Genomic DNA, 243,793 nt, shown 5'->3' on the forward strand with positions numbered 1-243,793 from the left:
CAGCAGGCCAGGTATCCCACTTAGCTCCATGGAAGTGCTTTTCATTTACATGTCAGTGCTCCATCTTCCCTACTTTTGCTATCTTTTAATGTTGTCTGCCTCACCCATTGTACAGAATGTAAGTTATTATCATGCCCTCTCCTGAATACAAACTGCACCAAAAGTATATAACTTTCTTTCCTGTCCCTTGTGAGTTAACCTTCTTTCCTTTCACAACCCTGTGAGGATTTCTTCATTTGACATGTGTTCTTTTCAGGCTCTCCCATTCTCCAGGGAAACTTAAGAAATGGACCTGGTTTCATTTTATAAATATGCTTTTTCCTAGCAGGATGACCTTCAAGACTTAAGTTCCATAGACCAGGTTGGAGTGTTGCTTGATGGCTTTGCCAGCAGCAGTTTTCTCTTCTGAGTGAATCCTGGAATTAAATGTTCTGTTCATGAGAAGAAACTGAACGTAGAAATTTGACAGAGGACTGCCCCCATCTTGCTCAACACAGCAAGAGACACAGAAATATGTCACACTATGGATAAACTCTGTGAAATGTATTTGTAAATTAATTTTCTAATTACAATTGGCACTGTTGGCAGTGTCCCCTGCTGACAAGTCGCAGCATTTGGGACAGCAGCACTAAGGAACCCAATGTAATATTTCAGACAAATTTAATTTGCTGGAGTAGTACAGAGAATGGCTCACTCCCCTACTGTCACACTCAGGTTCTTCATGCTCCTGCATTGACAGGATTTGCTGCCATGCTCAGCTCCCTTTGCCCTCCCTCCCCATGTTTCTACAGTTGCTAGTAGCAGGCACACAAAATGCCCATCTTATGGGTTGTCAGCAGCTAAATTCAAAGAGCCAGTACATGATATTATGCCTGTCAAGGAGGATCAGAGCTACAGTCCATAATATTTAGAGGCATATTTTCAAAGCCAGCATCCTCTATCTATACCTTGAATGAAAGGCTCAGTATCTTTTAAGTGATGGGCTTACTCAGGAATCCAGTGAAGAACTGGGCTTCAGCAAGCAATTGCTTCAGATTTGGTTGCTGGAAACCAATGGATTGGTTGCTATTAAATAGTTTAAGTCTCCAGCTTGTGGCAATAACTGCTTGTTAGACCTCTACAGATAAACATGGGCTTACTTTGTATATCCTCGACTACATTCCTGAATACAATATTTATACTTGAGTCAACTTGTACTGCTGATAATAGCAGAGAAAAGCCTTGTTAAGAGCAGAAACTGGACCTCCTCTCTGCACCCTTTGCTTTTTCTCCATTACTGATAATAGGCTCCAGTGTAAAATTCCATAAGGAGCTGACTCTGCTTAAGTCCTCCACTACAAGGTTGATCATTACAGGGAGAAGAACAATTTACTGTATTTCTTCTTAATATTATTCAAGAAATATTGTCTTTAAAATAATTTAGGATTGATAGTTAGCTGTGGAATGCCATGTGGTACAGCCACAACATTATAATCTGCTTTCAGTCAGGGGTATTTGCCAAGCAAATCACAAGTAGAAATAAATTCTGCAATGCTAAGAGGATTCATACACAAAATATTACCAGTGAAATCATTACTGCTGCAGTTGATAAACAATGGGAAATATTTGCAATAAATCATTTCTTGGGAGGTCCTCACAGATTTGCATGGGAAGTTGGGAAATAAAGAAAGGAGCACCAGTTCTTTCTGCTGTACCAAAGAAGCTAGGCATTATACAGTGTATTTTAATAACTTCAAAGCATGTATAACATTTCTGTTTAACATTTTAATCAGTCACCCAAATGTATAGATTAACATTGCATTGTCATATCCAAGCAAGAGTGACAAAACTAAAGATTATGCCAGCACTGCTCAATTCTACCTGGTCACTAGCCTGGAATGAGTTCTTTTTAAAAAGGGGGTGGGAGGGAGGGATTAAAATGGCCTTGTTTTTTGGGGCCCATCAACGATCCTGATCGTGACAGGCAAATAGATTTTGTCCTCGAACTGGTAAATTTTCCATGAGAATGTTATAATTCCCAGTTATGCATTTTTCTACAGACTTTGCAAAAAAATGGGGCTGTTGTATTAGATTCCTTCCTTCCTTCCTAGCGACTCAATTCTGCTGAAAATAACTGTTCTTATGTCCTGCAGAAGATGCTAATGATAAAATCCAAGATCTTGAATAAGCCAATATATTCAGCAGAACAGAAAATCACCAGGTCCTGAGAAAGCCTCCTTTGTAACGTGGGGCGAGGCACTGTAACAAGCCATCTACTTCCATGACACCTTACTAAAGAGTGGCATTTTGGGAAGTCTGAGAGTATGTATAATTCCATGGGCAAACTATCATTTACAGCAGTGGTAGGCAAGATACAGGCCCCCAAACCACCAGATCCAGCTTAATTTACCAGCTAGTTAATGATAGAAAAGTAAAGGAGGTGTCATTTGAATAATAAATCTGACTATTCAAATTATAATTCTGTTCTCTCTGCAGAATGGGGCAGGGGAACCCTGCCTCCACCCTGTCTTCCAGCTCCAGGTTTACCAGTCGGCGTATATTTTGATAAAACTTCGTTGGGAAAGGATTTGCAGAAATTAAGGCCTGGAGTTTTCAAAAGTGGAAAAAAGATCTTGTATCAACAAAAACATGGAAACTCTTTGCAGTGCCTACATTTTTACAGAAATGGGTAGGCAGTTCTGAATCTAGTGTTTAAATAATAAATAGTGTAAGTTATATTTTTGGTTTTAACTAGATCTGCCACAAGCAAACTGCCACCTGTCATGTTCTTTCTGTCTAACCCACACCTCCAATATTAAATTGACAACTAAAGTTAAACATGCTCACGGGGCGGCCCATCCATATAGGTGAACCAAGAGGTCGCCTAGGGCACCAACTTAAATGGGGCACCAAATGGTGGCGCAATATCATTGAGGGGTTTGGAGGTCGGAGCGCCGATTGCATGGTTTGCCTAGGGCGCCAGTTGCTGGCAGCTAGTCTAGGGTCGCCCCTGCATGCTCAACTTGACATATTTAAATGGAAATGATTACATGTCCATGTGAGAACATCCAGAGATGTCTATAATTCAATTTCCCATCAGAGATAGGGGTGGGCAATAATTTTTGATGGGAAACCACTCCAAGAATTTGAGTGGTCAAGGGCAGCACTCATCCATTATATTAATGGAGATGTTGTGGGGTCTGAGATAAAGGTTGGGTGCAGAAGGGACCTTGGGGTAAGGATTGGGGAGGGAGTTTGGGTGAAGAAGGGTGTTGTGAGCTGGGGCAGGAGACTGGCGTGTAGTAGAGGATTCTGACCTGGAGAAGGTATATTAGAAGGGGGTGCAGGGACCTGTGGCAGGGAATTGGGGGACAGGTTCTGGGAGGAAGTATGGATGCAGGAGAGGATTCTGACCTAGAGGAGCAGTGCAAGAGAGAGTGCAGCATCTGAGAGTGGGTTATGACCTTGGGCAAGAATGCAGGAGGGGATGCAGCTATATGGGTTATAACCGGGGATAGGGGATTGGGGTGCAAGTTCTGCAGAAGGGATATAGGAGGGGTGCAGTGTCTGAGGCAGGGGTGCAGGAAGGGTTGCATAGTCTGGGAAGGGGTATGGCTATAGACACGGCAGTGCAGAGAATTTGGGTAATGTGGAGTATGGGTGCAGGAGGGGGGCAGATAGCTGGGGGGAGGGAGGGTCTGGAGTGCCAGAGGTAGACTCTGGCCAGGAGATGCTTATCTGGGGCTTCCAGCGAGCAGGTCCCTCCGACAAGCTCCCTGCCTTCCATGCGCCTGCACGCTGCTCAGAGTGGCCAGTTGCAGAAGCCATGTGTGGCTCTGAAGGCTGCAAGCCTGGAGGGTGAGGGGTACTTTGCGTGCTGCCTGTTCTGCAAACAAATAATGCCCATTGGCTGGAAACTAGCCAGTGGGAGCTGTGAGATTGTGCAGGGGGCAGGAGCAGCTCACAAAGCCCCTTCCTCCCCATCTCTCCCCACAGATGATGGTTTGCCAGGAGCTAATAGGAAGATCTGATGCTTTTAGCTCTCTGGGTATTTGGCACAGCATTTACTGTTGCCTAAGGATACCGTGTGGAGGTAATCCTCTGTACTGAAAGGTGGTACTCTGGAATGGAGGGGCAGAACATCACATAGCACAATATGGAGTTTATGGTTTTGGTTATGAAATACTCAGTAGTTAAATGGACAAATGCACATTCTTTGCTGTAGTGCAAACACTGACCAAAGCTGGAGACAGTAAAGTTTTAAAAGGGCCAATTTCTCAATGCTGAAAGTATTTGAGTGAAATTTCCCAAGGAAAAAAATTACATAGAAAAATGTGACTGATAATTGAGAGTAACTCCAGGACATTTTACTAGATATCTAAAAAGCCACAATCGCATAAGGAAGCTACACTGGTTTAAAAAATAAATTTTGATTTAGAGAAAAAGTGAAAGTAGTAATAATTTTTTAAAAAACATATAGAATAAAGGGGAAGAGAAGTTGAGAGCAATGAATTAATATTAGAAATGTTAAATGTAGATGGTTGATAAGGGAAGCTAAAGACCTCAATGGAAAGTTTTGTAGCTGGTAGGATTTAGGATAACAACAAGAAGAATATCTGAGGAATACAGAGAATCCTAACAATAATATAGGTCCACTACTAGATGAAGATGGTTAAATTGTTGATAGTGATGTAGACAGACAAGTGTGCAAAGAAATATTTATTTTCTATATTTAGAAAAAAGCTGGATAATGCACTTATATCATATAGTGATGATAAAATACTTTCCGTCAATTTATTTAGCAAGTGCACACTTGTCTAGCCAAGAGATGGCATCCCAGCAATTATTGAGTGGGAATTAGTAGTCACTAAAGTTAAAACATTTTCAAATAATTTGTTCTGAAAACTCTTTTAAAGCTCTTTGGTACAAGTTGACTGTGGAATTCTTGGAACATTTGTGCAAATTTTTAATCAATTTTGGAAAACTGCAGACATTCCAGAGGATTGGCGGAAAGCAAATGTTGTGACAATATTTATAAGGATTCAAAGCGATGAGGAGTCCTGTGGCACCTTATAGACTAACTGAAGTGTAGGAGCATAAGCTTTCGAGGGCAAAGACCCACTTCGTCAGATAAGGATTCAGTGACCCAGGTTATTATAGGCGTGATAGGTTGACATCATTCCAGGGCAAAATAATGAACATCTCTTACCCCTACAACTCCCAAATATACATGAGAAAGTATGGAAATGATCAGATGAGTCACCCAAAAGATAATTTCTATTCAGTATAGCAGCCCATGCGTATCTTCACTGCATGAAATGAATCTGAAAATTTAACAGTGATCTAACTAAACTCTCTTTCTTCTGCTAATGGGCTGATTGTATTCTATAGTTGATTTGCTGGAACTTTTGAAAATTCCACTAAGTCACAAGTCCCACTGAAAGTCAATGATATAAGCTCTGAAGTCATTAGAAACAAAATACAGGACTATGTAGCACTTTAAAGACTAACAAGATGGTTTATTAGATGATGAGCTTTCGTGGGCCAGACCCACTTCCTCAGATCAAATAGTGGAAGAAAATAGTCACAACCATATATACCAACGGATACAATTAAAAAAATGAACACATATGAAAAGGACAAATCACATTTCAGAACAGAAGAGGGATGCAGGGAGGGGGGAGGAACGTAAATGTCTGTGAGTTAATGATATGAGAGGTGGGGAAAGGTAGATGTCTGTGAGCTAATGGTATTAGAGGTGATAACTGGGGAAGCTATCTTTGTAATGGGTAAGGTAGTTGGGGTCTCTGTTCAGCCCCCCGCGGAGAGTGTCGAATTTTAGCATGAATGACAGTTCAGAGGATTCCCTTTCAAGTGCAGATTTGAAAGTCTTCTGGAGTAGGATGCATGTAATTAGGTCATTGAGACAGTGTCCTTTCTGGTTGAAATGGCAAGAAACTGTTTTTTCTTTGTGATCCTGTCTAATATATGTTTTGTGGGCATTGATCCTTTGGCGAAGTGTCTGAGACGTTTGTCCAATGTACCTAGCAGACTGACACTTTCGGCACATGATAGCATAAATTATATTTCTGGATGCGCAGGAATATGTATTCTTGATCTTATAACTCACTTGGTTAGGCCCAATAATGGTATCAGCAGAGTGAATATGTGGACAAAGCTGGCAACGGGGTTTGTTGCAAGGGAAAGTACCAGGGTTGGTATTAGTGTGGTATGTCCTGTGGTTGTTGGTAAGAATCATCTCGAGGTTAGGTGGTTGTCTATAGGAGACTATGGGTCTGTCTCCCAGAGCTTCTTGGAGTTTAGTATCCTGTTCCAGTATAGGCTGTAATTTATTGATAATGTGTTGGACAGGTTTAAGTTGGGGGCTGTAGGTGATGACAAGTGGTGTTCTATTGTTGGTTTTCTTGGGTCTGTCTTGTAGTAGATGGTTTCTAGGTATTCGTTTGGCTCTTTCAATTTGCTTTTTTATTTCTCTGGGTGGGTAGTTGAGGTTTATAAATGCTTACAGGTTAGTGTTAGGGTTAGGGTCTAGTGGGTAACAATATTCACTGCTTTTTTCAACCAAAGTGATAGAAACAGATTATTATAATTTGACGACACTGGATTTCTTTAGTTAAAAATTTAAATGTTATACTTAAAATTATATAATGAATCTCACTGTATTTTTAGGGTATAAAATTAGTCTGTGTGGAGTCGTATCCCTTCTACTTGCTTTAGTCTAGACAGGTATTTTAAACAAATATTATCTCAAAATACTTTCCTTAAAATAATTTTGAATATATGTTTATTCATATACTATATCCTACTATATTAGCTTAAACAATTTTGATATTTTTTTCTAGAGTTCTTTTCAGTACGACTGTGATGGTAACTTCTTTCCAGACAAATATTCTTCACTTTGTTTCTTAATCTTGGTTAGTATATTTAGATCTCATTTTGTCCTGTGAATCCATTTTTAGAAAGACTATATATAAGGTTAAATCTAGACATCGCCAACTTCTTAGGAAAGACAATTTTGAATAGTGATTTGAACAATTTTCTCAAGAGAAAGAACAGCGTTAACTGTTTTATGTTAGTTTTCAAATACATTGTTTAACTTATTTTAAGTGTCAGAAAAATGTATCCTCTAAATAAAGGAGAGCTTCAAAACTCTAATGGGAACTAGATGAGTATGTGAGCCTACTGTTTAAACTTCACCTGTTTCCATTACGCGCTTCGTAAGGAATTCACATGGGTTTTCCAGTAGCTGTGTTATATCTTGAAGTGCCATGTACTGGTATGAGACCAAAGTAAAAACTCCAACTTAGAAAGGAATTATCATGATGTCTTCTCAAAGGAAGGCAGTAGTATCAGTACAGAATTGCATGTATTTCAGAGCTATCATCATGCATTGTAGATAGCCTGGGTCAATATCCTGAAACCAGGATGCCAATAAGACCAAGTGCCTGCAAGGAAAATATACTAAGAGCTGGTCTATGCTGAAAAGTTACATCAGTGTAGCTGCATCTGACAGGGGTGTGAAAAATCCATGCTATTGACAGCAGTTGGTCTTCTGTCAACCTATCTACCACCTCTCAGGAAAATGAGAGACCTATGATAATGGGAGAACCCCTTCCATTGCTGTAGTGTCTTCACAGAAAAGCGACAGCAGCACAACTGTAGCTGTGCCCTTGACCTGTCTAAAGTGTAGCATAGCCTAAAAGCCAGATCCTGGGATCTCATTGACCTTGGAGCAAAGGAGACTACAGTTCACCTTTGCTCTTTTCCAAACTCCAGTGCTGTGGAGGGCCAGCTTAGCTGCCCTGCAAATCAAAGAAACCCCAGGGCTGGCTTCTCTTCCTCCAATTGGCAAAGGACTCCCAAAGTGTTATTATGCAACCCAGGGATCACCACTTTTGTGCTCTAGACACAGCCCTTTCTGCATTTCCAACAAGCCCCTTCATGTTTTCCCTTATGCATGGAAGAAGCTACTTGCAGAAAATCTAAAAAGCCCCCCAGTGTCCTCCTGAAAACTCAGTTTAGCCATGGTACTGGAGTGAGGCCTCTCAGCACTATGCAACACAGACAGTAAATAAATAAATTAAATTAAATTAAAAAACTCCCGTATGGGCGGTAGGCATGGAGATATTGGATATGAGGCAGAAAACTCTAGCAAATTAGCTGACCTGGTTCCTGCCCTCTCCACCACATGGAGCTGGAGAATTTACTGCAGCCCTATGGCTAAAATAATTGGATGCTGTTTCAGGCTGGGTGTCCCTTTTCCAAATGTTTATAGATAATGGGACCTCAAGGGGCTACTGCAATGTAAATGATTAGTATACTAATGAAGAATATCCATTTATTTCCAGTGGAGGGCACAGAAGATAGGGAGCAAGAGAGGGGAGGATGTACACACTGCAGTTTTTCCTTGCATTCTAGTTGCCATAAGGAAAGACTCCTGAACCCGCTATTTCCCTAGTGACCTCGTTCTCCAGTTATTTGAGCCTGCAGCTCAGTCAGTATTGACTTACTCAGGAGTTGGATGAAATGTTCAAAGGATGTCTAGATATTGGTAAATTTTAGGTCCATTTAGGCAGAAGGGCACATATCCACCCCTCCCCCCGCAGGCTCTGACAGCCTAATATCCTGTTACAAAGGGTCAGATTCTGAGATGCTTGCTCATATTGGGAGCACCTTATTCCATGGGACTGCATGTGAAACTAGGCAATAGTCAACACACACTGGGGTGAAACTACATTGGTGCCTATGGTAGAGTGGCCTCTACTGGTTAGGACCCATAGCTGTGTGGGCTCTGGCACAAACTGCACACTAGCTCCATTGTAGCTACAGCACTGGGTATCTGACTCTGATTCTGCAAGGACGGTAACACAGGCTGTTCTTCAGGGGATTTCAACTGCTTCTCAGAATAAAATCTGGCTCCACTCACTGGAACTCATCTAATGTAAAAAAATAACCAGCCTAGCTTGTCACAGCATGGTAACCCCAATTAATTCCACTCCCCGGCTTCATTCTCCTTTCACACCACTGTAACATGGTTGATTTCAGTGGAGTTCCTACTGTTTGCACTTATATAAGAGAGGAAAATCAGACTTAATGTATCTTTATTTGGCCCAGGTCCTCCCTGGGTTTGAATCAGCACTGCTATTTAAATCAATACAGCCACACTGTTTTAGGATAATTTACATCAGCTGATTTAGCCATTCATCACAAAGAACTACAAGGCAAAAAAAGTAAAAAAAGACCAGCCACTCCAAACGCTCCACCTGCCACCACCAAAAGAGAGGCTTTAACTTACTATCTTAAGCATTTCAATAATTTCACATAAAATTAGCCTAAGTAAATACCACAAAGCCCACAGAAAACGCCCTAAAACAAACAAAATTCCAGCTTTAATATTAACATAAATTATTCATAAACAATTATTAAAATGTTCCCATTTCGTGTTTTTCTGAGCTGATGAGCTATAAAGCTCACTGCTTCAGTAATTACTGAAATATGGCCTGTTATATTTTTGTCTGATACATAACGATATGGAAACAGGGTGGAGGGGATTACATCATCTGTAGTTGGCAACAAACATATCCCCTGTATTGAACACAGAGAGAGGAATTAGGGAGCCAGCAATGCAACTTGATTGGAATCCACAAGAATGAAAAGCTGCCAAATCATAAAATAGTAAGAGAGCTCATTTTCTGTGCGCTAGGAAATGTACAATGGTGCAGCAGGGCCTTGCGAAAGGAAAACTCCTTGGAACAGCTAGACAACACATTTTCTTTGCAATGAATGATAAACAATCCATTTAAAGTGAAAACAAACAAATATACACACTATCATCTGAAAATGGTTAAATATTTTGATGTGGCAAGATTGATAATGGCTCCTTTTTGTTTTAGGTCATGTTGGGTATTAAATCAAGCTGTATTATACAGTAGGTTGGCTCTGTTCCTGTAGCACTCTTGTCATGTGTATGTCATTAAAACTTGTCAAATAAAAATCAAGCCTAATGTTGAAGAACCTTTTAAGCATGTGTTTCATTAAACCATCACTCTGCAAATGCCTTTCAGTTTACGTCAGAGTTGTGCTCTGACCTGCTGAAGTGAGTACCGAAGAACAGTAAGTATTTTAACTTTCCTTCAGGAGCCAAGGGCCACACATGTGAGAGAGAAGATGTATTGAAATATATGGGGTAATAATGGAACCAGTCTAAAAAAGGGATGATCAAAATAGTCTAGCTTTGTTAGGGTTACCATATATCCGGGTTTTCCCGGACATGTCCTCCTTTTCAGTCCTTAAATCTCCGTCTGGCTGGGTTTTTTAAATATCAAAAAATGTCCAGGATTTGCCCTACTCATTCTTTTTCAAATGCCTCCTACCCCCAGTGTTGCTATTGAGCTGGGAGCCTGGAGTCCTGCGGAGGAGCCCGCTGGCTGGTGAGCCGCCTGCGCAAGTGAGGGAGAAGCAGGAACTCCCTGGAGCTCCCTTCAACAGGTTTTCTCCCCCACCATAGACCCCACTTCCCTAAGGCCCGCACCCCCCAATCTGACCCGGCCCCTCTGCATGGCCCTCCCTGAGTGACCGTGGCCTTGTCCCTGACACTCCCCTGGCTCTTCATCAGTCACTGTGGCCACCACACACACACATCCCCGGGCCTTACTGACTTACTAATTACTGACTTACTAATGAATGCTCCTAACTATTGTCACCTCACTTCTCCTCACTGCCTTCAGGCCCCTTACCCCTCCCTACACATAACTGATACCTTTTATGACCTCCCCCCAACTCACCTATCCCCTCATTCCCACATCTTTCCAGTCTGCTTCTCTTTGAACCTACCCCCAAAAGCTCTTTGCCTCCAATTATTCACCCCACTTTTCCAGATTGGCCCCCATGCCTTTCCTTCAGTCTGACTCCACTCAGCACCTCCTCTAATCCTGACTTCCTTTCTCTCTCCCTAATTATCAAATAATCCTTAAACCCATGTTCTCCCAAATTTGACCGTATCTGTTCAAAACAGCCCCAACAGCCTATGTTCCAAGTCACTTAACTGGTCCTTCTTTTGAAAATCAGTAACAACCCTCTCAAATATTTCTGAAAATCAGTCCTCTCCTCATTGAATTTGCTATAGTGATGAGATGCCTTCATTTTATGGATTATGCTCCTGGGTGATTGAAGAAACTTTTGCTGCTATTGATTCCTCATTTTACTTTTTTTGCCCGAAGATTTTTTTGAATGGCATAAAAGATGAAAGGATGTTTTGGATGTTTGTTTCCACCCTTTGGATACTGCATAAGCAAAGGGGAAATGCCCTAGAGGAATTGAGCTCCACCTAATTGAGGAAATCCATTAATTGCCAGATTGCCAATTTTATTGGATAACACAAGACTGACACAAAGTTTACATCCAAATTCAGGGAGGATTGAAGGGAGATGAAAAAGAAACCTTCAACAAAATCTAAACTTGGAATTTCCATTGCTTTTCTTTTGACCTGAGAAGGATCACTTCATCTCCCCTGCCTCCCACATCATAAACTAGTTTTGTGGAATTTATAACCGGAGAATTAAAGTAGTAGAATGGCCTCTTGTGTGGGTTCCAAGATTAAACAGGCTTTGAGAATAAAAACATCGGAAAGGGCGCAAGAGGTAATGGATTTAGAATTTTCACTTGTTTCTTTTCTATACTCATGGGCTGTGTCTACATTGGCACCCTTTTCCGGAAAAGGGATGCTAATGAGACACTTCGGAATTGCAAATGCCACGGGGATTTAAATTTTCCCCGCGGCATTTGCATGAATATGGCTGCCGCTTTTTTCCAGCTTGGGGCTTTGCCGGAAAAAAGCGCCAGTCTAGACAGGATCTTTCGGAAAATAAACCCTTTTCCGCACGATCCCTTATTCCTCTTAAAATCAGGAATAAGGGATCTTCTGGAAAAGGCTTTATTTTCTGAAAGATCCCGTCTAGACTGGCGCTTTTCTCCGGCAAAGCCCCGAGCCGGAAAAAAGCGGCAGCCATGTTCATGCAAATGCCACGGGGAAAATTTAAATCCCCGCAGCATTTGCAATTCTGAAGTGTCTCATTAGCATCCCTTTTCCGGAAAAGGGTGCCAATGTAGACACAGCCATGTTGTATACTCACTGTTACTCGTTGTATATGCTCATATTGTATTAATGTGTTATATATAGTATACATAACACATTTAAACAACGTGAATTGGTAGATATTGATACAGATACACTCCCTCTTAGGAGTGTCCTCTTTTTTGAAAGTTCAGATATGGTAACCCTCGCTTTGTGCTTGTTTGTTGGTGAGATGGTGTCCCAACCATATGATAAGCCTACCTGAACCCTCTTGAATAGAAGAGAAACCACTCTGGTGAAATTAAGAGGATGTTTTTTAGGGGCTTTGTTTTGGTTTGCCCACAAGTCTTGTGCGTGGGGGACTGTCACAGGAGCAGGCTAGGAACCAGATTTTGTCTCTTTGAATTACAGTCTACTTCCTAGTTCCCACCCTGCTCCTGGGGGAAAATAATCTGTGCCAGCCCTATACCTGGCACTGGTTACCTCCCCTGCCGCAACTGTGCTGGTCAAGCATTAAGAAAGATTGAGTCAAAAATCTGTCCCTTCCCTGCCATTATCTGCCCACTCCCAACCCTTCTATGTGAGAAGAGCAGCAGTGACTCTGCAGAGACTTTATTGCCCTTGACACTGCTGCCCACAATGTTGACTTTCACAACTTCTGGAACACTGAATGACAACAACAAATAGTGGCAATTGGCTTCTGGGGAAAAATACAAGGATTTCAATCAGTGGAAATCATGTGGGCTGTTTAGCTATGTAGAAGCATGCATATCTCATTAGACTTATTTGTTATACATTTTTTCTATGGGGTGGATAAGGGAAAGCAGGCACAGATTTCAATGGAGATAAGATAATGTATACACATACACACATACACTTTTCTCTATAATAGAAGTGCTAGCTAGCTTACCTTGCTAATTTGGGAAATGACAGTCTGCCTGACCAGTACCTAAAGGTGCATCTACACAGCACCCTTACCTCAAAATAAACTATGCAATTCGCGCTATGCAAATTGCACAGCTTATTTCGAGGTTATTTCTACACAGCACCAAATTTTGAAATAAAGCGCTATTTCGACAAATCCCTTAACCCTCATGGATGGGTCCCTTGATTGCCTCTGATTAGCCTCAGGCTCAGCCTTCCCCTGTGTGACTCAGAAGGGGGCAGGCCTGACCTAGGCAAGCAGGCTTTAAAAAGCCAGAGCAGTGCGACCAGGGGAGCGAAGCGGACAGGGGACTGCAGACAGGGGAGTTGAAGAGGGAGAGCAAAGCGACCCCACCGCCGAAGAGGCTACCCGGTGAGAGTACAAGCTGTGGTGTGAGTGTGTGTGTGTGCCTGACTATTTGAATTTTACAGTTTGAAGTGGTGTGAATTGAGAGTCTGATTCCAGGTGAGTGCTAGCAGTTTCAGTTTCAGCTTCTGTGGCAGTTGGGACTGAGAGCCTGCCATTGTTCCCTTGATTGCCTCTGATTAGCCTCAGGCTCAGCCTTCCCCTGTGTGACTCAGAAGGGGGCAGGCCTGACCTAGGCAAGCAGGCTTTAAAAAGCCAGAGCAGTGCAACCAGGGGAGCGAAGCGGACAGGGGACTGCAGACAGGGGAGTTGAAGAGGGAGAGCAAAGCGACCCCACCGCCGAAGAGGCTACCCGGTGAGAGTACAAGCTGTGGTGTGAGTGTGTGTGTGTGCCTGACTATTTGAATTTTACAGTTTGAAGTGGTGTGAATTGAGAGTCTGATTCCAGGTGAGTGCTAGCAGTTTCAGTTTCAGCTTCTGTGGCAGTTGGGACTGAGAGCCTGCCATTGTTCCCTTGATTGCCTCTGATTAGCCTCAGGCTCAGCCTTCCCCTGTGTGACTCAGAAGGGGGCAGGCCTGACCTAGGCAAGCAGGCTTTAAAAAGCCAGAGCAGTGCGACCAGGGGAGCGAAGCGGACAGGGGACTGCAGACAGGGGAGTTGAAGAGGGAGAGCAAAGCGACCCCACCGCCGAAGAGGCTACCCGGTGAGAGTACAAGCTGTGGTGTGAGTGTGTGTGTGTGCCTGACTATTTGAATTTTACAGTTTGAAGTGGTGTGAATTGAGAGTCTGATTCCAGGTGAGTGCTAGCAGTTTCAGTTTCAGCTTCTGTGGCAGTTGGGACTGAGAGCCTGCCATTGTTCCCTTGATTGCCTCTGATTAGCCTCAGGCTCAGCCTTCCCCTGTGTGACTCAGAAGGGGGCAGGCCTGACCTAGGCAAGCAGGCTTTAAAAAGCCAGAGCAGTGCGACCAGGGGAGCGAAGCGGACAGGGGACTGCAGACAGGGGAGTTGAAGAGGGAGAGCAAAGCGACCCCACCGCCGAAGAGGCTACCCGGTGAGAGTACAAGCTGTGGTGTGAGTGTGTGTGTGTGCCTGACTATTTGAATTTTACAGTTTGAAGTGGTGTGAATTGAGAGTCTGATTCCAGGTGAGTGCTAGCAGTTTCAGTTTCAGCTTCTGTGGCAGTTGGGACTGAGAGCCTGCCATTGTTCCCTTGATTGCCTCTGATTAGCCTCAGGCTCAGCCTTCCCCTGTGTGACTCAGAAGGGGGCAGGCCTGACCTAGGCAAGCAGGCTTTAAAAAGCCAGAGCAGTGCGACCAGGGGAGCGAAGCGGACAGGGGACTGCAGACAGGGGAGTTGAAGAGGGAGAGCAAAGCGACCCCACCGCCGAAGAGGCTACCCGGTGAGAGTACAAGCTGTGGTGTGAGTGTGTGTGTGTGCCTGACTATTTGAATTTTACAGTTTGAAGTGGTGTGAATTGAGAGTCTGATTCCAGGTGAGTGCTAGCAGTTTCAGTTTCAGCTTCTGTGGCAGTTGGGACTGAGAGCCTGCCATTGTTCCCTTGATTGCCTCTGATTAGCCTCAGGCTCAGCCTTCCCCTGTGTGACTCAGAAGGGGGCAGGCCTGACCTAGGCAAGCAGGCTTTAAAAAGCCAGAGCAGTGCGACCAGGGGAGCGAAGCGGACAGGGGACTGCAGACAGGGGAGTTGAAGAGGGAGAGCAAAGCGACCCCACCGCCGAAGAGGCTACCCGGTGAGAGTACAAGCTGTGGTGTGAGTGTGTGTGTGTGCCTGACTATTTGAATTTTACAGTTTGAAGTGGTGTGAATTGAGAGTCTGATTCCAGGTGAGTGCTAGCAGTTTCAGTTTCAGCTTCTGTGGCAGTTGGGACTGAGAGCCTGCCATTGTTCCCTTGATTGCCTCTGATTAGCCTCAGGCTCAGCCTTCCCCTGTGTGACTCAGAAGGGGGCAGGCCTGACCTAGGCAAGCAGGCTTTAAAAAGCCAGAGCAGTGCGACCAGGGAGTGAAGCGGACAGGGGACTGCAGACAGGGGAGTTGAAGAGGGAGAGCAAAGCGACCCCACCGCCGAAGAGGCTACCCGGTGAGAGTACAAGCTGTGGTGTGAGTGTGTGTGTGTGCCTGACTATTTGAATTTTACAGTTTGAAGTGGTGTGAATTGAGAGTCTGATTCCAGGTGAGTGCTAGCAGTTTCAGTTTCAGCTTCTGTGGCAGTTGGGACTGAGAGCCTGCCATTGTTCCCTTGATTGCCTCTGATTAGCCTCAGGCTCAGCCTTCCCCTGTGTGACTCAGAAGGGGGCAGGCCTGACCTAGGCAAGCAGGCTTTAAAAAGCCAGAGCAGTGCGACCAGGGGAGCGAAGCGGACAGGGGACTGCAGACAGGGGAGTTGAAGAGGGAGAGCAAAGCGACCCCACCGCCGAAGAGGCTACCCGGTGAGAGTACAAGCTGTGGTGTGAGTGTGTGTGTGTGCCTGACTATTTGAATTTTACAGTTTGAAGTGGTGTGAATTGAGAGTCTGATTCCAGGTGAGTGCTAGCAGTTTCAGTTTCAGCTTCTGTGGCAGTTGGGACTGAGAGCCTGCCATTGTTCCCTTGATTGCCTCTGATTAGCCTCAGGCTCAGCCTTCCCCTGTGTGACTCAGAAGGGGGCAGGCCTGACCTAGGCAAGCAGGCTTTAAAAAGCCAGAGCAGTGCGACCAGGGAGTGAAGCGGACAGGGGACTGCAGACAGGGGAGTTGAAGAGGGAGTTGGGCAGAGGGAGTGACTGATGGTGATGAAGACCCGTAGCGCTTGTGCCAGTACTTCTCCTGTCTCCTCCACCTGTGCCTGTATCCAGACAGAGAACCTGAGCATGGATGCCTCTACCCAGGTCCTGGTGTGGTTTTGCTGTATTTGTGGCTTGCAATTCCCACTGAGTGATCTCCAGGCTGGGGGAGACAACCGTTGTGAAAGGTGCCTGCTGGTGGAATCTCTCAGGCAGCAGGTGGGAGAGCTACAGGAGGAGGTGGCCAGGCTGAGGAGCATTCGAAGCCATGAGGAATTCCTGGACAGTATTCCTGTGGAGTCCACGGAGGTCACTGTCCTAGGATGTGGGACTGTTGACCAGCCACTTATGGAGGAGGCAGTGGTGCAGGGTGAGCACTGGCAGCTGGTTACTTCCGGCAGCAGGCAGTGTTCCACCCCTGCTCCTAACCCTCCCACTGTGTTGTTACATAACCGTTACACTTTACTTTCAGCAGGAGACAAGGAGTCACTCCCCACGGTGGAGGAGACCAGGCCTTGCACCACCAAGGTTGAGCAGTCTCCTGCCACCACTGCGAGGAGGAAACGTAGAGTAGTGGTGGTTGGAGACTCTCTTCTGAGGGGAACGGAGGCACCCATCTGTCGCCCTGACAGCTCATCTCGAGAGGTATGCTGTCTGCCAGGGGCCCGTATCCGAGATGTTACGGAGGCATTGTCGAGGATTATCCGGCCCTCTGACTACTACCCCATGCTACTCATCCACGTGGGCACAAATGATACTGCCAGGTGTGACACTGAGCGGATCAAGTGTGACTACAGGGCTTTGGGAGTACGGGTGAAGGAGTTTGGAGCGCAGGTGGTATTCTCTTCTATCCTTCCTGTCAAAGGTAGGGGCCCGGGCAGAGAGAGGTGCATCCTGGAGGTGAATGCCTGGCTGCGACGATGGTGTCGCCAGGAGGGATTCGGCTTCCTTGATCACGGGGTGCTCTTCCAGGAAGGACTTCTTGGCGGAGATGGAGTTCACCTTTCCAGGAGCGGGAAGGCCTTGTTTGGACACAGACTGGCTAACCTTGTGAGGAGGGCTTTAAACTAGGTTTGTCGGGGGCAGGTGAGCAAAGCCCACAGGTAAGTGCTGAATGTGCGGGACTGGGAGATGGGTTGGAAATGGGGGGGACTACGGCCTATAATGGCAAGGAGAAAGGAGGGTCAGGGCACAACAGGGAGGCAAGATCAAATCAGTATCTTAGATGCCTATATACAAATGCGAGAAGTATGGGTAATAAGCAGGAAGAACTGGAATTGCTAACCAATAAATACAACTATGATATCATTGGTATTACAGAAACCTGGTGGGATGGGACGCATGATTGGAATGTTGGTATGGAAGGGTACGGCTTGCTCAGGAAGGACAGACAGGGGAAAAAAGGGAGGAGGGGTTGCCTTGTATATTAAAAATGTACACACTTGGACTGAAGTGGAGATGAACGTAGGAGATAGCTGTGTAGAGAGTCTCTGGGTTAAGCTAAAAGGGGTAAAAAACGAGGGTGATATCATGCTAGGAGTCTACTACAGGCCACCTAGCCAGGTGGAAGAGATGGATGAGGCCTTTTTTAAACAATTAACAAAACTATCCAAAGCCCAAGATTTGGTGGTGATGGGGGACTTCAACTATCCAGACATATGTTGGGAAACTAACACAGCGAGGCACAGGCTATCCAATAAGTTTCTGGACTGCATTGGAGACAACTTTCTGTTTCAGAAGGTTGAAAAAGCTACCAGAGGAGAAGCTGTTCTGGATTTGGTTTTAACAAATAGGGAGGAACTAGTTGAGAACTTGAAAGTGGAAGACAGTATAGGGGACAGTGATCACGAAATAATAGAGTTCATGATCTTAAGGAAAGGTAGAAGGGAGACCAGCACAATTGAGGTTATGGATTTCAGGAAGGCAGATTTTGATAAGCTCAGAGAACTTGTAGGTAAGGTCCCATGGGAAGCAAGACTGAAGGGAAAAACAACTGAGGAGAGTTGGAAGTATTTTAAAGGGACGTTGTTAAGGGCCCAAAAGCAAACAATTCCGCTGTGTAGGAAAGATAGAAAATATGGCAAAAGACCAGCTTGGCTTAACAAGGAGATCTTGCACGATCTCAAAATAAAAAAGGAGTCATATAAAAAATGGAAACTAGGACAACTAACAAAGGAGGAATATAGGCAAGCAACACGGGAATGCAGGGGCAAGATTAGAAAGGCAAAGGCACAAAATGAGATCAAACTAGCTACAAGCATAAAGGGAAACAAGAAGACCTTTTATAAATACATTAAAAGCAAGAGGAAGACCAAGGACAGGGTAGGCCCACTGCTTAGCGAGGAGGGAGAAGCAGTAACAGGGAACTTGGAAATGGCGGAGATGCTCAATGACTTCTTTGTTTCGGTCTTCACCGAGAAGTCTGGAGGTGTGCCTAACGTAGTGAATACAAGCAGAGAGAGGGTAAGTTTAGAAGATAGGATACACAAAGAACAAGTTAAAAATCACTTAGGAAAGTTAGATGTCAGCAAGTCACCAGGTCCTGATGAAATGCATCCCAGGATACTCAAGGAGCTGATAGAGGAGGTATCTGAGCCTTTAGCTATGATCTTTGAAAAATCATGGCAGACAGGGGAGATTCCAGAAGACTGGAAAAGGGCAAATATTGTGCCCATCTATAAAAAGGGGAATAAGAACAACCCAGGAAATTATAGACCGGTCAGTTTAACGTCTGTCCCAGGGAAGATAATGGAGCAGGTAATTAAGGAAATCGTATGCAAACACTTGGAAAGTAATAAAGTGATAGGGAATAGCCAGCATGGGTTTGTGAAGAACAAGTCATGCCAAACTAATCTGATAGCTTTCTTTGATAAGATAACGAGCCTTGTGGATAAGGGAGAAGCGGTGGATGTCATATACCTAGACTTTAGTAAGGCATTTGATACGGTCTCGCATGATATTCTTATTGATAAACTAGGCAAATATAACTTAGATAGGGCCACGATAAGGTGGGTGCATAATTGGCTGGATAACCGTAGTCAGAGAGTTGTTGTTAACGGTTCTAAATCCTGCTGGAAAGGGATAACAAGTGGAGTTCCTCAAGGGTCTGTTTTGGGACCCGTACTGTTCAATATCTTCATCAATGATGTAGATATTGGGATAGAGAGTACTCTTATTAAGTTTGCAGATGATACCAAACTGGGTGGGGTTGCGACTTCTTTGGAGGATAGGGACATAATTCAAAATGACCTTAGCAAGTTAGAGAAATGGTCAGAGGTAAACAGGATGAGGTTTAATAAAGAGAAATGCAAAGTGCTCCACTTAGGAAGGAACAATCAGTTCCATACATACAAGATGGGAAGCGACTGTCTAGGAAGGAGCATGGCGGAAAGGGATCTAGGGGTCATAGTGGACCACAAGTTGAATATGAGTCAACAGTGTGATGCTGTTGCAAAAAAAGCAAATATGATTCTAGGTTGTATCAACAGGTGTGTTGTAAGCAAAACTCGTCATTCTGCCGCTCTATTCTGCACTAGTTAGGCCTCAGCTGGAGTACTGTGTCCAGTTCTGGGCGCCACATTTCAAGAAAGATGTGGAGAAATTGGAAAGGGTACAGAGAAGAGCGACAAGAATGATTAAAGGTCTAGAGAACATGACCTATGAAGCCAGGCTTCATGAACTGGGCTTGTTTAGTTTGGAAAAAAGAAGATTAAGGGGGGACATGATAGCGGTTTTCAAATATCTAAAAGGGTGTCACAAGGAGGAAGGCGAAAATTTGTTCCTCTTGGTTTCTGAGGACAGGACAAGGAGTAATGGGCTTAAAGTGCAGCAGGGGAGGTTTAGATTGGACATTAGGAAAAAATTCCTAACTGTCAGGGTGGTCAAATATTGGAATAAATTGCCAAGGGAGGTGGTGGAATCTCCCTCTCTGGAGATATTTAAGAACAGGTTAGATAGACATCTGTCAGGGATGGTGTAGACGGAGCTTGATCCTGCCTTGAGGGCGGGGGGCTGGACTCGATGACCTCTCGAGGTCCCTTCCAGTCCTATTATTCTATGATTCTATGATTCTATGATGCCAGAATAGCGTGCCCATTATTCCAAAATATATTTTGAAATAACAGGCTCATTTAAAGATGCAAAATAGCTATTTTGGGATTCCAGAGGTATCCTGAAATAGCTCCGCTGTGTAGACATAGCCTAAGTGTCTCAATTCCAATGGACAAAAATGGGGGTCAAAAGTTAGGTTCCCAGTTTCTGACTTAGACATATAAATGAGCAACATCTAAATGAGCAGCCTAAAATAACTTCGGTGAAAGCTGCTCGGTGCTCATCACCTCCTTAAGTGCTAACTATGGATTTAGGCACGTAATTATAGATAGTTGGATTAGAAAACATGGCCAGAATTCTTTACTTCTTGCCAAACATATCATATAATGTTTCTCTGTGCTTTTTTTAAACATCTTTCTGCCCAGATGCTCCACTTGCATACTGGGTGAAGTTAGTCCTATAGTATAATTTGTGAAATACTCGTAGCTAAATGTAAATTGAAAACATATGTACAGACTCCTCCCTCCCCCAGTAACAGTTATTTATACTGGGTTTATTAATAGACAAAAGTGATTTTATTAAGTATGAAAGGTAGGATGTAAGTGGTCATAAGAGATAGACAGAACTAAGGTTACTAAGAAAAATAAAACAGAACATGCAAAGTAACTTCAGATACAGAAATGATACAAGCATACAAATAAGATAAACATGTATAGTAAAACACAACATACCTACTATGTTACAAGAGCCATCTTGCATAAAGCCTCTGAGTTATGACATTCATATAAAACATTTTCATAAAGCATATGGAACATTACATCACAGCATCATCCTTGCCCAACCTGGTTAATAGCAGGAAATAGACCTATGTTCCAAGAACTTACTTTAAAAAACCTGTTATACTCTTGACCTTCATAGCAGCATCCTCTGGCAAAGAATTCCACAGGTTGATTGGATAGAAATCCAAAAGCATCAGAAATACCTATTTCATAAAGCCAGATATTATGAATAGAAGAGGTAAAAGGTAGGGGCCACCCTTTATTAATAAAAACAAAATGGAAATCTTTGTGTACATGTAGTGCATGGCGTGTACCGGCAGCGCAAATCAAATGCCTCCTGAATTTTCAAACAATCGATTGTATGGAGGCAAGAGCTTCTGAAAGCACATGCATTAAAGTGCACATGGGCTTAAAGTGCAGCAGGGGAGGTTTAGATTGGACATTAGGAAAAAATTCCTAACTGTCAGGGTGGTCAAACATTGGAATAAATTGCCAAGGGAGGTGGTGGAATCTCCCTCTCTGGAGATATTTAAGAACAGGTTAGATAGACATCTGTCAGGGATGGTGTAGATGGAGCTTGGTCCTGCCTTGAGGGCGGGGGGCTGGACTCGATGACCTCTTGAGGTCCCTTCCAGTCCTATGATTCTATGATTCTATGATTACTTTGCCCCCTTTCCCATTTTGCATAATATGCTGGAAGTCCTGGATACAGGTCTGTTGTCATTTATAGAAGCTACCACATGGCCACTGTTTTGGCTAATTCTCCTGCATGTAGTTTGTCTTCAGTAGTATGGATTGCATTTTGTAAAATATGTTCATACTTTCCAGGCCTGTAGTTCACATACAAATGACTGTGTTTTGTCAGCCCTGCCTGAGAAAAGCACAGTTCACATTCTAACTTGTGTTCAAACTCTCCAATTAGCTCTCCACTGAAGTATGCCAAAAGTTCCCTCTCATGTTCCTACTCAGATTCTCTGTTCTTAGAGTAAAAGTAAATGTCCTGAAGAGGGATTATCAAGGACCTGAACAAAGGGGCCAAAGATTGAATGGGTCTCGAGACTGAAGTACTTGGTCATCTTTGGAGATGAGTTTAATAGTATCATCCATCCTCTGACTGTTGTCATTCTGGTACTTATCACAATGACTAAAAATCTCTCAAACAGGAGTGCAGGCGAAGTGGCTGCTTGGGAAACAGAGCAAGGAGACTGTGTTTGGAAAGCCTGATATCCACACTAGGGCTGCTCATGTAGAAAAACTCCTCAGCTTGGGATTCAACTCTGTTTCTTCTCAAATTGTTAAATTATTTTACTTTCCTGTGATACAATTATTGTAACCCTGACCTGACTGAAAGCAACTTATTTTTTCTGCACTCAGCACTGTTATCCATAGCTATTTGAGAGCTGAGGCTTAAAAATGGCAGTGTGGAACAATGGAGTAGGAATACCAGTATCGATGGGGGGGCACCCTCTTTACTAGACTTGCTAAATTGAACTCCGGAAGATCAATTACTGCAGCGTCAATATTCCTGGAAGTGAAGATGTGGCCAGAGAGTGTCAGACTTAACTTCCTCCCTGCTGCCATCCCACACTATTTCCAAATTCCCAGATAAACAGAAGCCTCACCAGTTCCTTCACTGGTAAGGTGCCTTCTAATTAGCTCCTTCCAGCCAAAATGTCCTTCCTCCTCCCCATTTGCAGCCTACTTGATTGACTGGGTCCACTTTAGTTCTTCGGAGGCCAGTGTGGGGCAGAGATATATTCCCAGAAAATGTTGTGATTCAAGTACAGGACTAGGAGACAGGAACACTTCCTGAGATGCAATCCCAGGTCTCACAATGACTCTCTTTTTAGCCTTGAGCAGGTCACTTCACCTCTCTAGCTCAAGTCAGGGTGCCACAAGCATTAATGAGTTTAACTTTTGTAAAATTCTTTGAAGATGGCAGGTGCTAAGATGAAAAGTGCTGGGGGCTAACCCTTATTACACATGGGAATTGATCCATAAATATAACATCAGAGATTCCCAGTTGTGGTGTGATTCAGGCTAGAAAGTTTTTGATGGATAACCTTTCCCTCCCCCCTTCCTGTAACAAATTTCTTTTCTTTGATGAGATGTGAAATTACCATCTTTTTAACTTCACTTTTTACAGTTTGCTGTCAAGGCAAAGTACTGATGAATCTTCAGAGTGCAAACTATTACCAGCTGTTCGTGATGTTACTTGGTTAGGGGCTAAACTACAATTATCCAAACTGGCCCTGGTTAAACGCTATTTTGTAAATGAATATATTTGAATAAAAGGAATAATTTTCCAACTTCATTTTTGGTTAAACTAATAAGGCCTGTGTCACTAACAGGATCGGCTAGTGCACAATGGAAAATTATCTCCATGTTCTGGGTCTGTTTCTGGAAACAGCTAACATTATTAACCAAATTTAACCCTTAACTGTACTCATGAAGTTCCATGGCCTTCAAGGGATGATATGGTATGATGGGAGTGCTCTACTCACTGTTGGAATGGCCCCTCCTGATGGCCGTTCTGGGATTAGCTCTGTGAGGTTTGCGCCCCTACCTGCCACTGCACACCATTTCTCTGCTTTTTGTTTTGGGTCCTCGGCCTCTCTCATCCAAAGAGCTGCTGAAGCCTCTTTGTGACTTGGTGCTTTGTCCAGGTCATTCAGTGTCCCCCCTGCCAGGGTAGAGTCCATCAAAGTCTCTTTTGTTCAAGGGGCATTTGGCAGTCCTCATGCTCAGGACCCTAACCCTTGTTCTCCTGCAGTGACCCAGGCAATTTTTCAGTTCACTGTCCCTCCCCCAGTGGCAGGTAAGGGAACCTAGGACCACCCTGTACTCTGGATTTTAGCCCATGGGCCCTGCAACATATGGCCAAAGTCTGTTCAACCCAACTTTGTGGGTTACTGCCTAGACTAATTCCTACCCCACAACTCACAGGTTCTCTTCTCCGCCCTGCTTTTTTCAGATTGCACCCTTCCTTCTGTGCCAGACCCCCAGCTTCCTCCTCCTTCCCTCTCTACTAAACAGAGGATGATTGTAAACTTCCTCCCAGCAGCCTTTGCTGCTGTCACCATCTTCCTGGGTTTATACTAACCCTGCCACTTCTGCTCAGGTCAGTTTCCTCCTGGTTAGGGCTTTCCTTTCATTCTTCATTCCTTCAGGCTTGTAGCCTACTTGTCTGATTGGGCCTACCTCAGCTCTCTCAGAGACAGGAGGAGATTTGCATGCAGAGCTCTATCTGCAAAGCACTTCTGATAAGGGACCTTCAATCAGGAAGTGACCCAGGTATTCTTGCCTACCTCGGTCACACGTAGCAAGGTTTAAAGCTATAGAAAATTCCCTAGGCCTTTTTCTCCTTTCCTCCCAAAAAGTTTTCTTGCTCCCTCTATGAGAATGAAAGCCCCAGAGAGTCAGACAGGACCTCAGCATGTTTAGAAAGTTTTGGTCCCCTAAACACAGAACAAAAAAACCCCCGAAAAAACAAAAAAACCAAACATACAAACAAAAAAACCCACACACCACTGCTGAGCTGTCATAACACTTTGAGTATTGAATGTCAAGCGCTGAATATGCAAATACAACCAGGAGTCAAATCAGAAAAGGAAAGTAGTGGCATTGTTCCAAATTCCATCCACAGAGTGAGCTCCCCATATGTGAGTCACCAAAATGAGATGCCTCCCACAGTAGACTAGGCAGATACTGGAAGTAAAATGCTTCCCAGTACCACAGGCTCCCTGATCTTAGCTATCTCTTGGCTTGTATATGCATATGGGCTTCACTGGGCTTCTTGGGCCTGGCTCCATGACTCAGAAAAAAAAATCAGTGGTGGGATGTCTCAAACATCACCCATTTGAGGCATTAAAATGAAACATTGCTTACATTAAACTGTGCAGATTTTCCCTCTTCCCTCCTTCCTGCATTAGGAGTGAAAAAATTAACTGTGTTACAGTTAAGTCATCCCCACTGGTCGTCTGAGCTAATGCTCTGAGATGAATGGAGTTCATGCCTCTCAGAGTTATTGTTTCCGAGACTTTAGACGATATCTCTGCATCAGTTTCACTCAGTTCAAATATTTGAGGTTTTCTTCACAACTATAATAGCTACATACTTACATTTTAAAATAAAAAGTAAGGTGAGATTTTGCAGCAGAAGTGAACAGCTTAAGGAAACTATGCATGTGCTGTACAGCCATATGGCGTATGCTAACCAAGCCAGGCCCCAACTACTAAATTAAATAGAAAAGAGTCTATAGGTTGAAATAGGATCACATGTTTTCTAACTTCTGGGAATACTGATCAGATTTGCAAAACTCACGCTTTGGTAGTGGACAATTCATAAAAAGAAACAAAGCTACATTTGCAGATAAATTGTTCATAGCTGATTATGTTGCATTAGCTATGACAGTTTCACTGCTGCTTATCAGTGAGCCTTTCACCTCTACATTTTGATGAGTGCTTTCTGAGCAAGTGAAATTGAAAAGCCAGCTTATGCTGAAAACATTCTACTGTGTATATTCTAAGGCATAAATGCAGAAATTCAGAAGTGTGTTAAAATGCTGATTGCTCAGGCTTATTGAAACCTCTGTGGTCTGCAGAACAGATTAGGCATTTGATGAGAACAAGTTGTTAGGTACTTGCTGGTTTTTATTAGATAACTAATATTAAGAACGTTCAGTCTTGCCTAATCAATGTGTGTAGGGATGTATGTTGTGCATATCACCATAATACATGAGTACTTCAACTGATAAAGTTGCTACTAGTCAAAGATAAAATCAGGCAGTGCACATACAAGTGAACTTAGAAAAACTAAACAAAACCACAAAAGCAACATATCATTCCTTGAATCATAGTATATTGTGATTTCATCCTTCCAGGCCTTTCAGTACAACTTTTGACTTTACCGATAACTGGAAATAATGCATAACATTTTATTTGTTTCAAATAAAAATTTATAGATAATTCTTTTATGTACCTATTTGTGTTTAGTTGATTTCTTTCAATTTATCCTTCACTGGTGTTCTTCTCTTATTGCCCAATCAAGCTGTTCCACAAAGAGTTTGTGTACATATTTTTATTATATCTGTTCAGAATTAGATTTAATTATATCTCTGCAACCCCCCTAATGTGAGCAGTTTACTACTAGAAAGATGCTTGTATTTGTGGGAATAAACTATATTGATATAAACGCATTTATATAACTGAAACCGCATCCACACTAGGAAGGAAGGATGATCCAGTGATTAGAACATTATCCCAAGATCTGAATTTGATCCCCCTGCTCTGCTACAGACTTCCTTGTGTTCTACCTTATGCTAATCAATTAGCTTTCTGTGTGTCAGTTCCCCATCTGTAAAATGGGGATAATAGGTCTTCTCTCAGGTTTTGTCTACACTGCAACACTATTTCAAAATAACTAGTGCTGTTCTGAAGTAACTTTGTCCGTGTCTACACAGCAGGCAGTTGTTTCGAAATAGTGTCAAAATACTGTCAAGCTGGAGGACTTCTTACTCTGACTCCTGTAACCCTCAGTCTGTGTCTAGACTGGCAAGTTTTTCTGCAAAAGCACTTGCTTTTGTGGAAAAACTTGCCAGCTGTCTACACTGGCCGCTTGAATTTCTGCAAGAGCACTGACGATCTCATGTAAGAAATCAGTGCTTCTTGCAGAAATACTATGCTGCTCCCATTCGGGCAAAAGTCCCTTTTGTGCAAAGCTTTTGTGCAAAAGGGCCAGTGTAGACAGCTCAGCTTTGTTTTGCGCAAAAGCTTGTCGAGATTGGCACGGACGCTTTTCCACAAAAAGTGCTTTTGCAGAAAAGCGTCCGTGCCAATCTAGATGCTCTTTTCCAATGAGGAAACGGAAAAGTTTTCCGTTAAAAGCATTTGCAGAAAATCATGCCAGTCTAGACGTAGACTCATTGTATGAGGAGTAAGGGAAGTCAGAGGAAAAGTGCTCTATTTCAAAATAAGTGCTGTGTAGACGCTCTCTTTCTATTTCACAATAAGCTACACAATTGATGTAGCTTAATTTGTGTAGCTTATTCTGAGTTAAGCCCTGCAGTGTAGGCACACCCTCAGGCTATGTCTAGACTGCAGGCTTCTTTCGGAAGAACCTTTTTTCGGAAGAGATCTTCCGAAAAAACTTCTTCTGAAAGAGAGAGTCCACACTGCCAAAGCACATGGAAAAAGTGATCTGCTTTTTCGAAAGATACCGTCCACACTGAATGGACACTATTTTACATTTAAGCTGTGATTACTATGGATGGAGTGGCCACCAGGGCACCTGTGCTTTTTCCTCTTTCCTCTTCTTTCGAAAGAACTCCCTCTTCCCCATCCACACATGCCTTTTTCCAAAAGAGCTCTTTCAGAAAAAGGCTTCTTCCTCGTAGAAAGAGGATTACCAGCACCGGAAAAACCCCACTGTTCTTTCGATTTACTTTCGGAAGAATATGATTGCAGTGTGGACGTAACTCAGGTTTTGTCGGAAAAACAGATGTTTTTCCAACAAAACTGTAGCATAGCCATACCCTCAGAGAGGTTTTAAGATGATGAGACACTCAGGTAATATGTTGATGGAGCCAGGTCTGCATTAGAAATTTTTGCTGTTATCATATTGTTGTCTTGTGGGTGTGATTTGTAACAGCAGAGGTTCTAGTGTAGGCACATTTACACCAACATTAAAGTGTTTTTCCCTAGAAAGCATATTTTTATCAGGGGACACGTATAAACAATGCCTGGAAAAGTACTTCACTGCCGGTATAAATTGGATCTACACTAAGAGGTTTTGCTGATATAATTAGACAAGCAAAAGCTTTCTAGTATAGCTCTTGCTTGAGATAGATAGGGGCTTCCACTGACTTAATTACATCCCTTGCAACTGATACATTTAAATTGGTACACAAACTGATTTACTGACAGAGAGTTCCTCTGGCAGGGACAATCCCTTCCTGAATGTTTGAAAAGTCCCTAACATGTCATTGACGCTACTATAAACATGCATAAATATACAAGGTGTTCCTATTTCTTTATGCAGTTACATGAAAGAAATTGTCTGCTTTTTACAGAGGAGTTGATACATCTCTTTATTGGCATGATTACTGAAAGCCTAACTAGTTTCTGTTATTACTACCTTTGGGGTTTATATTCTGTTTGTCAGAGTATTAGGCCTGGACTTGGTTTGGTTTTTTTCTTTCTGATCTTATTTAGTTTGTTCGTCTCTATAAAGCATCTTTTCCCCAAAAGTATGCCCCTTGATCTGTGCTGGAGAAAAGAGTAAAATTAGAGATAGGCATGAATGGACTCCAATGGGTTTTGTTATAGCAGAGCTTCCCAACCTTCAGGAAGAGTTGTATAAATGGTTCTGGGTTTGACCCATCTCTAATGAAAATAACATGTAGGAAAGGGATAGCCTAATAGAGGAAGGATGGGAGCTTTCACCCAGGCCTGGAAGCCAACTCCCAACTCTGTCACATCTTATGTAAGCCTCAGCAGTTCTTGGTACCAGTTTCCCAAGCTTCAGATGTTGTGAGGCTGTATTCATGATGATTGGTTAATAGACAGTGTTATGGAAGGGCATGGCATTCTCTTGATCTCAGTGCATGTCTTCAGGCATGAAATATAACTTGTGCTACTATAGTATTGATGTAACTCCCAGAGTACAATAAGACTCCCATATTTCCACATTGTTGTAGCTAGAAATGCCAAGATTCAGTGACATTCTTTACAGGCTGCCAAAGAAATAAATTATTATGCACTGCAAAATGGAACTGGCATTTTAAATTTAAAACACATGACATCAGCATTACATATGGAACCAGATACCATCAAATTACATGCCACCTCATAAATATTCAGGGTGGCGGGGCAAAAGAAATAAGAAGTGTATAGCTGGCCAAGAATGTTCCCTGGGGGTACTGATTTTTAAAGGCCTTTAAGCAATATGTATGTACACTCCATTTTGAGTAACTCACATGGAGTTTGTATTGTTTGCAGATTTCTTTAGGAGCCTGCATTTTAATGTCTATTGGCATCAAAGTGCCAGAAAAGGATATGAGCATCAGGACACCAAAGCTAAATGACTGAACAATTTAAAAAGCAGAAACAACACAGGGCCAGCTAGATGAGCTTCCTACATCTATGTCTAATCCCCAGAGGTTCTGTTCCCATATCCCCTCAATATATACCCAACAGGAGAGAGAAAGAATAGCATAGTATCAGACAATACTACTAACAATACTTTGCATTTCATCTCCCATCTGAAGATCACAAGCATGAATGAATGTCATCCCATAAAACTCTTTTGAAGCAGCGGAGAAAATGGAGATTGAGAGAGGGCAAGTGACTTGGCCAAAGTTAAATGAAAGACAATGGCAAAGCCAGGAGTAACGAGCCGTGCAATGAAGAACAGCACCATATACCTTGAAACTCTTCAGAAAAAGTTGTTATTCAAAGGAGCACTGCTAGTCTACAGCGCTGGTAAGTTGCATAGTCAGTTCCTAATTTATAATGAAGAGGTGTTGTGGTGCAAGCAATTTTTTACTTTACTGACACAGCAAACCCAGAGGTGTCTGGGCATAGGCTGTAGGTGAAGGCTGGGGAAATCAAGCCAAAGCCCTGCCCCTTCTGCCTAAAGCCACACCTCTTCCCCCAAGACCATGCCCCTTCAACAACTTCCCTCTCCCCACCCACCTCCCGCCAGCTAAGCCCTGCACCAACTCATGCTGACGGCCAAGGCTGCCACATGGTGTGGCCTCAGACTTCCCTGGCAGCTGGCAAGTTGGCCTGTTGCACAGCACAATCCTAGCCTTTCCCAGCCACCGGGGAGGACTCTAGCCTTCTCCCATGCAGCATGGCCCCAGCAGCCTTCCTCAGCTGATGGAGAGCCGCACAGTGTGACCCCAGCCTTCCCCAGCCACTGGGGAGCTGCGTGGTGCAGCTTCAGACTTCTTGGCCACCAGGGAGCCATGTGGAGTGGCAACAGCCCCTCCCAGGCTGGGCTGTGTAGTCAGTTTTGGGAAGGCAATATGTTCCCTTGCCTACATTACCTGCCGTTCATGTGCCCTGGCAATGAACTGCCAAGCCTAGAAGTGCTGGGCTCAGCCCTTGCACATAGTAAGCAGTGTGTATAGTGAAAACACATGACACTTTTTCAGGCCTTTAGGGCTATGCCTACACCCGCGGGCTATTTAGATATTCTGCATCTTACGAGCAAGCCTGTTATAGCAAAATATAACGGGCTTGCTATTCCGACGTCCCTGTAAACCTCATTGCACAAGGGCTAAGGGATGTTTCGGAATAGCGCTTTGTTTCAAAATTTGGGGCTGTATAAACAGTGCCAAATTTCAAAATGAGCTATTTCAAAATTACCTCAAAATAAGCTACAAAATGTGTAGCTATGGGTGCAGTGTAGATGCCCCCTCAAAGTCCCACCACTTGCAGACCTGACTGGAAATCTGTGGGTCTGCAAGCATTTCTTACTGTACGGTGCACTGGAAAGACACTCTCCCACCCCTAACCCCTCTGTGGAGCTGCCCCTCCTCTGGCTCTGTCTGTACACAACCCCATAGGGGAACTGGGCTGAGGTGAACAGAGGCAGCTGGGAGCAAAATGGCAGCCAAAGGAGCTGCCAGTGTTCTGCTCCTTTCCCTGCTGCCCCTCTCAGGATGCTGCTGTATGGAGTAGGAAGAGATGCAGCTCCATGGAAGGGCAGGAGGTGGACATGGAGCTTCTGCTCCTTTCCCTGCTGGCAGGGGCAAAGAGGGGAAAGCAAGCAGCAGAAATACTGGTAGCTCCTCCAGCTATTGTACTGTTCCCAGCTCTCTCCCAGGTAATGTGGGATGGGGAAGGGAGGGGAGGGGAGAAGCATGGGGTACCTGGGCTAGGGGTGGGACAGAATCACATGGATAATGTCATTTGTGAAGGTCACATGACCCCCCTCCCTTAGCTGGAGTCCATCCTGCCCCATACCCATAAGAAATGTATTATACTTGCACCAATGGGGCCTTGCACACACTGTCATTAACATCTGCAATAAGAATGACAGAGCAATCACATTGAATTTACAAATTGCCTAGAACCCAAACTATCTGAACTGGCATATGCGGTTTTGTTTCCAAGGATCAGTTGCCAGGGAAAAAAAGCCAAAAGAACAAGTTTTGTCGTAGTACTTTTAAAGGAACATTTGAAAACTAATTGTTTCTATAATATTTCCAGCACCAGTCACTGATCAACCAATGTAGTCCCAGTAGATAAACTGTGTAAAACTGAGGTGAGATCAAAATGAGACCCCTTGATTATGCTCCAATGCACATTTTGTTTTGTGTGCTATTGGGAAGAGTTGTAATCTCCAGAGCCAGAACATATCCCAGTTCTACAATGGATCCATGAACCATTTCTGTTTCTCCAGTCACCTTTATACACAATATCTTTGATTAAAGAAACTATAGATAAAATTGTATTCAGATAAGTCTGAGAATAGAAATTACTGACTTCAGTTATCCATTCATTCTTAATTTAATTTGGGTAGTCAACTATTTGCCCCAGGTTTTTAGTGATAAAAAAATATACAAGTTCAGACAAGTCTCACTACAGCATAACTCACCACTGAAATGACAGAAGTCTTGGATGACTGGGTTTAAAAACACAGGAACTGTGCAGTTTAGAAAAGAGGTGACTAGACGGGTGTAACAGGGCATAAGCAGGCCCCCTGACTTTCTACTGCTTTTGTGCTCACAAACAAACCAGAGGCCTCTGCTTTGGTGCAATCACCCATGCTCTTTATTGACAGTGTCAGTTCCCACCTAATATTTACAGACCGTTTCAGACTTGCAGTTAGCAGAAGTGTACTGCTTTTTGCTCTTAGGCTTCCTCCTCTGCTTCCATCCTGCCAGCCTTATGTAGGCCCTAGCTAATGAGGCCAGAAGACTTACTTGGACAGCTTCCATTAACCCTTTTTAATTGGCGCTGATATAACTGAGGTCTGGTTCAGGGCTTGTTCGCCAGGACCCTGTTACAGGAGGGATATGACAGAGTTTTACACAATCATGAATGGTGTGGAGAATGTGAATAGGGAAGTGTGATTTACCCCTTCACGTAACAGACCAATCAGCAGCAGGTTTAAAACAAATATAAGACAATAGTTCTTCACACAGTGCACAGTCAGCCTGTGGATCTCATTGCCAAGGGATGTGGTGAAGGCCAAAAGAATAACTGGGTTCCAAAAAGAATTAGATAAGTTCATGGAGGATTAAGTCTATCATTGGCTATTAGTCAAGATGGACAGGGATGCAATGTCATGCTCTTGGTGTCCCTAAACTTCTGACTGACAGAAGCTGGGACTAGATGATGGGATGGATCACTCAGTAATTGCCCTGTTCTCTTCATTCTCCCTCAAGCACCTGGCATCAGTCCCTGAGCTAGATGCATTACTGGTCTGACCCAGCATGGCCTTACATATGTTCTTAAGATGTCTTTACTAAAATGAAGAGATATGGAACTCCAAAACTGGTATAGAATGTTACATTGCTTTTAAGGGCAGTGGAGAGGGCCTCTTGGCAGTTTTGTAAATTCCTCTATGCTAAAAGCAATATGCTGTAATAATGAAGATTCCTTTGTTGTTGTGTGCTGAATCTTCACATCCTTAATAGCAGGTGCCTTTACTCCAGGAAGACAGCTGAAAAGAGAAGGCTTCTGAGGGAGACAACAGATTGTAATGAGGATTTCCTGGACTCCTTGAAGGATCTCCGCGAATCCCTCACAGCAGCCCCTGAAAGGAAATTACACTTTTCAGGTATCTTCATTCTCAGGAGACAGTTAACATGGGATGCATGTGTCTACACTATGAGACTTCTGCTTGAAGAGCGCCGTTACAGATTATGCAGATTGTGGCTACAAATAGGAAGCCAGGAACCTTTTATGGAAGTTGTGCAATGAAAAAATTGAGTCTTTATTGCCTTTTAAGGGGTAAGCAACTGGATAGGTGTATGATGCATTTGGTACTACACTATAAAGACTGCCTGGTATAGTTTAACACAGTACTGCTTCAAACTACATTAAAGGGCACTAGCAAATCATTAGTGTGCATCAGCATTAGATCTGGCCCCATGGATTTGTGTATGTCCAGCTTTTCTAAATAGTTCTGAACCTGTTCTTTCTCCACTAAGGGCTGCCCATCTCCCTCCCATACTATGCTGCCCAGCAAAGCAATCTGGGAGCTGACCTTGTTTGTGAGGACAGAAGCAAAAAAAAGCATTGAGTACTTCAGCTTTTTACACGTCATCTGTCACTAAGTTACCTCCCTTGTCCTGTAAGGGTCCCACACCCTCCCTGACCACCTTCTTATTGCTAACATGCCTGTAGAAATCTTTGTTACCTTCCCCATCCCTGGCTAGCTGCAATTCCAAATGTGCTTTGGCCTTCCCAATTACACCCGTGCATGCATGAGCAATATTTTTATACTCTTCCCTAGTCATCTACTCAAGCTCTTTGCATGCTCTCAAAATATCTCTGCATTTTTTACATCTGGTTCATATTTTTGACGCTTTCTTATTAACAACCATAACGTTAAGAGATTTTAATTTTTAAAAAAAAGGTAAGCTGAGATTCTGGAGAACAAGTTAATAGCTGAGGAAGGTGCCAGCACACCATATTGCTGTGAACCAGCCCTGGCCAAACCCCATGTTGTCCTTCGGAACAGATGGGTAGAGTAAGAAGCACAGATGAACTGGCACAGGGATCATAACCGGCTGCTGGTATAGGCCATCAACAAATTACTTACTGCTGCACTGGAGCAAAATGGAAGTGTGCCTCAGGGGGATATTTTACAGGCACAGTGTTTCTTGCAGCACTACCATCGATGTGTCATCCCTTGCTCAAATGATCTGAAATATACAGACAAACTGAGAAGAAAAATAGAGATTTTGTTCTTTCTAATCTTTTTCATTTATACCTTCATTTAGTTTGATGTGTAACACTAGGAGGCAAATAACATTCAGACAGAAAAGTGATTTTTATTTGATATTGACAACGTCTATTAAATGCTATATTGTATCTTTCAGGTTAGTAAAAACCAACAGAATTCAGGAAATTCCAAAATGAGAATGTCCTTTCTCTGTCCTTTCCACATGCCTCTGGGCTTTTGTCCTTCTCACCACAGCGTGAAGGGGAAAAACATCAGCCACATGTCTGGCTTTCCTGTACTTTGAGGTAACAATATCGTTTACAATGGAAGCTATTTTAATTTTTAATTTTTAAAGAAAATAATTCCAATGAAAGGAATAATACATGGCTGACCTATTATCAGTTGTAACAGCCACAAAGAGGAATAAGAGAAAATACGGACATATTCTAGCAGCATTTAGTTTAAACAAAACTCCTGTTTCATTCAGTCAGTGGAAATGTTGACCAATTAAAGTTGGCAGAATATGACCCATTATGATTTATAAATGATTAAAAGAATCAAAACAAGTAAATAAAAACCATTAGCAATAAAAAGACACATACCAACAACTTATATTACTTCCCTCCCCTCTGCATTTACCAATATTTAACTCTTGGGCCATGTCTACACACAAACTCGCATTGGCTTATTTAAACTAGTTTAGTTATGTCAATGCAAATGCCTTCTGCAGACATTCAAGAGTTGCTGATTATTTCACTTTATTATAAACCAATTTGTAATGGATTTCAGCTAAACTGCCATAAGCCATTCCTGTTAAAATTAGCACATCTGCATGGGTTTGCACTGATTTAGTTATTTTGGTTTAAATTCACATCTTTATTTAAAACAATATAATTCCTCTCTGGTGTAAGGGAGTGCACAGGCCCTTTACAAGTTGGCTCAAATCACAGAGCAGCCAAAGGACTTTTCTAATTTGTGTTAGGGGCTGACCTTGAGCCACATGGCTCCCAGAATGGGGCAGTGGGCAGAGGCTGGAAAGGAAAAAGTCACCTTTAACATTCCTCTTATCCCCTCAGTGAGGTATCACTTTTTAAATATTGCCTCTATATCATCAACATTATAGCAGTAGCCACTTTTTAAAATTGGTATAATCTTTTTAATATTGCCTCATCATAGCTTGGTCTGTATTCCTTTTCACAACAAGAGTAGCACCGCTTAATTGTCACCAAGGAAATAACAGATTATATGTATCAATGTTGCTAAGTAAAGTCATGGATGCCTGCACACTATCACTTGAGATGTTAGTAATTAATTATCGCCATATATACACATCAGGATAATGTAAAAGAATACCATTAATCTCTCTCTCTCTCTCTTTCTCTCTCTCCAATTGTACAGGCAAGCTTTCCTGTTAGAATCAACGAGACAGTTTATAACTACCTGCATCGGCAACAATATGCCTTGCTATTAAAACACCATTTTCCCCTGCATTACAGTAAGATGCAAAAGACCTCTGATTCATACATGTACAAAAGGTACAGTGGCATGCCCCCCATATGTGTGCAATCACACTGGGTAACTGTGTGCTTGCCACTCCTATACTACCCGTCCCAGTGTAGGGAATGTGTCAAGGGGCTTGATTGAAGTACTGCTGCATTCTGGCAATCCCTCACTGGCAGAATCCTAAACATGTAAAGCTGGAAGGGACTTTCAAAGGTCATCTGGTCCATCCCCCTGTGCTGAGGCAGGACCAAATAAAACTAGACCATTCCTGACAGGCTGTTGTCTAACCTCTTCTTATAACCCTCCAATGCCATGGACATGCTACAGCCTCCCTTGGCAGCCTATTCCAGAGTGTAGCTACCCCTAGAATTAGACATTTTTTCCTAATATCTAACCTAAATCTTCCTTGTTTCTGAGTAAGTCCACTCTTTCTTGTTTTACCTTCAGTGAACATGGTGAACAATTCATCATCGTCCTCTTTATAACAATTCTTAACATATCTGAAGTCTATTATTTGGCCCTGTCCCATGTTCCCTCTAAGGTGCACGCCTGTGCGGGTGCACACCAAGAATTTGCTTCCTGCCCACTCCTCAGCAGAGCTGCACAGTGGCTTCTCAGCTGCACTGGGGCAGGGCTGTGTGGAAGGTGGCTGTCCTACCTCAGGAGCAACGAGGTATCCACTATGTGGCCCTGGCCCTGGCCCTGGCCCTGGCCCTAGCTTCAGCCCTTTCCCAGGGCTGGAGCCGTGGGCCATGTGGTGGATGGCTACTCCTCCAGAAGCCCCGGCTGGGAAAAGAGCCAGAGCTGCAGGTGGCTACTCAGGGGCCAGAACTGGAGCTGCATTTCAGGCAGCGGCTTTTGTGGCTAGGGCTTGCTAAGGCCGAATGGTGGGGTATCCTTGCAAAATGCTGCACAGATTAAATGTACCTACCTTGAAGGCATCTCTAACACAGGAATCGCAGCCCCAGTTCCAGCTATGGAGGAACGTCACACAGACTAAGAGCTGGGTGTGGAAACAGGTAACTGGCTTTTTCTTCAAAACAATTGTGTGCTTGGGGAAATGCAAATGGTATTAGCATATGCAATTGGCCAAGTTACACATGCAAGTATGAATGTTTATTCTTAATGCTAGTTGAACAGCACAGGAGTGCAGCAATTCTAAGCATACTCATGAATGGGGGGGGTGAACTGAAAAATGCTGCAAGGGGATAAGGTAGGCACTGGTGTGGGAAGTATAGAATACATTGATGTAGAGCAGGGTTGGGAGAAGCACAGGATTAATTAAATGGCATCTGTGTTTTTTTAAACCACCCACCGCACCCAGAAAAAGGAGCTGGAAACCCAAGTGAAAGCAGATAACACTTTATGCATATTTAAAATCAATCTATTCTTTGTCATAAGCATTTGGCATGTGTCAGACAGGGAAAGTGAGACACTGAGAAATAAGGAACTGACATCTGTGGGAGATGCAGGTTCCGAACACCTCTGTTTATGGGATAATTTATTCAGTCACCTGACTTCTTAAATTTTGATCTTAATCTCTCCATCTATAACATTGTGGCCCAACGTCTAGTGCATGGGATTGTGGTGTAAGAGAGCCGGGTTCTATTTCTGGATGTGTTGCTAACCTTAGATGAGTCCCTGGTTTATACCTCAGTTTCCACATCTATAAAATAGTGATGATTGTGCTCTCCTTTGTAAAGTACTGTGTGATCAATTGAGGAAAAGCACAGTATGATAGTTAGGCATTGCTATATTTCTTTCTTTTGGATGCAGTAAAAATAATTAAAAATATATATGAGATTAGCAACTGGTTGGTATCATGGAGGCACAAATTTGTACAAACATACATGACCTCTATATTGATGCACAAAACAAAACTCACTCTGCTCACAGATGGAAAATATTAGAGGGAACACTGGTCCTGTCTGATGATAATCAGGGTTTCCTTGTCTTGTCTTAAATCTTTCCTCAGAGGTCAGGATTTTCAAAACTTTGATCATTTTTGTTGCTCTCTTCTGGGTTCTCTCCAATTTCTCTACATCTTTTCTGAAGTGTGGCATCCAAAATTGGTCCAGCTGAGGCCTTACCTATGCTGAGCAAAGTGGAAGAACAATCTCCAGTATTATAATATACGACACTTTTTTGAATGCATCACAGAATTATTTTATTCTTGTTCACAACCACATTGCATTGTTGGATCAATCTATGATCCATTGCAGTCCACTGATCCTTTTCAGCAATTCTACAGCTTAGTCAGTTATTTCTCATTTTGTACCTGAGTGTTTGATTGTTTGGACTTTGCTTTATTGATTTTCATCTTGTTGATTTCAGACCAATTATTCAATTTGTCCAAGTCATTTTTAATTCTAATTCTGTTATCCAAAGAGCTCACAACGTCTCCCAGCTTGCTGTCATCCACAAATTTTATAAGCATACTCTCCTATCCATTATCCAAGTCATTAACAAAGACTGTCAGGGAGCCAACTGCAGCAGGGCCAGTCTGCTAGCAACACACTGGACACAGTTGATTCTGGCAGTTGCTGCTTGCTTGATTGCACTTCTTGACTGGCAGAGGGGGAAGCTAGCTACTCCTTAACCCAACAGTGTCCAGAACTTGCTGGCTGCTCAATATGGTGTGTGTCTGCAGCTGTAATTAATCCTGTTTCTTTGTGTGCTGGCTTTAGTTCCTACCCTTCTCCATTCTTCAGAACCCTAGATCTGCTTCCTGATCACACTTCCAGCTTCCCATCTGACTCTGGCCTTTGACTTCTGATCCCTGGTTCTGACTCTTACTGCTGCTCTCGTGTCTGCCTCCTGAGCATCCCATGGTCCTGAGTCTGGACTCCAGCTTGTCTCTGTTCTGATCTCTGGGCTTGGCCATATCCCATGGCTCTGGCCATCAAGTATGACTGCCAATGTCTTAATCATGATCCAGGCAAGAACATTCAATAGTACTGGAACCAGGACAGACCCCAGTGAGACCCCATTGGATACATCCTTCCAATTTGACAGTAAATCATTAATAACTACTATTTGAGTTTGGTCTTTCCACCAGTTTTGCCCACAATTCATAATAATTTTATCTAGACCATATTTCCCTCATTTGCTTATAAGAATGTCATGTGGGGTTGTGTCAAAAGATATACTCAAATCCAAAGCTATCATGTATATTGCTTCTCTTCATCCATTGGGCTTCATTTTCCACTGAATTAGTGGCAAAAATTAATAGTTCTACTAAAATCATTTGAGATACACTGTTGTGAAACTGGTGAAAGTGTTATGTGAATCAGATCCAGTGGTTTTTATTTAACCTCTTATCACAATGATTGTTACTTACAGACTAATTTAAGAAAACCCATTTTGTACTAATATTTAAAACAAACAAAGACATAATTTTTTAATATTTTGATAGGATAAGAAGTGATTTGCAGCATTTCTGTGAAGTTAAATTCTGTGAGCACAGATTAACATCAGCAGGCACAATTCATCGGGTTTTTTTATTAAAAAAAAGAACTTTTTGATTAACCTTTTCAAGGTAGAAGTGCATGACGTCACCTGACACAAAATTAGACCTATGCTTGACCTGCTACACTTTGCTGTTCTGCTTCTGAAGACACTTGTTTCTATAAAAATGCACACCTTTTCACAAGGTAGACATTCTAAATGTTTAACAAATCTATGATTGATATGAGCTCCTCTACATAATTAAACCTGAGTTTGAAGTTAAAAGGATTGGGGAATTATTTCAGGCTACAGAATATGAATTTAAAAAAAGATAATTATAGTTATGAAAATGGTCTTATTCTGAGAGCCTGTGAATATCATTATTGGCAATACACTAATCTCTAGTTCTCATGGAATATTCCATGAAATTTGAAGTAGGTATTGCATATACATTTCTGCAGAACACAGCCATGTAAATGTAAGGTGCTACCCTGATTTAAGTCACTTCAGGATCTGACCTATGGCTTTTCATAATTGACAAATTTTCAATTACAATATGGCTATGTCTACACTGGCTCCATAAAACGGAATAGTCATGCAAAGCAGGTAAATCAGAATAGGGAAATCCGCGGGGGATTTAAATATCCCCCGCGGATTTAAATAAACATGTCCGCCGCTTTTTTTCCGGCTTGGGGAAAAGCCGGAAAAAAGCGTCTAGACTGGTGCGATCCTCCGGAATAAAGCCCTTTTCCAGAGGATCTCTTATTCCTTGAAAGTAGGAATAATGATGAAATGTTAAAACAGTTTAATAATCAGATTCTACCATGTATATTGTATGCAAGATCAGTGTGACTGGAGAACAGTTTTTATTTTTCCAGACCAATTCCCCTCAACTGTCTGCAGACTTCCAATGTCTTAATTGTTTAGAAACATAACATGGGAGTTGCTTGGGTAACCAATATCTATTTGACCACCTCGATCCAGCTGTCAGCGAGCTACAATGGTCTAGGGTGTGGAGCAATCCTGGACAGAACTCTTGGACAGAGCCGGCAACTGTTCATTATCAGAGTCTCCTGTGAGGTATATCCAGTAAACCAAAAAGTGTACAAAGACTGCCTACGGAAATATAAAAAGACAAAAGCAACTAATTAATTAGGTTTTCAAGAGAGATGAATGCCTGCAACTGCCACAAAATTTTTCCCCTTTGTGCAACGGAAAAGAATGTACTTGATATCTCTTCTAGTCATGAGTCTGTTGTTTTAAGGTCTAATGAGTCATGTGACCACAGCTTGCCTGAATAAGAAGTAGCTTTGTCATCCTATCTTCAGTTTAGTTACAGCTGTTGGCTAGGAAACACCCACCCTAGGGGAAAGAACAAGCCAGGTTTGGCAGGTTTTCTTAAAATACATAATGGAGAACTACTATGGTAGCATTGTTGTAGCCCTGTTGGTCTCAGGATATTAGAGAGACAAAGTGGTGGAGGTAATATTTTTAATGGACCAACTTCTGTTAGCGAGACAAACATGTTTTGGAGCTTTCACAGAGCTCTTCTTTAGCTCTTAATAGCGCTGTGTAAATTCAAAAGTGTGTTTCTCTCACCAATAAAAGCTGACACCCAGTCTTTCTAGCCATTAATGTCCATACACTGTAGATTAAATCTTCGGTAAACTCTCTGGGGGCTAGATTTGGTTACAATTTCTCTTTATTTTGGTTCTGGTTTAGAGTGTGATTTCATGTTTGGACTTTTATGCTGTGTTTACGTGGTGAGCTTAAGATTAAAAATAATTGCCAAAGCATGTGCTATACAGAGATAGGTCCTGTTCCTTCATTTGCAGACAAGCAGGAGTTTTGCCTGCCTGGGAACTGTATACTGGCTCTATGCTGATGTTAGTAATACTGGTCTACCCTCTGAAGCTACCTCTACAGTGCAATGAGACATCCTGGCTGGCCTACACCAACTGATTCATGGATAATTGCAGTGTTGATGCTTGGGATGCAGTATGGTCTCTAGAACCTTGTGAGTGGGAGGGTCTCAGCTGTATCCTGAGGAACATTCCAAGTTGTGGCTCGAGGCCTCCTTAATTCTGTTTGCCTGACCTTTCACTTTAATCAAACTTGTAAAGACAATAAATCTCCTGTTTTTAGCTACTTCTCTAGAATGCCAGGAAGGGCTCATGAGCACATCCTGTGGTATGAATGTGCTGGGAATAGTGTGTATCATTTGTGCTTTTGTCACAGTGCGGCCTGTCAGTCGGAGGATACCCTTGACTGACAGAGCAGCAGTAACAATGTGGTAGTTGGAGTCATAAGATCACCCCTCACTAGAAGCTTGCTTCTCCCTCACTCCCAAATCTTTCTCAAACATAGGAAGACATCTTCCCTGATTATTTGGAACCTTTCCTCTACCTGGTTGGCTCTAGGTGGTGGTCTACCTGGCAGGGAGCTCCCCACATTTTCTGGGATTCTTGTGTATTTTCCTGAATCTTGGAACTTGTTCCCACTTACTACCCTTTGGGTCGATGTGCTAGTGTGAAATTGTGAAGCTCCTGCTTTTGGAAGAAGCACCTACCAATTGCTTCCTGAGAGACAGGTCTGATGATAGTTTTACTAAATATTAATATCTTCTCACCAATGACGTAGGTAAGAATGAGGCATAATCTTCCAAGGAAAGTTCTGGGAAGCTTTGGAGGCTTTTAAAACTAGTTTATATCAAGTTCTGGAAAATATATTGCAGAAAATAGTCCTGCTCTGCAAAGGGAACTGATTTAATAATCTGTCTTCTATACCCTCTATCCATAATGTCTGGGTGTTTGGCCTCTGAAAGTGACTTTGTGGTGTTCACATGCTGCACAGTATCATGCTCCATGTCTTGTATAATCAAATGATCCTGCAGCGGGAAAAAAACCTCTCTGTGGTGCTTTCACCTGATGATTGCCCAGTAAAGTGTCTGAGTCTATGGTTTTATTTGTCCTTTTGACAACTGCCTTAAGTTTCTTGAGGACTGGGCCTATATTAAATAGTTATCTGCCAAAACCATAGTATTTGACCATCTCATAGTCTTTACTGGATTTATCTTCTGAATGCTCAATGATTTAGAGAAATGCTGTTGTAAGTTATTAAACACAAATGGGAAACTGAGACACAGAGGCAAGTGACTTACTCACAGTTACACCTCCACGTCCTTCATGATGCAGGGAAATTGAACCCAAGTGTTTCTAGGCCATGGTAGTGACCTAACCACTGGAGCATCCTGCCTCTCTCAGCATCAAGCACCTCATCATTGTTCAAAAATAATAAAAACTCTTAAAATATTATGAAGGAAAAAACTTGTTGAAACTCGGACTCCCATTGAAGTCAACTGAAATTTTGCTGCTGACTTCAGTGGGACCAGGTGTTCATCCATTCACTATAAAAATATTGGTACTGGTCATATTCTGTGAAAATAGGCACAGTTAGCTCTATTGCCTATAGATATCTTACACTTTTCTTAAGTTATGTTGAATTTTTAAGGCACAGTTCTGTTTTCAATAAAAATCATTTCTTTGCAACTGGAAAGATATGATGATGGGAGGCACACGTTAACCTATGAGTCATCTTGTAATATACATAATCGGATATTCCACATCATGTCACAGAACTGCCTTGTCATATCTTCTCATCAACAACATTCCTCCCAGAGGTTGGTGTTTCATTGCTTGTGACACAGTGAATTAAATTTTTTCCTGATGTGTGATAACTGATGGTGTACTTCTATTCTCAGCAACATTTAAACAAATATTACCAAGCCAAACTGGTGCATTTCATACTGGTACTTAAGTTCTACTTCTATATAGACTTTCCAAGTCAATTACATTTTGTAATGTATCACCAAAATCTATACTAAAGGGAAGCTATGTGAAAGAGCGAGGTAATGGGAATGTGTTGTCTTCCCTGATGCTAGGCTGCAACACAAATAGTTAATAAGGCTGCACTGCACTTTATTCTCTCCCATAAATTTTGAGATGCATAACACTTCCCTATCTCACTGCTGATTCATTGGCTGTATGTTTAAAGTTTTCAGCAAGTTCCCTAAAGGTACTGTCCCAACAGTCTTTTCCTCTCCTTGTTTTTGTAGCTGATGTCATCCTACTTTTCATTAATTAAACTGATAGCTTGTGTCATGCTGTCATTTTTGCAGCCTACATCAGTTATTAGAAGGACTATTAGATGATGAATCACTTGTCTTTTCCTGAAAATTCACTTGATTCTCTTTAATATTTCATATGATTTGGAACTGGGGTTCCTCTGGCTATCCAAGTTCCAATAAATAGTTTAACTTGTAAGCAAGAAGAACTATGTGCAGCTCAATGTAAAACTTGTGAATATAGCACACAGTATTAAAGAAGTCTATTGGGAGAGAAATCTACTTTAATGGGCTGATTTTGAAGGCTATGTCTACACTATAGAGTTTTTTGGAAAAACTATTGTTTTTCTGAAAAAAACTTGAATTACGTCCACACTGCAATCGTGTTTCTTTGAAAGAAAATCGAAAGAATAGAGGGGCGTTTCTGACAGCGGTAATTCTCTTCCTATGAGAAAGAAGCCTTTTTCCAAAAAAGCTCTTTCAGAAAAAGGTGTGTGTGTGGATGGGGAAAAGGGAGTTTTTTTGAAAGAGGAGGAAAGAGGAAAAAGCACAGGCGCCCTAGAGGTCACTCCATCCATAATAATCACAGCTTAAATGTGAGATAGAGTCCACACTGAATGGACACTATCTTTCGAAAAAGCAGATTGCTTTTTTGATGCGCTTTGGCAGTGTGAACGCCCTCTTTCAGAAAAAGATTTTTTGGAAGATCTCTTCCGGAAAAGGTTCTTCTGAAAGAAGCCTGCAGTCTAGACATAGCCTAAGAGTTCATCTCTGAACTCTCCTTATCTGGATACTTGCTTTTGTCTTGTATTGAGTTTTTACATTACACACAAAATTATTATCCAATCTGAATTTATGTATAATGTACATCATTATCTTAAACTGGGACCAACATTATCTGCTTTGCATATGTTTATTCCAAAGTCACAGTCGATGAGCTAAATGACTGTTGAACACCCTGTTCAGTAAAGACCTTCCAATAACATTCTCTAGCAAAAGTTAGAGGTGATGTAATGCATTCAGAATGCTCTATCAAGGCATATGTCTAAAGGTAGGCAAAAATGTTCAGTTTAAAATTTTTTCTAGTGACAAATGCAGACTAAGTGATCTAGACACATTGCAGAAATTTGTGTCAGTTTTGCCAATGTTTTCATCTTGTGGGAGAGGAGACTCTGAAGAAGTACAAATATTCCCCCTTTTCATTTTTGAAATGGAACATTTTGATCTAATTTGAAATCCTTTTCATTTGGCATTGCCTTCAGTTTAATTAAAAATAATTTTCAAAAGCTCAAAATGTAAATGAAATATTTGGTTTTGAGTCAAACAAAACATTTTGCTTGACCCAACAGGATTGGATTTTTTTCACAAAATTGTCTGAAGCCCCAGAGTTTAGTTATTCGCCAAGCTTTGGTGGTAAATGCTACGAATCAGTTAATACCTGGCCTTGCGAAAAGATGAGCACCTCCTGCTAGGTGTGGAGGACAGTCAGGTAGAGTCTTTATGTCAAAATAATGTCATGATCCTTTCTGGGGGAAGGGGATTGGACAAAGTGTGTTTGTTTTAATAATTTCCTGGAAAAATAATTAGCTTTCATTTTACTAGCTCTAGTGCTGAATGGCTTCAATATAATTATATAGAGTATGGCCATATTATCAGACTTCTGGTTTCTTTATCTGCAGTGTCTGCTGCACATCCATCAGTTCTTTTATGAAAGAGGTGAAATTTGGTTTTGCCTAAACAAACCCCGATTTCAGCAAGAGTTGAGGCAATAGAAAATACATGAGACTGAAGGCCTCTCCTTTTACAACAGAACAAACATCCTCTTTTAGAAATCCATTTGCTGCAGCAATGTTGTGGTGTGCCTCTAGCAACAGTCTCTCTGAAATAAGAAGAAAAAAAGTAACATGAGGATCAACATTTCTTTATATCAGCCAAAATAATGAGCTGCCTATCTGAGAAGCTGAGCTGAAGATTTAGCCTTTGAATCAAACCAGTAAGTTACAACTATATTTGATGTAATGTGGTTTTAGAATAACTCCACATTTACATGGTCTAATTGCAAAAAGACTACATATAGCTGATTGTGGCAAAGTCACAGGAAAAGTAGCGAATTAAAATCATATGAAAATAACAAGGTGATTGGAGGATGACAAAGCACCTTAAAGCTTTTAATTATTTAAATAAACAAAACACTCCAAAAACAATTTTAGGAAATTATAAATTATGCAAACCAAGACATTATATATACCAGCTGACACCCACACATTGTATATTACTGTAACATGTATTCTTATAATAATACCTATTTGCAAGAAGCAATAGAATTTTTATGAAAAATAGGTTAAATATGTGCTGTATTTTAATTTGGAGAAATTAAGCACATACTTTGGAGAAATTAAACACCTGTCTGCAAAAGCAACTGGTTATAAAATATATGGGCTAAATTCATCCCTAGTTTGACTCTGTTGATTTAAGTAGAGAGAGGGAATAAATTTGATTCTGGCACAATTTCAAAGATCCCTGGAGATGCTAATAGCATTGTGCTACCCGAAAGTCACTTGCACAGAGAAAGTATTCTTGTCTCGAACCATACTCTAGTGGTCACTCCAGAATCTGGAAATGTTTCTGCTATGCATGTTGGCTGATTAACCTGATTTACTGATTTTAAACTAACACATTCCAGAGGGTAAATATTTAGACCATGTTACTACAAGAAAATAGTTTTTTTTTTAAATCACATTGTTCTGTTGGCTAAAAAAATCAGCCCCACCTTTGCTGAAACAGATGCTCTGTCCTGCAGACGTGCCTGAACAGCAAGGGTGCCAAACCCCCAAGATTGTACCGTAGTCTCCAAGAATTAAAGATTAATCTTTAATTAAGGATTATGTCTGTGATGAAGCTTCCAGGAATACGTCTAACCAAAACTGGCAACTCAACTGAAAAGTAATTGGTCCCCTTGCTATTAATATTTGTGTTTTGGTAACACCTACAGGCTCAATCATGTATCAGGGGTTCTGTTGTGCTCAGTACTGTTCTAACAGAACAAAAGTGATTTCTACACTGAAGGGCTTGCAATGGACAGTGAATGGGTATTTCTTCCAGTGAGTGAAGTATTATTGTATGGAAAGTGTGTTCTTCCTGGCCTGTGGTTCTGGCCGTATCTCTACCTATCTATCTCATCTCTACCTATCATATTGCATCATTAATGTCCAGCAACGCCAGCCTCAACCATCATCTTCTCTTAGAACCATCTTCATACTTGCTAATGTGTATCCTCTTTTACTATGGGAAGTCCTTCTACTGGGTTGATCTTTCAAGTCGCTACCCAGACACTATTCACTTTGCCGTGACACCTATAGAGCTCTTCCAGCTGATAACAGCTAGGCATGCAGCAAGCTGAGAGTACAGCCACTGAAGTGTTTATATAGAACATCAGAACAAAGAACCTTGGTGCTAAAACCCCATACAAGCAATCTGTGAAAATACAGACTCATATTACTGTCATCCTTCTTTTCCTTCCTGGCCCCTAAACCAATTTATTTGCTTTATCTATATGTAATGTCTTAAATTAAGATTGTAAACTCAGACTCAATCTTTTACTTGTACAGTGCCTAGCAGAAGGAGGCCCTAATTTACAATGTAAATAATAATAATGAAGCCATTTGTTGTTTAAATACATTTCCTTCCTATTTCATTAATTAATCTTAATGTTTTAAGACTGAGAGAACTATAAACATCTATGTTACTTCTATCTGTAAAACCACTGTAAAATGAGCTGACCAGTTCTTGCACGCCACAGTGAAGGATGTTACATACTGATCAGCAACAGAATGAAAACAAGCTGACTAGGACAACTTTTCTTACCCTCTGTTCTCATTCTTATTGTCTTTTATTTTTCACAATTTTAATTCACTTTCTCTAAAAGTGTCTGCAGCTCGCAGGAATGGTGCCAATGTACATCCACTGAGGGACATTGTAAAGTTTTAAAATGGTGATTGGGTGTTTGGGAGGTGGATGGCAAATTGCTCCAAGTTTCCATGAGCTCGCCTATCATATAAAAGGTGAACAAGGGATTTTCTCACCCATGAAGTCCCAGGGTCGCTGTCATTCAGCGATGTTCAAAATGAACATTGAACAGTTCCAATTTTCATTGCAAATATTTCACAAAAGTAAAATGGGTTTGAAAAAATTAAAATACCCTCAGCCCTAGAGGTGGTCTCTTTCTCTGCAGGGTCAGACAATGTTGCTAGGCAATATGGCATGGAGACATTAGCATTGCTACTTGCCTATGCACTGTGGGAATGAAATTTGTGCCCAAGGAAAATGCCAACAGGAGTCCTAAGCACTGCATCAGTAAATCCTAAATGCAGGGCTCAGTTTGGATTTAGTTGGTGCACAGACCTTGTATTGCCTTCTCACGGGGATGATTTCCACCCTGCAGGAATAGATAACCCTCCAGTGCTTTCATTCTTGCCTAGCGCCTTCTAGGAGAGTTACATTCACAAAATGTAAAAATAAAAGATCATGTTGTGGTGAATGCACTGAGCCACATTTCTGAAGAGTCCACTCTCTTCAGGACACAGCCAGTCCTGTTGTATATTATACCCACTAAAGTCTACGCAGGGTCAGCAGACAGGCAAACTGTGTGCCATTTCAATGTGATACATAGCAGTCTTTCTGGTGTGTGTGTGTGTTTTTTTTATTTAAGATGTAATTTGAACAATTTGCTTGCACCTTTTCCTACTAAATAGTACACATAATTATATTTTAATGGAGACTGGTCAGGAGGGGCTTTATTTCCAGTAGTGTTTGAAATGATCTTACATTGGCTCTGAGTATATGCTACTAATAATAGTGCCATTCAAGCCCTTGATTTTACAAGGGATTTCACAACTATTTAACTTCACACACTGTATGTAGTCCCACTGATCCTAATGAGATTACTCAGCATGTAAAGTTCAGCAGGTGCATCAGTCTCTGCAGAACCAGGACCATAACCCTATAAAGCTTTATGTTTCCAAAACTGTATACAAATATTAATGAAACTACTTACTGAAACAGCATATTCCAACACATCCATGGTCATGTGCAATTGGCCACAGAAATCAGTTCTTTTTTCTCTAAAACTCTATGATCTGAACTAAAATAGAACATCCATGGGAGCAATTGAAATGTTTTATTTTGGAAATTCTGAAATTAATTGTTCCCAACTTTTTACATTTTTTTTCACCCAAAACAATTAACAACATCAAACAGAGCCATGAATTGTTCTGGTGAATCCAAAAAATATCAACTAGCTCTACTCTGTTAAGGCAGTGTTATTCTGTCCAGTAGAGAGCAATGTGTGCATAAGACCTGCTCCAAAACCCATTGAGGTTAGTGGACATCTTTTCATTGTTTTCAGTGAGTATTGGATCATTGCTAGACAAGCTAGCCAGTTTGTTATAGCTTTGTTATTTGGAACACAGACTAAACTTGTTTCACTGAACTTCTGAACCAAAACAGTACAGGCAGTCCCCGAGTTACGCGGATCCAACTTATGTCGGATCCGCACTTACGAACGGGGCTTTCTCGCCCCAGAGCTCGCAGGCAGCGGGACCGCCCAGAGCGCAGTGGTCCCGCCACCTTGACCTCCGGGGCAAGAAAAGCTGCTCCGGGTGCCCCTGGTCTGCTGGGGACCATCTCCAGCAGACCAGGGACACCTGGAGCAAAGCCGGGGAGGCAGAGGCGTGGCACCCCGCCGCCGCTGCCGCTTTGCTCCCAGTGCCTCTGGTCTGCTGGGGACCATCTCCAGCAGACCAGGGACACGTGGAGCAAAGCGGCAGCGGCGGCGGGGTCCCGCACCTCTGAGGCTTTGCCAGAGCAAAGCCTCAGAGGCGCAGCTGCGGCTTTGCTCCCCGAGTCCCTGGTCTGCTGGGGGGGGGAGGGCGCAGCTAGTGCACCCTCCCCCCCAGCAGACCAGGCTTTTGTTGTGGACTCTGGGGTAGAGCAGCTGGGGTGCTGCCGGGTTGGTCCTGCAGGGACCTACCTGGCAGCCCAGCTGTTCTGTCCCAAGCTCGAGATTCAGCTGCTGTTGAAACTGATCAGTGGCTGATTCCAGGAAGCTGGGGGCAGAGCAATTCTGCCTCCAGCTTCCTGTAGTCAGCCCCTAGTCAGTTTCAGCAGCAGCGGCTGAATCTGGAGCCAGTTCCGACTTACATACAAATTCAACTTAAGAACAAACCTATAGTCCCTATCTTGTACGTAACCCGGGGACTGCCTGTATATAGTAACAGTGTGTCTTGGGGAAAGAGAAAGGAAAAATTATGAAGAAATATTTATTTTCTGTAGTGGAGAATGGAGGAGAGTATTTGTGGGTGATAACTCTTGCTCCTTGTAAAGGGAGCTGACAGAGCTGCTGGAACCTTGGGCAAGGTGGGGGAACAACTCCACACTCCCAGAAGAGACAGTCAAACTTCAATGCTGCCTGGAGTGTGCTGAGTTTCCCCCTCTTTGTAGCCCTCAGAGCTTCTCAGAGTGCATGGCATGGCACTCTGGCAGCTATTTAAATAACCCGGGGCTCTGGCCATTACCGCTCCTGCAGTAGCAGCATTGGCAGCATTCAGGAGCCCCAGGTCCTTTTGAATTGTCAGATCCCGGGGTAACTGTCCCCTTTACAGCCCTCCTGATGCCCATCTTGGTGGGCCTGCTAATTGTTAAAGTGAATCTTAAAGGAGAAAACGTGGGGTTGCCATATTTTGCTTCTTTATGATGTAACTTTTAAAAATTGTAGATGGAATCTAGTGTACACTGAACCAAACTAGCAGCTTCATGATTTTATTTTGCTTATTTTCCACCCCCACACCGATATCATCTCCTCTTGCATGTATAGCTGTGCATATGCATGAGGAGATAATATTAGGGAGGTCATGCCATATACATCTTAACTTTTGGGGAAGGGATTGTCTCATTTAGCTGTATACAAAGCACTATGCAGACCTATGACCCTATATGCAAAAATTAAATAAATGCTACTGCTACATATTATTTTAGCCAAAGCAATAGAGCTACTTCTCAGTAACTGAATGTGAAGTGTCCCATGAGTATTTGTGAGACTAGAAACCCAGATAAAGAAGCAGTTTAATCAGGTTAAACATCTAACATAGGCCCCATTCAGCAAAGCACTTACAAATATATGTAACATAAAACTCATATCCATGGTGTCCAACCATACTGCTATATGAGCTAGCCACACTCAACCAGCCAAATAGCCACAGGTGGCCAATGGCTAGCTTGTTCCACACCATGGCCGTATGTAATCCCACACATACTCAGAAGCCTATAAGACCCATTGTAGCCAGTGCTGAATTGGAGCCTTTCTCATTTAACACTAAATTAGAAATAATTTATTACTTCTAGTCCACATTGTGGACTGTTTGCTGCATTCCTTTTAGATTCCAACACGTTATATACTTAAGTTAGAAAGTCAAACACTGTGAAGGTACTTTTAGCAGGAGTCATATGGAAAGGAATTAAGAAGCAAAATGCAAAGTCCTGTTGACTGACTGATTTCATGGCCTACTGTCATTATAATAGTTCCACAATATATACTCTGTAGAAGTGCTGATATGTACTGACAGCCCACACACTGCAATGGTTTCCAAGGAGATGTTATAATATGTCATGTCAGTGTCTTGTAGGAGTCTGATGCAGGCTCTATAAGCCACTTTTATGTTTCCACTGCTAGAGCCATATGAAACTATCAGTTTATATGCAAACTTCTCTCCAATCTCCACTGCAGATCCCTATGCATATTCTGGAGTATCCTGGAATGTGGTATTCAGTTCTAGGGCCCACAGTTTAAAAAGACGTTGAAAAATTGGAGTGGTTTCAGAAGAGAGACACAAAAATGATTTGAGGCTGGGGAAAATACCTTCGGCAGAGCTTCATTTGTTTAGTTTGTCAGGAGTTGAGCTGGCCAAAAAAGCTTGGAATAGTTTTACACTGGACAATGCAGCTCTACTGAAATAAAAATACTTTATGAAATTGACACTTGCACCAAAATTTCATTTAGAGAAAAAGGGGAAAGAAATTCTGATGATGGCCTAATATTCTGTTCTGTGAATTTTAGAAAAAAGTATTTAAATTTTTCCTTTCAAAATGACTTTTTCCATGTTTTTAATTTGTATTGTATCTATCTCTTTCTTAAGTTTAAATTGAAGTGAACTTGTCAAAACTAAATATTTTATCATTCAAAGGTTGGGGGGGCCAGAGAGTTTTAGAATTTTGAGGTTTCATTCCCAATTGGTGCAAAACCAATTTTTAGAATCCCCCATGGAATGGAATTTACATTCTCTGCACATTTCTAATTGATTGTACTGTATGGTGCCTTCACAAGGAGAAAATGCCAGATACCGAAAGACTCTTTGGGCTGCCAGAGAAAGGCATAACAAGACACAATGGTGGGAACCTGAAGGTAAGCAGGTTTAGACTAGAAATGAGGCACACGTTTTTGGCAGTGAAGGTTAGTGCTATTGACATACACAGCCAAGAGAGGTGAGGATTCTCCAACTCTTGATGTCTTTAGGTCAAGACTGGATGCCTTGCTGGAGGTGATGCTTTAACTAAATATAAGCGATTGGACTCAATGTAGGAGCAACTGCATGAAATTCTATGCCATGTATTAAACAGGTGATCAGATTAAAAAAGCTATGGGATCCATTCTGGCTTTAAACTGAGAATCTATGCATGCTGCATTCATGCTGATCAGAGAACTGCTCCCATTGACAGCACTTGGTTTTTTCACCCAGAGAATGAATACAGAATATACAGATTAGAGAGGAAAAAGTCTCTCCTCTGCTTGTAGGTTAAAGAGCAATGGGAAATTTGCACTAATCTTCACTTTTTCTGTGGAGGCTCACATTAGTTCTGCACTAGGTCTCACCTCTTGGATACAAATAAGTGAGAACTATTTTCACAGGCTAAACGCAAATGAGGCATTTACTAAGGTCTAGACTGTGACCTGAACTATGTGCCCATGCTAAGAGGCAATGGTGTATTAGAACACCTGGTACATGGACTATGCAGATCTTTGGCCCAGATGCTTAGGAGTAAGCAGGTACTGCATGACTGTTTCCTTCCCTCTGGAGCTGATGGATCGGGAGGAGTAGGCAAATGGGTTAGTCTTGATCTTACCCCCTAAGTTGCTAGGAAGTGCATGTCAGCTGATATGGAGATATCAGAACTTACTGCTGGTTTAGGACAACAGCAAATTACTTTCCCCAGACAGAGGAAGAAATGGGGGAGAAAGTATTACTCATAAATGAGTCTGAGTCGGTGTTTCCTCAGTGCTATTTATCAGCTACTTTGTACCTTAAATACCACCTTTACTTAAGACTCTCTCTAAAATCACAATTTAACATGATGAGAAAAATGTCCAGCTATCATCTCATCTAGTCTATTATATATGCTGCACATCACCATGGTACCTGAGTGCAACAAAATAAGCATTAATAAGCCAAAAAAAGAGAGAGCACTTTCATCTACCCAAAAGATAACTCCACCCAAAATGTTGCCTACCAAGTTCTTGGGACCATAATAGTATAGCAGTGCTGACATTAACACATTTGCTCTCTAAATAGCAACCTACCAAGGCAGCTTTCCATATTCAGAGGCTTGTGTTCAAGAGGAAGATGGGAGGCTTCCAATATCTCAACAGGTATACAGAAATCCAAATTCAACTCTGACATGAAAATGACAGGGTCTGAGCTTCATCTCGCACAGGCATAACACCATAAACTTAAATGGAGTTGCTCCCAATTAACACCAAAGTAAGCAAGAAGCAGAAGCAGAGTTAGGCCTACAGTATATGACTTCAGACTTCTGCTGCCTTGCATAAGTCCCATGAGTGGGACTCTTGTGTCTTTTAGCATCAGCAAAAGCTCCTTTGTGGATTACAGCTGTACAGATACTCTAACCATAAATATAGCTCACACCTGATAAATCTGTTCCCTGAATTAGTGGACAATGGGGAAACGGGGAGTACGATTTATCCAGCTGTCAGGGAAGCATTTAATACTATACTACACAACAGATTGATTGCAAGGTCAGAAAGCATGACATAGTATACCAAAGAAACACTGACAAGTATTAAAAATGTCTTAAAGGATACTAAAGGGCTGTGCCACCTGTGCGCTATGCTCACTAATCCCCACTCCCCGGGCTGCCGAGGTCGCGCAAGCCCTGGGCTCTTCCCTCCTCCCCCTGTCCTCCAGGGAGGGCCAGGCCGAGGCCGCACCAGCCCCTGCTCCTCCCTAGCTGTTGGGAAGAGCAACAAAAATGATTAAAGGTCTAGAAGACATGACCTATGAGGTAAGACTGAAAGAATTAGGTTTGTTTAAGTTTGGAAAAGAGAGGAATAAGAAGGGACATAACAGCAGTTTTCAAGTACCTAAGAGGGTGTTACAAAAAGGAGGAAGAAAAATTGTTCTCGTTGACCTCTGAGGATAGAACAAGAAGCAATGGGCTTAAACTGCAGCAAGGGAGGTTTTGGTTGAACATTAGGAAAGACTTCCTAACTGTCAAGGTGGTTAAACACAGGAATAAATTGCCTAGGGAGGTTGTGGAATTTCCATCATTAGAGATATTTAAGAGCAGGTTACATAAACATCTATCAGGGATGTTCTAGATGGTGCTTGGTCCTGCTGTGAGGGCAGGAGACTGGACTTGATGACTTCTCGAGGTCCCTTCCAGTTCTAGTATTCTATTATTCTATTCATTAATGTAATGTAAATAATGGGTAAACTAAACTAAAATAATTGAAATCCCACTTTTTAAAAAAACAGGTACAAAAATTAATAAATGAAAATAATTGTAACCTCCCTTTTAAAAAACAAAATGGCTGAAGTTTCACATTTTAAACAGGATGGCTACGTCTAGACTGGCATGATTTTCCGCAAATGCTTTTAACGGAAAAGTTTTTCATTAAAAGCATTTTGCGGAAAAGAGCGTCTAGATTGGCACAGACGCTTTTCTGCAAAAGCACTTTTTGCAGAAAAGCGTCCATGCCAATCTAGACATGCTTTTGCGCAAAAAAGCCCTAATTGCCATTTGCGCGATCGGGGCTTTTTTGCACAAAACAAATCTGAGCTGTTTACACTGGCCCTTTTGTGCAAAAGCTTTGCGCAAAAGGACTTTTGCCCAAACGGGAGCAGCATAGTATTTCCATAAGGAGCACTGATTTCAGACAGTAGGAAGTCAGTGTTCTTGCGGAAATTCAAGCGGCCAGTGTAGACAGCTGGGAAGTCTAGACACAGCCGATATGAACATACTCCTCCCTGAGGAATTGTGACTTTAGAAAACCTTATAAAGTCTAGAATTGGAAACTTAACTTTTGCATTTTCCTGTCTTTGAATGTTTTTTAGACTCAATACATTTTACTCATTTAATTTAATGCTAAATAGCATTAAACTGCTGCTAACTGAGAGCAATTTAAAACAAGAATAACTTAAACCAACAGCTATAAAAATAATACTCCAGTGGGTAGTGCATGAAAATCTTTCTATCGTGATGATTGATGATTAGAAGGTTATTACAATCTTCTGTACTTAAATGTAATATTGCCAACCCTAAGCATTCAAAAACCCAAAGGAGTCAAGAACCCAAAATCATGAATTTGAGTCTTAATAATCATGAAATTTTATAAATAAGTTCCTACTTGAATTGTGGAATGATGGTCTAATAATTGCAGCTGAGCTATAGACAAGACATGGAAAATTGCAGAAATATAGCTGTGGTAATGAATTAATTTAATTAACAAATTAATTGTGATAATTGGGAAATGTCAGAAATGGTCTATTTGTTTAAGAAAATGTTGATGGAATGATAATAACATTTAAGTATTATGTTATGTCTGCTTTTTTTTTGGTTTATTAAACTGACATTTTGCTGATTCTATATTAAAATCCTTAACATGCAGTGCTGACAGCTCAAACCCCAGCCACTATCAGCTTGAATAAATGGAGTTCTACTGTACTAATGGGAAAAAAGTGTGTTGCAAGCCTCAAAACTGTGGACTATGCAAAATAAGCTAATTAAAATCAAAATTGCAATGGAAGCCTGATATTGTGGAATTTGCTATTTTGCAGATTATGATCTTATTCATAAATAATTTTTGACCTTTTAAAATTTGCTTTCCGAACCTTTAGGTTGAATTCACCTTGAACACTTTTGATTTTTCTCCATATGGACCATGTTGGTGCACACTAAAAGTTTCCTAGTGCCCTTTGACAGAGTGCTGTATCTACACTGACTAATTAATGCACAACACATTTATGTGCTTGCTTTAAAAAACACTCCCCCATAGTGTGGATTACCTGACCACATAGCCTAGCCCTCAGGTTTTTTTTTTAAATGAAAATTCAGATTCTCATTTGATTTCCAGAGATGTTCCATATTCTGCTACATAGAATCAAAATTCTCAGGTCTTGTCTTTACGAAGGAAAAAAGCGTGTTAGCTACTATAACAGGGTTTGGCAACCTATGGCACACATGCCATCAGTGGCATGCGAGCCAGTTTTCATTGGCACACAGGCAGGAGCTCAATCCTGCCCCTTCCCCTTGCCCCACACAGCAGGGAACCTGCACTGCCCCTTGAGTCTCACAGCCAGCTGATGCAGGCAGGGAGTTCCTCTGAGTGGTGGGGATGGGGCATTCTCAAGTAGCTGCTAAACAGAGCTGCTCCATGCTTGAAATGGAACAGGAAGAGAGGGAGGTGTCAATGGCTTAGATTTACAAACACCTAGGCTACGTCTACACTGGCCCCTTTTTCGGAAGGGGCATGCTAATTTTCAACTTCAGAATAGGGAAATCCGCGGGGGATTTAAATATCCCCCGCGGGATTTAAATAAAGATGTCCGCCGCTTTTTTCCCGGCTTGGGGAAAAGCCGAAAAAAAGCATCTAGACTGGCCCGATCCTCCGGAATAAAGCCCTATTCTGGAGGATCTCTTATTCCTATTTCGAAGTAGGAATAAGAGATCCTCCGGAATAGGGCTTTATTCCGGAGGATCGCGCCAGTCTAGATGCTTTTTTCCGGCTTTTCCCCAAGCCGGAAAAAAAGCGGCGGACATCTTTATTTAAATCCCCCGCGGATTTCCCTATTCCGAAGTTGAAAATTAGCATGCCCCTTCCGAAAAAGGGGCCAGTGTAGACGTAGCCCTAAAGAGACAGATAGGAGCCTAATGGGAATTGCATTTATTTTCATTTGACTTTTAATAGGAGTTAGACATCTGGGGTTTTCTGGAGTGCAAAGCAGGGTAGGCATGTATCTGCCTCTTCAGGAACCCAAACATCTCTGTATATCTGGGTCTAGATCTAAAAAACAAAGCTAAAGGCTCTGATGGGCATTGTAAACGAAAGCATAACTCGTGATTTTTCCCCGTGTTATCAGAACTGGCTGAAATATGATGACCTATTTCCACAGAGGGGAAAAACAAAATATTAACTTAAGAATTCATTTTCATTTCAAAGTGTGCCAAATGGACTCATTTTTTTATTTTTCCCCTTTTTCAAAATGTCCTATGACTATTCTGTTTCTCCCCATGCCCAAAGAAGTTAGTGAGATTTTTCCCTTTACAAAAAGCCCCTCCAAAAACTGACACTAACCAGTTATAAAAGACTTTGAAGTTTGAGTTAGTGAAAAGACATGAAATTTTTTACACAAGAGGAACTGTTTTGACAGTGGCATGCAGACCCATAATAGAAGTAAGTTAAATCTCGGCATGCCACTTTTGAAAGGTTGTTGACCCCTGTATTATAAGTTAAGAAAGTGTGGTAACTAATACACAGTAAAAACTGAGGCCAAGACTATATAGGTTGGACCTTTCTTGTCCAGCACCCTCGAGACCTGACCAGTCCTGTATGAGGGAATTTGCCGGATCAACGGAGATCCCCTGCTACTGGCCTCCCAGGATACTGCCTCTCCCTCTGGCTGGCTCCATTTCAGCCCTGCTGCTACAGGGATTGGGCTTGGCCCTGGCCTGCTTCTGCCAGCTGGCTGGGGCTCTCCAGGATGGAGCTCCTCAGCCGCTGCTGCCCTGCTTCTGTTGGGGACGGGGATCTCACACCAAGGTGACGGGTGGGAGAGTCTGAGGCTATTTTCCCCTTTTCACACCTTTCCTTTTTCTAAAGGCAGTGGTATGCAGGAAGGGTACGGCCGGTTTCTCTCAAGGAGTCCTGCAGCCCACTATAGCAAGAGCGGCAGTTTCTTTTCTCTAGCAGTGCCCCAGGATTTCTTGTTTTTGCTGAAACAGGCTAATATGGCTACCCCTCTGAATCTTGTAACAGGATTATTCATTTATGTGCATAATACTGGCTGGTTAATGAGCTAACTGAGTAATCTGCAGTCCTCTACAGGTGTAGAAAGAGTCTGCCTGGGTTCCAGTGCTAGGCTTCTGTAAGCAAGAAAGAGGAATGATATCACTGTAGTGCTTTTGATTCAGCAGACTGTGTAGAGTAGAGGAACAAATGCTAACTAAGACTCATGTGAGCTCAGGCTAAACCTTTGGAACTCTGAGTTACTTTATTCATTGTGTATTTGTGGGTGCTAATCTGTTTAGATTTTTTTATAATTATGTGAAGATACTGAGGCTATGTCCAGACTACGGTGTTTTTCCGGGATACCGTGTCAAGGGAACATGTCTGCTCTTCTGACATTTTTTGCGGAAGAACTCTTTCGGAAGGCCTGTCTTCTTGGTGCCATGAGGAAGAAGGGTTCTTCCGAAAGAGGAGGTTTTTCCGAAATTTGGCCCACTATAGGCGGGCCAAATTTTGGAAAAGCCTCTTCCAATAAAACTACCGGAAAAAGATACACAAATTGCAGAGCGCAATGTGCGTACCTTTTTCCGATAAAAAGCAGCAGTCTAGACATAGTCTGTGTGTGGATTATGAAGTAGCCTCATTTAGCCATCGGGCTTTCTTGCGCAAAAAATTAAGGTGCCTGTCTACACTGGCCCTCTTGCGCAAGTATTCTTGCGCAAGAGGGCTTATCCCTGAGCGGGAGCATCAAAGTATTTGCGCAAGAAGCACTGAATTCTTACATTAGAACATCAGTGCTCTTGCGCAAATTCAAGCGGCCAGTGTAGACAGCTGGCAAGTTTTTACGCAAAAGCTACCACTTTTGCGCAAAATCTTGCCAGTCTAGATGCACCCTATAAGAATAAAGATGATAGTTTAATTTCTACTAAATGAGGCTACTTCATAATCCACACTCTGGCTTCTACTAAGTTGGTACTTAGGAATTAAATTCATTTAGGCCTGTTTGTGGGGAGCCCTTCTACTCATATCCTGATGAGCAAAATAATAGAATTATAAACATGTAGGAATAGAAGGGACTTCAAGAAGTCATCTAATCCAGCCCCTTGTGCTGAGGCAGGACACAATATACCTTGATCAGGGCTGGGAAAGATGTGACCTGGGGGCTGGATGTGGCCCACCTAACACTTTGATCCGGCCCATGGATTGCATCCAGCAGCTTTCTATTTATATCCTGCTACCCGTGCCACCAAATTTCCAGACGATGGCTCAGGCAGCAGGATCCTATTGAAATGGCTCACAGTGCTACCCCAGCAAGGGCCAAAGCTGCAGGCCTTTAAATATCTGCAGCAACCCCAAGTGGCAATGCAGAAGCAATGGGGTCAGGAGTTGTGAGCCCTTTGTTGTGTTTTTGATTTAGAGCCTCTAACCCCAGATAACTTGGGGGGGGGGGAGCTAGTTTTCAGCCCCACCACTTTCTCCCCAGGCCCTGCCCTTTCCAGGGATAGAGCCAGCTACCTCTGACCACATACTACAATTCATTAAGTGGCCCCCTATGAAAATTGTTCACCCCTAACCCAGATCATGCCTGTCATCTGTTTGTCTAATCCAGTGTTTCTTAAACTTTTTAAGACCGAGGAACACCAAACAATAATTGTTTTTTATGAAGAACACCAATGATTTTTTGTTGATTAAAAAAAAAAGGTTGGGGGCAGGAGGGAAATATTGAGGGGAAAAAAGGGTCACCTGCCCCTTTTGCGTTCTCCCTGGCACATCTAATCCATTCTTTAAAAACCTTAAGCTCTGAGGATAGGACAAGAAGCAATGGGTTTAAGTTGCAGCAAAGGAGGTTTAAGTTGAATATTAGGAAAAGCTTCCTGTCAGGGTGGTTAAGGACTGGAATAAATTGTCCGCCGAAGTTGTGGAATCTCCATCACGGGAGATTTTTAAGATGAGGTAAAACAAACATGTGTCAGGCAGTCTTCCCTTTTAACTGCCGCAGTACAGCTTCACAAGTGATTAATCATCTCCACCCAGTCAGTCAGCTCCAGTGCATGGAGCCCTGAGCCTCTGACTGCGTGGGGCTGATTAATTATCTATGAGGTTGTTCTGCTGCACAGATTAGAGGGAACACTGGTGTCAAGGATGATCTAGATGGTGTTTGGCCCTGCCATGAGTGTAGGGGACTGGACTTGATGACCTCTCCAGGTTCCTTTCAGTTCTAGTAGTCTAGGATTCTAAGGAGGCTGTCAAGCGATTAAAACATTTAATCACAATTAATCATGTGATTAATCACCTGCGCCTCCGAAATGCCAACAGTGTTTCAACTGAGCAGCACTGCATGGAGCCCAGGATCAGCTGGAGTCCCCAGCTGACCCTGGGCTCCATACAGTGCTGCCTCTTGGAAGCACAGAGGCATCATTTCCAAGGGGCAGTGCATTAGGCACCTGGGATCAGCTGAGGACTCCAGGTGATCCCCAGCTCTGCTGTTGCAGAGCCCCTTTGAAATGACAGAGCGGTACCTCAAAGGGGCTTTGCAATGCGAAGCTTGGGATCAGCTGATCACTCCAGCAGATCCCTGGCTCTGCTTGGGTTACCCCTTTCAAGTTTTGGTGCTTTAAAGGGGCAGCATATTAGGAGCCTGGGATCAGCTGGGGATTCTAGCTGATCTCTGGCTCCACATTGCAAAGCCCCTTTGAAATGCTGAAGAGGCACTTCAAAGGGGCAGCACAGTGTGAATGCTTGTGATTAATGCATTAAAAAATTAATGTGTTAATCCTATCCTGCGTTAATTGCAGACATTAAGGCAGGTCAATTGACAACCCTAATTCTAAGTAATGGCTGCTATAACAGAAATGATGCTTAGGTAATACAGTTGCTGGACAAATTTGGTTGGCCACTAATTGACCTAACCAAGAAATAGAACCTACCAGGGAGTAATCAAGACTGGATGAAAATTTGCTTTAACAAGTACTAAGATGCATCTGTGTATGTAACAAAAAAAAAGCAAGTTGCTCAGAAGATCTTCAAGTAGCCAAGGCTGAGAATCACCTGGAAAACATTCTGCTTCTGGCTCTGCTGTGACTAAATTGATCACTACACAGAGTGGATAAGTGGGGATAAGAAACTGATTTCTAATTGTTGCATGTCTGCAATGTGTTATGGGGCTGATCAACATTTGAACTACTAAAGAGACTTTTAACTATCAACTCCTGAAACTCATTGAGTTAGATTGAATGCCTCAGGGATAGTGCTGGGATTTCCCTCTGTTTGCCCTTCCCTAGCCCTTTGGGACCTCACCTATCTTCCATGAGCTCTCAAAGAAAACTGCAAATGGTTCTGATATTGATTTTGGTAGTTCCTTAAGTACTCTACTGAGTGCATTTCATTAGGCCCTGCTAACTTGATTACATCTAACTTATCTAAATATTCTTTAGCCCATTCTCCTATTGTGGCCTGTGTTGTCATGAGTGAGCTCCCTCAGCTGAGATGAAAACTAACCAGCTCAGGCTCTAGGCAGATTAATGAGCTCAGCTGGGTTGCAGCAGGAATGCTTGATTGGCTGAAGGAAGCCATCAGGCCTGCCTTTAAGCTTAGCAGCCGGTTGTTGGCCATGCCACACATGATGTGCTTATAGTTGTAATCACTCCTGTACAGACTGTTTCCCACCCTTGGTCTGGTCTTATTCCTGCCCTTCTTGCTTCTGACTCTATGCCTGGTCCCTGTTCTAACCATGGGCATGATTGCCCTCATCCCAATTGTGATGTGTCCTTTCCCTTCTGTTGTTGAGGGTGTGAAGCATCTGGTCACAATTAATTTGTTCAGTGAAGACTGAAGCAAAAGAAGCATTAAACATTTCAGCCTTCTTGGTGTTGTGTTACATCTCATTCCCTAGTAAGTAGTGGATCTATACTTTCCTTCATTTTTCTCTAGAACTTTCTCCTATTTTGTTTTGTTTTAGCTGAAGAGAAATCTATAAATATGGTATCAGAAGCTGCAAAATTTTTCAAAGCCAAAACTGCCTCAGTAAATTGTTTTAGTAGTACAGGTCTCATCTCAATAGAGTTACTTACATCAGGATTGAATTTGGCTTGATGAGCTTATGGCTATGCAAAATTATGTATCTATGATGTCACTTTTTAGACCAACAAAGAGATATATGACGAACGTGTAGATGTGTATACTGTCATTTTTAAAAAAATTACACTTGGTTTTGGTTTTCCTTAATTCAGAACACACAGATGGACACTATAAATCACTTAGAAAACTCTGGTCAAAATTCCATGCTCACAGATTCACACACCTGTTTTTAACTTCATTGGGAAGTGTGGAAGTGAATCCCAGAACAAAATTTATTTAGATAAGAAACCTTAGCTTGTAAAATTACTGTTTATATTCTGACTAGTAGATTGGTTATTAATGTGCTCAGAAACCTAGATATGTGTGTGATGTTATCTAATTGAAATATTAGTCATCTGATTAAGTTTGTGGCATCTGGCCAGAAAGGTCTAACCAGCTCATAAGCTGACTTGATCTTTAAAGGATTGACCTTTCAAGACTTATTGGGAAGCTGTGTAAATGATAGTTGGGCAGTTACACTAGAACTTTGAAATGCAAACTTGCATTGTTAGAGCAGTAGAATAGTGGGTGTTTGCTCAGGTCTTCTGATGTGAACAAATGATCCTTGTCTGTTCCTATAGCTTTGAATCAAGATCAGAAGGGAATATTAACATTTATGGTACAACTTGATTGAAGTTGTATTATTGTTTATATATCTCTTTGAGGGTTGTGGTAAACTGGATGTGATGTGTTTTAATGGATAAATTACCTTGTGCTAATTGTCAGGAGACAGAAGATTACATCAAAAGCCTATTGTGATCTCCTAGGCCAAGAGGCTGCTGCAAAGGTACAAAGTCCCTTGGACAGGATTAATTTTCGTCTCATATGTTTGGATGCTCAGGCTGCAAGCCATAAAGGATGAGGATCCCAGGAGATCCCAGTACCCTTGTAATGGACATTGGCTTAATAACTCTGGACTGATCTGAAAAAATCCATCTGCAACTACAAGATCACTGTCTTTATTACGTATCTGTCTCAAGAACTGAACTCCTGTCTGTGTGTATATTGATCTTTTTACCAATACTCTTGACTTTTAAAATAAATTTTAGACTAGTTAATAAGAATTGGCTGTAAGTGTGTATTTGGGATAAGGTTTATGACAACCATGGTTAATCATGTTTAGCTTTGAGGCAATCTACAGTGTCTTGCAGCCACACCTCAGGAACATGAAAGGACAATGAGATTGCTTCATAGCTCTGATGCTCCCGAGGGTCTCCCTTATTAACTACATGTAGCATCTGAAACATTTATTGACCTTAAGGTGTCAGAGATCCTTTGGGATTAGTAGAACTTTATCTGACTTGGGTGTCTGGGTGGTGACTTGAGGCTGGGTACTTTAAGGGAACTGCATAGTTTGGACTTCTGATTAATTAATAAGGTAATACAGAAACTATTTTGTGCTGTTTTGGTAAATATAAATACTGGAATAAACACTAGTTTTGGGGAGTGACTGGCCCTTTTCTTGCAGTGCACCCTAACTGAGTCATCTCAGTTGTCTCCCCTAGAGCCATGGTTATCACAGCTTGGCTAAATGAAGCATGGTTACCCAAATATTGATATTTTCCAAGTGAGAAGGCTATGGAATATTTTGCCATTTGTTGGTAAATGGTTAAGGTGACCAACCTCAACAGCTAATCAGGATGAAAGACTTTTTATTTACAGGATTTATAATACTGTATTATATGCTGGGTCTGGGAAAAGGGAAAGCCCTCTGGGACAATCAGATGTTTGCCCATTGGGGCACTGGTAGGGTCCCTCTGTGTCATATAGTAGAATTCAAGTGGAAAGCAGACATGGAACTCTATCCTCAGCTCCATCCTCATTGTTTTCTGATGAATTAGGGCTCCTGCACAAAAGGGGGATTTTCCTACACAGCGCTTTTTATCACAAAAACCTCTTCTGCAAAAAGGATCGGAAGAAGATATGCAAATGAGCTCCATTTGCATTTCCTCTTCCGCAAAACACCCAGGCTACGTCTACACTGGCACCCTTTTCCAGAAATGCTTAAAACGGAACAGTTTTCCATTATAAGTATTTCCAGAAAAAGTGTCTACATTGGCAGGATGCTTTTCCGGAAAAGCACTTTTTCCGGAAAAGCGTCCGTGGCCAATGTAGATACGCTTTTCCGCAAAAAAGCCCCGATTGTCATTTTCGCAATTTGGGCTTTTTTGCAGAAAAGACTACTGGGCTGTCTACACTGGCCCTTTTCTGGGACAGTTTTTCCAGAAAAGGACTTTTGCCCGAACAGGAGCAGCAGAGTTTTTCTGGAAAAACAATGACAATTTTACATTAGATCGTCATTGCTTTTCCGGAAAAGCAACCGGCCAGTGTAGACAGCTGGCAAGTTATTCCGGAAAATCAGCTGCTTTTCCGGAATAAGTGGCCAGTGTAGACACAGCCACGCAGTGTAAACGTAGCCTCAGTTTTGGTTGCCCAGCTTTCAAGTGTGGGCACAAACTGAATTGTCGAATTTGTAACCAGTTATGAGTTCAGTGCCCTAACGAGTTAGAAATCATGGCTGCAGATCTAATATGGACTATTCTTTGGAATATCATTCAGGATTCAGATGGCCAAATTTGAGGACCTGAAATCAAGAACCTTGAAGAGTGGGTGAGAGGGGGCTCCTCCCTCTTCCAGCCAGGTATTTTGGGTTTAGACCATCTGGGAAGAGTCAAGGGAATGGTCAGAGGGTTGGTGGTAGGTGATTCAAAAAGGAGAGTCCAAGACCAGTTAGAGACCACTCTGTGAGGAGGAGTCTGTCAGGATATAATTGCAGAAGGAGGACATGGAAATGCTGAACTAAAGGTATGAGTTTGCAGGCTGCAGAGGCTGGGACTTGAACCAATCAGTTTCTTGAAGGACCATAGGACCCTGAATGTCAGTGTGAATAAAAAGGGGGCTCTTTTGGTAGCTGGAGTATGTTCACTAAACTAGACCCCAAGGCAGCAGAAATGTTGTTTTTAAAAGCTGAGTAGATTATTTCTAGTAGCCTTGAAGACGTGTGTCACAAAGGGACATGCTCAGACTACACACTGAGTCAGTAAAAGAGGGACATGAAATAGGCCAGGAATCCATAAATTATAGAGGCCATGTGCATTAAGCATTGTCTTGCAGAGTCAAAAGAAGGGTCTGGAAGAAATATGTGATACATTTGCACAAACACAGAAGTGCCACAGGTTCACTAACCTCTTGCTACATGTAGTTAATAAGGGAGACCCTCGGGAGCATCAGAGCTATGAAGCAATCTCATTGTCCTTTCATGTTCCTGAGGTGTGGCTGCAAGACACTGTAGATTGCCTCAAAGCTAAACATGATTAACCATGGTTGTCATAAAGCAGGATTTAGAGTGAGAAGAGGAAATTGATATCAGATTTGCAGTCTGAGGAATTTCATGGAAAGAGTTTGACAGTTCATAATCCAAATCAACATGTAATCCTTTGCTTAGGGAGGAAATATTCATCTTTTGTTTGACAAACTGAAAAAGGTAACACTTCTCCAACCACAAAAAATAGAAAATACCAGTTTGGGGGCTGTGTGCGCTACTTTCACAAATCTACTATTTTCTGTGGATAATCCTGTTTGTTTTGTCTGTTTGTCCTTTGGATTTTACATATGGGTTAAATGAGGCACAAAATGTTTTCACATTTGGCAAGTGACTTACTCAAATCAGTGGTGGAGTAGGGATTAGAATTTAGAAGATGTGTTGTCCAGTTTTCTGCTTGTTCTAATATGAATAAAGTTTAGCCATTGCATTTGTAGGATCTACTGCTGTTTGTTCTTTGCTACTGTGAAGCCAGTGGAAAGAACACAAGTTGACTAAAATTTTCTTCTTGCAGCTGTGTTGGTATCAGTGATGATGCTGGTGAATAACAAAGAAATAAAAGAATTGTTCTCATTTGTGCTCCATGTAGAACATGGGGAGTAGTGGAATCTGCACCTCATGAACATCATCCTCATCACTGTTACCAGAGTTCTAAAAGATTCTGACCACGAAGAGTTAAAGACATGATGTTGAAAGTAGGTGACAACATTGGTTTAAACACCTGCCTACTTACCTGCATTTATTCTCTGCCACATAACACTCCCCCTGAGAAATAAGGAACTAGCTATTCCAGGAATGTGTTAGCTGTGAAACAGGTGTTTACAATGTATTTCAATAGAGCTGGAAGTCCATCTAAGTAATCTGTGCAGAAGAGCTATTTAAATTCTATTCCTCTACATTTATATATAGTAATCAGTTTGTATTGTAACCTTGTAAACATCTAGTTAATTTTTAAATCAACCATACATGTTAGTTAATTTTTAAAAAACTGAAGCACTTGAAATAGCACATAGAATAAATGAGTGTAAAAGTAGTTGCTCTTACTGGTCACTTTCTGGAATTCACTCCACACCCTCCCTAATCCAGTTTCTGTCTCTCGAACACAACTGCATCACTCTTACCAATGTTTCAAATGACTTTTTTTGTCCCAAGCTCAAAACCAGTCCATCCTCATTCATTGCTATCTCTCAACCACTTTTAACATAGTTGACCATGTTCTCATTCTTGATGTTGTATCTTTACATGACTTCCCTGACTCTGTCCTTTCCTGTATCTCTTCCTACCTTTTGCATTGCTCCTCGTATGCATCAGTCAGATTTTCCAGTTTCCCTCCTACTTTTGAGAAGGTCCTCGGATCTCTGTCCTTTGATCTTCTTCTCTTCTTTCTCTGTACCTTATCTCTGGGTAATCTCATCTAAAAACAAAACAAAAACAAAAAAATCAGCAACCATCTTTATGCTGATGAACCCATATACTGTACTTTTCTACTCCAGAGTGATCTCCTTGAATACACCTATGCTTCTGGTATCCCGAAATAGCTATTCCGTGTCTTGACAGCACACCCCTTATTTTGAAATAGCTTTCAAAATAATGGGTGCGCTATTCCAACATCCCTGTAAACCTCATTCCAAGAGGATTAAGAGACCACTAAGACTTCTCGCTAGATCTTTGCATCATTAAGGTTGTGTCTAAATCCTACCAATCCTTTCTGCATAACATCCCTACTCTGTGGCATATCTTATGCATCCACATAGCTAAACTTCTCATCCAGGCTCTTACGTCTGTTATTGCAAGTTGCATCCTCTTCTCCAGGCCTGAAAAAAACAGTCTTGCTCACTTGGAGCCACTTAAATGCTGCTGCAAAGACCATTCTCTTACTCCATGTCACTCCCTCACCTTGCAGCCCTCCACTGGCTTTCCCTTCTCTACCGTGTCAAGTTATTTCTCTTGTATTTCAAGAACTCTTTATAGCTTATCATTTCTCAAATGCTATCAAAATGACTACTCCCATCTCTAGTCTGACAATGATGCCAACCTTCCTCACCCACTTTAGCTTACAAACAAGCAACTTTGTTTCCACGCCCTCCACAGCCATTATGCTTGGGAGAAACTCTCCACAAACATTTGCAAACCTACCAGACTGTTCTTCAAATTCCTTCTTAAATTTCCTTTGCTGTGATGCCTATGTAAAGCTTAACAACAATGTTGGTGTGCTGAGATTACTGCTTATCATGCTAACCAATATTGTCTCTTTCTTTGTGCTCCCCTCATCTCTATGCATCTATCCAGTTGTTGTTGTTTTGTTTTACCTTTTATATCGTAAGCTTTCTTTGTACAAGGGTCTTGGTCTATGACTGGCACTTCTAGCTGTTACAGTAATATAAAAAAGTGTAATAAACATACCATAAACTGACAGCTGTTATTTGAGCCCAATAGATCATGAATTAGTAAAAGGTACTTAACATCATGGCTTCTGGTATTTTTACCTGAAATCTTTTGCCTTGTGAAATTTGATCTCTAGAAAAACTGAACTAAAGCAGACAGTAACAAGTTAGACTAAACTAGTTTTAATGGTAACTAGGAATATTTCATGATAAACTTATCCTGGACAAATGAGTTGGATTGCTGAATTACTACATATCTGAATATTTGTGATATGCACATAAAAAATGAATGTATCTACTGAATTTTCATAGTATCTGTTAATATATTCAAGATGGCAATAGTTTTGTTCTTTTCATATTCCAGCAAATCCTTGGAAGTCAGTGGACTTACACTGGATGTAATGGTGGAAGTTAATGATAGAGATTCTTTCCTCATGAATTATTGTGCACTTTAAATGGACCAGAAGACAATGAAGGTCAAAATTGTCAATGTGGTTTGTAAATCTAGGGTAGGAAATGTAACTTTTCAGACTATTGTCTGCATCTAACACTGACATCTGAAAAAGGGAAAATAAAGGTGAGATATTTACTAAAATATCTATTTAAAGGGCAAACCAGTAGCTTTTCCACAAACACAGGGGTTCCAAAATACCACAGGCCTGAAACCATTCCTCCTGCTACTGAAATGACATGACTCTTAGCTCATTTTGGGCCTGTGGCATGTCTCACATAGCATTGCAATAAGTGACAGTCCCTCTGCCTTTTTCAGGTTCTACTGCTGAGGAATCTGGAGAAGTGAACTAGTCCCTTAGCATCATGCAGATGAAACCCTTATAGCAAGATTTAGAGCAGGGGTGGGGAACCTCAGGCCGAGGGACTGGATGCAGCCCCCAGCTTGCCTGGATCTGGCCCCTGAGGCGTAGGGCTCTTCCCCAGTATTCGGGAGTCCACAATGTTGCTCCAGCCCCTATGGGGCTGGAACACACAATCTACTAGCCTGCCCCCCCCCTCCGCCCAGTGCTCTGCCATCTGAGGAGAATGTGCGGAGTGTCTTCTTCCTTCCCATTTGGGGGCGACATCAATGAGGGATTGATTTGGGGTTTTTTTTTTTGGCTTCTCACATGTGTGCACCCTCCCGCCTTCCTTCATAGGTCATATTCTCTAGACCTTTAATCTAATTTAATTTCAATCTGATCGATGAGGCGTACAGGATCTTTCCAAAAAGGGTTTTATTTTTGATCACTCCCCATCTAAACAGCTGTTTTTCTTTTGAAAAGCCCTGTTTCGAAAAAAAACCCATGGCTGTCATTATGCAAATGAAGCGTGAGAAGTTTAAATCCCGGCTTCATTTGCAATGTCGAAGTGTCTAATTTACATCCCTTTTTCTAGAAAAGGTATACAATTTAGACCCCGCCTGATTGTTCCTTCCTAAGTGGAGTACTTTGCATTTCTCGCCCCGGAGCTCGCGGGTGGCAGGACCGCCCAGAGCGCAGCGGTCCCGCCACCGTGTCCTCCGGGGCGAGAAAAGCTGCTCCGGGTCTCCCTGGTGTGCTGGGGGGGGACTCCCTAGCACAGCAGGGAGACCCGAGCAAAGCCGCACAGGAATAAAAACAACTGTGCTAATTGTCACATAGGCAGAGAGCTGAGGAGACTATGATGTAGGGGTAACATAAGTGGGAATGTACACTTGCCCTCTTTGAGCTAGAGAGACATCTGGAGTTGGAAACAAAGCAAACTCCATTGCTAAGGGTAAAATGCCATGTGTGTTTGGGCTGTCACCTGCTCTCCGAGTGCAGGGGATGGCTGGATTCTTTGTTAGAAATGCTGTTGTTACTACTGCATTCTGTTAGCTAAAGCAGCCATTCTATGCTCTGCTAAGAACACATTTTGATCAGCTTGCCTGGAATAAATGTGGACTGTGCATTGCATAGAGATGAGTCTGAGTCACAAGATTCAGAGCTAGCGAAGACCCACTATCAGGCCTTGGAAGAGCTGGGTGGGGTCACTGGGGGTCCAACCACCTAATTAGGCTGCAAGCCAGGGAGCTGGTGGATTAGGAGAAAGCTCAACTGTACCAGAACAGGTCTGTAGAAAGCTAGCTGCAGCTTTAATGCTATTGAGGAAAGGCTGAAGGGAATTGGAGACTGGCAGACCCAAAGGTAAGGCAGAAGCTTATGGAAACGACAGCAACGGACAGAGTTAATGTGTCTGCTTGTTACAGGGTCCCTGGGCTGTAACACAGTGTAGATGGTGGGCCTGAGTTCCCCAAACAGCCATTGGGTAGTGGCTCAAGATGCTGGAAGTACCAGCAAGTTTGGAAGGGGATGATCTTAGTGATCTGGCTGGAGGGCTAAGCCACAAGAAGCAGACTGCAGATGTGGGTGGGGCTGCAAAGTGGGGGGATGAGGGGGGAGACACCTGTGGTGTGAAAGCATGAACTGGGTGAACTACACCCCAGAATGACCAGCAAGAGGTACTGTTTGCAGTGTGTGGACCCCATGACACTTTCCTTCCCCACATAAAGTTCAGGGACATTTTGATCTTGTTTTTTGGTTCAGGCCCATATTTAGTACTGCAAGGTAGAATGTTAAGCAGTGGCTAAATGTACACTTAAATCTATGTAAATTCCTCCATTTGCTAAGAGAAGTGGTCTCTGGGGACGCAGTGGGTGAAGCCCAGCCCCCCTCTGCAAGGTGAGAATGACCATGCCCTGCACCGTCAGAGCCACTGTGCTTGCACTGAAGCCATGGTCGGAATGTCCGGCTATCCCCGGGAGTGGGAGCTGCCCTGAGACCGCACCCATGTCGCTTGTGCTGTGTATAGTGTGGCTGAGCTGGGGGAGAGATGTTCCCTGCCTCTGTGTAGAGGGGGCTTGTGAAGGGAGGGTGTCCTGCTGTGTCCCGCCCTGAGGTCAGGAGCATGTCAGGTCTCTTCACACATGCATGTGGCTATCTGGCCACGGCCCCTGTGTGGCAGGCAGCTGGAGCCATCTGACCAGGGGTGGCACGGCATGTGCTTGCATGTGCACAGGTTGCTGTGTGATCCGTGGTAAGCAAGGCCCATGTGTGCAGTCCTTGGTCTCCCTCCCCCCAGGAAGGGGACAATGATGGCACTCACCTGGTGTGGCCTCCTTGGACCACCCTGGTGACTCTTCTGCTGGGACAGCTTGGGGGTCCTGTCGGTGTGACACCCTCTGTGGCGGCTCCTGCGGCTCCTCTTCCACGCCCTGGTCCAGGCCGTCCGCTCCCGACTCACTGCTCCCTGGGGTGGCACGGACTGTCCCGCCCCCATGATGCAGTCCAAGGCATCAAAATAGGGGCAGGTGTCTGCCCCTGTTGAGGAGCTTCCCCGAGTTGCCCTGGCGTATGCCTGCCGCAGCTCTTTAATTTTCATGCGCACCTGCTCTCGGATGCACGTGGCCTTTGGTGGCCATGGTGGCAGCTATGTGGCTGTACACGGTGGTGTTCCTCCATCTAATGCGGAGATCATGGACATTCCCCCCCAAACCTCAGTGAGGTCCATGATCTCCTCATTAGTCCAGGAGGGCGCCCGCCATCTCCGGCCCCTGGCTGGCTCTTGGGAGCTGGGGGACTGGGTGGTGGATGCTGGCTGGCTCTGGCTGCCCGGCTCATTGTGCGGCCACTGGGTCAGGGGCAGTGACTGCTGGCAGCCCTGGCTCTGGCATGTGCACTGTGGCCAGAGTCTACCCCTCTAAGGGCTCCTGGGCTGGGGGGAGAGGAGATGTTTTCTCCTGGTTTGGCCCAGAGTGGCCACCAGGGGAAACTGGGAAGGGCTGGAGGCCCCCATTTTGAAATAAGCGTCTACACAGCGCTTATTTTGAATTTGAATTTGGCATTATTCCTCGAAGAATGAGGTTTACTAAATTCAAAATAAGTGCTCCGATATTTCGAATGTTATATTTGCGATACGTCTAATTTACATCCCTTTTACGAAAAAGGGATGTCGTCTAGACGTAGCTGGTAAGTTTTAAGTTAAGGGGATAGCAGTAAATTTATGGACTTGCTTTCAGGCTGGGAACTGGCACACTGCATGAATTCAACTCATTTTTCAACTGATTAGTCCAGCATGGAAAAAAATAATTATCTGAAGTGACCGTGAATAATTTAGGTCTCAGCTCAAAAAGACTGAAGTTGTTTGTTGCAACACGTTTGGACTTGCTGCTCAATTGTTCTTGCTATGGCTGTAATAGCAATGTACCATGGGCTCTGTCTGACTGGATGGCAAATATCCAATTTTAAAAACAGAGGTCGCTTTCGTTCTTGTTGCTGATTCTCTTTGTCCATTGATCGCATACTAAGTAATAATTACATGTCAGAAAATAGCAAAGCACCACAGAGCTGTTCTTCCATTCTGGATTTTGACCTTTGTAAATTGAGAACATAAAGAGTTTTTTTTTCTTCTTTGCTGTTTATTTTGTTATATGGTAGAAAAATTAAATCTATCCAAAGGCGCATGAAATATTCAGAAATGGGTGTGCAGGTTACATATGAGTTGAACACTGTTACTTATGTGACTCAACAGAATATTACATCTCAGAATTACAAATAGGATCCCCTTTTCAAAATGTGTACTAGCCCATGTTGTCTTTAGGGAGATGTTTGTTGCTTGTGTGTTCTGAAATAGATCAGTTCAGCCAATAAATGTCTAACAATTTCAAACAGATGGACTATTGTTTTAGTTTGTATAGATGTGACGGGGAGTATCAGACTGGCACAGGAGACAAATGCACTGAGTTGTCTTTATCCAGTTATCATTGTCCAGTTACAGTTTTAAACACTACTTCTGTCCCCTTCTTGCCCAATGGATAATACAAAGCTTTAAATCAAGTAATATTATCTCAGGCTTTGTGATGATTATTGTAGTATACTGACAGACTTGATACCCCAAAAGTCTCCTTTTCCTGTGGGATGAAAGGAAGGATCCTTTTGGGTAAATGTAAGATATAGTCTTTTCTTTCTATTCTGGAGGTTCTCATCATAGCAAACCCTCCTCCCATCTCATTCACTCACACGTCTGTCTAGGCTGTTTCATTAATTTTCTCCCACACCATCTGCCACTTTTTCCTCTACCAGGATTCCATTTTCTATTCTGGTTGCCTGGAGGACCATTGCAGCACCATTGTATCTGGCTACTCACTGAGAATGTAGACTGCAGTGCACTCATTGTCTTCCTGCTCTACTGCACCATAGAAAGTTATAGCATAGGCCACAGACATTGTCTTCCTTTCCAGTTGGGCACAGATTGCATAGGCTGTCCTTCTGCAGTTATACTGCAAAATGGAAATATTATCTTTAAATTCTGGATTCACCATCCTCTGTCTAAAATGTCATCTTGCTAACCCAACATTCATTTTTGTACCACTTTTTAGCCTTATTCAAAACCCAATGCAGTACCCGGAAAGATTCCCCATGCTACCTCATCTCTCATATGCTATTGAGATGTTAATCTCTTCCTCTGCTCTGGCACCAATGCCAGCCTTAATCACCCATTTGTTTGTTTTAAGTAAGCACCTCTGCACCAGCTGACCCTTCGTCTTGGGAGGAGTGCCATGTAATCTTCCACAAAGCTACATCATTGTCACCTTACAAATCCCACCTTAAAATTCTCCTTTGCTATTGATGATACCTGGGCTTCTACAGTCTACTGCAGGGATGGTCAATTTAGGCTAGTGAATGGGCCACATGAGTGGTCCTCCATCTCAGCGGGCTGCAAGATTGTCGTAACCTAGGTTGTCTCCTGGGATAGGGTAATTTTTCTCACTGTGCTTATGTATCTAGAATTTGTGGGGTATGTCCATTGAAGCATAGCAGCGCTTTGATTGGATGCAGAGGATGCGCATGACTCTGTCAATGTTGAGTAGAATCAGCATGCACCACACTTCACGTGCCCTTGCTTTACATGTGTCACTTTCATAATAGCAGTAGGAAAAAACCTATGTGGATGGAAACTAGTGGAATCTGGCAAGCCTATGTGTGAGCAACAGTAAACAAAATGTCTTGTGGGCCACAGCTAGAACCTCAATGGGCCACAATGCAGCCCGTGGATTGCCACCACTACTGCAATACAAACACTTATGGATTTAATAGGCTGTCTGTCTGGCTACGTCTAGACTGCAAGCCTCTTTCGAAAGAGGCTTTTTTGAAAGATACTTTCGAAAAAGCCTCTTTTGAAAAAGAGCGTCTAGACTGCAAGCAGTACTTTCGAAAAAGCAAGCCGCTTTTTCGAAAGAAAGCACCCAGGCAGTCTGGATGCTCTCTTTCGAAAAAGCCCTGTTTGCATTCAAGAACGCCTTTTTTCGAAAGAGCACTTACGAAAAAAGGCGTTCTTCCTTGTGAAATGAGGTTTTCTGCCGTCAAAAGAAAAGCCGCGTTCTTTCAATTTAATTTCAAAAGAACACGGCTGTAGTCTAGACGCAGGTGAAGTTTTTTCGAAAAAAGGCTACTTTTTTTTTTAAAAAAAACCCGTGAGTCTGGACACTGCCTCTGGGAGACATGATCAAATTTGCCTAATATCTCCTAGAAATATTTTCTTCAGAAATACAAGCTTACTGAAAGTCTTCTCTGCAAGTCTGTCATGAAGAGATTGTTTTGTTTTTTATTTATATGTCCTGGCTCAAAGGTACTTATTTGTTTTTTTTAATTTACACACCCCTCACTGTAGATACTAGCAGCCTCTTCAAGGAAACTATTTGCATTTTGTCTCATTATGACAGCAAATGGCTCTTAGCTTGCTTCTGCCTGGCTACATCTATATAGCAGTGTTATTTTGGAATAACATAACTGTGTGCTGTGAAGATACAGACTATTTTGACATTGTTGAACTAATGTTGAGCTGGAAGACTTCTTACTCCTACTCCTGTAACCCTCATTTTATGAGGAGTAGGGAAGTTGGAAGAAGAGTGCTCTAACTTGGACCTCCTACTGTGTAGACAGAGCCAAAAACCAAAATAAGCTATTTCAACTTAAGTTACACAATTGACACAGCTCCAGTTGCGTAGCTTATTTCTACTTTAGCCCTGCTGTGTAGACATGCCTCTAAGACCAACTCTCTGAATACAAGGAATTTCCATTCCACTTAGTAATTTTCTCCATGTCATACACAACGTGGTAAAAATCAGAAATTAAGATGATCAGACACTATAGCACTAATTAGCCAGGAAGCGTGAAGATTTGGTATACAACATAATCTGAATTTGCTTGGAGTTTTGGGTCTTCTGTGTCTATAACTGAATCTTTAAAAAAAATCTGTTTTTTAAAAAAGGATCAGAACCTTTGTTTCGCTATGGTGCTGCATTAAAAATTTCACATATTCCATTATTTTAAAGTGTTTTTTATTGATTTTTGCGGGGGTATGCGTAGACTGGTTTTCCCTATTTCATCACCTTCCCCTCATTTACATTGGTTTTACATTGGCATAGCCTATTGAAAACAAAGGAGTTGGGTATGATTTACACAAGTCTTCTCCTGATTCATACCACTGTGAAGAAAATTAAGCCCATTATTTGGGGCATTGTTATTTTCATTCTTTGTGAGCAGAGCAGAAATCCTGCTGCTGAACAGCTTAGTAACTTGCCAGTTTTCCACAGGAGAACTTTGTTTGGGAACAGTCAGAATTCTAGATCTCAGAACAATAGAAGGCTTATGGCATTTCACAGGTAACTCAATTTTAGTGCAAAGACTGCCTACCAATGACAAAAGAGGTTGGTGTTAGTTTTAAAACTTCTTTCTCCTCAAGTCAAAACCTGCAGAACATGGTGCATTATGGCAAGCTGGTCTGATCTAGCTTCTGTATTTATCACCAGTAGCTCAGTGATGTGAACTTTGTTTTTAGACAGCAATAGTAAAATGCACCTTTACAGAAGGTTCCCACATCTGCCCTGTCAGTACCAAGGTAAAAACAGTTTCTCCTATGTGTCTAGTTGGTGCAGACTGGAGTGCTGCTATTACTATAAATTGGGAGAAACTTTATTTCAAATAACTTATTTTCCTTATTCAATTCATTCCTTTCATCCTCACCCCTCCACCACCTTCAACTATAGTTCTAACATTTTAATGGGCAAAATATGCAAACTGATAGTCATCTTTCGCCATATACATATTCCAGAAGATGTCACTATTTACAAATTCCAGTAATCTCTGTTTACAAACTTATATTTTCAAAACTTGCTCTAATTGCTGTAGGACAGACTGCAGTCATAGAAATGGATGAGCAGCAGTAGCATTATTGCTAAAAAGGACCCAAGTCTCTGAGGCTGTGTCTAGACTGGCAAGTTTTTCCGCAAAATCAGCTGATTTTGCGGAAAAACTTTCCAGCTGTCTACACTGGCTACTTGAATTTCTGGAAAATCATCAGTGCTTTTCCAAATATACTATGCTGCTCCTGTTCGGGCAAAAGTCTTTTTCTGAAAGACTTTTGCATGAAAGGGCCAGTGTAGACAGCATAGTACTGATTTCTGAAAAAAAAAAAAAAAAAAAAAAAGCCCCGATCGCGAAAATGGCGATCGGGGCTTTTTTGCGGAAAACCGCATCTAGATTGGCCATGGACGCTTTTCCGCAAAAAGTGCTTTTGCGGAAAAGCATCCTGCCAATCTAGACGTGCTTTTCTGAAAATGCTTTTCACGGAAAAGTTTTCCGTGAAAAGCATTTTCGGAAATTCATGCCAGTGTAGACGTAGCCTGAGAGAGAATTTCTGGGTAGAGGGGACCAAACAACAACATCTCAAGTACATTTGGTAGAAAAAAATCCTAATGAAACATATAGCTGATTTATCAAATGTTTTTTTCAGAGATAGTTCAATTTGCACAATGTTCTAACAATCCATGCAGGTTTCCATTGGCAACCTCTCTGGTTTCTTGCCAGTTCATCTCCTAGGAAACCCTCCTGAAAGTACTTCCCATGAGCCTGAGTGTCCTGAATCTCAAGCTGCTAGGACTGTGGCTCTTTAATAGTCCAAATTCCCAGAGCTTCAGTGGCCTTCAGCTCGGGGATAACCCACAAGGTAAACTGCCTCAGACTTGAGGACTCCAGGGCTTCCAGGGTCTACTACTCCAGAGTAGCTAGCCCAGGGGGAGTGCCCGAAGGCCAGGGGTCTGCCTCTTTGACAGAGATTTTTGAATTTGGGGGGCTTTATTACAAATTGGAATGAAGCCAAATATCAAAATCCTCCCTGGAATGGAATTACTTTTCTCTGCCCAAGTCATAGCAATACACTTCTGGCACTGTGTAATAAGGGTGTGACACACTCAACTTGTAAGCAGTTGAACTTTATTTCCTAGCCTCAGCCACCTGACCTGGGTCAATGTTTCAAAGGTCAGTACTTCACCACAGGATAGCAGTCAGTATCCATTGAGATCATCAGAAGGTGATTGTGAATGTTATTTGAGTGTCCGTTCTCAAGTTTAACTTTATCTACCATTTTGATGATGGTTGGTAACGTTGCCAACTCTTCTGGTTTCCCTGGGAGTCTCCTAGAATCAGGCCCTACAGCCGAGAAGCTAAATCTGCAGTTACCTTGCACCACTCCCAGAAATGGCTGGCACCGTCTCTAAGAATCCTTGGGGGTGTGGCCTTGGTCACTGCCCGAAGCAGTGACTCCACAGCACCCATGGGAGGGGACCTTCAGCCAATCGGAACTGTGGGGCAGTGCCTGTGGGCAGGAACAACATGGGGAGCATCCTGATTTCCCCACCCATCTAGGAGAGCTGCTGCCAGAGGGATGTGCCAGTTGATTTTGGGAACCACCCAAGGTAAACACTGCCCCCCTCATCTCCTCCCACACCCCAGCCTCCTGCTCCGCACCCCCAAACCGAAATTCCTTCTCAGAGCCTGCATGCCCTAACTGTACCACAACTTCCTGCCCCAGGCTCAGCCCAGAACCACCTGTTAACATGCAGAACCCCTTGGATCCACCACCCAACCCAGAGCCTACATCCAGGGGCAGATGACCGTTTTGCGGGGCCCCGGGCAGCATAATTCCGGGGGGGCCCCCCTTTGCCACGGCACATGCGCAGTGACGCCATGCGCATGCGCAGCAACGCCATGCGCATGTGCTGTGGTGCCACGGCGCATGCGCGAGGCTTTCTGAAGCGCGGGGCCCAGGGCGGCCGCCCCGTTCGCCCTGCCCTATATCCGCCCCTGCCTACATCCCCTCCTGCACCTTACCCCCTGCACCAGCCTGGTGAAACTGAGTGCATGTGGGGATGAAAAAGTGACACGGAGGGAGGAGTGAGCAGGGGTAGGGCTTTGTGGAAGGGGCAGGGTTGGGGAAAGGGTGTTTGAGTTTGTGCCATTAGACAGTTGGCACTCCTAATGTGATGAAGGTGATGGAATAAGATTGGTTACTTCTTTCCTGTACTTCCCTTGATCCATTAGTCTCTGTCTATCCTTGGTTTTGGTTTCAGACAACTGCTCTTAAGCCAAAAGCCACTCTTGTTCATGCTGGCTTTAGCAGCGTGGTGTTCAAACACATTTACACAATATTCTCAGGCTGTCATTTGGCAAAGTACTGGAAGTGCTAAGGAATGTTTACACATTTCTGTAAGAAAAAATGTGTTTGTTCATGAAGAATTACAACCATCCCTGTTGCACAGGCAGTGACATATGCAAAGTAACCTACTGAGGCTGAAATCAAAGAGTTGTGCTAACAAAAACTGGATTACATGCTCTGGGCTGGAGATGTGTGTTCATGTGCACCATCTCTTATTAATAATAGCAATAAAAGCGGGAAATATTAAGTAGGCTTTTGAAAATTGGCGAATGTGGGATGTGTTTAAAATAATTTTATGCTTGTAACAAGCTGTGGGGCTAGATTTTACTGCCACTGAAATTGATGGGGAAACTCACAGGGCCAGATCTGCGGCTATGCCCTGAATGGTGCAAAGAAGGGAGTCGCTGTTGAGTGAGGGGGGTGTTGTAATTTGGGCCCCATTTTTTACTTAGGGGATTTTGAGCTCAATCTTACATTACTATGTGTGCTCCTTTCGATTGACACAAAGTATAATAATATTGTCCTACTGATAGAAACATTTCTCAAATATTTGTCCAAACTTTCCTTTTAAGTTGTTGATCCTTATTATTTTGACCCTTGGAAATAAGGATTTCATTTTGGCATTGGTTTTGAGGCAGCAGCTGTCTATGCACATGTGTGTAAACAACATAGTGCTACAAGACATCAGTGCTCCATTGCATTCCAGCAATGACCTTTGCTATATGTCATGCACTATTTTGCTCAGCATTCTCTGTTCTTTGCTGCTTGATCATTAATCCTCTGTGACTTCAACAACAGTTCATGTTGTACAGCCCCATCTGGATCAAAATCTGTTGTATGCTGTTCCTGGTGCATTAAAGAAATCAGTCTTGATGGAGGGAGGAGAACTTGCTTTTGCTAAGATGTAAGAGATCCTAATTTAAAAATGGGAAGAAAATTATTTCCCACATGCTTTTTCACTTGAATTTGGTAAGAAACGATGGCAGATGTAATTGGAAAGCTGCAGTTTACTAGTTATGTTATAGGCTGAGGCCTATTGTTTCTGAATGGCTGGTTTTAAATGTAGTTACACAGGCAGTTGTGGTGGCAAAGAGGATCAAAGCGAGAGATGTGAAATCAGGGTGTACTGCAGATGCACATTGAAGAAATGAGTTGATGGTAATGTTTTCACCCAATGGAATTTGTAATAATATATATAGGAAGGAATGTTGACAAACATTTTTATATACTGATTGTGTTAAATGAGCAATATACCCATCACCACAAGACATGTGATCTGTCTTTTAATCTGGTCCAGTGCATAGGGCTGAAAATTGGAGGACTGGAGTTCTATTCCTTATTCTGCAGCAGGCTCACTGTGGGGCCAAACCAAAGCCTATTCAAGTCAGTGGAAAGATCCCATTTTTTGTTTCAGTAAGCTCTGGATTAGGCCCTGTATGACATGAGCAAGTTATTAAACCTCTCAGTTTTTCCATCTGTACAACAGGGATAATATTTTGTAAAGTTCTTTGAGCTCTTCAGTGTTCTGCTAAGCATTAATTTGAATCACTTCCTTTAACAACAGCTTTGCTGCAATTTGGCTTGGATCATTATAGCAATAGGATGAGCACTGCCTGTGTTATCTTTGCTTTGCTCCTGCTGAATCATTTCCCAGTGCTCTTAAGAACTTCCTGACACATAGCAATAATCCTCACCCCTGTTGATTTGTATTTGTTTCTCTCCAACATCTCTGTTGGTTGCAAAGCTTTTTTTAAAATCTGCAAATAACAACAAGTAGTCCTGTGGCACCATGGAGGCTAACAAATATATTAGTATAATGAGCTTTTGTGGGCAAAACCCACTTCTTCAGATGAGATGGTCCCTCTTTTTTTTTTCTCCCCTCAAGACTCTCAGAATAAGAAAGGAGAGGGGGAAAGTATCTGTCAGTTGTAGTCCCAGTGCTAATGAGGCTAATTGAGTGAGCTGGAAATGTCCCATACTTAGCTTTTGATGTCAGTAGGGTGTTGAATGTAAGGAAAGCTGGTTTATAATATGTTAACCAGTTCAAGTCTTTGTTCAAACCAAGGGAGACAGTGTCAAATTTGCATGTGAAGGTTAATTCTGCACTCTTCCTGTACTTGGCTTGTGAAATTCCTTTGTAAAAATGGCTACTTTTTAAGTCCATGATTGAATTCCCAGGCAGGTTAAAATGTTCCCTTATAGGTTTCTGTGTTACCATTTCTAATATCTGTTGTGTGTCCATTAATCCTTTGTTGTAGAGACTGTCCAGTTTGGCCAATATACCTGGCAGAGGGGCATTGCTGGCACTTGATGGGATAGATGACATTCATGGATGTGCAGTTGTGTGAGCCACTGATGTTGTGGTTTAGTGGTTAGGTCCCGTGATGGTGTCGCTAGTATAAATGTGTGGACAGAGCTGACAACGGGGTTTATTACAGGGGTAGGTTCTGCTAATTGGCAAGATCTGGTTTGCTTTTGCTCTGTTCATTGGGGTAAACAAATTTAGCATTTGTCTGCTCTCAGCGCAATATCAATGCGAGATTTTTTTACTCATTTTCCCTGGTGCCAGAAGTGTTCAGGCTTATCAGTTATTGCCAAAGGTAATAATGGATGGCTACAGGACCATTTGCTCAATTTTGATGAGCTAAACAACTTCTGTACAGTCTAATAAAGAAATAACACTGACTTGTGGTATAGTTTCTGCAAGGGGTATTTGTCTTTGCTCTCTCTTCATTATGGGATATGCAGACCTCTACTAGAAATTAAGGTACTCATTTTCTATATGGACATCCACGTTGTTGAACACTAGCTCTTTGTTAACTATATCTTCTTCGAACGTGAGCTGGGCTTGATTTGCAATAATTATATATTGTTATAATGGTGTTTACAATGAAGGGAAAACTAGAACTAAGGAGGAACTATAAGAAAAGGTTACATGTTTGGTTTCCATATATAAATGCTATATTTTGTTGCATTTGATATGAAAAGCTGCCCTGCTGCTGATGTCTATTGATATTTGTGAATCCCCAGTGATTGGGAGACTTTCTTTAATGTTCAGGAAAATATCTTAAATTCTGATGTGGGAGCACTCTAGCTCTTAATAACCTATCTATTGGGAATTATCAAGGTTAATTAATGTTTGTGTGCAGCATTTTGGACCAAGGAATTGTTGTACCATATAATTGTTAATAATTGTTTGTTCTTTTTTAAAAAGTGTCATTTAGCATAATATAAGTAACCAAATCAGAAGCAATTAAATACCAGGAAACAATATGGCAAGAGAATTTGACATGGTACTAGAGATGCAGCTGTTATTTTTCAAAAGAGCTATGAAAGATCTTCTGGGTTTGGGAAAGAACTTGGAGCCCGCAAGTGTGATTTATAGATCAGTCCAGTCACTGGAGCCTGAAAATATACATTATGGATCATACTGTGTATGCAAGAAAAACAGCATGAAATTAAAGACTTAGAAGTGTGCAAAATGGCTACATGAGTTGGAGGCCACAAGAACCTGCCTGGTCAAATTAAGAAGACAGTGATGCTTTGTGTGTATTATTCAGTAGTTTGAAGTATGGACAGTATCTTGTGGGTGCACATACTTGTCTAATTCAGATTTTGGAAATGTTCAGAAAGGGCCATTCCATCTGGCTGTTGGTGGGCGATCCCATCTCAAGTTTGAAATATGGACCAACCCATTTGTTTGGGGAGTCCATAACTACTCCCCATAACCACACCAGATAAGGGGAAACAAAGGTTACTCAATTCCCAAACCTCTCATTGCTGTTAAGTTGGAAAGAAAAGGAAAAATTGAAAATAAAACCGAGAAAGTGCTGATATAGACCATCTTCTTCCCTCTCACCTTTCTTTTCCCCAGCTTTGTTTCCAAATTAGACAAGATCTTGACTTCAATGTTTAAAATTCTTGCCACTTTACTAAACTTGTGGTAAACCATGTCTCTGGGGTAAACCACGGCATCGAAGATAGAAAAATCTTGAAAACATTATTTCATTGGCATTACTAGTACATTTTACAAGCATTAGATCTATAATTCAAGTCATTTTGCAAGCAACATTAGTTAGCTAAACTAATAAACATTTGGGAAAAAGATGACTCTCCCACCAAGTATTAATGATAAAATAAACATAAGAGGCTGCTCAAAATACCAATTTGCAAACAATCTAAACCACTTGGAAAAATATGATTTCTGTATTTGTGTTTGCTGTGTTTTAGGAAATGTACTACACACATCAAAATAAGAAGACATGGTATAAGAAAAACTTTCAGAGTCCCATAGCAGTAATGCAATATTAAGATTCTGTTTTCAGTCACAAAACCTGTAGGGGGCAATATAATTATGTGCAAGAAGTGGCATTGGTATCTCTATAAAAGATTTTTTCCAAACAATCTTGATTGCATTGTATGATGGAGTTATAATATTACTGGACAAACAGAATGAGGGAAATGAAATTACTTTAGATTAGTGAACCAATTGTTACAATATTTTACTCTCAAAGAATAATCAAAATTGGCTTGGAAATGAATAACATCACACAGATTGAAAACCAGCTGAAGAATTATAAACAAAAAGCTGTGATGAATGACAAAGAATCCAAGTAGAGTTGTCTACAGAGGTACTACAGAGAACAACATTTTACTAATGATCTAGACAAGAGTATAAATGTATATTGATAAATTGTGTGGCTGTTTCTAAACGTGTTGTAAACAATAGGGGATATAGAGAAATCCAAATAGAAAATTTAGAAATATGAGCAGAAAATAAAACAATATTCTTCTTGGAAAAATACAGTCTATTACCTCTAGGGAAAAATAGTCCTAACCATAACTATTCAATGAGAGGAAGAGACGTGGGAAGCAGTTATATTAGAAGTGACCTAGGGTGAAAGTGAAATCCTCAGATTTAAAGCAAAACCAATGATCTCAGAAATTCCAGAATGCTAAACAAAGTCTCATCCCATTTGTCCTTCCTAGAAGGGAAGTACATCAATCACAAATATGCTGTTTAATAAGTTTCTTTTTCTTTTTGGAGTTGTTATAATATCGATAACATTCACAGAATATGAATTTTTTACTTCAATAATTGTGACCACTTTACAAGTGAATGTCAATGTGACGGGCTGTCACTGACCCGGGGGTGGGGCGACCGGAGCCCCCACTGGCAGGGGGCCGACGGCCAGGCCCGGACTCCCCAGTACTCCCCCAACGTGAGCCGGAGGGGGCAGAGGGCTGGGGCACTACCCCCGCGCCTGCGCCGGCAGCGTGAATACGGCCCATCCCCCGAGGCCCCGCACGGTGGGGGTGGAGTGCGGGCGGCGGCAGGCGCGGCAGGCCATTTCAAAAGGGCCCGCCACCAACGGGGCAGGGAGCAGGCTCCTCGCAGCAGCGGAGGAGCGGCCCCCGCCACAGGACGGAGCGTGAACGCCGCTCAGCCCGGCTATCGGCCCGGCGTTGGTCCCGGGGCCTCCGGGACAGCCACTGCCCCGGTGAGCGGTCAGCCCCTCTTCAGACGGCGGACGGACCCCGCCACACTGGGCCAGGAGGGAACGGGACAGCCAGGGGCGCACCGGGACCGAAGAACCCGCCCCTGAGACCCCATACAAACACCGGACGCCGTGGACCGCCGAGCCAGGGTAGGTTCAGGGGCGACGGGGACGGTCCGCAGGAGACGCCGGGAGGGAGGAAGGAGCCCGGGGCAGGGCGCTTTTGGCGGCCATGGGTGGACGAGCTTAGGGGGGAGTGAATCCTCCCCCCCCCCGTCCACCACGCCAGGGCGCTAGTCAGCCCCGGCACCCAGGGCCCCGGGCTGGGACCCAGAGAGAGGGCGGGACCGGGTCCGCCTCCCTCCCCTATAGGAGCGACCCGCTCCCAACGACCCAAGAGAAGGAACTAGGAGGCAGACCCCTCCGAGAAAGGAAACCCAGGAACGGGGCCGGCGCCCCACCCCGCGTGGACGGGCAACGACTAGAGGGTTCGCTGACCCCCCCCTTCCTGATCGCACCCAGACCCAGGGCTCCCTAACAAGGGCCTGGGACCCAACAAGGGATCAAAGAAGGGGCAGAGGGTTCGCAGACCCCCCCCCTTCACCCAGAGAGGGGGTGATCACACCCCCGAATCCCCTCACACAACACTTTACTAATCACCATAAACATGTTTCCCACCCTAGTCACAATACAACAATCCACTAGTGGCACAATGCTAAAATCTTGCAAATTTGAGTCTCTCCTCTAAAGTGCTGAGTGCCCATGCAAGCCATTGAGAGAAGAGGATGTTCAGCAACTTACAAGATCAGATAGCTAGTCAAGTAAGAATTACACAGCATCTGCAACAATAACCATCAGACAAAATGATACCCACAATACATCAATCAATTTGCATAATAGAAAGTAACTGTATTTATATCAGAATTCTTTCAGAGATGTCATCTAGGTATTAATTTAGTAGAAGGATACTGTTATTTCTTAACAAAGTGTGTTTTCCATTGACATATCTCACGGTACTTCCAAGTGATGAGTGGAAAAGACTGCTTATAGTAATGGGCAGGGTTTGACAAACCACGGCAAAATCTACTCGCCAGCCCTGCACTGCGCATGCGCAAGACCCACATTGCGCATGCATGAGCCACCGGTGAACGGGGTGACCAGCTGAAATCTACTTGCCACGGGAGAGTAGATTAACTGATTTGTCGAGCCCTGGTAATCGGCATGATCATGTTATCCGTCTCTCTAATTTTTTGTCATAACTGTCTGAGCTGGAAAGATGCTGTTGCCTTGTGAAGCACCTGCATATTTTTATCAGTTTAATGTTAGGCCATTCCATTCCAAACAGCAGTAAAACAAATTAACATGTTAGCCGCTCTGAAACTCTTTGCAAATCATTTTAAGAAGTGTTTACTTTTTGTTCTCCATTAGGACATTAGTAGTATTTTGGAACATCTTTAGCCCCAATTTTGTTTACATTATTTGATTTCTGAACTAGAGCACTGTGTCTTGTTCTAGGAAGAGGTGGACAAACTGGAAAAAGTCCAGAGAAGAGCAACAAAGAGGATTAAATTCTAGAAAACATAACTTAAGAGGGAAGATTGAAAGAACTGAGTTTGTTTTGTGTGGAAAAGAGAAGATTGAGAGGGGACATAACAGTTTTAAAGTACCTAAAAAGCTGTTACAAAAAAAAATTCTCCTTCCTCCTTGTAACATCTGAGGATAGGACAAGATGCAATGGACTTAAATTGCAGCAAGGAAGTTTTAGGTTGGACATTAAGTAAAACTTCCTAACAGGGTGGTTAAACACTAGAATAAATTGCCTAGGGACTTTGACTTTTGTTGCAGTGACAGACATTGCTAGTGCTGTTAAAGTGGGAGTGGATTTCATCCCAGAGGACCACAAAATCCTGTGGTGATAACAGAAAATGGGTCTCTGGACAATATTCAGATATTGCTGGAATTGAGTAGGGAGAATTGTAGACTGTATGGGGGGGAACAGGAGGGAGGGAAGGGGGAAAGTCTTGGGGCTGGAAAATAGCTTTTCTCATGCCTAAAAGGTGACAGAGTAACTGCATCCTGTGGTGTCTCAGAATAAAGTCGTGAAGCCCAGTCATCATGCAATAATATCCTTATGGATAACAGGCTGCTGCAGAGAAGCTGTTGGAGTGTTTGAAGCTACCAGTACCCATGTAGGAGTGGGATTTTATATTTATATTTCAGGTTTAATAATGTAGTAATGTATGACTTAAAAGGGTGGCTGGCAGGATGAAATTTTGTGACCCTCTGGGGCATTGATAGAAATGCGTCTGACAGACTGCCAGTGTCTGCACTGATGTTAAGGCAGGGACAGACCATTAGGCCCTTTAGTTAAATATAAATTTCTTTGTTTTAAGGTTTAGTAAGCAAGAGACAGGATCTTGTATTCATAGAATCATAGGACTGGAATGGACCTCGAGAGGTCATCGAGTCCAGCCCCCCGCCCTCAAGGCAGGACCAAGCTCTGTCTACACCATCCCTGACAGATGTCTATCTAAAGTGTTCTTAAATATCTCCAGAGAGGGAGATTCCACCACTTCCCTTGGCAATTTATTCCAATATTTGACCACCCTGACAGTTAGGAATTTTTTCCTAATGTCCAATCTAAACCTCCCTTGATGCACTTTAAGCCCATTACTCCTTGTCCTGTCCTCAGAAACCAAGAGGAACAAATGGTTTCTATGTTAATAAGATTAGAGGAATGTTGAAGGCCTGGGCCACAATGTGAACTGTTTTGATTACAAGATTTAGTAAGGTTTAATTTACAATGTTTTTTTATTGCTCAAAATAACACACTGCTGTTTGTATACCTTTGAAGGGCTCTGTAAAAGACTGTTTGCTGTGTCTAGACTGGCCACTTTTTCCGGAAAATCAGCCGCTTTTCCGGAAAAACTTGCCAGCTGTCTACACTGGCCGCTTGATTTTCCACAAAAGCACTGATGTTCTACTGTCCAAAATCAGTGCTTTTTCCGGAAAAACTTTGATGCTCCCGTTCGGGCAAAAGTCCTTTTTGCGAAAAACTGTTGCGCAAAAGGGCCAGTGTAGACAGCTAGCTAAGACTTTTGCGCAAAAGCAGGCTAAACGGAAAAAAGCGGTTTGGACGCTGGGGGACCCCGTAGGAGCCCCGGACTTCCTGGTAACCCGAGCTCTTAAAGCAGACGCAGGCTGCTGAGCACACGTGGCAGGAGCGTGCCTCAGATCTCTGGCCTGAGGTCTGCCACAGCGCCCCTGCTGTGCCTAGCAGCCATCTCGCTGCCAGCATGGCAGCTCCGGGTGCTCAGCCACCTGCAACCCCAGTGCAGGAGGCTCCCAGGGGCCAGAAAAGAAGGGCCCCATCGTGGTCCTTGGGGGAGCTGGAGACCCTCCTGGACCTGTGGCAGGAGGAGGAGGGCCTCCATGACACCCGGTCCCAGCGCAACAACGCCGACATCTTCGGCCGCATTGCCCAGGCGCTAGCCCAGCAGGGCCATCCAGCCCGGAACCTGGAACAGGTCTGGGCTAAAGTGAAAGAACTGCGCCTGGGCTATGTGCGGAAGGCCTATCCTAACGACTGGAATTGGGTACACTGACTCGAGCCTTCCTCAGAGGACAAGGAAAACAATTTTCTCCGTTTCTTGTAACACCCTTTTGAACATAAGAACATAAGAATGGCCGTACTGGGTCAGACCAAAGGTCCATCTAGCCCAGTATCCTGTCTACCGACAGTGGCCAGCACCAGGTGCCCCAGAGAGGGTGGACCGAAGACAATGATCAAGCGATTTGTCTCCTGCCATCCCTCTCCAGCCTCTGACAAACAGAGGCCAAGGACACCATTTTATCCCCTGGTTAATAGCCTTTTATGGACCTAACCTCCATGAATTTATCCAGCTTTTCTTTAAACTCTCTTATAGTCCTAGCCTTCACTGCCTCCTCTGGCAAGGAGTTCCACAGGTTGACAACACGCTGTGAGAAGAAGAACTTCCTTTTATTAGTTTTAAACCTGCTACCCATTAATTTCATTTGGTGTCCTCTAGTTCTTCTATTATGGGAACTAATAAATAACTTTTCTTTATCAGCCCTCTCCACACCACTCATGATTTTATAGACCTCTATCATATCCCCCCTCAGTCTCCTCTTTTCTAAACTGAAAAGTCCCAGTCTCTTTAGCCTCTCCTCATATGGGACCCGTTCCAAACCCCTAATCATTTTAGTTGCCCTTTTCTGAACCCTTTCCAAGGCCAAAATATCTTTTTTGAGGTGAGAAGACCACATCTGTACACAGTATTCAAGATGTGGGTGTACCATAATTTTATACAGGGGCAGTAAGATGTTCTGGGTCTTATTTTCTATCCCTTTCCTAATAATTCCTAGCATCCTATTTGCCTTTTTGACCGCCGCTGCACACTGTGTGGATGTTTTCAGAGAACTGTCCACGATAACTCCAAGATCTCTTTCTTGATTTGTCACAGCCAAATTAGTCCCCATCATACTGTACGTATAGTTGGGGTTATTTTTCCCCGATGTGCATTACTTTACACTTAGCCACATTAAATTTCATTTGCCATTTTGTTGCCCAATCACTCAGTTTGGTGAGATCTTCTTGGAGTCCCTCACAGTCTGCTTCTGTCTTGACTATCCTAAACAGGATACTTGAGAAGTGCTAGCATGTCCCCTCTCAGTCTTCTCTTTTCTAAAAGGAGGGGGAAGGGATAGCTCGGTGGTTGAGCATTGGCCTGCTAACTCCAGGATTGTGAGTTCAATCCTTGTGGAGGCCATTTGGGGCAAAAATTTGCCAGGGGTGGTACTTGGTCCTGCTGTGAAGGCAGGGGACTGCCCTCAATAACCTTTAAAGGTCCCTTCCAGTTCTAGGAGATAGGCAATCTCTATTAATTAAAAAAAATTTTATTAATTAGAACAACAAATCCTCTTCCTGTTCTTCGGGACAGGTGATGGTGGCCTAAATCCTAGCCTAAACTAAAAAGAAAAACCCTAGCTGCACCCGACGAACATTCACGATGATGGCTGATGTGCTTGGAACGGACACTTTACAATTGGGGGGAGGGGAGGGAGTTGTATGGGGAGACAGAGGTGACCCTACTATAGGGCACACGGCCAGTAGCTCTGTTGCATTCCGCTCACCCATCTCGAGATGGGTGAGCAAACAACAGAAGCACGCGCACACACACTAGGGCCCCCTTGCTCCATGCCACAACCTCCCACCCACCAGTAGGCCTGTGCAAGGGAGGGACGGCCCAAACCCCTGGGTGATCCAGCCTGGAGTCTTGGCTGCCCCTGGGCATGGAGTGCAGCACTCCCCCTGGGACTTACCTCTGGGACTTACCTCACCTCCATGACGATCACACCCTGAATTGCTGTGCCACCGATCGGTAGCTGTCCAGCGTGGCCAGCTTCCATAGCGTGATGGCGACCCTCTTGTTCGTGGAGAATGGTGCACGCAGCCGGGTGATGGCTCTCTGGAACACAGGGTGAGCCAGGCACACAGCTCCAGGAACATCCACTTTTGCATGCAGAAATTCCGGAGCCATTGCTGGTCGTCCATTGCCCAAGGACCAGCCAGTCCCACCAGTCCGTACTGGTGTCACTGGTGTCCAGTCTCCAGAGTGGCCTCTCCACAGTGGGGTGGGGATGCCACAGGGAATCCATGGCCTCCCTGGTGAGAGAGTCCAAGGTGATCTGCACCTCCTGGTCCTGGAACATGAGGGCACCAGCCTGGAGCACCAGCTGCAGGCACTCTAAAATGGCCGACAGGCCAGAGCAGGCACATGGCCACCCGTGGCTCCATGATGGAAAAAGAAAGGCACAAGAAACCAAAACCAGGAAAAAGCACTAGGGGGCAAAAGGATGGTGTCCAAAAGTCAGAGGGCAACCACCAAACCTGCTGTGGCTGTCAGTCCCTGCAAGAGGTCCTAATACACGGAGCAGGAGACAAACGGCTGTCCGGCGAGACCCCTTTAAGCACGTGTCTGAACGGAGCTTCAGCCTCACCCCGGAAAGGGCTGGTGCCCTTTTGCCCTCTTCAAAATAGTTCCAGGCTTCTGCTTTTGCGCAAAAGCGCGCCGCCAATCTAGATGCGCTTTTGCGCAAAAGCGCATCGTTCTAACGATAACTCCGGGACCAACCTAGACACTCTTTTGTGGAAATACTTTTCACGGAAAACCTTTTCACGGAAAAGTATTTCCGGAAAATCATGCCAGTCTAGACGTAGCCTTTGTGTGAATGAGGAATTAATGCACCAGAAAAATATAAGGTGTGAAGGCCATTGTTAAAACCAGATGGTTGAGAGAGGAGGGGTGAAGAAATTTAATGAGACTTATCGACGCCAGAGAACCATCAACGCACATCCATGATTAAGGAAGGTGGAGGCTGGCACCCTTAAAGACAATTGATTAACTCAATCCAGGACAGGATGACTCTCTCAGAGGTGTTGTGGAATGTTAACATCAAAAGATAACACCAATTCAGGAGTAACCAGTCACAAACTGACAGGGCAAAATCCATAGACTTCAACAGAGAAAAAGGACTATAAGAACAGGGTGCTTTGCCATGGGACTTTGGATTCGTCTTGCCACCAACTCCAGGAGCATCAGATTGTGACTGACAAAGCCCAGCTTCCCTCTGCGATCAATCTGGCTGGCCACTAGATTGATCCAGACACTGGACTGGTAACTCTAACATTGACTGGCAGGACTGTGTGCATGGTGTGTGTATGTGTGGATGACTGAAAAGCATATGCTAACTGTTGTATTCTCAATAAATGCGGCGTGCTGCCTTTTCCTCTATAAAAGATCTCGTGTGCTTTGTATGGGCGTAACATTTTGGTGGCGAATTGCAAAAGGGGGAAGAATATGCGCTGTAATTATTGACAATACTGCTAAAAAGGTATACCATACACTTAAAGGTGATTGATCATTCAGGTGTGCACACCTCCCGGTCATAGAGATACTGGTCAATAAACCAGTTGTGATAAATATTGTATTCATTGTTGATATTTTATGAATTGAGAATGTTTATGATTACAAGGCATACACACCCTGGGTCGTAGCAGGGCTGAGTAACAGGAGAGAAGTTTAGCATCCCTCTCTCCACCCCTGACTGCTGGGGGGGGGGGAATAATTGAAGGTGGGTATACCCCCGATTGTAGCAAGGCTGCATGCTGAAGGGTGGCTTGACTAATTCATATCCCCATCCCCAGCCATAATAGTGAAAAAGGTCAATGGAGACTTGAAGATTGTGCCTTGGCTACAAGTGAAGTTAATACACAGACTGTGCAAGGGAGCTACCCACTTCTTCCCATAGCAAATACACTGGATAAAAGGTCAGGAACAAAGTATTTTAGGAGTTTTGATTTGGTATCTGAATGCCAGCAGATGAAAGTGGAATCTGGTAACTGAAAGAAAACTGTCCTTGTGATACCCTTCAGGTTGTTTCAGTTCTGCAGCAGCAGCATGGCTAGCACAGGGAAAATGGGTGGGTCCCGGCTGCCCCAGTTTCCAGTCCCTGCACTAGCCTTGCCCAGACCTGCCCCAGTGAAGCACACCCCTAGTGGAGCTAGTGCTGGGGCCAGAGACCAAGGTAGCAGTGCGTGGCATCAGCAGGAAGGCAGGCACAGCTTGGCTAATGGATGCTGAGACTGGGTTGAGAGTCCCAGCCTGTAGGCTTGGATGGACATGGATGCTAAGTGGGGTCGGTTAGAGCCCACTCAGGCTCACCTGTTCTGCCTTTTGGATTCATGAATGCACTGGGAACATTCAAAGGGTAGTAAAAGATCTAATACACATTTCGAGAATTTGAGATCTCTTCATGAACTTAGTCTCTTTCATTGGTTTCTAGGAGCCATGAGAGGAACATCTGGTAGGAGCGGAAAGGATTCTGGGAGTCAAGTTCAAACTTTTGTGACACAAATGTCAGTTTGCGAGGAATCACCTCACTTTCCCAGAACATGTAGTGAGTGAGAATGGGTGGGATCCTTGGAATCCCAAACACAGAAAATGAATGTTATCAAGGGGGAGTGTCTTATAATCCTGAACCAGGTATAATGGTTTGTTGGCCATCATTATACAAGCTAAGTAAGAGTGACTTTGTTTGGACAGTGGAACAGCAAAAAGCATTTGAGTCACTGAAGAAAGGACTTCTAAACAGTCATGCTTAAATTCTCAGAGCCATCCTGTCCATTCACAGATAGAAAGGCACCTGTAGAGTCCAATTCACAAATTGTCCGACTATGCATTCATAGTTCATCATAAACCTGGAAAACAAAATGTGGTTGTGGATGCTCTTGGTTTGGTGAGAGCCATGAGAATAGACTCAGCCTGGTTTTGTGAGGATATCTGGCAAATATTTTTAGGACAGTAGGTTCTGTTCAATATATCAACAGATGTACCAAAGGAGACTCTGACTGAGGTGGTTCAAGGCAATTCAGGTATGATTATTGGTCCGGGTACAAACTTTCCGGCCTATGAAGGTAACAGGAATGTCTTTCCAGCAATTTTACAGAAAATGGTTTTAGTGTGTTATGATAATTAAGCAGCAGGGCAGTTAGGATATGAAGAGACCCTGATACAGATATCCAACAGATTTTTTTGGGGAGGGGGGTTGGACATGGATATTAGGAAAATATCCGGTCCTTATCTTGCATGTCAAGAAAAGAAAGCACTGCCAAGGAGAGGAGTTCTGTATTTAAGGGAAATGCTCCAACGTACACGTTGACTGGAAAGGCCTGTTACCAGAAATATTACCTGGAAATTGTTGGTAGTGTATGAGACCCTCTCAAAGTATGTGGTGATTCAGACACTATAGAATAAAAGGAGTGTGATAGTTATGGCTGCTTTCATGAAACATACAGGGTATGTCTAGACTACATGGCTCCTTTGACAGAGCCATATAGATGAGTTTACTAGACATAGGAAAATGAAGCGGCGATTTAAATAATCGCTGCTTCATTTACATCAAAATGGCCGCCGCACTGTGCCGATCAGTTGTTTGGTGGCACAGCGGGGCAGTCTGGACGCGCCGCGGTCAAAAAGGGAAGCCTTTATTGACCGCTCCGGTAAACCTCATGTCACGAGGCTTCCCTTGTCGACCGCGGCGCGTCCAGACTGCCCCTCTTGCTGATATAGAGGGCTGAACATTTCTTTTTTTGTATTGGATTGTGAACTGGTGGGCAGATTCACTGACAGAAAGGGGGTGTGGGGCTCAGCTGCCATTCCTGAGGGATGCAGAAGAGGATTTGGACGTAGCCAGCAGGGTTTCTATGACTCATGATTGGAGACCACCAGCCAATTCTAAAGGTGGAATTGCCCAGGTGTCCTCAGAACTTCAGTGCACCAGACAGTCTGTCCACAACAAAGTGGCTTGACCTGTGAACATGAACCCTGACATTGCTTATAATTAATATCCAACTACAAGTGATGTCTCCCTGACTGAATATCAGACTTGAGCCAGCAGACCAACAGGAAACCTGCACGGGTGACAGACTGCCTGGATTCCTAGGAATTGTTTTACATTCTTTCTAGGGGGCTGTGCCCCCTCTCTCTGGCCACTAGGCATGCCAACCCCACTAAGGGGGGGTCAGGAGCAGGCTGGGAGCAGGGTGTCTGACTAGGGCAAGGGTGCCTGACCAGGGCAAGGGTGCAAGAGCAAGGGAGGGTGCAGGAGTGGGTGTCTCAGCATGAGAGGATGGGGGACACTTATTTGTGCAGGTACCACCTCCTGCTGCTCCCATAGGGCAGTGCTTCTTCCCCACAAGCCAGATTGTCTAGCAAGGCTCAAGGTTTTCTCCCTTCCCCCACCCCCCCAGCAGGAAGCCAATGCTGGCACTCCAACCTGGGGGGGGGGGGGGGAGGACAGCGAGCCTAGAACACCAGCACAGGCTCCCCGCTGCAGGGGGAAAGAGGGAGGCTGAGCTTGAGCTGCAGAGCCTCCTCATGCTTACTTGAATGTGGGGTGAATGTGCACTTTTCAGACCCTCCCTGTGTATGGGCCTGGGGGAGCAGCAGAGCTCACTGAGTGCCCTCCAGCCACCCCCAACCCCCACTGGTAGGACCTGGGAGCCAGGGCTGGAGGCAGCCGGGCCGTGGGTGATGGAGCCCAGCAGCAGGCAGTGGAATGGGGAGCTGGACATGCATTCAGCGCAGTGAGTAGCCACCACCGCCCTGACCCTCCTTCAGGGGATCTCGGGGGCAGTGAGGAGCCAGGTACCCTCCAAGGAGGGGTGGGACCAGAAGAATGACCAGGCTGAGCTGGTACCCCCAGGGGCCTGCCACCCTTCCCCCTCGCCCCCCCCTCACTGCCGCCTTGGCCGCCCCCAGCTCTGACCTTGTTCCTGGGTGAGAGGAGGAATCAGCCCCCCAGCCTTCCCACAACTGGCCAGAGCATGCTTACTTGAGGGACCATGGGCGAGGGGGTGCGTTCACACCCTACGTACCCCCTCTGAATATGGGTCTGACTTGATAGGACAGGGGAAGTGGTGTGTGGGGGGCAGTGCTGCTGGGAGACAGTGAAGGGTTCCTGCCCTGCCGCTTTCCCTTCTCCTTCTCACTCTGCCGACACTGATGACATCATTCTATTCTCTGATGGGGAAAACTTTATTATAGATAGAGATTGTAAGGGGGGAGGGGAATGGAGGGTGTAATGACCAGTATAGACAGCACTTTCACCAAGAGAGGGTATTGTATCTTTATATTATTGTGGATTTGTTGTCTTGTGTGTTTATGGTTTATATCTGATCTCGGGTTTTATCTGAAAGTTAAGTCCTGCCTGTATGTGCTGGAGTTGGCACTTGCAATGTTTCAATAAATCTTTGCGATTCCATAAGGGGGAGTACATTATATTCTTCTATGCTTGCTGGTTCAGTGGGCTGATCAATTCTGTTGTGTAGGCAGGCTTGATTTGATGGATTATACATTTTACATTATGTGCCAAGGCCTGGAGTTTTAAAGATAAAAGCTTTTTTACAAATCAAACCACATACATTAACTCTTTAAATTGTGACTTGCTGTGCAGGGAAGGTGTTTCAATGTCTTGTGATTTTTAACAGTGTCATTAATTAAGTTGAATCGAGTTCTATATGAGCCTTCTTCTCATGTTCATTAAGGCCTCCTTACAGCTCCTGGCGGTGCAATGGGGCCTTATATGAAACCCTACTTAACAGTCCCTTTACACGGCTAATGAGGTCTATAAGGGGATTGGTGCAAATGAGAAGCAAGCCTTATAGCTGACAATAGCAACTACTACGTAATATTCGGTACTGTAGAATCTGCAGTGTAAAAGGGTACTTTTATTACTATGCCAATGGAAACCCTCCAACTAAAAACCAAGGGCCATTTTCTCATCTTGTGTAAATCACTGTGACTCCTCATTATCACTAAAGTCAATGGAGGTAATCTGCCCACTGCTCCTTTTTCAAATGTGGCTGTTATGTTAGAATCTTCTGACTTATACATTCCGTATTCCCCAATTAAGGAAATATGATTTATGAACATCCTGCATTTTAAAAATGAAGCAGAGGTTTCCTGGAACAGTTTTATGTATTTGTGCTCAGAACTAGAAGAGATGTTGGTGCAAAGGAAAGACAAACTTGAAAGGTTTGGGTCTATCTGACAGCATGCTATGTGAAATAACATCTCTTTGGCAGCTTCCTACTTTTCCTCAGTGATGCAGTGGGGTGACATTGAATCATGGAATCCTTCAGCATTTAATGTTACAAAACATTCTAAAAGCACTGTGGTAGAAAGCAGATTGTGACCTCATTCTCAGTTCTGTTGAACATAGCAGAAGTATTTTGATGACATGAAAAATGAGGGATCATGTCATACTGCAAACCATTAACAAGCCTGCAAAGCATAGGATATACATTTACATATATTTTCATTACAGTTCATTTGAAAAGAATTTTTGCTGACTTTTAGTTCCTTAAAATTGGCCTCTTAAGCACATGACTTGGCCAGAATCCATAATTTACTCATTTTCCTGACAGGGCTCTGGAGATCAGCATTTTCCACTGACCTATCATTCTTCTAGCCAAAGGCAAACGTCTGCTGTGCAGAAATAAGCAATGAACCTTGAGTGGCAGCACAATCAAGATGCTAGTCCTTTGGTTTCCTATGTTTGCAACTGGAAATGGTAAGGACTGTCTAGTTAATAAATATGTAACCCAGACCAACCAAGATCACTGAGAAAGGAGAGTGAAGTCTGCTCTACAATCTTAGCTAAGAGCAAGTTGGCTTTTCGCTCACATGGTGGAGACACGCGGCTTTAACTCTTAACGTGCCAACTTCAATCCCACCTGCAGACCACCAGAGTCCACTGACTTTACAAATGCACAGCAAACTTTGCATTCTTGTTTAAACCCTTCTGTGAAGTCTTTGTGGCCTGATGATAACCTTAATGCCACCTGTGATTTGACAACTGCTAAAGTATACATGAGAGATATGAATGCAATTCACTTACATGCTGGACACAGAAGATAGGTTCTGGAGGGCATTTCATAGTGATTAACTATACAATTAGTTTTATTTTCCATGGGTTTCCCTGCATTATGTGTACATTCTCCTGTTTTTTCTATGCTAATATATCTTGATCCTGTTACACTGATGACAGCCTGTGATCTCACATTAAATTAATTTTAAAGAATTGCTGCATTCTATTATAACACTACACGTGTCAATATCACACACAGTATCCACCCTTGTATTATGCACGTAGCCCTTTACTTTATATTGACTAATTATAAATTCCCAACTCCAAAGAGATTCCTCTCATTGAGAATTGGCCCTCAAGGTTCCAATATAAATGCATCTGAAAAAATCATGTTTCTTAAAGAAAACAAGCATGACTTTCAATGAAGTCAGCTTACTATTCTTGTTACTCAGATTTTTTTCCAAATCGTCCCTATGTAATAGTGCTAATTAATGCATACATAATATTTACTTAGCTATTTTTAGGTCAAGCATTTCCTTAAGTATAGTTTTTAAAACATCCAGTTATTGATTCCTTTCCCAAGCTTACACTGTTGATCACTATTACAGTGAGGCAGGCAAACCTTTTCCATAGATGTAACCCATTCCTCCTCAGGAAAAATTACAAATCACATGCTGCCAATGTAATATACCTCTATGTCATGAAAGCAAAATTTAAGTCTCTATTATGTACCATCTTCAGCTGTTTTTTTCTCCCTTCTTCCTTTTGACTCATCTTGGATCAGAATCATTGCTTCTGTCAGAGCTGTGCCTACTGTTCCTCCCACTTCCTATGCTAGTCCCAAACTTCTCACCCTCCTCCTCCCTTCCACTGGCTTGCTAACATCTGTCAAGACTGTTTCCATGTTTGGAAGTGCCCCTTGCCTTCTTTGAGTGCCCCTTTGTGATCATTTTCCTGTTTTTAAACTGTTTTCCTCTCCCCTGGTGCTATGTGAAAGCTTCAGGCAAACAGAAGAAACTATACTGGTAAACAGTGAAAGGGTATGTCTACACATCAAAGTTAATTCGAAATAACAGCTGCTATTTCAAATTAATGTTAATAGTGTCTACACAGGCAAACCACTATTTCAAATTAAATTTGAAATAGCGGGGTGCTTAATTCGAATTTGATAAATCCCATTCTACAAGTAGTAACACCAAACTCGAATTAGCTAATTCGAAATAAGTGCTGGGTAGACACTTATTTCAAAATAGGGGGCCTCCAGCCTTCCCAGGGTGCCATGGTGGCCACTCCAGCCTCAAGCAAGAACACTCCTCTCCCTCCCTCCCTCTCTCCCTCCCTCCCCCGGAGCCCTTAAAAGGGTAGACTCTGGCCACAGTGCCTGTGCCAGCTCCAAGCCTGTCTCTGCCCCGACCCAGTGGTCCCAAAACATGAGCCAGCAAGCCACCAGCAGCCAGCCCTCCACTGCTCCCCAGGAGCAGTCTGCCAGCTCCCAGGAGCGTGCCAGGGCCCAGAGAAGGTGGGCACCTTCCTGGTCCACTGTGGAGATCAGGGTGGACCTTACTCAGGTTGGGGGGGGGATGCCCCCAATGTCCATGATCTCCACACTAGATGGAGGAACGCGGCCGTCTATGGCAGGATAGCTGCCAACAAAGGCCACATGCAATCCCAGGAGCAAGTTCACATGAAAATCAAGGTGGTCCATCAAGACCCCCAATCCTGAGCCCTGAGCTTCCTCTCCCCCTTCTTTCCCTTGCTTCCCCCTTCCAGCTCCCTCCTCCCAGGTTTCCCCATCCCCACTCCCACCCTCTCTCCCACCTCCTTTCCCTAGTCTCACCAGAGTTTCATCCCCCCACTCTGTTTTGTTAAATAAAGAGAGTTTGTATTCTTGAAAATATGTGTACTTTATTTGAAATCAGGAAGCTGGGTTGGGGAGAAGGGTAAGTGGAAGGGCATGAGGGAGGAATGAGGCACAAGCCTCCAGTGGGGCAGACCAGGGAGGCTCTGAGTGCTTCTCAGGGTGGAAGCTCTCCCGCAGGGCCTCCTGGATACTGACAGCCCCCCGATGGACCTCCTGGATGGAAGCCTGCAGAAAGTGCAGCCAGGCTCGCAGCAACATGTTCACGAGAAGCACCAGAGTGCCCAGGGGCAACTCTGGCTCCATGTTGCAGAGTGCTCTGGTGTCCCAAGTGAAGGCAACCAGAGCACTCCGAGACACAAATGCTTTGCTGTCCCTCAGCGAGGCAGGCAAGCAAACAGGGACACCTGAGAACCAGCTGCCCGGGGGTGTGTGTGTGTGTCCCTTTAAGCACAAGCCTTAGATAGCCTCAGGCAACAACTACACAAAGACACTCCTGACCTGCTGCCCTACCCCGACCTGGTTCCGGCCGGCCTTAAATACGAATCAGTGTCCACTCAGTGTAGACATGATATTTTGAATTAGCAAAACGCTAATTCAAACTGCATTTTGTGTGTAGACATGTTAATTTGAATTAGCTTAATTCGGATTAACTATTTCGAATTAAGATAACTCAAATTAACGCTGTAGTGTAGACATACCCAAAGTGACTAGACAGTGAAGATATGGCCACACCGTAGTTAGAAGGTATAATTTCCAGCTCCAGTTGACGTACACATGCTAACTGTGATCCAGCTAACACACTAGAATAGCACTGTGGCCGCAGTGGCTTAGGCTAGTCATCTGAGTATATCTGAGCTCCTGGTTATGTATTTGGGTGGCTAGCTTAAGCTGCCCTCCATGTTGCCACAGCCACACTACTATTTTTAGTGCACTTGATCAGAGTTACCAGGTGTATGTCTACCCAAGCTGGGAATTACACCTCCAACCTGCTAAGCAGACATGAACTAAACAAACTGGAAAAAAGAAGACAGGAAAAAGTATTTCCCCTCTTTTCCTTTCCTGTTATAGTCAAATCTGTTTTTTACTCCTAACAATGTGTGACGAGGAAAGTCATAATGCAGCTTATGCCATTCCCAATGTTACCCTGAACATGAGTTTTATGTTGACAAGGGTATACAAAATGGAGTCCACAGAACTTCCATTTTGTTTAAAGAATGCTTTCTCCCTCAGATGCAGCTTCCCGCCAAAACCGCAGCTTTGTGCACACGACCCCACCTATGCACCCATCCCTAAGCCATGTGCACTCGGTTCTAACATCTGCACTCAGCCCCAACATCGTTGCACTCATTCTTAAAAGGTGCACTCACTCCACTCACCAGCTGCACATGGCCCTAATTCTGCACCCAGCTCATTAACATCTTTTTCCCATCACAGAGCCCATATAAGCTCTGATCTGAGAGAGTTCAGGTTGGTTCCTCTGGTTTCTTTGATCTCTCCAAGTTCCTGTGGTTCCAATCCTTTTTCCCTGTCATCTTTGGATTAATGGTTTTGATTTGGTGAGGACTTGGTTTTGACTCATTAACCACCTTGCGTATGATGGGAATGCCCTACGTGGAAGGTATTTGGCTAGAGTCATTGGACTGAGACTGGACTTACCATCTACCACCACTTACCTTCTGGACCGGACAGTTTAGCTGGAGGGCGACCAGTACCGTATCCTGAGAAGCCATTCTCCAAGCGATTGAAGGTCCTCCCAGCATTCTTCTGCCAAGAGGCGAGGATTATCACTTCGAGGGATCTCCCCGCTTGTCCTCCTTCAAGGCTTCCAATTAGCCACGAAGTAGAAGGTCATGGACGCCGATCACCACATATTTTGTAAAGTATACCTTTCTTTGTATTGGGATATTTCCTATTTTCTTGATTCTAGGAATAAGGTGAGTGAGTTGTGTTTATTATTCCTGTTTGTGCTGTTCATTCAAAATCCATGGTTTGGTCCCAAACTTTGTGTTGCCTGATTATTGGGTCCATAAATTGCTGGTGATAGAGATATGGATTACCAGGCAAACCTCGCTTCTGACTCTGGGATCAGTTACATCTAGTCAGAACAGGTCTAATTTCATTTTAAATTAACGCGTTACATCGTTCCCAATGTAACACCAAGATAGGGCAAGTTGTCCAGTACAAATTGTAAGTTGTAACAGTTGCAAAGGTCATTGGCCACCAGTGGCTGAAATCATGGTAAAACCCCAGTGCAGCCATGGCCTCTGAGGCAGACACAGTGCCTTAACTCTTCATTCTGTGAACAAGAGGAAAATCAGAAGTGGCTTTTTTGCCATTGTTCAGACTGTTCTATGCCTCTCTGCAGCCTGATGCAATTAGTTTAGTACAGCTGTGTTCAAATTTAAAAATAGATAAAAATAAGATAATGATCACTATAAGGCACGAAACTCATCTTTCTCAACTACTGAAGTGGAAAGAACTGATAATTACATCTCATATAGCTACTTGATGTTCATTTCTGAATAAAGGGAAAGCCCTTTGATTCCAAAATTATTCCTTGATATTGTTTCCCTTTAAGTCTCCTCATATAAAACTTTTCAGTTCATAGAATGATTTAGATGTTATAGGTACAATATCACAAGGGAGGGAGTGAATCCTATATCAACTGCCCTGATGCAGCCCAATGTCCGTTACCTGCCTTCTAGGTACAATATCACAAGGGAGGGAGTGAATCCTATATCAACTGCCCTGATACAGCCCAATGTCCGTTACCTGCCTTCTAGGTAATCAGGGTTCTATATACACTCTGTACAATGCTGGAACGTGCCACAGAAATTGGCATTTTGCCACATTTCCTAGGTCCGGCTGATAGTTCCTGTCCCTCCTTGCCTTGAGGGCTAGAGAGAGGAGCCTGCCCAAAGCTCTAAGTCCATCGCACACCTAGGTCTGTCTGCATTGCAATCAGTCTAGTTCCCTGAAAACAGCCTAGCTCCTTGGCAGAACTGGGCTCAGGAAACAAACCCGTGCCACTGCCTATGCCAGATTTTAGCAAGCAAGCTCAATCAAAGCCAGCCCAAGCCTACATATGCTGCAATTTTACCTCCTGACTGCCATATAGACATTATATACCCAGAAAGAGGGGAGCTAAGCCTATGTAACTGGGCAGCTGAACAACAGGCAGCTGAGTGAATGGGAGGAGCGGTTGAAGCCAAAGCTCAGAGGGAAGGAAGGATGGTCTGGCTGCATTCACTTGCTCCTCTTCGTTGCTTTCATGTCACTGTCTGTCTCTCTCATTGAGGCTCAGCCTCACCCAGACTGTAAAAAGCCAGAGACTTACTACTCATATCTAGTCACCCCCTCCCCCCGTCAGAGACACTATTCTGACACCAATAGTTTTGGGTTGTGACAAGTTCTTGGGAGACGTTATCAGGCTATAGTTATTGATCAAAGACCTGTGCAAGGTATACATCTGGATGAACAAGTGGAATTTTAGTGGCAACTGGGTTAGAATGAAAGCCATTTTAAGTCAAAAGCAATGTATTTCACATTTTCTGGGTTTTTGTTTGTTTTAATTAGTTCACCCTGGAATAGCACCATCTTTGTTCTAAAAATGGGGGATCCTGAGATTCCCTGATGATTTAGATAGGTGCTACTTGTTGATAATTCTAGATATATTATAATTCTAGATTTAAATGGCCAAATTGCTTGCATCCCAAAAGCCTTACTAGCTGAAGGCTTCAATGTTTGTTTTGCCTGTACATTATCCTAGCAGATCAGCATTTAGTTTCAACTTCGGACTGTCAAGCTAGCTGGTTCAGTACTCTGAACTGATAACAGGTCTCTGAAGAAAAAATGGGAGGTTGCAGGTGGTTTGGGCAGTCCTTCTCTCTAGGTCTCCAGGCCTCTGCTGACCTCATGTTACTATGGCCTAGCTACATGTGAATGAGGTAAGTTGGATCCTTCATTTTCAGATTTTTTTTTTTAAATTGAAAATGTCCTAAGTTTTACAACATTTAGTTTTTTCCTGATCCTTCCCTCAGGTTTTGGACCACTCAAATATATGAAAACAGTGTTTATGTTAAAATCCAACGTTTTACATTAGGTAGATGCAATAATCTTAGTAATAAACAAATCAAAGGCAAATGTGAGGATATCTGTAAAAGTAAGGCAATATACTTTTGTGCACAAAAAATATACAAGCCCACATCCAGAAACAGGTGTTAGCATATGTGTATGTACTGATAGTGTACAATTAAATAAACTGCTTTTATTTTAAATACTCTTACTGTTCTCTCTTTGTTGCTTTTTTCTGTTCTCTCATCTGTCAATATTAATCCCAATATCTACCCAGAAAACTGAAGTTTAACGTTCTTCCAATTATTTTCACCCAATTTTTAATTTTTGAAATAAACACTGATAAATTGCAAGGAAACTTTAAATACTGAAAACGAAGGGCATTGGAGGAAAGAAAAGAGCTTTAAGTGAGCATCACTGCTTCTCTCTCTCTCTCTCTTCCCTCGTTATTATTTAGGTCTGTCTCATAGATTTATTATCTACTGCCAGAGCAGAGGTATCTGGGTAGGAAAGCCAATAGCAGCGTAGCAAATGGGGCCCTGAATATTGTATAATCAGTTTGAAGAGCAATGAAAAAATGTGCATAAGTCTTTGTGAGCATGTGATGGAGTGTATATACCACACACTGCCAATAAAGGGTTAATAGGAGCCTGATGTCCCAGTTAGCACATGAGGGTAGGTCAGATCCAGTTTAATGTTATACCTAGTAGAGGAGGAACAAAGATTACCACCTGCTAGTATTTGGCCTTGCCAATTTTTTTACTGGATTTGCCAGTTGCCAGAAAAATATTTAAATTTGTTTTTTTATGTGGGTCAAGAGTTGCATTATTGCCGAGGGACTCCTAATGTTTGTGTGTTCAGCTAAACATTCTACAGTACTCCCAATTCCATAGTTCAAGCGACTTTGTGAGGGAGGAGCAGTGGCACCATCCCATTCCAGTTGCTCAAAGGAGAGGAAAGAGGGGAGGTGCCCTGAGCTGCTAGGCTCCCTAGCTCCTTCCTTCCCTGGTCCTCCTTAAACAGCAGCTTCAGCTTGCCCAAGGAAGGAGGGCCAGGAGACCGAGCTGTTCTTGTAGCAGCTCTTGTTGGTTACTCAGTCCCAAGAGGCAGGCAAATGGGGCAGAGGGCTCAAATTCACTATTGAGTTGGAAATTCTCATGCCATTGTGAGACTGACCCCAGCCAAAATTGTGTCACAAGTTGAAAAATGTGAAAGTTCACAAAGCTGGCTACAGGGTTACTAGACTAGAACCCAGAGCGTAGAAGGGCCTGGGTTCTCCTGTGGCCCCACCAAGGTATATGGTATATGAAACTCCTGGGCTGAGGGCCGGTATTAGTGAAATCCCTGGACTAAGCGGGAAAGGGTGAGGAAGTCTAAGGCTGAGCCAGTGTGAGGCCAGTGGACTCCATTTGATAGGCTCTTGGTTTTCCAAAGGAGGGTAATAGGAGCTGGGCTAGGGTTCAGTGAGTTGCAGGGAGACTGTGCTTAGACAAAGTGTCAGGGAAGGATTCTAGAAGCAGTTTGACAAGGAGACTGAGAATCAGTGGGGCGTAGGATTGCCAGCCTTCCTAACTGGACAGATCAGATGCCATTTGCGGCAATGGCGCCTGGTTGGGGAAGGTGGCAACCCTAGCAGGGCAGGAAAAGGAAGGTGTGGATGGGAAGACCGATTTAACAGTAGCCAAATTGCAGAGGGCAAATTGGAACTGGCTAGACAAACAGATGGGGGCAAGGAGTTATGAGAGGGGGAGAGAGTGAAATTGGACCTGAAGCCTGGGTAGGGGGCTGGGATTGAGAGTTGGTGAAGAGAGGTACCATGTGGGGACAAGTGACTGAAGGCCAGGCAGAAAAGAAAGCAGAACAAACAAAGAGCAGGGCAGGGGAACTGGGACTGCCCGGAGAAGAAGACTAAGACAGGTGAGATGGCTATAAGGGGGAAAAGTGGTCAAGAACAAGGGAAACGGGCAGAAGAGTGTGTGCCCACTTGATCACACTCCTGTCAGAGCCTGCAATGAAACTCAAGATTCCCCAGTCTCACCATTCTTCTGAGTCAGCACGTATCTTTGAAACCTGCTGACAAAGTGTTTTATCCTCCTTTAGTGAAACTCTCTAGATGATGAGTCTACTACTGCTACAAGTTTCTCCATTAACTCAAATAGTAGGGGTTGGTGCAGTAGATCTAAAGGTTGCAACTCCACTGGTGACTCATGTTGGTGTCAGTATGATGCCCCATGATGGAGCTTCTGTTTTTTCAGATAGCTTAAAAACAAAAACTAGACTTGCACACACAACCTACATTAGAAGAACATTATTAAAGTGGAATACTCAAAAGTGAGGACATGCCAGAAATCAGTTTGCCTGTAGGCTTGAGAATCCTCTAGTCCAAGAGCAGCAACTGGGTCATGTGTCTTGAGTGATGAACCATGTGTTACAAACTGGGAATGGCTGAAGACAAATAAGAGTGCTCAGCCTCGGCTTCTTTTCCCTTGAAGTGTCTTTCTGAATCAGGCCCATTTCAAATACTGGCTACTTGAAGCAATAGACACAGTGAGAAGTTTGTGAGCATCTCCTAAGCTGGAATATGTTTATGTAACACCAGCTGTCTAGTTGTTTGAATAAACAAATTGTTTGTACAATCACAGTCTATTCATGGATAATTTGTGTCTAGAAATGTTGAAAAAATATTCACTGTGAAGAACTGGCCCAGCTGTCTAGGAGCTTCTCTTCTTGTTCTCCCGGCACTGCCCTGCATGTGACAGTAGCCAATGGCTTGAGGAATAAATGTGGCTGAGCCTCAGCTCATGACTCATTCCAAGACCTATGTTTCCAAGGGCCTTCAAAACACCAGCCTAGGTTTTACCTGCCAGAACGCCACATTTCTGAGCAAAGGCAAAAGAAATAAAAACGTAAACAGCTTGTGGGAGAGGGATTCCACATAACCCAGTATGTTTGGGCTGACAGTATCTCTTTAATATATATTGCAAGTGACAGCAGAAGTTCTGGTAAAGTGCTGATATGCTTCCTGCTGCTGACCAGAAAAATTAACAGGAGAAAGGCAGAACTGTTGATTTAAGAAACAACAATGGGTGACCCTGTCTTGCCTTGGAGACTGATCAATGTACATCAGTAATGTGTACTTTTATTTTGCTTTTTGCTTCCAGAGGGGATTTTGTGTTGTGTTTATGTTTGGAAATAATATTGGTGTTGGGATACGGTTCAAGTTATTGCATTGAGATGAAGTATGCCCCCCCTTTTTTTTGTCCTCAAGAACATTGGACAAATTCTCTGGTGCACTGGCTACATTGCACTGCTGTAGCTTGATAAAGCAGCTATAAAGCAAGTCCCTGATATTATACTGAAGGTATGTTTACACTGCAATTAAAAACCCGCCACTGGCTGATGCCAACTGACTCGAGCCCGCAGGGTTTGGCCTAAGCAGCTGTTCAGTGTAGACTTACAAGCTGTGGCCTCAACTTGAGGATCCTTGGAGGACCCCAGATCTGCAGCCCAAACCCAAACATCTACACGGTAGCTGAACAGCATCTTAGCTAAAGCCCTGTAAGAGCTGGTCTGGGCAGTTGCACATGTTTAATTGCAGTGTAGTCATAACCTGAGGGGCCACTTAAACCAAGTTTACAGCTGCGTCATGTTGCCAGAGCAGTGTGAAGTAACTGCCCTGTATGATTATATATATATGTGGGTGTGTGTGGAGGGAGGAGGGGCAATGTAAGATTTAACATGCCCTAAACTTTTCATTGTTTCCTACTTTTTGAATGCTTAGGTTTTGTAAAGAATCTGCAAAGAAACTACCCGGTTGTCATTTAAGCCCTAACCCTGCTAACACTACACTAAACCTAGAAGGTCGGGTTAAGGTATGCAACTCCAGCTATGCAAAATATGCAGCTGGAGTTGGCGCCAAGCTCAACTTAAGGTAAGCTATCTTCACAAAGGGAGGCCGATGGGAGCAAAAGCTCCCTTCAGCTTCCCGTACTCTTGGTGACTGCCAGGAATACCGAGGGCCACCCTCAGCATTCAATTCAGCAGGTCTTATCTAGACCTATTAAATTGATCACCAGAAGAGCGATCTGTGGTGTGGCAAGTGAAGACACCGGGCTAAGCATTTGGGTTCAATGGGACTACTCCAACACATTAATTTATGTGTGTTTTTAAGTGTGTGGATGCCTAGGGCTTTTCTTACCTTTGTTTTTTCTTTTTTTAAATTAAAGGTTAAGTGTTTTGCTTTTTGGAGGGAAAAATAAACTCCATATGTTCAGTAAAATGGTATTTCTTTATAACAGAGCAACGTAACTCTAATAAAATGATGAAAGCAAAAATAGTATTTTCAAGTAATAAGATGTATGGAATATAGCAAATTATTCTGGCACACAAAATTCAAGGGTAGTGCCAATAAAAGTAATATGAAAAGAAAGAAAAGGATTTTTAAATGGATTTAAATCACACAATTAGTCTTTTCCAAGTGGTGCTGCATTGAGTTTAATATTTTGGTCATTTTGTGCTATAAAACTGTAATTTTTAATAATGTAAACCTTCATGATTGACAACTTTTTTTTTAAGGGTTACTCTTTACATTGATAAACGGTTTACTACTGAATCCATCTCATATCTTGACAGAGTAATTCAAAGGTAGATTTCCACCTGAAAGTATTTATTTAAATAGCAATGTCCCTTTGCTCATTTGATGTAATCAGAAAACCAATTATCATAGTGCGCCCAACACTGCTTTGTTTGATATCTATAAAGTCCCACTGACATGAAGAGAAGCAGGATGACAGCTTTCAAGTAAAGAAACAAGAATTATCCAAATATCCTCTTGAATCTCACCTGGAATTATGTTGTCATTGTGTTTTAATGTCTTTACATGTATTTTCTGGACTCATTGTTTATAATGACAGTTTGGAAACCTGAAACTGAAATATATTTCCTTGCTAAACGATTTTCCTCCATCTTGAAGTACAATGAATGTTATTGTAAAATATAAATGATGGGCTGCCAGGATTAGGTGTTTGTTTTGTCTCCCCTCTTCCTCCCCCTTCCCCCCCCCCCCCCCGTACCTTCGCCTTCCAGTTGTTGAAAAACACATAAATAGTAATATTGGGGTGGGGGGGAACATGCACAGATTACATTCTTTACAAACAAATGCAGGGAAAAGGCAGGTTACATTTTGAACCTAGCAATCTTATTACATTTCCATACAGAAAAAGCAACCTGGTTGTTAGAGTACAATTACTTGTATTTATGTTAACAGAAAGAACATGAAGAAAGAACAGAAGTAACATCTGCAAAAGAGAGTGCAGTGTGTGCATCTCTCCTGTTATAGGCTGCAGCAATTCTGAGAAACTCTACGCACATGGAGATGGCTTAGAAATGAAAATGTTCCATGCACTGTAAATAAAAGGTATATCGGTTTCATTTGGGGTATGTACATAGTATAAAAGTGAAAGACTATTACGTAGATTTGCAAAGGCTAATTCCTATTTACTTTAAATATATAATTGTTAGGCCAAAGTAAGGTCCAAGGCCAATGGTGCACAATAACTTTTGATGAGAGTGGTAAGTGGTCGAGATTTTGGTAAATGGTCAAGGGCCACATTTCTCTATGGAGCAGGTGCGGGCGGGGTCTAGAATGGAGATTTGGGTACAAATGGGAATTGGGGTACAGAGTCCAGGAGGGGGTATGGGTGCAGGAGAGGAGTCTGTCTTATGGCTAGGGGAGGGGTATAAAGGAGGTTTAGGGTCTGGGAGGGAGTTGTGGCCTGGGGGAGGAAGATGCAGAGGGTTTGGGTGGTGACCTGAGGCTGTGTGTTGCAGGGGGCACTGGGGTGCCAGAGGCAGGCTCTGGCTAGGAGGTACTTACCTAGGCCAACTTGAAGATTCACAAAAAATAAAATTTTAAATCAAAATAAGGGTCCTCAAGTTTGAGGAGGGCAGGTGTACCGACTTCTTTGGTGACACATATTACACCAAATATTTTCTTCTTGTAGAAGGGAGAAAAAAAGCAGCAGATGTGGGGTTTTGAATGGGAGGGGAATGCTGGCTTCAGATTCAACTTTTGTTCATGCAGAGGCCTTGTGGATAGCCACAGTGTGGGCTGAGGGAGAGGACTGCTGTTCTTTTAGGCATTGTCACCATGCAATCAAATAATGGAGGTGGGGAATTATTCAAGGTAGTTAATTCCAAATCAGTCAACCTGGATTACCTTACAATGAGGGAACAGCACAAGTGGGCTTTGGGAATCAACTGTTGGTGGGGACATTGTGGGAGCTGCCAAGAGAGAAGAGGTGGAGACTACTTGGAGACTTAAAGCCTTCAAAGAGATAGACCTGATCTCTGGTGGATCTCTAGAGATCCATGGGTGGCAGGAGTCAAACCCTTTTCCTTTAAACAGGGGCAAACCCTACAAGCTTCCCCACAATCAACAGGAAATTCCACTTGTAGGAACATGTGAAATGTTCTGTATACTAAGCAGAAATAAACCATAAAGGTGCTATTAGTCCATAAATCATAAATAATATGATTCAAGAAACCCCATACACAGCTGATGTAAATCAGCAAAGCACTATTGACTTAAGTGGAGCTAACAGACTTCCAGAGAGTGTGCACCATGGCCCATTTACACCAGCTGAGCATCTGGCCCTCAGACTACATGGAGTAGTTTAACATCAACTACATTACCAATGTCACCATTTCCTCCTGGAGGCAAGATCTGCAGGAGGATGTTTACCTCATTTTTTATTTATTTGAGTCAGTTTTGAAAGTATCTCACTCTTATGACAAAGGATTTTGCATTGTGTTTCAAAAGGACCTTTAAAAATCTCACCCATAACTTTTTTCTCTCTCTCCCATTCAGATTGTCACAGCTTGGCAGCCCTTTATGATATTATAATAAAAGAGTCCTCAGCAGTGCATGGAAAAGGGTAAATCTGGGGATTGCTAATACAAGCCACTGAAATGTTAAAAATACAAACAAACTGGCAAAAAGTATGGCTTTCTGAGTCCTTAAGCGCGCTTCCTGTAAAAGCCATCCAGACTGTGAATGAGAGAGGCTGGATCCACTGTCAGAAATTAATCTTGAGCAAGACAGATAATGTGATAGCTTTTTCTTGGCCTATAGTATGTTCAGATGAAAAAGGTCCCCTGTTCACAAAGGATGTCTTTACTTTTTTCTTGACAGCCAAGGTCAACATGCTAGAAAATCACTGCTTTCTATTTCACATAAATGTAAGGTCCATCAACCAGAAAACAAAGATGTTTTTTTCTTAACGCAACACACCTACCTTCCCATTTTAGTTGTAATAACATTCCTGTTATTGTGTAATTCTTGATGGGCCCACATATGCCAGCTTTACTAGTGTTCCATAATACAGTGCTCAGCATCACAGTGGGAGCTCATGTTCCTCTGATTATCCATCTTACCAAGTCTGCCAGCAATAAAATGCCCTACACACCAATTCTTTAGTAATTCCAACAAAAAAGAAAGGAACTCAGTACATAGTTCCTAACTAAGACTCTAGAGGCAAATCAGTCCAGGATATAAAAAATATAAAGGCCCTGACTGGAGAGAGCTGGAAATTGGAATTCCTGTTTCAGGAGAAATTCCATTTTTTTTAATATTCCCATCCCCAAATATCCACAACCCACCAACATTCCAAACCTAATAAAAACTGAAATTTTGGAATTCCACACAGACCAAGAATTCCAAAATGACATTTTGAAAAAGGAAAAACAACATTTTATTCTGAACATTTTCAAATAGTTTCCAAAGCTCCATGAACTATTTGGAGCCCTGCCACATACGGCAAGCTAGTCAGCTCAGGAAGTCTGGTAGCTTGGCAGCTGGTGGTCTCTCCAGCAGACCACCAAAAGGGATGTCCAGGAACCATGAAGCTGCAAACAATTTTCCAACCAAAAAAAATTTTTTTCTGGCAAAACTGAAATTTTCCTGTAGGAATATTTGATTTTGTGGGAATTGTCCATCAGAAAAACATTCCAGTGGAAAATTCATGAACAGCTTAAGTCCTGGTGAAACCCCCTCTGCTGTATCCTCCTGTCATACATTTCCTGATGTTACCTCAATGCTAGCGAGAAGCTGTGTCTTTGTCCAGCTTTTGGACCCACCTGCTGCAGCGTTGCTAATGCTCACAATTGTATTATGAATCTGATGATATTAGTGTTTTTTCTTAACGCTCCAGCTCTGGCAATCATGTGATTATGTGAGAATCTCAGCTTTTTTTTTAAATAAATTTTTAGTTCTCATAGCTTTAGAGAAAAATCTAGAAGATATAATTTCACCTTACACAAACAGAAGATAAAGTGTATTTTGTAAAAATATCATGCTTTTAAAGCCAATCTTGTTATTCTTAAATCCTGACTTTCAGTACTGTATGCTATTCTGGCCCCCAAAGTTCAAAAATCATGAGTCAGATCCCCCTGAATCATGGGGTTGCCACTAAAGTAATGAAATAAAAACTTTGGTTCTGTTTTTGATCTTTGAACTACTTCTGCCCACCCCATTATGTGCCTGTATGACAATGAGTGTTGCCAAGTCTCCCACATTTATTGGGTAAGGTAATTTTGGCCCACTCTGAAGGAGCTCTCAACCCCACAACTGGCTGTCCACTGCCCAGCAATTATTTCAGCCCCCTTTGCCCCAACAGTCTATATCCCCATCCCTGTATCTGTTCTGTTCCCTAACCCAGGCCCACCTCTGCTCTTCCTGCAGTTCTTTAATCCATCTTCCAGCACTGGGAAAGCAGCTGCAGACTGTTCTTTTCTCCTCCTTCCAATGCCAGGTGTTGCAGGGAATGCAGGAAGAACAGATGAGCTGTCCCATTGCCCACAGAAATAGATAAACCAGAGCAGCCCTGAGTTGCTGGCTCTTTCTGCTGCTCCCTGCCTCATGTGAGAAGGCTATCAGCGCCTTAGGACAGGGGGCAGAGTTCTGCAGCAGCCCTGATTGGCTGTTCTTCCCCAGCAGAAATCAGGGAAGTGGGTAATATTGCCAGTCAGTGGGTTTTTTCTCCTGGAAGGGCTGAAATCCACAGGAGCTTCTCATGCCATTGCTAGACTGTTCCTATCCATCACCATACTCCTGTAACTCATAAAGAAATAGCAAGTGTGTAATACTGGACTTATGACTTTTGAAGCTTTGAGTTGACAATGTAGAGTTCCATTTCTCAGCTCCTCCAGTACCAACTCCCATGTGGCCTGTTATCTGATCTGTGGCTTCTGCTTTTATGTAGATTCTGGCTCCCCCTAAATCTATACCCTTCTGAACTCAGGCTGTATTTCCCCATATTCGGGAGGTTATAGAGTCCTCTGCTGTCTGGATGCTGAACTGGACAATGATGACACAATATCCAGTAATTAGCCTACAGGCTCATTACAGCATTAGTCTGTATGTTACAGTGTCCCCGCTATAAGTCGCTCCAGTATACATCAGTTCCAAGCTAACACTGTTGACATTTGTAGGAACTGATGCGTTATAAGTCCTCCCATTCCCCGCTCTTACATTGAGCAAAATAAATTAAAAAAAAGCCTGCATAAATGAAAGTCAGCTGCAGGGAAAAAAATCCCTGTTTCATGTCGTTTTGCTATACGTCCACTTTTTTGGAAACATATCTTCGATGTATAGCAGGGACCTCCTGTACAGTGCACTAAAGAAGACTATGTTCAAGGGCTTAAAACTAAGTGTTCTAGTTGTAACTGCAGACATGCAACAAGAAGACTAAACCTGAATTATGCCTTGTAATTTAAAGGCTCAATTCTGAAGTGGTTAAGTGTCTCTTATGAGGTCATCTGAATGCTCTCACATCTTGCTTACTTCTGCAGCAAGGGTGGGGTCCTGATTCCTCAGAAGTTTCCTGAGGAGGATTCCTAAAGACCCTTGAAATGAGCTCAAATTACAGTCACTGAGGTAATATAGTGATCCGTGGCTATCTATTGTTGGATAAGTACTCAACCTAACCAAATACAATTTTAAACTTAAAATGTGCATATTCTGGAAATACTTGAATATTGGGTGGGATGTTTCCTATAAGATGTCCTCTCATTTTTCCAGGGGCACCTGCATTTTGTGTCCATAATTGAATTGTAGACACCTTTCTGAGATCTTGAATTGCTAACCATTTGAGTGTGAGTATAAATGGGGTAGATGTAAAGCCTCAGATTTACTCCAGAAATTTTACTCAGCAGGAAAACTAGGCCTAAGCTTATCTGAAATCTTTAAAGTCTAATATGTGACTCAGATGCCAAGTTCCTCATAGATTAATTGCAATTATAAACTTGAATTTGTAATGTATAGAAGAAAGCTGAAAGTGTATTTTAATCTGCAAAGTGACTGTAAAAAAAGGAACTGTGTCACTACACAAGGTGCCATTTTCTCCCTGTGTGTATGCAAAATCATGTCCGGTTACTTCAGTGACACAAACAATTTTTTACTACTTTTAATACTGCCAGACCAGTAGAGCCAGCACAGTTCTGGGAAAGGGAGCTGGATTCTGTACCTGTGCATCATCAGCAGAATTGGATCACACTTTATATTAACAATACATTTATTAAAAAATCAATAAATTAACAGCTGCTATAAATTAAGATGGATATAAGAATACCATTAGACAGTTTTGTAGATGGTTTTAAGCCTCAGTTTTTGGACTTTAGAATAACAGACCAACTGCTTGTTAAGACATCAATAAATTATTTATTTACCATTTTATAAATTCCTTTAAAAGCTGTCCTTACTAGAATGGGTTAGAGAAAAATATTTCACTGAAAATTTTGATTTATGTAAAAAAACTCCCAATATTTGTCTGACCAAAAACTTTTTTTTTTCTTTTTCAATAAAAATTTTCCACAGAGAGCAGACATTTTCCAAGGAAAATTTCATTTTGTAAAAAGCCCCATTTTCTGTCAAAAACATTTTGATGAAAAATTTTCAACTAGCCTAGTCCATACTATGTAGTGTGGCTGACATGGGTTAGTGCAGGGGTTCCCAAACTTTTTGATACTGAGGACCAGTAAATCCATTCACAAGTTTTTGGAGGACTGGTATCATTTATTTGCATATTCATTAAGCAAATGATGAATATGCAAATAAATTGTTTCTGGTCTTCCCAAAGCCTCCAGTGCCAACTTTAGCCCACAGAAAAGTCAGTCGGGGCCACACAAGTGAAATACAAAAACACAAACCCACCAAACCCCTCAAACCTCACTAATGTGGCCCCAACTGTGCTTGTGGGTGCTGGGACAGAGTTCTGGGGAAGGATGCCAGTGAGTGCTGGGGCAGGGGACAGAGTGTTTGCGGGTGCTGTGGCAAGGGACAGGGTGCTTGTGGGAGTCTGGGGAGGGGGCAGGACAAGGACTAATACCTGGGGATCCTGTAGCTGCCAAAGTCCAAGAAGTGCGTGGGCTGTTCCCCCGTCCCCCAAACAGCAACGTGGTACCTGACACACTGGTCCGTTGCACGCCTGATGCCTTCCTGTGCAGGGGGAGGGGAAGTCCCGGACTGAGCCAGCCCCAACCACTCAGGCACCGGGCACCTCGCTTCTCTGCTCCCCACAGCAGTGCGCGCCACCCAAGCAGCTGGAGCCGGCACACTAAGGACTTTATTCCCCTGCTGCCTTCCCACATGGGGGGAACGGGACAGGGGGAGTCCCGGACCGCGCCTGCCCCAACTGCTCGGACAGCATGCGCCTTGCTCCTTCACTCCCTACGGCAGCATGCGCCGCCCGAGCAGCTGGATCCGGCGCAGTCCCGGATCCCCACCCACTCCCCCGTGCGCAGGATGGCAGCAGGGGAACAAAGTCCCCAGCGCACAAAGGACCAGCATTTTAGGTACTGCGCCGGCTGTTGGGGCACAGGGGAGAGCAGCCTGCACACTTCTGGGACCTGGTACGCAGCTGCAGAACTGCCCCCCAACCCTGCAGGAAGCCTGCACTACCTCCGTTGACACTGGGAGTTCAGCGCGGCATTCATCTTGGGGGCTGTGGGCAGCGAGGCGAGCTCTCGCAAAAAAATTTCTGAGGCCCAGTATTTTTTTCCCAAGGACTGGTACTGGGCCACAGACCACAGTTTGGGAAACGCTGGGTTAGTGAATTCCAAATTATTAGTTACACTGCAAATCTATTAAAGCATCATGTGACGAGTTTAACTGAAGATACAATCTGGTTATAGGGCTTATTTCTGGTCATGAAGCATGAGAAGAAAAGAACGCAGCTTGATTTTTGGAGCCCAACTTGAGTTTACATGGTTGTCATTTTAAAAAATAGACAATTTGTTCTGGAAATCATTGAAATACAAACAGGGAACTCAACTGTGACATTTGTACACAGTCAGTTTTCATAGCATAACTGCACTGAGAAGACCTCAGTGATTGTGAGGCTTCAGCTGCTCAGAATGGTGCACGTGCCATCTCTGGTAGCTGAATTATGTACATGCATGGGTACATGCATATAACTCCCAATGACTTCATCATGTGTATAGTGGAGCAGAGTTTGCCCATGAGAATGAAATATAGTTAAGTGTTGTGCTGTTTTGTTTTCAAATAACTTTGTGAAGCTATTTAAATTGTTTTACTCTTAGGAGATAAAGAACTGACTTAAGCTGCTCCCAGTAGCCTGTTAATTCTGTATGTTAATTCACCCATTGTATCATGTACATTGTTCAAGGCCACATTAAAAAGGCTCTTTACATTGATTTCTGTGATGAATTCCACAGTGAATGTAAATCAATGTTAGGGAATCAATACATGCAATGGAAATCTGTGTATTTTATGCAATTATTTTTACTTTGAGTTTAGATGTACTTAGTTATAATCAATTCAGGCTGCTTTTAGCATATGGTACAAACCAAAGAACAACACAAGGTTGTGTGTGATCTCTCCATTTGGACTAATTAACAATAAGAGTAAAAACAGGACGCTTTTGGGAATCGGTCTCTTCATCAGGCTATAGGAAAGCAAAGCCAGGGTAGAAGTGTATATTTACCATGGATTGATGAGAAAAGATCATGTTTCTTCAAATAATCTTTTTGATTATTTTTCAGAAAGCCAAATAGAAGGGATCATTTATGATGTTGTATGTCTGATGAAGACAACGATTGTATGTCAGTACAAACCGCAGAAATCTACTGAAATCATCAATGCACTGCAGACCAACAACAGTCATTCTTCAAAGCATCTTATAGAGTGCTGAAAATAGCAGTGCTTCAGCACCCCTGGGTTTGAAGTGGTTTCCATAATATCCAGGATTTACAGTTTGGTTCAGTTGTTCATAGCATCCCTCCCCCTCTCCAAATCCTGAGGTCATTACATAACTCTCATGTTGTCTATACACAATTATTTTAAGTACATTGATTTAGAAACCAATTTTAGCTGCAGCTGTGCAACTTTTCTGTGCAGATAATGTCCTTATGCAGGCAAACTTCACTGTGTTTGTATTTCACTTAATTTCACACAGCATAACACATCTGTGTGTTCATTATTGGAGCCACACTCATTGAGAGTCATACTGTGCCAGCATACATCTGGGTGCGCAGAACCTGAACCAGAAACCCTAGCCTAAATTTAATTGAGGTTCAAGCACTCTTCATAGCACATGGCTCAAATGGAAAAACATATAGCTGTAAAATGGAGTTAAGTGTCAGACATGTCCCAGTGCTCAGACTTCCCCAATTTGATACTATGAAGTTACTAACTGGATAGCACAAAATGCAGAATTGCAGAATGCCTTGGTTCATCATGTTAGTTGGAAGAATCTCAGATTCATCTCAGCATAACAAACATACTGCTCTACATTCACACAGTCTCACATTTAAACATGCTTGAATGTTTTTGTTTTTTTAATCAAAGTGGTTTGTAGATTGTGACAGGGAAGGCACTAGGCCCTACAGGAGGCCCTGCTGCCCTTCAACCCCACACCTCAGAAAGGAACATGCATATCCTAAGAAGTTACTTATGTGCGTAAAGTGTATTTGAGCTCACAGCCTAAGGATACATCTACACAGTAGCGCATACCTCAAAATAAGCTACGCAATTTGAGCTACGTATATTGCGTAACTTATTTAAAAACTGCTTGTCGGGTGTCTTCTTTAATACTTGTGCAATGAGGTTTACAGGAAACCGGAATAAGAAGTCCGTTATTTCAATTGTGTTTTGAAATCACAGTTGTACTGTTAAGACTCGCAGAATGCTATTTTGGGATAATGGACATTATCCCGAAATAGCGTCGCTGTGTAGATGTACCCTAAGTTATACTAATATTCTTTAGAGAGGAGAGAGTTTCAGAAGAAGCAGTCAGAGAAGGCTAATAATAGAAACTAGTAGAGGATGTTCATCAGTTCTTGGCTCATTGAAGAGGCCTTAATATATAGGTAGGCTTGGAAGGATTAGATTTTTGTCAGTAAATGTCAGTTTCATTATATACATAAAAACCAATGAAAAATATTTCCATGAATAATAATTGGAATATATGAAGAGATAAAACAAGAAAAATGCTGTTTGAGAACTTGTTCATTTGATTTAAGGACTTTCGCTTTCTATATTTTGACATATGATGTTGATAGTTTACATTTTAATAGGTACAAGGCTTTAACTTGATAATCTCAATCTACTGTAGAATAATTATTGTCTGATTCCCCCCGCCCCCCCCCCACACACATCACCACCATTTTCCTGCAACTGTGAAAATTTAAATATTGAAAAATAAACAAATGCTTACAACCCATAATTTCAGGCAAACAGCAAAAATTAAAATAGATAAAAATGAAAAAGCTTACATATAAACATCAATAATATCCACTGAAATTATGTTTTAAAAAACTGAATTCTGCCCAGCCTATATCAGGGGAAAAGAGTAGGTGGTATCAGCAAGAGAGCTAAGGGTAGGTGAAATGGGCCACTAGGCCAATAAAAAAAAAAGCTAGGAGAGGTATGTTGGGGATCAGAAGGGAGGTTTAGAGCAAGAAGAGAGAGGAGTGTAAGGGGAAGTGAGGGATGGAAAGCCTAGACCTGGAGGACAGAAAGCTATGACAGTGGCAACACAGAAAATCCTGGAGCAGGGGGCATTCTTGGAGTCGGAAACCTTTCATGCTCACTAGCAACTGTGTGCTGGGATTGTTGTGTGTGGCTGGTAGGGAACCTGCAGGTGTGCCAGAGCTACCCTGAGTTAATGAATATGAGGTGCTCAGTGCCCCATGCCAGTTCCAGAATCACTGCAATGAGATTCAGGCTGCTTCAGGACTCCTACAGACTATGGTTTGTTGCAAGAATGAGTTTGAGCTTCCAGCAGACCTGCCAAAGACAGAGAACAGTAGTGATTCTTTCTTGTGGCCTTTGAAAAGCATTAAGCGGGGAGTGGACCACAGAGAGTGGTGCCCTTTCCTGGGCAACTACTAGGACTTCTGTGAGTGGAATCCCAGACCCTATTCTCTATCCACAGCATGTTTCAAGCTCTTGGAGCCTGAATGAAGTCCATCCGCTGCTCCAGTTTCAGGGACCATTGGGACGTTCTCAGGGCACAGATCTTTTATCCAGAACCCCACTCTTAGGGTGTGTCTAAACTACGGAGTTTTTTCAAAAAAAGTGGCTTTTTTTTATTTTAAACAACTTCACCTGCATCTAGACTGCCTTCGCAATCTTTCAAAATTAAATTGAAAGAATGCAGTGTTTTTTTCGAAATCGGTAAACCTACTTTTACCAGGAAGAACGCCTTTTTTCGAAAGAGCTCTTTTTTCGAAGGAGATTGCCTGGATGCTCTCTTTCAAAAAAGTGGACTGCTTTTTTGAAACTCTTGTGGCTGTCTAGATGATCTCTTTTGAAAAAGCCTCTTTCAAAAGAGGCTTGTAGTCTAGACGTACCCCTAGTGTTAGAACCAACCGTTCAGTCACCCTAGCCCTTCTGAGCACAACAGTGACCCTTCAGACTAGGGATGTGAAAGTGTAAACATGTACACAGTTAACTGATGAGCCTGGGCTCATTGGTTAATGTGCACAGTTACACACAGGTCTCTTTCCCACCGCTGCCTCTGATACAGCAGAGCAGGGGTGTGGGGCAGGCGCAGTCAGCTTTTAAGCCTCCAGCAACAGTGTGCACGGGAGGGGGAAACCGGTTCCCTGCACAAATCAGCTCCCACAGAGCCGCCTCTACATGTAAATGTGTAACCCGCTGAAGGTTTCACATTTTAAAAAATGCATTTTAACATCCCTAGCGCACACGCAAGTAGGAATGTCAGTGGTTAACTGGATAACCCTTACTGGGTGATGCTTAATGGTTACCTGTTAACCAGCAGCCTGGCTGGACTGGAGCAGCCCCACGCCTGCAGTGCAACACGGCAAGCCCCTGGCTTTAGCTGCCCCTGTCCGTGGTAGGCCCAGCCTGGCTGGAGCGGCCTGTGGCGGGGGGGGGCAGCTCTAGCCTAACTGGGCCAGCCCCTCCTCCCCATTTAACCAGTTAAACATGACATTTTACCAGTTAATTGATTAAACAGTATTTTATAGTCCTACTTACTAGACTACATTGCCCCTCACTATCTTGGGATGTCATCAGTGTTCACATAGGCACGCCCCAACGTCTTCTGCCCCCTTCCTTACACTGCCCCTTCAGCAGCTTAGAATCACAGGGCTAGAAGAGACCTCAGGAGGTCATCAAGTCCAGCCCCCTGCCCAAAACAGGACCAACCCCAACTAAATCATCCCAGCCAGGGCTTTGTCAAGCTGATATTTAACAAGCTTCACTCCTCTTAATCTGGTAATAGACCCCTGCTGATCTCACCTGTTGTTTTTTTTAATCTCTTCCTGGTAATGTTCCATTACTTCCAAGCCCTCCTCCCTTCAGACAATAGGAGGAAGTGCCTTTTCCTAGCTAGAGCATACCCATTATGCAAAGGTGTTTTACTTTTGAATGCTGCTCACTCATTGTCTCTAGTTTGGCAGAGACTTGGCACAATGCTGCTTATTCACAGTGGAGTCACATAGACACGCGCTTTCCAGGACACAGTAATTTCATGATGCATAGCAGTATTACCAAGCAAAATGCTCAAAAACCATGATTCCAGCTCATCAAAAATCATGAGATTGTCTTTAAAATAATGAAATTACATAAAAAAATAGATTTTATGTTCTTTCTATTTGCCTTCTGCTTTCTGAGCCTTCAGGATGCCCTAAGGTCACATGCGGAAGCTCTCTCCACAGCCATGAGGGCTAGAAACGTATTTTGTCTTTAGGGATGAAGGCTAAAATCATCGCATAGCCATTTGACTCCAGAAGCTGGGACTTTAGGGAGAACAATAATTATCATGAGACTCGTGACAAAATCATGAGCATTGGCAATGTTGCAATTTCATCAAATCATCTACAGTCTAGAAGTAGTACAGACAGGAGGGGGATTGATGCTCAGCACCCCAGAAGATACAGGGAGATAATACAGCATGTGCATCTAGCACACATGCAAGTTATGAGTCAACCCTTTGCTTTTGGTAAAGGAAAAATGGCCTGGGGTAAAGGGAGTGTGGTTAATCATAATTGTTCATATTTGCTGTGAACCTGAATCTCCATGCAAACCAGTCAGTACACCCTGTAGTTTGACCCAGTTGGGTTCATGGCTACCCACCAGTAATGGCTTACATAGCAAACTAGTTATAATTGCAGACTACCATAAAACATAAACAATAAGAACTGGACCTAGAAAGTAGGCAGCTCCCACACATATCACAGTCCAGACTCAGCTCTGTGATGGTCACTTTGCCCTGGTCTGCTGGCACAAAACAGCAGTGAACATTGTGGAACTGAACAGTGGAAGATTCCCTTTGTGCAAGAATCTTCTAGTTGTGAACCGCTGCAGTGGTAGCTTCCGTCGTCACCTCTCTCCTCCCCACTCAGATCTCAGCAAAAGTAGCCATGCCTAAGAGAAAATGACATGTCTCAGTCATCCCTTGCCCAGCCACCAGAAATGCTCATTGAGCGGCAAGCCATGAGGCTTCTCTAGTTTATGTAGAGGACCAACCTAACAGCCAGAAAGCTCAAGGATCAGGGGAGGGCATAAAGATGTCATAAAGCCATTGATGCACCCTCCCCTTCTGCAACTCCTTAATCTTCCGCTATGTCAGAAATGGTTGAGTTCTGCCTGGGACCTGGCCCTCAATTTAGTCCCTGGAAGTAGAAGAGTGGTATTACATTGTTAGGAAGTGAAGATTGCTGCACGACATCTACTTGTAAATAGAATTGCCCCCAGGTTTTCAAGCTCTTATATTTGACTCACGGTATGATTTCAATGACATGAGGCTTTTGTGATCTGTATTAAGTTACTATGTAGGCAAACTTATATTTTGGTGCAGATTTCATACAGTACAATCATATATATTGAGTTTATCCTTGTAAATTAACACAACTCCCTGACTTCCAAAGTGCAGTTTATTTACTCTGGAACATGCATTTCCTTGGAAAAGAACCTCCATTTGTGCTAAAATGGCTGAAAAGCTAGTAACAGTTTGTATGTAGTTCACCATGGGTTTCACTGACATGGCAGATTTACAGAGGTCATAGTCCCAGGTGGATGGATTTGCTCTTGAGCTAATTCTACTGTGTTTTATTCCCAGACATGATTTTTCCTACAGTATCCATGCTTTTCTGGCTCACAAACAACCAAGTCATTGATTGTGGCCAAAGCAACACAAATTCTCCTCTCTGTTAATATTTATGTTCTTTTGTGAGCCTATTACAGTTTTTTAGGGAAGGGCTGTAGTGTTCTCTTAGTTTATATTTGGGATATTTTCCCTAGTTGAATAGTTGGAGGACAGTTTTGAACAAGGATACACACAGAACAGGAATCCCCAAGATGATACTTGAAATCTATATGCAAAAACACCATTTGTCAAATACAGTCCAGACACTGATTATGTAATTTGGATTGTTTTAGAGCTGAGCCCCTGGATTCCTTCCAGACTCCTTAAAGAATCCAGTTTTTAAAAAATCATGTGCAGTGTTACAAAAAATTGACTGTAAAGCCCTGAACTCTCCATTGGGAAAGCTATATTTCCTGTTTCCCATTTTTAGCCATTTTCAGTTGGTTGGTTTGTTTGTTTACATGATTTGAAATTAAAAGCTCTAAATTGTGGGACCTTCTAATTGCCAGTTCAAATGGAGGTGGTCTTTTTATAGGCACTGCACATCAGAATGGCTGTTCATTGTGGTTGTGTATTGTGTGTTCACTATGTGTCCATTCTTTCATCTGGCTACGGTACTATTTGTACTATAGTTTTAAGGGAAGCATGGTTTTCTAAACTGTTGTTTCCTCTGAGTCACTTATAGCCATATATCTTCAGCACAAAACATTTTGTTTGCTTTTTTGGAAGAGGAGGAAAAGAATCCAAGGTTAACCAAAGGTGTTTCAATGGGGTTACCATATTTGAACTTTCAAAAAAGAGGACACCTGGTGCCTGCAAACTCGCCCCCGCACATGCCAACCTTGGGGCTCTGTCCGCCGCCTTGCTGCTGCTGGGGCTGCTACTGCTGCCCCCACTGGCTCTCATGGTGCGAGGGGACGCTGCATGCCGGGCTCCACTTCCCTGCCGCACCACCCCGAGAAGCGCAGCAGTGCAGGCTCCAGCGGTGCCACCAACCAGCCAGCAGCCCAAGCTGCTGCAGTGCTGGGGGAGAAACTGGGGGGCCAGAGAAGTTGCTGGCTGGGGCCCGTCCTGGGACATTAAGTTAAAGGCACCAATGGGAGAAGTGGCGTGGCTAGAAAAAGAACCCAGAAATTCTGCTTCCCAGAATCCTTTCCTTTCCCCCGCCCGTCCCACCCAGCACCAGTTCTCACAGTCCTCACAGAACTGAGACTGGAACCCCCAAATTTAACCAACAGACTCACTGCCCACCTACAGGAAAGGAAAGAAGCCAGAAGTTCGAACACCCAGTTCCCTGCCCTAATCCAGTGCCCCTACCCTCCCCGAGAACCAGCCCCCACCAGTCCCCCTGCTCTAACCCAATTCCTCACCTCTCCCTCAGAGCCAGGCACCCTCCAGATCCCTGCTCTAACCCAATACCCCACCCCCAGAGCCAGGCATCCCCACTCTAACACAATGCCTTTCCCTTCCCACAGAGCCTGGGACATAACCTAGCAGGGCAGAGGGTAATGCAGTGACTCCATGGGAGAAGCCAACCCCCACCCCCCACATCGGACCTGCTCTGGGTCTCACCGGAGCCGCCACCACTGCTGCAGCCACATGCTTTGCCTGCCAGGCACTGGGGCACATGCACAAAGTGGTTTTTAACAGTCCAGGTGCATGACTCTGAATGTTCGATTTGACAGGCACATGCCCCACTCCTCCCCAATCCCCTTTACAGGGCAAAATTCTGGACATTTTTAACCATTTAAAAAACCCAGCCGGCCGGAGATTTAATAAGTGAAAAAGAGGACATATGGTAACCCTAGTTTCGGTCAGCATAAGGAAAGCAGCAGATCTGAAATAGAATATTTTACATTCACAAAAATCCAGAGGAGTGCTTCTCTCATTTAAGACATATCATGCTGCAGGTTTTTAAATCTATTTATTTTTGTTAGTAAGTGAAAAGGTCAACAAACATTCAATAAATATTGCAGGAAATATGGCTGCAGTACTAGAGATAGGAACACAACTGAGCATATGCAGGCATTTAGGAAAGTTTATGTAACATTTCCTTTGCAAAATAAATACACCTAATTTCCAAAACATCACTAATAATGTCATCATTTGCAAACATTTCTTGGGAGTAATCTGCCAAAATTACTAAAACTACTCTAGATTTTTAGCAGACATTTTATACAGGTTCCTAATTTAATATTTTGCCCCCTCTAGTATCTATACTGTAGTACAATTGTGCTTGAAGACCCCATTCAAGTAGTGTAGCTCCTTAATAGACAGTTTTTTCCCCAAACAGCTAACAATAAATTAAATTTTTGGAGATTGCCTAGCTCCTAGAGCTGGAAGAGATTGGTCATTGAGTCCAGTCCCCTGCCTTCACAGCAAGATCAAGTACCATCCCTGACAAATTTTTGCCCCAAGTGGCCTCCACAAGGATTGAACTCACAACCCTAGGTTTAACAGCCCAATGCTCAAACCACTGAACTATCTCTCCCTGCAACAATCTTAGGGCTAAATCTTAAAGAGATTTACAGATGTGTTTTTTTAAATCCATGTGCTTAAAGATAAACATGTCTGGAAGCAGAAGTGCATTGAGCTTTTGTGCTAAGCCAGAACAAGGGGGAGGGGCTTCCCACCTCTTCTACTTGCAGTCCTCCCTGCATTCCTGCCAGAGAAATGCGTCCAGGGCACTGGGGCTTTTCCTGCTCCACCCAGCACTTCTGTACCCTGACTCTTCTGCTCCCCAGTAGGAGCACCAAGCAGCCCCATGCCCTGACTCCAATCCTCAGCTGGAATGCCGGGCAGTTGGAGCAATGGGGATGACCATTTTTCTGCCCCCACCCAGAGCCAGAGCCTTTGGGCACAGAAACTGTGGTCCTACTAGATAATTTGCCAAGGTCTGGAAATCTGCAGGCGTCGGGCCTTGGTTATGACAAGATGTAACAGGCAGATGTGAACAGAGGGTGGGTGAGAGAATAAGCAACTTTTTCATTGCAAGCGGCAGTCACAGCTTGCCACCTGATTTCATACATAATTGGTTCAATAGTTGCTACTCAACTTATTTTTGGTGACACAGGGATTTTATTTTTATCAAGCCCTAAAAATTAAGAATTTTTTTGTGTACTGGTTTGGGTTTTTTGAATATGGCCATCTGTTTGCAAATTAGTGCTGATATCAAGAATGCATCATTTCAGCTCCTCTTTAAGAATTCAATGAGCAAGAAATATCTTATCTAATGAAATTTTAATGTACACAAAACTCTGCAGTTAATGTATGTACAATTCTCTCTGTAGGGGATGATGGAAGCAATGACAGGTCTTGCAACAGATTGGGAAGTTAGGTACCATATCGCCCAAAAGTGACCCCCTCCATTCACCTAATGAGTATTGTTAGATGGTATCAAAGTTAGCTCTGTCCACTTGTCCATTACCAGAAAGACTTGTTGATGACTTAGGGTTAGGAGGAAGGGTTTAGACCAGAAAACGTGCAAATTCAGCATCTATGTGTAAGAATAAGGAAGTAGTATTTTTACTATATCCTGCCCATTAATAAATTAATTACTCTCGTATACCTGTTTTATTCTTGTGATTCTACTGCCTTGCAGTAATGAGGAGTCAGGTGGGAGAAGTCCTGGGCACACACAGGCAATACATAAAATATGCTATTCCAGGAAATAGCATGTATAGTTATTTAGATTTTCAAAGCAGTTCAGGAACCTTAGCTGCTCATCCTCTATTTGAAATTAAGGGGAAACTAACATCCTGAATGGACACATTGAGTTCTGTAGTATAATTCTTGTGATGTTGCAAGAGTTGTCACTGTATCAGCTTCAAATGTGTACAAAAAGCAGAGTCTACTCTGGGTGCATTTGTGTGTCACATTCAGCAAGGGCTCAAGATTAATCTCTGAAGAACTATTACCCTTCCACTATTACCCTTTCTCTTCAATTCCTCATCTCCCTGCTTTGTTACCCTTTTCAATGTAAGCACTGGGTGTCCTAGAAATACCACAGGTAGATAGCAAGGGTCCCACTGGATAAGGAGAGACATTATTCCACAGCAAATGGTCTCAGAAAATGTATAAATTGTCATGTGTCAAAACGGTTTATTATTACTATTATTTAAGACTAATGTGGGGGTGCCTAAAGGCTTTAACTAGGATGGGAACCATTTGTGCTAGGGGCAGTACAAACATAGTAAATGACACCCCCTACCTCAAATAATTTTACAAATAACTCTTCTCCTGGACTCAAAGTTAAGTTACAGCTAGTGTCAACGAGAGGGTAAGTAACAAAAGAAAGAAGTATGGGGTTTAAGCATTTTGAATCATGTAGCATCTAGTAAAACCGATGCAATAGCTGGCATGCCAGAAGTGGTTAAAAATAAAAACACAGTGGTACCAACTGACTCCAAAGTAGTGTTAGGTTTTTACATATTTACACAAACAAAACACCACTAAACAGTCACATGAATTTTCTTTATTTCATTTCCCACTAAACATTACCAAAGAACTCAAGCTCCTTTTCACTGTAGTAGGTGAAGGAGTACAAAAACAAGATAATGCACAGAAATAAGGCTAGACTGTGGGAATAGAGAGACAGGAAAGGTGGCTATGAGGTAAACCCACTTCCCCTCACTATTTAGCCATCAAGAGCTCGACTGTGCTCTAGAAGGGTAAGTTCATGTCCTCCCACTGGAAGGAAGTGTTAGGGAACAAATATGCTCTGAACAATGTTCCTTCTCTAATTGTAATTTATGCTGCTCACCTTTTAGGAAATGTGATCGCCCACGTGGGGGACACATGACCGTTGCTGGCAGCTAGATACAAGCAGCTACAAATGGGAGCGAGCCAGCTTTGCTGCCAGTACTGCAGGCAGGAGGAACCATGCGGCACGTGGTTAGCAAGTATGTACCCGATTCCCGACCCGGGGCTTCTGGTCCTGATTTTTCTAATTACACGCTAAGAACGCAGCTCTTGCATATTATATCCTCTCGTTTGGTGATGGACAGGAAAGTGGCCTTAACCTTGAAGCAGAAGCATTTGCTTATAATCAGCCCGATCCAGCTGCACAAGTGGTGCAGTCTCGTGTCTAGATGACAGCGGCAGGCTATTTATAAACAGAGAGACACATCTTGCTATTTAATCATAGGAGAAAAACATGCTTCGAAGCACGTGGCAGCCGAAGGGGGCTGGCCTAGAACCTGACCCCTTTGCAAGGTGCGCGGGGGCACAGCCCTTGATTGCAGATGTGGCGTGCGCCCGTGGTGAGACTTCACATTCACACTCCCTCGCTCTTATCGTGACAGAGAGACAGCGTCAAATTTGGCCTCTCCTGCGCTCGGAGTCACGCCCGTTCACACAGGCAGGGGCTGCAGCGGGCACTGCTTGCCTGGCGCTCGGCCTGCCCAGCTGGACACCCCCGGCAGGCACAGGCAGGTGCAGGGTGCAGATCGGGCCTGGGTGCAGCTGGGCTCGGCCCCAGGGAACGCGGTGGGCACGGCTCGTGCAGTGCAGCCTGGCAGCGCGCGCCATGCGACAGGGACACCTGCCGCTGCAGCGCCACTGCCCCCCCGCGGCCTGCCGCAGAGCACGCGGCGCGCCGAGCATGCGCAGTAACCACAGCCTGAGCCAAGCCACGGCCCTTAGCCTCTGGTAGAGAGGGGGGGGGGCAGGGAAAGCGCGCCCGTACGCTGCGTGGGCGGGGCCATCTGCCTGAGTGGGCGTGGCTGCTCGGGGGCGGGGCTAGCAGAGCGGGTGTCCGCGGCGCTCGGTAGCTCGCAGCCGTCCTGTGGATGGTGCAGCCGCCGCGCGGGACCTGGCGCTGCAGGGATGCGCCTGTGACCGCCGCGGGAGCCCAGGCCAAGGAGCTTGATGGAAGCGATGTCCCCGCAACAGGACCACGTCGGGCAGGGGCGCTCGTCCTCTCTGAGCGGGGAGTGCAGAGCCTCCGCAGCCTCCGAGGGCAAGAAGGTGAGAACCCCGCCCCGGCAGCGGGGGACCCCTGAGACAGCGGAGAGCCCCTCGCCCGCCCCAGGGCCCCTGGACAGCGGAGAGTCCCCACCTCCCCCCGAGCCCCTGGGACGCCTGGGCAGCGGAGAGCCCTGAAGACCCCCCCACAGTCCCCCGCTTGAAATTGCCCGTGTGCAGCCTGCGCCGCAGAGTGCTAGCCCCTCTGCCTCTCCCAGGCACCCACCTCAGTCTCGGGGCTGCGTTTGCAGCACGGCCCCGGACTCCCCCTTGTGTTGGCGCTGGCCGCGCTGCAGGGCTCTGGTTTGCCTGCCCTGCTCTGTCCCCGGCTGAACAAGCCGTGTATTTAAAGTCATCCCTCAGAAGACCCACGAAGTCCAACCCACCCCACGCTGCGGCGTTACCTGGGGCCAAGGGAGGACGCTGCTTGTTTGGATCAGGGGGCATTTCTTTCCCTCGGCATGAGTCGGCTCCCTGTCCTGGCTCTGCCTGTCATGATTGCCATTAAGTGTTTTCTCTAGTAATTTGTCGTAAGGATCGTTCTGTGCTAAGAGGTAAAAGCCACTGGTTTTTTTCCACCAAAGGGACTGTTGACAAGAACGTGAGTGGTTGTGGCACAGACCAGAGACGTCCCTATATGTTAGGTGGTGACTAATAGAGAGATTGCTATTTATTAGATCAACGCTGGATTGATTCAGAATAGCTCCTTGTTCTTTAATTACTTTGTTCCTTGTCTTCCCGTTGTCCGGAGCCAGCTGGGGAGGCCTCTCTGGATGCTGCCAGACATGCTTTTAAACTGAAAGAAACAACAAAGGGGTTATGAGGAAGAAAAAAAGCTCCACTCGTGTTCCCTTGGTTATAGAGGGAAAAGACATCGCTTGAGCTCCAAAGCCATGTGCAAAATCTCTTTTTACAGCTAGGGTTTGATTGTTGAACTCTAGCACTGTGTCAGTTTCCCAGAGATCTGTGGGTTTGGCCTGTCTTCTCAGTAGCCTCCTGCCCAGGGAATGCTCTGTGTTTTCCCCACAGTTCAGTGCTTAGGAAAAGGGTCATTGGAAGCCCTTTTTACTCAGTTTTAACACCTCAAAACAAGGCTCTTTCAGAGTGCCTCTTTCAAGTTGGCTCCCTAAAAATTGCCTTGGAAGAATCATGGTGTGAAGGGGAAGGAAGGGGACAAAGAATTCAAAGGCGCATCACATTCATCCCTTTTTGGGTCTGGCAGGGGGGAGAGGAGTTTTTAGCGAAGAGCAGTTTGGATAGACATCTGTCAGGGATGATCTAAATGGTGCTTGGTCCTGTTGTGAGGGCAGGGAACTGGACTTGATCTTTCAAGGTCCCTTTCAGTTCTAGTGTTTCCTTGCTAGATAATGCTGGATGCTGAGTGTTTATTTTAATATACAGCCAGTTAAGTTGTGTCTTCCATATTCTTCCCAGAGTGTTTTCTGTTTCTTTTTAGCTCAGCATATCTTCCATTATTTTTCCATCTGAAGCTCATTGAGAGAACCCAGTTTTTATAGGAATCTCTTCTTGTCTACAGAGCTATCATTAAAATGTCATTAAATCCATGCAAATACTTTTTCCTTAGAGAATTTCACATAATACTGCCAGATTGGTTATAATGCCTGGCTGGGTTGGGATGCCCTTCGTAAATCTTTCTAGCCCTGATTATATCAGGTTTGAGGGGAGTGAAACATCTTTTCTATATGACACGCTTGTATTCAGTCTTGTGCTTAGACATGAAACTTTATTGGCCACAAGGAGCAGTGTGTAGCTGCAGTGAAACTACAAATCGTAGTCTCTCCGTAATGGTGGTCCACCTGAAGAAACAATCCTTATGGCCAGAAAGCTTGTCTGTTGTAGAAGTAATAAAAAGTCTTGTATTAGGTATCTATACAATGAATTCAACCAGACTGAAAGTACATGCTGCAGTATTGTTAACCCAGCCACTCTTCTGACCTAGTTCAATGGCAGCAAATGAAAAGGTATAGATAAAACAATCACCTAGAATATTTTTGGCTAAGATCAAAAGTAATGCCAGTGAAATATCTGAAATATACTGTTATGGAATATCTGCTATACCCCTTAAATTGGAACTATATTCTGCTTTTGGTGTTCAGGCTGTTGATCTAATAGACGCTTTCCATGTCTAAATACTGTGCTCTAAAATGTGGCCCCAGAGGTAACTTTTTTAAAATTGTTTCTTCCCTGTTTTTTTTAACGTAGTCTTTGTGCATATTGTACATTGCAACCTGTGAAGGCCAAAATGCCCTCTAAAATGAAAGGGAAACAAGAACAATACGATAGGAAGCTTCAGATGCTGTAAGATTCAAAATATTTTACTACAGCTTCCTATGTGCAATTCATCATTTTGGTTGTAAATAATATATAATAATAAAGATTGCATTGTTATTGGTGACATTTTCCAAACACCGTAGGATAGCCCTTGCTCCATGGAGTTAAATTCTCAGCATCTAGCCAGTGCTGAGAAGGGGCAAGTATGCCTGTTAGTATGCCTGTTTCCCACAGATCCAGACAGGATTCCATCTGGTGGAGGCACAAAGTGAAAAGAAGCAGCTTATGCCTCTGGGTTGTAAAAGCTGCAGATGGCATGTTCCATGCTAGGTGGTGATAAGTTTGGTCACACTCTCAACTCTGTATATTGGCCTTTGAGTTGATGATGTGTTGGCTGTGGGTAGAGCCCTACAAATCCGCTTTATAGCCATGAATGTGGATGCAGATATCTGTGGCTCCTTTTTTATACTGATGTGGATATAGATACAAACTTTACATCTAGAGCCCTGCAAATTTGCAAATACCTGGTTTATATCTTCAGGTATCCGCATCCATGGATGTTGATGTGGATATCCATGGCTATTTTTTTTTTTCAGATACAGATACATGAGGGGACTATGCTAGCATACCCCACTCTCTGGCCACTTTTGCTTTGCTGAGAGGGCCTATTGATGCTGATGATGTGATGACATTCTGTCACCTGGCAGGAAAATTCTGTCATATGTCAGGAAAATTTTATATATAAGAGAGAGAAAGATATTTGTATATGTGCAGGACTCTAGCTGTGGGTCCATGTCAGTACTCTTTAAGTACAGTTTGAACCTCTCTAGTCTGGCACTCTCTGGTCCGGCAACATCTGTGGTCCAGCACAATATTTGTTAGCCGAATGGCCTCTTACCACGGGTGTAACCAAGTTTTCTGCAGTCCTGTTGTTTGTTTATAGTCACCAGTCCTAGCTCCCAATGATTTTTGCTGTTAGTTTACCCCTAAATGTCTTCTAAGAGCCCAATAAACATTGGGGTTACGTCTACACTGGCATGATTTTCTGGAAATGCTTTTAACGGAAAAGTTTTCCGTTAAAAGCATTTTCAGAAAAGCACGTCTAGATTTGCAGGACGCTTTTCCACAAAAGCACTTTTTGTGGAAAAGCGTCCGTGGCCAATCTAGACACGCTTTTCTGCAAAAAAAACCCAATCGCCATTTTCGTGATCGGGGCTTTTTTGCGGAAAACAAATCTCTGCTGTCTACACTGGCCCTTTTGAGCAAAAGTTTTTTGGAAAAAGACTTTTGCCCAAACGGGAGCAGCATAGTATTTCCTTAAAAGCACTGACAATCTTACATGAGATCATCAGTGCTTTTGCAGAACTTCGAGCGGCCAGTGTAGACAGTTGGCAAGTTTTTCCGGAAAAGTGTCTGCTTTTCCAGAAAAAGTGGCCAGTCTAGACATAGCCTGGAAGTGTTGGGAAGGCTGCTAGACAATATTTACCTCCTGTGGTCCAGCAAATTCTCTGGTTCGACACCAGTCAGGTCCCAAGGTTGTTGGACTTAGAGAGGTTCAACCTGGACTGCACTGAAAACCTGTCCTGATGCTGCATGAGTGTGGAAAAGGCCTGCTATGATTCCAGCTAGCTCTAGTTTTGCATGGAATGGAATCTCAAATGCGGTATCATTACTGCTTGGATACTACAGTGATGGGTACTCTGTAATTAACTATATATCTATGATATTTATCTTACCATGTGAGTAAAACAGAAGAAAGGATGAAATCATCCTTGTCATAGTAGAAGATAAACTCTCTTGGATGTTGGCTATGTATGAAATATGGGAGAGCAAATTGGTAATAGATCACTACAGAGACTGGTGACACTCAGAGATCAAAACAGTGTTAATGCAAACAGGGAGATTAATGCGAATATGGTATTTAAGATGTTCAAATGGGTTTAATCTTCTGATGTGAGCCCTCTCAAAATAAGAAACTATCAGTATCCACTAAATTGTTTATTCTTCTTATAGTTACTTTATTTTACTCAATGAGGCTGAATTAAGCTTACTTAGCAGAAATAATTGCATTCTTTTGTGTTTGTCAGAACTCTAATTTATTTGAAGTCATGAGTTCACATGTAGCTGTCAAAACAAACAGAAAAGGGTGTGATCTCTATTAAATGACAGGGCTGTAAGGTGGAAGCAGTATGCATTTTGCTCTCTTGCTTTACCATCTACTTGTGAGTGACTTTGAGCAAATGGCAGAACTTCTGTATACCTCATCTTCTCTTGATGCAAAGTGAATGTCTCCAATCCAATGTTTGAAACACTTGAAATACTTTGTGTTTCTACATTTGACATAGAAGTTCAGAGTATTATTGTTATGCTTGTGAAAAATGGTAATAGTGCCATCAATATCAAAGGTTCTATGCCAGTTTACACCAGCTGAGGACTAGTTTACACGTGGCTTTTGTGCCAGGTTGGGAATTTGTTTAGAAATCAGTATAGTTACAATTATGTAATTGTTGTGAGTGAAGTTACAGCAGTTTACTGTGCTAATTCAGAAGATGCAAAAACTTGTACTTAATTATAGTTAAACTAGGGAGTAATATTAGAATAAGCATGGGCAACAATAATCCCCTTTCCTCTGCCTCTTTATCGCCCTCTAAAAATAGCCAAATACATTTTGTTGTTTTCTCTATATACCTACCAATATCCTGATCGGTTTTCTTGTGTATTATAATCCTTTCCTATGCCCTTATATTCATTTATTTATTTTGGGATGCAAGCTCTTTGGGACAGGGATTATATTTTCTCAAAAATCTGTATCATGCCTAGCACAAGGGGGTCAGATTTGGGGCCTTTCTTTTCTACTATAATAATATTACAGCTAATTATAACTGGAATCTTGGCTGCTGAGGGATACCTCTCATACTATACTGTTATCCCTCTAGAGGAAAATTACTGCATATGTTTGCAAGGTGATATGAGCAATTTTAAGTCAAATGAAGACTGAAAATAGAATCATAGAACACTAGAACTGGAAGGGACCTCAAGAGGTCATCAAATCCAGTCCCCTGCCCTCATGGCAGGACCAAGCACTGTCTAGATCATCCCTGACAGGTGTCTGTCTAACCTGCTCTTAAATATCTCCAGTGATGGAGATTCCACAGCCCTCCTAAGAAATTTATTCCAGAGACAGGCAGGATGCCCAACCTAAACCTCCCTTGCTGCAGTTTAAGCCCATTACTTCTTGTCCAATCCTCAGAGGCCAAGGAGAACAATTTTTTCCCCTCCTCCTTGTAACACCCTTTTAGATACTTGAAAACTGCTATCATGTCCCCTCTGTCCTGTCTTTTTTCTAAACTAAACAAGCCCAGTTCTTTTAGTCTTCCCTCATAGGTCATGTTTTTTAGGCCTTTAATCATTTTTCTTGCTTTTTTTGCAACAGTGTCACTCTGTTGACTCATGTTTAACTTGTTCACTTTGACCCATAAATCCCTTTCAGCAGTACTCCCTTCCTAGACAATCACTTCCCATTCTGTATGTGTGAAACTGATTGTTCCTTCCTAAGTGGAGTACTTTGCATTTGTCCTTATTAAACTTCATACTGTTACCTCAGACTATTTCTCTAGTTTGTCCAACATTTTGAATTTGGCCCTACCCTCCAAAGCACTTGCAACCCTTCCCAGCTTTGTATTATCTGTGAACTTAATAATTGTACTCTCTATGCTGTCATCTAAATCCTTGAAGATATTGAACAGAACCGTCCCCAAAACAGGCCCTTGCAGAACCTCACTTGTTAGCCCTTCCAGTACGTTTGTGAACCATTAATAACTACACTCTGAGAATGGTTCTCGAGCCAGACATGCACCTACTTTTATAGTAGCCCCATCTAAGTTATATTTCCCTAGTTTATTGATAGTCATGTGAGACTGTGTCAAATGCCTTACTGAAGTCTAAGTATACCACGTCATCACATAGCGTGAAGTTAAGATTAACTAAATCATTAATTCACTTGCTTCTTAGGAATAAACTAGTTATATGGTACATATTGATCTGTAATAACTTTACCTCAGTGCCCAGCAATGCTGCCTTAGTCAAGAATCCAGGATTAATTATTCTTTTTTAGGGTGGCCATCTATGGGAAAAGTAGAATGTTATGTTTCTGGAGAATTAAACGATGTCCCAGTTTCTGAGTTTCCTGACTTTGTGTTTTTCACTCCAAGGTAGTAGCAGCCCTCAATAATTACAGCTTAGCACTTGCCATAGTGCCCAATACCTAGGAATTATATACATCACATCTTGTATTGACTCTGTGTTGCTTGCAATACCTACGTACAAGGGGAATTAGTCAAGGAAGCAGCAGCAGCCTAAACACAAATTTTTTATATTAGTTTAATGTTATTAGAATCCTTAATCAGTGCCTCAAGCTTGTATCTAGCAGATTCCAGTGTACAATCTGTACTTGCAGGTAAGTGCTCATGTATGCTCTGGTAGTATTGTGACTCTTTTGTCTCCACTTCTCTGGAGACAGAATAGCTGCATATTTGCATTCTGTAGCCTGACATAATGTAACCAGAGGCAGAGATACCTTGGACTCTAGCTGTGATCTGCTCCATCTGTGTCAGCACATCAGGAAAGTGAATGCACTGAGCACAGTGAGAAAAAATGTCAAAGCCCTGAGGGAGGTGACTGGTGACATATGCTTAGTGGATGCCTGTTATATCTTCTCAGATTCTTGAACCCTTTCAGAAAACCTCCAGAAATTAAAGTTTCTTAGTGAAAGAGTGTCCTTTCAAATGATGGGAAGAAACAAGGCTTTAAGATGAATGTAAGTGGATGGGAATCCCAGCTTTCACTCCTGCCTGCATTTTGCTAGTTCCTCAAATGGGATTTCTGCCACATCAATACTTCCCCCGTAGCTTCTTGAAATAGGCAAGAAACATGAAGTTTATCAGTTTTAAACTGCCATTAGGAAAGCCCTGCACTACAGGAGCATGGAAACAACTGTACCAAGTGTTAATCCTTCTCTTGCTGTATTTGTATCTACACGCTCTTGCCTGTAGTGGAATACCTGGAATAAAGTAGATGGGGATGATAGCAATGAAGTGCTGGCGGACTTCAGGGTTTAGAATTCCATTTTCCCCACAACCCCTTATTACAGTTTTTGTAATATTCCTCCCTCCCACCAATATTTAAACAGCATAATAGGTGAGATCTCCCCTGTCAGATTTACATAAAAGCTGTAAGTTTCTAATGTAGGATAGTAGTATGATTATAATAGTACATCTCTTCTTACTCATAATTTCTCTCACCGATCTTCTGTTTTTCTACCTCTATTTTGCTTTTAGTCTGTCTGTACTGTGCACTTTGCCATCTTTTCATCCTTTTGTGTTGATGTCTCTTTCCTTTTGTGCCTCTGTAATTGTTTTTCTCTGAAGTGGGTTTTACCCACAAAAGCTCGGGATTTTTTTTATACATACACTCTGTGTGTGTGTGTGTGTGTGTGTGTGTGTGTGTGTGTGTGTGTGTGTATACATACTGTATATAGTCTCTAAGGTGCCACAGGACTACTCTTTTTTTCCCCCCTTCTCTTTAATTATCCCTCATAAATTGTTTTTACTTTTGGGGAAGTCCTTGTAAATATGTTTGCCGGTATAAACAGTCAGTAGTTTGCTAAATATTCACTTCATGGTAGTTGAGTCCTGAGATTGTGAACTCCATGAATATACAGAATGTGAATGTCAAATATACATTCTCTACAAGATAAACCTTAAAACACTTGAACTGTCAATTTACAAAGCAATCAGAATCATTCTGATAAAGGGTCCAGAACAGATTAGACAGCCCTGTGATCCTAATGGAGAAACGGTGAACTTCTGCAGGTTTAATTTATTTATATTCAATGTGTTCTATATGACTTTCACAAATATTGCATTAAGGTGTGCAGAAAACAGAAATAAACAACATAAATGATTTATTACCTACTAAACTATAAAAAGCCTAGTGTTACCTGAGCAGTCTAGCTGTGGAATATTTTCTAAGTACTGATGCCCAAGAAGATCTTGAAAGATAAATTGCTAGCCCACCAGCAATGTTTTGGAGCTTTTATTTTTGTCTTAGTAAAATGATTATTTCTAAATCTTGGTACAGGCTTCCTTAATAGTCTGTAAATATGAGTACAAAACAAAATAACTAAACCAGAAAGCATGTGTGCTTCATATTCTTGTTGTTGCTTCATACCTCAAGAGATCAGAGTCTGCATAAATGAAATCATTAACCGTTCTTATTGACTTGAGATTTTATAGAATAAGCTTTGTTTAAAGCAAGTTTCCTTTCATTAAAAGAAAAGCAAAAAGTAATTAAGGGTCCAGAGACACCACCCCAAAGAGCAAAGTCTTCTGCTTGCAAAACAGGTATGGCAATGATAGTATGGATAGCTAACCACTGTGCTTCAATCCTGATCCACTTTTAGAGATGGAGAGGTTAAGTTCCCAGACACACACACTCTCTAGAAGCAAAAGGATTGTAACAGTAGGGATGTCTGACTTTTACAGAGGTGGTGTTTGTGTTGTGGTCACCTGTCAGTTAGGATAGATTGAGATCTTCATCCATTTCACATAGATCACCGAATCCTCATCAGATGGTATGATTTTTCTTCTAGGTTCAAACCATTGGCTTAGAGGCCAAAGATTCCATATTTCATCATCAAGCTTGCAAGCCCTTCTTTCCCATCTCTCCCCAAAAAGCAAGTGTCTGCTCAAAAAAACTGACATTCTTGAACTGCGTGTTACTGGGATATATCAACTACGTTCAGTCTGTGAACATGCATATATTCTATGAATTTGATTTCAATGGGAGCTGAACCAGATCTTTGATCTCTTTAGCTCACAACAAGATTCGTGTAATCTACATATGGTGTAGATTCGTGTAATCTACATATGGTATCAATTGCTCTTAGCTTATTTGAGCAATGAGAGAAAACACATTCTAAGAGGATTATAAAAGAAGTAAATCAAAACTTAGTTGCAAGTTGAGGATCGGGGATCTGTGAATGTGGAACAAACAGACAGACAATCAGGGCCTTAAATAGCTCATAGTATCAGCATTATGTGAGGCTGGAGGGTGATATATAAAAATATTACATAAATCAAAATGGTAGAGTTATCAAGTAGCTGAATTATCGTTGCGCTAACCTGGAAAAGAATGGTCAGACACCTATTTTGCTGCTCTAGATACTCATAAAAATACTGTACCCTTTACATCTGGCATCTTAATTATTTTTCCCCAAAAAAGAAATATGTACAATTAATTTCTTTGTGTGTTCTCTACTCAATAAGTGCTCTGCAGATTTCTTTCCAGGCTTACTAAAGGAGCACTCAAAGATGATAAAGTTATTGCAGAGAATCCAAACAAATTCTTTACTTCAGTCTTCATAGCTAAGGATATTAAAGAGATTCCCAAACCTGAGCCATTCTTCTTAGGTGACAAATCTGAGGAACTGTCCCAGATTGAGGTGTCATTAGAGGGGGTTTTGGAAGTGAGGGTATGTCTAGACTACATGACTCGGTCGACAGAGCCATGTAGATTAGGTTTCTAGACATAGGAAAATGAAGCGGCGATTTAAATAATCGCTGCTTCATTTACATTAAAATGGCTGCCACACTGTGCCGATCAGCTGTTTGGCGGCACAGTGCGGTAGTCTGGACACTCCGCGATCAACAAGAGAAGCCCTTGTTGACCGCCCCGGTAAACCTCATTCCACGAGGCATAACGGGGCGGTCAACAAGGGCTTCTCTTGTCGACGGTGGAGCGTCCAGTCTATTGCGCTGTGCCGCCAAACAGCTGATCGGCACAGTGTGGCAGCCTTTTTAATGTAAATGAAGCAGTGATTATTTAAATCGCTGCTTCATTTTCCTATGTCTAGAAACCTAATCTACATGGCTCTGTCGACGGAGCCATGTAGTCTAGACATACCCAAACTGATAAACTCAATAGTAACAAGTCACCAGGACCAGATGGTATTCACCCAAGAGTTCTGAAAGAACTCAAATGTGAAATTGGGGAACTATTAACTGTGGTTTCTAACCTATCCTTTAAATCAGCTTCTGTACCTAAGGACTGGAAGATAACTAACATGATGCCAATATTTAAAAAGGGCTCAACAGGTGATCCTGGCAATTGCAGACTAGTAAGTCTAAAGTCAGTACCAGACAAATTAGTTGAAACTGTAGTAAAGAATAAAATTGTGAGACATATAGATGAACATAATTTGTTGTGAAAGTCAACATGGTTTCTGTAAAGGGAAATCATGCCTTACTAATCTACTAGAGTTCTTTGAGGGGGTCAACAAACATGTAAACAAGGTTGCATCCTATGGATAAAGTGTACATAGATTTCCAGAAAGCCTTTGACAAGTTTCCTCACCAAAGGCTCTTAAGTAAAATAAGTTGTCATGGGATAAGAGGGAAGGTCCTCTCATGGATTGGTAATTGGGTAAAAGACCAGAAACAAAGGGAAGGAATAAATAGTAAGAATGAAGCAAAATGCAGGACAATGTAGCACTTTAAAGACTAACAAGATGGTTTATTAGATGATGAGCAGAATGTAGAGAAGTAACTAGTGGTGTCCCCCCAGAGTCTGACCAATTCTATTCAACGCATTTATAAATGGTCTTGAGAGAGGGGTAAACAGTGAGGTGGCAAAATTTGTGGAGGATACTAAATTGCTCAAGATAATTAAGACCAAAGCAGACTTTGAAGAGCTTCAAAAAGATCTTAAAAAAAAAAAAAAAAGAGAGAGAGATTGGCATTGGAAAAGGTTCAGAAAAGGTCGTCAAAATGATTAGGGGTTTGAAATGGGTTCCATATGAAGAGAGATTAAAAAGACTTGGCCTTTTCAGTTTAGAAAATAGGAGACTAAGGGGGGATATGATAGAGGTCTATATAATCATGACTGGTGTGGAGAAAGTGAATAAGGAAAAGTTATTTACTTGTTCCCATAATTTCATTTGGTGACCTCTAGTTCTTAAGTTAATAGGTAGCAGGTTTAAAACAAACAAAAAGAAGTTTCTCTTCATGAAGCACACAACCTGTGGAACTCCTTGCCAGAAGATGTTGTGAAAACTAGGACTTTAACAAGGTTCAAAAAAAGAGCTACATAAATTCATGGAGGTTAGGTCAATCCCATGGAGGAAGTTAGGAGTTTAGGTTCAATCCCATGACTCCAGAAGCTGGAGCTTTAAGAAAACCCCGAAATATCATGGTGCTGATAAAACTATTAAAGTTGGCAGAACTGAAAATGCATATAAAGACAGTACTTAGTCTTTAGGAGTTATTAAGTCAAATCTATTACCTGTGTTCTGCAGGAGGTCAGACTGGGTAATTATGAATGTCCCTTCTGGCCTTAAAGTCTCTTAGTCTATGAGATTTGATTGTAATCAGACAGTGCTAGATCCATTCGCACTAGTTCTTAACTCTTAGGATGCCAGTCTATTAAACCCTTACCTGCATAACTTCAAATCAGATAGAAAAATTCTAAGTTTATCCCAGGTCTAGATTATCAAAACAGATGGGATTTTTCATTTTAGAACTGGACTAGAAATCAGGCTTATCATGGATATTCAACTCCCGTTGCACAACAAAGCTTTAGTACCAGCACAGTTTGACAGCCACATTATAATCAAACAAGCGTGCACTGCATGACTAGAAAAATCATCACAGCTACAAGTGCATTGCTATGATTACTGATCAACACCTACCTGCTTGGCTGAAGAAAGGATACCATGGGGTACATCATAGTTTTTTCCTGTCACTGAAGAATGTAATATGAACCTGCCCTAACTGGTTTTGTTCTATATTAAGAATACAGATTGGCAGAAAAATCAATAGTCCTATAAAATGTTTAATAGTACTCAGTGGTTATTGTTAGCATAAAGGAGGAATATTCTGGCTCATGGCTGAAAACAGTCATGAGATGAATTTTAAGAGTTTTATTTTTGTTTGCCATCAGTGGTCACCAATCCTGAGATCTGGAACAAAGTTCAAGGAAGATTCTAGTGTTGCATATGTTTGTATCATAGCTTGTAAGGACAGACACATGTCTTAGAAGCTGGAGTTTGAGTGTGTGCCTCTTGACCTTCAGTGCATGACACGTATGTGACAACCAACCAAAATATGGAAACAGTTGGGTTTTGCTGCATAGAAGTGATAGCGATTTTGTTTGTTATAGAATCTGTATGTAAAAATACTTCCTCATCAGGTGAATTAAATACAGCAGTTTCTTAAAAAGAAAACTGGAAAGGCAAATTCTACCATTCTTTCAGAACTAGAGAGGATCCTGGTTGCACATTAGCAGAATTGAACTCCATCGCCATTTGGATCATCAGCACAGATGTCCTATTAGTTGAGTTAAAAAGTAACTTATCTTTTCTGAGGGGGATGTTGCAGTTTCTTGCCAGCTAATATCTAGACAGCAGTTGAATGTTGGAGAGGTCAGAAAATTTAGAGGTTTTTCCCCTGCCTGTTTGAAGGGAATGATAGTGGCTACAGCAGTGGTTTGTTTGAAAATCAATGAAACATGTACTCCTACTCCTTTGGGTGCTTTTGAAAAATAATAAAAATCTTATTTATTTGCTTCACACTTCATTGTAGCACTCAGCTTCACTCAATAGAAAAATATTTTTCTATTATTTTCCTTTTCCTCCCCTTTTTCCAATACTTTGTCTTTATATCTTCTTTCTCTCCTTGCATATTCCTTTCTTGCAGTAATTACCAATTTTTTTCAGTGCCACTCACTTTCCCATTCTGTCCATTAATCAGCAGTTAACACAAAGTATGAGCATTAACTATTTATCAGTCTTTAGAGAGAGCACCCCAATTACATTTGGCTCTTGTCTCCCATAATCTGTGTATACATTCAAATAGTGTTTAAAATCTCACCTGGTTCACTTTTTCATTCCAATTAGAAGATGAAGAGCCTGGCTCAAAGACGACAGTCTGCACCATCTCTGGTCCTCAGCAAAGCACTTAACAAGTCCAGAACCATCACCAGGTGAGTTGATGCATTCTGCTGATTGCACTTTTTTCATTTCCTGAGCCCAAATCTTAAGATGGTTTTTCATGAGCGTTTATCCATACCGGGCTAAATTATGTCTTCAGGGAAAGCCATATTAAGGAGTGGAAAGAGGTGCCCTCCACTGCTTGCAATGTTAGCATATCTACTGTAAGGCATAATGCATCCAGAGATGCAAGGTGGCTCTTGCTACATTGCTACATCTTTTTAAAGGTATTTTCAGTTCTTCTCTTTCGCACAGTTATCCTGATGCTGGCTGATTTGCAAAGGGGGCAAGCATAGCTGCTCTCCAGGCCCACCCAGACCTGCCTCATATCAGCTCCATCAGGCAGCTTTAGTCAACCCCATTCCTTTTGCACTGGAAACCACATCTTGGCTGTTTGCTCTGGTGGTGAGATGGGCAGGGAAGGAAGGTGGACAATTCCCTCTTTCATTCTCTCCCCCGGTCCCTTCCAGTCAGAGTAGTCGTTGGGGTGTATGGGGCCTTACGCAGTACTATTAAACTGGTGCCCCTATGTCCAGTGGCAGATGGGGAAGGACAATTTCTTTAGAGATGCAAATATAAAATCTTCAGCAACTCAATAATGAAATATTTTAAAGCAAAATCTAAACTAAGGTCCTGTAGACTAAAACAGTAAATTCAGAAACTGGTAGAATATACCTGGGGTTGGCAAATACCTGTTAAATGGCTTCATTACCACTTAATGGCTCTTTCACAGATTCAGTATGCCACTAATAGCTCTGGCAGGCTTTTTCATTTTTAAGTTAACTAGATCCTCTCCAGAGGAAGCAACTACCGAACAGGTATAAGAAGAGGCAGGTAGGTGGAAATTAAGACCCAGTGGTGCCCCCAAATTTTCAGATGCCTATGCAGCTAGTATTCTATATATGGGTAAAGACAGCATTTCTCCAATTACCCCTATGCAGTACTAAGTATAATTCAGCACAGGCTGTTGTTTAAACTAATTTCTGCAATACACTACTGTGTATAACACTTCTCTTGTGCTATGTCGGCATCTTGTTAAAATTCAGTAGACTTTAAACTTGTAAAGTGCCAATGTTTATGAACTAGTGAACTGTCAAAAAGAATGTTATTACTTCAAAGAACAAGGAGAACCTTACTGAGAAGCATAATTGAGGAAAACTGAAAGCACAACTGTGCAAAGAATCACTTTCTCCCACACTGTGCTGTGGAACTTAGGGAACTAATGTGTAGGCCTTGGAAATTTTGCTGTTTAATCTACTTAATACCTGCATCCATAGTTGTTGTCCAATGGAATTTGTAATGGGGTTTACTAGCCCCGCACTGGGTAAGCCATGCTTAACCAAGTACACCTGGCTGAGGAAGTCCTGCACCTGCAGACCTGCTGGGCATGCCTGTTCTACAGCCCAGGTATAAAGACTTGAAGAGAGATTCAGTCTGGGCTATTTGTTGAGAAGGAAGAAAGGTAGTGCCAGAGCTCCTGGAGGTGAACCACAACTGGAAACAGACTTGAAGACCAGCCAGTGAGACACCAGAGATACTGCTGAGGATCTGGAGGAAGGACCCTGATGGAGAATGGTAGAAAGTAGCCGAGGGCAGGAGATTGTATCTTAAGAAGTTCAGCATGTTGTAATGAATCCCTGCTGAGTGAGCAGCGAGCCATGCCATTACTAATGGGCTCCTGAGCTAGGACCTGGTAGAGTAGGGAGGGCCTGGGTCTCCCTCCCCCTCCTCAATCTCCAACCTGTGGGGCCTGCGCCCACTGCTACTGACTTTGGTTGCTAGCCTGCACCGTTCTAGCGAGAGGAGTGTTTGTTATTGACTTTGACGGCTAGGCCTCTCTGCCCCAACGTGGGGCACTTGTTATTAACTCCAGCCACTGGGCGCCACAGCCCTAGAAAGAGGGCCATAGGTTCAGACCAGCCATTAAGTTATGACACACACAGGTTAGGGCGTGATTTCAGGAACCCCAGATACTCAACAGCTCCCTAGAGACAAGTTCACTACTCTGCAACAGAATTCCAGACTTGAAAAATCTGAAAGGAATTCTGAGACAATATCAGAGCTGCTAAAAAGTACTAGAAGCTGCTGCACGTCTTTTTATTTGTATTGAATCAAAAGGGGAAACATAGAACAAAATTCTCTAAATGGTGTTTGCCACTTTGTGCAATCTAGTGGTTGAATGCAGGATTATGAACTAAAGTGTTATAATCCTGTCTCTGACACTTCCTCTGTGACCATGAGCAAGTCTCTTATTTGCTCTGCTTTAGTTTTCAAGTTACTTAACTAATGCCTTAATGAAGAAGGTATGACTTTAATGCTGTGGTAACTTATTTACTATTTTCTCACCATCTTAGCAACTACCATAACATTTGTGATTTCACAGAACACTTTTTATATGCAGAATTGAATTTCTCAAAGGAGGGAGGGTGTGCTTTTTGGTGTGCTTTTTCATATATATTAGGAGTGGTGGCATCTTAAAGGTGTGATTGGACACATAAGAATAGGCACCTACAATATTTAGTCTTCAGAGTTTTCCTCCACTTATTGTCATCTAGCTCAGCATCTGTCTGTCCCTGCAATGGCCAGGTGGAGCGCTACCATCCATGGTGTGCCCCGCATGGCTAGAGCAGTTCCCCATTCACATCCCTAATCTGCAGTTGCTGAGTCTCACCTCCTTGGAAGGGATAAACTAATAACGGTATGCTGCTTCCAATATGTAGAGAGCTATATAACAGTTAAGTATTCTATCCCGCTATTCTAATACCATGGGTATCATCCCCCCCTAAAGGTCAATTATTAGGAGCCATTTCTACCAACAAAGTGTTAACATTTTAGTTTCCTGTTCCGTTGAATTCACTGAGAGAACTTGCCATTACAAGTGTAATAGAAGCAGGCTTGTGTCCTTAGAAAAGAACATAAGGTGACCCTTTGGATCATCCAGCATTCTCATTTTTCACTGAGTTGATACATTCTATCTTCTGTTGCATAAATTGCATTCCTCTTTATCAATAAACTGAATGAGTTTGAATTTCCTGCTCTGCTTGTTGTGTAAATGTTTAACTCTTATGAAATATTCTCTTTTTAAGAGAGCTGAAGAAAAATGAAACAACTGTGTTTTGTAAGCTCCAAATATTTTCTCTAAGTTATTTTAGTACTTAGTTCCTTTTGTTGTAAGCAAAATACCTTATTTTCCTGGCAGTGATTCCCAATGCCAGTACTCTAATACACTGACTTGTTAATCGCTGATTAATGTCTTATACTCAGACTCAAGATCCCATGCAAAGTTAGCATACGTCTGTAAGGTATTTTATATGAATTGTCTCACTTAAAAAACTCGTTCACTCTCCATATTTGTTGGAATTAATGAGCAAGTGCAAATATCTTATAAGAACAGGAAATACATAGAAACATTAGTCAGTTTATATTTCAATATCAGTTTATATATCTCAAGTGTCCTTAGACTGCATACGGCACGCCTTAATAAAATGCAAGTGCAGGGAATATTTGCCTTCCAGCACTGCAAAGGTTATTCACAATATTTTTTTCTTAAACTATTCTGATGTCTGTAGATGGTAATCGGTGTTCCCTCTAAGCTGTGGGCAGCACAGATTCACAGTTGATTAATCATCCTCACCCAGTTAGAGGCTCAGGGCTTGGTGCATGGAGCTCACTGACTGAGCAGAGCTGATTAATCACCTATGAATCATAGAATCATAGAATAATAGGACTGGAAGGGACCTCGAGAGGTCATCGAGTCCAGCCCCCCGGCCTCAAGGCAGGACCAAGCTCCGTCTATACCATCCCTGACAGATGTCTATCTAACCTGCTCTTAAATATCTCTAGAGAGGGAGATTCCACCACCTCCCTTGGCAATTTATTCCAATGTTTGACCACCCTGACAGTTAGGAATTTTTTCCTAATGTCCAATCTAAACCTCCCCTGCTGCACTTTAAGCCCATTACTCCTTGTCCTGTCCTCAGAAACCAAGAGGAACAAATTTTCTCCTTCCTCCTTGTGACACCCTTTTAGATATTTGAAAACCGCTATCATGTCCCCCCTTAATCTTCTTTTTTCCAAACTAAACAAGCCCAGTTCATGAAGCCTGGCTTCATAGGTCATGTTCTCTAAACCTTTAATTATTCTTGTCGCTCTTCTCTGTACCCTTTCCAATTTCTCCACATCTTTCTTGAAATGTGGTGCCCAGAACTGGACACAGTACTCCAGCTGAGGCCTAACTAGTGCAGAGTAGAGCGGCAGAATGACTTCACGAGTTTTGCTTACAACACACCTGTTGATACAACCTAGAATCATATTTGCTTTTTTTGCAACAGCATCTCACTGTTGACTCATATTCAACTTGTGGTCCACTATGACCCCTATATCCCTTTCTGCCATGCTCCTTCCTAGACAGTCGCTTCCCATCTTGTATGCATGGAACTGATTGTTCCTTCCTAAGTGGAGCACTTTGCATTTCTCTTTATTAAACCTCATCCTGTTTACCTCTGACCATTTCTCTAACTTGCTAAGGTCATTTTGAATTATTTCCCTATCCTCCAAAGAAGTTGCAACCCCACCCAATTTGGTATCATCTGCAAACTTAATAAGCGTACTCTCTATCCCAATATCTACATCATTGATGAAGATATTGAACAGTACGGGTCCCAAAACAGATCCTTGAGGAACTCCACTTGCTATCCCTTTCCAGCAGGATTTAGCACCATTAACAACAACTCTCTGACTACGGTTATCCAGCCAATTATGCACCCACCTTATTGTGGCCCTATCTAAGTTATATTTGCCTAGTTTATCAATAAGAATATCATGCGAGACCGTATCAAATGCCTTACTAAAGTCTAGGTATATGACATCCACCGCTTCTCCCTTATCCACAAGGCTCGTTATCCTATCAAAGAAAGCTATCAGATTAGTTTGGCATGACTTGTTCTTCACAAACCCATGCTGGCTATTCCCTATCACTTTATTACCTTCCAAGTGTTTGCATATGATTTCCTTAATTACCTGCTCCATTATCTTCCCTGGGACAGACGTTAAACTGACCGGTCTGTAGTTTCCTGGGTTGTTCTTATTCCCCTTTTTATAGATGGGCACAATATTTGCCCTTTTCCAGTCTTCTGGAATCTCCCCTGTCTGCCATGATTTTTCAAAAATCATAGCTAAAGGCTCAGATACCTCCTCTATCAGCTCCTTGAGTATCCTGGGATGCATTTCATCAGGACCTGGTGACTTGCTGACATCTAACTTTCCTAAGTGATTTTTAACTTGTTCTTTGTGTATCCTATCTTCTAAACTTACCCTCTCTCTGCTTGTATTCACTACGTTAGGCACACCTCCAGACTTCTCGGTGAAGACCAAAACAAAGAAGTCATTGAGCATCTCTGCCATTTCCAAGTTTCCTGTTACTGCTTCTCCCTCCTCACTAAGCAGTGGGCCTACCCTGTCCTTGGTCTTCCTCTTGCTTTTAATGAAGCTATGCTGCAACACAGCTTAGAGGGAACACTGGTGGTAATTGCAAGAAATTTGAAGTATAGAAGAATCTGACCTGATTATATGATGGTTGCTATAGTACTGTGATCTATAATTGGGTAGATTTACACTGGTGTAACTTATTGATACCAGTGGAATTACTCCAGATTTACACAAAGATAGTAGTAGAATATGGCTCATTGCTTCCAAAGGATGAAAATATTCAGAATGTTCTTTCCCTCCAATTTTTGGTTTTAAACTTCTTCTCTATACAACTTTGTCTGTCTATCTTCATGAAGTGATACTAGATGATCACACTAGCCCTTTTTCACATAATTAGATGATGACCTTTGAAGTATTTTGGGCAGGCTTTATGACTGAAATCTATTAAAAAAGGCTGGATCATGATCTAACATCTTGAGTGCTCTTAAGATCCTGAGAGCAATGCTGTGAGAAGTCTCGCACTCCTGCCGGGGTCACCAAAAGTAGAAAATTGAGGTTCCAGATGAGCACCAAAAAACAATGGAATGGAGCGAGGAATAGCAATCATGGCCAGAGAACTGCATTAACATTGCAGCACTGAATGAGACTTGATATGCATGAGGACAGTTTGAGAAGCAATGTGGTGGTTACGCTTTATTCTGGAAAGGAGTGGGTAACAATGAACAACAAATCTACAGAGTTGGTTTTGCCATCAAAAATGAAATAGCCAACCAACTCAGAATTATCAACTCACATCAGTGAATTACTCACGACTCTTTGCCTTAAACTTGCCAAGAACCAGCATGCAACATTCATCAGTGTATATATTCCAACTCTTGATACTGATAGGATCCTTCTTTGGTTTCCTTACACCAAACTCTCTTTGCCAAATTCTCTTTGCCATCCGCAAATAGGACAGATTTAATGCAAGAGTTGGACATGATTCATTGTAATAGCATGATCGGAAAGGAAGGAGTGGGTAAGACCAATTCCAGTGGAATTCTTTTTCTGACCATATGTGCAGAATACGATCTAAATATTACAAACACTCTGTTTCATCATTAGCACAAGTATAAGCTTTCGTGAGAATACCTGTGATCTCTAAGGATACATCTACACGAGTCCCCCAGTTCGAACTAGGGAGGCTAATGAGGGCGACCAAAATTCCAAATGAAGCACGGGATTTAAATATCCTGCGCTTCATTAGCATGTTCCCAGGCAGTCACCATTTTGGAAACTGACTAGCCCGGAATAACTGCCCAAATCTACACGCAGCAGTGAAACGGGAGTTCGAAGTAAACTCCTTACCTTGAATTAGCTGTTAAACCTCAATCCACGAGCAGTAACAGCTAATTCGAGTTAGGGGTTTACTTCGAATGCCCGTTTCACTGCTGTGTGTAGACACGGGCAATTATTCCGGGCTAGTCAGTTTCCAAAATGGTGACTGCCTGGGAACATGCTAATGAAGCACAGGATATTTAAATCCCGTGCTTCATTTGGAATTTTGGTCGCCCTCATTAGCCTCTGTAGTTCGAACTAGGGGGCTAGTGTAGATGTACCCTAAGGTATTGGCATCTGATCAACTAAATCACCTGATTGTGAAGATGTGTTGGCAGGTGCTGACAATTGTTGGATAGACCAGCACCTCATCCACTCCGCTACTTCCATCAAACTTGTACCAAAAGAACAAATGTGGAAGAATCCAACTAGATAGAAGATCAAAGTCGAGAGTCTTTTAAGGATCCAACTAAATGTGACCTGTTGTGGCTGTGCCTCCCTGAGAAACTGATGAATATGAAAACTGAGATGGAGGGCCCTGAAAATCACTAGAAAATACTCATATCCGCTATCTGTGCTCCATGTGAGGGAACACTGCGCTTCTCATTGAGGAAGCACAAACTTTGGATTGATGAGAATGATCAGGAAATTCAATATCTGGTCACCTGTAAACACAAGGTCTTCTGGGCTTGGCAGAATTGCATCAATTCCAAGCAGAAGCTATACACCCACCATCAACTTAAAGCTGAAGTTCAAAGAAAAACACCATGAAATGAAGAACAAACTATGGGAGGGGAAACCCGCCCCCCGTCTCCTTAGGGACAATGAATTGATCAGTGAATAGTGGACGACTTCCTGAACGATGACCTAACATTGACAAAAACTTCTTTGACTTAATCCTGCAACATCCTTCCAAGGATGATTGTCAGCACTCTTTGAAGATTTCAACAGGGATTCCACCAGATTCAGATGCCTTATTGTTCATTAACTGTTTGATGGCTTCCTTTACATCAAAGGAAGAGAGAAACTATATCACCAGCTTCATGCCCTAATGTTCAAGATTTGGCATTCCAGAGAAATCCCGGCCAATATTAGAGATGCCATGATCAAGACCATCTGCAAGAAAGACAAACTATCAAGGAATTGCCTTGTTGTGTACTTCAAGAAAGATTCTTGCCAGAATTCTCTTCAACTGGCTGCTTCCTCTTGCCAAGGAAATTCTCCCAGAATCACGATGTGGATTCAGTCTACCTCAATGTATCACCAACATGATCTTCACCATCCATCAACTTCAAGAAAAGTGCCATGAACATCAACCTCTGTACATGGCCTTCACTGATCTCACAAAAAGCATTCAACTTCATCAGTTATGAGAATCTGTGGAAAATTCTCTTCAAATTTGGATATCCATCCAAATTTGTTACTGTCCTCTGACTCTTCCACAACATGTCTGTGGTGGTGGTCAGCAACGGCTCCAGAATGGACCCTTTCCTAGTCAAAACAGGGGTCAAGCAAGGCTGTATCATAGCTTTGTTGTCACTTTTTTTTTCATCTTCCTTGCTCTTATCTTCCTTTTCATTGCTGACAAGTTTCCTTCTGGACTTGACTTCCAAAACAGAAATGACACCAAGCTCTTCCACCTCAATCACCTCTGTTCCAAGACAGGTTACCACTAAATTGGACATTGAACTCCATTATGCAGATGAATGTACATCATTTGCCCACTTGGAAGAAGATCTTCAAAAAATAGTTGACATTTTCTGTTGTGACCTGTGGACAGCCTCACCCCCATGCTTTATGAAATAGGCATATTTGTGTCCATAAATCCAACTTGAAGATGTTTGGGACAAATTGCCACATGTAACTTATCAGTCTTAATGTCTTAATAGACTAGGTCTGTATATCTTATTTTGGTGAATCATTCTTGTGTGTAAAGTTAGATACGTGGAGTATGGAATGGTTTATGGTTTTTAAACATGCAAATGAAAGCTATCAATGGTGTTTCCAATGCTGGAATGCCTCAGTGTCTGGGCAATCATGTAAACAACCCCTTTTGTCCTTTAAGTCTTAGCAGTGGTTGGTCCTAGGAAGTTATGTGACCTCTCTAACTGGTAGGGACCGGCCAGGTAATTTCTCATGTAAAAGGGGAATCTATAAAACAATGGGAAGCTTAGCTGTGTCTTTGTCTTTGGCCTGCATGACACTCCCAGGAGAATGAACTAAAGGCTCCAGGGAGAGGGAACTTCCCTAGTGTGGAGGCTTAGCTGGAATAAGAACAATTTTAGCGTGAGTTTGTAATAAGTTTGTACTGAGGTTTTTAGTGTTAGAACTAGCTAAGCATCTTCTGTTAATTTAAATTTGTAATCTACTTGGCTCTTTCTGTTCTCACTTATAACCACTTGAATCCTACTGCTTGTACTTAATAAAATTACTTTTATTTACTATCAATCCCAGTGTAAATAATTACTACTAGGGGGAGCATTCAGTATGTGCATTATCCTTTCATTGTTAAAGGAGGCTTACTTAAATAATTCGTTTGGGGTTCTGATCCTGTTTGGAGACTGGTGTCCCAGGAAGCTGGGCCTAAAACTGTATTTTCCTTGGACCTGGGAGACCAGGGAGCTGGCCCATCAGGATAGGGTAGTGAGAAGCCCCAGAGAGCAAGGAGGTAAGCATCAATGGCTTTGTCAGCACTCCAGGAAGCTTCCCACTGGGTCTTCTATGACCCCACCCTGTCACAGCCTGCAATCAACTCAAACTCATACTCAACACCAGGAAAACTGAGAGATTCATTCAACAGTCTCTGAATCATTGAGATCCCACTCCTATAATTCAGACCAATAGAGAGATGGTGTCAGTGCAGTTTTTGGATGCTTGAGAAAATGTGTCTTCAAAGATTAACATTAAGATTCAAGCCAAGGTTTTTGTGCCAGGATATTGTTTTACCTGCTTTCAGTGCTTTTTTTGTTTAAAAAACAACAACAAACAAACAAAAAAGGTGCCAGTACTCCAGGGGAAAAAGTTGTTGAGCTCTGACTGGAGGTGCCGGTATTGCGTATCGGGCAGTACCATCACAAAAAAAGCACTGCCTGCTTTTTTATACAGTGTTGAAAACTGGGTCATGTACAGTATATCATCAACAGTGCCTCCATAAGACCTTTTGAAGCCAGTGGCATAATCAGTGTACCTGTATCAGTGTTCTGGCCCAAGCCAAAAACTTCAACATTGAAGCTATGATCATCCACCACCAATTAAATTGGGCTGATCATGTTCTTTGAATGCCAGACACTTGATTTGTGAAGCAGGTTATGTTCTCATAACTGAGCCATGGCCAACAGACAAAAGTCAGGCCAAAGAAAAAAAGTACTTCATAGACACTCTCAAAGCCAACATGAAGTGCAATATTCAAATCAATTATATTTGGTAGGTCTTGAACTTAAATCGTTATTACGATTATTTTATAATGTGTATTAACTTAGCATTTAGGAGCCCCAGTCGTAGAGCAGGAGTCCATTGTGCTAGCCGCTATAAAACATACTGTCTCCACCCCAAAAGAGAATAAGACAGACAGCAGATGGATAGACACGCACTGATAGAGGAGTGCAAGAAAACCGAGACAATATTGGTCAACATGACAAGCAGTAGTGTCAGTGCATACAGCAGAGGAGAGTAGAAGGAAGGATCTGAAGGAGACTAGTGAGGTAGCTTTGAAGATGGTTTAGGGAGCTTCTCTCAAGACCGAGGGACAGGATAGGAAAAAGCATGAAGGTACCAGTTTGAAAGTGTATTAATGAAGGCCAGTATCATGGGCTATTATTGACATCCTTATCAATTTTCTTTTTCTAATTCAATGCTCTGCTGAAGCCGATAGTCCTTATAAAATTGATGTCAAGAGGTGTAGAGTTATGCCAATACAGAGTGCTTTTTGAAAAATACCCCCTAATTGTGATACTTCTAAATCAGTATCAGAGGGGTAGCCGTGTTAGTCTGAATTTGCAAAAGCGGCGAGGAGTCCTGTGGCACCTTATAGACTAACCGAAGTGTTGGAGCATAAGCTTTCATGGGCAAAGACCCACTTCATCAGATGCATGTCATGCATCTGATGAAGTGGGTCTTTGCCCATGAAAGCTTATGCTCCAAAGACCCACTTCATCAGATGCATGACATGCATCTGATGAAGTGGGTCTTTGCCCATGAAAGCTTATGCTCCAACACTTCGGTTAGTCTATAAGGTGCCACAGGACTCCTCGCCACTTCTAAATCAGTGGTTGCCAACCAGTAGATTGGGATCTACTGGTAGATCTTGGAGCCTCTGTCAGGTGATCGTGACTGGTTTGGCCAAGAGGCTATCAAGTGCCAGCACTTCAGCTGCACCTGCCCCCACTGCTGCTCATCTCCTGCCCTTTACCAGGGAGCTGCCCCTCCCACTGGGGAGCCTCCTGTTTTCTGGGCAGGGCAGGGAGGGAAAGGAAGAGTGCTGATATCAAAGCAGAGAGGGACACAGCAGGACTTGGGATGGAGTTTGCTAGCTGCTTTTGGGAGTGGTGCAGGACCAGGGTAGGGGTGAACCTGCCTTAGCCCCACCACTGCACCACTACCCAGGAGCCACCTGAGATAAGCAGGGCCCAGCTGGAGCCCACATCCCAAAAACCTACCCCAGTCACAATCCCACTCCTGGATCCCAAGTCAGAGCCCCTCTCATACCCCATATCCCTTAATCCAAGACCAGAGCCTGCACCCCAACCCTCTGCCCCAGCCTGATGAAAGTGAGTGAAGATGGGCAAGAGAGGGAGGTTGGAGGTAGCAGGGGTGGGGCCTCAGAGAAGGGGCAAGGATATTTATATATGAGGTAGATCTTGGATTGCACTTAAATTCAAAAAGTGATCTTGTGCTTAAAAGGGTTGGAGACCACTATTCTAAATTAAGCTGACTCCTTTTCCCACAAGAAGAAGGCAGAACTCACACAAGCTGTAACATATTATTTTAGAAGAATTTAGAATCAGTTTAATTTGTGGATCTACTTGACAATTTACAAATAGACTCTTGCATATTAAAGTGAAATGGTCAGGGATGAAACTATTCTTTGTGCTATTTATTATGTTTGAATAGGCTAGGTGCAAAGATTGTGTTAAATGTTTAAAACAATATTTTTAGATGGCTTTATAAAAACACTTAAGTAAGCCTCAGAAGGAAATAGATTAGAAAATAATCCTCATTTGTATGTTTAGGTTTGTATTTGCAGATGCATGGGGGGAGGGGGGAAGAGGGGAATTATACATTTAAAGAATTTCCTAGAGTTTTTTCCTTCCATTACATAGAATCAAGTTTCATGTTTTATGGAAACATTATTCCTTTACCTATATCACAATTGTTCTGACATATTGTCTTTGAAGGGTCCTGACCGAATGCTAAATATTCTTAGATATCAAAGATCTGATGTGTATTCTAGTAATATATGCCATTATAGGCACTAGGCAAATACAGTGTGTTCCCAATGTCTTGGACACTCTGTTCCTAAGGTTTTAAATGACGATAGTGGATGAGCCAATTTCTGTGACTAGATAAAGACAAAACAGAGTTTTAATAAATGCAAATTGCCAGAAAGCCTTAACTGCCTGCTGTCACTGGGAAGATCAGTATTTAGTGTGTTATTGAAATCAGCGTGTGTGGAAGAGAGGAAGAAAAGCTGATGTTAATAACTTTTATTTCAAATTGCAATCCTGTGTTGCATTTTCATTTTCTTTTTGAGATAAAGCACAGTCTGTGCATGTTTGATGACCGTTTACACCTCACAATAATATTCATGTTAGATCCTGCTCCTATCCTACTTCAGTGTTGCAGGCCCATAGCACATTTCATCCTGAAATATTTTTAAGTCACTTTTATGCAAAGGAATTGCTTCACTTACCACTGAGACACAGTCAGCTGTGGAATGTGGCAACTGCTTGCTATAGCAACCTTACTACCAAACTGCTTGCTTAGGCTATGTAGAAGACTATCATAAGAGGCAGTGATTGCCTTTTTGATCTTGTATAGAATTTAGCTGAGTGGTATTCTGGTCCATAGCTACGACTCCTAGGTGCCACGGGGATGCCAATAATAAATAATAGTCAGTCAAACTACAATCCTAATAGTGGTAGTTTAGGTGAATGTATTACCAAAGTAATCAAATATTAACAATTTTATTTATAAAGCAGCCTCAGGCAAGTGCTGGGGTATGGTGGAGGAGGACATTTGTGCAAAACTGAAACAGTGCACAATACTGTTATGTCAAATTTAGGGATACCACTGCAGGAAAAGGAGGGCAAAAATGAAGATGAGCAGGAAAGGTAATCCTCAGGGTAGGTTAGGTCACACTAAGAAATACCTTTTGTGAGAAACTAGGAAGATATAACAAAAGACAGAACTATGTAGCACTTTAAAGACTAACAAGATGGTTTATTAGGTGATGAGCTTTCATGGGCCAGACCCACTTCCTCAGATCAATATGTCATCTGCAATATTGACATATTGATCTGAGGAAGTGGGTCTGGCCCACGAAAGCTCATCACTTAATAAACCATCTTGTTAGTCTTTAAAGTGCTACATAGTTCTGTCTTTTGTTTCAGCTACACCAGACTAACGTGGCTGCATCTCTATCACTATTCTAGGAAGATATAAAGCCTTTAACTGAAAAATAATTGGCAGAGGTGAGTGTTGAGTAAACAAATTCCACATTCCAGATACCACCACAAGCAATGAAGTGCAGAGAAAACCATTAGAAGTGGGTTCAGGGAAGAGATTTCTTCTGTACTTAGTGCCTGCACAATATAGGTTTTAGAAACAACAGAGCCAGGTTAAAGTTACTCTGACACTTATCCACACCAGCTGCTCGTAAATTGGTGGGTGTTAGGTCATTACATTTGTTCAAAGTGAGCAAATGTGTGGCTGTATTTTGAGCTGCAGGAGGTGAAAAAGCCCTTTAGGGAGCCAGTCTGAGAGAATTACATTGATTTACTATCATCTGGGTAAAGGTTGCTATTGCAGAGTCTTCACAGAATAAATATGGGAGTGACATGCACAACCGAAGAATCACTTCTTTCACTGCCCACTTGGACATGGAAAGGGCATGGTCAAAAGTGATCCCAAGATTCTTCACCTCCACATTTTTTCCCATCAGATAGACACACACACAAAGGGAGAAACCCTCTCGTGTATGATCCAAACATTCCTCCAGGATAGAAATTGAATTTGTAGGATACAAGGGACCAAACCCCCCCCCCCCCACACACACACACAATTGCAGAGCTATGACTCTGTATTCCTCGGTTTAGAGAGATTTGTCCAAGAGACATCATGTATATTGAACAACATGGGAGAGAAGAGATGTTTTGCAGAACAATGAGAAGAGAAGGGAAAAAGTTAAGGGGGAAAAAGTCCTGAGCTGCCATGGAGCCCCATGGGAGTTATAGTTCCCAATCCTTTAAGTCCCCATTGTATATCTCCCAGTATGTACACCGGTGGCCTTTCTCTGTAGTTGGCTTCGATAAAGCCACACAACATTTCAGCCACAGAGACCAAGACTGTGGGTTGACAAACTGAAACCTTTTGGAATCTGGAATATTCAAATTGGGAATTTCCAATTAGAATTTTTTTCTGTTTTGTTTGTTTCATGAAATTTCAACTATTTATCCACATTCAAGGTATAAACAAATGTCAAAATATCTGAATTTCCCATTGGACAAAACCTTTTTTGATTAGCAACTTTAGAGTGCTATGTTTTTGTATTTAATACAACCAAATATGAATATACACAAGATTTTTTTAAGGTAGTTCTACAATGTATCGGTATGCTTCTCATCTTAATATAATGCCACATATTTAAAGTAGCCTAAAGTAATGATGATAAAGAAAAGATTGTGACATTTAAGGCACTTTCACTTCATGTTTATCTTGATTAATTATGATGCTGGAGTGCATGGTTTTCTTAAACTATGCACTTAAACCCTGATATTTGTGTGCAGTACTAGTTAGGGGAAAATATTATTAAAACTGTTAATTAGGCCTTTGAATTCACAGATGTGAGTTTCCTTTTTTCTTGTATATGTGTTGCAGAATGCACCAGTTATCCAATAACTGCATATAAACTGGCTTCTATAGTTATGTGTTTGCATCTGAAGATTGAAATGTGCTGCTTCTTTTAGATTTAGCAATATGCTGCTTTTCATTAAAAGGAAAAAAAAAAGGCAAAAGGGGGAATATCAGAAGTAAGCTTTCATAGGGTTTAAAGTTCAAATATAGAAATCAATTTTATGATTTACTATTTTACTAAATTATTATAATTAACACTGGCCCTTTAGAACATAATAGCCATTCTCTATCAGACCAAAGATGATATAGGTGTTTTGGGGCTGGAGCAGCTATAGCAGCCCTGCAGATCAGTGCCTCCTCCTTCTCCTCCCTCCCAGCACCTCTCACCCACTACGTATCAGCTGGGGGTGAGGGAGGCTGCTGCAAAGTCATCTCTGTCCATGGTGAGCCTGGGCCCGCTTTGGACAGAGGCTGTTCCAGCAGCAGCCTCTGCCCTGGTGGGTCCTATATCCCTGCAGACAGAGGCTGCTCTAGCCTCTGTATGTGGGGAGCTTGGACCCCTGGAGACAGGCTCACCACAGACAGAGGCTGTTCTGTGGGATGTGGAGCAAGCCACCATGGACAGAGGCTGCATTGCAACAGCCTCCCCCTACTTTCCCCCTCAACCCTGGCAGCAGCCTCTGTCCGCAGAGAGCTCGGACACCCGTGGACATGGCTGCTGCCATCCCACGCTGCTGCCTCTTTATCAGAAGCAGCAGCGTGGGGTGGCAGGCAGCTGGTCTGTGCAGAGAGCTGGTTTTTAAACTGGCTCTCCTCGCAGATCAGCTCCCAATACAGAGTCAGTAGTGCAGGGTGGCGGGGTGTTCCTGGGAATGGTGCCGGGAGCACACTGACTGCTGCCCCTGCCCCTGGTGACTGTTGAAAAGTTGTGTAACTGATAAGATTTTGTGCGGTTACACAACTGTTCAATTACACTATATCCAGCGTCCCTACTTCCTCTCAGATGTTTGTTACAGGATAATCAGGCAAAAGTACAAGGTCAAATAACTTATTTGGTCAGTGGGCTATACTTAGATTTTGTCAGTTATAGGCTGCCTCAGAAGTCAGATCAAACTTGCAGTCAGTCTACACAGGAACCTATGGCTGGGAGAGGAAGAGGTAGAACCATTAACACTAGCATGGATGACTAGAAGAACAGTATTGAAACTAGTTTGTGGAAAGGATTCCCAAAAGTGGGGTTGGCTGCAGATCTGGGGAGACTGGACAACTTGTAAACTTTCCCACTTCAGTGGAGTCCATAGTATTTGTCGGTGAGTTGTTTCCACTGAAGGACACCAAGTGCTAGATGGAAGCAGAAGAGAGTTGTCCATATATGGGCGCCTTCATTATAGCTGGCCTTCATAGGAGGGAGAGAATGAGGATTAAGAACATTAAAAACAGCCATAGTGGATTAGAACAACGATCCATCTAGCCCAATATTCTGTCTTCCATCCCCTGTAGTTTACACCCAGTGACTGGCAGTTGGATGCACGGAATGCCCAGAGCATGGAGCTTGCATCCATGACCATGCTGGCTAATAGCCATCGAAGGACCTAGCCTCCATGAATTTATTGAATTCTGTTTTGAGCTGCTGATACATTTTTGGCTTTCACAACATCACCTGGGAACGTGTTCCACTGGTTGACACTGCATTGTGTCAAGAAATACTATTTTGTTTGTTTTTAAACCTGCTGCCTGTTCATTTCTTTGGGTGAACTTTAATTTTTGTATTATGTGAAGGAGTAAATAACTCTTCCTTATTCATTCTCTCTCTACACCATTCATGATTATATAGATCTCTATCATATTCCCCCCTCCATTGTTTGTTTTCTAATCTTATAAGTCCCTACTTTTCTAATCTCTCTTTGTACAGAAGCGTGCCATATCCTTAATTGATTTTATTGCTCTTTTCTGTCCTTTTTCCAATTTTAATATAGCTTCTTTGAGATTGTCTGGTCCAAACTGCATGTTCCATTCAGGGTGTTTTTGCAGGTGTTTAGGAGATGCAAGAGGGGAGGAGACATCAGGAGGTCATGGAGCAAACTCCCACTGACCCTAACAAGCTTCAGGACTCCAGCAGGAAGCCGTGGGGCACTGATGTCGCTTCAGACATCTGAGATGAGCCCTTCTGCAAGTTACTGTGCCAGCTGTCGGAGGCGCTTTCAGTCTAATGAGCTTCTTGAAGTGTTTTGAAGTAAGGTTGGACCAGCAGCTATTACTGACACTTTTTACTTTGCCTATTTAAAAATCAGTGGGACAGGAAGTGAGGAGGTAGTGGGTGGACTGACAACTGTCTCCAGAACAGACACCCCACTCAAGATGTCCTCTTGAAAGGAGAGTGAGAGATGGTGCTTCCCCTCTAGGCCTTACAGAGCCTGGTGACCGGTGACTGGGAGCCGTGAATATCCAAAGAGGAACCGTAATGAGAACAGGGTAGTGGAAATTAATCTGTCCTTTATATACACAGTGGGCCAAAGTTCATCTGTGCTGTAATGCCAATTATTTCTGCAGAGTTTCAGCAGGATATATCAGTCTGATAGGTGCTGAATCAATGAGCTCTGTCACATCAGCAAGCTGACAACTTAAACAATCAGGAAGAGTTCCAGTCTGGCTACTTAAAAGTGAAGAAAGAGTACGGGTGGGCAAGATACCTCTCGTGGGCCAGATTCAGCCTGCCAAGCCACCAGATCTGGCCCACGGGCATCCCTCCCGGGACCCTCAGGCTCGCAACAGCTGCTGTTTGAAACACAGGGCTGCTCCATGTGACTCTCTACTCCAGAGGGGGGAGGAGGCGTCACGTGGTCTCCCCACCCCCAGCCCAATCCTCCGCTTCTATTGGCCAGAAATAGCCAGCCAATGGGATCTAAGAGATTGGAATGGGGGCAGCACAGACCTCTCCCCACTCCTGGAGCTGAGTGCCATGTGGAGGGAGCAGGCTGCATTTTCAATGTTCTGGAGCTGCAGCGGGCAGGGAGCTCAGCCTGCCTTGGGGGTGCTGCAGGCCGGGAGATGCTTAGTTAAGCACCTCCCAGCCAGAGCCTGCCTCTGGCACCCTGCCCCTCCCGCACTCCTGCCCCTTCCACACTCCAACTCCCTCCCCCAAGTCACCTTCCAGAGTCTCTGCACACACACCCCCACCCCAGGTCATAACTCCCTCCCAGACCTATACCCCTCCCCCAAGCCAGAATCCTCTCCTGCACCCCCACTCCCTCCCTGACCCTACACACCTATCTCCTGACCCAGGTCACAATCCCCTCCTTCACCAATCCCCCTTTCAGACCTCACACTGTCTCCTTCACCCCAGTCCCTTACCCTGTGTGCCCTTCTGCACCCAACCTCCATCCTAGACTCCCTTCTGCACCTCCTCCACAGAAAAGTGCGGTCCTTGACCACTTTCCAAAATCGTGGAGTGTTCTCTCTTCTTCCCCCCCAACCCCCCCAAAAAAAAATTATTGCCCACTCCTGAGTAAGAGATTGGGTGGGGAAGGAGTGGCTGGTTTGAATAGCCATTTGGACAGATGAGTAGAGCTTAGCAGCCTATAGTTGGAAAAAGAGCATGTTGATTTTAGCTCCTTGCTAACTGGCTGACGCAGGCTTTATAAGCTCATCTAAAATATCCAATTAAAACAGGAATGGAATAAATAGTAGCAAAACTGAACATAACATAGAATCCTATTAATGCTAAGGAAGGAAATGAAAGGAAACAGGTAAAAAGTGTGAAAAGAATCAAAATGAATATTAGAATATGTAATGTAGGGGGTTATCACTTAACTGTTTTAACAATTCAGTTTAAGGCTTTTTATATTGTATTAATTTGATAGTTTATAAATCAGTATGCTTAGTAATTAAAGACTCAAAAAAGGGAAGCTATCAGAAGGCCTGAAAATTAATAGCTGATAAAATTGACTTTAATTTTACTTATTCAGGCTCATACGTTTATTGCTTTGGACCAAGTGGTTGTTTGTTTGATTAAATTTCTCTGTATCATAAGCCCCCTGACTTTATAGTTGATGTAGCTGAAGCTCTGTAGCAAACTTTGCAGAATATCTACACACCAAGTATTTGAAGTCTCGAGTGTTCATTAGAGCGTTAAATAACTTGGGCTAAATTCTTTTCTAGTGTAAATTGGCAGAGCTCAATTGGAATGTATAGTGCTAACTTGTGCCAACAGAGATTTTGGTCCTTGGTGTTAAACTTAGAGTAAACATCTTGCAGCTGTTTATTAAAGCTTTTTTTAAAAAAACAAGAAACCTGGAAATAAACCAAGCCACATGTGTGTGTTCTTGACTTCAACCACCACTCTGTAGAGCATTCTTGCTGCATAAAGAATGTTGTCATTTCAGCTGTGTAAAAATGACTTCAGTGAAGTTTGTTTTCATTTAAACTGCCAGAGATCAATGGCAAAAGGCGCGGGGGGAAGGGGTTAACAACATATTTCACACTAATAGCTATGTAAGTATTTTATTGCATTTTTGTTCCTTTACTGCTTTTCAAGGAGGATACTGAAGAAACATGCATTATGCAGTTTGGCTTTCTTTATCATTTTTTTTAGTAATACAGAATTTTTTTAATATAATTTTAATTGTATGCAAAAATTTAAATATAATTCAATTGTTTGTTTGTTTATATAATTGTATGCAAGCTATTGTAAGCAGGGTCTGAATGAGCTCTTCCCTGACATCTAGTGTTGATCTGGGGAAGAGGAAGTGAGGAGCTGACCTGTGCATGGGCACACCTGCCTTGCCTAGATGCTTAGCATGATGGGACTGCTTTGCCTAAATTATCTCTTTTGGCTGATGTTGGAACACTGGTTACTTTGTTCTTGGGAATAGGGGAATTAAAGGGTGGTTATTCTTTTTGTGAATTGCGGCAGCAGAACTACGTTTGGCTTCCCTGACTGCAGGACTCCCCCTCAACTAAACTACACTTACTAGGCGGGGGACATAGGTTCCAAAGCTCAGTGGAGTTGAGAGAGGGTAGAAACAGGTACTTTTATGTGGTGGTATGGATGCTGTGTAAAGGTCCTAGATGCCATCTGATCATTCCCATCTTGTAACAGCATAGCCGATTTAAGATTCAGTTGAGAGTCTTGTTATGTACCAATAGAACTAAAATCATTGATACTAGATCTGAGCTTTTGTCTACTTTGGGACAGTGTCTCATGCACAAGACTGCTCAGTCTCACTAGCAGTGAGGCTCAGCCACTAGCAGCCCAAATCACTGAGAGCTGTGTTAGGAGGCGGGACCTCAAGATGTCACTGAGTAGAGCAGCAAGTGGCCGGCAAGGTGATTGGTAGAGGGAAGCAACATGGACAGCGGAGCAAGCAAGGTGCCTCTCCACACCAGTGTGGGAGGTGAACTCACACAGATGCACCTATGAACTCTGGGTTTTCACTGACTTATAGTAACAGCTGTAGGCTGAGTGGAGTGGAGGGAGAAGGGAATGGCATGTTAAAGGACCTTTTGGTTGTTGGACTTAAGAATTTGAGGTAAAAGGACACTGCCCAACATTCTCTGGGGTAAGTCTTTTGCTCATGGTTTTATTATATGTTTATGAATCCTGCTTGTGGCGTTTTCCCAAATTAGGGAGGGAAGTAATCCAGCATTTTATTAAAAGTCTCTTTTCTACACACAGACTCAGTGCTTGCCAGAGGGGAAATATTGCCTCTCAGGTGTGCCCAGGGTGATGTGTAATTGTCCTAGGCTACTGGGTGGGGGATCAAGCTGTTTTTTGTTGGATTTTTGAAAAAGAACACTCAGATTTTGACCCTGGCCCTCAGAAGTGTTACAGTACTGTATCTGACAGTAGTCATTAAGGAAATCTGCAGTGTGCATTGCACCCAATAAATTCATTAGGCTTTTGGAATCCAACACTGGAATTCAACACTGGTTTCATAATGAGCTACTTGAGCTATATTTACTGCTGATAAATGAACATGAACATGCCTGGTATTGTCAGAAAGCACTTCAAGGATCAAGTTGACTAACTCTCAAAAAAAGATTGGCTGCTTTTATGCTTAAAGTTTCTTGTATTAATAGTGAGTTTAATATTACAGCAACATTGTCGTTTTCTACAATCACCTTTCTCACGTATCTCTTTGAGGAAAATAAATACTCTTCTGGGCTGAACTTTCCTTATTCTCAGCCTCATGGTGAAATATATGTATTCCTATAATATAAAATACAGTCCAAGCTTTGTATATAAACCCCTAACTCAGTGGAGAACTGCAGTGAAAAAAGGCACCACCTCTTACTCTTCATGCTTGTCCAAGATCAATCTGTATGCAGAGGATCATATCTAACTGGACCAACCAACTCCAGTCTTGACTTGAATTGAGTTGGAGGAGTAATATTCAGCACCTGTTAGGCACCAATCCTACAAATTGTTCCATGTGGGCAGATCCCTGTGGGGAGTCCCCCTGAAGGAAATTGAGCCCTTAGTACTCAGCACCTGGAGCCAGTGGAGCTCTTGTGGGTACAGATGTAGGCTGTCCAGAACAAATATAAAGAACAGGCCCTTCTTCAGGCCCCCACCTTTGAAAATCTTATCCTGTATGCAGAAGACCTATGGAAAGAAAGGCAGAATGACCATAGTGAAAATATAATTAATTGGATATCATTAGTATTTCAAAGCCATAAAACATTTCTCAAATGACAGAGGTGCTTAATGACTACTTTGTTTTGGTTTTCACCCAGAAGTTTGATGGTGATGGGATGCCTAACATAGTGAATGCTAGTGCAAACAGGGCTAGGTTTAGAAGTTTAAAAAAAAAGTTAAAAATTACTTAGAAAAGTTAAATGTCTTCAAGTCACCAGAGCCTGATGAACTGCATGCTAGAATACTCAAGGAGCTGATAGCTAAAGGCTTAGATACCTCTTCTATCACCTTTGAAAAATCATGGAAGTCAGGAGAGATTACAGAAGACTGGAAAAGGGCAAATGTAGTGTCCATCTATAAAAAGGGAAATAACTCATAGACTCCAAGGTCAGAAGGGACCATTATGATCATCTAGTCTGACCTCCTGCACAGTGCAGGCCACAAAATCTCACCCACCCCTCCTAGAATAATCCTCTCACCTATATCTCAGATATTGAAGCCTTCAAACACTTTGAAGACCCCAAGATGCAGAGATCCTCTAGCTGTGATCTGTACCCCATGCTACAGGGGAAGGCGAAAAACCTCCAGGGCCTCTGCCAATCTACCCTGGAGGAAAATTCCTTCCCGACCCCAAATATGGCGATCAGCTAAACCCTGAGCATGTGGGCAAGACTGATCAGTCAGACACCCAGAAAGTTTTCTATAGTAACTCCTATCATCCCTCCATTGACCTATTTCCCGCTGATAATGAATCGTCAATTAGATACCAAGATCCTGTTATCTCATCAACCCAGGAAACTACAAACCAATCAGTTTCACTTCTGTGCCAGGAAAGATAATGGAGCAAGTAATTAAGGAACTGATCTGCAAATATCTGGAAGATAAGAAGGTACTAGGTAACAGCCAGCATGGATTTGTAAAGAACAAAGTATTGTTCTGGAGTATTGTGTCCAGTTCTGGGCCCCCAATTACAGGAAGGATGTGGATGCATTGGAGAGGGTCCAGCGGAGGGCAACCAGAATAATTAGGGGGCTGGAGCATATGACCTACAAGGAGAGGCTGAGGGAATTGGGTCTATTTAGTCTGCAGAAGAGAAGAGTGAGGGGGGATTTCATAGCAGCCTTCAACTTCCTGAAGGGAGGTTCCAAAGAGGCTGGAGAGAGGCTGTCCACAGTAGTGACGGATGGCAGAACAAGGAGCAATGGTCTCAAGTTGCAGTGGGAGAGGTCCAGGTTGGATATTAGGAAAAACTATTTCACTAGGAGGGTGGTGAAGCACTGGAATGGGTTACCTAGGGAAGTAGTAGAGTCTCTATCCCTAGAGGTGTTTAAGTCCTGGCTTGACAAAACCCTGGCTGGGTTGATTTAATTGGGATTGGTCCCCCTTGGGCCGGTGGCTGGACTTGATGGCCTTCTAAGGTCTCTTCCAGTTCTATGATTCTATGTCAAACTAATCTGATAGGTTTCTTTGATAGAATATCAAGCCTTGTGGATAAGGGAGAAGCAGTGGACATGGCATACCTAGACTTTAGTGAGGCATTTGACATGGTCTCGCATGACATTCTTAGCTATAAACTAGAGAAATATAACTTAGATGGGGCTACTATAAGGTGGTTGCATAACTGGCTGGATAACCATTCTAAGAGAGAATTTATTAATGGTTCACGATCGTTCTGGAAGGGCATAAAAAGTGGGGACGAGCTAGAGAAATGGTACATAAGAACGGCCGTACTGGGTCAGACCAAAGATCCATCTAGCCCAGTATCCTGTCTACCGACAGTGGCCAGCATCAGGTGCCCCAGAGAGGGTGGACCGAAGACAATGATCAAGCGATTTGTCTCCTGCCATCCCTCTCCAGCCTCTGACAAACAGAGGCCAAGGACACCATTTTATCCCCTGGCTAATAGCCTTTTATGGACCTAATCTCCATGTATTTATCCAGCTTCTCTTTAAACTCTATTATAGTCCTAGCCTTCACAGCCTCCTCTGGCAAGGAGTTCCACAGGTTGACAACACGCTGTGTGAAGAAGAACTTCCTTTTATTAGTTTTAAACCTGCTACCCATTAATTTCATTTGGTGTCCTCTAGTTCTTCTATTATGGGAACTAATAAATAACTTTTCTTTATCAGCCCTCTCCACACCACTCATGATTTTATAGACCTCTATCATATCCCCCCTCAGTCTCCTCTTTTCTAAACTGAAAAGTCCCAGTCTCTTTAGCCTCTTTCTCATATGGGACCCGTTCTAAACCCCTAATCATTTTAGTTGCCCTTTTCTGAACCCTTTCCAAGGCCAAAATATCTTTTTTGAGGTGAGGAGACCACATCTGTACACAGTATTCGAGATGTGGGCGTACCATAGTTTTATACAGGGGCAGTAAGATATTCTGGGTCTTATTTTCTATCCCTTTCCTAATAATTCCTAGCATCCTATTTGCCTTTTTGACCGCCGCTGCACTCTGTGTGGAAGTTTTCAAAGAACTGTCCACGATAACTCCAAGATCTCTTTCCTGATTTGTCGTAGCCAAATTAGCCCCATCATACCGTACGTATAGTTGGGGTTATTTTCCCCGATGTGCATTACTTTACACTTATCCACATTAAATTTCATTTGCCATTTTGTTGCCCAATCACTCAGTTTGGTGAGATCTTCTTGGAGTCCCTCACAGTCTGCTTCTGTCTTGACTATCCTAAACAGTTTGGTATCATCTGCAAACTTTACTACCTCACTGCTTACCCCTTTCTCCAGATCATTTATGAATAAGTTGAAAAGGATTGGTCTCAGGACTGACCCTTGGGGTACACCACTAATTACCCCTCTCCAATCTGAAAATTTACCATTTATTCCTACCCTTTGTTTCCTGTCTTTTAACCAGTTCTCAATCCAAGAAAGGACCTTCCCTCTTATCCCATGGCCATGTAATTTACACAAGAGCCTTTGGTGAGGGACCTTGTCAAAGGCTTTCTGAAAATCCAAGTATACTATATCTACTGGATCCCCCTTGTCCGCATGTTTGTTAACCCCTTCAAAGAACTCTAATAGATTAGTAAGACAGGATTTCCCTTTACAGAAACCATGTTGACTTTTGTCCAACAAATTATGTTCTTCTACACGCTTCACAATTTTATTCTTTACTATTGTTTCGACTAATTTGCCCGGTACTGAAGTTAGACTTACCGGTCTGTAATTGCCAGGATCGCCTCTAGAGCCCTTTTTAAATATTGGTGTCACGTTGGCTACCTTCCAGTCATTAGGTACAGAAGCCGATTTAAAGGATAGGTTACAAACCACAGATAATAGCTCAGCAATTTCCCATTTTAGTTCTTTTAGAACCCTTGGATGAACGCCATCCGGTCCTGGAGATTTGTTAACATTAAGTTTTTCTATTTGTTCCAAAACCTCCTCTAATGACACTTCAATCCGGGACAGTTCCTCAGATTCATCACCCACAAAGGACGGTGCAGATTCAGGAATCTCCCCAATGTCCTCAGCCGTGAAGACTGAAGCAAAGAAATCATTTAGTTTCTCTGCAATGGCTTTATCGTCCTTGATTGCTCCTTTTATAGCTCGATCATCTAGGGGACCCACAGGTTTTTTAGCAGGCTTCCTGCTTCTAATGTACTTAAAAAACATTTTGTTATTTCGTTTTGAGTTTTTGGCTAGCTGTTCCTCAAAATCTTTTTTTGCTTTTCTTATTACATGTTTACACTTGATTTGACAGTGTTTATGTTCCTTTCTATTTATCTCACTAGGATTGGACTTCCACTTCTGAAAAGATACCTTTTTGTCCCTCACTGCTTCTTTTACATGGTGGTTAAGCCACGGTGACTCTTTTTTAGGTCTCTTGCTATGTTTTTTAATTTGGGGTATACATTTGTTTGGGGTATACATTAATTTGGGGTATACATATGGTCTGAGGTAAATAGGATGAAGTTTAATAAGGACAAATGCAAAGCACTCCACTTAGGAAGGAACAATCAGTTTCACACATACAGAATGGGAAGTGATTGTCTAGGAAGGAGTACAGCAGAAAGGGATCCAGAGATTATAGTGGACCACAGGCTAAATGAGTCAACAATGTGACACTTGGGAAAAAAACAAATATGATTCTGGGATGCATTAACAGAAGTTTTGTGACCTAGACAGGAGAAATCATTCTTCTGCTTTTTACTGATTAGGCCTCAGTTGGAGTATTGTGTCCAGTTCTGGGCACTCCAAGAAAGATGTGGAAAAGTTGGGGAAGGTGCAGAGAAGAGCTACTAAATGATAAAAGGTCTAGAAAACATCAGCTATGAAGGAAGACAGAAGTAATTGAGCCTGTTTTGTTTATTATTATAATGCAGATTGCCTAGCTCCTAGGAGTGGTAGGGACCTTGAAAGGTCATCAAATCCAGTCCCCTGCCTTCACAGCAGAACCAAGTACCATCCCTGATGAATTTTTGCCCCAAATGGCTTCCACAAGGATTGAACTCTCAACCCTGGGTTTAGTAGGCCAATGCTCAAACCACCGAGCTATCCCTTCCCCCTCCTTTTAGAAAAGAGAAGACTGAGAGGGGACATGCTAGCACTTTTCAAGTCTCCAAAAGGGTGTTACAAGGAACGGAGAAAAATTGTTTTCCTTGGCCTCTGAGGATGGGACAAGAAGCAATGGGCTTACATTGCAGCAAGGGAGGTTTAGGTTGGACATCAGGAAAAACTTCCTGTTTGCCAGGGTGTTTAAACACTGGAATAAATTGCACAGGGGAGTTGTGGAATTTCTGTCACTGGAGATATTTAAGAGCAAGTTAGACATCTATCAGGGATCATCTCATCGGTGCTCAGTCCTCCCATGAGGGGCAGGGGACTGGATTTGTTGATCTCCTGAGGTCCCCTTTCCAGTTCTAGTATTCTATGATTCAATTTTTTGAATTTTCCTCCTAATTGGTATCTTTGGCTGGTTTGAGAAAATGAGAAGCTGCTTAAACTGGGCTTTGATAATTATACAACTGTTCTTTAAAGACCTGATTCCCTGCTGGGTAAACAGTCCTCTGTTGTTTTCTAATTCTTTTTAACATGGCAAGTGAGCCTCTAAGGCTGAAGCAAAATACAGGACTATGTAGTATTTTAAAGACTAACAAGATGGTTTATTAGATGATGCGCTTTCGTGAGCCAGACCCATTTTGATCTGAGGAAGTGGGTCTGGCCCATGAAAGCTCATCATCTAATAAACCATCTTGTTAGTCTTTAAAGTGCTACATAGTCCTGTATTTTGCTTCAGCTACACCAGACTAACACGGCTACATTTCTATCACTATTCCTCTAAGGCTGTGTGCTCTAATAACATATCCACATACTGGGAGCCAAATTTGCCACTGCTGTATGCAGGCCTAAATCCATTATCTCACTCCTGCTTATGGCCATCGTGAATTTGATCCATGCACAGAAGAAACTCTCCTTACGTTTTGACACATATTGCATGATGATCTGCTCCCATGATATTGTCGAGATGGTTATAATACATGTGCAAGTCTTTAGCCAAATGATCATTTTACTGTTACACTGAAACTAGATAAGTGTTGAAGTCTTGAAATGTTAACATTTGTTTTGAGTGCAATATGAACAGTGTGTGGTTGGGTACTTTCTACTGAGTTATGGGTTTGGATGTTTTCCTTTTATCAGTGGGCTGCAATCCAAACTATAGCTTTGCCTTTTGGTTTGTTCTAGTACTGTTGCTAATTGGTTCATAGGTAGGGAACTTGAATGCAAAAACTTATGCCAAGAAATATGAGTAGAATTACTGTGCATTAAAAAGTATTTCTAAGAGGGAGCCAACTTGGTTCTTAGTCTCCACTTAGCAGTGCCTGCCTGCCTCGTATTTCTTCTGGCAAGTCTTGGATTAAATTTATGTTGAAGGCTTCTTCTCAGAGGAAATCTAGTGCAATTCAAGATATGAAAATGAGACAACAATAGTGCAGTGGTTGCCACCTGCAGTGTCAGAGCCAAGTTTTGCATCTGGGAGATCAATACATCATTGGCAGTGCACTGGAGAACCAGCCTGCCATGCAGTCACCCACCAGCATCAATTCCTGTCCCAAAGGGCGGGGTGGGCTGGGCCTTGTGACCTAGTTTGTGGGTTACAGTGACAAGGGACTCTATATGACATGTCACAAAGCCCAGAGTGGAGAGCTGGCTCTGCCCCATAGGACAAGAACTTCAGCAGGCAAATGAGTGAGGGACAGGATCACTCTCCTTCCTGTTCCATATGAAAATGTTATGTTACACACCTCCTCTAATCTATTCTGTAATTTGCCTGAAAATGCACCACAGACCTATCTAACAGGCCTTGTTTGCTCCCCTGTTAGCTCCACCACTGGCCACCTGATCTGTTTACCCTTCCCCCCCGCTCCCCAAAAAAAGGGGGCTTGAGAATTACAACAGGGTGTGCTGGTGCAGACCCAATGGCTGTGTCTACATTGGCACCCTTTTCCGGAAAAGGGATGCTAATGAGACCAGTCGGAATTACAAAGCCGCGGGGGATTTAAATATCCCCCGTGGCATTTGCATGAACATGGCTACCGCTTTTTTCTGGCTCGGGCTTTTGCTGGAGAAAAGCGCCAGTCTAGATGGGATCTTGCGGAAAATAAACCCTTTTCCGGAAGATCCCTTATTCCTACTTGTAACATTCTCTGAAAACAAAGGAAAATCAAAGACTTTACTTTCAATTATTTTTCATTTGCAAAATCACCAGACTTCTGATCAGATTTAGGTAACAATATAGTAGAAACGTTGCCTGATGCCCTCTTTACAGTGGTGGCAGTAAGTGGGAAATTCTTGGTAGAAGAGTCTAATTATGTCCTACATGTCTGGCCTGCACTTAAAACTAACACTTGCATAGCTATGCCAGTCAGAGGTGTGAAAAAAATACATCTGTTAGCCCACATAGCTATGCCACGAAACTCAGTGTAGATGAAGCTATGTCAATTGAAAAGGACTTTTGTTGGCATTGCTAATGCTCAAAGAGGTGGCATGCTTATACAGGCAGTCCCCGAGTTACGCGGATCCGACTTATGTCGGATCCGCAGTTACGAACGGGGTTCCTCTCCCTGGTCTCCAGCAGACCAGGGAGAGGAAGCAAAGCGGCGGAACACGTGGGCAGCAGACAGGGTTGTCCGCTGCCCACGCGCTCCGAGGCTTGGCTCTGCTTCCCCCCACCCCCGGTCCCCTTGGTCTGCAGACCAGGGGAATGGGGGGGGGGGCGAAGCAGAGCCAAGCCGCGGAGCGCCTGGCCAGCTGACAGCCCAGAGCGTCTGGGCTGTCAGCTGATCGCGCGCTCCACGGCTTGGCTCTGCTTGGCTCTGCTTTGGCCCCCCCCCCCCGTCCCCCCGTCCCCCTGGTCTGCAGAGGCACTCTGGGGAAGGCACCAGGAGGGCAGACATTTCCTGTGGCTGCTTGCTGAAGCTAGCTGAGACACGTGCCTACAGGGGCTCTTCTCTACAGCCGTGTGTCACACACCACTCCTCCACTGCCTACCCCCTTGCGGGACAACAACCTTACACTGTGCTCTGGTTGCCCTTGTGGACACTACGACACTTCCAACATGGAACTGGAGCTACTGTAGAGCAGTGCAAGGCTCACAGGACTTGTGCTGCATCTCATAGTGAAGTTCATCCACACTACCCATGTGCTGCTTTAGGAGGACGACGACCAGCCCCGAACCACAGGACCCCTTCACCCAGGCCCTATCAATCCTTCTGCAGCAAATGATCCACCATCCATTGCACACCAGAGAATGCAGCTTCTGGTAGAGGGAGGCCAGTTCCGACTGGTGGGACGGTATCGTCCTGCTGCGATGGGATGACCAGCAGTGGCTCCAGACCTTCCGCCTGCAGAAGGCCACCTTCCTGGAGCTCTGCAAGTGGTTTACTCCCACCCTAAGGCAACAGCACACCCGCATGAGACCTGACATCCCCCTGCAGAAGTGTCACCATCGCTCTGCGGAAGCTCTCCACGCCAGACAGCTACCTCTCTGTGGGGAACAAGTTCGGCATGTGGCCATGCTTCTGCAGGTAGTCACGGTCATCAACACCATGTTATTGCAGAGGTTTGTCACTCTGGGCATTGTGGATGGCTTTGCTGCCATGGGCTTCCTAAACTGTGGGGATGGGCCATTGGTCGGCCACCAGGATGGGAATGTAAGTGCCGTCTGAGTGCCTCAAACTATATCAACAGAAAGGAGTATTTCTCAATTGTGCTCTACAACCTTTGGGAGATCAAGGGGGAGACTTTCCTGCCAGGATGGACAGCAGAGTCTGAATGGCTGGCCAGGGCATACGAACAACCAGACACCAGCGCCATCAGGAGAGCACATCAGGAAGCTGTGCTCATCGGCAGGCCTTGAGGGAGAGTTTCAGCCAAGGCCACCAATGAGACTCTCACCTGGGCCTCTCCACAAGGGGCCTCTGCATTGCCCCTGTGTGCCTTTCCTCCGTCCCACACTCCTCACCTTCTCCCTCCTCTCCAGAGCAAATAAAACAGCCTTTTTGTTTGGAAAACACAACTTTATTTATTTGGGGGATATACAACAGGGGAGGGACTAGGGAAAGAACCTGGAATGTGGGAGGGGGGGCCCAGAGATGGGGTTGGGACTGGCACCTACCTCAGGTAGCTTGGAAGGCTTTGGCTGCCAAGGAGGTCCCACTACCACGTGTTCACTGGGCCTGGCAGCCCCTGGGGAGGCTAGGAGGAGAAGCCATGGGGGCGGAGGTAGGGATTTGTGGGGGCCCAGGGGCAAGGAGATGGCTGGTGGCCTGCTCCATGCACGCGGCCATGTTCTCCTTCACAGAGGTTATGGAGCAGCACATAGTCTTGTGCTGCCGTGCCATCTGGTTCCACATGGCCTTCCGTTGCTCCTAGTCAGCCCAGTGCTCCTCTCAGCCGGCAGCCCGCTCCCAACACTCCTCATTGAACCCCCAGATGAGGGACTGGGGGCAGGCCATCTTGTCTCACAGCAGTCTTCCCGGGTTTGCTTACTCCACTGGAACCCCTGGAGTCAGCAAGTTGGTGTGGGAGGTTGTGGATGCACCATGCTCACAGCTGTGCGATTCCATGACCCCAGCCTCCTTAGTGGTGGCTTACTGTGGGAAGGTGTCCCACCAAGGAGGCCAGAGTAAGGCAGGCCTCACCAAGAACCTTGTGAGAAGGACCAATGTGTTCCTGTGTGAGAGTGTCATAGAGCTGAGTGCTCCGGACTGGCGCTCTATGTGCACAGGCTGTTGTGCGACCCCCAGGCAGAGAAGGCCAAGTGAGGCATGTGCAGTCCCTTGCAGTGTGTCACCTGCCCCAGTGTGTATAGGGAAGTTTATGGAACTCACCTGAAGTGCCTTCGCTGGGATTGTCTGAGGCATCTTGGACAGGGGGACTGGCTCCAGGGTGAGGAGCAGCTGCTGTCTGGCAGGCATGGTGTCCTGTCAGGCCTGCTCCTCCTCTTCTTCCTCCTGCTCATCCTCCTCTACAGCCCCACCTTCGCAGAGGCTGATGCTGTGCATGTCCTGGCCAGACTTGCCAACAACGGGGGGGAAGAGGGAAACCAGCCCTCCTCCCAGAATGACATCGAGCCTCTCATAGTAGCGGCAGGTGTGAGGAGTCGCCCCAGAGAGAGCACTTTGCTCCCTGGCCGTAGTGTAGGCCTTCTGGAGCACTTTTATTTTAATGTGGACCTGGTCGAGGATCCACATGTGTCCCTTCTCATACAGGCTGGCAGCCATATGGTCGTAGACATCTGCATTCTTCTCCTGGTACGGAGATCCTGGAGGTTGGTTTCCTCCTCTCAGACCTCAGTGAGGTCCAGGATCTCTGACAGTCCAGGCCAAGGCCCTCTTTCACCCTGGCCAGGGGCATCCAAGGGTGCTGCGGGAGTACTGGCAGCCGTGGAGGGTTCAGAGGGAGCTCAGGCCATGGCTCATGGGATTGGTGCTGTGTGGCATGGGACTGGCAAAGCTCTCCTCATGCAACAAGCCCTTCCCCTTCTGCCTGCAGCTTTAAGCATTGGAGTTGTCATGTGTGGCCAGAACATCCACAAGATGCAGCTGTTAGGCCTCTGAAGGCCAATTATTTTGAAATAGCAGCAGCTGATCATCCACACTAATGCTGTTTCAAAATAACAATTTCTACATGAGCTTATGCCCCAAGGAAAGCAGGAGTATAGATTTCAAAATAACCAACCCGTTATTTGAAATAATGGGCTTGGTGGTATGTGGATGCTCTGCTTGTTGTTTCAAAATAAGGTGTAGACGAGGGCTCTGATGAACCTAAAGCTCAGATCCAGAGTCCATTGAAGTCATTGGAAAAGCCTCCCCTTGATGACAGTAGAGTTAGGAGCAAGTACCTAGTTATTACTTAACAAATGCTGTGTTAAGTGTGTCTGTAGAGTACAATACCAATATTTTGCTCTGTTTCTCCTGTGAATAAACTTTTAAAATTACATTGCTATTGTACTTTAAATTGAAAATAAATATTTCAGTACTTACATTAAGATATGACTAGCTCGGAAACCTTCATGACAACTACGGGGGTGAGAATCTTTGGTTGTATTTTTGTACTTTCAGGTAAAGAAGATATCTTAATAATTGAGCACTGAGATGTTTGTTTTCATGCTAAGTGTAACATAATTGTATCTTTCAGTGGTTAGCTGGTTCTTCATGCTGACTCCGAGTAGTCCTTACACATCCGATTGTAAAGCTCTTTTAAAATGGCACCAAGCAGGTGCATATTTTGATTCATTTAAAAATAGTGAGCGAAATCCAGGCTGTGGTGAAGGCAGTGCAGAAATTCCCAGGCTTTCCTAGCCAGGCCTCTCAGGTGACAGCCTGACATTTGAACCCTTTGCCTCTTGGAGTTCTAGAGTCCAGGTCCAGCCCAGGCCTGAACATCTACACTGCAGTTAAACAACCTTATCAGCCAAGCCCCATGAGCTTGTTCCAGTTGGTGTGGGCCACGTGTGGGTGTTTACTTGCAGTGTAGAGACACACTCGGAGGCTTACATTGGGGTTGGTTATAATAGAAACATAACAGCGTGACTTTGTTTTAACACTTGTCATAACTCATTTCAAATTGGCATTGCGTGAACCCTGATGGGCAGCATACGCCAGACCAAAACATTAATAATTTCTGCCTTATTTTCTGGTCTGAACACTAGAGGAGTGTGTTTATGTTGTGGAGTCCTTGATAATGTGTAACTCACACACCTACTAGGTGTGGTTCACTGTCCCATGTAGTGGCACTTAGACCACTTACAGAGAGAGAGAATGAGTATTCTCACAGCCTTAGCTGAGAGCTAGCTGGCTTTTAGTTCAAGCAGTAAAGGCTTATGCACTAAACTTCAGAGTTTCCAGATTCAATTCCGCTTGTCAGCACTGCAAATGCAGCCACAAATTAATCAAAATCAGAGAACTTCCAAGGATAGGAGTCCAATGAAAGTGGTTCTCGAGTGTTTGTGGTGTTATCCTCCTCTGAAGTGCTGAAACTCCTTTATAAAGCTCTTAACCCAGTGTTCAACTCTGACGTGGCTGAAAATCCTGGACTATCACAGTTCTTGGTGTGTGGTTGTTTAGGTGACAAATGCTAAGTATGGAAAGGCTGTGTTGAATGTTTGGCAAGCAAAGAGAGTGGTTCCTTACTAGGTGCCCTTGACAACATCAGGTGTTTCTGGAGAGGGTGCAGAAGGGCTGTGCTGCAGCTATGACCCGGAAAAGGAATTCTGACTTGGGGTACGTCTAGACTACATGCCTCTGGCGACAGAGGCATGTAGATTAGGCTACCCGACAGAGTAAAATGAAGCGGCGATTTAAATAATCGCCGCTTCATTTAAATTTACATGGCTGCTTATTATTTAAATCGCCGCTTCATTTTACTCTGTCGGGTAGCCTAATCTACATGCCTCTGTCGCCAGAGGCATATAGTCTAGACGTACCCTTAGCCTCAGTTATGAGGGGACTCCTGAGTAGCACACACTAGCCTAGTCCTATGGGAGAGCTCAGCATTCTTTCCTGAACCCCTTGCCTGACCAGCTAGCTGGCTAATTCAGGGGGAATAGGGCTATGACCTTTATAGGTAGTTAATGCCTATGGGGTGCTAGGAAGGAGCAGGGTCAGCAGCTCTCCCAAGCCAAGTTCTGATTGGCCCTGTCTGGGAAGAGGGTGGGGCTGAAGAGTGGTTTATTGTGCCCTCCCTCACCTTGCTCCATCACATTATACTCGTATAACCTCTTTGTTCTCTCACCCTTGCATCTCTTAAGATCCCTGCTGCTTAAGAAGGATTAGGCCTCACTGCCACAACAAGTAACTTTATTTTTGCATTGTTCATTTTTAAAACTCCTACTCCTCCCTCTCTCCCCCTTGCCTAGAGGGAAATTGAAAGTGAAGGGAAACTCTCAAAGTGAGAGAACGTTTTTTGAAAATGTAGGTTTTTAGCCACGCTTAGGATAAATATGGACTTTCCCTGGCAGCTCCTCACCGCCTCCTTGCAGCTCAGTGAAAGTGAGTCATGCTTATGTAGGCTGATCAAAGTTCTTATCCTTTCAGCACCAGCTGTCAGGATTTCCTCAGTCAGCATTTACTGCTGGACCCCTCTAAGTAATCCAAGTGCAGGCAGCGGGTTACAAACACAGAGAAGCAGCCAGACTGAGAGAGAGATCTGGAAAGGCCCATGACCTTATCTGAGAACACACTCTGCTCACAATCTTCTTTCTGCATGTCTCTCCTCTGCATTTGTGGCTATCCTCTTATAAGGGCCATCCTTTTGCTACTGACGTCAGTAGGAGTTTTGAGAAGAGTACGGTTTATTCTGCCTTGTTTATTCTTAGCAAAATAAAAGACCACTCACCCTTGGATGCGTTTTTCAAAGGTACTGAGTACCCTCACTGGAAGTAACTGGAGCTACAGGTGCTCAGTATTGCCTAGAATCAGGCCCTATCTGCGTCACTTTGCTTTCTCTGCAATGGGGAAAGGGTTGAGTAGCAGATTTTGAATTAGGGATGTAATAGTGTAGTTGATTAACCAATAAGCAAAAGCTTATAGGTTAATGCTATAACCTCCCCCACCAATACATTTTTTAGCAAGCTGGCCAGCAACCTGGCTCACTCCTAGCTTGCGACAGGTTTGGGACCTACCCCGCTGCAGATCTGCATTTTAAAATTTATTAGGAGCTGAGCAGGCAGGCAGCCCAGCTCAGTCCTGGCTCATGCTTAGTCTAGGACCTACCCCCGCTGTGGCCCTACATTTGAAGTGTATTAGGAGCTGAATGGGCAGGCAGCGAAGCTGAGTTCTGTCTCGCACCAGGTCTGGGACTTCAGACATCCCCCTAGACAGGGGCTGCTGCCCCCCCGTGTTGCTGCCTCTTTATCAGAGGCAGCAGCACTGGGCGACAGGCAGCCAGTCCGCAAAGGGAGCTGGTTTTTAAACTGGCTCCCCTCACGGACCAGCTCCCGCCTGGCACCCCACACAGTTGCCTCTTATACAGAGGTAGCAGTGCGGAGTTGCAGAGAGCTCCTCGGGAGTGAGGCTGGAGTACACTGACTGCAGGCTCTGCTCCCAGGTACTACAGAATAGCTGACTAACTTTTCTGAATCAGTTAGAAAATTGTACCATGGTAGGATCTTCAAAATTAACTATTGATATTAGGGATACATGCAAGGGGAAAATAATTTAGACTTAGTTAATAAAACTATTAAAGGCAATCTGCCAAATTCTGTGTAGTTTGGGTCCTACATTATATGTGCTTTGAAGTCTGCGTGGTCTGTCACTAGTACAAGCTGCCCTGATTGTACCATATGTTTGTTTTTTCTGTGTTGGTCACTGTGACTGAATAATTTTCTAAAATTGCAAACTTATACTAAAAGTTGCTTAGATGTTCCCTACTCCATAGTACAGTAAAACTCCAATTGTCCGGCATCCAGTGGTCCAGCACTCCTGATAGTCCGGCACCAACAGGAACCCGGAAGTGCTCCAGCCAGACGGACAATTGGAGCTGCCCAGAGGCAACGGCAGAGAGGGGGCGAGAGGCAGGCAGCTGTTTAAGGCAGGCGGAGCGGGGGGCGGGAACGGCGCGGCAAAGGGCGAACCCTCCACCGTGTTGCAGGGTGGCAGTGGAAGCCCCGCGCAGCCGTCCTACAAGCGGGGAAACTCAGCCGCCGGCTTGTAAGTGGCAGCAGCGGAGAGGGGCGAGAGGCACGCAGTATTCCCCGCCGACCCCTTGACCCCCGCCTACCTTAAACAGCTGCCTTCCTCTTGCCTCCTCGCCGCCGCTTGCAAGCCAGCTCCGTGGGGCTTCCACCCCCTCCCCGTAACACGGCGGAGGGTTGGCCCCCCACACACACACACTGTGGGTCCCGGCAGACCTGTCACAGCACTCCACTGGAGTACCTCCCAATACTCTGGCATATCTGATAATCCAGCACCCCCTGGGTTCCAAGGGTGCCGGATTATCAGAAGCCTACTGTACATTAATTTAATGGAAAATTATTATTAGTGCTGTATTTTGTTAGCAGTCTGGTACAGTTTCGGGGGGGGGAGAGGGCGGGTTTGTGTTAAATTATTTGCTAGGTGCTAACAATGTGCTTGGTGCCATACAGGACATGTACAAGCCAGTCCCCAAAACTGTTTTGAGTTGGAGTTAGTTTGCTAAGTTCTGCAAAGCAAGTGTCATGTCCCTGTAATATTTTAGTTCAATGTCTGTAAATTAGTTAAATGTTCAGTTTTTCAGCTGTCAGTGTAGGAAATCTCTGCCCAGTGGCTCAGGGCAAGCATTGTGTGTTATCTCTGATTAACTGACTTGCTTTCCTTATTCTTGCTACAGGGAAAGCTGCTTCTCCCCAATCAGTCCGGAAACATGTCCCCTCGTGCAGTCCTTTATCTGCCCCAAGAGAGCCTTTGTACTTGATGGCCACGTGCAGTTGAAGACGGGCCTTCAGACCCAAGAACGGCACCTTTTCCTCTTCACAGACATCCTTGTTGTTGCCAAGTCCAAGTAAGTACCGATCATAAGGAAATTCTCTTGCAGAGCAGCATCCCTCATCAGCACAGCATCCCATGAATGTCCCTGATGCTACCTTCAATAGTAAATCTTCCATGGATTTCAGGAGAGTTTCTTAGTCTGCCAATGAGAGTTGAGTTCCCAACTCCCATGAGTGCTTTTACACACTCACATGTCTGTCCGTTTAGACCAGAATATGGGAAAGGAATCAAACTTGTATGTTAGTTCAATATGGGTGGGTATTTTAAAAGTCTTGACTTGTTGTTGAGTAGTGGGTGAAGTGGGAGTTAGTATGTTGAGTTCCATTCCCAGCACACTCTGTAGCAGGCTCTCCGAATGCTGACAAGTCATTTAAGCATATTAGGCCTCAGTTCGTTCAATGGAGAAATATGTACAATACCACTATCTGCATCACCTGGTATTGCAAGATTTAATATGCGTCTAGGAAGTCATTTGATATCCTCAGATGAGGAACATTTCTGTAGATATTTTTAATATTAAAGTATTACAATAAGCATTTCTGTCCTCTTTGGATTTATCTTCTGAATGCTATTTCTGATGCAGCAAAGTGGAAAGTGGTAGTAGTATTGAGGAGGCTGGGAAGCTGTTGATGTGTTATCAGGCCTCATTGTTGAGGTCAGATTTTTCTCTCTACCATTCACAATTAAGTTAAATATACAAGATGGATCTATCATTCTAGCTGCTTGCAGCAGTTATGGTTTAAGGCAATTCTTATGAGTGCTTTCACTTGTTAATGTGTTAAGGAAAAATGTGAAAAACCCTGATGTAGCTTTATACTCTGTAAGGCATCATGTACTTCTATTGACCAGGATGGATGGTTTGAATGTGAATCTTGTGTTTGTTGCAATACAGGTTTTCCCTAAATGATTATTTCAGGGCAAGAGGGTGTTGGCATAGTCTGTAGGGGTCATAGGTTAAAGGTCAAAGGGCACAGGGCGTAGAGGTGGGGGGGTCAAAGGGTGTTAAGCACTGGGGAGCAAGGGGCTGAGCTGGGGCTAGCGGAGGAGGGCTGGGGCTGAGGGAGGGCAGGGTTTAGATGTCAAAGGGCAAGAGGGGGTGGTTTGCAGTGGGTCAGTAGTTATGGAGCCAGGTGCGGCATAGCTCCTGCTTCTCTCTCAGGGGGAGCAGATTTGAGGGTGTCTGAGCAGGGTGGGGGGGGCCTCAGAGCATGTGGAACAGGCAGTTGCAGGGTCAGTGGAGCAGGATCAGGGTTTGGCACAACAGGCAGTCATGGAGTTTGTGAAGCAATGGGCACGGGAGATAGTGAGGCAGAATCAGGGAGCGCTGGGAGTGGTGGGGCAGGAGCTGGGGAAATGGGAGGTTGTCGATTTCATTCGGGTCGCTGGGACACAGAGAGCCAAGGTTGATAGTTACAGCGGATGCAGGACAGGCTTCAGGCAAGACAGGTGTTTTAGAAAAGGAAGTTGGTAGCAAGGGGTGTTGGGAAGTGGGAGATGGTGGACACAGGGTGACGAGCTTGGCAAGACAGACTTGTGAGGTAATGGGGTTAGTGGGATATAGGGGATAGCAGACGATCAGTTTGGCAGGTTTAACAATAGACACACAGAGTACCAGGGTTGGCTGGATGGGGTCAGAGGGTTCAGAGGTTGGAGATAGAGGGACGTGCAGTGACGAGATGAGGTCAACGGATGAGTAGGTTGGCAGGCAGGTAACATTTTAGTTGCATATTTGCATATTTATTATTTGCATAATGAATAGGTAAATATGCAACTACAATGTTTCCAGTCTGTCAAAAGTTTGAATGGGTTTGCCAGTCCACAGTGTAAAAAAGGTTGGGAACCCACTGTTCTGAGTAATATATAGGGCAGTGTTTCCCAATTGGTGCTCCGGGGAACCCTGGGGATCCGTGAAGTGAAAGCAGGGGTTCCACGAAGAGCCTCCTGTTAAAGAGACAGAGCTGTGGCGAGGGCTTTTTTTTTGCTCAACGAAACGTGGCAGGGGCCTTTTTTTAAGGCAACTCTAGGCGTTCCGTGGCCAAATAAAATTGGGAAACACTGATATAGGGGAAACCTATGATGTGCTATGTACCAATATATGGTTATAAGTCTTGATTTCTTAATTGCTGATGTGTACTTAAGACAGTGGTGCATCAGAGTAAAAGCTAAACTGAAATAAGGAGCTTGTTGAATCTGACTCAGTTACAAAATTAAGTCCCATAAAATGGCTAATCCATCATATTCTTCTGTGTTATGTTCTTGCCTAGTTTTGCTAATGTTTGAGACATTTTTGTCTGTCTTTGGACAAGTACTGCTCTGTAATTAGAGGTACTCCTAATCTTCAGTGTGTGTGCAGGCTCAACCCAAATCAGTCACTCTGAAAAGGAATTTAATTTATAATTAGTGTTTTATCACCACTAAACGTGTCCAAGTTTTGTTTTGTTTGTTTGTTTTTTTTTAAGGAAAACAAGTCCCCAGCATGCTCTTGACTCTCTGATTCCGCTCTGGGGAGCTGATAAGCACCTCTGCAGAAGTGATGACTATGCATTCCCCACCCCCACACACTGAGGCCTACAGTAATTGAAGGTGCTCAGTCCCTTGCAGGAGATGTTCAGTGACTCATAAGGCTGAGAAAGGAGATGTGCAGTATGGGCAAAGGGATAGGATGTGGATTTTGTTCCCAGTTCAGCAAATGGCTCTCTGCATTTGACTTTGGACAAGTCACTTGTGGATTTTTATAAAGCATCTCTGAAAATTAGACCATTAACCTTTCAGATCATCAGTTGGCCAAACCTGTAAAAAAAAAAAAAAATAGAGATAGAGATACTATCTTATGGAGAGCCATGCCAACTAACTAAGTAAATATTTGCTGAACTTTGGCAAGTGCTTTGAGATCCTTAGAAGACAAGCACAATAAAAGTGGTGTTATCAGCAGATATTATTTATCACTTTTTATTATTCAGTGAAAGCTTTTAGTTTGTCCAGCTTGTGGACTCTAGTTTCCTCTTCTTGTTTTCATACCACTCCCCATAAGATATTTACTTTGGTGTATCATGTGTAAACATTTGACCTGATATTCGCTGTGATTAGGGGATGTTGCAGGGGGCTCCTGCCTCATGGTCACAGTTCATAACAGTGGTAGTAGTATTAAGAGTGCTTAGCAGTGACTGTTCAGTTTGGAGGCAGTTCCACCGAGTGGCAATAGTTCAAGGTAGCAACAGTTTAGCCTAGTGGCTGCTGCCTGGGAACTCAAATGGAAGCAGAGAAGGGGAGCATGGGACTTTCCTTCTCCACCAAGGTCTAACCCAGGGCCATGTGAGACTGACTTGGCTGCTCACCTGTATTTGTGTGATGTTCAACTTCCTGTTAGCTTCCTGGGATCATTTCCTATTCCAGTCCACCTTCCATCTGGCCACCACTCAGCTCTAGGGAACATTGCCTTTGGGTTTCTGGTCCATGTCCCCTCCATTGGGTGCTGCAGATTCCTTTGCTCACTAGTTCAATACTGGTTTTGCTCTGGTCCTTTGGGCCTTTCTGAGAGTTCCCAGAGTGTGTGTCCTGCACCCTGGCTTGCCAGCCACATGCTGAGCTGTTGGCTAGCTTTTAACCCCCCTCCTCCAGTCTAAGCATGCCCAGCCAGGGCATGGAGGAAGGGCCTCTTTGGCCCATAAGTCTTCCTGAACCTTGTGATTGGTGCTTTGTATTTATGTTGGGTAGAACCATCTGTGCATTTTGCATAACTGGTACAATCTGCTCATAGTGACTAAGAATGGCAGAATTGAGAACTTTAGGATTATTTGTAGGTTTGCGTCCACTTTGTGCAAAGCATTGCTTTTAAGCAACTGGTTCCCCACCTTTTATGCATTCCCTTTTCTCCTGCCCTGTTGTCCCCCCACCGCTGCCCCCAAGACTCCTGTTCTACAGAAACTGAGCACAGGATTTGGTACATAAAGGAGGGAGAGGTTAAAGAAACTGAAGGTATTGCTTTCCTTCATTATGCAATGTGTGTTGTTCTTTGTGTCTGGACATATACAGGCAGTCCCCAGGTTACGTACAAGATAGGGACTGTAGGTTTGTTCTTAAGTTGAATCTGTATGTAAGTCGGAACTGGCGTCCAGATTCAGCCGCTGCTGAAACTGATCAGTTTCAACAGCGGCTGAATCTGGATGCTAGTTCTGACTTACATACAGATTCAACTTAAGAACCCCAGGCGTCCCCAAGTCAGCTGCTGCTGAAACTGATCAGCGGCTGATTCCAGGAAGCCGGGGGCAGAGCAACTCTGCCTCGGGCTTCCTGTAGTCAGCTGCTGGTCAGTTTCAGCAGCGGCTGACTTGGGGACGCCTGGGGCAGAGCAGCTGGGGTGCTGCTGGGTTGCTCCAGTAGCGCCGAGGAGCAACCCAGCAGCACCCCAGCTGCTCTGCCCCAGGCGTCCTGATTCAGCTGCTGCTGAAACTGACCAGCAGCGGCTGAATCAGGATGCCTGGGGCAGAGCAGGTGGGGTGCTGCCGGGTTGGTCCAATAGCGCCGAGGAGCGGCGCTGCGGGACCAACCCAGCAGCGCCCCAGCTGCTCTACCCCAGGCGTCGTGGGCAGAAAAGCCTGGTCTGCTGGGGGGGAGGGGGCACTAGCTGGGCCCCGTCCCCCCCAGCAGACCAGGGAGACGCGGAGCAAAGCCGCAGAGGACACCCGCAGCGGGACAGCCGCGGCGCGTCTGGGCTGTCCCGCTGCGGGCGTCCTCCGCGGCTTTGCTCCCCATCTCCCTGGTCAGACCAGCAGAGCAGGGAGATGGGGAGCAGCTTTTCTCGCCCTGGAGAACGCAGGCAGCGGGACTGCGGCTCATCTGGGCGTCCCGCCGCTCCCGTCCTCCGGGGTGAGAAAAGCCCCGTTCGTAACTGCGGATCTGACATAAGTCGGATCCACGTAACTCGGGGACTGTCTGTACGTTCACTGTGGAGTTATTCTGGAAGTAAAAGGGTCCCTGTGTCTCAAAGAGAAATTACTATATTTTTTTGTGTTTCCTATCACTCATTCAGAACTAGCGCTTTCACTCCTGTCTCCAGCTTGGTTTTCTGATATCCCAGAGCACTAACATAACAGCTGTTGCATTCAAGGTGTGTGTGAGGGAAGGGAGTGGAGGTAGGGGTGCCAGGTGTCCAGTTTTTAACCGAACAGTCGAGTATTTGAGCTGTTTGGGAGAAAAAATTGAGAAACTATAATTGAGTAAATAGAACTGTCCAGTATTTTCTCAATCAGATGTAATGTAGATTGTGATGTAATGTCAAGTGTGTCCAGTATTTTTGTTGAAACCATCTGGCAACCCTAAGTGGAGGAAAGAAAGCATTGGCGAGAGACCTGGGAAAGGGGAAGGAGACAATTAAGGTTACTGTATATTTCTTGTGACTGTAGCCAAGGCTTAGGAACCAGTTCTTAGTAGAACTGCTGATTTATTTTTATCATGTTGGATGATGTAATTTCAGAGCTAGTTTTCATTTAACCCAAATACAAGGTTGTGTACAATGCAGAATCTGATCTGAAAATCAGTTTTTGCAAATAAGTTGTTCAGGGTCTTGTGGGAGGAAAAAATCCTATTTTAGGGTATGTTTTTTTTAATCCCAGATAATCAAGTTATATTTACTACCTTTGAGGAAAAATTAGATAATTTGGGGGCATTTTTCTTCAATCTGGACTGGGAAAAGCAATTGGATCAGGTTGGAAAGCATTTGTTGTGTTTATGTAACACACAATGCCACTGAAATCACATGCACACAATGAACACAGAAGGCATCCTGTTATTTAGCAACCATCAGTCAGTCAGCATCCTGTAGTTCAGCCACAGGCTGGAATTTCACTGACTGTCATCCCACTTTTCCTGTTGAAGGCTTTTGATGCCACACAAGAATCAGATCCCACTTTAGGCTGACCCAGTTTTATGTAAGACCTGCAGTCTCAGATAGAAATCCACTTATCAAGTGAGGCAAATGCCACAGCAACAATTTCCAGACAGACAATACTTCACAGCTTGTTAGAAGCAAAATAACTCTGAGGGGGCCACACCAGGGTCCCTTTCCACTACTTCCACTGTCGTCAAAGTGGAATATCGGAGCCTTAAGCGGAGTCAAAGGTTGTCCTAGATTTTTTTGGCACACAGACACACAAAGCCTCCTGGTCTGCTGCTGCCACATGAGGATTTAAGCTATGTTTACTCACTGTTCATCAGCTGGTAGTTCACAAGTATTTCTCCTCTGCCAGCTTTGTGAAAGGAGAATGTATGAAAATCTAGATTACTGCAGAGCAGGGTGAAGTGAATACATTAGTTAGCTGATTGATAGAGCCTTGATCTCCAAAAACACCTGCCTGTGCTGAGCCACCACAGAAGGGGGCTGTTCTGGCTACTTTGGCTGAAGCACCCTCATCTATGGTGGGCCCTGCAAGGCTTGGACAGGTCCCTGCCTGCAGCAGGCTGCTCCAGCCCCTTTCGGTTAACTGGTTAGCCATTCACATCCCTAATGCTTAATCCATTAGACTTCACTTCTATACTTCTATTTGTAAATATTGCAACAGTTCGATCCATGGTCAGTCTATGTACTTCAATATTTTTTGACAGTAGCTCTTGTCCATATTCAGTCATTCCTTGAACTAGTATTACTATGTAACTCGTTTTCTTAAATCTGTAAGTTAGAATGCTTCATGGAAGAATACAAATAAATATATGAATGTAGTCTGTAACTTCAGAATATTCCATGGGCATTGTACTTCCTTATGCCCTGGCTGTAGAGAGAGGCATGCAGGATCCTTTTTACTGACAGCATTGGATATTCATATTAATGTTGTGCAGTATATCCAGCTGCAGTGGTTGCAGAATTTAGCTGAAAATGTCAGAAATCAGAGCAATGTGAATTTAGTACTGTCCTTTTAAACCCATGAGGTTCAAATCCTGTGCCAGTTCAGACTTAAATAGTTCAATCTGACCTAAATTAAATACCTTTCTAATGAGACTATCTCTGAAGAATGTATTCTAGATCCTCCACAGTTCTAAACTTGTTTTATTGTATTTCTTTATAGAGTGCTAATCACCATAGTATCTAGGCACCATCCCCATCCACCTTCAGCATGGTGAGCTGAGCTGGTGCACTTTTGCTTGGCTTAAAACATTCTGGGGGCAAGTAGGGCACCTTATATGAAAGGTCCTTGTCTCTCAGAATCTCTTCTCCTTCTTGTTCCGAAGAGCTGGAGTTTGTATCCACATCTGCATCTGTATCTGCAAAAATGAGCCATGGATATTCACATCCACATCCATGGATGTAGATACCTGTGGACATAAAACAGATATCCACAAATGTACAGTGCTCTAATAACACTTGTTTGCAATGACTCTGGATTGCAATATAGAGTTGAGTTGGCTGATAGCAGATAATTTTTATACTTTTAATAGTTTAGCTATAGTGCAGGCACCCACAAACACTAGGAAGGGAAATTATTAATATTGAAAATTCAGAGGAAAGAAAACACTCAAAGTACTAAAAGCAACATTGGTTTGGTAAGTCTGTTTCTTGTTACTCCTTTTTATATTTAGCTGAAATATCTTCAGGGATTGGGTAAAGATTTCTTGAGATTCTCTGTCCTTAAAGAAGAATACACGAGTCCCAATTTATTGTGTAATGTTGGTCTATATTCACTTCCTCCAGTACAATCTATCTGTGGGCCCTGCAGTTTGACAAGAAGAAAGAGAACTCTGTAGTGAACAAATCCAGGGTTGATTATTCAGACCTTAAATTCCCTGGCTGTGTAGCTCACAGGCTAACCTAGTACTCATATGCATTGTTCACCTGATCTAAGCAGTCAAACTACCGTTCCAGACCCTTGGTGGCATTAAATTATTGGAATAGAGATAAAGCAACATAAGCTATCACTTTCTTTGCCCCACCAAAAAGTTCAGAATTGGGTGCTACAATCTCTATAGTTGGTGGAGGTACTGTAACCACCACCACGCAGAGTTGAACCTGGGACCCTGGAGCTTAGTATCGGAGCCTTTCTACAGCTTGAGCTAAAAGCCAGCTGTCTCTTAGCTTAGGCTGTAGAGCTCCCTTGTGCTTATCTCTCACTGTAAGTGGTCTAAGTGCTACTACTTGGGACAGTGAACTAGGGATGTTAAAATTAGATTAATCAGCTAATCAAAAAGTTGATGGAATTTCCATCAACTATTCAATTAGATGCTTCAGCTTTGATATGTAGCAAGAACCAGCCCAGCTTTTGCTACATTTCAAAGGCAGAAGTGCCACACAGCGTTCCGCCTTAGAAATGGACAAGAGCTCCAGCAAAGACTCTTGTACATTTCAAAGGTGGAACACCATTGCTGCACTCCTGCCCTCTCCCACGGAGCTGGGGGGAACCAGCTTTTAAGACAGCTCCCCCCAGCAACCGCTTCACTTCCACCACCCTTGTTGCCTCTTTCTGGGGAGGGGGAAAATGACTAGTCGACTAGAGTGTCGCCTATCTGATAAGCTTTTGCTTACACCCCTATGGTGAACCACACTAGGCATGTGGGTTACACTACCTTAGGAAGGAGCAGGGTCAGGACAGCCAAGAGGCATCTGCATGTGGAATGGAAAGTAAATTCTATTTATCTGTGAGCACAAAAGCCCAATAAAGAAATCCTACTTCTCTAACTTGAAGTAATCTCTCTTTTTAGCTCTGATGGAAGTTTGCATGTCAGCACCAGCGAATCTAATAACTTGGGTCCCTCTGTTTTCATGTGTCTAATATCTGGCATTTCTGCCAACAGGTCACAATATAATTTCAAACTAAAGAGCCAAGTGCGTCTCTGTGAAATGTGGACAGCATCCTGCATGGAAGAGGTCTATGAGGGCAGCATTAACCCAGAAAGGTCCTTCGTTATAGGCTGGCCTACCACCAACTGCGTTGTTAATTTTAGGTAGGAATGGAAAGGTGTATTTGCTGCTTTATTAAATTTCTGTAGATTACTAATGTCATTAAAATATTACAAATGAGGTATAGTCTGCACACGTTAATGCTGGAAGCCAAAATCTCTATGGCACTGACACAGATTCCTTCTGTTGCATTGAGACAAGTCAGCTATCATCTTTGCTTCAGTTTCCCAATCTCAAAAAGAGTGGGAATGGTACTTACCTAGTTCCTATGGGTACTGAGAAAACCGAAGATTTGGCAAAGTGCTATATGACTTGTGCTGTGTACATGCTTGGTGTTAATTGTCTGTTTTAAAAATATATTTCTGTAAATACCTTGGTTACTTAGTAGGAATAACTGCAGAACAGATACAGCTGGGCTCATAGTCAGCCCTTTCCAGGTGTCAGAGTCTACCATACAGAGCTTGTGAAGGAGTGGAGTTTGCACTTAATACAAGCAAGAATCAATAAAATGTTGACTCCTTTTTTTTCCTATTTCAAGTGTTCCAGAAAAAATAAGTTCAAAATTCCTCCTAAACCAGAAACTTTGAAACCTCGTGAAACCAGGTTTACCTGCGCCGATCGACAAAGGCTTCCTTGTTGACAGCGGCGCGTCCAGACTGTCCCGATCTGCCAACAAACAGCTGATCGGCAGAGCGGGGCAGCCATTTAAATTTAAATGAAGCCGCGATTATTTAAATCGCGGCTTCATTTCCCTCTGCCAATCTGTCTAATCTACATGCCTCCATCGACGGAGGCATGTAGTCTAGACACACCCTGTAGTACTGACTTTTTTTTTTTTTAAGAGACTAGGTCTGAAACAAAGCTGAAATTCCTATTTTAATTAAACTCTTGCCAATAAAATTTAGCTTTGATTTAGGGACAGTAGCCTATTCTTTAAAGCTGGAAGGAAATAGTCTGATGTGAAAGTAACAGACTAGTCAAAAGGGAACCCTAGATTGTATGTAAGTAAAGTGATTTCATATCCAGAGATAAATAGGAGTTCTGAAGAGATAAGTGAGAATCTGCTAAGCAATTACATAAAAAATAAAGTTCAAACGTGTATGTTTTTGCAGGAGGAAAACTGACCAAGGTTTATAGTTCCCTAAATATCTGGCCTGAAAATTTGGAGAATTGATTTCCAGAAGCACCAGTGGGAGAAAATCTTTTCTTCATCTAGGGTAGGATTTGGATCAAGAAAGTTAGGCTCCTTATTACTATAGTTACCCCACTAAATGAACAATTATACATATATCTGGATAGCTTAGTACCTTTCAAAGTCTATGGGTAAGATAAAATTTTTAAAAAATCATATGTAAAATGGGTCCTCAGTCCTCACTGGGGCCTTTTAAGTACTAGTCTATTATAATGAGTAATAAGAAAAAGCAACAGAATGGGAGGAGCTTCGCCAGCCTTTATTATACCAGTGATATCCTTAAACTTAGATTAGATTTTTGTTTACGTTTTAACAGCCTATATTTTAGCATTCTAATCCTGTTCCCATTGACTTTGTTGACAGAATTTTAACTTCTATAGTGAAAAATTGAACACTAGGACTTTATCCCAATATAGATAATTTTTATTTCAATTGTAGGGAAGCAGTTTTTCACTGAAAATTAAAAATCCTGTGAATAGTTGTCAAGGGCTCCCTTGAGCCAGTAGCCTCATGGAGTAGGCTCACTTCAAGTTTACAGAAAACAAATTAACACTGAACTCAAAATAGCTACCTGGGCATTAAAGCTTATTATTTGTTGTGGATTTTCACAGAAACCCAGGGCAAATGCTGTCAAGGTTAAACCCCTTACTGCTTACTTAAGGCCAAGAGAGAGTGAGCTTTTCCTGTCTTGATTTCACCCAGAACTGGTTCCTAGTAGCAGTAACCAGCCCTTTTAAATCTGTCTGCTTGGCCCTGATTAGCCTCTTCTTTCTCCTGGCCCTTCTAGGCATTAGAGGACCACCTCTCTCTGGTTCTCTCTAGGCAACCCTTGAGCCTCTGAACTCAATGCTCTCCTCTTCCAGCAGAACAGGGAGTGCCAAGTCAGTGAGGCTGGCTCTAGGGGTCAGTAAGTGCTTGGTACAGTCTGTCACAACAAATCTTAACATTACCATGTGTTCATGGATATGCCAGTCAACATATATGCTCTTCTGATTGGTTTTATTGTGGCACTTGCATGCTGTCTGACTTCTTCTATATTTGTCACTGTTTTATAATCCTTGCAGTTCTCCAGAGCAAAAGGAGAAGTGGCTCTCTTCCCTGCAAAGGTACTTTATTTTGATTCTGTTAACAATACTCAGAGAAGGGGTGGAAGAGACTCATTCAGGCATCTAAACTGTCTATTGCTAATGCCTCCTCCCTTCCCCTGCGCTGCTGCTTCTGCTTCTGTTCCACCACCTATCAACTTCATTCATGCAAAAGTATAGTAGTATATTGGAAACCATGGTAGGTTTATAGCCAATGATAACCTTGCTATCATATCGTTCTTTACACAGCTATTACTTGGGTACAACATAAAAATATTACCAGTTTTGTTAACAATGAAAATCGGTGATCTTTGCTTGTTTTGTTAGTCGAATCAAAGAAGAGAAAGAAAAAGACTATCCCAAGAGCATTCCACTGAAGATCATTGCAAAGGATATAGGAAATTGTGCATATGTAAGTATTTCTGAGCAAAAAAGGGAACTAAAGCTTAATCACAAAAGGCCTGAGTGGTACTAAACACCAATAATTCCCAGTGAGTTCAGTGGGAGCTTTAGGGCCCCACCACCTCTCAGGATGCAGCCCACTCTAAAGGATTGGGCCATGGTGAATAATGAACCGAACGTGAGCTCTCAGGATGACTCCAAAAGGAGTAATGCAATCCTGGGATGAATATACTGGGGAATCTCAAGTAGGAGTAGGGAGGTTATTTTACCTTTGTATTTGGCCCAGGTGCATCTGTGTCTGGAATTCTATGTCCAGTTCTTGTGTTATGTGAAGAAGTAAAACAACACTTCCTTACTCACGTTCTCCACATTACTCAAGATTTAATAGATTTCTGTCATATCTTCTCTTATGGTATGTCTACACTTGCTCCCTAGTTCGAACTAGGGATGCGAATGTAGCTGACCGAAATTGCTAATAAAGCGGGGATTTAAATATCCCACACTTCATTAGCATAATCTCGCCCACGCGCTATTCCACTCGCCAGCTGATTCGAATCAGGAAGTGCGCTCTGGGACACGTTAGTTCAAATCAAACCCCTTGGTCTGAATTAATGTTACTCCTCGAAAAATGAGGAGTAACGTTAGTTTGAACCAAGGGGTTTGATTCGAACTAACGTGTCCCGGAGCGCACTTCCTGGTTCGAATCAGCTGGCAAGCATAATAGCGTGTGGGCGAGATTGTTAATGAAGCGCAGGATATTTAAATCCCCGCTTCATTAGCAATTTCAGTCAGCTACATTTGCATCCCTAGTTCGAACTAGGGAGCAAGTGTAGATGTACTGGTAGTCATGCCTTTTCCAAGCTGAAAATTCCCAGTATTTTTAATCTCTTCTCCTACAGTAACTGTTCCATATCCCTAATTATTTTTCTGCACCTTTTCCTATTCTAATGCATCTTTTTTTAAATGGGGTGACCAGACCTGTATACAGTATAGGAAACCCTTTCCATTTGCGGTAGATGTATTCCCACATCCATTGTAAATGGCGAAATTTGCAGATACTGGGAGCCGTAGTTCCCTGAACTCACTGTGGGGGCCAGAAGCCACAGGGAACTCACTGCAGCTACTGGGAGCCCACGGGGAAGTCACCATGGCTCCTGGCAGTTGCAGGGAATTTACTGTGGGGGCTGGGAGCAGTGGTGAGTTCCCATTGGTTCCTAGCTCCTGTGTCTCTCTTCCAGGAGGGGAGACCCACAAATATGTGGAACCACAAATAGTGATTCTGTGAATAGTAAAGATCTCCTATAGTCAAGATGTGGATATACCATTAATTTCTATGGGGGCATTATGATATTTTTGTCTTCTTTATCTGTCCTTTTCCTAATGGTTCCTAACATTCTGTTAGCTCTTTGGACTTCAACTGCACATTGAGTGGATGTTTTCAGAGAACAATCCATAATAACGCCAAGATCTCACTCTTGTCGGTAACAGCTAATTTAGACCACATCAGTGTATATATATAAAATTGGAATTATGTTTTCCAGTCTAATGCACGTTGCTTTGCATTTATTATAATTTTATGAAAAATGTGCCTCAAGGAAACACAAAGAGCTCAGTCTATTTAGCTTAAAATATAAAAGGTGAGTGGTGACTTGATACATAGGGAACAAATATTTAACAAGGTCTCCAGTCTAGCAGTGAAAGATTTAATGTGCTCTAATGGTTGGAAGCTGAAGCTAAAGAAATTCAGACTGAAAATAGGGTGTACATTTGTATCAGGGAGGTCAGTTAATCATTGGAACAGTTTGCCAAGAGTTGTGGTGAATTTTCTTCATAAGTTCTAAAATTTTAAATCAAAACTAGATATTTTTTGAAAGATTCACGCTAGTAATTATTTTGGGGAAGTTCTGTGTTATACATGAGGTCAGACTGGATCTGGGGTGCACAAATGCTGGTCTGCAGGGTTAATCTCTAATGGGCCTTCCCCTTTGTTTACCAGTACCTCTGCAGGTATTGCACGATTGCAGCTGTTGTTGGCTGCAAACAGTTATCCACGGCCAACGAAAACTGTGATCATGTGATACCTGCAAAGGCGCTGGTAAACATAGCAGCAGCAGCAGCTCACCAGGGAATAACCCTGGCAGGATGCTGGGATTTTTATTACCTACCGCTGGTAATCACTTTGATCCTTTCTGGTCCTAAAATCTATGAGTCTGTGAAATGTTTCCTCTCTATTCAGTACATGGGATCATGTTTTAAAAATACTGTTTTAGAGCAGCAACACTTTCATGGTTCAGAAACACACCTCTATAGATAGAAAGCAAAGCTGGGGAGTCGATAATTCGGAGAGATCTTTCTGAAGTAGTTTACACTTAGGCCTCTTGAGAGAGATTTGTATGACATGCAGGAGTGGTTCGAGGCGGGCTGCGGCAGCTGGCGCCCCAGGCAGAACGCACGATTGGCCCCCCGCCTGCATGGCCGTCAATGGGTTGACGTCATCATCGGCCTATAGCCACGGGCCGCCCCTGATGACATGACCTGGTTTTATTCTCAGGCCTGATCTACATACAGAGTGGCACTTTCTCAACTACAAGGTGATTTTTGTACTGATTTAATTAAAACTGTGTAATTTGTGGTGTGGATACTGCTAAGTCAATTTAAATCTGGCTTGTATCACCTTAACCATGAATCGGTGTTCACATCACACTCCCTGCAGGTACCCGTCCCAAGCTAATGAGCCAACCCAGAGACCAAATTTGGTGATGAATCCTGAGCACGTGCCACTTGAGGTACATTGCACATGTGCTAAGATGACCTGTATCAATACATTTTCTGAAAAAGAAACTAATCTGATAAAACACTTTTTAAACCAATATAAGAATGTCAACATAGGGAGGTGGCAACATTTTAATTCAGTTGTTAAACCAAGTTAAGTTGAACTAGTGCTGTTTCAGTATGTAGATAAGTCCTCCAAGAAACACTAGCATCCATAAATCATCCATCCATCTCTTCTCCCCTCTACCTGCTGCTTTAAAAATCTGCATTATGTTCAAGAGCCTAAAAAGAAGTTGCTGAGAATATACTATATCTGAGTAATTCCAAACATGAAGTATTCCTCCTTTCACAGGGAATCACTGAAAGGACAACAGCTAGCGTTACTAGATCCCTCAAAGCACTGTGAATAAACAGTGTCAGTTTGGGTGGAGGGAAGTGAGCCAACCTGTGCTTAGCTGTTTCTGAAAATGGATCTGAAAATCTTTTGTGTGCATTCAGAGTGGGGCAGTAGCTTAAAACCTTTCTAGCTAAAATTAGTTCATGAGCCAAAGTTGGTCACCTGAGACTGATACTCCTGGAAATGAAATACGTGTTCTCTAGATCAGGAGTTCTTAAACATCACTGCACCATGACCCCCTTCTGACAACAAATATTACTATACTACCCCAGGATGGGGGACCAATGCCGGCGACCCACTGCTTTGGGTGGAGTAGGGGTGGAGGCAAAGCTCAAGCCCCAGGCAGGGGACCTATAACCTGAGCCCCACTCCATCTAGGGCTAAATACTTGAGCTTTGGTTTCAGCTGTAGGCCATGGGGCTCAGGCTTCAGCCCTGGCCCCAGCAAGTCTAAGCCAGTCTTAGTAACCCCATTAAAATGGGGTTACAACCCACTTTGGGATCCTGACCCACAGTTTAAGATCCGCTGGTCTAGATATTTTCAAAAGTTTCAGAGGGGTAGCCAAGTTAGTCTGTAACAGGAAAAACTTAAAAAACAACAAATAGTCTGGTAGCACTTTAAGACTAACAAAACATGTAGATGGTATCATCAGCTTTTGTGGGCACAGCCCACTTCTTCAGATGACCGGAGTGTTGCAAGTCCAAATCCAAGAAACCAAGTCTTGGTTCTGGACTTCCAACACCTTGGTCATCTGAAGAAGTGGGCTGTGCCCATGAAAGCTCATGATACCATCTACGTGTTTAGTCAGTCTTTAAAATGCTACCAGACTATTTTTAGATGTTTTCAGTGATGAAGCAGATGGAAGCTACATATTCTAAATATTTCTTATGATGCTACAGTCATGTGTACTATAGCAGCAGGGGATCCTAGGGAATTGTTTCATTTTGGGGGAGGAAGGACAGCAGCACAAAACATTTTATTATATTCTAGCCAAGGGCAAAACTTATGCAAATGTGTTGACCTACTCCCAAGTGCCAGATGCTGTTGCTTTGGGGAAATGTTAAGTTATTTTATGATATGAGCATTCTGATATGTCCTGAAGCAAATATACAACATTCTCTCTACTTCACTCTGATTGCCATGGCAGTTTGTTACTATCCAGGATTGATACAGAGGAATGTTCCAGATTTTTTGCTACATGTAAAATGTTGTGTATTACCTGGAAATGTTGTGGCCAGTTTAAGCCGATGTGTTGTTTGTGTTCACAAGGCCTAGCAAACTGATTCTTGGCTTGGAGCCAAGAGTTCAAATCCCAGGTTGCATACCTATTCCTGCTATGATACTGGACCTCTGTGTCTCTTCCCCCTTCCATGTGTAAAGTGGGGTCAGTAACATTTATCTACCTTGCAGTAGTTCATGCTCAAACAGCATTTTGGAAATATAAGGCTACATATACATGAGATGTGCTAAAAAGGTAAAGCTGCACTGATGCAGCTTCACCACTGTAATGCTTCTGCTGAAGACTTCTAAACCAATGAGACCAAGCTTTCCTGTAGGCCGAATTACTTCTTGTCCCATGAGAATCAATAGCTCTGTTGGTTGGAAAAGCTCTCTTGCCAACATAGAGCTGTCACCTGCTGTTAGGTTGGTATTACATAAATTGTTCAGGGATGTGGATTATTCACACCTCTGGGTGACATAAATTTATACAGAAATACGGTCTAGTTACGTATTACCAAGTCTACATTTTTTGGTGTTTTTTTTTTTCTTTGGTTGGAGCTGGTAAGACACAGTAGTAAAAAGATTGATTGGAATGGGTTGGAGAGAGGGCTGAAGACAAAATTAGAGACTAGGTGTCATGGCAAATAAAAAACAAGACTTATTATGGAGGATGTTTCCCTCAAAAAGGCAGGAATAATATCGAAGTCCAGCAGTCAGTAATAGTAGTGTCGCAGTGTCATTCTGGAAGCTGGCCTTCCAGAAAGCAGGACTACCAGGAATGATTCAAATCAAAATACAGCAGTGCATATAAAAGAGGGAGTTGGAGATGCTCAGAATGCTCAGCTCATCTACTGTGTCACACCAATGTCCTGTTATAGAAAACATAATCCCAGTTATACCTATAAAATGATATGGTCTAAATTAACTCTTACCATCTCAAGAGAGATCTTGGAGTCACTGTGGATAGTTCTTTGAAAATATCCACTCAGTGTGCATTAACGGTCAAAAAAATGAACAGAATGTTGAGCCTCATTGAGATACGTAAGACAAAATGTCCTATTGCCTCTCTATACATTCATGGTACATCCACATCTTGGGTAGTGCGTGCAGATGTGGTTGCCCCATCTCAAAAAAGATGCATTGGAATTCAAAAAAGTTTAGAAAAGGACAACAAGAATGATTAGGGGTATGGAATAGCTTCTGTATGAAGAGAGATTAATAAAACTGTCCTTAGAAAAGAGATGACGGGGAGGATATGGCTGAGGGTCTGTAAAATCATGACTAGTATCTAGTAAATAGATAAGAAAGTGTTATTTACTCATAACACAAGATATAGGGGGTCACAAAATGAAATTATTAGGCAGCATGTTAAAACAAACAAAAGGGAAGTATTTCTTTTCACAACACACTGTGAACTTGTGGGTCTGTTTGCCAGAGAACCTTGAGAAAGCCAAGACTGCAAGAAGGTTAAAAAAGAACTAGATAAATTCATGAAGGATAGGTACATTTCTTAGTGACTGATTCAACTGTATGTTTTAATGCAATGGGTCTCCACCATGAAATCACATCCACTCCCCTTCCCATAAGTGTTTGAAAAGTGGGGCAGGGTCCACGTATTGACAAGCCTGAGAGCATGTTCTGAAGCACAAAAAGCACATACTGTTTATTAGCTAAGATCTTATCACTGTGTTTTGCACAGATGTTTTTTTCAGTACTGTAATGCACCAGCTATTCTCATGCAAAGTCATGGGAAGGCTATACTTTGCAAACCTTGTGGTCTAGAATGCCAATTTTCCCTTCCCCTTTTTTCCCTCCACAGTCGAAAATGCTCACTGTAACCAATGCTGATACAGCGAATGACATAATTCTCACAGCCTTGCAGCAGCTGGGGATTAACGTAAGTCATTGCAATCAGATTTGATTACTCCTTTATTTGTTTGTTTATTTAAAAATCTATCTTTCTTTCCCCAAATTGAAGACAGTGACATGAATTACATCTGTTATCATAAAAGCTCAGTGATTCATAACTGGTATGAAGGCACATATTAGTATAAAGGCTTTCATCTGCAGATCATCAAATGCATTACAAGTATTGACAGAGGCTCACAACACTCCTCTGAGATACACACAGCATTTGAGTTTGCTATTAAATTTATTTTGTAGATGGGTGAATTGAGACAAGCACAAGTTAAGTGCTCCAGACAACTCCTGTTCAAGACTGAAATTTACCTGGGGAGCCAACTCTGGCTGTATTGGCCTGATTTGTTTTCAAAGTTAGATATGCACAATTATATCTGCAAATTCCTATGAAATGTCATTGTTCAATTGGTCTAAACTATCAAGCTGGTCAGGAAAGGGAAGCATGGGTTTGGAAGGCTCCTTCAAATGCAGAGTTCCTAGAATTTCAGTTACACCAGGACTGTCACAACTGTGCAAGCAAATGGCTTTGCTTTGCCTTTGCTATTGGGAAAGGCAATCAGTCTCTCAAAACTGAGTTCACCAGCCCTTCCTCTCTCTCTCTCTCTCTCTCTCTCTCTCTCTCCCACACACTGTCCCTTTCCTATATATTTTACAAAGAAAAAGTAAATATTTTGTACTGTTCAGTCGTATATATCTGCTCTTCACATCTGGCCCTGAGGCATTAAGGATGCCTCCCACACCTATTTATTTTCTTTCTTCCACTTGCTAACTTGCTTTGCAGCTGTGCTTATCTGGCTCAGAAAGTTGCACTTCTGTCAGTCCCCATGAAAGTGGCTACGACTTTCTTGGGTGGATCAGAATAATTATAGGTGGGCAAAGGAGGCAAATACAAATTGGCTCGAGAGCACTAGGAACGTAGGAAGAAAATCCAGATTAAATGAGTCTGGGGGGGGGGGGGAGAAGTCTGTTTGGAAGAGGTTGCAATTTAGTGGCCAAAGAATCCAAGGTGCTTTCCCATTATGTACATTATTTAATGCTCTCTGTGACACATAGCCTTGCATGTTGCCACAGAGCTTCTCAAAGTTTAGCGTCATGGTAGAAATTGCACATCTAATCTCCTATTGGACATCAACACTAGATCAGTACTGACACTTGATGGACAAAGTGCCCTGAATCCAGCTTCACACAATTATGTGCTTGTAAAAATCACTATTAGTTTCAAGGTATGTGTTGAGAGTGCCAGATATTTGTTCTTAACAGTGACCTAGAATCCTGGAAGAGAAAATCGGGGATATGTTCCTCACAAGAATTATCACAAGCAATTTTGATGAGGTGTTTGATTTCAGTTGCTGGTGATTCCGTGGTGCAGTCTTACACTGAAAGGAGCTTCGCACCCTGTGAGTGGGGGGTGGGGGAGGAGGAAGGATGTAAATTTTCTCCAGCCAGCTGAGATGATCAGCCATCACCTGTGTGGAAGACTGCATGATTTCACTGTCAGGAACATGCAAAATTGCAGGAATGATTCACAGTTTGTCTTCAATAGTTTATTCTTCCAGAAAACAATGTTTGTTATCAAATCACAGGATTCTTAACTCAGCTGAACGATGTGTGCTTTCTTTCTTGGACATTTGTATTCAGTTTAATCTGTTTCCCAAACATGTCCGTGATATAGGCAAGAAGGCACATCTTCCTTTAGCCATGTAGAAAATCAGCTCATTCACTGTTTGCAGTCTATTGTATAGGCATGCAATAGAGCCAATGAACTTCAGTGTGGAACAACAAGATGTCATGATTGGGCCACATTTCTTTACACAGCTTTGCAAATAGATGCATGTGACAGTGTTATTCACAATAAATGAGACCTGCTACAACACTTCACCTAGCTCTGGATTTAGAGCTTTAGATGCCAGTTGTTCTATGAATCATGCAGTGAATCCCCACAGCAGATGAAGCAACTTCCTTTACCAAGGCAAACAGACCTACTTTGTGGCCTGTCATAGACAGAACTCCCATCAGTGCAAAAAATCCTCCAGTGTGATCAAAGAATATGAAATATACCATTTGTGCTGTCTCTCATCTAGGAAGAAGGAGACAGAACAGAATGTCTCAGAATTGCACCACTCCGATGTGTATTTTACAAAAACCAAGAAATGTGTCACTATCCTAGAATCATAGAACACTAGAATTGGAAGGGAACTCAAGAGGTCATTGACTCCAGTCCCCTCCCCTCACCGTAAGACCCAGTACAGTCTAGACCACAAGCTACTGCCAGACTCGTAGTCAGCCGGATCCTCGTTGTTCACATCAAGGTGAAGAGTAAAAGCAGCTAAGTTTTTCAAGTGCTTCACCAGTGTGTTTTCCTTATCTGCTGCTGTCACTTGAATCCTTCAATTCACTGTGGTGTTGGGGAGTGGTATGGCTTTAAGCTTGTTTGTTTCAGTCTCCTCACGCATTATATTCACTATATTAATAGTAGCTGGCAAAATCAAAGATTTCCCAATTGCATGAGGCTGTGGTCTGTGCAATGCAGTGAATCGCCTCAAATGATACCTCAGAGACAGGCATGCCTCAGTTGAATTTAATTTTTGAGGCAAAAATTCTATCTCTGGAAAAATGCCCTTGTTTTCTTTGTGTTCCTTGTGAATGGTGTCCAAGTGTCATTTACATTTCATGCTTTTGCTAGATAGCACCATGTGAAACAGGAGGCATTTGGGCCTTTCTCTGTGCTTGAAAAAAAAACACTTGGTGAATGCATAACGGGGATAAAAGCCTCATGATATTTTCACGTGTTTCTTGATTTCTTGCTTTTCATTCATAACTGCACCACTAGACTCACTGAAAGAGGTTGAAGCAGATACTCTGTAAAAATGCATCCACTGTGCCTTTTCTCACCGATCAGGAGGAGGAATTCGTTGTTAAGCTAATGAGGCCAGGACTTAAGAAGACCCTGTGTGGTGATGCATGGAGACAGGGATTTACAATTCTTAATCCTTGATTGCCAACAGGGTACTCAGAGTGGCATAAGAGAAGATATGGGCCTGTCCAAAAGGAGCTTACAAGCCACTGAAGATTCCCATCTCAGAAAAGGCTTAGCACAGGTACCCATCAGGTCAAACAGAGAGGATGTGCTGTTGTTGAGGCTGTTGCTTGCAGATACAGATCTTTTGCATTTAAGTCCTTCAGCTGGATGTTTGCACAGCTGGATGGTGCCGATAGCCAAATTGGTGCCCACACAGCCAGTGTGTCAAGACCTGCTGCAATTCATCTGTCCACAGGCTGCCATTTTGTAAATCAAAATGACAGCTTCCTGGTGCAACGCTTGTGAAGCAAGTTTAGATAGTCAGGAGCAGATGGCATTATATCTTGGGCCGTATCTGGCCCATTGGTTGTGCAATACCATCTGCAATCGCAACTCTGTTTGGTAAACCTATGCTGTAGAGCTCTATTTTTCCATATGTGCACCCTTAAACTGCGAAGTCACAGGAGTTGCACAGATGTAAGTGAGGGTAGAATCCAGCCCTGCATACCAATTCTTCTTTATCCTGACCACATTCTTCACCAAGGACCAAGGTCTCATAATGTTGCCATCATCTATTCTACAGCCCTGCCAATTCGTACAGGAAGTACAAAGGGGAAAGAATTGAGCTATGTGGAGCTGAAATCTATAGGAGGATGAGACAAAGCTGGATACACTTGCAAAGGGGTGCCTGGTAGATAACTGAGAGGAAGGATGGTTCAGTGTTTAAGGCTATGGCTTATGACTTCAGGTTCAAGTGCATGCTCTATCACAGACTTACTGTATAACCTTAAGGAAGCCACTTAGTCTCTACCTCCATTCCTCTTCCGTATGGTAAACTGTCTCCCCTTTAACAGCTACTGTAAAGAGAGAATAGCCTGTCTGTGAACTGTGAATCTGGAAAAGGCTGAAATGAAGGACTCCTGGTAGTCATTTATGCTGCTTGGAGATGGTTCTTACCAGCCCATATAGAACAGTATAATACAAAAGTTTCAGAGGGGTAGCCGAGTTAGTCTGTATAATGCAAACAATTCACAAGTTTGGATGTTATTTTTTGTAATTGCAGGAGTAGTCACACTCTGGAGAGTCCCCTTGTTCGTAATTTTAATGCACAGACTAATATATTATTGTAAGAAACTGAATACATCCCTCTCCTAATTGCTGACTGTTTTGATTTTAAAGGGCTCTGAAAAAGACTATCAGCTGTGGGTGAATTCAGGAAAAGAAGATGCTCCTTACCCACTTATTGGTGAGGTTTTGGAATGAATTTATTTTGAATCACTATCATTTTAAAAGTAAATAAGAAATACAGAAAACAGAAGTGTGATTTCTTATTTCAGTACTTCCCTAGCATGTGAGTTTGCCTGTCTTAAGGGAAATGAAGCTTCGGGGGGTAGCCAAGTTAGTCTGTACAGGATAAACTTAAAAAACAACAAATGGTCTGGTAGCACTTTATAGACTAACAAAACATGTTCACTCTGGTCATCTGAAGAAGTGGGCTGTGCCCGCGAAAGCTCATGATGCCATCTACATCAGTGTTTCTTAAACTGTACCGGTGTGCCGCGAGGCAGTAGGAGGTGTGACACAGAGAACAACAAAATTCAAAATGGCCATCCTTAAAGGGGCAGGCAACTTTTTTCCATCTTTATCCCGCGCCCCCACTTTTTTTTCTTCTCAACACAAAATGCTTGGTGTTCCTTGTTTAAAAAAAAAATTGATGTTCCTTGGTCTCAAAAAGTTTAAGAAACGCTGATCTATATGTTTTGTTAGTCTGTAAAGTGCTACCAGACCATTTGTTGTTTTTCAAGGGAAATGGTACTTTCCAACTGTTGAGTTCTTTGATCATTTTGCGCAAGAGAGCTCTGATATATTGTTCCCGCTTAGCAGTTGAAAAGTACCGTTTCTTTCATGGTGAGATTTTTATTTTGCACTTGGTAAACCTTGATTTAGCCCCTCTAATCATACACCTTCTCTCTCTTATGAAACCAGTCTGGTTTGTCATGTTTTCTTCTATATTGCCATAGCATATGTACAGTGTTCCCTGTCTCAGCAGATTCCCAGGGTGTGGGTGTGGTAATGTACTTATGTCCTCTCTGCTGGTTGGCTTTTCTGCTTTGCAGTAGTAGAACAAAACATTTTAATTTTTTTTTTTAAGCTTGAGGAGTTAGTCCTGGCCCATTTCTCATTTAATTCAAGAATTGACCCCCTTTCCATGTTTGAGAACCTTTCCTCCTTTGAAATAATACATTGCTTACACTGCATAGTATTCTGCAGGCAAATAGAAACAGGGAACAAGAACAATTTGCAGGTTTTTCCTCTCGTCTCACAAATCTAATTGCAGCTAAATCATAGTATTCCTTCTCACAATAGCTGTAACAACAAATGTTTTACTGGTGTCAGACAACATTCATATTTATAAAATGTCTTAATGTGTGCGCTTTATAGACAATGCAAATTGTTTCGTCTTTGAAACATACTAGAGTGTCATTCGGCATATTGTTTGTAATTTAGTTCAGATATAACTCCTAGTATGGCTTTATCATAATAGAATGTAAAATATGGGAAATATCTTTCAGTTTATTGAATCTCTTCTTCTGCAAGTGCAGAATATAATCCTTTCAGTAGAAGACATACTGGATGTTAAATTGATATACTACACTTGATATTAACCCAAAGGCTTACTTGGAGAAGTTAAGGGCCCAGTGTTTGTCTCAAATTCTGCCTGCTGATGTGCATCTAACTGCAAGTGTTTCAACTTTGTTGTGTCTATCATCCTCAAAGAAGATTTCATCGACAGATTTCAGGTTCTGCCTCGTCTACATACAGTTACACAAATTTAACTAACATCACGCCTTCAGTCCACCTTTTGTGTTTGTAGACAAGACCTGAGGTAGTTCTTCATCGGAGTTTTCATATGACTACATTGAAATGAATAGATGCTGTATATCCCTGAAGATTCCAGTTAAAATTGACAAACTAGTTGCAGTTAACTGTATATTTAACATTTCCTTCCTATTTCAAATCATACAGGAACTCTAATTGTGTCAATGATAGGTTTCCCAGTTACCAAGGCCAGAGAGGGGAGATCACTTTTATGTTGAATTTAATGCTTTTTTGTGTGTTCAGCAAATAATGGCTACCAAAGCAAATAATAGCTACCAGAACTTTCATTTCTTGCCAGCTCCATGTGGAAAACCAATACCTAGATTTTCATCCAGTGGAAACACTGGATTCCAAAATTGCGATTCTCTGCTCGGCATTTGCATAATTTGACTAACAAAATTAGCCTAAATTGTCTTATACACACTGTAACTGATTACAGTGGAGTCAAAGATGACTTTACGCCAGCAGAAATGAGAGGAGAATCAGAGTAGCTTTATCCCAAGGTTACCAAGAGATAAAGTTGCAAGCCAGTATTTAAAAATCTGTTTTTTCTCTTTTAATAGTTTGAATTTTGCCAGTTCCCAGCCAATCCAAAATAGATTATTTAGATTTCTGTTTGAATAGGACATGAATATCCATTTGGAATTAAAATGAGCCATATTCGTGATGCTGTGCCCCAGACACAGGGATCAAAAGATTGTGCTTATCCTCTGGACCTTCATGAGTCCTTAATGGAACAGCTGCCCCGAGAGCTGCAGTGCCAATTTATCCTGAAGCCAAGTCGTTCGGGTTTGTGCCAGCAACTGAATGGTAAGTCCATCCCTTTACAAAGGTGTTATTCAATGAGAGAGTCTTCATGTCCTCTATATGTTATAGAAAGCAATCATGTAATGGGGGCACAAGATGAGGGGGAAAGGGTCCGGATGTGCATTTCAAATAGAAGAGAGATTGTGCTCTCTTGAGTTCACTGTATTTTTATGCTTTTTTCTTTTTTTGAACCGGGTTACATTTTTATGAAACTGCCTATCAAATACTTGTTCCAAAACCAGCAAACTGACGGCCAAATCTCCTGCCTGTCTGTTTATTTTACCCATTTATTTACTGATCAGAAAATCATTTCTCCACAGGCCTTGCTTTTCCATAGTGAGGGAGGATGGTTTTGTGATTAAGGCATGAGAGGGGGACTCAGGAAATTTGGATTAAATTCTTGGCTGTGCCCTGCACTACCTGCATCACCTCAGACAAGTCTCTTAGGGCAAGTCTACACTAGGAAATTATTTTGAAATAACTAAATTCTCAAGAATAACTCCCAAAATAACAAAATTGAAATAGTGTGTCCCCACTACAGGGGAACCTCAAAATTTGTCTGCACTATTCACAACAACAAAAGGGGTAGAAGGCTAGAGTTTGAACTGAAGAGCCAGTCTACACTAGATATATAAGAAAAGTGTACAAAATGTTTAACTTCATTCTATCGTAATTAGATCATTTGCAGATTAGCTTTCATTGACAGAATAGTTCTGCTTAAAATGTACCTTCTAAAGCCTTGTCTACACTTGTCTGTCATGTGAATGTTATTGCCCGATAGCTACATCGCAGTGTAAATCAGCATAAGATTTATTTCAGTGCCTTTAACAAAAATAAAAATTACAGAGGCAGGTGAAGAATTGGGTAACCTGTAGGACCACCATCAAGAATGGTGCCCAACACTTTGAGATCAAGCAGTGTCTCCAGGAAGAAGATCAGAGAGCCCAATGTATGGAACATTCCTGGACTTGTATTGGCACTGCTGGTGTGGGCACTGCAGCCGCTGGCAGAGTGTTCCTTGCCAGAATTGGCCTAATTTCTCATCTGCGTACTCATCGCTTATAGGCATCCAAGGGGAAATCTTACTCGATTCGGAGGGAGGGGAGGGGGATTTTTTTGTAGACCATCTGGAGGTGGAGCAGCATTCATCATGACATTAAGTTGAAAGAAAAGAGTTGCAGAATAATAGCTGATGTAAAATTAGATAGGGAAGGTGACTGGATTTTGAGGTGAGGAAGGAAGCTGTAAAGTTATGTATCCACTGTCCTCTTAGTGGCTCTCTGAAGTGGACTACTCACATTTTAATATTAGGCATGTACTTAAGTACATCTTTTATTCTATTGATGGTGATCATAATACTTTCCCACCCTTTGTCCTCTCTGTATCAGGTTCAACCATGTGTACTCTTGTACACACTTAATTTTGTGCACTGACACATCAGTGAGACAGACAGCTCAGTGCATAAAGTTAAGCAACTGAGTTTTTTGTAGGTTGCTTGGGACCTTAGACTGTAGACCTGTTGAGACAGGGACTCTCTTATTATGAGTTTTTTTTACTGCACTTAGCATACTGGGACCCTGATCTCAGTTGTCACCTCTTCTAAATTACATACTGCAGTAATAATAATAATATAAAATCATATATACATATAACTTTTTCACATGCCTTGCCAATTAATCTTATTTTCTGGATATCATTGCTCAGAATGTATGCCTAGACACAATTTTAACATATCTAGAAATTAAATATATGGGGGTTGATGTTTATATGTATTACACATTACATAGGAAATTAATTGCATTTTCATAAAATCATAGAACACTAGAACTGGAAGGGACCTTGAGAGGTAATCAAATCTAGTCCCCTGCCCTCACAGCAGGACCAAATGCTGTCTAGATCATCCCTGACAGGTGTCTGTCTAACCTGCTCTTAAATATCTCTAGTAATAGAGATTCCACAACCCCCCTAGGCAATTTATTCCAGTGTTTAATCACCAGGACACGCAGAAAGTTTTTCCTGATGTCCAACCTAAACCTCCCTTGCTGCAATTAAGCCCATTGCTTCTTGTCCTAACCTCAGATGCCAAGAAGAACAATTTTTCTCCCTCCTCCTTATAACACCCTTTTAGATACTTGTCTTCTCTTTTTTCTAAACTAAACAAGCCCAGTTCTTTCAGTCTTCCCTCATAGGTCGTGTTTTCTAGACCTTTAATCATTTTTGTTGCTCTTCTCTGGACCTTCTCCAGTTTCTCCTCATCTTTTTTGAAATGTGGTGACCAGAACTGGAGACAATACTCCAATTGAAGCCTAATCAGCACGGAGTAAAGCAGAAGAATGACTTCTCTATTTTTTATATAGTAAAATAATTTCCTCTCTACCCACCAGTGTTATGCAGGATCTATTACTTCATGGCATATTTTAGGAATGAGGCAGTAAGTACACAGGTGTGATTAGGTTAATAGCTGACCTGAGGCTTATCTTCAAATCAGCATGCCAAAGACTATCTGGTTGTTATGTAATAACTTGGCCGTTCTGTCTAGGTACCAGAAGAATTCACACAAAAGGAGAGGTTTGTCTGTGCTGTGTGTAAGGTGACAATCTTGTTGCTCATCATGATGCACCTCTCTTAATTGATTCTGTTTTCCCGAAATGGGATAAGATAGATTACTTGAAACTGAGTTTATACGGTCTCTACTACAGCTTCCAACTTAATGTGTAGCCAATTAGGGATACAGTTGTTTCTAAATATGGTTGTTGTCTACACACAACATGGTTTATATACAATTAGCAAGACACAGAAGCATAAGTGTTTCATTTGGGTATCATACTAGGCCACTGGCAAAGGTGAAATACTTTCACATTGCATAGATTTTACCCCCGTCAATGTGCCTTTATGTTCAAGTTGGCTACTCCTCCTTCATCACTGTGCCATAGAACAGGGGTGGGCAATAATTTTTAAAAGGGGGCCACTTTGGGTAATTATTCTGCTTACCTAAATTTCCCCATAGTTTTACCTCTGTTTCACTTCCTGTTCTAGATAATCAATAATAATAGTTAAAGTGTGTTGTCAAACTGATGCTGTTTCTCTCCCAAATGATCACTGCATTTCCTTGAAATGGTCCCTTTTTTGTTTGCATAATTTCTTAAAGTGCATAGGCCTCTTGGAATCGAAGGAAATAGCAAGAAGCTAGTAATTGTTCCTAATTTTTATGATAAATGCCGTTAAGTTTTAATATGTTATTCCTAATTCTCCAAAACAGAAACTCTCTTTAATTTTATTCTTTCAATGGGCTCAACATACTTATTGCAACAACAGAGCATAAGTATACACTTGCCATTGTAAGAACAGAACTTTATGTCCTCGTGTATTTTTTTAAATAAAAAGTATTTTTCATCAGCCTGTAATGTTAAAACATTCACATTTTGAGTTACTCTAACTTCCTGTCAAATATTAATTAAATGAATTCTCCTGCTCCCAGTGGGTATGTAAGTTCCTGCAATGGAACAATGTATAACAAAATTCTCCATTGACACTAAAAGCATGTGTGATGAAGTACAAGACATGTGTCTATATTGCACTGAAATCCGTAGTTACACCTAGATTCTAGCAATGTAGGTCCCTTCTGCAGGATGAAAGAATCAAGATATGGAAAAGTTCATAGCTGTAAGGATCCAGTGAACCTGAATTAGATGACTTTGGAGACAAAAGAAAGAGAGAAGTATATATAAATAAAGTTTTTCTCTCTCATATTTCTACCCTTACAATTGCCAACACAGCCCTCCAAAATATCCTTTGCAGTTGAGCCAGAATTTCTATAATATGATATAAACACCTGGGAAGCCTTAAGAATACCTTGGTTTCCTTCGCTTTGTGATATAAAGAAGAGCTTCTATCTGAAGTGCAGTTTACAGTTTTCAGTTACCACACCTCATGAAAATAATCAAAATGAATAAAGAGTTCTTATGTTTAGTAGTCTAGCCCAGTGGTGTTGTGCCATCATGATGAAGTGCCAGGTGGTGCCATCATGAAGAAGTGCCAGGTGGAAGACCTGGATTAAAGAGCAGGCCCTGGTTCTTGAGTACTGGTCAGCAAATGCTTGGAGCAAGTACACAGATAGGCTCACTCTGTGCAAAAGACTTGGAGAGGCAACTGGATTTTTCTGTTGGCTTTTAATAGACCCCTTCAGCTTACTTATTGATGTTAGTGCAGAGACTGCTCCTGCCCATTGCCAGTAAGGACTGGAATGCTTCCAGCAAGAGAAGAATTTCTTCTTTAAAAAGAGGAGGCTATGTGGGTTTTGTGCATGTTCCACAATCTAAATGCATGTAAACTCCATGGTCTGATTTTCTTAATCCTAAATTGAAAGTTGAGTGTTCTGGCAGTAGTCAAGCAATGCAGAGCAGACCTTTGTGATTCTTTTTTGAGAGCTTGGATGACAAGGCATGTTCTCCGAATGTGCATGTACTGGGATGCACACCAATGGAATAGGCTAAGCCAGACCGACGAGTTGGTTGTGTTTGTGAAACTTTTCCGTCTGTTTTGTAGTGGTTTCTATGGTTTCAAATATTGGAATGGAGCTAAAGTACATTTCTTCTAATAAACACCTCACTTTTTCCCCAGAACTAAGCCAAAAGCCATTTAAAAGGAAAAGATCAATCATAAACTGGGCCTTTTGGCGTGGTGCAAGTCCTCAGCTGGACAATACACCTCTGTCTCCAACGTCTCCTGTTCCAGGGAAGCTTTTTGGTCTGTCGTTGCCAGCCATCTGTGAGAACGACAATCTGCCCAAACCTGTCTTGGTAAGTCACAAATTCTGGGCTGGCTATTACACAGCTGAGATTTCTTTGCTTAGTTTGTGAGAAGGTTGGGTGTTAGAGAGCCAGAGTACTGAAATTATCCTCCATAGAGAAACCGGGAGGAAACATCCTCTCCAGGTTTGAGCCAGGACTTTGGCTGTCAGCACAGATTGCAAAAAAAGGTTTGCAAAATGTGGTCAGACCAGGTTAATACAAATCAGTTTGCAATTTGTATGTAATCATGGGAAGCTTTTAAAAAATTAATCTCTCTTTACTGTATTGGCCTGGTTCTACAACCCTTACTCATGCAATTGGCCCCATAGAGTACTCCTCAGTAGATGTATGTACTACTCAACAGAAGTGTTGTGGAATCAGGCCTCTAACTCTGAGATCTTCGATAAATCGGGAAAGATCCTGCAATGCCAGTCTACCTATGTCGATTTACACCAGCAGAGGATCTGGCCCTTCTGCTTGCCCTTGACATGTGTTCCTCACATTACCTAATGATGTTTATACCAGGACTTTTCAGGAGATTCTAGGGCATTTTATTTTTTTTTAGCTGCATTGTCTATGAATTTTGATAATTTTAAGGCATCTGATTTAACCCTGCAGAGATAAGCTCCATTTTACCTTGGAATCTGTTGTTGAACTATTCTATCCTTCAAGCCCAGTGCAGCCACTGATACATTCTGAGAATCTCAAACTCAAATCCTTTCAAAACTTTTGTCTGGGAAAAAGTACAGTTACTAGTTGCATAGATACCATTTGGTACAATTAGTAATGTGAGTCTGAAAAACGTATGGGCTACGTCTAGACTGGCCCCTTCTCCGGAAGAGGCATGCAAAGCAGGCAAGTCAGAATAGGGAAATCCGCGGGGGATTTAAATATCCCCCGCGGGATTTAAATAAACATGGCCGCCGCTTTTTTTCCGGCTTGGGGAAAAGCCGGAAAAGAGCGTCTAGACTGGCGCGATCCTCCGGAATAAAGCCCTTTTCCGGAGGATCTCTTATTCCTACTTGCAAGGAGAAAGAGAACATCGGGGATGCTCTATGGAGAAGATAAATCTCAGGGTTTAAAGCATTATAACTAGCATTCTTAACTGAAAAGGTTGTTTTAGTTTTTATTGTACAAAAAGCATGTCAAGCCATTAACTTCATTTGTTTAACTTATTGCCTAAAATGTTGACCAGTTTTGTTGGTTAAACCTTCGTTCTCAAGCTGAGATCTTGCATTGTAGGATTTAGCTCATTTTTAACTGATGAACTCTAAATCTTCACAAAGAAAGGGAAATTCTGATGTGAGTACTACTTAGGTGAACAGTGTCTCTATAAAAGGTGCTTGCACATAGATGGACACTTAGCTCCCAACTTATGGAAGAGAAAGAAATATTAAAGAAGCAAACTTTTAAATAGTTTCTGTTTAATATATTTGCATAGCTGAGCCTCAGGGAGACCTACCCAGCAGCCCAGACTGCCAAATTAGCCAAGAACTATTTTTCAGCCATAGTTCCAATAACTTTTACAGTTACAATAATTCCATTTAATGCTAATGCCTTCTTTACCAGCCACCTTCAATGGCTATTAGCCAGGATGGGGAGGAACTGTGTCCCCCACCTTTCTTTGTCTGAAAATGGATGATGGGGAGGGATCACGTGAGGATTATCTGTTGTGTTCCCTCCCTCGGAGGGGGGGGGGTAATTTGGTATTAGCCACTGTTGGCAGACAGGATATTGGGTTAGATGGACCTTTGGTCTGACCCAGGCTATGTCTAGACTGCAAGCCTCTTTCGAAAGAGGCTCTTTCAAAAGATACTTTCAAAAGAGCCTCTTTCGAAAGAGAGCGTCTAGACTGCACGCGGAATTTCGAAAAAGCAAGCCGCTTTTTCGAAAGAAAGCACCCAGTGAGTCTGGATGCTCTCTTTCTAAAAAGCCTGTTTGCTTTCAAGAACGCCTTCTTTCGAAAGAGCACTTTCGAAAGAAGGCGTTCTTCCTCGTGGAATTAGGTTTACCACCGTCGAAAGAAAAGCCGCATTCTTTCGATTTAATTTCGAAAGAACGTGGCTGCAGTCTAGACGCAGGTGAAGTTTTTTCGAAAAAAGGCTACTTTTTTCGAAAAAAACCCTGAGTCTGGACACAGCCCCAGTGTGGCCATTCTTATGTTCACCATTCCCCTGCAGTCAGCTCAGAGATCCTGCCATAAATCAAACAGTACTTGATTGCTTTGTAACCAGCTTATTTTCCTTATTTTAAATAATTTGGTCTTAAGACAAACGTGTGTGTCTGTCTACCTGTGTGTATAATTACTATTTTTAAAAAGTCCTTAAACAAAACAATTTGAGGAAAGTACTGATCACATAGAGTAAGGGTGCAAACTCTGATCCTTAGTTAGGATTTAGAAGTACAGATCAATATGGAATGAGAAGTACCTACTAGCTAGGATAAAATCATGTTAGGCTCTTCAAGATACAAATTGGGCTGGATACCTTTGCACATAGTTTATAGCCGTGCTGAACAGGTGAGTAGAGAAGGTTTGACCCCTCCCTCTGAAGCATCTGATAGATGGAGTATTGGTCTTTTCCTGTACAGCAGTATAAACTGGATAATATTTCCACATTGCTTTGAAGATATAATGTAGTAGCTCAGTACTGAGTAATATTATTATTATATTGGGTATGGATAGTCTCACAACTTCTTTGAAGAAATTTTGTCTCATCTCAGTGTCCCAGATCATAGCTTTAATGAGAGTTGGATGACGAAGCCCAAGGAGTAGAGAATATAACCCAATATGGTTTTGATTTGTGAATCTTTGTAGGACAAGTTTGCACATGGGGGGGAAAGGATTAAACTATATCTTAATAGTAACAGATAAAGAATCAGTACCTAAGGCAGGTTATCTGGCTTTTTTAATTTTGCACAGGACATGCTTTCTTTCCTTTACAAAGAGGGACCTTTTACCAGGGGTATTTTCAGACGCTCAGCAAATGCAAAATCCTGCCGAGAACTCAAGGAGAAGCTTAATTTCGGAGCTGAAGTGCACTTAGCTTGTGAATCCATATTTGTGACAGCCTCAGTGTTTAAGGTATGCAAAGATCCTTACTCCTCTCTTCTTGAGGGCAGGGATAGAAGGAGGGATATAACAACTAGTCAGCTTGTTTTCTGCAACAGAAGTTAATTTAAAAAATAAAACCTCTGACCTCGTTTAGAATCTGATCCACCAAGTCTTCTAGCTCTCAGTCAATTGGAGTTCTTTGCAGAATGAAGACCTTATTCTGCAAAGATGCTAGAAACTTTAAGACACTGGAGATAGTCTGTGTCCCAAAATATTCAGGTGTCTTTTTCCATGGATTGTCTTTGTATTAGCACTAATATGGACATGACAACATTGTTTCATGCAGAGACTATCCAGAATTCACAATCATCTACCAGCCTGTTTGGGAGCGTTTTCTCTGATTGTGTATTTTGTATATAAATTTCAAATATGGACTGACACGTTTCCCCTGTTATTTTATTACCCTTCAAGTGTTTGTCTACAGCTGGGTGTGTAATCTCAATTGAGATATGTCCAAGTAGTGTCTCTAGTAGGATTTTCTTAACAAAGCATGCTTTTCCTCTTGCTGCTGTTTCTACCATTTCTGATGCCTGTGAGTTGTCTCTTATCATGTTGCGATGATCTGCCTTCTGGTGATTGGAAGCTTCAAAATGTTTTGAAGGTTTTACTGCAGGTATTACTGACAGTAAATGACATTCTGTATTTGCTCGAGAGATCTTGAACAATCCATCAAATGAAGTGAGGTCCCTGCCTTGGAGTTTGCACAGAATCTGACTCCTCCTCATGCTGTGCTGCTGATGTTAATATTCTCACTGTAAAAGAGGCAATTGCTGAATAACATGTAGACATAAAGAAAAACACACCTGTTCTTTTTTAAAGAAATCAAGTATGGTCGTGGGAAAGAATGTGGAATAATATTTGTGCTAGTAGAACTCCTCAGGTTTTGTTTTTCTGCACAACTTGACACAAGTTACTTTTTCTACAACTAAAATATGTGAAATGTGTTTTCTCGGTATCAAAGCCCTTAAATGATTTTGACTCATGCTTGTACAGAGAACACCACTCAAAATAGTGCCTAAATAAAGTCAAATGGTGCACTGGCATACATTTTACCTCACTTTGCCCATTTGTCATATCATAATAGGGTTTGTTTTGTTTGTGGAAAAGTGACCTGTTCAAGGTTTAAAACAAGCATATGAAACGGCAAAATGTTGGGGTTGAATTGAGCCCACTTATTCTGGTTGTAGCAAAAAGAAAAAAGCACTGTAGTTTTTTTTTCTTTTCATTGCAGATAATTAGCATATCTAGTGTTCAATCCTGCAAAGTGCTGAGCAGCATGGCCCTCACCCAGCAAAGCACTTCAGTGTGGGCTTAACTTTAAGCATATGTAAGGCTATTGGCCCTAGTGGCACTGTTCCTGTGCCTCAAGTTAAGCAACAGCTAAAGTGCTTTGTTGGATCAGGACCCTTCTTATTACCATGAGGTTCAGCTGGAAATCCATGTTCATTGCAGTAGTCTCAAATAGGAGAGAAAATGGGGGTGCATGTGTCTGATGTCAAAGAAAAGCCTATTTGTATAATATGCCTCATAGACCTGGTTCACAAGTTCATGTGTGCTAAAGCATGACCCCATTTCAGGCTTTCAGAGTCAATGACATCTGCTGAGTAAGTGCTGGCTGTACATTAAAGAAAACTTGACAGAGAATTGAATTCATGAACCATGCTCCTGGGGGACTCCTCTGTTGATTCATTTCACTTTAATGTTCTTTGAGAGTGCCCATCTCAGACACTTGTATCAAAAGAGTTTCCCCAAGATGTGGACCAAACACCACATCCAGCATGCAGCTATTGTGATTCATTATTTATAGGAACATTGGAGATCAGAGTTGAGCTTTGTGTCAGTAATTCAGGGAAGCACAAGTCTTATTTTGCAGAAAATGTGCAGGCAGAATTAGTTTACTTTAATTTTTATCATCAGATTCAATCTGGTTTTTGGCAGTACTGTGACAGTCGCAAACTGAAAGCAAAATTATGAGTACATGAGCACAGGGTAATAGGGGTCCAATTGGTCACCACTGAAGCCAATGGAATCTTTACTAATGATGTCAATGGCTCAGGATCAGGCCCAGTAGGAAAATCACTGTAAAATATATGGCTTGTCTACACTGGACATTTGTGCTGCTTTAATTATACTGATAGTGTTCAGGTGGCATAGCCAACTCATTACTGGAATTATGTTATGGAATTAAGTATAAAGGTGCTTGATACGAAAGTTAAGCAGTAAGCATAAGGCTTACACCGGTACATTTAAGTTAACCAGCCCTTGCAGGTGAGCTCTGGTAGGCCAGAGCAGCACCGGCCTCAGCAGGGCCAGTGGACGAGGCAGCATGGCCCCAGTGGCCCAGGTGACAGGCCCTGAATTAAAAGTTTTCCGTTTTAACATCCATAGTTTATACATGGGTAGCTGTTCTCATATAGGAAGGGCAGAGGTGAACGTAGGCGGATGCGCCCTGGTGCGCAGCTCTGGCAAGAGCTGGCTGAGCTGCGGCAAAAGCCAGCAGGGAGCTATTTAAAGAGTTGGCAGGGGCCTGGGTTGCAATAGGACAGTACCGGTAAGACATGTTAAGTTAGTTTCACAGCTGGGAAAGGGGAATCATTGTGTCAATATAAGTTGCCTTTAGGCTGCTAAAAACAACATCCACACCAAGACTTTCCTGATATAACTATTTTGGTTAAAATTACCACTCACTAGCCAGTGTAATTTTATCAGTAAATCTTTTCAGCACAGACCAGGTCTTACTGTGACATGTAGAAAAGCAGCTGTGCTTTTGTAGTCTTCTCTTCTCTCTTGGATTGCAACAAGAGTGTGCTTCTTGCTTAGCCAGATCTGTGACAAGCACTGTAAACAATTTTTCCTGGGATAAATGGGGATTAAAGATAATCAGATGATTAGTAAACTGTAGGCCTCTCACAGTGTCCAAATAACTGGCACCTAATTCTCTAGTGCAGTGAAAACAGGTAAAGCATAAAAAATACATCCCACTTATCAGAAAAGGTTCAGGAGAGGGTATCAAGATATTTACCCTAAACACAATTGAAATGTTTTGTTAATTTTAAGAGATTTGCTGCATGCCTCAGCAGCGCCATAGAATGAAATGCCCACCAGCTAGTGCTGTCCCTCCAATACATTCTCTCAGATCTATTTGGCTTATCTGTTCCTCTGGCCCACGCTGCTAGCTCACATATTTTTATTGTGTCTCTCTGGAATAAGGATTTTCTTCGGAACATCCCAGGAAGTATTTTTTCATCCCAGCTCTGTAATAAATGGGTCTCTGTGCTGGATCAAGGGAACCATGAAGAGAAGATAAAAGACATCCAAAGGTAGAGTTCTTTATATTCTCTGTGTGGATTCCAAAATGGGGAATCCTGCAAAATAGACTTTTTACAGGCCCCAGTTAAGGAAAGCTACCCCCAATTTAGGAAAGTAAATACGCATATGCTCAAGTCCCTAAATGGGCCTTAAGTACATGCTAAAGTGCTTTCCTATAGAGGGAAGCTTTCCTAAATCATGTTCTCAGAACATGTGCACCCACGTTGGAGTACATGCCAGTAAGTGGATTTCAATCATTTCCTTTCACCAAACCACAGGAGAATGTTTATAAATATGCTCTTAAAGACCAGGGCTTCCACCTGCTACCACAAAATAGACAGAGTTTGTTTTAGATGGTACAGGAGCTTTGGCAAAAGGGGTGCAGCACTATTCAGCACCACTCTTCTTCCCCCCTCCCCCCTCCCGGTCAAATTTTGTGGTAGAGCTGGGATTATGTCACAATGAAATACTGGCATATGGCAATGGTGGATACCCCATTGCTGAGCATGTTAAAATTAAACTGGGCATAGCACTAGTATATTTGTCTTAGGGAAGAGCAAGTGGCATGCAGGCAGGAATGTGAACAAGGCGATCTATTAAATGGAACCCTGCCAATTTACATTAACAACTGGGTATCTGGAGCAAGTGACTGAATTTTGCAACCGAGTGAACCAGTGAGTTGACAACTAATTGAACAGAAACACCAATAAAGACCACAAGTTGTACTTGGGGTGTTGATGTGACAGTGCATTGTTAATTATTTCTTAGATAAGCTCACAGTATATCAACAACTATTGTGAACAGCACCATAGTAGAAGAGCACACTAAAATTTGAGCTCACTGGTACCTGCTGGGTCTTTGCTGACTAGCTTCTGGAACTAATAACCATTTCCTGCTCTAACCACTAGTCCATATTCTTGCCATCCGATTTTTGTAATGTCAGATGCTAACTCTAGATCAGTGGTTTTCAAACTTTTGAAAAAAATTGTTGATGCCTCCGACCCAGCATAATTTGACTAAAGTGAAGGCTCTGCGGTTGGGTTGAGGATGAGAGCTTTAGATCAGGGCTACTCAACTTTGGAAGTCCCAGGAGCCACAATGCGGCTCACAGAACACGCGGAGAGCCGCAACTTAAGTATACAGGCAGTCCCCGGGTTACGTACAAGATAGGGACTGTAGGTTTGTTCTTAAGTTGAATCTGTATGTAAGTCGGAACTGGCGTCCAGATTCAGCCGCTGCTGAAACTGACCAACAGGTGACTACAGGAAGCCCGAGGCAGAGTTGCTCTGCCCCGGGCTTCCTGGAATCAGCCGCTGATCAGTTTCAGCAGCGGCTGAATCTGGACGCCAGTTCCGACTTACATACAGATTCAACTTAAGAACCCCAGGCGTCCCTAAGTCAGCTGCTGCTGAAACTGATCAGCGGCTGATTCCAGGAAGCCCGGGGCAGAGCAACTCTTCCTCGGGCTTCCTGTAGTCAGCGCTGGTCAGTTTCAGCAGCGGCTGGCTTGGGGACGCTTGGGGCAGAGCAGCTGGGGTACTGCTGGGTTGCTACAGTAGCGCCGCTCCTCGGCGCTACTGGACCAACCCGGCAGCACCCCAGCTGCTCTGCCCCAGGCGTCCTGAGTCAGCCGCTGCTGAAACTGACCAGCAGCGGCTGAATCAGGACGCCTGGGGCAGAGCAGCTGGGGTGCTGCCGGGTTGGTCCAGTAGCGCCCAGAGCGGCGCTGCGGGACCAACCGGCAGCGCCCCAGCTGCTCTACTACAGACGTCCGGAGAAAAGCCTGGTCTGCTGGGGAGGTGGGGGGACGTACTAGCTGCGGGCCCCCCCCCCCCCACCAGCAGACCAGGGAGACACGGGAGGCGGACCGAGACGCACCGTGGTCCCGCCGCCTGGGTCCTCCGCAGCTTTGCTCCGCGTCTCCCTGGTCTGCTGGAGACCAGCAGACCACGGAGACGGGGAGCAAAGCCGCGGAGCACGCGGGCAGCGAGACAGCCCAGACGCGCCGCGGCTGTCCCGCTGCCGGCGTCCTCAGAGCAGACCTCCAGCAAACCAGGGAGGTCCTCCAGCAGACCAGGGAGACGCGGAGCAAACCCCGTTCGTAACTGCGGATCCGACACAAGTCGGATCCGCGTAACTCGGGGACTGCCTGTAGTTGCACATACCTGCAAATATGTATGTAAATAGCTTCTTTCACACTGATGGGCATGAATACAAAGATTAAGGGAAGACTATACAACAGACAGGCTCCATTAAGTCAGTTCTGCTGATATTAGTAAAATGCAATATTTACCCGATTTCCACCCATATGACCGCACTTTTAATGAGCAATGGCAGTCCAGGAATTTAACTACTAAAACGCATGTCAACAGAAGACCGTTATATTGACTACTTTTTTATTTTGGCTCCCACCCATGGGCTGAGTGTTGAGCCCCACGTAAACTCAAACTGCACTGCAGGCTGCACACAAACGGGTTGTGGGCCACATGTTGAGTAGCCCTGCTTTAGAGTGTAGGAGAGGGCTCTGACTTTGGGGGGACTAGGATCAGGTAGGAGGGGCTTACCTTGAGTGACTGCTGGTCAGTGATGCAGCGGAGGTGCTAAGACAAGCTTCCTGCCTCTCCAGGCACCGCAGACCATGCCGCACCTCCGAAGCAGCCAGCAGCAGGTTTCCAGCCAATGGGAGTGTAGATCTAGTGCTCAGGGCAGGGACAGTGTATGGAGCCCTGTGCTATTCTTTCTTTATAGTGCGCTGGGGCTGCTGCTGGCTGCTTTTGGGGCACAGTGCAGTCTGCGGTGCCAGGACAGACAAGTAGCCTGCCTTACCAGTGCCCACTGGTCATCTGATCCTCCTGCAGCAACGAGACCCTGTGCCTGACATTACACAAACCAGTACTGGGTCACAGCTCGTAGTTTGAAAACCATCCCCTAGTGAGTGGTGGGGGAAATGCTTTCTTAAGTTTTCATAAATGGCTTTTTTATGGCTTTTTTATTCAGGCTAATAGAGCAACTTCCCAGAGCCAATGTTGTTCTTTTACGTTACCTCTTTGGAGTACTACACAGCATAGAAAAGCAATCTGAACACAACCAGATGACTGCATTTAATCTAGCTGTGTGTATCGCACCCAGCATGCTGTGGCCTCCTGCTCCCTCAAGCCCTGAAACCGAAAGTGAATTCACAAAAAAGGTGAGTGAAGTCACAGTTTGCTAAGAAATCTCTGTGTCTGAAGGGGATAATAATGAGCACCTATATTCATCAATGCTTCTCCTCCCCAGAGACCTCTACAAACATTAAATAATTCATCCCCATTCTTCCCTGGAGACAAGGGGAGTGAGATCATAAAACATCCGGTGCACTGGTAACAATCACGTCCCCCTATAGGTGCTGCTTAATTAAGCTGGACTTAGAACAATTTTCACTGTATAATCATAGAAATGAAGGGTTGGAAGGGACCCAGAAAAATGATCATGTCCAGCCCTTTGTGCTGACAATAGAACCAAAATAAACCTTTCTGGAGGTCAGAGTCAAAGGAGGCCAGCAGTTGGTCAGTTCACTTAGGGCTTCCGGGAGCTCCAGGGAGAAAATTGTACATGGCAATTTGGAAGGAGCTGAGAGGGATCCAAGCATCATCTGTCTACCCAACTTCCTCCTTTGCAAGCAGCACTGCTGAAGGGGAAGTGGGGAAGGAATCTGCCACCATTTGGAGGCTGTTGCTAAAGGCAACAATACAGATGAGCCTAATGAGAAGGATGCAAAAGCATAAACTTTTAAATACTAGTTTGAAAATCCATCCACTGTAGGTTCATTTCCAGCCAAGGGGCAAGAGGGGTGCGGATGCAGATTCTGTTATGGTAAAATTGGAGGCACTTGCCTGAAAGTAAAAGAAATGTCATCTGCTGGGAGCCCGTTCATCCTTATGGAACTAACCTAGTCCTTGAAGTGTGTGTTGCTGAGGGACTGGCTGTTATCTTAGGGCTTGGGTGTGGTGCTCTACTAGTGGTTACTGTTCCATAAAGGCAAGGGAGTTCCTGGCCACTAGGAAGAGCAAGTGCCACCCCATTTCCCTCTAGATATGCCTGGTCCTCCCACTGTGATTGCCCACCATAATCTGCCAGTTTCCTACCCTTCCTTTGGTCTGTGCTCTAACCTGGGAGAAACTGGTGCCATTGGAAGGCCAGGTAATGGATGGGAAGAGCTGGGGTGGAAATGACTGCATGTCAGAGCCCGAGGCTGAGAGTGGGTCAGCATGGAGACCTACAGGGATGATGTGAGGAGTGATCTAGTTCTTGGTGAAGGAGACTCAATCTGTGTTGATGAAAGAGCAGGAACTCCAGTGAGGGAGGCTACAGTGGGGGGGGGGGGCAGGGGGAGAGCCAAAGAAGATGAGGGTGTACTAGAGTGTTCATCCTCTTGTCTATTACAGTGCAGGGCCTGTTAGTGCTATAAGAGCTAATATGAGCACAGGAAGAGCACGGGTTGGTTTCACAACGAGAGGTGCCTACGTGGGGCCTTTCAGATGGTTTAAGCATTCCAGAATAATCTTTTATAGATTTGGCTGCTCCCTTATCAGTCCTTCGCAGTTGTGTTGAGCCTAATGGATGAAAGTTGGAAGCAAGACAAATTCAGACTGTAAATGAGGTACAACAGTTTTAGCAGTGAGGGCAATCCACCATTGGAACAACTTACCAAGGGCTGATGGAGTCTGCATCACTGGTGGTTTTAAAACTGAGATTGGCCATTTTTCTAAAAGGCATGCTTTAGCGCAGACAGGAAGTATTTGGGGGAAGTCCTATGGACAGTGTTATACAAGAGGTCAGATGAGATGATCACTGTGGTCACTCTGGCCTTAGAATCTCTGAAACATCCATAGGAGCTGCCCATCTAGATGTACTTTGGAATAAATCAATGCAGAATGTAACGTGTTGAGTAAATCCAAGGCTGGAGCACCACACACATCATCCGCAGAAAGCCTGTAACATGATATTTGGGGCAACCTGTCCATTCACAGATTTTTGTTACCAATCTATATTCCTCTGAACTTATTGCCATTGCTTCATTGCAGGTTTCTATTCTGGTCCAGTTTCTAATTGAAAATTGCTGCAGGATTTTTGGAGAGGAAATTTCCTCCCTCTTTGGGGACATACTCATACGATGTGACAGAGAGGATGGCTCAGGTAACATGTTTCATTCATATTACCTAAACCCAGCCAGTCAGAAGAATCCATACTTTCTTAGGAAGCATATTAGTGCCCATTCATATAATCTGTGTATCCAAAATATTATTCAAATGTGGACACAGACATGCACTCTCCCTTTGTTATCGTGATAGTTGTGATTTTTATCCTGCACCATACACTATTTCGTTCACTCTTTTCACACCATTTCGCGTGATCTACAAAACTCACTTTGCAACTCACGAGTAATATGATTGATTGTCCCCGACTCCTCATGTAGTGTCTCTTGTGTAATATGACTAAATTTCTCTGTGACTCCACTTTAAATCCAAAGGCTTGAGTCTACTTGCTATGCCATAAGTGAAACTAGAACATGTCAGAAATATTGGATATAAACCTTCTAATGTATTGAGCACAATGAAAATTACACCCCAAATTCCTCACCTATCAGAACAATTGAACTGAATGTTCATAACATTAGTCATTTAATAGCCTGTAAGTAATTCATTGTCCATAGGCTGATTGTTAAGGAGTATCCATAAATCCATCCCAGCGCAGCACTGCATGTCAGCATGTGTTTAAATCCCTATGCTGCATTGGGGCTTAACAACATTTATTTCTTTTCCCTCTGAAAAATGATCATTTTGGAAGAATTCTGATCTTTTCGTATTTGGCCAAGTGTCAGTTTTAGAGGCTTTCCAGGGACAAACAATTTATTGAAGGGAAAGAATACTTTTGAAACAAAATGTAACTGTGTCATCAGCGTTGTTTGATCATGAACATGCTAATGTTGTTTTCATTATCTTGCAGACTTCTCTTCTTTTCATCTGAATGATTCTTCATATGACAGTTTGGAAAACGAACTGAATGATGATGTTAGCGCCTCATTTAGTGACTTGATCAAAAAACGAGGTCAAGATAACAGGAGCCGGGACTCAGTTTTGACTCTGAGTGATTGTGACTTGGACCAGCCTGAGATGGAAGAAATTAAAATTCAGCTGCCACACAAATCAAAACCAGTGCAAATTATTACTGGATCACACCATGAATCTGCATTGCAGAACCACTCTGAAAATGAGTCTTTTTGCTCCAGTACCTCTGGCTGTTTATCAGTAATGGGCCCAGATGCTTTCACAAGCTTGGGAAGACAGAGACGTTGCTCAGAGCCCACAATTGGCCTTCTTGCCTCTAAGTTCAGCCACCTCAGTGGAGATCATGAGAGCGCAGTGCGTAAAGCCAGCTGTGATGCAGTGCTGTCACACGTGGAGGAAGACTGTCTCAAGCAGCTTCGTTCATTACAGGTGGAAGGGCAAAAGCTTATTAATCAGGGATTGATTATGGGGATTGATGTGAGTAAGAGTGACACCATGGGCCAAAATGGTGAAAAGAAAGACTTGTCCAATTGCCTCCTCCCACCACCACCATTGAGGTTAAATATTTGCTCAAGAACTAGCTGTTCTAGTTTATCTTCTCCTGGAACGTCCCCCTCTGGGTCCTCCATGAGTTCTATGGACAGTGCTTTCTCTCAGTTTTCGGACTATTCAGTATTTACTCCAACCGAGACCTCCTCTCCTTTGGATTGCACTTTTCAGACTCAAAAGAAACATGGAGAGCTTTCTCCTGAATTTAACCCTTTCTCTGGAGTACATCTGGGCACTGGCTTCAGTTCTTTTCCTAACCAAGCCAGCAATACCAGCTCTGTTTGTATTGGAAAAGAGAGTCAAAAAAGCCCTGTAACTCTTCATCCCAGCACATGGCTGAAGAATGGAGCCTCTACGATGAAAAATTGGACTCTCCGAAAAAAGGAAAGAATGTCCAAGCAAGAGGAGAAAAGGAAGAGTGCTGTTAAAATAACTCTGGAACCACAAATGGACTCTTCAGATGCATCCGAAGACAACTTGTGTCAAGAACAGTGGCAAATTTTAAAATCACTTATGTCAACTGGAGCAATTAATGCTGCAGAAACAGCACCGGAGGGTAATTTTTCTTGTTCTCGGGGGGCTGGGCACCTGTGCAGCTCTCCACTGTGTCCGGTGGAAACCAAGGACAAGAGAGTAAAAGCTTTGGGTCTGTTGGCTGAGCAAAGCAAGGAAGAGGAGGAGGAGGAAGAGGAGGAGGAGGAGGAGGAGGAGGAGGCAAATTCTCCATTTCTTCAGTCACATAAAACAGAACCATCTAACTCTTTCACTCAGTGCACAAATCCAGGTGCTGAGCTTGTTTCTGAGCCAGACAATTTTGTCAGTGCTGGACATGAGCTGTCCTTGAAAAGTTCAAGTAAGACTGTGATTTCCACAGACTTAGAAGGCCAGCAAGTAACAAACTCCAAAAAAAATAAATATTTGTCAAACACTGAATCAGAAAATATTGATGAGTCCAAAGGAGACTTCTCTGAGTCTCCAGAAACCACAAAGGTAATTGATGACTGTTGGTTTAAACCTGATGTTAATAAATGCTTTCAGAAACCAGAGGAAGGGACCAGGGCCATGGCCCAGAATAGAAAGGAACGGCCAAACAAGCAGTGCAGTGATCCCAAGTTTGAAGAGCTTGACCAAAGATTTTTTGCCGAGGAATCTTATGTTTAAAGTCACCAATTTTGGGACTAATGTCAGATCAGATTTAATAGCCCAAGAGATGAACTTTTACTGGGGGAGGGGCTACAGTACTCATTCTGTCATTAGGAGAATAGCAAAGTAACTTCCCCATATACTGAGACTGTGACTGACTGACTAAATTCCTAAGATCTGGGAAGGTTGCAGGAAATAGTTAAGAGAAGCACTCGGTTCCAAGAGTGCAGTAGTGTATTTGACCAAGTCCTCCTCATGACCACTCATGTTAAATCTTGTAGATGTAAGTCCGTATCCTCTGTGGTTTTGATGTAGCATACATGGTCAACATAGATTCCATAACTGTGGTATTCTACTGCTGTTTTGAAACTATGATGGTTATTACTTTCATTGTCCTTCAAGAAAGAAGTGTGGTGCTTTGTATGTTAACAAGGTAATTGTCCAGTAGTTCCAGTCCTCTCAGTCTTGCTGCAAAAGATGAAAATGTAAGATTGAAGAATGTTGATGCTTATAACTAACAGCTCCCAATTATGTGTGTTTCGTTTATTGTGCTCTATTGGGGGTTCTTTTATGTTTAAGTTGTGTATAGTTTATTAATATTGCTGTAAAATGGCATATATTATTGCAAGAACACATGTAATTTTATTATGCATCCTCTAAATCATCTTATAATATATTAAAAGTAATGCATTATCTAAAATGCTTTGTTTGTATAATATATCTTGATAAATTTTGCTATTATATATGGTCTGAAATAAATGTGTATTTTTGTACTTGCAGAAACTGCTGCTAACTTTACAAATTCCGTTTTTGTTGTTATGGCACTGGTCTTGGTGTATACATTCAATGCTGTACATTAAATAAAATCCATTCTGTCATAAAGTCAACTGAAACAGTTTTTCCAAATAACCTTTCCTAAAGTCATACTTCTTTACCAATGTTAATGATGATGTTTCCTAAAAACCTATTTTGTTTTCCCTTTCTTTCCCCCTCCAGATTTTGACATTTGCCTCTGTAGTAAATGTTTTGGTTTTATCTCCTTGAAAAATATGGTACATTTCAGTTTTGGCAAAAAGAACTAGCTACAATGTGAATACAATTGGATAGAACTTTGAGGTCAGTTCTATGGGTTTTTTCCTAATGGTATTAATAGGAATTTTGCATAGGAAAGGATTTAGGGCAGGTCTACACTACAGGGACAGGTCAATCTAATCTGCATAATATGAGTTATGTTGGTAGCAAAACTCATATCAACGTAGCTTAGATCTGCCCACCACTGGGTCCACACCATTCTGTATCTGCAGTAAAAAAAAAAAAAACCTCTCCTGTTGACTCTTCTTACCCTTCTCATTCTGATGGAGTAGCGGAGTCAAAGGGAGAGCCATTAATGGTCAATTTATCATGTTTATGCTAAGTGTGATAAATCATTGCCCCGTCAATCTGGCCTGTAGTGAAGTCATACCGTTGTGTACAGCTTACTTTCTGTACAGCACTATGCATGCAAAGTGCATCTCAGACATATTGCTAACTCTATCCACATACTTATATAAGCAACTCCATCACAAGGCCTAGCCACATCATCAGGGGCACATACAACTGCACATCCTGTAATGTGATATATGCCATCAAGTGCCAGCAATGCTACTCTGCCATATATCTTGGCCAAACCAGACAGTCTCTGCAACAAAGGATAAATGCACACAAATCAGACATCGGTAATGGTAGCACATAAACCTGTAGAGGAGCATTTTAACCTCCTTGGACAGTCAATAATGGATTTAAAAGTACCCATTCTTCTACAAAAGAATTTTATCACCCAATTGCAATGGGAGAAAGCCAAACTGGAATTTGTTTACAAGCTATCAACTTAAACTTGGATAAAGATATTAACTAGTTAATGCACTACAAAGGCAATTTCCCCCACCTTTTGATAGTCGCATTTACACATCAGAAACTATGAATGGGACACATCCAGCCTGAGTTGAATAGCTTCATTAACAATGGTCCTACAGTTGATAAGTAACTGCTTTTGCTGTTCTATATGCCCTGGATTCTGTATTATCCTCACCACTGGATAATGCAGTTAAAGAAATAATTTCTCTTTCTCTTCTGCTATTCCTTAAGTCCTATCAAGGGTGAATCAGGAGTTTGCAGCTGAGCTCTAAAATGAGATGAAGAGTCAAGGAGAAGCAAAAAGGTATTTTCAGATAATATTTGCAGTGTTGTAATCACACTGGTCCCAGGATATTTCAGATAATAGAAGTTTGGCTGGGTAATGGATGTTCTATGAATAGTGGCAAGGTTCCACAGAAGGAGTAAGGGGAGGGAGGCAAGTGCTATCAGAATAACATTGATTCAATTGGTAACCTTTCCTTTTTTAAAAGGGCTTTTACCCCATCAGATAATATAGATCAGTATAATCATTTCAACTATGGGTTGTATTCAGTCACACAAATAAGTTTCCGAAAGCACCAATGAGACTGAGGCACCTAAGTCTCTGAGGTGTTTTTTGAAACTGTTACCTGTTGTCCAGTACCACAGTCAGCTGCAAAGAGCAGTCCATGGAAGCTCTGTGCCATTTCACCAGGCAGAACAGGCAGGCAGTCTGCATCTGTCAGCTGGAATGACTCAATATGTCTAGGAATGTCTCTTATATTGGAAATATTCACTCCAAGGCAGAATATTTTGAGACTTGACCATGCATATAGCTTATATCTGTCATTGTAGCTACATCTACAGAGACCCACTGAAGTAGCCAAGATTCTTCTTGCAGGTATAACTGTTGGGTCAGGCTCTAAAGCACCATCTGGTCTCTCTCCTCTTCTTGTGTATATATAGCTACAGTTATATTAATTAGAAGTCTAATGCACAAAATCTGACCTTTAACGACCTTCTCCTTCACAATGTAAATTCATCTATGTATGTTCCGGGTCTGTATTTAACAGCACTGCAACCCAGCTCCCTTCAAAAAACAAAACAAAAAAAGCCCACTGAATGTCTTGATGCTATTTTTAAATGACAGAAGGAGACCTCTTCAGTCCTTGTCAAACTGGTTGAAATCATATTGCCAGGCACTTTTAATCAAGGAGCAAATGTTAATTAATTGCACCAATAATAATTGTTAATAAAAACAGTCTCTGCAACATAAGCATTTTGTATTGCCAGTTCTATCTTACAGCAGTAGGAAGTGTATGAATATTAGTTCATCGCAACTTGTGTCCAGTGTATCTTAAAAAGCTGAAGGGCCAATGAGCAGACAGCAAGAAACCTGGGATTTTGTTGGTGGAGCCCAGATTTATGGAAAAGGCAGACCTGAAGTTCTTGCAGACGGCTCCTTCTTTGATAACTTCTGTCTCCTTGGAAGGGGGAAGTGGAGAGGGTTCAGCAGAACAAGCTGAATCCTTAAAATAGTGAAGATTCTAGCCTGAGTGGTGTGCTCCATGGTAGCTTCCCTGTAATCCTGCATGAGATTCACCTAAATGTGTAGTATGAAGAAATAGGGCAGACAATGCCCCTCTTCCACATTAACTTCTAATACAGCTACAGCTTGCCATTTAAAATCCATCCCTGGGTTTGTCCTTACTCACAGCCGTCCTGATCAATAGCAAAGGTTCGGGCTTAGCCTTTTGTCTACAGTAGCACTTTTGTCTAGCGGGGTATGAAAAAACACACACACCTTTGACCAACGTAAGTTTCACTGACAAAAGCCACATTGTGTACAGCAGGAGACACTATCCTGCCAACATAACCACCGCTGCTCATTGGTGATTATTTAATGTGCCAGCAGGAGAGCTCTGTCCTGTTGACAGAATGGCTACAGAAGAGATCTCACAGCAGCAGCAGTGGTGCTTCTGTAAGGTCCACAGTGTGTAGGCAGAGCCTTAAAAAAACACATACCCAAATGCTTAAATCTGTTCCTGCTGTGGAATGCATTTAAACGTGTACCCAAATGCTTTCCTGTATTGTTACTAAAAGGAAGAATAATAATGTTTAGGATTTATATAGCACTTTACTTCTTCAAAGTGGTGTTCAAACATAACTAACTCCTAATAGATGAGCAACTAGTTATCCCCAGACAGAGCTTATAGGAGAACTGTGCTCTTAAAAGTGGCCTTAGGGGGTTGCATGTTTGAGGCTCATTGTTTCCATATCAGCAGGGGCGGCCCTAGACTAGCTGCCAGCAACTGGCGCCCTAGGCGAACCATGCAATCGGCGCCCCCACCTCCAAACCCCTCAATGATATTGCGCCACCATTTGGAGCCCCATTTAACTTGGCACCCTAGGCGACCGCCTAGTTCGCCTATATGGACGGGCCGCCCCTGCATATCAGACTTACTCAGTTTATAATTTCTAATGTTGGCCTATTTTTTTCAAACTCAGCTCAACAAAGGATCAATCTGGGGTTTTTACACAGCCTCACAAGGGCCTGCATGGCTGCTATACCATGTGTTCTCCTGCGTCATTGCAGCTGCCCCAATGCCAGGCTGTCACACCATATTTTTACTTGTAAAAAGAGAAAACCTTGTCTGATGATTATTGCTGTGCAATAAGCATGGAAGTCTGTGATGCCATTTTTACAGCTGCATGGAAGAGCACACTGAGCAGTGACCTTTCTGCAGACTGGATAAAAGTCTCCTATAACTGCATTCTCTGGGCTCTGGAATGGAGACACTGCTTGCTTTTGCTTACTCCCTGAGAAGTAAGAAACTGAAAAGTGGGCGAGTCATAACTGGTAGAGCCAATTGTGCAGCCGATGAGATAGCAGGAAGCATGAAGAATCAAGAGAAACTACCTGCTTGAGACACATTCCCTTTGCTGCTCTTCCTAGAATCTCTGCCTGAGAAACTCCTAAATGTATTTGCCATGCTGGAAGAATTGTTTTCCAGGCCTAGAAGGTGAAAGCTTAGTTTATTTCCCAATGTTCATGGCATCTAAAACCAGATTTATGCTTAGGTACTTGAAAACTACAGCATCTTCTTTTGCCAGAAGTAGGAATGGTCCACAGGGGATGGAACACTTGATCATTGCCTGTTCATTCCCTCTGGGGCACCTGGCATTGGCCACTATTGGCAGACAGGATACTGGGCTAGGTGGACATTTGGTCTGACATATGGCTGCTCTTATGTTCTTATGACTTTACTTTTCTTCACTGAATTGCTCAGTGACAAGATTTACATTTGCCCCCACTTCTTACTTTCACAGGGCTCTGACATTCAAGCCCCTGGTTTAATGAGGTTCTTTTAAGTTACAGTGGTCCGCTCATTTGTGACAAGGTAAGCACAGTCCCAGTTTTCCATATTCCCACAATAATTACAACATTGGTAAAGCACCAAACCTATAAACCATATTCCAGAAGAGCAGCTGTGCTTTGCAAGAGCTCCTGGATTTCTCATGTGTTTCTAGTGTTGCTGGCCATAACTGCCCTCTTTTTAAATACACTCATCTGCACTTAATTACTCCCACTTGGTGTAGCATGTCTCTGAACTGCCTCTGAACAGGGGCTGTGCCTTAACACCTGAACCACCCAGCTTGCCTGTGCTCTCAAAGCTTTTCCTCTTTAAATGCCAGACTTATGAAGAGCTGAAACCAGCTGTTACATTTTGGGTCTAATTACAGCCAATGCAGCAGCTGCTGTTGTGACTGGAAATGCTGCCAGTCAGTAAAGGAAGTAAACTCTTTTAAGAAATCTCTTCCTTCCCCAGAACCTAGACTGGGGACATAGAGATGTAGTTCTTGTTGAGTCCTACTGCCCAGTGCTGCCCTAGAGGGTGTGACTCTGAGTTCAGTTCCAGAGAAGTAGGTGAAAGTCCCATGTTTAACTTGTCAAGCCTGAAATGACAGCAACTCTCTTGCTCCCACTTCAGCAGATACTTTGGCAATAGCATCCATAATGAGTCCATTCATTTATGTGGGAGCTGGTTTCAAAGCTAACTCTAGCAAGGACAGCCTGTCACTAAAAAGCCTTAGTATCGAAGGAGGGTTGGCAGAGAAAGGGGATAGTCAGGGGGATAGTTATTGCCATTTGAAGGCCTTTAACATTCCCATTTCTTCCTGCAGTTCTAGGCAGAAATGCTTTCAAAGAGGCAGTGGACTAGGGGTGAGGCAATTTGCTCTCTCAGCCAAAAACCAGTTGCTGAAGAAAGAATGAGAGAGAGGTTCAGGGGTCAGATTAGAGCTTTAGCTACTCACTCACTCTGCTAAAAGATGGCTCAGGTCATATTTTGTGCCCATTTCAAACATCCTTTTCCAGTGTTAGCTGGAGATGTAGAGTTGGGTGGAAGTAAAAAAGTTAGAGGGCATTGGGATGGGTGATCTTTTCATTGCCTTGGGGGGCCAGAGAGCCATACAGGCAGCAATAGAGGGGTGTTCTGAGTGCTGATTGCAGCATGGGAGGGGCTGGTGGTGTCTGAGGCTCTGGGAGAAATGGAATGACCCCAATCCTCACCAGCTCAACTTGCTTTTCCAATGTACTCTGTGGGCTTGATTCTTTGTGTCACGAAGGTCACTCAGTGCTGCTCTAGCAGGATGAAGTAAGCATGGAAATGGCTCCTTGTGAACATACCCTCTGCAGAGGCCTTCCCTTATCTGAGGAGACCTTATCTACTGGCTCAATACAGGCCCTGCTCCCAGTTCTGAGTGCCTGTCAGGAATGGGGAATGTCCAGAACAAACTGCTTTGCTATGGCTATTTTCAGCTTGCGGGGGGGGGGGGGGGGGGGATTGTATGTTGCAGCCTATTCCTCTCTGGGACAGAAAGGGAGTCAGTTCTGTCAGTACCATGCCAAATGTGGGCAGGTAGGATGTAGACATGAGAAATCCCCATCAGGATACACCTGTCACCTTAGAGTTCTTATATCCAGCCTTGTCTGTCACTCTAAGATCTGAACACGCCTCCCATGTGTTTAAAAATATAGTAGAACTAACTCTCCCTCCTCCATCTCAATGTTCAGGAGAAATGGCTAAATTAGTAGAGTGCCTGGTGTGTGTGATGTTAGTCCAGGGAGCATTTAGTGAAAGAACACTTTATCAATGAGTGAGTTCTGCATTTTTGTTCTAAACATGCTCGGCTGCGTCTAGACTGGCAAGTTTTTCCTCAAAAGCGGCCGCTTTTGCGCAAAAACTTGCCAGCTGTCTACACTGGCTGCTTGATTTTGCGCAAAAGCACTGATGTTCTACTGTCCGAAATCAGTGCTTCTTGCGCAAATGTTTTGACATTCCCGTTCAGGCAAAAGCCCTTTTCCGGAAATGTTTTTGTGCAAGAGGGCCAGTGTAGACAGCTAAAAACTGTTTTGCACAAAAAAGCCCCGATGGCAAAAATGGCGATCGGGGCTTTCTTGCGCAAAACCGTGTCTAGATTGGCACGGACACTTTTCCACAAAAAGTGCTTTTGTGGAAAAGCGTCCATGCCAATCTAAACGCTCTTTTCCGCAAATGCTTTTAACGGAAAAAGTTTTCTGTTAAAAGCATTTGCGGAAAATCATGCCAGTCTAGACGTAGCCGCTGAGTTTAGAGCTCATTCTTACCTCCTCTAGTCACAGAGCACCAGTGTTGTTCTGTCAGCACTCTGTGTTGCTAAGAACATAAATGTCCGCCTCTCGTAGCAGCCCAGGGATTAAGTGAATTGAATAAGGTCACTCCAGAATCTTGTGGCAGAGCCCACAATAGAATCCAGATCAACCAAGTCCTAGTACGGAGCCTTACCTACATGATTATCGTTCTTTTCCTCCCTTAGACTGTAGAATCCTCTTCCCAGGATAACCCCATCACTTGATACATCTTAAATTAAACTGGATGAAGCACTTTAAACTGTACTCTAGGAAATAATGTTGTAGCAGCCACACGAGATGGACTGAATGGTATTTGCAACTATAATTTGTGAGATCTGGGGTGATAGAAATAACCGCGGGCGATCTTGTAAGTGATGTGTTGCATGCATGGAGAATCATAGGTAGGGAACACTTTAACATTTGACAGATGCCAGGTTTAAACTGAATTACATTGTGCTGTGTGGGTGCGTGTGTGTCTTTTACTATTTTTTGAATGTCCATGTCATGTTTGTTTAATTTACTAATGAAAACAAATGTGTCCACCCTCAGCCCTGCGGGGTCAACTTGCAAGAGCTAATAAAGGAATCAACTTGTCAGCCTTCTGCCCAGCGCGGAAACATGCTTATAACCCAGAGCTCTCATTGTGGATGACTGATGCATGAAACTGAAGAGGATGCAAAATTGTGAAAAGCCCTATCCCTGAGGGCCACAAACTGCTTCAGCTACTAAACAGAGCAAATATGACATAAATGGTGTCATCATGGAAATGTGTATCTGATGTGGGGAGATCAGACCAGTGGCAGCTCCAAAATATCCATTCCTTTTCAGGAACAAAGAAAATACAGATTTGTAGGTAGTTCCAATCATCACCTGGGAAACGCTCATGAATAATTCCTCAACCAGCTTCCGGAACCTTTCAGATCTTTCCACAGAACTTATTTGATAAAATCCTGAGCTCTCCAGCCACGTGCTGCAGAAAGACCTTTTCTTCATTTTCATACACCCCACTGCTCCAGGAAGATGCTGCTTTGTTTCAACTCTGTTAGGCCATGGTAGGGACATTGTTTCCTGTCGTCAATACCCAGCAGAATGCTCTCAGTGCAACTTGACATCGTACGTCACTTCGTGCCTGCAAAAGATTTCTTAGCATACTTGGGATGGGCCAGTTCATTCATTGTAACATTCGAGTCACATGGCACCGAGGGAGGTAAACCTCTGATTGACAGGCCCCCACTGACTCTGTTTTTTCAGCTGGGAAGGCCCCTTCCCTGTATTGCAGAGCAGCCAATGCTGGGGTGGAAGTATTTGAAGCTCCTTAACCCAGATAGTTCTTTCTGGATTGGAAGAGCAGATTCTCTTTTATAGCCATTGTGATATGTTTACAGTTTCACCAGCATACCCACAGTGAAGTGTCACAGCACGTCTGTTACACATGGAGCCGTGGCTAAGCCAAGGTCGTTTTGAGAAAAACACTGAGACCCACATTACATCTGGTTTCCAGCTGTGCAAGTTAATAAAACTGAAGAAATGGGGGCGGGAGGCACTGAGATACGAAGCATGAAGCGCAGGCCACAAGTTGCGCGGTATTTCTCTGCGAGGTTGGTGGGTGGTTAGAGTGGGGGTGTATGGCAGAATGAGTCAGATTCCACTCTGCTGGGTTATGGCTTGTTTTTTTGTAAAGCCTCCTTCCAAGCTTATAATTGTGTGTTCCCTCTCTCCAACTCTGCATTGTTATGAGTCTCTGCTCTCTTCCATGGATTACATTACCTGCAGTGCTGGGTTGGCTGTGTGTGGAGGGTTCCAGCTGTTTTACTACCTGTCCATTGCTCCTCTGAGGTTTTCTAATAGTCATTTTGTTGAGAGGGGGGCAGCTGGGCCATTCTGCTTGCTTCCTTTGCTGGATTAAGATGGGAGCTCAGTCCTGTATCTATTGCTTCCCTTCCTCAATGTGAGCCATGCCCTTTTGTTCACTATCTTGAGCTGCCATAGCTACTATACACCCACATGGTAAAAAGTCTCAGCTGTGTTAGTCTGTCACTTTAAAAACAATGAGAAATCCTGTGGCACCTTAGAGACTAAAACTAATTTATATGATTATATATTTACTATAGATTGTTTTTAGTCAGTAGGGTGCCAAAGGATTACTCATTGTTTTTAATCTACCTGCAGGACTATGTCTGTTGTCTTTCTGCTTACAAATACAATCTCAGAATTCATTCCTGGCTAGCAGCGCAGAAGTCAGATATCATCGGTCATGAAATCCAGCAAAAGGGTGACTGGGGGTCAAAATCAGGAATGACTCCTCTAAAGAAGGCTACTCCCTACAGTTTGCAATTATACAAACAATTCTCAAGAAACCCATGTGCATTACTAATCTTTGGCTTCCCTTCATCAGAAAAGAGATGATCATTGGCAGCAACACTACCCTCTCCCACAATCCAGGCCCTCCTGCACTGAACACTCAGCATAGGCCATGACATGGGGGTGACTTTCGTAACACTGCTGAGTAATCTACTTGTGGCTGTAGACAGAAGCTTCTGATGACCGGCTTGGAAAGAACCCGAGAGCCTGCTTCCCTCCTCTCCCCACGCCTTCCTGCCCCCCCACCGCTCTGCTGAGGATCCGAGCAGAGCATGCTGTGTGATTTCCCCTCACATCATTGCCAAGCATTGAGTGAGGTGGTGTATCTTTGTCTTTGGCCAAGCAAAGAACATGAGCAGCTATATAAAGCCTTATGTAGGCATTCAGGAAGGGCCATTTCACCTCCTGAAATAAGAACATAAGAACGGCCGCACTGGGTCAGACCAAAGGTCCATCTAGCCCAGTAGCCTGTCTGCCAACAGTGACCAGCGCCAGGTGCCCCAGAGAGGGTGGACCGAAGACAATGATCAAGCGATTTGTCTCCTGCCATCCCTCTCCAGCCTCTGACAGACAGAGGCCAAGGACACCATTTTATCCCCTGGCTAATAGCCTTTTATGGACCTAACCTCCATGAAATTATCTAGCTTCTCTTTAAATTCTGTTATAGTCCTAGCCTTCACAGTCTCCTCTGGCAAGGAGTTCCACAGGTTGACAACACGCTGTGTGAAGAAGAACTTTCTTTTATTAGTTTTAAACCTGCTACCCATTAATTTCATTTGGTGAAATGGGAAGCTGCCTTCACCACTCCAGTGTGAAAGGGCATGATGCTTCCCTAGTTCAGCAGCTGCAGGCTAAATGGAGCCCTAAATAAACCGAGAACAACCTTCACAGAAGCACTCACATGATTTCACTTCTTCTGCAGGGCAGCGCATGCTGCTGTATTGACACCACGAGGGACACAAGCATTAACTGAGCCACAGAAATGTCCTCAGGTGCTGAAGATTTCTGCTAGGGTGTGTTTGCCATGCGAGCACTCAGAGGTGTGGTGCGTCGCTTGGATTTATAAATTTGTACTGCACAAAATACACTTTTTTTCTTAATGCAAGCTCTGCTCTACGCTTTATTTTGTCTAGGTTCTTCAGCAGCTTGACTGCACATCTCCACCATTCCTGGAGGACAAGTAGTCTGGTAGCACAACTGGCAGTAGATAAGTAAAATGGGGCAGAATTTAGCTATTCAGTGACCTGGTATAAGAAGGGTGTTTTCAATACAGAAACGTTGCTCTTCACTTAATCCTGCTGTCACAAAGGATTTTAATCAAAGTCTGCCTTGTAAATTCACCCTTTCAAATGTGGTTCTAGTTCTGACTGAACATGTAAGTGGAGAGCTGTTGTCGCTCTAGTAAGCCCCCTTCTGGGGGAAAATCTCAACATATTTCTGTTCAGAAGGTGAGAGAACTTACCAGGCAGAGTCTGAGAATAGACCTAGGAGAAAGGAACTCCTGAGTATTAATCACACCTCTCTCAATGAATCGCTCGGTGGCCTTGGGCAAGTTACTTAACCTCTTTGCTGTTGTTTCCTCACCAAAACAAGGATGTGTGCACCATGGGCAGAAGAGTTTGGGCTCTGCTAACCCTGACTACAGGAGAGACCTTACCTGAGAAAAATTAAGTGATTCCTGTGTAGAAGGAGCCAGTCTGAAGCTGTAATAAAGCTTGCCAGGGGAAAGAGATGGAGGGAGGTTCCTGTGAAGGCAGGAAGAAGCTGTGAAAGGGGAGGGAGAAGCCTAGAAAACTGTCACAATACCTGCACAGACTGCAGAGGGCAGCAAGGCCCCCCCCCCCCCCCCCCCCCCCCGCCCGAGGAGTTGTCTGAGACCTCACCCCATCACACTGCGTACCAGGCAATACGTCACAAAAGAAGCACAGGATAGATAGGTAGATAGATAGTATCATGAGCTTTTGAGGGCAAAACTGCCTTCTTCAGATGAGCTTGCGTGGATAAAATCTTAAAGGAGCAGTGAACCATAATTACTTCTGAGTGGTCCAGGAGAAGGCTAGACATTTGCTGGCAGACTGTTCTGGTGAAACTCTAGACTGGGAGGCTGCTAGACTTTGCTCTGCCTACTTTCACTTACTACTACTTAAATCCTCCAGGGGTGCTGACATGGCCCCTGCCATTCACCTTCCTGCTCTCTGGGGCTCCTCGCCGCCCAGTCCTGCTGAGGTCAGCTCTGCTGGTCTCCCCCAGCCAAGGCCCCGAGCTGAGGTCCCTGCCCCCACCGAGAAGCAGTACAGACACTGAACCACTTCAGGTATAAGGAGAGTGCAGTTTAGGGCCCAGCCTCCTGCAAGAGCACTCCCCAGATGGGATCAAACGCCAAAGAATTAGATAAGCCACCTTTAACAATGAAAGGGGGAATGTGCACACTGGTTCCCACCCAGGTAACAATCGCTTACACTGGGTTTGATAGAAAGTAACAATGGTTTTATTCAGTCAAAGCATTGGTTCAAGGTAAATTTCTTTCTAGTTTTTCTATTTTCTAGACTGAAGGTAACTTGCTTCCCTTGGCTTCCTCGGTGAAAGATCTTTGTCTGTGTATATTTATCTCATATATTCAGTTCCCACATACTTCAACCCTTTAGCTTGAAGGACCCAGCTTTCTCAGATCACCAGAGCCCTGGTCCTGTGTCTGTCCAGTCAGTGATCCCTAGCTAGAGTCTTCTGCTCTTCTTTTATTTTCCCAGACTCAGGTTGACCTCATGCTGTTCATCCCTTCATGTGGACTTCCCATCCTTCTACTGATTTATATGTAAATAGGGCTTCCATTTGTTGTGGTCACATCTTGCTTAATTTCACTGGAGACGGATAGATAACTGCCTTCCCTCCAGTTTGGGGAGGAAAAAAACTGCTTCTCCCTTTTTTTCATCATGGACTTTAAAGCATAATATCAATACAGTGTTAATGCACATATTTTTTATAATTATATTGATCACCAGTGGGTCATTAGCTTTCACAGAAGACCTTAAACTTTTATAAAACAGCAGTGTAGATGTGATCTGAGTCTGTTTCTTATTATTTGTGGTTCAGCCTTCCTGTCTTTTTAGCTAAGAGGCTATCTTCCCCCCACTCACTAAGTTTGCCTTCCATATAGATGTGCCTTCATTGCTTCTGCCTGGTGACCTCATTCATTTGACAGGGTCAGTTGCTTGCCCAACACATTTTAAAGAAGATAATTCTAGTGCATAGCTGTGGCTCTTTGTATATATCCAATACACACAGTATGCAATATTCCTATTGATCAGTGTGGTATCAGTTTGCTAATGTTCTGTTACCTGCCCCTTGTGGGGTATATACCATGCCAGCAGTGTTCAGGGTGTAGTGAGTATGTCAGGCCTGACAAGAGTTGCTGACATGGAGTAGTGAACTCCTCATAGGCCTCTGTATCACAAATAGATCAGGGACTCTCCCAGGCCTCTCTACTGGAGAGCCTTTCAAACATGGATGAGAAATAGCCCAAGAAGGCAGAAAGATTTTGTTTCTGTTAATGGCAATTTGAACTTTTAGTTTGGATAGTTGGGCTCCCACAAGAGATGAGCTAAAGAGTGCATCCTAGCTAGAGGGCTGAGACACTGGTTATGTTACTTGACAGAAAGCACCGTTGCAACTGTCAACAGGGGAACGCTATCCTGTGAAGGTGCTGTGATACTATGGCCTGGCCACAAGGAGACCTGCATAGTGGTGAACAGACTGTGACTCTCCCATGCAGGTTGTGAAGATTAGCTAGTTAATGTTAAAACTCTTTGAAGAAAGTGTTAGGTACAGTTGGGCAGGTACCTCAACAAGTTTTCTATGAATATTTGCTTGCGAAAAAATATGTAATTCACTTCAGCTGTTTGCACCTCTTTTGTGTTTGCTTCCTGTGACTATTTGTGAAGGAGTGTACTATCCCTTTAGGGGACGAGCTGGAGTCTTCAGCCCAGTAAGAATCAAGGAAGCCCTGCTCCATGTTGGGACTGAGGCCGTGTCTTCATTCCGGGGAAGATCGATGCTGCCATGATTGATCGTTTGGAGTTTGATTTAACAAGTCTAGTATAGCGGCTGGTGCTCTTCTGAGGATTAAGGGAAGCCAACAGGAGCATTTGCTCCCATCAGCCTTGCTCTGTGGGGACGGCAGGGAAACTCAAATCAAGGTACCTCAACTCCAGCTAAATAATTAACGTAGCTGGAGTTGGGTATCTTAATTCGACCTTCCCCTTTAGTGTAGACCTGGCCTGAGCTATTTAAATAAGAACAGGAAGCTGAGCCAGGGATGGGGGAGTAAAGGCTATGTAGGCTGCAACAAGTGTTGGGTTTTCTCTGCCTCTCTCAAAGGCCAGCCCAGCCTGATTCTAATTGAAATCGTGGTTTTATAGTATGTAGGTTTGGGAGATCTGAACGAGGGTGCTGATGAGCTGTTCATTGTAATTACACCTGTCCCTAACCCTTATTAAACAGGGACATAATATTAGTGTATGCTGCTCTCTTTTTGCTACAGGCTGTTACTTTGAACCTATTGCTGCCCCAATTTGGGGAAATTAAAGTGGGACAACCTCTTGCATCACAACAGGCCACAAGGGGGATGTATGGGAATGGTCCATGCCTTTGTACCATTCTAGTGAACCAATTTACAGGCAGTGTACTCACAAATGCATTTAAAGCAAATATTATTCAGTGTTCACAGCAAGCAGATTTTGAACTTGTGAATGAGTTCCAGGAACAAGATTTGAAAACACTGATTTATCCAACCAAGGAACACAAACAACATCATGTGCCCTATGTATCCAATCAAAACTAACCAATGCAGCTGAAATTTTGAATAGGGGAATCCCTGCAACAATCTGCTTTTGAGCCATCTCAATTTATAGAAATTAACGTATTGTTTTGAATGAAAAATAAGAAAAAAATATAAGATGTTTGTGAACAATTAACCAAAAAAGGGGAATAAAATTTTCAAAAAGCACCTAATCCCATTTCCAGAGTAACTTAGATTCTAAGGAGTCTACTTTGAACAGAAAGTAGGGCACCCAAGTGTTTTGAAAATGAACTACTGTCTCCTAAAATCCAGAGTTCTAAATTTATTCAGGCATCTAGAGCTGCAGATAAGTGTGTTCTGGGGCTTCCCAAGTACCTAGGCACTGAACTCCCAAGGAAGGGGAACTAGGCCTCCCCATGGACCTCTTGAGATTTCCAAAACCACTTGTCTACATCTGCAGATACCTGGATACCTTTAAAAATCTTGCTTAGGTACTTTTGAATAATTGTTTAACCTTACATTACGCTATATATCATTTGCTATGAATTACTGACTCCAGCACTAAGTATTGTAGAAAAGGATAAATTGCCACAGCCCTAAGACATATTCCAATAAATAATCCTAGAATCATCAGACTGGAAGGAACCTTGATAGGTCATAAAGTCCAGGCCCCTGCACTCACGGCAGGACCAAGCACCATCTAGATCATCCCTGATTGATGGATGTCTATCCAATCTGCTCTTAAATATCTTTAGTGATGGAAATTACACAACCTGCCTAGGCGATTTATTCCAGTGCTTAACCACTCTGAGGCTATGTCTACACTCGCGCCTTCTTGCGCAAGTACGGCCGTTCTTGCGCAAGAATCTGCAGAGCGTCCACACTGCCTGCCCACTCTTGCACAAGGAAACTTACAGTACGGCATGGTAAGAGAGGGCTCCTTGCGCAAGAGTTATACTCTTTTTTTATCAGGTGTAAGCCCTCTTGCGCAAGAGCTCTTGTGCAAGAGGGCAGTGTGGACGCTCGGGAGGGATTTCTTGCGCAAGAAAGCCCTATGGCTAAAATGGCCATCAGAGCTTTCTTGCACAAGAGAGCGTCCACACTGCCATGGGAGCTCTTGCGCAAAAGCACAGCTCTCACATGGCAGTGTGGACGTTTTCTTGCACAAGAACCCTTGCACAAGAACCCTTGCACAAGATGTTCTTGCACAAGAAGCTGCCAGTGTAGACATAGCCTGATAGTTCTGAAGTTTTCTAGACCTTTAATCATTTTTGTTGCTCTTCTCTGGATTTTCTCCATGTACATGACAGCTGAATCATATATTATACTTTCCTGGTAGAGAAGACATCAGACATCTTAGAAGGGTTAAACAATTTCTGTGTAATTTAAATGTTCACTTCTGTAGTGAAAGCACCTTTTCTATGCTCTGACTAATCTGTTTGCAGCATATACCTGGTCTAGCAAAGCACCTGGGCATGTGCTTAGTGCTAATCCTATAAGCTGTTCCATTGAAAACCAATGCACTTAAATGCTTTCCTGGATTGGAGTCTGTGCTCCTGTTTTGTATTAGACAATATTAGACTTACCTTGCATAGTGGATTTATTAATAAATTTATTCATATCAAATTATTTGATTAAATTTTAACTCTACTAGCTATAGCATAGATCTCTCTGATTTATTTTTTCCAGTGAATGGTGAAAATTAAGCAAATGCAGCCAATGTTTCTTTGTTCTGCATAAGGCAAAGAAATGGAATTTGTAGCACACAATACTTGGCCATGTCAAAAATCTGCATTCTTTTCTTCTTTTACTTGAAGATATAGGCTTTCAGTATACTTCTCTGAGGAGTGCAGATTCAATATGCTACCAGGCAGTGTCATAAAAATTAACTTTTTGGCAGAAACTATAGGCCTCAGCTTTGCATCTCTTAAAGCTTCTTGGCAGTCCTCATTTTGTTTTCAATTTTACAGAGCACACAAAGCCATCCACTTAGTGAACGGATCTGTGTGGACAAATCCCTGGGCCTATAGTGTGCAAGGTGCTGTATAGCCAGAGAAACACACAGTTCCAGTGCAGAAGGGCATTGAGCAGGAAAAGGAAAGGGTAAACCAGCTCAGAAACACAGAGATATCTGTAACTTTAATTTTAACTCTGCTTTCTGTTAAAAGGTTCTAAGCTCTTATCTTGTGAAGTGCTGAATCTCTCTCAACTCTCATCCATTTCCCGATCTGCACAGGTTCTAGTTCTGCTTACAGCCACATGCTGGTGCAGGCTTAACAGTGTTGTATGTTACAGAGGTGTGTGTGTGCGTGCGCAGGCTTGAGTGTTTTATGTTACGTGTGTGTGTGTGAGAGAGAAAGAGAGAGAGAGAGAGAGAGAGAGAGATTTTAATCGAATGTACCCAGATATGTGAATGTCAGTATGTGAATAATCTGAGTCTAGGGTTAAAATATCCCACCTCCAGTAAAAACTGGGCCCTATCCCTGGCCCAGCATCAGCTAGCTCTGTGAGTAGTTCCATTGAAATTAACAGGATTGTTCATGGAGTAAGAGACTGTTCTCTTCAGTGGCATCAGAATCCGGACCTTTTAGCACAGGTTTGTTGTACATGTGTCTTGTGCTTTTTTTTGACAGGACATTTCCAAGAGCAGCAAGTTGGAGGGAGGGGGCTTAAGCAGCCTGAGCCCCTTGGCAGTGCTTCACATTTCTGGATTGGAATTAAGCCACTATTATTTACAGCAACATGATGTTTTACCCACTTGATTTTGCAACCCTTGCTCACATTGCAACTACAGGGAAATGAGAATTTATTGCTCACCATGACTCGTAGGGACAGAATGGAGCACCATGTGATTTTTAACTTGTCTCTATTCATATCTTACATGCATAGGATTACTTCCCATTGGCTACTGAACTTGAATATTTTTCATGATAATTCCCATAATCTACTTGAATGGTTTCCTAGATTTATGTAATTTTGCTGCAGCCAGAAATCTGTGTTAATATTACCAGATGAATGAAAATCAAAGCTGCTAAGCTGCTCCATTGCCATCTTATATTGTGAATTAGTTTTCTTCTAAAAGTAGTTGGCCCAGTTCCGTCTGTTTCATCATAGCCTGCAGGTTATAAATATTCCATCTTCTCTTTTAATCTGTCACAGTTTCACAAGTTCAGTGGTATAATTCACATTTCATTCAAATGATAGAGTGGAACAGTAAAAGATAAGTTATATAGCTATCAATGGATTCTTAAGTCACCTTTTCTTAAATAGAACATCGTTTTCATATTTGTAGTAATTCCACATAGCTCTGATAAAATCTAATACTATACTACACATCTACACTGGCAGCTTCTTGCACAAGAGCTCTTTTGTGGAAGAGTTCTTGTGCAAAAACTCTTCCACAAGAGAACGTCTACACTGTCATGTGCTTTTGCACAAGAGCATCCATGGCAGTGTAGATGCTTTCTTGCGCAAGAAAGCTCTGATGGCCATTTTAACCATAGGGGCTTCTTGCACAAGAAATTCCTGTTGCCTGTCTACACTGGCTTCTTCTGGAAGAGCTCTTGTGCAAGAGGGCTTATTCCTCAAGGGGAGAGGAATAACTCTTCTGGAAGAAGCCCTGTTTTACAACGCTATACTGTAAATTTACTTCTGGAAGAACACTCGTGCAGTGTAGACAGCAGGCAAGTTTTTGCGGAAGAACGGCTGTTCTTGCGCGAGAAGCTGCCAGTGTAGACGTAGCCTACAGGTAAAATGAAACAGCAATACATTTTCCCTAAATTATACAGAAAGGTCGAGTGTTTTTGGAATATTTTACATTCTTAGGTCTTTTTATTCATCTGCATTAGGATAGGCTGTTGTTGGTATCATCCTCCCTGGAGTGTGTGGAAGAACAGAACATCAAATGGTATAAATCAGTGGTCCTCTGACTTTGAGGCACTGCCCCCAGGAGGAATATCCAAGGGCATGCAGCAGGGTCCACACCAGCCCTCCATATTATTCAGAACTGCTCTGGCCCCACCTCTCGCCCCAGCCTCCTGCCGCAGCTGAAGCCCTGGCTCTGCTCCTTGCCCCAGTCATAGTTCTGCTCTCAGCTATGGCTCAGCCCCTGGCCCCACCTCTCAGTCCCAGGCTCCCACTCTCAGGGTATATCTACACTACAGAGGTTTTTTTTCAGAAAAATGGTCATTTTTCCAAAAAAAAGCCTCGATTACGTCCACACTGCAATCACGTTCTTTCGAAAGACAATCGAAAGAACAGAGGGGTTTTTCCAACAATGCTAATCCGCTTTCTACAAGGAAGAAGCCTTTTATCGAAAGAGCTCTTTCAGGAAAAGGTGTGTATGGATGGGGAAGAGGGAGTTCTTTCGGAAGAGGAAAGAGAAAAAAGCACAGGTGCCCTGATGGCCCTCCGTCCATAGTAATCACAGCTGAATTGAGAGATAGCATCCATTCAGTGTGGATTCCATCTTTCAAAAAAGCAGATCACTTTTTTGATGTGCTTTGGCTTCTTCCAAAAGAAGCCTAAAGTCTAGATCCATGGTCACCAACCGGTCGAGCGCGAGGCCTCGACCAGTCGATTGCGGGACGTTCGCCCCCCCAATTTTCTCCCCACCCCAGAGACGCCCCACTACCTACCTCCAGCGACAATGGAGGTAGTGCCGGCTTCCCACAGGGTGGACGGAAGTCCTGCAGCTGCACGCCACTTCCAGGGGTTCTGGAAGTGCACTGGCTGCTCCCCTCCCACAGGTCTGTGGCATGCCGGGTGCGCTGTGGGAGGGGGCGTTAGCCCCGGAGGAGTGCGGCGGCTTCCCCGTGCTGCAGGAGGGGGGAGTCGGCTCTAGGGGGGGGCATGTGTAGGAGGATGTTGGCCCTCGGGCAGGTGCGTGCAGGGGTTTCCCTGCGCTGCAGGAGGGGGGAGTCGGGCCTGGAGGCGGTGCGCGCCGGCTTCCCTGGGGGGGGGGAAGGGATCCTGGGAGGAGGCAGGTGCAGGAGACTCCCTGCCCCCACTGGCATCCCATCTCCCCAGCCCCCTGCCTTCCCTGCGCCCCCTGTTCCCTCTTCCCTGCCCCCTGTTTCCTGCCCCCTCTTCCCACTCCCCAGCCACAGAACTCTGTCCCCACTCCCATCCCCAGCCACAGAACTCTGTCCCCAGCAACACTCTGTCCCCTGCTGCAGAACCCTGTCCTCTCCCCTCCCAGCACCCTGTTCCCTCTCCCCTGCCCCTAGCCGCAGAACTGTGTCCCCACTGGCACCCTGTCCCCTGCCGAAGCACCCACTAGCACCTTTCCCCAGTACTATGTCCCCTGCTCCCACCAACACAGTTGGGGCCACATTAGTGAAGTTTGAAGGCGGGGGGTGGAGGAGGGTTTCTTTTGCATCTCACTTGTGTGGCCCCAACTGACTTTTCTGTGGGTCAGTGACCCCTGACTCAAAACAGATTCCCTGCACTTTTCAGAAATAAAGACAATGAAGAAACTTTTTGTTTTTGACATAATATTGTATGTAAAAATGAAGCCTGGCCAACAAACCCCCAAATGGGGCCAAAACCCCATCTGGCCACAGCATCATAACACTCCTGCACTCCCCTTTCCCCCAGACCCTACATCTGAGCCTATCATACAGTGGAACCCGCTGCCCTGAGCCCCTCACATACCCCAACCCAAATTCCTGAACCCTCACATCCAGAAGTCTGTGGCTTGCTTAGTACCCTAACCCTACATCTAACCCCAACACTGCCTGGCCTGGAGCCCTGTTCCTGAGCTAGCGACCCCTTCTCCACCTCCTCCTGCATCCAGATTTCCTCCCAGAGCTTGCACCTCTCACCCCTTCCCACACCCAAATCCCTCATTCCCACCCAAAGCCTATACATCCTGGCTCAACCCAGCAAGGGTACAGTTAGGCTGCAGGAGTTTTTCAGGATTCCGGAGCTATCCCAGAAAAACTCTTCTGCATCCAGGGATACGTTTGTTCTTCTACTTCTTTTAGTGGAAGAGGAAACATGATCTTTCAGTAACCTCTATATTCCTCTTTCCATGAGAAATAAGGGGGCTTCCAAAAGAAGGGGTTTTCTGACATTTGGTCCACTCTAGACAGGAATAACCTCTTCCTACAGAAGAACTGGGAAAAAAGCAGCAGCATAAGGGTTGGGGATAGCAAGTGATGGAGAAGAGGAGAATAGAGAGGGCGGGGCTTCAAGGAAGGGGCGGGGTGGTAGATCTTGGCTTGTTCTGTCATTTAAAAAGTGATCTTGGGTGTAAAAAGGTTGGAGACCACTGGTCTAGACGTAGCCCCAGCTCACAACCATCCATTCCACTCCCGGGTCTGGCCTAGTAGCGACTCCACTCCCAGCGTAGGGGAGGGACACAGACACATTCCATTCCTGGTAAGGAGGAGTGTGAGAGGAAACATTTTGGCACCACTGGTGTAAAGGGTTGAGAGCGAAGGACGTTGTTCTCTGTTTGCAAGTTATAATGGATGTAAAGCTGAATTATCAGCTTAAGGTCTGTAAGGTCCCCTTACGGTTCCCCCTTCTTGAATGAATGCATGGTGTGCGTGGGAAACGAACATGCGATGGGTGATGAACTTTTACTCACCCGAACCTGAGGGCACATGGCCCCTGCAGTGCACATAGCCCAGCAAGGACAGTGAGGAAGGCCTATGGACCCCCGTCTCCCCCCGCTTGCAACATATAGTATCCTACTTCCACTGACTTCAGTGGAGCTATGTGGCTTTATACCAGCTGAGGCGCTGTCTCCCTTGTCTATTTTGCAGTTAGCATATTTTTTTTTCTACATAAGACTATTTTGGTTTGTCCTACCTGAGTTCTAGTTCAAGTTCCTCTCTCTAAAGCAGGTGTTTTGACACCTGTAACTGCATTCTTATCAACACCCAGCTTGTTTCTTGAAAAGCTTAACTCGTGTCCTTTAGGTGACCCAATTATAACTGCTGCAAAAGTTTTAACAGTAGATCTGGCCTAGATCTTCAACCCTCATTCCACAGCCAGAGAGTCAATTGCATTAAATTGTTCTTTCTTTGTTGAAAGATTTGTCTGTGGAGGTTTGGTGCTTCATTTCCCATAACTCTAATTCTCTCCCCTAGGATCTCATTTCAAACTGTTTCATGCTATCTTAAAATAAGGTGAGAGATTCCAGTTTAGACCAGAATGTGCTGGACAAATTAATCTGAATAGAGACTGAACTGACTAAGAAACTTAGCTTCCTTTTACACCTTTAGACATTGGTTGCTTCAGATAGGAGTTAAGCCTATTGGCGGCAAAGTGGGAAAATCAGAATTGATCACAACACTAGTCATAGGCAGAGAAATAAAGATACCCAACAGAACCACTGCTTTAACTTCCTGAGCAATTTATATTAAAAAAAAAAAACTAGTCTGCAATGAAACCAGTGAAAACTGTTCCAGTACTTTGTGGAGTCTGTTTTCTGACTGTCTTTCTTCACTGCATTTGAAAGGCCCCAATGTTTTACATGGATTGGCTGGGGAAATCCACTCCTGTTTAAGATTGGCATGAATAGAATGTGCCCAGAAGTATCATGGCAGCCAGCTCTGGCAATGTTTGGCTCCTAGGGATTGGGGGGCGGGGAAGAAAGCGGAAGAGAAAACAGTCACACGGGATGTTAGAAATCTTTAAAAATGGGATAGAGAATAAGACGGAGAATATCTTATTGCCCCTATATAAATCCATGATATGCCCACATCTTGAATACTGCGTACAGCTGTGGTCTCCTCATCTCAAAAAAGATATACTGGCATTAGAAAAGGTTCAGAGAAGGGCAACTAAAATGATTAGGGGTTTGGAATGGGTTCCATATGAGGAGAGATTAAAGAGACTAGGACTTTTCAGCTTGGAAAAGAGGAGACTAAGGGGGGATATGATAGAGGTATATAAAATCATGAGTGGTGTGAAGAAAGTGACTAAGAAAAAATTATTTACTTGTTCCCATAATATAAGAACTAGGGGCCACCAAATAAAATTAATGGGCAGCAGGTTTAAAACAAATAAAAGGAAGTTCTTCACACAGCGCTTAGTCAATCTGTGGAATTCCTTGCCTAAGGCGGTTGTGAAGGCTTGGACTATAACAGGGTTTAAAAAAGAGCTAGATAAATTCATAGAGGTTAAGTCCATTAATGGCTGTTAGCCAGGATGGGTAAGGAATAGTATCCCTAGCTTCTGTTTATCAGAAGGTGGAGATGGATGGCAGGAGAAAGATCGCTTGATCATTACCTGCTTGGTTCACTCCCTCTGGCACACCTAGCATTGACCACTGTCGGCTGACAGGATACTGGGCTGGATGGACCTTTGGTCTGATTCAGTTGGCCATTCTTATGTTCTTACACACATTTATAAATATGGATGGACACACAGACCAGGTCAGGAGGAGCCAGAAGTGACCAGGGCCCATAAGAAATGTGGCTCCACAAGAAGCACCCATAAACACATGTCCAGAGCCCTTCTGTCTCCTCCTGACCTCCCCCATTTAGTAGGAAGGTACAGGGAAGGAAAACACAGTTAGGTTTGTCATTAATTTCCACATTTGCAAGCAGGGTCGGATTAAGAGGGGGGCTAGCCGAGCAGCTGCCCGGGGCGCCAACCTATGGGGGGAGCCTGATGGCAGCTGTAAGGGGCGCACCGCGCTGAGGGGGCAGGGCCACACATGCGCCCGGGGGCGGAGCTGCGCATTCGTCACGGGCCCGCTGCCAGGGGCGCAGGAATGGCTTGCGCTGGCCCTGTTTGCAAGTCAAGATAAAAGCGTCTCAGGTTGCATGCTGGCACAGTGAAAAAGGATGAAGAATCGCTACTGGATGGTTAAATGCTGCCCATCCATTTGAGGTCCTGATCTGTGACGTCAGTGAGGTCAATGTGCTTCAGTTCTTTGCTGAACTGCAATGTGTGGAGACATTCAACTGGCACTCAGTTTGTTGGAATATCTGTCAGAGAGGACTTTGAATGGATTGAGCAGTAGTAGTCAGGTCCTACTGACCTTATGTGAACTGAGAGACTGTGGCACCTTGCAGAATTGGAGCCTGGAATGATAAATTCCTAGGGACAGGGACAATGTCTTCCTTTCAGACTGTATCCAGGGGGCTAAGTCAACTGTTGGCACCAAACAATGACAAGCAGTAATATGGCCAAACAGAAAAGTTCAAATGTGCTAAATCCCAGAGAGGATGTGAAAATGTTGATTTACAAGGCATGAAATCATCCACCACAGACTCAGGCATAAAAAAGGCCCATCTTCTTCTCCATTTACCTACAGCAACCTCAGAGGCTCCTCTGTGGGCCAGGCTGTTGCTGTGGGAGGAACTGAACATCCAGCAGAGGCTGAGCTGGACCAAAAACAAACACATCTAAATATTGATAGAAATGTAGCCGTGTTAGTCTGGGGTAGTTGAAGCAAAATGCAGGACAATGTAGCACTTTAAAGACTAACAAGATGGTTTATTAGATGATGAGCTTTCGTGGGCCAGACCCACTTCCTCAGATCAAATAGTGGAAGAAAGTAGTCACAACCATATATACCAAAGGATACAATTAAAAAAATTTTTATATTTGTTCATTTTTTTAATTGTATCCTTTGGTATATATGGTTGTGACTACTTTCTTCCACTATTTGATCTGAGGAAGTGGGTCTGGCCCACGAAAGTTCATCATCTAATAAACCATCTTGTTAGTCTTTAAAGTGCTACATTGTCCTGCATTTTACATCTAAATATGTA

General features: G+C 43.1%; 1 protein-coding gene and 1 long non-coding RNA gene across 6 annotated transcripts; both read left to right on the top strand.

Annotated features, from left to right (window-relative positions):
- Positions 1 to 82,614: 82,614 nt before the first annotated feature.
- Positions 82,615 to 117,061, top strand: LOC149525872 (uncharacterized). Of its 2 annotated transcripts, none has more exons than XR_016348550.1 (3): positions 82,615 to 83,217; positions 106,722 to 106,871; positions 114,515 to 117,061. It is a non-coding gene; the product is annotated as an uncharacterized LOC149525872 (long non-coding RNA). The 2 variants fall into 2 exon arrangements; XR_016348551.1 differs by lacking the exon at positions 114,515 to 117,061 and adding an exon at positions 108,324 to 114,506.
- Positions 117,062 to 125,790: 8,729 nt separating this feature from the next.
- On the top strand, positions 125,791 to 220,237 carry ARHGAP20 (Rho GTPase activating protein 20). 4 transcript variants are annotated; one of them, XM_089775621.1, is made up of 16 exons: positions 125,791 to 126,054; positions 139,295 to 139,380; positions 175,668 to 175,838; positions 184,604 to 184,753; positions 186,966 to 187,007; positions 187,314 to 187,398; positions 193,598 to 193,675; positions 196,704 to 196,796; positions 197,897 to 197,963; positions 200,222 to 200,407; positions 205,025 to 205,203; positions 208,115 to 208,276; positions 211,517 to 211,626; positions 214,613 to 214,802; positions 216,679 to 216,790; positions 217,601 to 220,237. In XM_089775621.1, exons 1-16 carry the CDS (start codon positions 125,956 to 125,958, stop codon positions 219,370 to 219,372), a joined length of 3,582 nt encoding a protein of 1,193 aa, XP_089631747.1. In that variant the 5' UTR covers positions 125,791 to 125,955; the 3' UTR covers positions 219,373 to 220,237. The 4 variants fall into 4 exon arrangements, with proteins under 4 accessions (XP_089631747.1, XP_089631748.1, XP_089631749.1 ...); XM_089775622.1 differs by lacking the exon at positions 196,704 to 196,796 and having other exon boundaries at positions 125,793 to 126,054; XM_089775623.1 differs by lacking the exons at positions 125,791 to 126,054; positions 139,295 to 139,380; positions 175,668 to 175,838; ... (1 more) ...; positions 186,966 to 187,007; positions 187,314 to 187,398 and adding an exon at positions 188,172 to 190,174.
- The last annotated feature ends 23,556 nt before the right edge of the window (positions 220,238 to 243,793 follow it).

This window comes from Pelodiscus sinensis, chromosome 1 (assembly GCF_052426305.1).
Source record: "Pelodiscus sinensis isolate ZL-2025 chromosome 1, ASM5242630v1, whole genome shotgun sequence".
Lineage (NCBI taxonomy): Eukaryota > Metazoa > Chordata > Testudines > Trionychidae > Pelodiscus > Pelodiscus sinensis.

Bases quoted from the DNA above. Each gene is read 5' to 3' on its own strand.
- ARHGAP20 (XM_089775621.1), top strand. From the start codon at position 125,956: ATGGAAGCGATGTCCCCGCAACAGGACCACGTCGGGCAGGGGCGCTCG. The intron at 187,008-187,313 runs GTACTTTATTTT...TTGTTTTGTTAG, and splicing joins TGGCTCTCTTCCCTGCAAAG to TCGAATCAAAGAAGAGAAAG. The intron at 205,204-208,114 runs GTAAGTCACAAA...AATTTTGCACAG, and splicing joins ATCTGCCCAAACCTGTCTTG to GACATGCTTTCTTTCCTTTA.